Source organism: Cibotium barometz, chromosome 34 (assembly GCF_041138505.1).
Source record: "Cibotium barometz isolate CiBa-2024 chromosome 34, ASM4113850v1, whole genome shotgun sequence".
Lineage (NCBI taxonomy): Eukaryota > Viridiplantae > Streptophyta > Polypodiopsida > Cyatheales > Cibotiaceae > Cibotium > Cibotium barometz.
Genome location: NC_141079.1, coordinates 49,318,827 through 49,607,184, shown reverse-complemented (window position 1 = coordinate 49,607,184; position 288,358 = coordinate 49,318,827). Strand labels below are relative to the sequence as shown.

Below are 288,358 nucleotides of genomic sequence, written 5' to 3'. Positions count from 1 at the left end.
TCATTTTTCCCTCCTCAATTTTAGGAGGGAAATATTTTTTAAACTTTCTTTTGTGGTTAATTTTTTCCTCCTCAATTCTAGGAGGGAAATATTTTTTAAACTTTCTTTTGTGGTTAAATTTTATAAGATCTAAGGTTTAAACCATTCAAACACAATCTTTGTGAGGACAACATTAATGAGCCTAGTTTTATTTATCATCCTAAGTGAAAATTATATTCATGTCTTTGTGACAATATCATTTTGTAACATGCTCTCAGTTTATAAAGAGCACATCACATGCTTCTAAGTGAAGAGAGAACATCTTCCTTGGTGGTTTTTATCATTGTGGGAGACATGGTGACCTCATTCTTTCCATGTGTGAGATGGAAGCAACATGGTCATCATCTCATCATTCTACTTTATGAGCACAAGTGTGTGCACTTGTACTTGGTGATTCTACTGAGTGGCTTCTATGTGATCCTTGAAGGAAACTCTTGGTGGTTCCTATGTGATTCCACATGGTCACGTCTCTGTTATGTCCTTGGTGGAAAACTTCATCAACTCTTGGTGGAGCTCATTTCTTGGTGGTGGTTCCATTCCTATGTGCTAGATGGGACTTAATTCATGATGACTACCTTGGTGGTGCCTACGTCGACTTGGTGACTTCTTTGATGATTTTTTATTGAAGATGTCATGGGTGGCAACATGATCCTATTCTTCATCAAATAAGCAAGAGTGGTAGCATGTTACATTTGTTGGTGACATTACATTTCTTAGTGGTAGATCTCATGCAAGCACACCCTGCATGGTAGATCTGATTGAAGCACACCCTGCGTGGTATGGATGCTTGATCAAGAGAGGGTGTTGAGATTTTAGTGATCTAGAATCCATTAGTACTAGTCCTTAGTGGATAAATGCTATGTGCACCTTAGGGATAGAAGTTCTAAGGTCATAAGGTCTCCAATTACCATGGTTAACCAGTGTAGACATGGTAGGTAGCACCCTTAATGGTGGAGTCACTTTATGGTGAGTCTTGGAGACATCCCACGGATCTCAAGCGCTTCCCTCTAGGTATCCTATATAAACAGGTCCCTACACTCATTTTGATGTGATGAGAGGAGCCTTTGTAATTTCTTAGTGCAAGCTACCATTTGTTGGCAATATACTTGGTGGATCCTTTGTGGGGACATAAGGCTATCTTTTTTTGCATTAAGGTAATCTTGTGGTATTCATTGTTTATCATTTGCCTTCATGGTGTTTATGTGTTAGTCCTTCATATGCTAAGTGCATCTATTCACATATCACATTAGCATTGTGTATGTGTATTGATGAGTTTGTTTATGCTTCATAATCTAAGTGATTAACCATCATTAGCATTGCATTCTCATCTCCTATTTCTTAATAGATAGGACTAGAATAGTCCTATCACTCGGCTATCCAACAACTTTCTCAACTTAACTAGACTAGAATAGTCATTATGCTAGGAATTGAGTACAGTTCCTCCAAATAAGGGTCTTAACACGACGTCGTATTCCTCGATTATGAAGATGACTATTCTACATTACTTTTTCACTAAAATTCACTATAATCTAAAACTAATTCCTAGTTTTTTTGAACTTTCCATGTTTACATACAACTTTGGTCTCAATTTGGAAAGCACCCATAATCTCAAGTCCACCTGGCCACCTATTTTTTGATGTTTTATCCTTTATTAACTTTAACTAGACCCATAGACTCAGACATATCTCATCCCATCTCAAGTCCACCTAACCACCTTTTTTGAATGTTTAATCCTTTATTAACTTCAAGTAGATCCATAGGCTTAGCCTAGTCCCTTCTATTCCATGGGTCTAGCCGCCCTCCACTAGGCCAATGGAGCCAATGTGAACTCACACACCCATAATTGAAATTTCTTTTTTTATTATACACACCCCCTAGATATTCTTATCCCTATTCTTTATATTTTTATCATTTGGTATTTTTTGCATATGATAAAAATGGATTCCGATCACTCTGTCACCCCACCATCACCGAAGTTTGTTTCTCTTCATCAACAAATGCATGATTTGCGAAAACAAATGACTTTACTTATGAATGATATCCACACTATGATAACACCTATAGTACCTCTGTTGTGCCACCTTCAGATTCTCATCCCTTGAGTAATCCTGAGGGTACTCCAAAAAAAGATCAAAGCAAAAACTTTCATTAAAAGATTTAAAGCTACCAAAGTACACTAGCACTTCACCTTCTCACATGGCCCAGCCTTTTGTTGTACCAGCGAGACGATTAGTACAAGGAGACCCATGGAGCATTGGTTATGGGGTGTACTTCGAGACGAAGGACAAGGGCCTGGCTGTCAAAATGCTATTAGACACGCCTATCTCAATCAACATTACCTCTGTAGAGCTCATGGCCATCTGCTGTGCACTAGAGTTGAAGCACCGAATTTCCTCCTCACGCGCCATTGAGGCTGGCCTGCACTTTTGTTGTGCCACAACTGAAGCACCAAGCCTTTTGGAATACTCACAAATGTGATGATAAGGAACTGCTCCGTTGTAGAGAACAAAACGGGCTACAAAATATTGCGCTAACGAGCATGTGTGATGAACAAACTTGCTTGATAATGTGTTATAGCTCAAACATTTGACGAAAATTCTACTCAAGACTCGGAACTCCTTTTTCTCTCTCTCTCTCTAAAACCCCTCTTTAAATTACTTTGTATTCAAAAAGCCTTCGCTTGTATTCCAAAGCCTTAGTTAGAGAGAGATGTGTTTGCTGAGCCCAAAGATTATGCAAACAATGAATTGCCTTAGGTCCCAAGTGATGCAAGTCGAGCCTTCCTGTCAATGACCAAGACTCTGATGCTAAGCAACCTTCCTTTAATGGTGGTCAAAAGCTAGGCATAGAGCTGAGTGCTATTGATGTACAGAAACTTGGCATTGAATCATGGTTAGATATCATCTGTAATGGTAGAGAGAGTAGAGAGATAATATATGTGTTGTTTCTCTTCAATGAGCCTTACAAAGAGGCGATGAAGATTTGAACTATCTCTCAGCAAGATCACTATAACTTTTGCATGTACTTGAGTTTTCTTTCCTGTAGGGGTGATGCCTAATTGTGTTGGTTATCTAATCTCTAATGGCGTAGCCTATTTCCATCTTCTTTGTATTGTAAGCCAACTCATATGTGCTATGTGTAGAGAACAGACTATCTCTTTTGCCACAAAGGAACTCTTCTTGTAGAGAAGCACCTCCTTGAGTTCAGTTTTGTATCACATCATTTGCATCCTGCACTTATTTGTTGAAATGACTAGCACGAATCTTACATTGTCTTGTGTCGCACGATGATGTTCTACACAGCTGGAAACTCAAGGCTTAATGATGCCAAGATCCAAGATGCATAAAATTTATCTTCTCAACCAAACTCTATACTATTGCTTGAAGATCTTCACACTCAAGAAACTTATATGCAAATTAGGAGAACCTTGTGGTGTATGTGACACATTGATACACACAAGTGGATTGGGTTCAATTCCCAACAAGAGAATACTTGCAAACATGATGTTAACAACAAACTTTTCAAATTTTTGCACTTAAAATTGCAAATGAATTTCTACCTTGAAGTTGTAAAATTTAGACACTTGCATCAAATTAGTGTAGCTTGATTATTTTTTGTTGTAGAAGTATGTTTAGCATTAATCTTTCAAAGATTAACACTAATCTATGTTAAGACCTTGCGTTTACATAGATCTAAAAAAATTTAACAATTTTTGCACACTTTCTTGCTCAGAAATTGCATCATTTCATTGCTCTTGTAATTCACTACTCTTGAAGCTTTCACAATTTCTTTGCAATTGTTATGCAATCTTTGTTAAAAGTTGTAAAGAGTCACTTAATCTTTCACTAAACATCTCTATCTTTCAATTTGTTACTTGTTGAGCAAGCCATAATTACAAAATAATGAAAAAACATGAAATGAAGCTAAAGTTTGTGCACTTATTCCACGATTTATTGAAAACTTCATTAATCTTGAATGCACTAAAATCTCCATTAAGATCTATTCAAAACTCAATAAATTTGCACTCAACATTGAGATCTATTCAAAACTCAATGAAATCTGCACTCAGTACCAGCTCTCTACAATTCTACAAGTAATCAAAGAAATTTGCACAACAATCTGAATATCCTGCACAGTAACCTGAGGACTTTGTATAACAATCTGATCACTCTGCACAAGAATCTTGATTTTTTTTTCTGCATAACAATCAAGTATCTCTCTAAAAAAGTTAAGAACTCAAAGGATCTTGCAATTGATAAGAGAAAACTAGAATGTGTGTAAAGATTTGATAAAAATAACCTCTACTTTTTACAAAAATTCTCTAAATTTCAAAAAAATTAAGAATATTTTAAAGATCATCAAATAATGTAAGAAATCAAGAAAATGTATTTTAAAATTTGTGAAGATTTCTTATCCAAGAATGATCAACACTAATCATGATCAAGAAAATGCATTTTAAAAAATTAAATTAATAATAATTCAAAAATGATTATCACTAATCATGATCAAGAAAATGCATCCTAAAAATTACATCAAAAATATTCTAAAAATGATTATCATTTGAATACTCCTTAGAACAAAGATCTATGCCAAGGGCTCTAATACCACTTTAAAAAAGAGACCCACTCATTATATGGAGTAGACAACAAGAGTGTAAGTCTCTATCTTAGATCTCATATGAAAGAAGCTCACCGTGAAAGCTTGGAGATAAGCTCCAAGAAGACAAGATGTCATATCATAATAGAGGTATCAAAAAAGTACAATGCCCATGAACCCTATGCCTAATATAGTCCAAGGTCCCAAAAGTTCATGTAAATGACCTAGCCCAAGTGCCTAGGTCCCATCCCCCATGTGCATGTGTATACTTAATCTAATTTGTTAAGAGGATTACCAAACACTTTCTTAGCAGAAGCAATAAGCACAACAATTAATATTCTCAATCGAAGCTACAAAGGCACTTAAGATTGTCACACCGCAAGTGGTCTACTTCAATAAAAAACCTACGATGTTTCATTTTAGAGGATTTGGTTGTGAATGTTATGTACTTATACTAGATATATCCAAGGGAAGCTTGACACCAAAAGTAAAAAGAATATCTTTCTTGGATATAGTTAAGAGTCAAAGGCTTATCATCTTTATGATCTAAAGGTGAAAAAGATAATCAATAACTAATATTGGGTTATTGTGAAGCAACCACATTCAATGGAAGAGACAAATCCATCTACTCTACCATCAACCTAAAACCATCCACCATAAGTCAACCAAACATAAAAGTAATTTGTATTAAATGGGTTTGGAAACCTAAGTATAAGGCTCATGGCTCACTTAAAAATACAAAGCTAGGTTAGTTACATGCAGATTCACAAGTGGAGGGTCCCAACTTGGTTGGAATTTTTCCTCCCATAACTCCATGATAACTTTTGAGGTGGTACTTGGCTTAGAGGCTTTTTTCTTAAAAATAATTGGCCAAATTTTCCTGTGAATGTTAAATCAAATTTTTTGAATGGACAAGATGTATATGTAGCGTTGTCATGTGGTTTTGAGATACCTTGATTTTACAAGTTGAAGATGACATTGTAAAGGCTAAATCAAGACTTGAGGATAAACACCACAAGACAAACCAATTTTTCAATAATGAGTTTGTTAGAAATGTGTCCTTGATTCAAACCTCAAAATAAAGAACTCACCTAATAAATAATGAAATATTAAGCCGAGTTTGGGATTCCAAATTTAGGTCTTATAAGTTTTTATTTGGAGATGACAGACTTGGATCTTATGCATTTCTGTTGAACTTGCCTTTCGAAGAAACTGGACTCATATAACATTATTTCTTAAGCATTTTAATGGTAATTTTGGATCAAGCATGGCATTATATTTAGATACGCTTTGTTTAAAAGCAATATCTCCAATTGTGAAAGCAAAGCGAATTTGATTTTGAGACTTCCACTATCCACAAATTTCAAGGTAGTACAAAGTTTTATGAAACATATCAAATACTACAATGTTAATAGTACTCGATGTTGAGATTGCAAGGCCATTGTATCGACTACTTGAGGCCTTTGAATGGGCAAAAGAACATTAGTGATATGATAAACTTAACTTGACTCTCGAAGATGCACCAAAATTGAGATCCCCTAATTGGTACATAATCTTCCATATACATATAGATGCATCAAACTTCACTATTGTCCGTGTGCTAACGTAACCAAGGAGGTACAAATCAAACTATCCTATTTGTTTAGCTTGTAGTCAACTCAATGAGGTGGAAATGAATTACACTACCATACAGAAAAGAAGGATTACCCATGTAATATGCAATAAAAAGGTATAGAAACTATCTCTTAGCCAATAAATTTAAATCCTTTGTGGATCACCAAGACTTGTTAATATACCCACTACTATAAGAAAGATCATTTCCCACAAGTTCAATTAAGCCTGACACATGAATTGACAACAATCTTCCGAATGCATGCTTCTGCCACTTTAAGATGAACATGTGCCTAGGTGGAGTAATGAAATCTTATAATACCTTGCTAATAATTTTCTACACGATCAACCATTGTATAAAGATAAGATGTGGTGATTTACGAAGCTAGCTACACCACATCTGATAGCTACACAAGTAGTTAAGTTAAGTAAGATCATATCCTGAGTAGGTGCATATGTGATGATGAATTTGTTCAACTCCTACACTCTGAAATTGCTTAAGAACACTTTAGCTAAAGAAGTGAAAGCTTGGAAAGTGGGTAGGGTATTGATGGTGATCTGTACAAGATTTGGATAAATGGACTATTAACAAGGCATCAATTTGTTTTGGCCAATAAAACTAGCGGTTACCTCAACATTAAGAGCATATAGATTGTGGTGCCAAGGTTGTTGGTCCACACATGGTTTTTATTATAGTTTCTAAAACTTGTAATAGAAACAATTCATTTCTTATCTAGGATCACAAATGAGACAAGAGCTTGGATAGTTTTGGCGGCAAATATTGTTAAAAGGAAATAGACATGGGTGTCTCACTTAGGCAATGTATGTGATTGCCAATATACATCTTTGAAATTAACTTACCCATACTTACCTAAGGAATTTAGTGGATGAGAAAACCTTTATAAGAAAAACTTACCCATACTTACCCATTCGTTGATGAGAAAGCCTTTTTAAAAAGAACTTAAAGAAATCTACAAACTACCGAGTTAATTATACAATTATTAGTGATAAAATTACCTCTTTTTAAGACAGTCGTTGATGAGAAAGCCCGACCCACAAAACATAAGCAAAGATGGATCAATGACTTAACCAAATAATGTTATAAGTAGGATCCCAAAAAAAAAACACATGGCGGAAATTAACGATAAAAAGTGATGCTAAGGTCTTCCAATCAGAAACAAGCATGTAATCTTGAGGCGTAATCTGGGCCTGCCCACCACAGGCACTACAATGATATCAAGTTTCAACGGTAACCCTCAGACCAAGACCTCCCGAATGTCAGCACATGGATCAGTTAGAGCTAATCAGGTCATCACGGGGAATACAGCACTACATTTTTGCATGATATGCAGAACCTGTCCGGATTCAATCACCTTTGCTTGCGCAGCTTACCTTTGCGAAGCTTCATAGCTCACTCACACAAGGTAGTGGACATACAGGGTCGTAGGGATAACCGAGAATGCCTCAGAAAAACGATTGTCAATCCTCAGCACTGTGTTCTCAGAGTGGTGCATGACTTCATTTGTCTCATCAGCGGCAGAGGAAGCGATGGAAATGATAAGAAAACAACTGATTGACACATCGTTGCTTGAGATTATGTAGGAGCTCCGAAACCCTAAAATGAGGGTGTGCTGCTATAACCCTAGAATCTCAACCTTCTCCGGACCCTTTCAGACCGTACCGGCGGACACCTCAGGAGAGGACCGGTTCACACCCCGTAACAAAACGTTGTGCGGACACCCATAGATCTCAGCAAAATGTTTGCCCAAGTGGTGTGAAAGGTGCCACTACTTGTTCTTTTAAGCCAAAGAGATTTAGGGCCTTTACAGACCAAAGAGTGCGCCCGCCAAGCGAAACTTTTTTGCTTTTTTAGGGCATGAGAGCTTTACACACCAAATGTGCCCTGCCCGCCATAGCCCATCGGTTAGAATGGATAGCTACGTATCGTGAGGTGTTGGGTTCAAGTCTCACCTACAAAGGCACCTACATCATTCATTCATCCATCTACATCAACCCACATCATTCACACATCAAACCACATCATCCATACATCAATCTACATTAATCTACATCATTCACACATCAACCTCATCATCCATTCACATCCGATTCACATGCCGTCATTCATTCACATCCCTTATCATTATCACGATTCACATGCCATCACATTCTTTCACATCCTATACCATTCATTCACATCCTAATTCACAGGACATCACATCCATTCATCCATTTTCATTTATCTAACTCATATCACTTCCATCCATCCATTTACATCTATATGATTCCTATCACATCACATCTCATCACATCTATTTATAGAATGTAAGAGCATTCCAATTTTTTTGATATAAAGATTCTTTACGCATCTAATTAGGCATAAAGACAACTTTAGTAGGAATAACACTTTTATAAAAATCCTTTTATGCATCTATTTAGGCATAAATTCAATTTTAAGGAAAATAACACTTTCGAAATAAAAATAAACCTTTGATGCATTTTACTATGCGTAAATTCTATTTTAATGAGAATAACACTTTCAAAATAAAAATAAATCTTTTATGCATCTATCTATGCATAAATTCAATTTCAATGAAAATAATACTTTTGAAATAAAAATAAATCTTTTATGCATCTTTCTATGCAAAAAATCAAAATTGATGAAAATAACTTGTTTGATTTAAAGAAAAAATTCTTTATGCATCTATTTCTACATGAGATCAAAATTGATGAAAATAACTCTTTTGAATTAAAGATAAAATTCTTTATATTTATGCATGAGATCAAAATTGATGAAAATAACTCTTTTGAATTAAAGATAAAATTCTTTATGCATCTATTTATGCATGAGATCAAAATTGATGAAAATAACTCTTTTGAATTAAAGATAAAATTTTTTATGCATCTATTTATGCATGAGATCAAAATTGATGAAAATAACTCTTTTGAATTAAAGATAAAAATTCTTTATGCATCTATTTATGCATAAAGTCAAAATTGATGAAAATAACTCTTTTGAATTAAAAATGAAATTCTTTATGCATCTATTCATGTATAAAATCAAAATTGATGAAAATAAATCTTTTGAATTGAAAATAAAATTCTTTATGCATCTATTCATGCATAAAATCAAAATTGATGAAAATCACTCTTTTAATATAAAAGAATTTCTTTTATGCATCCATTTATGCATAAAAATTATTTATGATGAAAATCACACTTTTAATATAAAAAGAAATCTTTTATGCATATATTTATGCATAGAAATCTATTTATGATGAAAATAACACTTTTATAATCAAAATAAAAATTTCAATATGCTTCCTTCTATGCATAGAATTTAATTCTAAAGAAAGTAACACTTTTTTTAATAAAATATTTTTAGTATGCTTTTTTCTATACCTAGGATGAAAAATAACACTTTAAGAATACATATACGATGGGAATTACTCTTTTTGAATAATAAAAGGTAAGACTTATTTTACACAATTTTGAGAAAATTTTGTCATAACCTCCTTTGTATAGTTGACCATTTTTCAATTTTTAACTCTCTAAAATCAACTAGAATTTCACCAAGAGTATTTAAATCATTCTAATGTAAACATTTTCTACTTATTTAAGAAAAACATTATGAAAAACTTGATTCTATCCATTAATCATTCCTCTAGGATAAAGAAGGGTTGGATTTACTAAAGAAGAGAGGGGAATGCCTTTTCAATGAGGCATAACATCATTATTCACTTTAAAGAAGACAAAAATCATAAAAAACCATAAAATGAAATAGAAAAGAGAAGAATCTCCAACTTACAAGGAGAATTTGAGAGCTTTCCTTTGGCTTGATGGTTTGAGGGATCTACTCTTGTTTGAAACAAGAGTGGCCACCAATCTTTAGAAGAGGGAAACGTCAAAAACTAATGAATTATGAGTAAATTCACAGTTTTTGGCTCTAGGAAGAAGTAGAGTAATAGTGCAAAAATACTATTAAGCTTCAACAAAGGGGAAGGCGTCTATTTACAGGAAAAAGTGAGCCTTTAACCAAGCAAACTGATTCTAGAATTTTCCAGATCAGTTTGGTCAATTTTTGACCATTTTTAGGTCAGTTTAGCTCACTTTTTGGATCTAGTTGAAACAGGACAGATGAGAGATAGAAATATCTCATTATTTGGGAGTTCAAAACTCTCCCACTCATATGAAATAGGCGCCTCATTCATGAGAAAAATTCCCCCATATTGAGGTGTCAAAAATGTACCATTTCTTCTAAATATCTCTCTTTTTTTAACTATTAACCTTGTCCTTAGTCAACTCTTCATCTTATATGAGTATTTACTCATTTTTGGAGGATTCTCCTTTTATTCTTCCATTTATCTCCTCCCTACATTAGGATGAATCTTATTGGTCCATAGGAACCTTAATTTAAAATTTCAAAAAAATCTGGACGCCTAAGATAAGGCCTCTTGAACAAAATTATACTTGATTTCTAATGCACCTTTTTGAACTTCTGTTTTAGGGAAATTATTTTAATAAGATGAGATATTTTTCCATCCAAAAATATTTAATAACTGAATCACCTCTCCCTAGAAGATTTTCTCTCTCTAGGCCAAAACAAGTATAAACAAGATCTTTTATATTTCTGAAGAGGGATTTGACTACAGCGGAAGATACTGGACATCCTGAGAGGCTAGGGAGGAATCTTACATTCTACCTCACTTAAAAAACGCGCGATGTCCTCATCTCGCTCGTAGGTGGAGTATGATCTCTTTCATCTTCTTCTTCTTCTTCAATCACTTCCAGCGTTACTGCCTTGGAAGTGGACGGCCGATTTGGGAACAAGTCTCTTTGATTTTCCCTAATCTGAGGTGGAGGTCTTGCATTACTTTGGATTGAAACTGCAGGTTGGATAGAGAGTCTACCTCTGGGATTTTCCTGATTTCGGCAGATAGAACCCTGATTACTCTGGAAGGAAGGGACTGGAGTCTGGAATCTTGATCCCTGATTTCCCTTCCCTGAAAATCTTGATCCAAAAGGAGTTGGGCAATCCATACTGTGATCTTAAAATCCTTGACAGTTATAGCATTTCACTCTCTTGTTTAAGGGTGGAACTTTTGAAGTTGAAATCCAGGGGATTGAGTTTCGGGAAAAGGACATTTCTTCCATTCTGGAACTTTCGATATCTTGGGTGTGACCCTGATATCTCTTAGGCAGAGGAAGGTTGGAATCATCTTCTGGGAATAAAAACCTTTTGAAAGGTGATGGTGCTGGCTTTGGTGGGACTTTGACATCAAAGGTTTTGGCGAAATCCTTCGCCATCATCCAAATTGCTTCGGCCATGGAAACTGGCTTGGCATTCTTTACCAAGATATTCAAAGGTTCGTTCAGTCCCCGAATGAACCTGGCCATTAGCTGTTCTTCATCCAGCGGAAGTGAGTATCTAAGGAGGAGGGCGAATGCTTGGTGATATGCTTCAATAGTTCTACTCCCCTAGGTTAACTCTAAGAATTTGTTCATCTTTGTTTCTAAAAAGCCGGGAGGACATAACCTCGTCCTTAGGTAAATTTTGAGATCAGTCCAGGTTTGGGTATTTTCGTCTCGATACGGTTTGTCTCGCAGTGATTCCTCCATGCAACCCTGGCCGTTTCCACAATCTTTAACCTGGCGAGAGCTATCTTGCTTCTCTCATTGTAGCCAGTTACATCAAAGTATTCCTCCATGGCCTCAATCCACTTTTCTACAACTTCACCTAACTGTTCCCCTTCACCCTTGAAGGGACCAGGCTGTGAACTTGTCATGAGAATATATTTTAAGTCCTCTTTAAAAATATTATTTTCTCCTCTTGAGTAACTTGGGGACGCCTAGGTTACTCTTGCGTCATGTCGGCTAGGTTAATATCGTGGGTGACACCACTATAAATATTAATACGTGCGGTATATGACGTATGCTTGGGGCCGTCTATGATTATTTCAGTTAGGTTTGTATGGCAGGGTGATTCCTGGGGTACTTACGCCTGGTAGTCATGAGTTGGTGATGGTTTGTGCCTGTTTAATATTTGTGGAATTAATTTAATTATTAATTGAGCTTATATTTTCAGGTGATGAAGATTACGAGGATTGATGAATAATGTTGAGGAGAATGTTTCTTATGCGCATCATATTTCTTTTTATAAGCGTAGCTTGTAACCTTAGTAGTTGATTTTTTCATTTTGATACATTGGGAAAAATACATTTGTAGTGTTGAATTTATTAAAGCCTAAAGGCTTTACCCTAGCCCTAATTTTTGGGACACTCTATTTTTGTTGTGGAAGAGTGTCGTGCTCTCTAAAAGCACACTTTGTATATTTTTAGGGACTATGGCCTATTTTTTATGAAAGCTAATAAAAATACTCTTGTGTGGGGAAGGCCATGCACAAGGGGGGGGAAGATTGCACCCAGCATGTTTGTCTTGGAGCTAAGTATTATGTTTGCTATGCTTTTGTTTAATTTATTTGATTTTGTTGAAACCTGCAAAGCATGTGTTTTCATGGTTGAATTTCTCAAGTGTTCCACAAGCTGTCCTAGAGAACGATTCCGTTTTCAGTGGTATCAGAGCTTGGGCTAGGAGATTTGTGGAAAGGTGGGAAAGGTCTTCATCAACACAACTCTCAAGAAAGTTGCAGACTTTTAACCAGTGGGCAAAAGAAGGGTTTGTGGTCTTTAACCAAAATTTCAAATTCTTAAACTAGCTCTACTTCTCAAACCCACTTACCTCTTCCCACCAAAACCATTCTTCTTCATCAAAAAGTGGTTTTGCTCAAAGCTTCATGAATTTCAGATCTAACCGTATAGATGGATTCCCCATAGACAAAAACCTCATGTGATTTGCTCAGTTTTTGCAAAGGGTCAAGGTAGAAGCAACCTATAATGGACGGACTGCATGTTGTGTGAGCTTAGCCATGAAATAAATAAATAAAATCAAGCAAGCGATGATGCGCCGAATTGCAACCTCACGGGTGAAAAACGTGAGAAGTAGATTTCAAAAAAAATCAATTAAGCTACTACTTAATCTCAATTAAGCTACTACTTAATCTTAATTAAGCCCAAATCCTCATCTTAACCCAATTCTACTTTTCCCAAGCCCAATGCATGTCACATCAACTTTTGGAGCTTTCACACTACCTATTTTCCTATTTCAAGGGAAATTCCAAAGAATTGTAATTTTTAGATTTTTGGGTGCAGAAAATTGATTTTTTAGGGCTCAAAGAGGCTTAAAAAGGCCAAATAAATGCTAGAAAATTCTAAAATAATTTCTGGAAAATTTTGAAAATTCTCAAAAATTATTATAGAGGTTTGGCCAAGTTTTCAAAATTGTTTGAGCAGTGTTCAAGGTGTAGAAAATTATTTCTTCAGCATTTTGACTAGCCCAAGTCTCTTAAATCACTCGGAATTGCTCGGGACTTGTGCAAAACGAAGGGAATTCGACCCAACCATTGAACCAAAGTTTTTGTTCAGTTTTAACACAAATCGAATTGTGGGAGAATTGAGATAAGTACAATCATTTTCTTTATTTACATACATCAAATAATATCAATTTTACTTATTTACATTGTTTGCATGAGCACTATGGTTAATTTTCTTATTTTACCTTCAATTCAAGAGCAACTCCAATCTCTACAACAACAAATTGTATAAGAGAGAGAGATGTGAATTGAATTGGAGCGACAGCTCACGAGTCGAAGGCGTAAGCGTGACTCTTTGCCATCTTATGATGACGAAGACGACACCATCCAAAGAGCTGTCAATACTACACTTCAAGCACAAAATTCACGAAAAGATTCTAAAATCAGTCGTAAAGCTTTTTTATTTCAAAATTATGATGGCAAGAAAGATGCTCGAGTCCTTTTGGAATGGCTTAGTCAATTGGATGACTACTTTTCGGGGGAGAAATTTTTCGAGAAGGACAAGATCAAATGTGCAGCTAATCACATGATGGATAGCGCAGCTTTATGATGGAGCGTCATCAAGCAAGGACGTGACAAACCGGACTCATGGAAAAGGTTTCAAAAGCTAGTAAAAAAGCATTTCTTACCTTCACAATTTAAATCTAAAGTTAGGCATCAATGGGATACATTGCATAGACTTGAAAAAGAAAGCATGTCTTACTATGTGGAGAAGTTTTGGAATACATTACTACAGGTACAGGTTGTGGAGAAAGTCAATGAGAAGGACCAAAAGTGGAAATTCATTTCAGGCCTTAAGCCTACAATTAGGGCCGATGTGAATATGTTTAGACCTCATTCACTTTCTACAGCTATATCTTTGGTAACAAATTCCGAACGCAAAAATGGTTTTCCTAGAGAGGCCAAGTCATTTGAGAGTAACCACTCTAAACCTTTTTCTAAACCTTTTCATGCTTCAAGAAATTTTCATAACCCAGGGTTTGACAAAGGCAAGGAGATGGTCAAAGGCGAATCAAATTCAAAGAAAGGCAATGGTGGCAAGCCCAAAGGTCCTCCAATCAAATGTTTTCGATGTCATAAAGAAGGACATATAGCACCAAATTGCCCAGAACGTGCAAAGAATCCGACACCTGCGGCACGAGTCAATATGCTTGAAGGGGACAACAATGAAGATGAATCGCTTAAGCAAGAGGGTAACTCTGACCCCGACTATTCAGAAGCAGAAGGTAAGCCTCAAGCTCATTCGCTACTCAAAATAAAAGGAAAAATTAATGAGCATGAAGTCATTGTTTTGCATGACGATGGTAGCACTCGACTTTATTTCTGACAAGGTAATTAGAGCTTTAAACATTCAACCTTCACCTACACCTTCACCTACACATTATAGAGTTAAAGCTGCATTTACTGGAACCAAGTATAATTGCATGCAAGAGGTGAAAGGTTTAACTTTAAGCATCAATTCCTTAACAAAAAAAAGGGATTTCTTAGTTGCACCTTTACAAGGCGTAGATGTAATATTGGGTATGCCTTGGAGACATATGCACAACCCTATTATAGACTATGATACACATAGCATTTGTGTAAGGAAGGACAATGAAAATATTTTCCTCCAATGTCTAGTCAAAGGAGAGACGAGCCCTCTATTGAGTCATACTCAAGCAAAGCGAGCTCTTAGGAAAAGGGAGAAGACTTATATGGTTTGGGTTAACCAGTTTAGCGCTGAGTTTAACACATCCAAAAGTCCAAAACTTGATCCTTATATCTCCAAATTCAGGGATTGTTTTATGGAAGATTTATCTCCAGGATTACCTAAGTCTAGGCCTGAAGATCATAGAATTGACTTATTGCCAGGCAACTCTCCACCTTGTAAAGCTCCTTATAGAGTCAATAATTTAGAGCAAAAAGAAATCCAAAAACAAATCGAGGATTTGCTAGAAAGAGGCCTAGTAGTTCACCCTTTGGAGCTCGAGTCCTTCTTGTTAAGAAGAAGAATGGAACTTTCCGAATGTGTGTTGACTACCGAGCATTGAACAAAATCACTGTCAAGAACAGATACCCTATCCCTAGGGTAGATGACTTACTTGATAAGCTTAGAGGTTCAAAGGTCTATAGCAAGATTGACTTAAAGTCTGGTTATCATCAAGTACGCATGACTGAGTCAGACATATTCAAGACTGCATTTAGAACCCAGACTAGCCATTATGAGTTTTTGGTTATGCCATTTGGTTTGACCAATGCTCCAGCTACATTCAGTCGTATGATGAATCGCATTTTCCTAAAGTTTCAAAGCTTTGTTGTGGTGTTCTTTGATGATATTCTTGTTTTCAACGAGAATCGTCAAGAGCATGAGCAACACTTGGAGCAAGTGTTTAACCTTTTGAGAGAAAATCAATTGTATGTCAATCCTGAAAAGAGTTCTTTCTTTCAAAAAGAGATTGAATACTTAGGCCATATAGTGTCAGCTGAAGGAATCTGTGTGGATCCTAAAAAGATTGAGTGTATAGCCTCTTGGCCTACACCTCGAGACATTCATGACCTTAGATCTTTTCTAGGTCTATGTAGTTACTATAGGAAGTTTGTCAAGAATTTCGCTTATATTGCACATCCTTTGACGGAACTTCTCAAGAAAACTACATTTTTCCATTGGACCAAAAGTCAAGATAAATCTTTTCTAGCACTCAAGGATGCATTAACTCATGCACCAGTTCTTACACTACCTGACTTTCAAAGACCATTCTTTGTGGTAGTAACTGATGCTAGTGGCAAAGGTTTTGGTGCTGTGCTTATGCAAGACAACCATCCTATTGCCTATGAAAGTTGAAAGCTAAAACCTACTGAAACAAATTATAGTACATATGACAAGGAATTAGCAGCAGTTGTGCATGCCTTGAAGATTTGGAAGCATTACCTAATGGGTTAAGAATTTCTTATCAAGACTGATCAACAAAGCATTAGGCATTTGCTTTCGCAACCCCTTATTTCAGATAGGCACATCAAATGGGCATCTTTCATACAAAGTTTCCAACCCATGATTCAATACCAACCTGGAAAGGAAAGTGTTGTTGTCGATGCTTTAAGTAGAAGACCACATATCAACAACATTTCCGCTATTGAAAGTGAACCATTTGTACTTATGAAAGAAACTTATGAAGTAGATCCAGATTTTTCTGAGATAGGGATCAAATTACGTGAAAACAATTGGACACCTCAAGGAAATTATTCTCATAATGATGGCTATCTTTTCTTTGAGAAAAGATTATGTGTTACTCAACCCTATAGACAACTTGTCTTGGAAGAGATGCACCAACCACCATTCATGGGACATAGAGGAGTTTTCGCAACACTTCAAGTAGTTTATCGAGAATTCTTTTGGTCTCATTTGAAAAATGATGTAGCAAAATTTGTAGCTAAGTGTAACATTTGTCAAGCAATTAAAAGCTACAAAGGCAAAGCTTTGGGATTGCTTATGTCTTTACCCATTCTAGACCGGCCATGGGAACAAGTGTCTATGGACTTCATTACATGCTTTTCTACTACTTCCAGTCATCATGATATGATTTGGACAATAGTGGACAGGTTTAGTAAGCAAGCCTATTTCATTCCATGTAAAAAGACACTGACTTCTCAGCAAGCTGCGACCATATTTGTCAAGCAAATCTTTATTCATCATGGTCTACCCAAAGTGATAGTTTCTGATAGAGATTCCAAATTTTGTAGTCACTTTTGGATTGCTCTTTTCTCAAACTTAGGCACTAAGTTAGATTTTTCTACGGCTTTTCATCCTGAATCAAATGGACAGACCGAAGTCACGAATAGCATTATCTTGGATATGCTTAGAGCCTATGTTTCCCAGCAACCTAGTTCATGGGATAAGTACATACATCTACTCCAATTTGCTTATAATAATACTCCTCTCATACTGCTACTGGTCGAGCACCATTTGAGATTATCTATGGTAGAGCTTTGCCTATTCCGGCTACTAGACTCTCCCATAAGATTGAAGCTGCTGACCAATATACTCGAGACTTTGATCGCATTTTATCTGAAGTGCGTGATTATATTGCAAGAGCTCAAGAGAAGTATACATTTCAAGCAAATAGGAAGCGTAAAGATTTTTCATTCCAAGAAGGTGATTATGTACTTTTGAGAATTGAGAAGAGACGATTGAAGAGTGTGGAAAAATTCCCTGCATTTAAACTTGCACCTAGATACTATGGACCATTTAAAATTATTGAAAAGATTAATGATGTGGCCTATAGACTAGAGTTGCCATCTAATTGGAATATCCACAACTCTTTCCATATTCATCTCTTGAAACCCTTTCGAGGAACACTTCCTTCTCACCCAATTTATGAGGAACCACCTCTTGTTGAAGGAGAGGAAGAACTCTTAGTTCCTGATGCTATTATTGATCAAGAGACGACAACAACAAGAACTGGGAACCAATACATCAAATATCTTTTGACATTCAAAAACCATCCTCAAGAAGATGCAAAATGGATGCCCGAGAAATTTTTCCGAGCTTATCCTGAGATCCTTCATTCTTTTCAAACCCAACAAACCCGCAATTGAGGGCAATTGCAAACTCAAGCAAGAGGGATGTCATGAGAATATATTTTAAGTCCTCTTTAAAAATATTATTTTCCACTCTTGAGTAATTTGGGGACGCCTAGGTTACTCTTGTGTCATGCCGGCTAGGTTAATATCGTGGGTGACACCACTATAAATATTAATACGTGCGGTATATGACGTATGCTTGGGACCGTCTATGATTATTTCAGTTAGGTTTGTATGGCAGGGTGATTCCTAGGGTACTTACGCCTGGTAGTCATGAGTTGGTGATGGTTTGTGCCTGTTTAATATTTGTGGGATTGATTTAATTATTAATTGGGCTTATATTTTCAGGTGATGAAGATTACGAGGATTGATGAATAATGTTGAGGAGAATGTTTCTTATGCGCATCATATTTATTTTTACATGCGTAACTTGTAACCTTAGTAGTTGATTTTTCCATTTTGATACATTGGGAAAAATACATTTATAATGCTGAATTTATTAAAGCCTAAAGGCTTTATCCTAGCACCAATTTTTGAGACACTCTATTTTTGTTGTGGAAGAGTGTCGTGCTCTCTAAAAGCACACTTTGTATATTTTTAGGGGCTATGGCCTATTTTGATGAAAGCTAATAAAAATACTCTTGTGTGGGGAAGGCCACGCACAAGGGGGGGGGGAAGATTGCACCCAGCATGTTTGTCTTGGAGCTAAGTATTATGTTTACTATGCTTTTGTTTAATTTATTTGATTTTGTTGAAACCTGCAAAGCATGTGTTTTCATGGTTGAATTTATGTGTTGAATTTCTCAAGTGCTCCACAAGCTGTCCTAGTAGAGAACGATTCCGTTTTCAGAACTATGAAGAGTTTTACAAACATCCAGGTCGAGCTCTTCTTCATCGAGTTGGGGGGTTAACATTTCTACCACGACGACCTCGATCCATGTTCCTGTCAATACGAAAATTCTTGTTAAGTTTCTTTATTTACGATTCAATCCGATTTTTGATTCAACTGATTCTGGGGTTCTTTAAATAGGTCAGCTCCCCACATGATCAAGGGGTAAAGATACTCATATAGAACACATTATCAAATAACAATTCAATCAGAATAGCTCATTTATATCTTTAACATAATAATGGTCCATTAGACTGAATTTTTCCATCTGAACAGTCCTCCATGGGGATTTCAATTTTTTAGATTTTTAATTTATCAACCCTTAACTTGATCCACTGATCAAAAGTTAACAGTAGTAATCTGCCAGCACAATCCACTAATCTCATAGTGATTTGCTGAAGTCATTAACGTCATTCCAGTTATGAACATCATCACAGAGACTCGTCCCATTCATCCTCATTGTGGTTTTGCTCGGCTTATTACATTTCAATCAAATTTCAGGAAGAATCATCATTTTTTCAATCAGAATCCAAATCAACTCATCAGTTCACAACCAGAATTTAAAAATCATATCAACCACAATCGAATTCATTATCTGGATAGCATTAATGCTTATAATTTCAAGTCTTAGATTTACTCATATATACTGCCAGTAAAGAGCTACAGTTATACCCTCGGTATATACAGGTAGTCACGGTCCTTGGAATTCTAAGGTAAAGACCACCATGTCTAGGCCTCAAGCAAGTCAGGGATTCCATGCAATTGTGGTACTTCCATCTGAAGACCCAATTACTAATTTATGAATTTCAGTTCAAATAACAATTTGTATGAATTTCATCACACAATTCTGATCTTATACTGCTACTTCATAAATTTTTGACATTTTTGGCTTTTTGGTTGATCCTTATTAGTCAAATTGCTCTAATACGAGCTGTGAGATCCCCGTCCCCACCGTGCAACGGATTCGAGGTGCTAGCAGCGGAAGTAGTACATCTTGCGCGGGGCATGGTCCTATACTCGGGGCCCGAATTTCCGGACAGGTAATTAATTCTTCGGTTCTTCCAAAACCGAACTTGGAAAAACTTCCCTTGCTCGGAAAGCACAGGCGATTCCTCCCAGATAAAAATTTTACTCTAACGTAGACAAGGTCATTACTGACCAAACTGATCCAACCGAACCTAAAGTCACTTGGTCAGATCAAGGAAGAAACTTACACTTGGATCATAGAGATCAACGCTTTTTTCCTCATTGAGAGGCACAGCCGTTGATTCTTTTCCATAGAACAATTTTTGACTGGGATTTACTTTATCTAACGCACCATAACAGAATTGAGTCTCAGATTTAGGGATCCATCAGTGCAGCATAACCCATGGGTTAGCCAACTGCCCAACCACTGTAGTGATGGGATCCAATTTAGAATTTGGTTAGGTTTTGTCCCGGGTACCAGGGAAAAGAGTTCCCAGGCCCCCTAGCTGGATATTCATGCAAATTTAACATTAGTCATGCCACTTACACACCCAATATGAAATTGCCTTTTTCATAGATTCAGCCATCTTTAAAACAATCATTTAATGAAACCATAGTATCACTGATCACAATCCTCCAAAATATCCGGTTGAATCTTAATTTCCAATCATTCCTTTATCGGAGTATCTATGGCATCATTGGCAACCAGAACGCTTTTCAATAGTTCCTAGCTCATAGTACCCGGCAATATAATCACTTATAAAAATCAAGATGGAATCTCCATTGAAGATCAGCTAGATCAACCAACAGATCCATATAAAAGAGCCATGGACTCATCCGTTGAGGACCAGCAAGGTCAATCAACCATATCCATGCCCGGTTTTAGAAAACAACTCTTACTCCTTGTTCCAATATCTTCCACGATGCACGTGTGGGTATCTTCGGTGACCCAGAGCCCAAGCACCGTATGGTCGGCAATCTCTAGGATCCTTCGCAGGTCACCTAGCGCTTCACTCATAGGCCGCTTCCTTGGTCCCTCATCAACCATACCGAAAGCTCACCATTTAAATCGAACCAAGGTTGGTCAAGACCTCGGCCGACCATGCTACGTGAGAGACGTCCTCCGTTGACTCTCCGTCAGCTATTGCAACTTTATCAGTTAGGTCTCCACGACCTTAATCACAAGACGGTCAAATGCTTCCCCAGCATTCTTGACATAAAACATTCATTTACAAACAGGTCACAAATACAGTTTCTATAATGAACTCTCGTCTTTCCACATTATCCCTCATCAGTCCACATTACTTATTCCACATTCCATTCATATGTGTACTCATTCTCATCTAATCACATCATTTTCCATCTCATCACATCAGATTCATTCACATCACATATCATTTATTCACATCCCAATTCACATGTCATCACATCTCATCCATTCACTCATATCGATGTCACATCATTTCACATACACATTCACATTCATTATTCCACATACACATCCACATTCGTACATTCACATCCATACATCCACTTTCACATCTGCATTCATACATACATATCCATATCCACATCCATACATCCACATTCATACATCCACATCCACATCCACATCCACATCTATACATCCATTTCCACATCCACATCCACATCCATACACCCATTTTTCCATCCACATCCATACATCCACATCCATACATCCATTTTTTCATCCACATTCATACATCCATATCCACATCCATTTTCTACATCCACATATATATATCCATTTCCACATCCACATCCACATCTATACATCCATTTTTCCATCCACATCCATACATCCATTTTTCCATCCACATTCATACATCCATATCCACATCCACATTCCTACATCCACATCCCCATTCACATTCATACATCCACATCCACATTCATACATCCACATTCACATTCATACATCCACATCCACATCCACATCCACATCTACATTCATACATCCACACATCCATTTCATACATCCACATCTATACATCCATTTCCACATCCACATCCCCATTCACATTCATACATCCACATCCACATCCACATCCACATCCACATTCATACATCCACACATCCATTTCCACATCCATATCCATATCCACATCCATACATCCATTTCCACATCCACATCATCCATTCAGCCATCTACATCAACCCACATCATTCACACATCAAACGACATCATTCATACATCAATCTACATTAATCTACATCATTCACACATCAACCTCATCATCCATTCACATCCGATTCACATGCCGTCATTCATTCACATCCCTTATCATTCATTCATATCACGATTCACATGCCACATTCTTTCACATCCTATACCATTCATTCACATCCTAATTCACAGGACATCACATCCATTCATCCATTTTCATTTATCTGATTCATATCACTTCCATCCATCCATTTATATCTATCTGATTCCTATCACATCTCATCACATCTATTTATAGAATGTAATAGCATTCTAATTTTTTTGATATAAAGATTCTTTATGTATCTAATTAGGCATAAAGACAACTTTAGTAGGAATAACACTTTTATAAAAATCCTTTTATGCATGTATTTAGGCATAAATTCAATTTTAAGGAAAATAACACTTTCGAAATAAAAATAAACCTTTGATGCAATTTACTATGCATAAATTTTATTTTAATGAGAATAACACTTTCAAAATAAAAATAAACCTTTGATGCATTTTACAATGCATAAATTTTATTTTAATGAGAATAACACTTTCAAAATAAAAATAAATCTTTTATGCATCTATCTATGCATAAATTCAATTTCAATGAAAATAATACTTTTGAAATAAAAATAAATCTTTTATGCATCTTTCTATGGAAAAAATCAAAATTGATGAAAATAACTCGTTTGAATTAAAGATAAAATTCTTTATGCATCTATTTATGCATGAGATCAAAATTGATAAAAATAACTCTTTTGAATTAAAGATAAAATTCTTTATGCATCTATTTATGCATGAGATCAAAATTGATGAAAATAACTCTTTTGAATTAAAGATAAAATTCTTTATGCATCTATTTATGCATGAGATCAAAATTGATGAAAATAACTCTTTTGAATTAAAGATAAAATTCTTTATACATCTATTTATGCATGAGATCAAAATTAATGAAAATAACTCTTTTGAATTAAAGATAAAATTCTTTATGCATCTATTTATGCATAAAGTCAAAATTGATGAAAATAACTCTTTTGAATTAAAGATAAAATTCTTTATGCATCTATTTATGCATGAGATCAAAATTGATGAAAATAACTCTTTTGAATTCAAGATAAAAATTCTTTATGCATCTATTTATGCATAAAGTCAAAATTGATGAAAATAAATCTTTTGAATTAAAAATAAAATTCTTTATGCATCTATTCATGCATAAAATCAAAATTGATGTAAATCACTCTTTTAATATAAAAGAATTTCTTTTATGCATCCATTTATGCATAAAAATCATTTATGATGAAAATCACACTTTTAATATAAAAAGAAATCTTTTATGCATATATTTATGCATAGAAATCTATTTATGATGAAAATAACACTTTTATAATCAAAATAAAAATTTCAATATGCTTCCTTCTATTCATAGAATTTAATTCTAAAGAAAGTAACACTTTTTTAATAAAATATTTTTAGTATTCTTTGTTCTATACCTAGGATGAAAAATAACACTTTAAGAATACATATACGATGAGAATTACTCTTTTTGAATAATAAAAGGTAAGACTTATTATTTTACACAATTTTGAGAAAATTTTGTCATAACCTCCTTTGTATGGCTGACCATTTTTCAATTTTTAACTCTCTAAAATCAACTAGAATTTCACCAAGAGTATTTAAATCCTTCTAATGTAAACATTTTGTACTTATTTAAGACAAAAATTATGAAAAACTTGATTCTATCCATTAATCATTCATCTAGGATAAAGAAGGGTTGGATTTACTAAAGAAGAGAGGGGAATGCCTTTTCAATGAGGCATAACATCATTATTCACTTTAAAGAAGACAAAAATCATAAAAAACCATAAAATAAAATAGAAAAGAGAAGAATCTCCAACTTACAAGGAGAATTTGAGAGCTTTCCTTTGGCTTGATGGTTTGAGGGATCTACTCTTGTTTGAAACAAGAGTGGCCACCAATCTTTAGAAGAGGGAAAGATCAAAAACTAATGAATTATGAGTAAATTCACAGTTTTTGGCTTTGGGGGGAGAAGTAGAGTAACAGTGCAAAAACACTCTTAAGCTTCAACAAAGGGGAAGGCTTCTATTTATAGGAAAAAGTGAGCCTCTAACCAAGCAAACTGATTCTAGAATTTTCCAGATCAGTTTGGTCAATTTTTTTACCATTTTTAGGTCAGTTTAGCTCACTTTTTGTATCTAGTTGAAATAGGAGAGAGGAGAGATAAAAATATCTCATTATTTGGGAGTTTAAAGCTCTCCCACACATGTGAAATAGGCGCCTCCTTCATGAGGGTAATTCCCCCATACTGAGGTGTCAAAAATGCATCATTTCTTCTAAAATCTCTCTTTTTTTAACTACTAACCTTGTCCTTAGTCAACTCTTCATCTTATGTGAGTATTTACTCATTTTTGGGGGATTCTCCTTTTATTCTTCCATTTATCTCCTCCTAAATTAGGATGAATCTTATTGGTCCTCCATAGGAACCTGAATTTAAAATTTTAAAAAAATCTGGACCCCTAGGATAAGGCCTCTTGAACAGATTATACTTGATTTCTAATGCACCTTGTTTCAGGGGAATTTATTTTAATAAGATGAGATATTTTTCCATCCAAAAATATTTAATAACTAAATCACCTCTCTCTAAAAGATTTTTTCTCTCTTGGCCAAAACAGGTATAAACAAGATCTTTTATATTTCTGAAGAGGGATTTGACTACAGGGGAAGATACTAGACATCCTAAGAGGCTGGCGAGGAATCTTACAAGAAGCATATTCTTTGTATCAAGAATCGACATAATAGAGTGTTCAAAGTGTCTTAATGGTTCAAATAACATTTATACCATGACTTTCATACACATCACCACAATGACATGGTAGTGTACGTCCACAAAGAAACGGCCTATTCGTGTTGTGAGATGATTCTATCTTAATATAGAGAAATAACTCAAGGAATAGCCTAAAATAACATGTTCAAAGTGTCTTAATGGTGCAAATCTTACAAATCACAACAACACAATAGCACTGTGTTTGTCCACGACACACAGAGAAATAACTCAAGAAATAGCCTAAAATAACATGTTCAAAGTGTCTTAATGGTGCAAATCATACATCTCACAACAACGTGACAGCACTGTGTTTGTCCACGAACAAACAATCTATTTGCGTTGTGGTGATTCTATCTTAATACACAAAAATAGATCAAGATATGGCCTGAAATAAAACAACACGGATTGGCATTAACATACCTATAAGGGTGCAGATAGCTTTAAATTTTTCTAGAGTTTCTCAGAAGAACGTAGGAAACAACTTGAACACCGATCGAAGAACAAATGAACAGCTTGGAATGTAGCCAAAAACTCAGAGAACAAACATCTTGGAATGTAGCCAAAAACTCAGAACAAATGCACTTATCATTTTTATATGCATGAGCAATTAAATGCACCACTTCCACATTTGCCACATATGCAGAAGCTTGTCCATGTCATCATTCACCGTGTCATCATGTAGCCGTCTAGGACACGTGATGACACGTGTACACTTATTGTCGATGTGACACATGTCTTAATGAATGCACTACTGCCATGTCTCTTCACACGTGCATCTAAACCACTGGCCTAGCTAACCTTTTTACCTTGAAGGCAAATTCTAAATGAGCATCTTGGTGGGATCATCAATATGCCTCCCCTCACAAATTTATCAAAATTTTCTAGGTACTGAATAATAGAATCTCTAGTTCCATCAAATTTGGTCGTCATCCTTGAGATGTATATTGACAAGGGAAAAACCTTTTTAAGCAAGCACCTACATCTATGCTACCACCTGGGATAGCACAAGCAAGCACTCAAAAGTCCAACCACATGAATATGCCATTGTTGACAAGCCAATCATCTGCCTCATCCATCATGGCATAGAGAGAACAGACGGTTGAACATCAAGCACAACAAGTAGCTGAACAGCTCAAGCACAACAAGTAGCTGAACAGCTCAAGCATTATGCCACCAGCCTCAAAGACAATAATTTCTAGATGACCTAGATGCACAGAATGAAGAGGCGCTGCAAGAAATCAAAATTTTTACATTTTCTCCGGATGATGTAAGAATTTTGCAAAACTATCGATGCAAGGTTATAGACTCAATTGTGTTGCCTGTTCTTTCATAAGTGTTTCTTATTTTAGTTAGAGAGAGACATTTGTATGATCTTAACTTCTTTTCATCCTACAGGATTGATATGTTTCTTTTCTTGCAGAATGATTGTAGGAAATCTGCCATTTCTAGTGCAGAGTCGTGTGCTTCTACTGGACCCACTATTGTCGACAATGACTGCATGATCAAAATGTCACTTTTTGGAATACCCTGAATTGGTTCCGTGATAACATGGATCCCTTCCATGTGGTTTTGTTGGCTTACCATGAAATATAAGTACTAGTATAATTTTTATACGGGATAAACTTGTTAATGATCTTTTTGTAAGCCTTTAAGGTTTTTGTAGAAGCCATTGGAGCTTGGTCTTTTTTTACCTTCATGCCAGAGTCTGTTATTTAGCCAACTCAATGGTAGGCTACCATAGACATGTCCAATTGTAAATGTTTCTGTGTTAGAAATATTGGCAAGTCCAACGGTTTAATTTTTTAAATAAGAAATATTTAATGAGCTTATTTTTCATGTCTGTTAAGAAAATGTTGAATGCCTGGTAGGCTTTGACTTAAGAAATTTTTTTGGATATACAAATGAGTACAGTAGAAGTTCCAATATAACCCGAATCCCACTCATGTGGATGGAGGTTCTGTCTAAATGCAAAATTTCTCCTGGAGAGGACTGTTCAGCTACTACAAGATGATGTAGGTCCTATTAAATTAGTATTTGTTTTCTTATATATTCTACATTAAAAGCTTGTCCAACTTTATATTATTCCTATAGAGTCCACCATTAGGATCCTATACAAGTTTTGATGTTAGGCAGTTTTTAGCAGAGATAATCGATTGCCTTGTTATACGAATTGCCATTCCTCTCGAGTTCTCGGGGCTTCCATTTCTCCCATTCCACCACTAGCACAACAATTGGCATAACAATCTGAAGCACCCTCCCAATCTCCCACATCTGAAGAACCCTCCTAGTAATCTCCTACAAAAGATTCCATCTTATCTCCCACCTCCTAGTCTACCAAAGCCCCCTCTGAAGATCATTGAAAGGTAACTTTGTTGTAAATCATTTTTTGAATATACAGACAAGTGAGTTTTCATATACATATGAGTTAGTATTTGTACAATTTTTCAACTTCATAAATATGATGTTTGTTGGAACAAGTACTTAGAATTTGATCAAGATGGAAATTGGTCTTAAATTTATAAACGTATAATCTAAGATGGTAACAACACTACAATTGTTTGTGACATTTTGGCTTGGGGACACTAGAACGGGTCCAAAACATTTTTTTATGCTTATTGGGGGGTTCTATTGAAGCATGTTTTGGATCACTGTACTACTTATTTATGGCTTGCTTCTTCACATTCTCAAGACTTTCAATTTAGTCTTCATTAGGGGCATTAAAGCCAATGTAACACCATGATGTGCAACAACCTGTTGTGAAAAATCTACTCTAACATGCACTTCGGTCGGTTGTTCAAGAACTTGCCCATCCTTGACTAAAAATGTAATATAAAATCTCAAGATTCCAACAAACATGACAAATCAAGTATGTACACACAATAATTTAAATAGAGAGTATTATATTCTAGGCATAAACATAAAATAAACATCTACAAGTTGAGTGTAGAAATCCTTTCTTCTATGCACTCAACTATCATGTGCAATGTAAATCGTGAATAGCTACATTTAGCCTACCTTTGCCACTACATTTAGCCTACCTTTGCCACTACGCGGGGAAGGCTGCTTCTTGACTTTAGAAGTCCTTATTGTTGTTGTTGGATGAAATAAAGAAACACAAACAAACATCTAGTTATAGAGAAAGAGAGCATATTAGAGTGACACAGACATACACAATATGTGTGAGAGAGAAACCTACACACACACACACACCCACACACAATTAAACACCACTAACATGTACCTTAGGGAGATGTTCAAACCTTACATAAATAGAGTAGAGACTACTAATCCACACAAAGAGAACTAGATAGATCTTTACCTACAGGTCACAAAGACACTGAGGAAGAGCCCCCCTCACACAGTATTGACCCTCACACAAAGAAATTTATGTAAGCCAATAGAAAATATTTATACTTTTTTTGAGAAAGTGATATTCTTTTAGTATGTACACTTATTGAAATAGCTAAGATTTGTACTAGTTTTGGTACAACTAATTGAAGTGTTTTCCCAATTTCAGAGATTGATCATCCTTGACATTAATGGTCTATTATTGAAAAGGCAGTCAGTGTCTATTGCTCAAAATTACAAAGGTTATTATAGTTAGAGAGGTATGATGTTCACTTTGTTCTGCAGATCTTTACACAAAATTGCCTTCTCTCTTCTCAGCAACACTTTTCTGCCATTGTGAAAGAAAATATATTCTAGTGGGAGCTCATGTATACATTCATTTGTAATATCCTTCCTTAGTTGCAATATATTACATAGCTCCCATAGTGAAATGATTATCAACAAAGTTGAGGCCTTATCATAAACTTCAATATTTATCACCTTGTTGTGCTCCAAACTTGCAGCTTCTTGATCCATTGGAACTAGTTCTCCTTTAATGTAACGATACCATTTATACCAAAATGACATGATGAGTGTCTGTGTTGTTATCATATACTTAACATTTAATGTGTCTAATTTGATCTCACAATAGACTTCTTTATGTACTTTCCTGTCTCAGCTCTCATCAAGTAGTTTAGCCAAGAAACCAAGCTCTAAATTTATACAAACAAATTTTTTTTTAAAATAATTTTCACCTGACAAACATTGAATAGCTCCATAAAAATAGTTATTGGCACATGTACAAGGTAATTTTCACTACCCGTGTGGGTATACTACACCTTGCAGTGACTACTGCACATCTTTGTAAAGCTTTCTCTTAATAGATTCTATAATAGAAGAATCGAGAATGGGCCAATCTATGTAGCTCCATTCTCCGTGAGAGGTAGCTTCTTCAAACACCCAGTGGTGCTGTTTCTATCCAATAGTGAGTAGAAGTGGTCATTAAAAAAAACTGCCTCTGCAAGGCTTCTTGTACTTCTTCCCTCATATTGTAGATACCCAATGTGTGCATGCAACACATTCATGATCCCGATGATGCACTCAATTGGTTTCCACTCTTCATATAGGAGGAGGGATACACATCTACACACATAAAACATTGAACACTTGAATGAGAGAATGCAAACATAAGAAAGAACAAGATTGCATGAAAGGTCAGTGGCTTACAATTTAATCTGTGTGGGGGTAAGGATGAAGTATCATCTCTACCAAGCACAAGCTCCTTGTGCATGTAGACATGATGTTACACAAGAACCTCCTTTATATTTGTTTTCCTAGGCTCTATCATGAAGTCCTTGATTCTGCCCTTCCATGATGGAATGTAAATATTCTTGGTGTTTGAAAGCTTTCTACTTCTTGGTTGCATAAGCACCCAGGTTCCCTTACTTATTTGAAGTTGAATCCATTTGTTCTGCTCATTGATTGTATTGGAGTCACTTATTGAATGCACTATTGTTCTAGGTCTCCTTGGCCTTTAAACTGTTTCATCAATATCCTCATATGCAGGATAAGCCTGATATAATATGAAGTAATGGGTTGTAGCCATTTTTGAAAAAAATAGATCAGAGAGAGAAGAAGAACAAGCTGATGATTGAGTAGAGAAGACATGAAGAAGAAGACCAAAAAAGAGGGAGAGCATTCAATTTTTTCCCTCCTCTATAATATTAAAGAAGACATGCTTTGTAAGATATGCCTTGTACTTTGTTAGGCATCTTCAATGCCATTAGCTATTTTCCAAAATGTTACATTGGCCTCTTGTTGCTGATTGGTGGGCTTCTATTTTCTTTCTCTTCTAAAAGGCCCTCTAAATGACCTCCGATATGTTCTAATGTGTCCTTTGAAAGAACTCCAGAAACTGAGCTGTCCATTTCATCATTTTGTTGTTGTAAGCACATATTGGATATTCTTACAAGCCCTGATTCATCGCTGAACCATTGTCCTGAAAAGATGCAGGGGGGAAGAGAGCTTGAGCTCTTGCAAGCACACACACACTCACAAAATCCTAATAGAGAACACACAAGGTGAGAGGCTGAAAATCTTCTTCTTCTTCACTCAACAGTCAACACTCCATATACAAGATAAGAGTACACATATATGAAAAGGTACTCAACCAATACATACAAGGGTTCTCTATAGTGTGAACCCAACTAAATGAGCTGGCGCTATAACTATGCCAGTCTCTAGAGTGGCTGTCACACAGCCTGTTATCCCACTAGCCGCATATCACCCATGATCTCACCAACCATGACAGTGGTGTAAGTGTGGGGCCTATCCCCCAGGCGGGTCATTAGTGTCCACCGCCTCACTAGATGAGCTTGATATCTCAACACTCCCCCTCGAGCTCAAGTCCATCTCATGTACACCAAGCGAAGCCCTGAATCTGCAGAGCTTCTCTATACCCAATGCTTTGGTGAAGATGTCAGCTACCTGATCGTTTATACTGACATAAACAAGGTCAAGATCTCCTGCCAAGACTTTCTCTCTGACGAAATGGTAGTGGACCTCTATATGCTTCGTACGAGCATGAAAAACTGGGTTCCTGGCCAACTGTATACTGCTAATGTTGTCACAGAAAATGACAACTTGTCTATCCACTGATAGACCTAAATCTGCAAGTAGCTTTCTCAACCAAGCTACCTCACATGCTGTCATAGCAGCTCTTCTCTGTACTCGGCCTCTATACTGGATAGAGCAACCGTAGGCTGCTTCTTGCTGCTCCAAGTCACAGCAGCACTCCCCAAAGAAAACATGAATCCACTAGTAGATCTCCTATCTGAGATACTACCAGCCCAATCAGCATCTGTGTACCCATGTACACATATCTCTGTCCCAGTCTCATAGAATAGTCCACAATGCAAAGTAGACCTCACATACCTCAGTATGCGTCTCAATGCATCCAAATGTGGTTTTCGTGGAACCTGCATAGACTGACTCACCAACCCAATAGCATAGCTCAAATCTGGTCTGGTGATCGTCATATAGATCAAGCTTCCTACTATGCGCCTATACATAGTAGGGTCCTCCAAAATCTCTCCTGAATCTGCACTCAACTTGCCATTTTGATCCAATGGCACTGAGATAGGCTTACAGCCTGTCATACCATACTTGGACAACATGTCCAAGCCATACTGTCTCTGCAGTAATCAGGGATTTTATATTCACGTGATCACAATTTTTTTTTTTAATAACATGTGTTAACATGTTATTAACATGTTCACATGTTAACATGTTCTCAAAAAAGCCGGTGGCAAGTGACCTGGTAACCGGCGGATGAAATCCCGCCGGGCTTTTGCTATACCCGGCGGGTCCCGCCGGGATAAAGCAATACCCGGCGGGTCCTGGCGGGGTCGTCATCTAGCCTGGCGAGGTACAATTTTCTATATATATGGGCCCGGGGGGCCCTTTGGGAGTTCATTGCTAACAGCATACACAGGTAATGAAACTTGTGTGTGTGTGTGTGTGTGTATGTGGGTGTGTTCGTGCGGGCAGCCGCCCACTGTCGCAATGCGCGGCAGGATGTGGGTGGTCCGCCACACGAGGGATGTGTGTATGGGTGTGTTCGTGTGGGCAGCCGCCCATTGTCGCAATGCGCGGCAGGATGTGGGTGGGCTGCCACACGACTGGTGTGTGTGTAAGGCCATTCTTCGGAATGGTGCTTACCCTGGGGCACTTAGTCGATAACGCGGCTAGTCTGTGTCCTATGGTAAGTATGGCACGCCGTAGCAGTACTAGTCGGTAACGTGGCAAGCATAGTATCGTTATGGCGATGTCACCTTCCCTTCCCTTCCCTTCCCTTTGTCAAATGCAGACATATGGTCGGTAACGCGGCCAGTGTATGTTCATATCCTATTCGTATTCCCATAGAATCGGGCGGCATTTTGTCGTTAACGTGGCAAGTTGGTGTCGTCCACTAGTGCATAAATTGTTTTTTGCATATTGCGGCATTTGATCGTTAACGCGGTCGAAAAAGTATCGTAAATTTGCTTGCATACTACGGCATATGATCGTTAACGCGGTCGAATAAATGTCATAAATTTGTTTAATTTGACTTGTATTGTTTTTATTGTGTTTGATCCATGCGATACTTGGTTGCTAACGCGGCATGAGTATTTCATGGATCAAAGTTTACATCATATTGTCCAAACGTTTTATTTTATAATATTGTGATTCGTAACTCGAAAAATATGAATATCTCTCTCTTCTTACCCCCCTCTCTCTCTCTCATGATACACTTCACAACTCTTTCTCTATCTCTCTCATGATTCACTTCACAACACGATAGATGTGTAGATAATGATTTTTTTTTATTTCTCTTAAAATATACATAATTCCTAATAATTTCTTTTTTCTCCCTCTATTTACTTAAAAATTAAAACAGTACATTATTTTCCTCTTTAGGAACTCACAAAAACATTAAAAATGTCATCTAATGTTTCTTCTCTCTATCTGTCACAACTCTCTCTTCCTCTCCTCTCTCTCTCTCTCTCTCTCTCTCATGATACACTTCACAATTCTCTCTCTCTCTCTCTCTCGCAATGATACACTTCACAACTCTCTCTCTCTCTCTCTCTCTCATGATACACTTCACATCTCTCTCTCTCTATCACGATAGGTGTGTAGATGAGGAGTGCTTTAGGATTACAAAACATTATTTTTCTCTCTTTAGGAACTCACAAAACTATAAAAAATGTCATTTAATTTTTCCTCTCTCTATCTGTCACACCTCTCTCTCTTCCTCCCCCTCTCTCTCTCTCTCTCATTCGATAATGTATACACTTCGTAAGTAATAATGCACTTGTTGCGGTTTTCTCACGTTCGATAATGTATTGCATGATGTTGAGTTTATTAATATTGTTTGATATATTCTGTTTTTGTTTGATCATTGATAAGTAATGATACACTTGTTGCTGTTCTCTCGCGTTTGATGATGTATTGGATAATGTTGAGTTCATTAAAATTATTTGATATTCCGTTTTTGTTTGAACATTGATAAGTAATGATATACTTGTTGCTGTTCTCTCACGTTTGCTTGATGTTGATTTCAGTAATGTTTGATATTCTGTTTTTTTGTGTTTAGTGATATTTGCTAGATTTACGAAGACGATCAACATGCTTTCCCCCGAAGAGCATAAAATCGCTTTCTAAAATAAAACAAATAGTAATAAGCATGCCACATATTATGCATGCCCTGGTGGAAGGCCTAGCGACAGCACATATGGCAGGAATTGTACATACCGACCTACATCCATTCAATGTAGTGTTGGATTTTACAAAAGAGCTAAAGCCACGCATAGGTATTATCGATTGGGGGTTACTGCTGAGAGCGCCCAAAAAACGAGTGTCTCTCAATTTTGTATTTGAAGCAGACAAGAACCCTGAGAAGGTGGCACAGGCAGTCTCCTATGCAAACAGAGAGCGAAATAAACGGCCGTGGATAGCCCCAGAGCTTTATGATCCATTTTTGGCAGATGCATACACTCCTGCATCTGATGTTTTTGCCTTGGGATATTTATTACAAACTTTATATGACTTTTGGTAGAAAGTGCAAGAGTTGTGGATGGATAATAGTTCCCATGACAAAGTTACCATGGATACTATTATTCATAGAGTCAAAAATTGGATGTTTCTGCCTAATCGCGATGAGCGAAAATCAATTTTGCAAGTAGTTGAATTTTTTAGATCACTAAATACTGACCCAACGAGGGCACAACGTCCTCTTGTAGAGCTATCGGTGTCATTCACCCCAACTTTGTAATGATACAGTATCAAGAGATTAAGTTTCAGGAATGGCATTTTGTTTCGTAAGTAATAATTTGATGTGTCCAATGTTTGAAATATTATCTCATTGAGTCTTTGCAATATCTCTCTCCTCTTGTGGTGTTTAAGTTTATGTTTTCTCTTCAAAATTTGATGTGCGCGCATTGTTTGAAGTATTTTTAGAGTCAAGTGGATATTTCTCATTGAGTCTTTGCAATACATATCTCCTCTCGTGGTGTTTAACTTTAAGATTTTGAGAGTAATGGTCAATTTATCTTACGTTGATCTTTACAGTTCATTAAAATCCTAAAGTCATTTACGTTTATGCAGATATGGCAGAGGCGCAAGCGAACGAGCATCAAGAGTTAGCCAAGAAGGCATATGAGCGAATGAAGGCCCTTGCACATGGCCTGACAGCCCGCGAAGCTACAAGAACAGCATGCAGGTTGTCAAAATGGACAAATCCAACTTACGCCCAATGGAAAGACATAAACAAACGTGTAACCACAGAGATAATAAAGGAAATATGGCCATGTCCAGATGGCGAGATTAAGAAGAGAAGATGGAAGATTTCACGTTGCACTCACAATGATATCAAAACTAATGCCGAGCGCATTTTCTTGGAGGTGTACGGTCGTCCTCTCCATAACGCCGACGCTCCACTCTATTTTGCTAAGATGCTATATGCTCAATTTATCCTAGAAACTCCAGTGGACTTCGCCTCCAGAGAGGCCACTGTCAACACCCACGACATACGTGAAGAGACAGTGACATTCACAAGGGAAGAACTTGCTCTCATGGTGGAGGGCGCTGGATTGGAGTTAAACAAGGTCAAAGAAAGCTTAGGGGCACAGCTAGCAGAGAAGGAGAAAGAAGCTGACCGATTAACTCAAGCGTCAACTCCTCCCCCGGCCAATAGAGGGATTCAAGAGCAGCTAACAAAGATCAGCCAAGATGTGCAGAGCATCTCTTCACGTATTGCTCCTGTGTGCCAAGGAAACCACATCTCTCATTTTTTGATACATCCTGATCTTGTGGGAGTTTCTGCTGAGGCTACTAGTTCCTCCACCCCCCAATGTCCTGTATGTTACAAAGTATTCGATGGGTGGAGCGGCCAGTATATACTACCATGTGGACACTACTACCACTTAATATGTTTAGTGAGGCAAATGCAAAATACTTCCACATGTGCATTGTGCAATGTCCCAATAAATCAAGGTATTTATATAGTGTTCGGCATGGCTAGCGAATATAAACCACCAGAACCTTTAGATGCAACTCCTAGTGCAATTCGTAATTTATTTCAAGATGAAAGCTAAGAAAAACACATCCTACTTTTGTATTGATAATTTCTCCAAATATAATCATTTGTACAAGTACTTTTTATTAAATTAATGAAGTGACTTCTTCCTCTATGTCAGTATCTTGCTCCAAAATTCTTTCACCGTTTACTCTCTCGTCTGCTAAATTAAGCTCATCTAAGTCAATGTCTAAATTGTCTTCTATCTCAAGGGTGGTGCAAAACGTGCGTCCAACATCAAAGTTCTCGTCTACTACATCATCACAATTGTACATCCATCTGGGCATATCTTCTTCATACTCTTCGCTTTCAATGTCTCGCAAGATCTTTTCATTGCAGTACAGGTAAACAAGTTTATCTGCTTGATCTGCAACTGACTTAGAACCTTCATCGCAAGGTTGCACAATAAAGCATAATGCTCACCACCATTCATCATCCACCACTTCCATGCAGGTTGCTCTTTAGCCATTTGTTGAACAAGGGAGCTGGAAAATAAACCCTCTTTCAATCGAAATGAGGTCATCTCCTTTATGCACTGTACACGATCATCATCATTATTATAGAAAGTGTTTACCACTTTATAAAAATCTTGCACCACCTCAACATTGGACATCAAATCCATATTCCAATATTCAGGATCTAACATGTAAGCAGCACTGTGTAGTGGTGAATGCGCTCCAATCCATCTAGTATGAAAGTACTTCAGCAGAACTTTTCTTTGTCTACTGGAGGAGAATGGTACACGCCATTGCTTTTCCACCACCACTGAATGCTCTAATTTCTCAGGACACTCCAAACTCCGCTGGATAGTCCACCATTGCATCCATGCTTTTCCGAGATTAGGCGCTCTTTGATCAAGACTTCGTACAGCATACATAATAGGCATCATTACATGGTATGCATCCATCACACTGTTCCACCAACTTCTTCTCGTAAGCGCTCCCTTCAAGACTTTGATTTTCTCTTTCACTTTTTCAAGTTGAGTGTTCTCCTAGTCATGAAATGCCATGCATGTAAATGTTTCACAAACTGCATCTTTATTTCTAAGAAGAGACTCAAAAGTGTAAAAGTGAGTGCAAAACCTAGTCTCCGCTGGAAGCTTTAACATAACTGACATGCGAGGTCGAAACATATCTAAAACTCTCTGTCTCTTGAACATGAATTTCACAAGCTGGCAAGCAGTGTCGACGATTGAGGCAAACCATTTGGTATCATCAGATTTATACCAATCTTTTAATACAAGATTCAAACTATGAGTATTACAGCCTACCGAAAAAATATGTGGATATTGTTGCTGTAGGATTTTGGATGCATTTTTACAATTTTTTGCATTGTCCATGACGACTTGGACTACATTTTTGGCACCCACTTCCTCTATCACAGAGCTAATGACTTGAGCAATGTAAGCCCCAGTTTTGATTGAACCAGCTGAATCCACGGCACGGATGAAAGTCTCACCTCTAGGTGAAATAACCATTATATTAATTAATGGTTTTCTTTGCACATTAGACCATCCATCACTTACTATACTACATCCAGAAAGCTCTATATTGCTAAGAATTATTCTTTGTACACGTTCTTTTACTTGCGCATAACATTTCTCTAATAGATCATTTCGCATAGCATGGTACGTAGGCGGTGAAAACCGTGGTCTAAACTCACCAATTTTCTTCCATGCTCTCTTCCAATGCTCGCTGTCCACCATCATCATAGCACTCCCAGAAAAGTAAATCGCTTCAGCAAGGACGAGTTGTGCATCATTGAGTCGACCTTGACGTAGGCTTTCTTGCAATGAAGTTTGACGCATGGGTATATTTCCTACGTCAAAGTTTCGCTTGCAAGAACATGCACTGGGTAGATTACTTTCTGGTTGCACATTGCCGTTCGGGGTACAAGTAGGCGATGTAGCGGGAGTTTGATGATTAGAACAACAGTGTTCTTGCTGCCTTGATACTGCATTAACAGTAGGAGTGTCATGTTTTCTTGAATCTTTCTTTTGAATTTCTTCTCTTATGCGTTTGGACACTATAGGTGCAGAGGGGTGGGTACATGACTTTTTCTTCGGTCCGCCTAAAAAGTGTTCTCTTAGTCGAGGCGCCCCACCTGATTTTACTGCATGGCATAGCTTACACTCCCAATCTATGAATCAATCACCAACGTTAATTGCATATTGCCACTCTATCCCAGGTGCCTTTTTTTCCTGCTATTTGAAATTTGGACTCTATTGGAGGTATCACTGGATCCAACATTATCCTCCATCTCAACAAATAACCTATTCAACCAAGCATATAACAATGAATACACAAATGAAAAAACAACAAATCACTCACGTATAACAAAACATACATTAGCAGACAAAGTACTTCGACATTGTCCTCCATCTCAACAAATAACCTATTCAACCAAGCATATAACAATGAATACACAAATGAAAAAACAACAAATCACTCACGTATAACAAAACATACATTAGCAGACAAAGTACTTCGAAACTATCTTGACAAATACAAAAGATCATCACATAACACAAAACTACTTCAAACTATCTTGCAAGGTCTTACTACAAAACTACTTCGAAACTATCATGCACATTGCACCCCCAATGAAGGATGCCTTTTGTACCCAATTAAGGATACTTTACACAATCAAAGATCTATGCTTGCCCAATACTCTAGTATAGGACAATAGACCTTCTCTAACATTCACAAAGAAAATCAAAGATCTATGCTTGCCCAATACTCTAGTATAGGACAATAGACCCTTGTCTACTCTAAACTATATCAAGTATCAAGAACCAATACAAGCCCCTAAGCAGGACTCTTGGCTCCATCAAACCATTCATAAAGCAGAATGAGGTAGATTACGTACGTGGCTCAAATGCAAAGCTGAATGACTCCAAATTTGTCCCTAAATCTCCGTAAGTATTAGCTACGAACCACACCCTGCCCCCAGTTCAAAGAACTAAGGACGAGTGGCTCAATAGCCTTAGGAGTGCCTACAAGGAAAGACGACAGCCCCTAAGATAAGGACGTTCTTCCCAAGAGGACACTTCTAGCAACTCGAGAGCTCTACAAGTACTTTGAGGAGAGATATCACGCCCCCAAAACAAGGACCATCTCCCCAAAAGTTGTACGATGGGTGTCGGGCAGTGTTTATATACAGAATAGTACCCCGTCGGTGTTCTTTGATTTTCCCGGCGGGCCCGCCGGGCTTTTATGTTTACCGGCGGGCCCGCTGAGAAAAATAATTTTTCCGGCGGGCCCGCCTTGAAAGATAAAAGCCCGGAGGTGTTACGAGACTAGTGGGTTCTGGCAGGTCATTGCTCAGGTCATGTGAATATACAATGTGATCACAAGTTTTAATATGTTAACAATAGGTTTTGTTAACGTGATCACGAAATTGTGAAGACGTTAATGAAATCCCTGGGAGTAATCCAATATCATGTGGTGATCTAATCACCTTAATTCCTAAGAAATATCTGAGCTCCCCCAGATCCTTCATCTCAAACTTCTGTCTAAGCAAGATCTTTACATCAATGATCTCTGCATCATGGTCCCCCGTAATGATCAAGTCATCTACATAGATGACAACAAGCACAACCCCTCTATCACCATGTCTCACATACAGCGAGAAATCTGCATTGGCTACATGAAAGCCAATAGTGACAAGATATTCAAAAATTTTATCAGACCATGCTCTTGGTGCTTGTTTTAAGCCATACAAGGCTTTCTTCAACCTGCAAACATGCTCGGGGTGACCCACATCCTCATAAGCTGCAACATATACACCTCTTCTTGCAAATCCCCATGCAAGAATGCATTCTTTACATCCATCTGATGTAAAGACCATTACTTTGACGTAGCCACTGCTATCACAACTCTCATTGTTGCCATCTTGGCAACTGGGCTGAAAGTTTCCTCATAATCAATGCCATATGTCTGCGCATATCCTTTGGCTACCAATCTAGCCTTGTACCTGTTTATGCTTCCATCACTGTTATGTTTTACTTTGTACACCCACTTGCATCCAATGGCTTTCTTGCCTTCAGGCAATTGCACTAAATCCCAAGTCTCATTTCCATATAGTGCATTCATCTCCTCATCCATAGCTTTCTCCCAATACACATTTCCAACAGCCTCATCAATGAATGTGGGCTCTACAACCTGCACAACCTTTGCTATATAATATGCATAGTGATGTGCCACATAACCATCATATGTAAACTTTTGCACAGGATTCTTCACTCTCCCAGATCTTCGCAGCTTTGCATTCATGGCTTCCATATCCTTCTTTACACCAGGTGTTCTCATAGCTAGGATCCCAAGCTCCTCATCAAGGCTCATCTCTGAGCCACTAGACTCTCCATCAACGTGAGAATGCCCTGCAAAAATGTCAGGCATACCAAGGGGCTTAACCACTTTCTCTTTTCCTTTATGTGATGTACTAACCACATTTGCAAGACTGGTATTATGACGCAGCCTGCCACTCCATGGTCTATCAACAGACCCACTAGAAGAGGACTCTCTTGGTCCACTCAAAGACTGTGATTGCTGACTTGCATTCTGTGCAACCACACTGACACTCACATCAGCTCCAATAGCTTCTTTTTTAGCAGCATACCAGCTGCTCATCTCATCAAAAACAACATCCCTGCTTACCCTCAACTCACGTGTAGCAGGGTTATAACACATGTATCCCTTTTGCTCAAGGGAATATCCAATAAACACACATTTTTCAGCTTTTGGATCCAGCTTAGTTCTCAGCTCATCTAGCACATGCACATATGCAATGCATCCAAAAACTTTCAGATGAGACAAATCAGGTTTTCTGCCAGTAAACCTCTCCTCTGGAGTTACATCATGTATGGTTGTAGTTGGTGTCCTGTTCATGATGTAAACTACTGTAGAAATAGCCTCAGCCCAATAGCTATGCGGCATATTCTTCTCTTCCATCAATGCTCGTACAATCTCAGCAATGTGCCTGTTTTTTCGCTCAACAACTCCATTTTGCTGCGGAGTGTATCTACATGTGAATTGTCTCTGAATACCATTCTTTTTCAAAAATTCAGAGAACTCATTGTTGGAGAAGTACTCTCCCCCTCCATCTGACCTTAGGCACTTTACATATTTTCCTGTTTGCTTTTCAACCATAACTCTGAAATTCTGAAAGTGAGTGAACACCACACCCTTCTCCTTCATGAAGTATACCCACACTTTCCTTATGTGGTCATCAATAAATGTTACATAGTACCTGCAGCCTCCCATAGACATGGTCTTCGTAGGACCCCATACATCTGAATGCACAACATCTAGTGCATTTCTGCTCACATATCTGTTACGTGGAAATACATGATTTTTTTGCTTCCCAAATTGGCATGCTTCACATATTCTCTGCATACCTTCCACTTTAAATTTTGGCAGCCCTGTTACAATTCCTTTAGTCTGCATAGACTTCAATCTCTGCACATTCACATGTCCAATCCTTTTATGCCAAATGTCTGTGTCTACAACAATTCCTTGAACCATTTGCAAACATCGCAGCACTCACTTCAGGCATGTTTACATTCAACGTAAACATTCTGCTCACTCTGTTGCCTTTTGCAACCAACCTGCACTTATCTTTAAAGTCTTCAACATAACAACCATCAGGGTTAAACCGAACCTGCAAACCATGCTCAATCATCTGGCCAACTGAAACCAGATTCTTTGTTATGTTTGGTACATGAAAGTACATCTGCAAGGTACTTCACTTTGCCATCCTGCATAGACAATGGCACATCTCCAACATGGGCAATTGGATGAGCAGTGTCATCCCCTGTTTCCACAAAACCTGGTCTTTCCGGGTTTTTCATCTCCTTGAACCACTCCCCATGACTTGTCATGTGGTTTGAAGCACCTGAATCAACATACCATACATCATCTTTTTGTGCTGCTTCAACATTTTTAGACATGGCATTCATGACATGCTGCATAACAAACAACCTTTCATTATCCTCATTGTTTCTGCTCGAGGATGCATAGTTGTTTTGCTGCAATTTCCCATTTTGCATGTTGGCCTGCTTCTTATAACACTCTGCCTACACATGTCTAGGCTTACCACAATAAAAGCATCCACGTGTATCATTATACTGCCTTTGCCAATTTCCACGGCCTCTTTGACTCCCCCTGCCTCTGAATTGGCCTCTTCCACCTGCGTGTTGTTGTTATTATTGTGAATTCTGGGACTGTTGTTGTTGCTGCTGCTGGCCATAATTCTAATTACCTGTCCACCTCCTTGACCGCGTCCACGGCCTCCTCTACCTCGTCCTCTTCCTGTAAAATTGGGAATGTTTTTCCGAGTCTGAATAGACGTCTTGAACGCCTTGTATTGTGGCCCGAGACCACATAGACAGATTTCCACCTTATCATCATCATCTACTGAAATATCAATAGATGCAAGGGATTCCACAATACCCTTTATATTCAATGCATAGTCATTCACAGACATGCTCTTTTTCTCCACAGTATGAAGTTCATTCTTCAACTATATCTTACGTGCCTTGGTATTTGTTTCATAGAGCTTTACCAAGGTGTCCCACACCTCCTTGGGGGACTTTGTATCCTGAATGTGCCCAATCATGGTGTCCTGTATACTAATGGAGAGCCAATACATAACTTTCCTGGCTCCTTGGTTCCAGTCTTTAAACTCTTTCACATCTGCAGCAGTAGTTGGATTTATGTCCGGTATCTCTGGTGCCTCTTCATGCTCACCTTCTATGTAGTCCCAATAGCCCTTTCCCATTAGGAAATTCGTCAACCTGAACCTCCAAGCATGGAAGTTATTCTTATCAAGCTTCTCAGCCACAATCTGGGTTATGCCATCATTTGACATCTTGCCAGACACACAATTTTACTAGAAACACACTCTGGTTTGTCCTGCACAAACTGCTATATTTTCTGCAGCGGTACTGTAGTACACTCAAATGTCACAACCAGTGACCTCAATGTGCATACATATACCCAATGGCAACTGTTGACCTCTTTGCAGCACACACAGTGTCTGCACAGCCAATCTGTCTTCCTGTAGTTCTATACCTGTACAATAGTTGTCGTGCTATGCACAACAAGTGTGGTTGGTGGTCAGGATTAAGGATGGCTCGTAATTTCCTTTTCCACCTAAGGAACACCTTTTCAAAGTGCATCTTCCTCTCGGGGGGGTCACTATATGTAAATCCTCTATATCATGTGCGTTCAAGGCCTATTTAAAAAGTCCCTTATCTGTGAATTTTTTAGTGAATATAATGTATCCTTTCCTATTCAAATCTGTAAATTTTTTTAAAAATACAATAAATAAATCCCCTCTGTAAATATATTTCTGTAAGTTTTAAATATTTAAAATTTCCTTCTGTTGAACCCACGTGATACTTACATATTTATACGAGTGACCCCCCCGAGATCTTCCTAAAATCTTTCAAAGCATCCACAATACTCACCTAGAGTCGCGTGTTGATCTCTCATGCATGCCTGCTATGCGGGTGAGTTCTCCTCTAACTTTATGTAGAGTTGTAGCATGTACTACGTCAATTAGAGCTAATACAAATGGTGATGTATCCATGTGAAGAATGCTCTATTTGAAGAAGGAATCTAGGTGTCCCTCATTGGAAACTCTCCACCCACTAATATATCCACAAGCCTACATTTCTTGCATTGTGAACAAAATTTATGTGTCTTACTACATATTAAAAAAATTTAATACGTTGAGAGAAAATGTTTGATCTTCCTCTATTCATGATCTTCCTCTCTATTTGGAATTTTCACATGAGCGATCTATGCCAGCTTCAAAGTAGTGAATCGACTAGCCTTGTCACCCCAACCCTAGTAAGAGATCACCTTCTTGAAGAATTCTTTATCGTAGTTAGGGTTGGTTGTTTGCACCAGCTCATGTCCTCTCTTCATAAATAGCACCTCTGTCTCCTTGAGGGCATCTTTGTAATCATTTTTGAACATGTCTGCATTTTGATTATACTCTCTACTCCCTCGCTCAGGCAAGCCACCAATATTTTGTTGGTATGTGGCATCAAAATCAGACTACAATACATTCCTATTTTAGAAACAACATCCATGTAAATCAAAATATTGTGTTTTTGAGGCACACACATACCTTGGAAACTAGTTAAGAGAGGAGGGTCATGGTAAGCTTTAGCCATTTAGATATTTTAGGCCCCCAATGCATTAAAGCTTTCTCTATCCATACATAATTCTCGTTTGCTAAACTTTGACAACAAAAAATGTGGATAAGCTAGCCCCACATGCTACATCATGAATATGTCATGTGCTATTGCGTTTGGCACATGAATGCTAGTCACGAGATGTGTTTCAACATCTCTTCCATTCTATCCCCCTTTTTTGAAAATAAGTATAATAAATATTTAAAAAAAATAAAAAAACAATTGCAATTCATATACACATGAGAAAATGTCATTATATTGTATATATATTCTCCGTTCCTAAAAATTTGCATTGAGTGGCTTTTATAAAAACTAATTGAGTTAAATTATCTTCATCTTGAAGATCATCCTTACCATACTCTTCCTCTCCATCACCACCATAAAATGTGTATCACCACCTTCTTTAGCATTATCTTCCTACATTCAAAAATGAAACATTGCAAAAAAGTTAGTGCTAAAAAACTTCGGTGATAATTGAAATTCAAGTTCAAAGAATAGAATTGACTACTCACAAAGTCATAGTTCCCTGAGCTCGTTGGATATCGGCATCAGTGAGACCACGCGCCCATTATTTCACCCACTCCCAATTCTCGACTTCCCTACTGTTGTGATTCTTATGGTACCTATTCTCCTGAGCATTTCGGTCATGACCTGCTACCCTTCCCTACAAAAAATTACAACATGCTTAAGATAATTAAATTCATGAGTAGAAATGAACTAAACTTTTGTGATGCATATGAAAGAAGAAACTTAGCAAGCCAAGTTGTCTTTTCTATAGAACCATACTTTGTCGCACCATACTTTTGCAACTAACTCACATGCGCCACTTTTTGTTGAGGGTATTGAGTACCCTCCCTAGCTTCTTCCTTTGCATTCTTCCACTCCTTAACTGAGTAATTCATGAGTATTTGTTTTCCTTCTTTAGTGCACCTCCTTACCTGGGTAAGGAGGTGATGCATAAGAAAGAAGAAACTTAGCAAGACAAGTTGTCTTTTCTATAGAACCATACTTTGTCGCACCATACTTTTGCAACTAACTCACATGCGCCACTTTTTGTTGAGGGTATTGAGTACCCTCCCTAGCTTCTTCCTTTGCATTCTTCCACTCGTTAACTGAGTAATTCATGAGTATTTATTTTCCTTCTTTATTTCCTTACCCAAGACCTTCTATTGTTCAATAACTTAATGATGCGATCCCTAACCCATTGGTCAAAAAAATGTGTGTGTTGGATTTGGGAGACACTTGTGCATGCATTGCACCACATACATGAATTATTTATCCTTTTTCTCCCCCCATGATTTGAAAGTATCTTTATAGGTTTGGTTAACTACTTGGCACAAGTTATAATGTCATGACAATGGAATTAGTGGGAGCCTAAAGAGCTCGATTGTTCTAGGCAAGGCACGGGTGGGGTTTAGGGGAGCCAAAAATGATCAGACTCTAGGGTGATCGGGCACTAATAAGAGTGGTTGGGCAAATGTGAAGGAAAACTAGCCAATAAAAGAATGGGATCCAAGGATAGAAGGTCGGGTGTCTTTTTTGGTTGTGATTGGGTGGAGTAGACAAGCTCTTAGAAACCCTTGTGGTGGTGGTGACGTCGTGCAGCTAAGGAGGCTACCTCAACATTGGTATTAGAGCACATCGTTCCAATGCCTCCGCATCCCAATGCTGCACCTTGTGGATAAAACAACCAATTAGCCACGTTTCAATGAGCACAGCAACACCGTATATACTGGGGGTCGTCACAAGAAATTTGCATGCCCAGCTTATTGCTACAGAGCTGATATCGCCCAACTCGGTGACCTTGCAACTCTATGCCCAGGTTGTTGCAAGATCAGGGTGTCCAGTTTTGTCCAGTTTATGCTGGAGCAGGACAATGCTTGGAGAGAAAATTGGGGGGGGGGGAGGTACTTCAAATGAGATCAAGAAACTAATAGAAAATATACATGCACTTAAACTAACCCAGTATACCTTAAATTAATATAAATTAGTCTAATTAATAAAAAATATGATGAAATGATAGAAAATTTATCTTTCCATACTTATTGTGATCCAAATTTTTTTCATAGATGCATTATTACAAGCACACTAGTCCCTACCCTATTTAGGAAAATTTACCATGGTTTTCCTAGAGGATATCCTGATCTACAGTCGTACCAAAGAAAGAACATTTCGAACACTTATGGCAAGTATTTGAGTTACTTATGAAGCATTCACTTTATGCCAAAGAGCGTAAATGTGAATTATTCGTAAAAGAAATTCAATAATTAGGCCACATAATCTCGGAAGATGGCATTCATATGGATCCAACAAAAGTTGAAGCCATATTGAAATGGCCACATCCCACAAACTTAGAAGAATTACAAATTTTTCTTGGTTTGTCTGGATTCTATAGAAAGTATGTTTGAGATTATGTTAAGATAGATGTTCCCATGAGACGGATCAGCTTAAAGGAAAGGGAAAGACCTTTAGGGAGATTCCCATTAAAGAAGCTTTGAAGGTAAGCTTTGAAGGTAGCTATAGCTACAACTCCTATTCTCCAAGTTGTCGATCCGAATCAACCCTTTGTGGTAGAGATAGATGCTAGTAATGATGCAGTAGGAGAATTCCTCTTACAACGGGGGAAACCTATTGTATTTAAAATTAAAAAGTTGACAGATCTCAACAAAATCATGCAACTTATGAAAGGGAGTTATATGCTATAATTCATGCCTTAAAGAAGTAGAGGCATTATTTATATGGTGCCATATTTGAGATAGTCTTTGATCTGATTCATGAAAGTATCAAATGGCTATCTAGTCTCAAAAAGAGTTGAAAGGACTCAAAGCTTGATGGATAGAGTTGCTCCAAGAGTTTGACTTTCAATTGGGATATAGAAAAGGATGTTACAATGTGGTAGCTGATTCATTGAGTTTCATGCCCATGGTTAACAAGTTGAGTTTTACTCAAATTAAGAGTGATTTTTTGCAATCACTTAAGGGGAAGTGCGTTGATGACCCATATTATGCCCACGTGTGGAGTGTCATAAAGAAGAGGGATCCCTTGACTACAAATAAAGATAGCCCCATTCACGAGACAGACACTTCCACTAGCAGTAAGGCTTGAGAGATGTCTCAAGGAGACGTGTCATTTACGAGTGATGAACAAAATCGCTGGAAGAATTTTTCCATCAATAACGCTTACTTACTTTACAAAGGTAGAGTATGTATACCTTTGGACTCAGACATTGGGCATTGTATTTTATCTAAATGTCATGATAGTCCGAGTGCTGGTCATCTTGGAATACGAAAGACATATGCACTGGTTAAGATACAATTTATTGGTCTGTCTTAAGTAAGGACATCCAAGACTATGTCTTGAATTGCCAAAAGTGCCAGGTCAATAAAGCAAAACTCCTAAAGGTAGGTGGTTTACTAAGTCCACTAGAGATCCCGAATGGCAAGTGGTTGAGTATCTCAATGGACTTTATAGTTGGACTACCTAAAACAAACAGAGGCTACAACTCGGTTTGGGATGTCATAGATAGGTTGACAAAAATGTGTCTGTTTATTTTCGACAAAGACGACAATGACTACACCTGAGTTAGTAAGGCTATTCATTGAAAATATCTATCAACTATATGGCTTACCTGTGCCGATATAGTTAGTGATAGAGATACAAAGTTTAGTAGTCATTTCTGGCATGTTGTGTTCAAGATATTGGACACCATGCTAAGTATGAGTATACCTAATCATCCTCAAAGCGATGGATATGATAAGTATAAAGACATGCTACGAGCATATGTAAGCGAAAAGAAAACCAATTGGGAAGATTATTTATCTATATTGGAAATTGCTTATAATAGTGCCAAACATTCAACAATGGGATTTGGTCCATTTATGTTGATGTATGGTTTTTAGCCACCACGAGCTCTAGTGGCCGTTGGACTCGAGAAAGAAAAGATACAAAAGGTTAAATATTTTCTTCAAGATCTCTAGGAGATGACGAAAATTGCCAAGCTCGAGCTCAGCCTAAGAGCTTCACCCTTGCATGTGTAGAGCTTCTCGTTCTTACACATCTCTTCCACTCGTGTCACACCGATTTCCAATGGGTGGTGCAACCACTCCTCACAAAGGTTGGAATGAAATTCTCATATGAAGTCGATTACTATGCTATGCCTAACCCTCAAGAAAGAGGGAAGAGAATGGAAGAAGGAGAAGATGAAGTGATTAGTGCAAAGCATATCCCAAACTAATCCTAATCACATCCACAATGCTAAATTAGAGTTTCAAGAGAGATTGGACACAACATTGGACATAACACTTAACTCTATTACATGAATGGGGAAAGTGATTACAAATATAAGAAGACGTTTCTCATGCCCACCTGAGAGTAAGTGATTCAAGGCACTCATGACCAAATGTAAGGATTTTATAAGTGTGTGGTCTTTCTAGCCAAGTTTCTCATGTTATGACCTTGACATAAATGTCTTGGGAGCATCTTAAGAGCACTTACAACAATCAAGAATTACATCATAACTAAATACACTCATTAAGGTGTGTGGATTTTGTCAGTAAAGAACAATGCTGAATCGGAAGTGGTAACATGTCAGTTTGACAGTCGGGGGTGTCTAGCTTGGTTAGCTAGATGCAACTTCCTTGTATTGTTGATTATCTTGTGCTTGAGAGTTTTCCAACTCTACCACATGAAAATTTGATGGAATCATTACTTCAACCTTGTAGATTGGCACTTCTTCATTCTCTTGCTCCTTTTGCATTAAGTGGACTACCCTATGTCTCCATTCCTATCTTAGGGCTTGAGCTTGACATGAATGACTTGGGAGCATCATAAGAGCACCTACAATCAAGAATTATTGTGGATTTTGTTGGTAAAAAACATTGTTGAATTGGAAGTGGTAACATGGCGGTTTGACAATCACGGGTGTCTAGCTTGGGTTAGCTAGATGCAGCTTCCTTGTATTGTTGATTAGGCTGTGCTTGAGAGATTTACAACTCTACCACATGAAAATTTAATCAAATCATTGCTTTAACCTTGCAAATTGGTACCTCTCCACTGTCTTGCTCCTTTTGCATTAATTGGACTACACTGTGTCTCCATTCCTATCTTAGGGCTTGAGCTTGTAAGCTTGGGGCATCGTCACAATTGATTTTTTGATATCTCGCTTGCTATCTTTCTCCATGGGAGGCTATGATTCAAATGGAAATTTTTGTTGCACAGCTCTTGCTTTTGGCACCCAACAACACACTTGTGGGATCCCTTGGTTTTTGGGCCTCAAGTACAACCTTTGCTGGACATCTTTTCACTGTCCATAGCCTACAAGGACACCTCTTTTTCTCCATCTTAATTTGTGGGGCAATAGAAACTCTAAAATATTGTTCTTGGCCAATTTCAACTCCAGTTACTAACAATGCCAAAATTTTGTCAACTCAATTGTTATGGATGCGTAAATGTCTTTCCCAAGGCTTGTGACCACTAGTTGCATGAGTGACTAGTTAGGTGAGATGTGAGGTGGTAAGGCCTAAGGAGACCCGTTGGATCTACTCATTCTTCCCTCTTCTAGTTGTTATACCTAAAAGAGATAGCATTAGATTCAAAGGGCTAATACCAACACTATGATTCTACTTACCCTATTCTATGGGTTTGCTTTCACTCCTTGTTCCTACCTACTATAATTGATGGCTAGTCAAATCTAAGCTAGCGTCTTTCAACACAAGTGTTCAATGTCTAGGAAAGTTTGGGATGCAAATTCATGATGGCATCTAATAGTACATTAACTTATTTAAATGAAACTCTAAGCTAAAAATGACTTTCTATGGTTATGCTCTTGGTTTTTGATCATTGGGCATTGTAAAGTCATCTTTGGTCTCAATATCTTTGGTCGATGTAGACGGCCAATCCACCTCTTAGTATTGGCGGTAAATTGATGAAGTCTCCTATTCAAACTAAGTTGGAAAGGGACATAACTATGGTTGCATGATGCATCTTCAAAGCAATAGTAGTTAGTTATATGTTGTTAGTGCACACGATGAGAGACTCACTCTCCTCCACTACATGTGAACGTAAATTCACTATTACTCACACATGGATGTGGAATGTCCCTTACATGTGCACTTATCTATCTATCTATATATATATATCTCTCTCTCTTTTTTTTGCAGATGGATATATTTGAACCTACACACATATGGATATGGAATGTCCATTTTGTTATAACACCTGCAAAATCACTACTCCAAAAGAATGTTGGCATGCATGAGGACACCAATATGACTGATGAAATTTGATAAGCGCTCATCGAGATGAGTAGTGGGTTAAAATGGGATTTTATAGTTCCAGACTATACTTCCCAAAGTAGCCAATGGAAAGGCTCAAGGTGGCCCATGACTGCTGGGGCGGTGCTGCCAAGGCCAAAGTGAAATTAGGGGGGCAATGAGATTAAGGCGCATAATTAAGGTGCATGCAGGAGCTTAGCGCGTATGATTGTATGGAGATTTGATGCACCAGAGGAGTGAGCAGATGGCATGCTGGTCGAGAGGAGTGTGCACGAGAAGCTCAAGCTACGAGCTACCGCGCGTACCCTGCACGTGCTGGCGCGTGTGCCGAAAGCTGGCCTCCTCACGTTTCACCCCCGTTGACGACCTCGCTGCACATGCTGCGCTCACATGCCGCACAGAACAGTACAGCTTCTATCAGAGCATCACGCACAGATAGAACCGGCCAACTTTCATCCATGGAAAGCTGTGAGAAGCCTGCAAAAATTTGCGTACTCGATGCTACACTTCCACATAGTGGTTGCCGTTGAGTGTAACTTTTTCTTTTCTTTTTTTGTCAAAAAGAGGATGCTTTTTTATGTAAGAAAACGAAGGAAATGATTCTCTTTGAAAACAGTGTGCTACAGTAGGAAAAAAAAAAGCAGAAATTATCATTACCAAACCTGTAAACTGCACAGTCAACGTTTATTATATAATTACCTTAATAAAAATAGATTTGGTAGTCAACTGTTGGCCATTAATGTATGGGAATTAAGCACAAAGCTATATAAAGAGAGCTCATTAAGTAAGGGAGCTGCAGTAGCTGCAAGAGCACCTAGTAAGATGGAGAGGCAGCTTCTTCTCACCATAGCCAGGCATGGCTTGCTTTCCATCATCTGTGCAGCAAGCCTCATGTGGGCGCTGTATTGGATCATGTCCTCTGAGCCCAATAATGACCCCAAGTACCTTGATCGGCTTGAGGGCCGCATGCACTCCAGGTTCTTCCGCACTGATGGCTACTATGGTAGTCGTCATCACCTTGTAATCGTTATTAATTATCATAACATTCTTAATACTTAATCCTGGGTTCCTATAACCTGCTATATCTAACTTAATTTATTTCCATTGAATTTTATGCTATATCTAACTTAATTTATTTCCATTGATTAAAATTCAAGGCCCTTGGTTGTTAAAAGGCCATGGACTCTGGAGTTACAATGGTCGAAGCGATGGTTAATTATCAATATACTGACGCATTTCTAGTTAATCGCCCTTAATTACAAGGAAGTAATATGTCGTTAGAAATTAGTAATCTTAGATTAAATTGCTTTATGATGTAGCCGTAGGGCCATTTTCTAGTTCAACATTGTTAGCTACAAAATCCAGATACAAGATGGTAGCTGCATGGGATCATTAACATGGGTGTCCCATATTATCAATCACGTGCTACTAAATCAGCTCTTATTGGAAAGATGACCATGCACGTCGTGTTAAATTATTGATTTGCAGTTGGATTGACTGATTAATAATGCGTAATCTGGTTGCTTCCCACACTTTTGCAGGGTCCGTTTTGATCTACCAGACAACCCCATTCATAATTGTGGCCCTGCTTAGCTTTGCAGTGATTGAGCTGAGAAAGAAAAGCAAGTAAGCCAGCTGCTTTTGACGCTTAAAAAACCAACTTCCCTGTGTTAATTTGCTCTTACAGGATAATGATTAAGTCTAATCGGTGGATTTACTCGTCGTGATAATGTGCTCAGTAAGAGGATTAGCTAGATAATTCAAAAGGATGTGGGGGTACTGACCAACTTGGAGTGGTTAGGATTTCTAAATATTGGGTCAATAATACTTTTTGTGGGTGGTTTAATAATACAGCTGCACTTAATTATGGTGGGTGCTTTAATAATATTGGATCAATAGCACTTAATTTTGGGTGCTGTAATACTGTACTTACAGGACGGTAGCTACAACTAAGGAGGATACCACCCTGCACAGGCCGACTCGCCCGAGCATCACGACCTACCCATTGGTGGTAAAAAGCCCATTAATGGGAGTGTTGACGGCTGCAGACGTGCTTTTCATCCTGGGCATCCTCTTCCTGGTCACGTATAGCTTTGGCAGAATGACCTACTTGGGCTTCAAAGAAATCGAGGAGAGATTCAAGACAGAACCACCCGAAATCTTCGAAACATCTCTGTAAGATCAGATCCGAGGCGATCATACTCCTTAATTACCTCACTAATTATAGTACCGAAATCGAGCACCCTTCTCAATGCTTTAATTTGAGATCTTGATGATGATTATACTCCTCTCAATGCTTTTTGTGATCATGATAATAATTATTGTGCTTTGCTGCATGTCAGAGACGATCACACTCCTCTCAGCGCTTTTTGTGATCGTGACAAAGAAAGATTATTTCGCTCTAAATCATAATTAATTCGGTTTCAGTGAGAATTAACCACATAGTTTGTTCTTTGGAGACAATCATACTCATTAATTACCTCACTAATCATACAACCGCAAGATCGAACACTCCTCAATGTTTTTTGTGATTGTGAGAATAATTATTTCGCCCTGAAGCATATTAATTAGTTCGGTTTCAGTGAGAATTAACTGTCTAAAATTGTGCTTTGTTGCATGTCAACAGGCAAGTAGCCAAGGTGGCCTACGCTGCCTACTACATGGGTCGATCTGCCATGATTCCATTCTGTCTACTTTGGATCCCGGTGTCAAGGGGTTCCCCGTTCTTGCGACTGATCAAAATGCCATTTGAGCATGCTGTCAAGTACCACGTATGGTTATCCGTGCTGACGCTCGCCCTTCTAACCGTCCATGGCATCGGCTACATAATATACTATGCTGCCTCTCATACGGCCAAGGAGGTAATTAATATGCATGTGCATACATAAAACACTCTTATCATATATACAAGCATGTGCCCATGTCATTAAGCACTTCGACGAGTGTAATTAATATGCATGTGCATATATAAAACACTCTATCATATATACAAGCATGTGCCCATGTCATTAACACTTCAACGAGTGTACTTCAAGGTGTAAGGAAAGGCCATTGGGAGGCCGACCCATGGCCTTTCCTTACACCATGACGTTGACAACCAGGCCAATGGAATTTTCCCCCATCAGCAGGTTGGAAATCATTCTGCACAGATGTTGATAGCCCAGCAAATCATGTTATTCCACATCAGCAAGCTGCAGAATTTAAATAGATGTTGATAGCTATGTATATGAGATTTGGATTCCCTGAAATAAAGTGTCCTGATTTAATGAATGAGATCTTCCTTCCCACGACCCATGACCATGACGGCCCGACACGGTCCCTGGACCGGCTAATCATTGCATTGCGGGATAATTTTGGCACTCTGTTATACTCCTTCCTGTCCTATCCTTGATGTGGTTCAAGCCTCTTCTGACTGTATTTTGTTATGGTTTTGGCTGTCCATGATAGATTGTTGGATGGGAAGTAGAAGGGGAGGCATGCTCAGTAGTCGCGGGGGTCGTAGCCTTGATAGCTGGATTAGTGATGTGGGCAACTTCCCTTTCATTTTTCCGGAGGAGATGGTATGAGTTGTTCTTTGGGCTGCATCATCTCTACATCGTCTTTTTCCTCTTTTGGCTCTACCATGTCATGTGGACCATTCACTTCTTCATCATACCATGCCTGCTCTTCTTCATCGATCGCTTCCTGCGCATGCTACAATCTCGACAATCTGTTGATGTGCTCTCGGCCAAGGTCTTGGAGTCAGGCTCACTAGAGCTAAGGATTGCAAGGAACAGTACCCAAGGTAACATACCTAATAGTGCCATAATAACATCATACACTCCATGATTCAATGCTTTCTCAACCCTCCCCTCCCTTTACACAGTGCTTTTTCTTGTGTTATCATGGTGGAATGACAAAAGGACTAGTATACCATGCACTCAGCAGCTGGTACCTTCGATTTCCGAGCCTGTCAAGGCTGATGAAGCTACAGTGGCACTTCTTTAGTGTGACATCAACGGCCATGGATGAAAAAGAAGAGCTCTCTATTGTGATTAAGCCTCTTGGAAAGTGGACGACAAGTTTAAAAGACCAACTGTTGAAGTCCGCCCAAGCACATGGAACCACCCCTGGGTGCCCTTTCTCGTTCAAGGCAGGGGTTGAGGGCCCTTATGGAGATGAATCAGACTTCTTCTTGAAGTACTTTCTCTCTCTCTCAGTCACACACACACACACACACACACACACACACACACGCAATGCATGCATGTATACACAAATTACTCTTAATCATTATATTATATAGCACAATCCCAAGCACGCACGCATCAGTAACAATCATGGAATTCTTGACCATTTTTCAGGTATAATGTACTGATACTAGTTGGTGGTGGTATTGGGGTCACTCCCCTTCTTGCTATCCTGCGCGATGTCTTGCATAGACAGAGACGCGGACTTAGAGATTTGCCATCTTCGATCCAACTCTATCATTGTGTGAGAAAGCCAGAGGAGCTTTGTGTTCTGAACAGCATAGATCCCAATGACATAGAGCCTGAATATGAAACACGTGGATTGGACCTGCGTGTCTTTGCTTATATCACTTCCACTTCTCTTGTAGACTACAGCAATATGGCAGGTATAATGAATATAGAATCAAATACCCATCAAAGGCTTGACCTTGCCACATTTGGAGGCTCTACTTGGAAACCCTCAAATGAGTTTGGAAGTGAATTATTATCCCCCATAAGTGGGCCTACCCCTCAAGGAATATCATGCATTAGCACTAAAGGTAAATCAATTTGGGTAGCATCTACTATCCTTGCATCCATGGTGGGATTCTATATCCTATGGGGTCTCTCCAATGTCTTCATCATCAAAAACTATGATGCTCACTTTACCAACTACAACCGAGCACATTTAGTGGTAGCAAGCATGGTTTTGGGCACCACCATATTTGGAGGCATAATTGTTTCACTTTGGTGGTTTCACTCGAAGCATCAAAGATCTTGTCCTATGGTTGATTCAAGAAAAATTGGTATTGCAAATAGCTCACCCAGTAATTCCCAACAAGAGCTTCAGGAAATCACCACAAAAGATGAGGAGAATGTGGCTGGCTCCCCATGGAATGGAAGCTTGCACCTTCGTTGTAGGCCTCGTTGGACAGGTATCATTCCTCTCTTAGTTCCCACATTACATAAAATGAGTAATCATACCTATCAATGAAATGAGTAATCGATATGCATATCAATGTCTTTTGATTGCACTACTTTTAGCCTAGGCATGACTGTTTTTTATCGGTCCATTTTATCATATATAATGCACAAGTACTTATGAGGATACATCTCACAATACATTCACATAGTACACATTTCTACAATTACACTATTTTAGCCTAGGTGTGACTATTTTTTATTGGTCCATTTTACAAATATAATTCACAAGTACTTATGAGGATACATCTCACAATACATTCACATAGTACACATTTCTACAATTGAGTTGTTGAACCGTATATATTGTCTGCTCTCTTTCATTAAATCATTTCTTTTAGTTTGACACTTTGTGGCTATAAGCTATAGCTTAATTGTAGTACATAGGTTACATTTAGAGCATTTACTAGTTTGAGCTATGCTCACATAATTGAACTCTATATTCCAAATCTAGGATTGAATGTAGATGCATACATTTCCTTCAATGTCATATTAGCTCTTGCAAAATGCCAACCTACATATCTAGAATCACCGGGTTTGAGGGGAAAAGAGAGGCGGATGGGGTCATGATGGACCAAACTTTAAACCTAGAACTTATTACACTTAAAGTTTTAGCTTCATAAAAAATAAACTTTCTAGTCACCACCATAATAGTTGTTGAATTTGAACATGAAGATGGTGATCCTTAGTATCTAGGCTTAATAAAAAATTTCACGCTTTCACTTAGATTTTGGTTTTACAAAGATACACAATCTAACACTTGCAACTCTAAATTGTTAGAGGTTGTACACACACATATGTTTTGCAACAATAGATATCATAACTAACTGCATGTTTTTTCTATAGAAATATTTGATGGTTTGAATAATGAGTACCAAGGACAAAACATTGGAGTGTTGGTTTCTGGCTCATCAAGCATGCAAGAGGATATTGCTCATGAGTGTCAAAGGCACACTAAATTATATGACAAAGCAACTTCTTCAAATGTCTTCCACTATCACACTGTCAGCTTTGACCTTTGAAAGATACTAGATTAAAATCTTCATACTTGCAAAGTTTGTTTTGTGAAAAAAGTCGAGTATGTATGTATGATAAATACATAGTTGTACTTTTAACTAATAACATTGACTTAGCGTTATGTCAATGATAAACATTCCATAAAATTTAGTATTGAGAATTCAATACCTTTTGCAAACAAAAATATTGTTAATGCTTATAGTCTAATTTTTCAAACATGGTAGGATGCCTATTATACATCAGCAAGTCAATAGCTCCTCCAATGTAGATGATCCATTTTTGTAAATAAATATTGTCAATACTCCTTCAATGTAGATCATTTTTGTTAATACTTATAATCTAATTTTACAAACATGGTAAGATGCCTCATTATACATCAACATGTCAATTTTATGCTCGATAATTTTATACTACATTAACCATATCCTAGGAAATCAAATACATGTGATATGCAAAAGTATGAGTGTCTAATAACTTAAACAAGAGTCTATCCCTATAAACCTTTTCAAAAATAGCACCCATGTGAACCATTTTGATTAGGTTAATAGCCCATAATGTGAGTCCATGTATATAGAATATGCCAAACCGGTTGCCTTAGGGTTTTAAAGTGTTTCAAAATATCAATAAGGCCTCATACTAATGTAAATAAGGGTGGGCCACTTAAATCTTCTTATATATAATTGAGGTTTTTCCTCACACAATAATGGAAACTTTATTTATGCCAAATGTTCTTTATGGAATAGGCAAGGAATAAAATCTAATTCAACTCTTATTTTTCTTACATATTCTTGTGAGTATGGGTGTGTAAAAAATATGGTTTTAATGAAGAGAAATCTTTAACAACAAAACAATCAAATCATCCTTTCACTCATGAGAGATCTCAACACATGCACTTATGAAAGCAACTAGAGGTTAGATCCCCTTAAGGCTATACGCACCATAGATTGATGCCTCTTTCTTCACACATCAATCAATGTTAGCCCAATCAATGCAATTTGGTTGCCGCTCTCTGCAGGCATAATTAAAAACTAGGAACACTCAGCTTCACCTAAAGTTTAAATAACATTATGCATAAACACATCCAAGCATTCTCAATGAGGAACACTACAAAGGATAAGGGCTATGGTTGCAAGCACAACTATGCCCGTAAAAAATCAAAAGAGAAATTAAAAAAATTGCTATGCACAGGCAGTAATGTAGCTAGATGCACATCTTGGTGCTTGCCACCATGAGCACAGCTAGCATCACACATCCAGTTTTGGTTGCACAAATGGTCATGTGTATGGGCATGCATGTGGCCATGCATGGCAGTGAATATAGTTGTGCATGTGGTCGTGCCTGTGTATGTTGCCTGTGTATGTAATGAAAAAATAAAGAGCTCGCCTTGAGACAGCACCATGTAGCCTACAAGGAGAGATATTTGGTTTCCTATTTTTGCATGTCCTACTACCATGCACAAAATTTCTATAACGAAGTGCCCAACACTAGCATATCCATCCCAGCTACTAGTCTAAAAAAGCACGCAACATAGCTAAAGTAGATACATACTTGCAAATAAACAAGACACTTGAAATAAAATTGTGTGTATTTATGAAACTATTTAGTACAAAATTCATCGCCTATAAAAATATACATGGCAAAATGTAAAGGGACTGGGCCAAGGCTAGGTCGTTGTCCTCATTATCTTGCATTTCTCCTCCTTATATTATGGATCTTCTTGGTCTTCTTGCACATCGATGTATCAAAAATGAATACACACCTTGCATTAATGTAAATACAATTCCACTAGCACTATAACAGGTCGGGGGCATAGCAACATTTTCTAGTAGCATTGAGGCCTTCGAGATGTTGGGGCTTTTTGTCACTGTTGCGCTCATAATGTTGTTCAATAGGCGAAATTTTGTTCTTGGGAAATGAAAATAGTAACGCTATTTCGACGTTGTTCTCGTTGCTCATCAGTAGTGAAATTTTGCTACAAGGCATCAATAATAGTAGGGAAATTTCAATGCTACACTATAATTTTGCTGTTGGGGTAGGAAAAATAACAGTGGAATAACGCTGCTATATATTATAAAAATTTCCAGAGAGTTATTGAAGATTGATATTAGGTTATGCATATCACATATATAGAGAAAATGATGATAGTTTTAAAAAAACATCCTTTAGAGCCCTTAAAGGCATGTTTAAAAAGCAAAAAAGGATATAGTTAAAAACTTTTGAAGAGAAATAATTACATAAACAATGTCAAGATTATGAATCCATCTCATCTTATAATAGATCCATTTGTGTCACGTCATTAATCTCTGTATCTAATGGAAGCTCAATTCCAATATGGGGTTCTATATCAATATCACTATCATTATTCAATTTAAAGCATTGTCATGTGATCAATAGGTGACTCATCATCTTCTTCAGATTGATGTTCCTCGTGCTCTTGATCGGCCTCCTCTAAATTGTTTTCTTCATTTTCATTATCATCTTCTTCCAATGAGTCTATTTGAGGTAGTACTTGTACCTCATCCAAAGATTCAGCTTCAACATGCTCTTCTCTTGTGATCACCTCTCCATTTTTTGATGCCATCGATATTGCCACTTCTGAATCCATTCTATATTGATTACATTTGGGAGAGGTTCTAAGCTGGGCAAAAATAGCAAGTGTCTATTTGATCTTCTAAAAGATCTTCTCTCATCCTTTTGTCTATTGATTGCATCCTTGTATCTCCGAATCCATTTCTCCATATGATAGGACTATTTAGAATGCAGAATATATTCACCTTTTGGCATAATGCTTCATCCATTGTTCGTTGCCTTCCTTTTCCTTGTAGCACTTTAGAAATTAGTCGATCATCCTCCTCATTGCTCCATAATCTTGGCATGGAAGGATCTATTCAGGAGAGTTGTTTTGAGATATATACAAGAGATTCTTGCATCAACCATCCCTCTGCCATACTTTCTTCTGGCCTTGCTCTTTGTCTCACAAAGTCCTTTAAGGTTTTCATGAACCTTTTAAGGAAAACATTCATCAAACCTGAACAACACCACAAAGTGCCACTTCATCAACCAAATGCACCACAAGATGCAATTGGCTACTAAGAATTGTTCTAGGAAAGTTTTCCTCTATCATACACACTGCCTCAATAGCATTGAGACGAGCCATCTCAATGGATTTAGGATATATTTCCTTTAAGGATATGTACCTACATACATAGCAATCATGTATTATTTATTATACATAACTTGTGATTGTATGAGAATAAGATATTAAATATAATTTAGATAGTTAATTCAAGAGAAGATTCATACCTCACCAAGCTTCCCATTTTGTAAATAACCTCTCTCACCTTCTTGTCTCCTCGACCAACTATAGCTATTGGAAGAATAAACTATGCATAGAAAAAAATGAAAGTTAGTATATGAGCCTACAAATTATATACCATAAAGAGAAAATGATTAAAAGAATATTTGAATACGTGTAATATCTTGTGCTAATCATATGTCTTGAGGCCATATAATTGTACCTCTCTTTTCTTTTTGTTCTTTCTGAAGGAACCCTTCAATGAATGCATTACTTCTGTTGGTGTACAAAAAGAGGTGATCACACTTTTCACCTTATTGTTCTCCTTCTTGGTTAATATCCATGGTGCCTTTGGTATGATCACGTTACCACTCTCATCTACAATTGGCCATGAACTTTGAAGGTATCCAATATTTTGTAAGTCATCCTTTACACCCATGTATCTCTTTTACAAATATAATGGTCCCAAATATTTGTTGCCACATTCTTGAAGATATGCGTGGGGTCTAAGAGATGATTGATCTTGAACCTCACACCAATATGGAAGTCAAAAGATGACTGAGTATCATGACATCCCATCAGGTGTGGTGGATTTTATGCCTCAAATCAATCTCTATCTCTCATCACAAGTAGTGAGACATCATGTGGCACATACTTGGGATGTGAAGGAGGGAGAAATCGATGATGTCTGTCATACACTACCTTCTTTAGTATAGAGGGTCTTTCCGAAATAAGTGATGGTCCAAAAATAGGACATGCATGATGTCCAAAGGTTGCCAAACCTATTATAAAATTGTGATGATTGAGAGGTAGAGTAAGACAAGTTTAAAGTTAGAAAGTTCAAGTATGTACTCTAAGAACTTGGGATAGTCATGTATCGTCCAAAGAAAAACTCCTTTCACCTCCATATCATGCCTATTTATTGGCCTTGAGACATCATCCACTTTCAAACCTCACCATAGTGCCTCAAGATCTTCAATTAAAGGCTCAAGGTACACATCCATGTTCGCCACCTTATACTTTCCTAGTACAAGGAGAGCAAGCATGATATGACCTTTCTTGATTGCCACCCATGGAGAGAGGTTGTAATTCACCAATACAATAGGCTAAGTAGACCATGATGTGCATGAAGCAGTGGAGTCAGAGAGAAAGATTCAGGAGGTTCAGAGGCACTACGAAGAAGGATAGAGATTACATTGTGGATATAGAATTGGGGAGGAAGGAGAGAGATGTATTAAAGAATCTAAAGAAGATAGAGAGGAGAGAAGCTACATGTACCACTAAATTGAATGGAAAGAAAATGGAGTTACTACTTAATCTGAGAGAGCTAGAAAGGAAGTCCGTTACCATAGGACACACACTTGGAAATAGAGATTATAGCAAAAAAGAGAGAGGAAGGAGAATGACACTGGAAGGTTGCACACTTAACCACCTTCCATACTTGAACATGTACTCAATTCCCATGAGTGCAAGCTGGCACCTGACTAAACAAACGCTTGATTTGGTCAGCCAAACAAGCGCGAAGGTGTTACTATAACACATTATAGACACCTGGATGACCTAACTAAACCATCATTAGTAGGAATACAAGGGGACCACACTACAACAAAAAGAGGGGTTAGCAAGGGATTATAGTGTAGTTGTTATAAAAGGATCTGGAAAAATTTTAGGGTGTACGTCGCTATAAGTGCCACTATTTTTCCGAGGCTATAGCTGCCGCTATATCCCACGTTATAATCGCTGCTATATCCCATGCTATAAATGTCGTTATTTTTGTCGCTCAGCAGCGCTATCAAAAACATCAGCATCGCTATTTCCGCCACTCATCAACGGTGCTCATAAAAAAATCAGTATTATTATTTTCTCTGCTTAGCGATGCTGATAAAAAATGATAGCGTCGCTATTTCCGCGGCTCAGTGATGCTGTGAATTTTTTTAGGAGCCCAATCTGACCCCAAAACAATTTAATTCAATATATTGAAGACAGTTCTAATTTGTACAAATAGACATATAAAAATACATTTGAAACATAGTCTCTCCCAAATTCTTATTTGTATTAAATCCCAAATGCCATAAAAAGCAAGTTACATCCAAATACCATAACAGGAGAGCTACAACGAGTATGGAGTTACATAACATAAAACACAATAGGCCGGTCTCTACTCATCCTCCTCCTCCTCCTCCTCGAAACATCTCTGTAAGATCAAATTATAGGCGATTATACTCATTTATTACCTCACTAATTATACCAAAATCAAACATTCGTCTCTCAATGCCTTTTGAGATCGTGAGATAATGATTATACTCCTCTCAATGCTTTTTGTGATCATGATAATGATTATTGTGCTTTGCTGCATGTCAGTGTGTAGAGAAAAGGGTTGTTATCCTTTATCTTAATTAACATTGTTGATTGATTATCACAAAGCGTGTAAACTTGTGAGAGAGTTGAAATCTATTTCATTCGATTGCATGATCTGAAAGGTGGTTACATTTATCATTGAGGGTGCGTGTCCCTTCGCACCACGCGTCTGTCCATATTTGGGTGGACATTGGGCATTATATCCAACACTCCCCCTTAATGCCAAATCTCGGCATTGAGATTATTTTATTGCTAATTCCTAGAACGAGAAAATAGATTCACCCTCGGTTTACTGCGGTGATTCCCAAATATCTATACTATACTATATGCTATATTGGATTGATTACATTATGCCAATGCATTATCCTGGATTTAGGAGATTCTTCATGAGATAGAATAGCATAAGCTCGGATGTGTGTTGCACATGAGCTTTGGGGTTTTAGGCCAGCCTCTATTTCAGACACAGAGAAGATTTTTAGCGTATCTTGGCCTTGCAACTGGAAGTGCTTAGAGGATGCGTCTCGTAGACATTTAACTGCATCATGAGCGTCAATTTTTGCTGCATCTGGGTCGTGTGAATTTTCAGCTTCCAATTCTGTATATTTAGGGTTAATCATGCTCCTAATTTGGGGGGCTTGTTTGCCACCTTGGATTGCTTGGGGACGCTCAGAGGAATCCGCCACCATGGGTAGACCTTGGCAATCACCTTTGTAGTGCTCAGAGGATGCTTGCGCATCTTGGCTTCTTTTGTGGGCCGCCTCAGAGGACGCAACTGCATCTTGGCCTTTCTCTTTGCCTGTGTAGAACCAGAGAGAGGATCTTTGCTCCTGTTTTTTCATTAATTTTAGGCGTTGGCCTCCCAGGATACTTTTGAGTAATTAAGACACTGACTCATAGATACCATGTAGAGAAAAGGGTTGTCATCCTTTATCTTAATTAACATTGTTGATTGACTATTATACAGTGTGTAGAGAGGTGAGAGAGAGTTGAAATTTGTTTCATTCGATTTCATGATTTGAAAGACGGTTAGATGACTTTGTCATTGTCCTTGAGAAATTTTGGCATCAGTGGAGGACACTTTATGGGGGGGACATGATAGCCTGTATAGTTTTTCTCCAAGTGGGACTATGGTGGCCTACACTCCTTGGAGATACAACTATCAAACATTGTAATGAATGTTTTCCATGATCCAAGGAAAGGATTGTATGCCCCTGGTAACCCCTGTATTTTTGGAACAACCATTTGTAAAAATGTGCTTAGACTTTATGGGTCCCATTATCAGGGAACCTAGGTAAGCTTCATCTCATAATCACCTCTGATTACTATAAGAAAAACACAATAGTGGAAGAAAAATCTTCACAATATAAAGCATTGAATAGCAGAAAGAAATGGAGAGTAAATAATATTACTACTTATAATCTTTGATTACAAGCTTGATTACAAATTCATGATTATTTTTCCACCCCTATAAATAGTATTATTGATGGAAAAACTTAATTATAAATGATGGTTGTCTACCCACCCATGTGCTCTATGTAAGGATCTTTGATTGCTCAAGACTCTAGAGATAGAGGATGTCTTGCGTCGTACAAGAACACTTGAACATAATGAGCTTGATGATAAAAAAAGGTTACTGAAGTAGTTTATGTATAGTATCGAGGTTGCTAAAGTAGTCTATGTATAGTACCGAGGATTGGCATAGATGTAGGCTAACCATGTCCGACAAACCTACAACATTGTTATTTAAAATGACCAATTAATTATATCCTCTAATGGGGATCATATGAGGTCATATAGACTCTTAAACAAGCCCCACAACATGAGAATAGTGTGTCCTTGTTTTGATGTCTAGCGCTCACAAATGCAGTCACATAGATTGCACAAGCATGCATTCTATTTGGGAAAGTGCTAAGTCCATATAAAATGTCTCCTAACTATTTGGGAAAGTGCTAAGTCCATATAAAATGTCTCCTAACTATTAAAATTACAGCAGTGTGATGAGCTATGGTGGATCAAATGCTAGAATCAACATCATTAACAAAGAGATTAGATAATAATTAAGATATAATTAGTGAGCAATTAACTAATAGCTTAATGTAGGCATGGATAATCAAAAAACCAGCAAGTTCTCATTAGGCCAATGCCTCAATTTATAGAGTTTACATCCAAGCATCTAATCCCACTGATTTCTCCTTGATTCACTCCACCTCTTGATTCTCTCCACCTCTCCCAGAATATCTCCACACTTTCTAAATCTTCTCATGCTACCCTTTATTCTCTCCCAGTAGATTCTTCTCATCTTTTCACAGGTTCTCTCACATTTACAAATTCTCTTTTATAGCCTCTAGCCAAGGGCTTGTTCCCGCACACACCCTATTCACTTGTATATTTCAACACCTCCCCTCAAGTGAATAATCCTAGAACACCTCGACCCTATACCAAGTTTCCCTCTTACTTGATAGTCCGCGACCAGTGCCTAGCACACCTCCCCTCAAGTGAACAATCCTAGCACACCTGGACCCTATACCAAGTTTCCCTCTTACTTGATAATCCACGACCAGTGCCTCAAGTCCCTAAACTCATAGTCCTTGACACTCTCTCTCTCTATGTGTCCAAGGCTACTATAAGTGCCCGTGACCTTGACTAAAGTGCTCACACATACATCTACCACATGGCCTACATCATCGGTGGCTCAGAGGTGGTTTTACTCTGTTGGGGTAGGTTACATTGGGTTGTGGGGTTTCTCTCTCTCTCTCTCTCTGAGATTTTCACATGGCTCCTCACTCTTTGGAGCCTCACATCTTCTCTTGTCTTCAGTCTTCTTGTTGTGGCAGCTTCTCTTCACGCGTCCGTGTCTTCCTCTTCTTTTAGTCTTCTTGTTGGGAGCTTCTCTTTACGCGTCCGTGTCTTCCTCTTCTTTCAGTCTTCTTGTTGTGGCAGCTTCTCTTCACGCGTCCATGTCTTCCTTCAATGCTTCCTCTAGCTTTTCTTCTTGGTGTGGATCTTCCTCTTGGAAAGAGATGTATGCCTTGATCTTTTGAGTTAGTGGGTAAACCTAGAGTGGCTGGGTTAGCTCATTTTCTGATATTTTTATCATTATGAGTTTTCTCATTATTGAGGATCATTAACACTTTGGCTATCATATTGTTTGTTGAAAATTCCCATGCCATCATATCCAAAAATGCTCCGATGGTGACCAAACTTTGCGAGCATGTGGGGGGGACCCGCCCCCACATGCTCACAAAGTTTTATCCCCATCGGAGCATGTTTGGGTTAGCAATTAGTGCCCAGTGCGAATTTCTCAAGTCTCTTGGTGCTTGAGAGGCCATGGAAAATCCCACTCTTCCCCATACCATCATACCCAAACATGCTCCGATGGTGACCAAACTTTGTAAGCATGTGGGGGGGGAACCCACCCCCACATGCTTGCAAAGTTTGGGGGTATGATGGTATGGGGAGGAAGAGCGGGATTTTCTATGGCCTCTCAAGCACCAAGAGACTTGAAAAATCCACACTAGGCACTAATTGCTAACCTAAATATGTTTCGATGCTGACCAAACTTTGCAAGTATATGGAGTGGTCCCCCTCACATGCTTGCAAAGTTTGGTCACCATCAGAGCATGTTTGGGTATAATGGTATGGGGAAGAGCGGGATTTTCCATGGCCTCTCAAGCACCAAGAGACTTGAAAAATTTACACTGGGCGCTAATTGCTAACCCAAACATGCTCGGATGGTGACCAAACTTTGCAAGCATGTGGGGGTGGGTCCACCCCACATTCTTGCAAAGTTTGGTCACCATCAGAGCATGTTTGAGTATGATGGTATGGGGAAGAGCGGGATTTTCCATTGCCTCTCAAGAAAACAAGACTTGAAAAATCCGCACTGGGTGCTAATTGCTAACCCAAACATGCTCCAATGGTGTGACCAAACTTTGCAAGCATGTGGGGGTGGGTCCCCCCCACATGCTTGCAAAGTTTTGTTACCATCGAAGCATGTTTGGGTACGATGGTATGGGGAAAAGCGGGATTTTCCATGGCCTCTCAAGTACCAAGAGACCTGAAAAATCTGCATTGGGCGCTAATTGCTAACTTAAACGTGCTTTGTTGGTGACCAAACTTTGCAAGCATGTGGGGGGACCCGCTCCCACATGCTTACAAAGTTTTGTCCCCATCGGAGAGCATGTTTGGGTATGATGGTATGGGGAAGAGCAGGATTCTCCACAGTCTCTCAAGCACCAAGAGACTTGAAAAATCCGCACTGGGCACTGATTGCTAACCCAAACATGCTTTAATGGTGACCAAACTTTGCAAGCATGTGGAGGTGGGTCCCGCCCACATGCTTGCAAAGTTTCGCCACCATTGGAGCATGTTTGGTTATGATGGTATGGGGAAGAGTGGGATTTTCCATGGCCTCTCAAGCACCAAGAGACTTGAAAAATCTGCATTGGGCGCTAATTGCTAGCCCAAACATGCTCCGATGGTGACCAAACTTTGTGAGCATGTAGGAGGGCCCACCCCCACATGCTCGCAAAGTTTTGTCATCACTATCGGAGCATGTTTGGGTACGATGGCATGGGGATTTTCAACAAACAATATGATAGCCAAAATGTTAAAAAATCAAATAACCATGAACATCAACTAAAATGTAATGATCCTCAATAATGCAAAAACTCATAATGATACAAACATCAACTAAGTACATTAGAATGTGAGCTAACACAGCTACTCTGGGTTTAGCCACCACTAACTCAATAGATCAAGGCATAATGAAAATGAGCTACCCCAGCTAGTCTGAGGTTAGTCATTGCCAATAAATCTAAGTACAATGTAAGTGAGCTAACCCAACTAGTCTGAGCTTAGTCACTATTAACGGAAACCCAATCAATATTGTCATCTCTAACTGGTGGTCGATGTGTGCGTTGAGGCTACTATGCACGTCGAGGAGGCTCTGCCAGCTCTGCAGGGGTTGTCGAATATCTGCGGGGAGGTCTGCCTCAAAGGTAGGATCATAAACTGGTGCTGGTGTACTCAGGAGCTCACGAGTCCCATAAGCTACTATAGTCCACTCCCTCTCTCTACGTCGTGCTACTGTAAGACGTCTCTATCTCTAAACCCAAAATCTATAATCGGCAATGATACATGCCTGCCACTTTGCGCATGTAAGCTCCTCTCTGCTGTAAGGACACGCTGCTCATGACAAGCAACACTGCTGCTAGCACCATCACTCGAGGTGCCACTAGGCCCAACACCACACACACGCTCATGTGTTGTGAGCTAGCTCTTGTAAAGGACCCCCTGGTATGCATCAAACTCGTGTGCACTCTACTCAATCTCTAGAGGCACCTCAGGCTCCTGATCTCTGTCTCATCGACGGTGTCGAGTCCTAAGTTAGTAGAGCTGAGGTAAAATCAAGTGGCCTGCCAGTCCTAGCATCTACTCGAGTGAGGCCTGGGTGAAGATCATCAATGCCCAAAACTCTGTATGTCGCTAGGTCAACGCGTGCGTGGTAAGAGGGACATGCCGAGAAGCATACTAGCTCCTGGGTGATGATGCAAGACAAATGGAAAAAATGTCCACATCCTAGAGCATATCCACCAGTATTGTCAACGTCCTTGAGGCATAGAGCGCAGCAGGCATCATGAAGGAATGGTGGTGCATCTTGAGGGAGAGGTCGTCGAAAAACCTCTGTAAACAGGCCGTGGATATAGAGGCAAGTAAGGCACTATCACGTCTGAAGATCTACGGAACTCCCAAACATGCAACATCAACTGCTATGCCCTATGTTGTGCAATATGCTCCATAATCATGTGCTGCTCCGCCTTAGCTGTAGAACTCTCTACCTCAGTCCGAGCCTACTCAAAAAGTAAAGCATACAAATAATTGATTAGTATCTCATTAGGTATTACTTAAAGAAATTTATAACTTTAGACCTTAATTATAACTCTTTTAGGTACAAGAGAAATCTACCTGATGGATGTCAGACTCTCTTGCATGGCATGCCTTTACAGTGGCTACCTCTGCTACCTGCAATGCAACTCTAAGGCAGTCAATCTCTGCTCTCGCCTCTATCAACTCCTGAGTGAGAGTCTCACTGGTAGGTGTGGGACCCTACGTGACACAATCAACCATGCCACTCATTTTAAAAATATAGAAAAGTACATATAAACATGTAAACAAATGACTAAAAAAACTTAAGAAGTAATAAATGTGTAAATACCTCGACATCTGTCTCATCGGTATCGATCGTGAGAACAAGCGCACCACGTGCTGGATGCTCTTTGTGGTACTCCGTACATCGATACCCACCTAGGTGCCAAGAGCCTCGACTGTCGACAAAGGCACAAACACAGGATCTGGCAGCTACACGAAGGGCTGGTGGAGACCGCCTATCCTGGTCCTGGAGACGACCTCGACCAGCACTGCCCACCGGGCCGATGGCTAGTGTAATCCACCTCCTCCCCTAAGACAAACTCCGCATATAATTTCTTTGCAAAGTATATGGGAATCTGGCGGTTGTTCGGCATCCTCCCATATGCAGTAACATATTGACTATAGATATGTGCCGCCATACGAGGATGTGAACACCGCGAAATAGTAAGGGCCTTCCCCGCCCCCCCACCAAGTTGCATCCCATGACTATCAAGGAAAAGGTATAAGTAGGCTCCATCCCTAATTGGACCAAGATCATAGATCTGACGATATGTCAGGCCATGTGACATAGGAGCAGTGCGATGGTGGGCTATCCACTCATCTACATAAATAATATCGTGAAGGCTATAAAGGGACGATAGCATCACCTCCAAGTTCTTCGACATGATATGTAATGTAGACGACGTGTCTCTAGCAGTCCTATGGATAGCCCCTAACTCGTGGTCTATCTCCGCGCGAGATGAGGTCCACAGTAGACAAGGGGCCCTCCTTGCGTGACTCCATGCTAGAACCTAAGCCTAACACAAACGGGCAGGTCAATGTGAAAGGTCCAATGCTTTTAGTGCTAAGTAGCACTAATGAAGCTATAAAACAATACTAATGAGCCCACTAATTGCTAATCCAAATCAAGAGAGCAAGGAGAGTGAAAACGACATGTGAGAATGAGGCGAAAAAAAACTTTCCACTTTTATAACCTCGATCGAGGTTTGGTGGCATGCATTTTAGAGTTTGCAAGATGTACGCTCCAGATGTACGCGTGGTTTTAGGGTTAGTGAGACAAACGGTTAACATATGCAATTGATTTTAGGGTTAGTGAGGATCGATGATTACGATTTGAATTAAGTACCTCGTTCGAGGTACATGGAGAGCTTAGATTTTGGGTGATTACCACAATCGAGGTATGTTTGACGGTCGAGATTCACTTCATACCTCGATCGAGATATATAAACGGCTGGGATCACATCTTCAAATGTGTGCAAATGGACGGGTCGGATTGTGTAGATGTATCTTGTTTGAGGTTTTTCAATGGCTTTGATTTCATCTTGGTATCTCGAACAAGATATGTGGACGGATGAGATCACATCTGCCACTACGCGGGGAAGGCTGCTTCTTGACTTTAGAAGTCCTTATTGTTGTTGTTGCTAAAATAAAAAAACACAAAAAAACATCTACTTACAGAGAAAGAGAGCATATTAGAGTGAAACAGACATACACAATATTAGAGTGAAACAGACATACACAATATGTGTGAGACACACCCACACACAATTAAACACCACTAACATGTACCTTAGGGAGATGTTCAAACCTTACATAAATAGAGTAGAGACTACTAATCCACACAAAGAGAACTAGATAGATCTTTACCTAGAGGTCACAAAGACACTGAGGAAGAGCCCCCCTCACTCAGTATTGACCCTCACACAAAGAAATTTATGTAAGCCAATAGAAAATATTTATACTTTTTTTCGGAGAAAGTGATATTCTTTTAGTATGTACACTTATTGAAATAGCTAAGATTTGTACTAGTTTTAGTACAACTAATTGAAGTGTTTTCCCAATTTCAAAGATTGATCATCCTTGACATTAATGGTCTATTATTGAAAAGGTAGTCAGTGTCTATTGCTCAAAATTACAAAGGTTATTATAGTTAGAGAGGTATGATGTTCACTTTGTTTTGCAGATCTTTACACAAAATTTCCCTCTCTCTTCTTCCTCTGCAGCAACACTTGTCTGCCATTGTGAAAGAAAAGATATTTTGGTGGGAGCTCATGTATACATTCATTTGTAATATCCTTCCTAAGTTGCAATATATTACATAGCTCCCATAGTGAAATGATTATCAGCAAAGTTGAGGCCTTATCATAAACTTCAATATTTATCCCCTTGTTGTGCTCCAAACTTGCAGCTTCTTGATCCATTGGAACTAGTTCTCCTTTAATGTAACGATACTGTTTATACCAAAATGACATGATGAATGTCTGTGTTGTTATCATATACTTAACATTTAATGTGTCTAATTTGATCTCACAATAGACTTCTTTATGTACTTTCCTGTCTCAGCTCTCATCAAGTAGTTTAGCCAAGAAACCAAGCTCTAAATTTATACAAACAAACATTTTTTTTACAAATTTCACCTGACAAACATTGAATAGCTCCACAAAAATAGTTATTGGCATATACAAGGCAATTTTCACTACCCATGTGGGTATACTACCTTGCAGCGACTACTGCACATCTTTGTAAAGCTTTCTCTTAATAGATTCTATAATAGAAGAATCAGGAATGGGCCAATCTATGTAGCTCCATTCTCCGTGAGAGGTAGCTTCTTCAAACACCTAGTGGTGTTGTTTCTATCCAATAGTGAGTAGAAGTGGTCATAAAAAAAACTTCCTCTGCAAGGCTTCTTGTACTTCTTCCCTCATATTGTAGATACCCAATGTGTGCATGCAACACATTCATGATCCCGATGATGCACTCAATTGGTTTCCACTCTTCATAGGAGGAGGGATACACATCTACACACATAAAACATTGAACACTCTTCATAGGAGGAGGGATACACATCTACACACATAAAACATTGAACACTTGAATGAGAGAATGCAAACATAAGAAAGAACAAGATTTCATGAAATTGAAGGTCAGTGGCTTACAATTTAATCTGTGTGGGGGTAAGGATGAAGTATCATCTCTACCAAGCACAAGCTCCTTGTGCATGTAGACATGTTGCACAAGAACCTCCTTATATTTGTTTTCCTAGGCTCTATCGTGAAGTCCTTGATTCTGCCCTTCCATGATGTAATGTAAATATTCTTGGTGTTTGAAAGCTTTCTACTTCTTGGTTGCATAAGCACCCAGGTTCCATTACTTATTTGAAGTTGAATCCATTGGTTCTGCTCATTGAATGTATTGGAGTCACTTATTGAATGCACTGTTGTTCTAGGTCTCCTTGGCCTTTAAACTGTTTCATCAATATCCTCAGAGATGCAGGAGGATAAGCCTGATATAATATGAAGTAATGGGTTGTAGCCATTTTTGAATAAAATAGATCAGAGAGAGAAGAAGAACAAGCTGATGAGTAGAGAAGACATGAAGAAGAAGACCAAAAAAGTGGGAGAGCATTCAATTTTTTCCCTCCTCTATAATATTAGAGAAGATATGCTTTGTACTTTGTTAGGCATCTTCAATGCCATTGGCAATCATTTTCTCCAAAAAGGTATTATTTTTTAGATGAATACAATGGTTTTTGAATATACTAAAATTTTTTTAATGTATTTTTATATGCATTTAGCTATTTTCCAAAACGTTACATTGGCCTCTTGCTGATTGGTGGGCTTCTATTTTCTCTCTCTTCTTCTAAAAGGCCCTCTAAATGACCTCCGAAATGTTCTAATGTGTCCTTTGAGAGAACTCTAGAAGTTGAGCTGTCCATCTCATCATTTTTTTGTTGTAAGCACATATAGGATATTCTTACAAGCCCCGATTCATCACTAAACCATTGTCCCCCTCTTTGCATCTTCTTATTTACTTTCTTAAGAACATACACCCTCTCACTTATTTTGGTATTCTTCTGTACTTCCATAGTATGCATTGTACCTTGTAAATCTTCACATTCCTTGCCTTTCTCAACAATTAGTCATTTTGAGAGTTGTGTTATCATTACTTCCTTACTTATCAACAAAGTTTGGGCTAATTTATAAATATCATATGCTTGGTTGGAAAGCCTTCTTATATAGCGTGAGAGACTTGCATAACCATCATATACATACTTGATTTAAAGGAGGTTAATCCTAAAAATAGAAGGGACTATTTTGATAGAGGATCGATAGGATATATTGATCCCTCTAGCCATAAATCCACATGATTTTTCCTTGCATCTCTATTCTCTTGCATTATTGATTGATCCCTCTAGCCATAAATCCACATGATTTTTCCTTGCATCTCTATTCTCTTGCATTATTGAGGTAACCTTAGTCCTCTTATACATAGCTGTATACTTAGCATCAAGTTAAAGGTGAATGTCTCTTGGGTGTATTTGATGGGGGCGAGCAATTTTTAGCAAGCTCTTTTTGGTTTTAAGGCTCTCTACTCTTTCTATCTCTCTTCTCTCAATTTACTATAGTTTGATAGAAACTTTTTTAAAAGACACCATAGAAAGATGAAACTTCCATTATATTCCAAATTACAAGAGTTTTACATATTATGACAACCACATATTATGACAACCACCTAGCTCTACCAAATGGTGCAAGTTTGAATAGTAATCTTTCTAGTAACACCATATTGGGGAATATGGTGTTACTAGTAATCTTTCTAGACTTTCAAGACGTTGGACCCATGATGAGGACGTCATATGATGAAGCATGGGGGACATATGAAGCATTACAATTCAAAATGAGGCCTCTAATGGAGCACCGGGCGGCCATGAGGATACACTCAAACTTCTTGGGCCAAAATTTTCCCTTGTCTTACCATGAATTTGCACCGGGCGGTAATTGGATGGGTGGAGGAAAGTGGTGGTGACCATATGGAGATGAGGTTCCCACCTCCTCTTGCTACTCCCATCGAGCATAATGAGTGATGTATCCCTTAAAATAATGTTGCCCTAAATCATCAAGATGGTGCAAAAGAGGTTCTATACAAGAAGCAAAGCACACCTCATCCCACTCCACGCTGATGTAATGCCAATGTAGTTCCTTGAATGCTCTAGCAAGGGTCCTAGTTCCGGTAAAGAAATCCAGAACAAAATCCCCTTGATCGGTGAACATCCCAAGTAACCACCTACCATTCATGCTTCTTTCAATTACAAGGCCATTAAACGTACAAAAATACAAAAGACAATGAATATGGAATGATTACACTACTTGAAAGGAATGGCAATGAAATGAATGCCATATACAAATCTCTATTCTTACCTTGCAAAAGCCTCACTACACCTAGCAACGTATCAAATGAAATTCTCATCTACATCCAACATGTATGGGTGGGTTCCATCTTGAGGTTTAGGTTCTATGAAGACATCATCATCCATCTCAAAACTTGGGTGATTAGTAGCTACCTTGTTGCCTTGCCTATCATACTTCGGGTGACTCAAGGTGGTGTGATGGGGGTGCATAAAGATGGAGATGACTAAAATATAGATCTACATGCACACACATGTAACTATGTTAGGGAATTCATGGTGGTTCACTTAAAATCTAAAATGACTATAATCCACTTTTTCACTCACCTCTTCTTGTCCATCTTCTGATATGAGATACATGTATTGCGGGAGACGCATGGACAAAGCCCTACATAATGTTAGATTGCAAGTTTTTGCCTCTCACACTGCGATCCCCAAGTTCTCTATATGGAAAGTACACACCATAGTGCCGTCAGCATGTAGAAACTCTACTCTGCAAGGACAAAGGCAGACTCCACGAGAACCTCCCTAAACACATTCCATCGGGAAGCTATATGCTCCAACTTGGAGAGAGCAAGATTTGCAGGAAAATATGCCCACACCATGCATAAGCCTCCAAGGCTATCATAGGCATCTATGGTTCCCATGCTCGTCAATGATCATGAATCGTTGTTTGCAATAGTGTGAGATTCCTGGAATAACACGACATATAATCTTTTTGCATTATCTGACCTCGATAAATAGGTTGAGTAACTGGCATGGGAGAGAGATAATACCTATGTTTTCTCTTTCCTAATAGCATGAGAAAAAGGTGATCAATGTTGGAATTTAGTCCCAAGTGGAGAGGATCCACCACTTCTAAATTGAAATCTTAATTTTGACAAGAAAAAGCACAAAATGTTATTCCCAATGGACATCATCATTGGGCTCATCATTAGAGGTACTCTCCTCATCATTATCTTCCCCTTCCCATTCTGGTTGTGTCCTCTTTTTGGGCGTTTCCACCATGGTTGCAAATGATGGTGGACATGTGTCTAGGCTGGATTCTTGCCCTTCTCCTTGGGTTGTTGCTTATTGGGGCCGACTTCTTGCCCTTCTTTTCTCTTGCATCCAACTCATATAGCAACTTTAAACTCCCAATGAGCTCCCAATACAAACTTCAAAGTTCATACATAAATGCTACCATATATAATGTTACTTACTCTTAAACTCCTCAGCTGCAATTTGAGGAAACTCTCCCTCGGGGTAGTCTAGCCCCACCATGGGCAAGATGTCCATGTCTCCTTGCCCCGTAACTTGTCAATCCAATTCCTAGGGTACAAACTAGTCTCCTCTATCTCAAACTGCACCCGTGTTGATGGGTGATTACTAGTAATACATACCCAGTGACATTGTCACAATTTCTCCACCACTAATACAAAAACATTCAAATACTCTTTTGTTAAGAGAAACTAACAATAAAATAAGACACACACTATCGATTATGCTACCATGTACATGTACAATAGTTGTCGTGCGCTATGCACAACAAGTGTGGTTGTTGGTGGTCAGGATTAAGGATGGCTCGTAATTTCCCTTTCCACCTAAGGAACACCTTTTCAAAGTGCATCTTCCTAAAATCTTTCAAAGCATCCACAATACTCACCCAGAGTCGCGTGTTGATCTCTCATGCATGCCTGCTATGCGGGTGAGTTCTCCTCTAACTTTATGTAGACTTGTAGCATGTACTATGTCAATTGGAGCTAATACAAATGGTGATGTATCCATGTGAAGAATGCTCTATCCGAAGAAGGAATCTAGGTGTCCCTCATTGGAAACTCCCCACCCAGTAATATATCCACAAGCCTACATTTCTTGCATTGTGAAAAAACTTTATGTGTCTTACTACATATTAAAAAATTTTAATATGTTGAGAGAAAATGTTTGATCTTCCTCTATATGTGATCTTCCTCTCTATTTGGAATTTTCACATGAGCGATCTATGCCAACTTCAGAGTAGTGAATCGACTAGCCTTGTCACCCCAATCCTGGTAAGAGATCGCCTTCTTGAAGAATTCTTTATCGTAGTTAGGGTTGGTTGTTTGCACCAGCTCATGTCCTCTCTTCATAAATAGCACCTCTGTCTCCTTGAGGGCGTCTTTGTAATTATTTTTGAACATGTCTGCATTTTGATTATACTCTCTACTCCCTCGCTCAGGAAAGTCACCAATATTTTGTTGGTATGTGGCATCAAAATCAGACTACAATACATTCCTATTTAGAAACAACATCTATGTAAATCAAAATACTGTGTTGTAGGGTGTTTTTGAGGCACACACATACATTGGAAACTAGTTAAGAGAGGAGGGTCATGGGGTAAGCTACATTGGAAACTAGTTAAGAGAGGAGGGTCATGGGGTAAGCTTTAGCCATTTAGATATTTTAGGCCGCCAATGCATTAGAGCTTTCTCTATCCATACATAATTCTCGTTTGCTAAACTTTGACAGCAAAAAATGTGGATCAGCTAGCCCCACATGCTGCATCATGAATATGTCATGTGCTGTTGCGTTTGGCACATGAATGCTAATCACGAGATGTGTTTCAACATCTCTTACCCAAGACCTTCTATTGTTCAATAACTTAATTATGCGATCCCTAACCCATTGGTCAGAAAAATGCATGTGTGTTGGATTTGGGAGACGCTTGTGCATGCATTGCACCACATACATGAATTATTTATCCTTTTTCTCCCCCCATGGTATGAAAGTATCTTAATAGGTTTGGTTAACTAATTGGCACAAGTTATAATGTCATGACAATGGAATTAGTGGGAGCCTAAAGAGCTCGATCATTCTAGGCAAGGCACGGGTGGGGTTTAGGGGAGCCAAAAATGACTGGACTCTAGGGTGATCGGGCACTAATAAGAGTGGTGGGCAAATGTGAAGGAAAACTAGCCAATAAAAGAATGGGTGGTCCAAGGATAAAAGGTCGGGTGTCTTTTTTGGTTGTGATTGGGTGGAGTAGACAAGCTCTTAGAAACCCTTATGGTGGTGGTGACGTCGTGCAGCTGAGGAGGCTACCTCAACATTGGTATTAGAGCACATCGTTCCAGTGCTGCCTCCGCATCCCAGCGCTGCACCTTGTGGATAAAACAACCAATCAGCCACGTTTCAACAAGCAGAGCAACATCGTATACTGGGGGTCATCACAAGAAATTTGCATGCCCAGCTTATTGCTACAGAGCTGCTATCGCCCAACTCGGTGACCTTGCAAGTCTACTCTATGCCCAGGTTGTTGCAAGATCAGGGTGTCCAGTTTTGTCCAGTTTATGCTGGAGCAGGACAATGCTTGGAGAGAAAATTTGGGGGGGGAAGGTACTTCAAATGAGATCAAGAAACTAATAGAAAATACACATGCACTTAAATTAACCCTGTATACCTTAAATTAATATAAACTAGTCTAATTAAAAATATGATGAAATGATAGAAAAATTATCTTTCCATACTTATTATGATCCAATTTTTTTTTTCATAGATGCATCATTACAAGCACACTAGTCCCTACAGGTTTTAGATTATTTACATCAAAAAATGAAATTTTTCTAATTATATTATTAATATTTATAGGCCTTCTAATAGCCTGGAAGAATTTTTGAAAAGAGATCATTAAAAATCCAACCATTGGATTTGTAATTTTGACTAACCACCACATTCTACTAATGTCTCACTATCTACCACTCTTTTGATCTACAAGATTGAGAATTTTAAGTGGTAGTTATTGTGGGTTCAAAAAGTGGCATATATTATAACACTTTAAAGACCTTGAAATATTTAAAGAAAATAGAAAAATAGCTTAAAATTTTTCTCAAAAATCAAGTTAAGCTCTGTATTATGTGGATATCTAAGGTCCAAAGCAGGAATCTCATATGAGTTTATATGTAGAAGATATTAGCATTTCAATGGAATCAGTCCAAATTTGGGTCAAGGTGTATACATTGACTTTGTAACTAAGGAAATGAGGACTTTCGACTATCTAATGCTTAATCAGATTATACAACTATATCCCCAACTTTGCATGTGATGTTCCAACAAAGGAACTTGAAAGGAAATTCCTTCGTTAGCTAGGAGATATTGGCCACTAAAGATAAGCAAACGACAATGGCATATTCATGTGGTTGGACTTTTGAGTGCTTGCTTGTGCTATCACAGGTGGTAGCATAGATGTAGGAGTTTGCTTAAAAAGGTTTTTCCCTTGTTAATATACATCTCAAGGATGACGACCAAATTTGATGGAACTAGAGATTCTATTATTCAGTACCTAGAAAATTTTGATAAATTTGTGAGGGGAGGCATATTGATGATCCCACAAAGATGCTCATTTAGAATTTGCCTTCAAGGTAAAAAGGTTAGCTAGGCCAGTGGTTTAGATGCACGTGTGAAGAGACATGGCAGTAGTGCATTCATTAAGACATGTGTCACATCGACAATAAGTGTACACGTGTCATCACATGTCCTAGACGGCTACATGATGACACGGTGAATGATGACATGGACAAGCTTCTTCATATGTGGCAAACGTGGCAGTGGTGCATTCAATTGCTCATGCATATAAAAATGATAAGTGCATTTGTTCTGAGTTTATGGCTACATTCCAAGATGTTTGTTCTCTGAGTTTTTGGCTACATTCTGAGCTATTCGTTTGTTCTTTGGTTGGTGTTCAAGTTGTTTCCTACGTTCTTCCGAGAAACTCTAGAAAAATTTAAAGCTATCTGCACCCTTCTTATAGGTATGTTAATGCCAATCCGTGTTGCTTTATTTTAGGCCATATCTTGATCTATTTCTGTGTATTAAGATAGAATCACCACAATGCGAATAGATTGTTTGTTCGTGGACAAACACAGTGGTGTTGCGTTGTTGTGATTTGTATGATTTGCACCATTAAGACACTTTGAACATGTTATTTTAGGCTATTTCTTGAGTTATTTTTCTATATTAAGATAGAATCATCACAACATGAATAGGCCGTTTCTTTGTGGACGTACACTGCCATGTCATTGTGGTGATTTGTATGAAAGTCATGGTGGTATAAATGTTATTTGCACCATTAAGACACTTTGAACACTCTATTATCGATTCTTAATACAAAGAACATGCTTTTAGAGATATCGTTAATTTGATTTGACATTATTTTATTTTGAACTCATCAAAATCACCACAACACGAATAGGGTACCCAAATATGGTCGTTAAAACCTTATCGCATTATGGTGATTCTTGCATGAATAACCATCTTATATTACTACATATTAACTCTTTATAGAAGGATTCAAACGCATCTCTATCACAAACACTAGCAACAGTGATGTTGTATAATTTTTTTCATAAACTACAGTTGCATGGTCACTTTGAGGAAATATCAAAGATGTTTAACTGTGATTTTTCTCTAGGGGACTTCCTCATGACTACCCGCATTGAGATTTTAGAGCATGAGGCAAATTTCTCACGATTAACTTCCAGGGACATAATTATCATTGGAACTAACAAGTTTGTGCACGACATGAAGCTATCTTCTGATAATCGTTTCAAGTAAAAGCTCAATAGAATCCTTCAAAGGGTTTTGGAGAGAATGAAGAGGATTAAGAAGGAGTGCTCTATTCATAGCCACACATGTCGCTTCGTGATGTATGATCATGGTCAGATCTATTATCTAAATCTGAGCCTTGAAGATGATGACCACGAAGAGCGACAAGATGTCGAAGTCAAAGTTGAGAAGGAGGAAGAAGACTTTCATCAAGGAGTTCTGAGGAGAGGGATTTAGCTTAGTCTCTTGATGTTGAGCATCTTTGTGAGGAGACTTTGATTCGACCTCAGGAGGACATAACAGTGCCCAAAGATATTTATGACATCCCTACATTTGCATTGCCATCTTTCCAAATCGAAGATCTCCAACATTTTTTGATATCGGATCTACAAGCAATCGTTAACCTTAGGGAGGACTACTGGCTCCTAATCATTGTGCAAAATCTTGAGGAGGATGATAATTTTGTAGACATAGAGGGGGTAGATAAGTACCTTCTTCTCTCGACTCCAATGTTAAGGATACAAAACTCCTTATTACTACTGGGGGGAAGCCTTGCAAGTGATATTTAGAGATGCTTCATTGTGTGAACAAGCCATCCGAGGAGGAATTCCATAATAATAATAAAAAGCTCAACATTTCTGATATGGGAAAGAATGTTGATCCAAGGGAGTCCTCAAGGGGACGGATGAATGTTGAGCAAGGGTAGTCCGAGACGGATGAATTACTTGTGCATGATGAAAATCTGAAGGTGTGTATAAATGAATGGATCATCCACACTTTTGATAGCTGCTATGTATGTGTTTTTTTTCCTTATTAAAATGAAACATGTTGCTTTTTTGCAGCTTGTTATCTATGAAGAGGATTTCATTCGTCGAGTCAAAGGCTCACACATTGGAGGTTTCTATTGTTTGCAATCAATACTTTGTCTAGATATCCTGGGGACTATCTTATGAGATGGAATAATGACAAGATAATGTTGCTAGAGAAGCAAACATCTTTGCGCGAGTCTTCAGTCAGGGGCCTAGCATTTACGCCTTCAAAGGACCTTACCACTTAACCGACATAGCATATGCACTATCATGTGGAATTAAGGATAACCGGTTTCTTAAAGATTTTCGAAAAATCGAGTTCCTCATGTATCAAAAAGAATTACCTACTCCATTTGAAGATCATGTAGACGATGAGACAACTTTGAAAAAGAGAAGGGTCTAGTGATTTTTCAGTGATGATGATCATGATACTCATCAATATTGTATACAAAGATAACCAGAATTGAATTAATGCAATTTTGTGTCATTACATTCTATTAATCCACCAACGATGATTTACATACATATTTTTTCTCTCCACATGTTATGTGCATCAATAGCTGTTGAATTTTAAAAGCTTCAGCTCTTTTCTATTTCCTCTCCTCTATGTTTTAAGTGTTTGAAGCAATGTTGAGGACTTCAAGGTTTCTCCCCGATGAAGCTGGTGCAGTATTTTGTGGTAGAAACACTGGAATAATTAATGCATGCTATTTTCTTTTCTTCCTCCTCCATCATGTTGTGTATGTCTAAAATATGCATTGCAAGCCATGTAATGTGATTTCTCCATTCCTTGAGTGTTCCATATACTTGGCTCCCCATATTTTTGAATAAATAATGGCATATGCTTGTAGATAATATGTTGCAAATCAACATAGAAAAAGAAGGTTATGCATTACACAAACTACTTCTGCTATAAAAAAAAGCATGAAGCTTACCATGTAGTGTGTTATGTTGGATTCAATCCAAGCATCCTTCATGACTTGTTTAAATGTTTGCGGATTTTCTTGAAAATCCTTTTTGTCTTGCTTTGTCCAAGTAGATTTCTCAAACATCCTGAACAGAACACCAATTGACTGCAAGACCTCTGCTTTGGCATGTCTTGATTCACCCTCTTGGTCTTTCACAGCATTATGTAGCTTCTTCCATTCATCATACTTGATTTTGCTAATGTAGTTCAATTTGTATAGCTTTCTTGTCTTGGTTTTTTTCTTTTTCCGGGATTGTAGAGGTTTTGAAAGAAATCTTCTTGCTTTTACACCCCCAAAGGATGGTTTCAATGGAACCTGACCTCTTTGTGTCTTGCACAAAATACGAACATTTCCCCCATGTATTCCAATGTCTGAAAAAAACTTTCTCTAATGATGCAATAACTTCTTGTCTCTCTTCCACCTCCTTAACCTTACAAGCAAATCTAATGTACAAAAACACTAGTTTCTCTATGATATGGCACAGGGCATGTAGGGTACATATATGCACATTGACTAGAGGAATTACAAATATAGGATGAAAGTTCTCATCAATCAAGTTTTGGTTTGGTGGCCTTATCCACCATCTAGCTCTTTTACATGGCCCATGCAAACTCCATGCAAAAGAGACATGGCGACTTTGCATTAGCTCCCTTGTTACAATTAAATAAGAACTTGAGAGTCTTTAGGTCACCTACAAGATGCCACTAAACCTAGAAGTCTCCCTTGTTGTCTACACTAAGTGTTCGTGTCCCATTCATTTGTTGGCTGAATAACTCAGGAATTGATGTATGATGAAACACCCAAAACAATGTTTCATGATCTTCTTTCTTGACCTGTACATATTTCAATAGATAATATCAGCAGTAGGCTATGTAGAAAAAAAGAAAAATGAGAAGTTAATGTAATGTGATTTACCTCAAATGACCCAAGCCACCAAATATTTGCTTTAGACTGCACACTAAAATATTGAGGTTTATTATCCTTGATGCTTGTATCAAGTGCTCTATTCATCAGTATTATTGTCACTATTTCCACCTTTTTTTGTTTGATAATCTCACATTCATCAAGCTTGATGACAAATTTAAGCAGACCTCATGTCTCCTCCAAAGTTATGTCATAGAACTCCACCATTCTCTTCTACAAAAGCTTCATATCCAAGCAATATGTTATTGAATTCATTATACTGAATGCTACCACTTTCTCCATTAAACTCCTCTTCAATGTGGTAAGGTTTACCAATATATTGCAAGACCCTAGCACTGAGCTTGCTCCGAAAAGCCCAAACATCTGTAGGAGTTCGAAGTAGTCTTCCCTTAATCTTGGCAGCCTTAAGAATTGAATATTGTGACTTCTAAAGAGCATTGTACCCTTTACAACTGACACCATTAGTATCCATAGCTTCTTGTATTTCTGATGTGGAAACTATATTACTGCTAACAAAATGTTCTATAAGATCTCTTTTGACCAACTTGAACTTCTTTTCTTGCATCAATTCCTTTGCCATTCTTAAAGTAAGAAAAGGTTTTAATTGCTTTACTGGATGGAGATTAGGGTTGACATTCTCCTTGTCAGGTTGCATTATAACCTTGTAGTTATAACAATGATAAATTCTAACATCTAGAAGACAATATTAACAAAGAAACTTCTTTGAATACATTTATTACCTGATTACTTGAATTCTTTTTTTTACACCACCTGAGCTTGGCTTTAAGGTCTTAGAGTTTTGAGCTTTCTCCTCCTCTATCTTCCTCCAATGCTAGTGTCCTTTTCCCTTTGTCTCCTTACTTGTGTCCTTAATCGAGCTGGAAAAACTTATGCATGTCGGATTCATCTATCTGATCGATCGGGAACGTGGCTATCTCTGATCATGATCGTCCCCAAGAAGAATCAAAAGATCAGGGTCTATGTGGACTACAAGAAGCTTAATACCTCTGCAATCTCAGATCCGTTCCCTTTGTCGTTCATCACAGACTTCCTACTACTGGATGCAATAGTTGGCCATGAGATGTATTCATTTTTGGATGGCTTAAATGGCTACAATCATCTCCAAATGGCTTAAATGGCTACAATCATCTACAATCATCTCCAAATGGCCTTCATCACCGAATGGGGTGCCTTTGCATCCAATGTAATGACCTTCAAGCTCAAGAATGCTCCAGCAACATTTCAGTGGATGGTTCAAGAAATTTTTGCTAAGCATTTGACAAGCCTCATGTGGGTGTTCATTGATGACTTCAGTGTCTTCAGGAAATCATGCCAACACACCTGCTGCACTTGGAGATGTGCTTGTCAGAATGCCGAGGTTCCATGATGCTTATCATGAATCTCACAAAATGTACATTGGAGGCGACGGACGGCGGCTATGCCTGGACGGAACGGCGGCGACGGACTGTGCCTGGATGGAACTTCAATATGCGATATTCTCCTTAGCCACATAGTATCTCAGGAAGGCATTGTAGTTGACCTGACCAAGGTGGAGGTGATTTGGAAAGCTATGATCCTGACTATTGTGAAGGAGCTAAGAAGGTTCTTAGGGCAAGTCAGATATGGCATAGCCAAATGCTCTGATATCTAGCACATTTGCAGTCCCACTAAACCAAAAAATGACACAAATCAAAATGCCATTGAACCACCAGCTCATGCATGCCAATCTGGAGTGGATGGAGGAATGCAACATTGGATTCTAGTGACTCAAACCAATGCTATCTGAAGCTCCTATAGTCTAAGCACCCAATTATGAATTGCCATTCCATGTCTTTGTGGATGCATCAAATGTGACAAATCGAGAGTGTCCTGATGCAGGAAGCCAAAAAGAAGTGGTTCCGGTCCGTCTACTATGCTAGCCAAAGATTATGAGATGCTGAGCGAACATACTCCACCACCCATCGAGAGGCACTCGACATGATCTACTCAGTCAGCAAGTTTTGCCACTATCTGCTCAGTGATAAGTTTACATTCCATGTGGATCATTTTGCCTTGTTTTTTCTTGTTGATAAGTTTACATTCCATGTGGATCATTTCGCCTTGCTTTTTCTTGTTGATAAGCAGAGCTTAGCAGGTAAGATGGCATGGTGGATGCTGATCCTTTAGGAATTCGAATTCAGCATCGTGCACACTCTGGGAACCAGCCATATAGTGGTGGACTACCTGTCTCGACTGGAGTTTGGTGAAGCCATGATTAAAGTGGAAAATGATATCCCGATATGCGAAGCTGTTTATAGCAGAAGCAGTCATGCTTCTGTTTACAGCAAAAGCATGCATGCTTGGGGGGGTTCACCGAAACATATGTAAGTATACCATGTGAGTTCAAATGAAGGGGTTTTTTGATTTAAAACTTTAAGGTAAATTTACAAAAATACATTTACAGAAGGGTTTTTTTAATCAATTTTGGAAAAAAAACCCATAAGTTTATAAAGAGAAAGGGGTAGTTTTATTAATGAAAAATGCCTAGGTAAGGGGTTTTTTAAATACCCCTTGAACGCATGTGATACATAGGGTTTCTTAGTAGTGCACCCTTGAGTGTAGAGGTGTATATGTTGTTGGGTGACCGCCGCTACTGATCAACCTACTGAGTTTTTTATAGAAACATACACAGGAAGACACAGAAAATAGTGTATCGATTTACGAGAGATTGCGCAACAAAAATGGTTATACAAGACAGATTGACTCAAGCATATTATCTGATTGCAAACATAAGCAAAGAAGACTTAAAAGACGTATTTATAGAATGGTAAACAAGACAGATATATGGAATGATCCAAGTTTGATAAACATCACCCGACTTAAAATCCCTCTATATAGAATTTGATTACATCTTTATACTACTTAATAAGTAGTTGTTAACGAAATAGTACAAAGATGCCCTCGTGCTTTGAGCACAGTTGATTTACATCCATAATGGCCTAATTAACCAGCTAGACCATAGTGTTAAATGCACCAAACTCGGCCATGGTTTTGATGTTCCAACTCAGTGGTTGTCCAACCTGGCAATTTTTTTACCTGGCGGTTTTCTGGCCCTTACACTTGGCATGCCTGGTGGGTCGGATTCCCAATCTGATGACTCAAACCCTCATTCTTCCTCGATGTTGTTGGGTCAATCACTCGGAGATAGGGACCATGTTAGATACTCCTTAGCATCCTCCTCAACCTAGGCACGTTCCTGATTCCAGATTGCACAAGTGCTTGTAAAAGGCTACGTGTTTTAGATAGCCATACCATTTAATCCTCCTCTACAACCTTAGTGCCCAGACTCTTGAACCCAGTGGTGGAAGGCACATCGGCAATGGTGACATAAGAATACATATCTTCATTGGGATCTACCTCAACATTGTGCTTCTGAGAAATTCTAACCCTGACATGCTTAGGCACATTCCTGATCCCATAGGTCTGGAAGCTCTAGTCTTCAACTCTGTCCGTCTCATCATCATCGTTGCCAGGAGAAGCACGTGTGTTTAGATTGTATGAGCTGGGTAGAGCCAGCGTGAGGCTGGGGAGGGGCAGATGGTTTAGGGAATGCTACTGGCAAAAAGGTGTCCATCCTCCTCCAGGCTCAAGGTTTGGGTTTATTGGATGCCACAATGGCAAGTTGCAACAGGTCTCAACACGTAGGATCTGCATGTAGTAACAACCCTTGCAAATTATTTGCATGAGGTTGCCCTGTTGTGCTGGATTGTTGCTTTTTGCTGCAACTCTGTGATCTCCGTTCTTTGGGCAGAGGCGAATTTGTCACGGAGGGTCACATTCTTGTCCTCTTTGATGCTGGTGATGGCCGACCGGATATCGTCGTGTGTCTCGTTGGGCTTCTTCTTTCTCCAAGTTATGGGCCTCTTCCCTACAACCTTGGATTTGAGCTCATCAATGTGAGCTTACATTTTCCCCCTGTCATCCACCACTGATGCTGGTCTTTGTAGGCCCACTTATCCTATAGCTCGTTCTAGTTCTTCTGGGCCGCCGCATGGTCTTTCAAGAGGGCCATGGTCGAGTCTTCCCCTTGATGTGGGCCATGGTCGAGTCTTCCCCTTGATGTGGCTCCCCTGAAGTATGGCACCATCGCCAATTACAGGTTCTGCATGTCAATCGGCTCCTCCAGGTTTGGCACATCCGATTGCTAGATAGGCTTCTTGCCCCAGGGCGGTTAGTTTGGCATTCTGCTCTTTGTATCAAGAATTCTCTTGCTCCAGTTGGTCCATCTTCATGAGGAGGTCATCATGGGCTACTAGGGTTGATGCTTTTGGTGGGGTGAGAACTAGGTTGGAGCTGTCAGGGCTCTCAATACTACCGATTGTTGTTGGGCAGGCGTTCAGCGTGGCACTCTGGATTGAGTGTCCCCTTTGTCATCCAAGTCGACGTCCTCCCTTGGTTGGATTGTCGGCTTCTTGCAGTGGGGCTAGTGAGGATCATGCCGAGCTTGTCCATGAGATGACTCAAGTCATCCTGTAGAGTGTCGGAGAGCTTGGCCATAACTTTGGTGTCGATCTGGATGGTATTGGAGGAGGGGCTGGTGTGTGCAGCTGAGCTTCCAAAAGCTGATCTGCATTTTGTCTTTGAGGGCTTGATCTTTGAGTTAGTTCAGGAAGCAAATGAACTGGGCAATGGCTCGGCTTTCAGCTTCCCTATATCCACGATTACCTCCCTCATCCGCCACCTTTTCTTCTAGGGTGTTGTTCTCTTGCTGGTGAGAGTGGCTACCTTTTGCAATTTGGTGGAGAAGAGGGTGGCCCCACTGATATCCTCGCCTTTCTCTGCCTTTCGAATCCATCCCATGGCTGCCTTTCTCTGCCTTTTGAATCCATCCCATGGCTGCTGTCGAGATGTGCTGCACTTTATTCTGTAACCAGAGGGTTTTGGAGAACATCCTATAGCAGAGAATGGTGGTGGCATTCTTGTGGTTTCCCAGCTTATGCTCTCCACTGGCACGGTCTCCAAAATGCCCGACCATGTACTCATGCTTTTTACTTGGGCAATCTCTATCAGGTCGTCGAGGGGCAACTTCAAGCACTTAGCCACCAAAGCTTCTATGAGCTTTGTCTCGATGCCACACGGAGGTTGATGGTCGTGCCCACATGTAGTTGCTTAACCAGGCCATCAACTTCAAGGTGCACCAGGATCGTGTGCCGTGGCATGTTGAGAAAATCAGCAAACCGGGTGAGCCTTGCACATCTCCATTGTCTGTGCGGTGATGCTATTGAAGGGCTCAGAGGTTACCATGGCTAACAGAAGAAGGTGTTGTGCAAGAAGAGAGGGCAACAAGTGTTGCAGGCAGGGTGACGGTTTGCAAAGAGCATGGCGTAGGTGCAAGGTCATAGCTTTGACGGTTCTATGCAAGAAGCTGTGCTGCACGATGCAAAAAGATAGATAGCAAGAAAAAGTTAACGGTATTACAGGATAATCTAAAAATAGTTACCGTCGTGCGGTATTCTGTACATGATTGCCATGTAGTTGCTGAGTGATGAAGGGGTATCAGATCGTCAACTTTCTAGGCGAATCTGCAATGATCATCCCAAGAAGCGTGCTCGTATGAATGTGATCGATTCCCAGGTAGTTGATTAAGGCATCGCCTCATAAATGAAAGGATTAGGTGGCATTGGCCCATTGTATAGTCAAAGGTGGTAGCCATTCACACCCGGCTTCTAGAAGCGCACCCTTTGTGAGCATCCCGAGTAGAAATGTTCCATCATAGAATTTTTCCAGAATCTAAAAGGGTCCAGCCCACCTTAGCTTTAGTTTCCGCAGATGTGGACCCATCCGTTGACTGGAATAGTAGGACCAGATCTTTTTCTTCAAACAGCCAAAACTAGGAATGGTACGCACTTCTTTCTCCACTTCTGGATCACTATGGTCACGAAGAAGCCCTTGAATCTATCCTCATCTAGTTGGAGGAGTTGATCCAAGTGATGCTGTAGGGATTTCTCGGGGCTTAGCTTTTTGGCTATGGCGATCCGGAGGCTCAGCACGAGGAACTCCATTGGCACCAATGCTTCAATGCCATATACTAGCTTAAACAGAGTCATCCCTATGGAAACCTTATAGGCAGTGCTGAATGCCCATAGTGTGGAATACATCTTCTCATCCCAATCTGAGCAATTCTCATTTACCATCTTCTTGAGGATCTGCCAATATCTTGTTGGTGGACTCCGCTGTAGCCAAACCTGTTGATGATCATCTCATAGAGGAACTTTGTGGTGGACTTAGCTGTATTACCCCTAAGAGCTCTAGATTCTACCCACTTGGTACTATAGTCTGTTGCCACTAGAATGTATTTGTTACATGTGAATCAGCCTGGTGGCTTGAACATGACCATGAAGTCAAGGCCCCATTTTTGGAATGGTTCCAGTGGGAGGATCGGATTGTGAGGCTTCGGTCTCTATATCAACTCGCCGAGTCGCTGACACACATCACATTGTTTAGCCCATTTGTAGGCATCACCAAGTACAGATGGGCACCAGAGACTAGCCTGGAGGATTTTCGTTCCTGTAACTTGTCCTACAAAGTGACCGCCCCACTGATCCCCTGACGAGCTTCTTGGAGGACAACTTCTTTGCTCATGAGGTGTAATACACCTTCGGAGGATTTGATCAATGGCCTTCTTATATAGCTGTTCGGCTATTACTTGGAAAGACTAGCTTTGGACAGCTATCTACTTCCTCTGATCTCAAGAAAGGTTATCCTCCATCAAACTTGTGGCCACAAATGCCAACGTTTCATTGTACTACAAAGTCTAAGGTATCGGCATGACTAGGGAGCTTAGTTAGGTTACAAGAGTGAGACTTATACTCATTGAAAAACTTAGGAGCTTTCTTGATTTGATTGCTCAAAATTAACCCCTTTTACATCATGTCATTTTTAGCTCATGTGGGATAATTTGTTCTTGCTCATGTGGTAACTTGCTAGACTTACACTCACTCCCTACCTTTGTTGTGCTCCATGGAAACATATTTCTCAATAGTGAACGTCCCCCTTGGTGACATATTCTTAGGCTAGTGCAAGGTAAATGGATGTGAGGTTTACAACTCTAATATCCCCCCTAGGTGCTTGATTTTCTATTCTCGGGTGGTAAGGTTTGGTTATAATATGTCATCACCCCCCTTGGTGCCAACATAGCTACTTAAAGTGGTAAGGTGTGGTGGAAATAGTATAAATGAGATGAGATGGGTGTCTACTCATATGGTGACCCCTTTTTACAACATGTAGGTTGAAAAATAGGCTTGAGTATTGAGGTTTTGTTTTGATTGCTTGCTTAGAGAAGTAAGGTTCTTGTGGTCTCTCCTCTTATTTGCTTAGTGAATACCTTGTGTGATTACCTTCATGCTTCTTCATGCAGCTTTGTCCCTGTCATCCTAGCTTTTTGTCTCGTTGTTTCTCTTGTGGTTGCTTCTTAGATCTTGGTCTTTGCTCCTTGGCTTGACTTCTGGCTCTTTGGTAGCTTTGTTGCTTAATTTGCTTTGACTCTTATGATTGATGCTTTCAGTTTTACTTCCTTAAGTGCCTTTGATGCATTATGTGTGGATGTCGTGGTTTGGAATGCAGCCATCTCATGCACTTGTGCTTTTGGCATACTTAGGATAGTGATTTGTGCATTTTCTTTAATTATCTTTCACAGCTTTTTAAGTAGGTACTTCATTTGTGTAGCCCAGGTGCGAAACCCTTCCCTAGTGGACCTCTCAATGTGACTTGTTGTGCTTGTTTCCATTTGAGGTGGTCTTATCATGTGGTAGCTTGCCAAGACTTACACTCACTCCCTACATTTCTTGTGCTCCATGGCACCATATGTCTCAAAAACTTTACGTGAGGAAGACTTACATGGGGATTATGCTAGTGCTCATCTATATTTTACATGTGACAATGATGAGATGACAATGCGACAATGATGAGATGACATTCATGAGGTGAAGATGCTTCTTAAGAAGAAGTTTAAAATCATAGATTTGGGTGATTTGGGTGAGCTGGAATATTTCTAGGGTATAAATGTGATTAGAGTATACAATGTGCCATGGTGTAAGTCAATCTAAGTACCATTGAAGAAGAACATATGGAGCAGAACACGATGTCATCTAAAAACACAGGTGATCTCTTGGAGGACCCTACCATATGTAGAGTCTCTAAGCTTGAGTCTAAAGCTTAATTAGTTCATTTTCTCATCATTATGAGTGTACTTAGGCATCATCCACCTTAGCTTAGGATTTTGCATCATCATCACTTTAGCTTCTAGCTTCCATAGCCACAGTTTGGGTAGTCATTTTTTCGAACAAAAGTGAGAAATCACTATTGCATATATCTGAAATATAACATGTCCACTGGATATCTGACTCCAATAGAGCTACTTATGCCCTATCACCACTAGGTAATCTCGACACTACTTTGGCTCTTTGTGCACCACGTGAAACAACATTCATGATTTCAAACTTCTCATCAAGGATATTTTTAAGCCACACTACCTCCATCAATAAAGAAGTAACGTGCTGAAACATTAGGTATTAAAAAAGATTGACCCACCTTTTATTTTCTCTTGCATGATACATCTGAACTTGCAGTACCACCACATTAGGTATTAAAAAAGATTGACCCACCTTTTATTTTCCCTTGCATGATACATCTGAACTTGCTAAAATTTTAGCACTTGCAGTACCACCACATGGCATATCAAAATGCCTAACATTCTGCCTCAACCTTCTTGACCAAGATGTCACACAATCGACCTATTGTTAGTAGACTTTCCTAGTCCACTAAGTGCATGTGATTGCTACTCTCAGCACTTAAGGCACCCATGTAATTCTTTATTTCATCCTCCATAGAATCCTTCACTCAGATATGGTATACCATGTAACCATCTCATCAAACACAATACCCTACTCAACATCCCTTTTCACTCACATCTCATGTGTAGTGGAGTTATAACATCTATAACCTTTCTACTCAAGAAAAATAGCCAATAAATATACATTTTTCTACCTTGGGATTCAATTTAGTTCTCACCTCATCCGGTATATGTACATAATTAATGCACCCAAACACTTTCAAGTATGACAAAGTCAGTTTTCTACAAGTAAACATTTGTTCAAGCATCATCGCATGAACTATTACAAGGCATCCTATTCATGATATAAAATGTAGCTACTACTACTTCAGCCCAAAAATAATGATGTAAGATTCCTCCTCAGCTACATTGAGCTTATTGATATTCATCCTTGTAGACCTGCCCCTTGTCACTCTTGTGGGAGTGGCTGCCTCTACCTCTTTCATCAAAGCTTTGATGGTCTGGCCATCTTTTTCCTGTTGTTCTTTGTACTTTTCAATTACCTCCAGATCTTCCACCTGAACTCACAATGCTACTTCATCATTCATTTTCTCTTCAAATTTCTTTGTGGCCACCCATGCATGTTCCCTTAGCTCATTTGCAGGGATATGGGCTATTGCTGAGCTAGTCCATAGCACTATTTTCTTTCCCTTACCTTCTACATCTGCTTCTACTTTCTTTCCTTCTCCTTTTAGGATTGCAAACTTCCATTTCCATATTTCCACTTCCTGCTACCTCAGCGTTTTCTTTTTGTAAATCTTTGGACTCCGTGCTTCCGCCTTCAACTCCACCCAAGGCTCGGACATCCAAAGCCTTTCCAAAATCCAGTCTCAATTCTGTAGCCAAATCCGATTGCCCTTATCCTCCATCCGGATTTCTGTCTCCTCCCTTATGTGGAATTATGTGTTTACAAGTAGGTGTGGGTTCTTCTGTCACTAATTACAGTTTTCCCAAATATGCTCTCCACACCTCCCTAAGGTCTTCCAATGCATGTGTCTCCCACTGTTCCATTCTCTCTGCCTCTAGCTCATAGACTTTTGAATACTCTTCGGCATTCATTACCGTCAATCACGCCTCCACCTTCACCAGTTCTACTTTGTCTTTATCTGCCCTATTTTGGAAATCTGTTATTATCTTCAGGTGCTCCTCCCTGATCTATGTAACCTATGCCTATGTTAACCACCCTGGTTAACATCATCTTTCAAGCATGATTACACTTCTTGTAATCCATTGTTATGTAACCATGCTAAGCGCTTAATGGAGAAAAGATATATGGGATGACCAAGCTTATGACTTGTGTAATGCCGGTCGTAGGAATGAGCCTAGATGTACATAGAGCTAGGAAGCAAATTTTGGGCCCCAAATTATTAATGGGCAGCCGGTAACTGTAAAAAGTGAGCTCATGTATATGAGTGATTTATGAAATATGAAAAGACACAATCCCCTTTTTCACAATTGAGTCTTGCCTTCTCTCTCTCTCTCTCTCTCTCTCTCTCTCTCTCTCTCTCTCTCGTGTATATGCTTGTAAGGTTGCTTGCTTGCTTAATTGTGGTGTATGCATGGAGTGGATGGTGCTAGTCTAATCTTCTCTTCTCTTCTCCCTTCTCTTGTCTCCCTCTCAAGATCCCTCTTGCATGCACATTGGTATTAAGTGGAGGTAGAGCTTTCCATAGCTCCCTTCTTCCTTGCTCACTACCTAGCTTGTGGATCTTCAATTGAGTGGCGCAAGTGGAGGTGGAGTGAGCCCCTAGCGGCCTCACATCAGGGAGTTAACCCTCATTAGGGTTGGCTAAATGCAAGTCTCTGAAATTGACCCTTGCATGGCATCATTTCCCCACAGAATCAAGGGATAAAGATACTCATATAGAACGCATTATCAGTATCAATTCATTCAGAATATCTCATTCATATCTTTAACACAATAATGGTCCATCAGACTAATTTTTTTTCCATCTGAACAGTCCATGGGAATTTCAATTTTTCAAAATTTTAATTTATCATCCCTTAAACTTGTTCCAGTGGTCAAAAGTTAACAGTAGCAATTTGCCAGCACAATCCACTAATCTCATAGTGATTTGGCTAAAGTCATTAACGTCATTCCAGTTAAGAATATCATCACAGGGACTCGTCCCATTTATCCTCATTGCGGTTTCGTTCAGCTTATTACATTTCAACCAAATTTTAGGGATCATCATTTTTCAATCAGAATCCAAATCAACTCATCAGTTCTCAACCAGAATTAAAAATCATATCAACCACATTCGAATTCATCATTTGGATAGCATTAATGCTTATAATTTCAAGTCTTAGATTTACTCGTATATACTGCCAGTAAAGAGCTGTAGTTATACCCTCGGTATATACGGGTAGTCATGGTTCTTGGAACTATAAGGTAAATACCATCATGTCTCGGCCTCAAGCAAGTCAGCGATTCCATACAATTGCGGTACTTCCATCTGAAGACTCAATTACCAATTTTTGAATTTCAGTTTGAATATCAAATTGTATGAATTTTATCACTCAATTATACAACCTTTTAGTGCTTCTTGATAAATTTTTGACATATTTGGCTTCTCGGTTGATCCTCATTAGCCAAATAGCTCTGATATCAACTGTAAGATCCTTGTCCCCACCACGCAACAATTTCAGAGGTGCTAGCAGTGGAAGTAGCACTTCTTGCGCGGGGCAGGGTCCCACACTCGGGGCCTCGCCCACGGGTATCCAGACAAGAGACGAATCCATCGGTTTTTCCAAAACCAAACCCGGAAAAACTTCCTTTGCCTGGAAAGCACGGGCGATTCCACCAGGATAACTTTTCCCTAACGTAGTCAAAAGCCTTAACTAACTGAGCTCATCTGACCAAACCCGTAAGCCCCATAGTCAGATCAGGGAAAAAGACTGTACTTGGATCATAGAGACTAACGCTTTTTTCCTCATCGAGAGGCACAGTCGTTTTCCATAGAACAATTTTTGTCCAGGATTTACTTCATCTATCGAACTAAACAAAAATTGAGTCTCGATTTACGGATCCATCAGTCCAGCCTAACCCCATCCAGTCCCATGGGTTAGCCAACCGCCCAACCACTGTAGGGATGGGATCCAATTTAGAATTTGGTTAGGTTTTGTTCCCGGGTACTAGGGAAAAGAGTTCCTAGGCCCCCTAGCCAGATTTTCAAGCAATTTAACTCCAGTCACACCACTTACACACCTAATATGAAATTGTCTTTTTCCCAGATTCAAATGTATTTAAATCAGTCATTTAATGAAATCATAGTGTTACTGATCATAAACTTCCAAGTATCCGGTTGAATCTTAATTTCCAATCATTCCTTTATCGGAGTATCTATGGCATCATTGGCAACCAGAACGCTCACCACCTGTTCACTCAGGGGCCTTTTCGATAGTTCCTAGCTCATAGAACCTGGCAAATATTCACTTAAAAAATCAAGGTTGAAGATCAGCAAGATCAACCAACAGATCCATATAAGATAGCTATGGACTCATCAGTTGAGGACCAGCAAGGTCAATCAACCAGATACATACTCGGTTTCAGAAAACAACTCTTACTCCTTGTTCCAATATCTTCCACGACGTACGTGTGGGTATCTTCGGCGACCAGAACCCGAGCACCGTATGGTCCCTCTAGGATCCTTCACAGGTCACCTAGCGCTTCACTCATAGGCCGCTTCCTTGGTCCCTCATCCATCGTACCAGAAGCTCACCATTTAAATCGAACCAAGGCTGGACCTTGCTACGCGGGATGTCCTCCATTGACTCTCCGTTAGCTTGCAACTTTATCAATTAGGTCTCCACACGACCTTAATCACAAGACGAACAAAATGCTTCCCCAGCATTCTTGACATAGAACAGTCATTTACAAACAGGTCACAAATACAGTTTCTATAATGAACTCTCGTCTTTCCACATTATCCCTCACCAGTCCACATTACTTATTCCACATTCCATTGTCATCCAATCACATCATTTTCCATCTCATCACCTCAGATTTATTCACATCACATATTATTTACTCATATCGACGTCACATCATTTCACATACACATTCGCATTCATTATTCTACATACACATCCACATTCGTACATCCACATCATACATCCACTTCCACATCCGCATTCATACATACACATCCATACATCCACATCCATGTTCATACATCCACATCCACATCCACATCCATACATCCATTTCCACATCCTCATCCACATCCATACATCCATTTTCACATCCATATCCACATTCATACATCCACATCCACATCCACATCTACATTCATACATCCACGCATCCATTTACACATCCACATGCATATTCACATTCATACATCCACATCTACATCTACATTCATACATCCACATCCATATCCACATCCATACATCCACATCCACATCCACATTCATATATCCACATCCACATCCACATCCATACATCCATTTCCACATCCTCATCCACATCCATACATCCATTTTCACATCCATATCCACATTCATACATCCACATCCACATCTACATTCATACATCCAAACATCCATTTACACATCCACATCCACATCCACATCCACATCTACATTCATACATCCACATCTCCATTCACATGCATACATCCACATCCACATCTACATTCATACATCCACGCATCCATTTATACATCCACATCCACATTCACATTCATACATCCACATCCACATCTACATTCATACATCCACACATCCATTTTCACATCCATATATCCATTTCCACATCCACATCCACATCCATATATTCATCCATCTACATCAACCCACATCATTCACACATCAAACCACATCATCCATACATCAATCTACATTAATCTACATCATTCACACATCAAACCACATCATCCATTCATCCATCTACATCAATCCACATCATTCACACATCAAACCACATCATCCATACATCAATCTACATTAATCTACATCATTCACACATCAAACCTCATCATCCATTCACATCCAATTCACATGCCATCATTCATTCACATCCCTTATCATTCATTCATATCACGATTCACATTCCTTCACATCCTATATCACAGGACATCACATCCATTCATCCGTTTTCATTTATCTGATTCATATCACTTCCAACCATCCATTTACATCTATCTGATTCCTATCACATCTCATCACATCTATCTATAGAATGTAAGAGAATTCTAATTTTTTGATATATAGATTCTTTACGCTTCTAGATAGGCATAAAGACAACTTTAGTAGGAATAACACTTTTATAAAAATCCTTTTATGCATCTATTTAGGCATAAATTTAATTTTAAGGAAAATAACACTTTCGAATTAAAAATAAACCTTTTATGCATTTTACTATGCATAAATTCCATTTTGAATGAGAATGATACTTTTGAATTAAAAATCAATCTTTTATGCATCTTCTTATGCATAAAATCAAAATTGATGAAAATAACTCTTTTGAACTAAAAATAGATTTCTTTATGCATCATTCTATGCATAAAATCAAAATTGATGAAAATAACTCTTTTGAACTAAAAATAGATTTCTTTATGCATCTTTCTATGCATAAAATCAAAATTGATGAAAATAACACTTTTGGATTAAAATAAACTCTTTATGCATCTTTCCATGCATAAATCCAATTTAGTAGGAATTACACTTTTAGAATAAAAGAATTTCCCTTATGCATCTAATTTATGCATAAAATCTATTTATGATGAAAATCACACTTTTAATATAAATAATCATAGATGTTGTGCACATCATCACTTTATGTAAAAAGGCCCACTAGCAATTTTAGTTGGGTAAGGTTTATTTTATTTTGATGAAAAGCTTTAAAAGCATTGGACTAAGGTTAAAATTTATAAATAGCCCTATTTTGAAAAATCTATGCTATTAATGGATCCAAGGGCTAAATTTATGAATATGATTAAAATACCATGTGTGGGAGTGGAGCCACACACGTCGGGGGGGGAGATTGCACCCAATATTGTGTTGATGGTGATGTTATTCTTTCTCTTGCTTTATGTTATGCTATGTGATTTGATTTCAATTTAATTCAAGTCTTTGATTTAATTTTTGATATATTTTATGAGTTTTTAATTATTTTCTTCATGACACTCCTCATCATTCTCTTCTTCAGAATCAGAGCATAATATACAAATAGCAAAGGCAATATCCCGCTCGATGAGATCGATCGGGTCTCCCTCCTCTAAAGCGAGGGGCATAGAGGTAGATCGGAAAAGGGGGGGAGGGGGGGAACATGTGCAAGTGCTTTTTGCACAACCTATCTATGGCTATCACCACCTCTTCATGGAGAAGAGGAACTCTAGGGGTATCCACAGAGCAGTGGAGTCAGGGATAAAAATGTGATATTATCACATCCCACGTAAAAATATGCAAGCACTGAGCTATCGGGCTCTAGAGTCCTAAATATATTCTCTAGCTCAACACTATAATAAAACCTAGGGTAAATCTAGTCCCAGATACCTAGGGTAAATCTGGTCCCACATCTGACGGGTTTCACTCATCCACTGTGCGAACGCATCATGATGAGAAGCCATGGTGAAGGCGTAAAGGGAGCAACAACCAAGGTGGATAGAAAGTGAGAGATAGAGAATGCAATAGAAGTGAATGAAAAAAACCCCTACTTATACTTATAAATATAAATTTATATATTATTTCATTAAAACTTTAATAAAGTAATATATATTTTATTAAAATTTTAATGGAATAATATTTATTTCATTAAAACTCCAAGAGCTCCAACACATCCCGCATGAGGAGGTACTCCACCCCTTTAATGGTGATGGCACTCAATGAAGCTAGTGGTGGGTCGTGACTTTGGGTGGATGGATACAATTTGTACTTATGTTTATTATTGTACTTAAAATATGTATAAACTTATATTTATTTTAATACCTTATGTTTATACTTTAGTAAATAAAGGACACTTCAATAAAATATAATAAATAATAAATCATACTTCTATTTCTTGTTACATATTATTATTATTATATTATATTATTTACAAAGCTACTTATATTATTATTTACACTTAAATATATACTTAAAGTTATATTTATTTTTATACTTATATCCATAGACTTAAAATTAATGACACTTCATTAAAATATAAGAACTCATAAATCATATTTATATTTCTAGGATAATTAATTATATTATTGTTTACACTTAAATATATATTTATACTTATATTTATAATTATACTTACTTATAATTATCTTTATTTTCTTACATATTAATGGGTTCGAAACACAGTAGACTTAAAAAAACCACTACAATTTATGAAAAAAATAAAATTAAATTTACAACACTTTTAGAGAAACAATTTTAAAAGAAGAATAAGAATTACATGGACTCTACAATTTCAAGGATGTGTTGAATTGTTAGACATTTTTTTTTAAAAGTAACTTTCACTTACACTAAATCATAATCAACCCCATAAGATCATCTGCACCACTAGATGAATGTAACCAATATATATGGATTGTATTCTCCTCACTTCTCAATCTGGCCCCACCACTGGTTATAGTAGGTTGACTCTAGTTGACATAAATATACCTAGATCACTACCAAGTTGGCCCTTTGTACATTGTGTAATAATAGTAACGATCCTAAACTCTACATCAAGGATTTATTTTGAGCCACTATCTCCATCAATATAAAAGAGTGAAACATTAGGCATTATAAAACACTGATCCACTTTTTCTTTTTCCTTGCATGATACGTGGGAACTTGTTGAATAACAAATGGTAATAACAATTCCTATTTCCATGTTGACATGCACCTCCACCTCTAGATGAAGATCTACATCTGCCTCTACATCTACCTATATCTATGTAGAAAGCCTTCTCGTACATATTATGAAAGCATGATTTACTCTTGAGATTTATCTCCTCACTAATCAAAAGGGCTATAAGATCCTGAAAGATAGGAAGTTTTTCTTGAGTTTGGATAGATGTCTAAAACTGTTGTTCATAGTCTTTCCCAATCATGTTCAATGTAAAGACATTAAGTTATCATCATCAACTCGTACTCCAATAGAGACAAGAGCATCTCCAACCCCTTTCACTTTAACGAGTAATCATTGATGAGTCATTGATACATATCTTTTCCAAGCCAACTTAGTGTAAATAACACTAATGTGTCATGGTACTCCAATAGAGACAAGAGCATCTCCAACCCCTTTCACCTTCAATGAGTAATATTTTTTACATAACTTTCACCTTAACACGTTATGTAGCTCTTGCTTTAACTACACCTTTCTAGCCTTAGTACTTGTGCTACAACTTAACCAAGGTATCCCATGCGTCTTTCGGTGTCCCTTCATCCCTGTATATGGCCAATCATAGAATCCAACACACCAATTGAGAGCCCATACATAAACTAGCTAGTCCTCTCGTGCCATGATTTAAAGGCATGTAGGAGTGGGATTCTCATTTAGGAAGCTCTGAATCCTTCTCATCACCTCTAATTAACTCCCAAAATACTTTTCCCATGAGAAAACTTGTCATCTTGAACTAGCATGCTTGAAAGTTGTTCTTATCTAGCTTCTCGCTCATAATTTGGGATGGATTGTCAGACATTATTTTTTTTAGCAACTTTCACTTACACTAAATCATAATCAACCCCATAAGGTCATCTATACCTCTAGATGAATGTAACCAATATGTATGGATTGTATACTCCTCACTTCTCAATCTGGCCACACCACTGGTTATAGTAGATTGACTCTAGTTGACATGTATACACCTAGATCACTACCAAGTTGGCCCTTTGTACATTGTGTAAAAATAGTCACAACCCTAAACTCCGCATCAAGGCTTTATTTTGAGCTATAACTATCTTCATCAATATAAAAGAGTGAAACATTAGGCATCATAAAAGGTTTATCCACTTTTTCTTTTTCCTTGCATGATACATGTGAACTTGCTGAATAACAAATGGTAATAACAATTGCTATTTCCATATTGACATACACCTTCACCTCTAGATGAAGATCTACATCTGCATCTACATCTACCTATAGCTATGTAGAAAGACTTCTCGTACATATTATCAAAGCATGATTTACTTTTGACATTTATCTCCTCACTAATCAAAGAGCCATAAGATCTTGAAAGATAGTTTTTCTTGAGTTTGGATAGATGTCTAAAACTGCGGATCATAGTCATTTCGAAGCCCATTCAATGTCAATGACATTAAGTTATCATCATAAACTCGTACTCCAATAGAGACAAAACCATCTCCAACCCCTTTCACCTTAACGATGAGTAATCATTGATAAGTCATTGATACATATCTTTTTCAAGCCAACTCAGTGTAAATAACATTAATTCCTCATCAAATGGTACTCCAATAGAGACAAGAGCATCTCAATCCCTTTCACCTTCAATGAGTAATCATTTTTACATAACTTTCTCCTTAACACGTTATGTAGCTCTTGCTTTTACTACACCTTTCTAGCCTTGGTACTTATGCTACAACTTAACCAAGGTATCCCATGCGTCTTTAGGTGTCCCTTCATCCCTGTATATGGCCAATCATAGAATCCAACATACCAATTGAGAGCCCATACATAAACTTGCTAGTACTCTCATGCCATGCTTTAAAGGTATGTAGGAGAGGGATTCTGGTTTAGGAAGCTCTGAATCCTTCTCATCACCTCTAATAAACTCCCAAAATCTAGCATGCTTGAAAGTTGTTCTTATCTAGCTTCTCGCTTATAATTTGGAATAGATTGTCATACATTATTTTTTTTAGTAACTTTCACTTACACTAAATCATAATCAATCCCATAAGTTAATCGACCATGCCAGCTGGACTATCAGACATTGTTTTTCTATAGTAAATTGTTCATGCACCAAATATGGTATTTTGTACCAAATCATAATCAAGCCCATAATCTCACCAACCATGCTAGTTATGCATACGTGTGGAAGTGTCATCTTGGCATGTCATCTATATCCACACTAGTTGAGGTTGATATTTTAATAACTAGATGGTTAGTGTTGAAATATACAAGTGAATAGGGTGTGTACGGGAACAAGCCCTTTGTTAGAGGCTGTAAAAGAGAATCTGTAAATGTGAGAGAACCTGTGAAAAGGTGAGAAGAATCTACTGGGAGAGAATAAAGGGTAGCATGAGAAGATTTAGGAAGTGTGGAGATATTCTGGGAGAGGTGGAGATATTCTGGGAGAGGTGGAGAGAATCAAGAGGTGGAGTGAATCAAGGAGAAATCAGTGGGATTAGATGCTTGGAGAGAATCAAGAGGTGGAGTGAATCAAGGAGAAATCAGTGGGATTAGATGCTTGGATGTAAACTCTATAAATTGAGGCATTGGCCTAATGAGAACTTGCTGGTTTTTTTTATTATCCATGCCTATATTAAGCTATTAGTTAATTGCTCACTAATTATATCTTAATTATCATCTAATCTCTTTGTTAATTGAGGCATTGGCCTAATGAGTACTTGCTGGTTTTTTGATTATCTATGCCTACATTAAGCTATTAGTTAATTGCTCACTAATTACGTCTTAATTATCATCTAATCTCTTTGTTAGTGATGTTGATTCTAGCATTTGATCCACCATAGCTCATCACATTGCTATAATTTTAACATGGTATCAGAGCCTAGCCTAGAATCCATCAAGTTGTGAGCCCATTATCTTGCTAATCACCTGGCTAATTAGGATTAGTAGAAAGTTAATATTTTTCACCTCTTTTGCAACTAACCTTTGCACCCCCAGCCAGTGGAGGAGCTCTCTCTCCTTGTAGGCACAACATTACCTCAAATGCTTCTAGCCCAACATAGCTAACTCAATGGTGCTCCAGCCAAGTGAATCAGCGTAGCAAACTGTCGACCACAGCTCTCGATTTTCGTAGATTTACAGGCACCGTTTTTTCTAAGAAAAAATGAGATTTTATCTTATCTAGTTGCAGTGGGTCTAATTCCTCAGCCCGAGGGGTTTTCACGCATGCTCTACAACAAGCTGGTGAAGTCAGAATTTGATTTGATCAAGTCTACAGTGAGATCCAAGCTCTTCATCAAATCTTCAGGTGACTTTGGTAAAATAGAGATTAAGCATTCAATGTTTGGTCAAATCTTGTGTTTCTTGGCTTAATCCTCTACTGGACTAATTGCTATTGATGGCCTTGAAAGGATTCGAGCTCATTTGAACTCTAAGGCCTCAGATCTGGGCTCCGTGCATACTCTATTTTTTGCATACAAAACAGAGGATTAATTTGCTAATCAGTGATTAATCAGTGTGTTAATCATTGATTAATTTATTAATCAGTGATTAATCAGTGTGCTAATCACTATATTTTTGTGCAATTGAGGGTTCAAATTAACCATTAGGTACCTGAAGTATACATAGAGGTTACATAAAAGATTACGAGGAAAAAAAGGCTTTACCTTGTCTTTTTGCAAACAAAGCCGAACGAGCAAGCATCAAAAACCTTAAACTTGGAAAACAAGCACACATAATAAAGTTAATTAAAAAACAAATAGAAAAGTGAGAAGACAAGTGATAAGCAGAAGAAGAAGAAGAAGACAAGAATCAAGACCTAAGTATACATAGAGCGATTGAAACAAATATGAGAGAATAGAGAGAACAAACCCTTACCTTCACCATAAAACTTACGCTTTTGGAGATGAAAGCACATAAATGAAGGAGAGCATGAGTTTCATGCTTGAGGTATGAAAGATGAAGGGAGAAGAAACGAGCTTAGTGCAGGTTTTGGGGAAGGTAGGAGGAGAGAAAAGAGTGTCAAAGAAAGGATGCATGCAGCGCGGGAGAATCCAATTATTTATAAATAGTATGCACCGCTATACGTGCGGCTACTATCGTGGCTATACATGCAGCTATAGCCATGCAAGAGCCGCATGTATAGCTATGACAATAGCCACATGTATAACCACACTAGTAGCTGCATACTAGAAAAAATCCCCTTGCATGCAGTCACAACTCTCTCACTACTTTCTCTCACTACATCACACAAATATACCATCATCCTCTTGTAGTTTTTCATGCTTGCACAAAGCACATTGAGATACAGTATCACTATGTGCATCCCTGTAACTCGATCGAGTTAGGAAAATGCACTTTTTTGAATTGTGCATTTTCTATGTAATTGTGAAAAAAATCCCCTTGCATGCAGTCGCAACTCTCTCACTACTTTCTCTCACTACATCACACAACTATACAATCATCCTCTTGTAGTTTTTCATGCTTGCACGAAGCACATTGAGATACAATATCACTATGTGCATCCATGTAACTCGATCGAGTTAGGAAAATGCACTTTTTTGAATTGTGCATTCTCTATGTAATGATTTTGGGGTGCATGCATACCTTGGGTTAAGTAAGTAACTTGATCGAATTAAATGATAGACCTCCATGCAGACAGCTCGTAACTTGATTGATTTCGATGTTGGTTGTCTGCATAACTTGATCATATTTTACATGGTACTACCTATGTGGATGTCCACATCACATAATTCAATTGAGTTACGTGGATGTACACCTCCTAACTTGAGAAAAAGTATGCGGATATCCACCACGTAACTCAGTTGAGTTACATGGTGTCTCGTAGATGTCCACATCACATAACTCGATTGAGTTACATGGATGTACACCTCCTAACTTAAGAAAAAGTATGTGGATATCCACCATGTAACTCAGTTGAGTTACGTGGTGTCTCGTAGATGTCCACCCATTGCATAACTCGATCAAGTTATGTGGTCGGTAGTGTTGTCCAAGGTGGTAGGGGGGCTAACTCGCTCGAGTTACCTCACGAGTCTATATTGAATGCCACTTGGCATGACATGATTGGAAGGATAACTCAATTGAGTTATGTCAAAGGCGTCCCATCCACATGACTTGACCCCAAAGTCAAGACAGTCATTGTACAACCATTGCCCATTTTCCTACGCTATCTTATAAATGATAGATGCCTGTTTGAGCAGGTAAGATGGAAAAGTTCCTTGAAGTAGCCTTACTGTAGGTGTAGGTAAAACCATGTCCTACGTTATCTTATAAAAGATAGGTGCTTGTTTGAGTGGGTAAGATAGAAAAGTTCCTTGCAGTAGCCTTACAATAGGATAAGCATGTAAAACCATGTTAATTAGTTAAGTGGTAACATCAACACTAGTTAAACATAAAATAAAGCATAAATTCAAAGTATAAACACTAAAAACAACACAAAATCAACACAAACTACTTTCACATCCATACCTCTTCCTTGGTGTGCTACTACTCAATATCGAATGGTTACATTAGGGGAAGGTTGAGGTCTATAGGGGCCCTTTAAGCTGCCATATTATGATTTTAATGACTTTTTGTTAAAATGTTAAGTTTCTTTGACTTTAGATACCTTCTTATTCTTCAAATGGCTAGAAGTTTGAATTTTAAAGTTTTCCGCCAAAATTGAATTTAAAATTGAGTGGGCAAAACCATATCATGTGACATATCTATGGAAAGAGCTCAGCGAGTAGATTCTGGATCTCTAATCTCCGACAAATTTTGAGCTCATATGTAGAAGTTATGGATGTCCGAAATTTCAAAAACTTTTCCCTCCACTTTTTGGGAATGAAAAGTACAAAAAGGCATCTTCTAGAGAATCTTTTGACCACCTTTAATCACCCAACATTTTAGTATACATGGCATCACATGATTGGCCCTTTTCCTTAATAACCTTTTAATCACATGGCATCTTAAAGGGCCCCTATAGACCTCAACCTTCCCCTAATGACTCCATTGAAATTGGAGCTAGAAGTTCATCAACTAGAAGTATCAACATTAAAAACAACACAAACTACTTTCACATCCATACCTCTTCCTTGGTGTGCTACTACTCAATATTGAATCCATTGAAATGGAGTTAGAAGTTCATCAACTAGAAGTGATAAGGCACTCCTTGTGGGAGTAATACTTGTGTGGAAGACTTACTAAATTTCCAAGCTCGAGCTCAGCCTAAGAGCTTCACCCTTGCATGTGTAGAGCTTCTTGGTCTTACACTTCTCTTGCACTCGTGTCACACCAATTTCCAATGGGTGGTGCAACCACTCCTCACAAAGATTGGAATGAAATTCTTATATGAAGTCGATTACTATGCTATGCCTAACCCTCAAGAAAGAGGGAAGAGAAGGGAAGAAGGAGAAGAGGAACTGATTAGTGCAAAGCATATCCCAGACTAATCCTAATCACATCCACAATGCTAAATTAGAGTTTCAAGTGAGATTGGACACAACATTGGACATAACACTTAACTCTATTACATGAATGGGAAAAGTGATTACAAATATAAGAAGATGTTTCTCATGCCCACCTGAGAGTAAGTGACCCAAGGCACTCATGACCAAATGTAAGGATTTTATAAGTGTTTGGCCTTTCTAGCCAAGTTTCTCATGTTATGACCTTGACATAAATGTCTTGGGAGCACTTACAATCAAGAACTACAGCATAAATAAATACACTCATTAAGGTGTGTGGATTTCGTCGGTAAAGAACAATGCTGAATCGGAAGTGGTAACATGCCAGTTTGACAGTCGGGGGTGTCTAGCTTGGTTAGCTAGATGCAACTTCCTTGTATTGTTGATTATCTTGTGCTTGAGAGTTTTCCAACTCTACCACATGAAAATTTGATGGAATCATTACTTCAACCTTGTAGATTGGCACTTCTCCATTCTCTTGCTCCTTTTGCATTAAGTGGACTACCCTATGTCTCCATTCTTATCTTAGGGCTTGAGGTTGACATGAATGACTTGGGAGCATCATAAGAGCACCTACAATCAAGAATTATTGTGGATTTTGTTGGTAAAAAACAATGTTGAAATGGAAGTGGTAACATGGCGGTTTGACAATCAGGGGTGTCTAGCTTGGGTTAGCTAGATGCAGCTTCCTTGTATTGTTGATTATGCTGTGCTTGAGAGATTTACAACTCTACCACATGAAAATTTAATCGAATCATTGCTTTAACCTTGCAGATTGGCACCTCTCCACTGTCTTGCTCCTTTTGCATTAATCGGACTACCCTGTGTCTCCATTCCTATCTTAGGGCTTGAGCTTGTAAGCTTGGGGCATCATCACAATTGATTTTTTGATATCTCGCTTGCTTTCTTTCTCCATGGGAGGCTATAATTCAAATAAAAACTTTTGTTGCACAGCTCTTGCTTTTGGCACCCAACAACACACTTGTGGCATCCCTTGGTCTTTGGGCCTCAAGTACAACCTTTGCTGCACATCTTTTCACTGTCCATAGCCTACAAGGACACCTCTTTTTTTTCCTAGGCAAGATTTCTTTAACTCCATGCTTGATCATTATACTTGGATCCTCCTAAGCCTCTTGCACTCTAGAGTATCCCCATCTTAATTTGCGGGGCAATAGAAACTCTAAAATATTGTTCTTGGCCAATTTCAACTCCAGTTACTAACAATGCCAAAATTTTGTCAACTCAATTGTTATGGATGCGTAAATGTCTTTCCCAAGGCTTGTGACCACTAGTTGCATGAGCGACTAGTTAGGTGAGATGTGAGGTGGTAAGGCCTAAGGAGACTCCTTGGATCTACTCATTCTTCCCTCTTCTAGCTGTTACCTAAAAGAGATAGCATTAGATTCAAAGGGCTGGTACCAACACTATGATTCTACTTACCCTATTCTATGGGTTTGCTTTCACTCCTTGTTCCTACCTACTATAATTGATGGTGGCTAGTCAAATCTAAGCTAGAGTCTTTCAACACAAGTATTCAATGTCTAGGAAAGTTTGGGATGCAAATTCATGATGGCATCTAATAGTACATTAACTTATTTAAATGAAACTCTAAGCTAAAAATGACTTTCTATCGTTATGCTCTTGGTTTTTGATCGTTGGGCATTGTAAAGTCATCTTTGGTCTCAATATCTTTGGTCGATGTAGACGGACAATCCACCTCTTAGTATTGGCGGTAAATTGATGAAGTCTCCTATTCAAACTAAGTTGGAAAGGGACATAACTATGGTTGCATGATGCATCTTCAAAGAAATAGTAGTTAGTTATATGTTGTTAGTGCACACGATGAGAGACTCACTCTCCTCCACTACATGTGAACGTAAATTCACTATTACTCACACATGGATGTGGAATGTCCCTTACATGTGCACTTATCTATCTATCTATATATATATATATCTCTCTTTTTTTTTGCAGATGGATATATTTGAACCTACACACATATGGATATGGAATGTCCATTTTGTTATAACACCTGCAAAATCACTACTCCAAAAGAATGTTGGCATGCATGAGGACACCAATATGACTGATGAAATTTGATAAGCGCTCATCGAGATGAGTAGTGGGTTAAAATGGGATTTTATAGTTCCAGACTATACTTCCCAAAGTAGCCAATGGAAAGGCTCAAGGTGGCCCATGACTGCTGGGGCGGTGCTGCCAAGGCCAAAGTGAAATTAGGGGGGCAATGAGATTAAGGCGCATAATTAAGGTGCATGCAGGAGTTAGCGCGTATGATTGTATGGAGATTTGATGCACCAGAGGAGTGAGCAGATGGCATGCTGGTCGAGAGGAGTGTGCACGAGAAGCTCAAGCTACGAGCTACCGCGCGTACCCTGCACGTGCTGGCGCGTGTGCCGAAAGCTGGCCTCCTCACGTTTCACCCCCGTTGACGACCTCGCTGCACATGCTGCGCTCACATGCCTCACAGAACAGTACAGCTTCTATCAGAGCATCACGCACAGATAGAACCGGCCAACTTTCATCCATGGAAAGCTGTGAGAAGCCTGCGTACTCGATGCTACACTTCCACATAGTGGTTGCCGTTGAGTGTAACTTTTTCTTTTCTTTTCTTTTTGTCAAAAAGAGGATGCTTTTTTATGTAAGAAAACGAAGGACATGATTCTCTTTGAAAACAGTGTGCTACAGTAGGGAAAAAAAAAGCAGAAATTATCATTACCAAACCTGTAAACTGCACAGTCAACGTTTATTATATAATTACCTTAATAAAAATAGATTTGGTAGTCAACTGTTGGCCATTAATGTATGGGAATTAAGCACAAAGCTATATAAAGAGAGCTCATTAAGTGAGGGAGCTGCAGTAGCTGCAAGAGCACCTAGTAAGATGGAGAGGCAGCTTCTTCTCACCATAGCCAGGCATGGCTTGCTTTCCATCATCTGTGCAGCAAGCCTCATGTGGGCGCTGTATTGGATCATGTCCTCTGAGCCCAATAATGACCCCAAGTACCTTGATCGGCTTGAGGGCCGCATGCACTCCAGGTTCTTCCGCACTGATGGCTACTATGGTAATCGTCATCACCTTGCAATCGTTATTAATTATCATAACATTCTTAATACTTAATCCTGGGTTCCTATAACCTGCTATATCTAAACTTAATTTATTTCCATTGATTAAAATTCAAGGCCCTTGGTTGTTAAAAGGCCATGGACTCTGGAGTTACAATGGTCGAAGCGATGGTTAATTATCAATATACTGACTCATTTCTAGTTAATCGCCCTTAATTACAAGGAAGTAATATGTCCTTAGTTGTAGCTACCGTCCTGTAAGTACAGTATTACAGCACCCAAAATTAAACGGGCAGGACTCGCAGGAGGAATTCACACTGCCCCAATGAGAAAAACCACTTGGAGGTCGCATTTCGACCTGCCCTTTGAACAGAGAGAAAACGCTGGGAGGTCGCATCCTGTTCGAATTTTTTTTCCGCCCAAATTATTGGCGCTCCTCCTCCTCCCTTCACGCTCTCGTTTGGCCTCAGTTTCTACCCAGGTACTCTTTTGCCTCTTGCAGAAAGCTCTCTCCCTCTCTCTCTCTCTCTCTCTCTCACACACACACACACACCTCTTGCAGAAAGCTCTCTCTCTCTCTCTCTCTCTCGCTCACACACACACACACACACACACACCTCTTTGCAAAAAGCTCTCTCTCTCTCTCTCTCTCTCTCACACACACACACACACAGACCCACCTGGCGCGCAGAACCCCCACTCCTCACAAGTCTGGCAGAGCTCTCAGATTTATAATCTTCCTTCTTGTTGGAGGCCTGCAAAGGAAATCTTACTCCAGCTAGAAGCTCACATTTGGTGGTGCCTGATCATTAACATGGCCCTACCAAAGCACATTCCATTTTCCCTCATGTCTGGGCTTATTTTTACACTCGTGCTCATTCTTCACCGCCATCAACAACTACGAAGCCTCTGTTATCAATCACAGAAGATTCATCAAAGACGAGAACTCGGCCCTTGCAGCAAGCCATCATGGGATTATTTAATACCTCTGCTGCATGCTTATGTTGAGCACTTTTGCATGGAGGCTTTCATTGCACGCAGGGTAATTTCAGAGTGGTATGTGAAACCACGAACACCCCAATGGTGGAACAACTATGTTGGCTTTGTGCGTGCAGATGATAAGAGGTGCAGGAGTGTATTTAGGTTGCCTTTGTGCCTCTTCCAAACCACAGTGGAGCTTCTAAGGGTGCATTTGCAACAGGACGACATACCAAGGTCATTTGCCAACATTAAAGGGAGGGTGCTTCCTGTCGAGAAGGAAGTGGCAATGGGGTTATTTCGTTTGGCAACAGGTACATCCATGATAGCTATGAGTGAGTTGTTTGGTATTGGAAAGTCCACAGTTGTTGAGTCTGTTGATAGATTTGTGAAGGCCTTGTTGGTGCATCAACGCCAATACATAGCATGGCCGAGAAGCTCCAATGAGATTGAAAAGATCAAGGCTGGCTTTTATGTCAAGCAAGGCTTGCCTAATGTTTGCGGAGCTATGGATGCTACACATATTCAGATGGAGAAACCAAATGGTGAGCTCGGCTTGGATTGGTATGATAGAAACAAGGACTACTCTATGTTGGTTCAAGCTGTGGTGGATAGTGACATGCGTTTTTTGGATGTATTTGCTGGATTCCCAGGGTCGGTCAATGACAATAGATTGCTTAAGAACTCAGCTTTTTATTCTTGTGCTGAACGTGGTCTAATACTAGATGGTCCTGACTATGTGAATGGCTCTTTCTCCATACGAGAGTTCATTGTGGCTGATGGAGGCTATCCGCTACTTCCGTGGCTAATGAGACCTTACAAGACTCCCACCACTTCAACAGAAAAGTTGCTCAACTACAAGTTATCGTCTACAAGAATTGTGGTAGAACGGTCATTTGGACCTCTTAAGATGAGATGAAGATATCTACATGGCAAAGTGATGAATCCATATCCACGTAAGTTGGCCCGGGCCATTGTTGCTTGTTGCATGCTCCAAAACATGTGCATAGAAAGTGGTGTCACAATGGAAGGGATTGAGAACATCACTATGGATGTACCATCAAGAGATGATGAAGCCACAAGTCCCATCGACGCCCCAGCAGAGCGGATGCCACAGCCATGAGAGACTCTCTGGCTAAATTCTTGCATCCTTTTTTATAGAAAGGCCATCATGTAAGAAATATATATCTTTGCTCGTGTATGCATCCTTTTTGAGAGAATGACCATCATGAAAGACATATATCTTTGCTCGTGTATGCATCCTTTTTTAGAGAATGACCATCATGTAAGACATATATCTTTGCTCGTGCATGCATCCTTTTAGAGAGAATGACCATCATGTAAGATATATATATCTTTGCTCGTGTAATAAAAGTTTTGTTGTGGGTTAAATGAATTGGTCTTTGAGATAATTTGGAATGATGTTGGTGTCCTTGGTTTGAAGAGCTGAATAGCTAGTTTTTAAAAATCTTTTATATACTTTGTTTGAGAATAACTTTAAGCCGTGATCACTAAAGAATGAGGCTTGACATTGTACTCCCTAGAATTATTGTCCTTTGTCCTTGTTATGAGAAAGGTGATCAATAATATGCATTTGCGCATGTTTACAGATAGCTATTTGTGCAATTCAATGGTGGTCCATCTACATGGCTATGACTAGGCTTTTAAGGAGTGTATTCTTGAATAAAATCATTTTCTTTATCTTATTGGATATTTAGCTTGTGATATATGAAATTGGGTTACATGGATCTACCTTCTTGTTGTGTTGGTCTTCGTTGTTGTTGTGAATTCATCTTGTGTCTTGACTCGAAAGAACCATCGCACCTTGGAATTGACTCTCAGAAGCAAACAAGGGTAACACAACCGCGTGTTTCTCAGAGCCTAGGAGGTTGTGCAATGAGGTCATGCTTGTAGATTTTGATGGGCCGGATGGCTAATTGTTGGTAGTAGGCTCCCTTAAGTGTGATAATCTACAAATCAGCTATACTTGTGCATAGAGCAGATTCTATGGTAGTGGGTAGTCCAAACGCTAAATAATCTTGTTGGAATATTTCAACATATAATTTGTCACTATAGATGTGAAGATATGTATTTCTATCAGGCAGACACAACAACCAGGTGTAGAACATGGTTTGGCATGACAGTGTGTGCCAGAGAAGCTATACAATGAAGTCATATGCAAGGTTGTGTTGTCTAATTGGTAGTAAGACAGTCTAAGCATGATAATCTACAAATCAGCAATTTTCTTGTGCATTGATAGTATGACTAATGTATGCATGATAATCTACAAATCAACCATTTTCTTGAGTTGTCTAATTGGTAGCATGACTTGTGTATTCTATTTTCGCATTAGGATGGAGGAATCACAGCCATGGTGAAGTGAATATATGTGTATGTGTGTGTCTCGCTATGCCACAATAGAGTTAGAGTGGGTTTAACACCAATTTTTGTGCTCTTGAGTGCATCAGAAGCTCATATAGGTGAAGTCATTCGTGGTGAACTGCAGGACAGCACTTCAGTTTTTTGAACATAACTTCCACTAAAAGTGTCTGATTGACAAAAAAATTAGTGCATCATGAAGCTCACATTGAGCTTTATAAATTGCAGAAGAGGTGGCAACCTGATTTAGTCTACAACATGGTCAAAAAGCTAGTTGAACAGAGCAGTTTTTGCATCATCGTTCCTGGTGGACTGCAGGACAGCACTTTAGCTTTTTGAACATAACTTCCACCAAAAGTGTTTGATCGACAAACAAATTAGTGTATCATGAAGCTCACAATGAGATCTATAAATTTGTAGAAGAAGTAGCAGCCTGATTTAGTCTACAACATGATCAAAAGGATAGTTGAACAAAGTAGTTTTTTCATGGCAGCTTAACTCTAAATTGGAGTGTTTAGTACAAATGTTTAGCACAAATTGAACCATGGACAATGCTAAGTACAAAGTTTATTGTCGATAGATATATCATGTACAAAAGTGGCTTGACATTCATATAGCATGATCGGATTATACATACTACATCGGATTGAATAGAAAAGGGCTTTATATATTGGGCAAAATGAGATAGGAAATCTACATAACCAAGAAGATGTGATGCCTTAATACATATCTTGACTTCCCATACAAGATGTGTTTCATGCTAATTTCCCATGCTAGGAGATGATGCATGCATAGCAAAGCATTTGAAAGCTTCAGCAATTTGCTTCAATGCCTCATTGCTCTCCTCCTCCAATGCAAGGCGCTTTCGGTTGAGTGCCACAGACTCTTCAAATTCAGCCCTCGTCAATTCCAGGACATCATCATCGTGCTTTGTCCTCCTCGAATCAATGCCCTCCATGAAAGAGAGAAGTTGCTTGGTTGTGCCCTCTAATTCTTTCTTCAAGATGGACATTTTATCTCCTCGCTTGCGCTTCTTACCGGATGAGCCCTCGTCAACCAAGATCTCCTCCTTCTTGTCCAGCTTTGTAGCCTTGTCTGGCGAAGTAAATGAATCTCCTATGCATCAGAAAAATAACATTAAGTATGGATCCTTTACACTAAGAATTAAGTATGGATCATTCACAACTAAAAATTAAAAACAACAAATGATTTTGCATCTTACCCAATATATCCTTTGAAGTGTCATACACAATGTTTGCTGGATTAATCAATCTATCTGACCCAATACGGTCAAGCATGGCTGTGTATAGATCTTCTGTAAAGCTTCGAGGCAACTTCATCTCGTCTCTCTGAGTTGAGCTCATAGACCAATAACTATCTCCACCAGAAGGAATATGTTGTTCGTAGTCATGAATCTTCTTGAATGCAGCTAGAATGCGGTCCCAACGAAACAGGCATTGGTCGGCTGAGCGGAGCACCCCTCACTGGATACAATACTTGGATATAAACTCCCACCGCTCGTCTTGTGTCTTTAGAACAGCTCCTAAATTGCCTTCTCTCATATCCTCTAGAAGCTTTGCTCTGCCATCTAACAAAGTCACTGTTTCTTTGAGAGTCCAATGCCCGCTCCGAAAGAAAAACTTTGGTGGTATTGGCTTATCACCATCAGGAACTATCCGTTGTGAATCAATGTCTGTGCTTGAAGGCATAGGCTCGGAAGTGACAGTTGGAACCTTTGATGGAATAGGTTGAGATGTAGGCAGCAAGGTTGTCTTTGGAGCACTAGAATGCATGTTTGGGGATGAAATAGCTAAAGCTTTCTTTCCTTTTCTAGGCTTTGTAGCTTTCTTGCCTAGAGCATCTTGGCATGGAGTATGATTAGTAATGTTTGACAAAGGTGTTCGTATAGCAGATGGGTGGGCTGAAGACAAAGGAGAGCAAGGGCTGCCTCCATGTGTGGCAGCTGGGAAAGTAGTTTGAGAAGGTAGGTTAGTTTGAACTTAAGGAGAGCAAGGGCTACCTCCATGGGCCATAGACGGAAGATCATCAGTAGTAGTCATGCTACCAATAGAGGGCTGCTGGCTGCATTGTATGGAAGGGACAAATTCATCTTCGTCCCACTCCATATTCAAATCCAATGAGTAGTTTTCCATCCCATAAGACCTGCAAGTGGATGCAAAAGAAATCAGTAGCAACTCGAAAGCTAAATTGTGAGTGATAAGGAGCATAAGAATGAGCATGGGCAAAGCCCATGAGCTCCTGTTAGAGATACTGAACTTGTAAAAATCCAACAAGAAACTAAGAAGAAGAAGAAGAAGAAGAAGACCTACATTGTTATTGCACAGATGTAAAATATCCCTCTGCTGTGAAATAACCCTGTGTTGCAGATGTGAAAAAGCTCAAGAGGAAAAATCCCTGCTGCTAATAAGCTGTGAAAAAGGTAGGAGGAAAAAGCCCTCTCCTGCAAACGTGAAGAGGAAAAAAACCACATTTGAAAAAATTTAAAGGTCGCATGTCTCAATGTTTTATGAGCATGACACCTGGCACAAAACAATTGGTGTAATTTGAAATGCAGTCGAACTGCTCTAAAAATTGAATCAATTTCCCTCCCTACGAATATCTCAGAATCCTGTTATAAATGTGTAAAAGACAGGTTGGCGGGCTGAGCCATGTGACCCCTAAGTGGCTGCCCTTCCCACTAATAAAGCTTGAGAGCTGTAGCCATGCGACCTGGCCCTTAGCTAGATAATTCAAAAGGATGTGGGGGTACTGAGCAAGTTGGAGTGATTAGGATTTCAAAATATCGGGTCAATAATACTTTTTGTGGGTGGTTTAATAATACTGCACTTAATTATGGTGGGTGCTTTAATAATATTGGATCAATAACACTTCATTTTGGGTGCTGTAATACTGTACTTACAGGACGGTAGCTACAACTAAGGAGGATACCACCCTGCACAGGCCGACTCGCCCGAGCATCACGACCTACCCATTGGTGGTAAAAAGCCCATTAATGGGAGTGTTGACGGCTGCAGACGTGCTTTTCATCCTGGGCATCCTCTTCCTGGTCACGTATAGCTTTGGCAGAATGACCTACTTGGGCTTCAAAGAAATCGAGGAGAGATTCAAGACAGAACCCGAAATCTTCGAAACATCTCTGTAAGATCAGATCAGAGGCGATCATACTCCTTAATTACCTGACTAATTATAGTACCGAAATCGAGCACTCTTCTCAATGCTTTAATTTGAGATCTTGATGATGATTATACTCCTCTCAATGCTTTTTGTGATCATGATAATAATTATTGTGCTTTGCTGCATGTCAGAGACGATCACACTCCTCTCAGCGCTTTTTTTTTTTTTGTAAAAACAGCAGAATATATTAAAAAAAGGTAGGATTACAACGCCCCATGAGGAAGGTCCATGGAGAACTGCTAAAACACTAGTAGATAGTGGAATTAGCTACTGCACTTTAAACTGGGAAATATAGAGACCGAAGGCCCACAAACTGAGGGCAATTGAAGATGAGAAACTTGAACAGTAACACTTCAAAAGCAGACTAAGACTGAACATGATGAAATAACTGAAACAGTAGCCATAGTCCTGACCGAGAGGGTTTAAAGTACCCCTCAAAAACCTTTAGAGGCCTGAATGTGATGAACAGAATATTGAAGCCTTCTGTGGCATTCAAAATCCAAGCCTTGGCACATAATTTCCTTCTTTTTGGAGAGAGAGGAACTGAGCACTTTTTTCCACTTCCTCCATGGAAGATCCTGCCAGCGATCCACTTTATTCTACTATGGCCTATCCTCTCAGCGCTTTTTGTGATCGTGACAAAGAAAGATTATTTCTGAGCAATACAAAGCTCCAATCAAGCCTGTCATAGGCTTTGTCAAAATCTACTTTGGCAAAGATAAAGTCAATCCCTTTTTCCTGAGCATGCTCTACTCCTTCCCAAATTGCAATGACAACTTCAATAAGTCTCCTTCCTCGGATAAAACCTTTCTGCTCTGCTGAGATGTGCCTCATTAAGCTGGGTGTGATTCTGAACGCTATTACTTTGGCTAACACTTTGTATATAGAGTTCAGCATAGTCAGTGGCCTCCAGTTTTCTAGGATCTCCTTAGGCCCTCGTTTGTGAATCAGTTTTATCACTCCAGCTCATTTATATTGGTGGGCAAGGCCGAATACTTCACAGATTCTTCCCAGACCCTCTGGATGAATGGGGCAATCCAGTCTTTAAAGGCATGGAAGAACTCACCCGGCATTCCATCCAGGCCCGGAGTTCTATTTGGTTTCAAGCTCTCAATGGCCATCTTAATTTCTGAGATTGAAATAGGCACATCAAGCTGCCTTGCCAGCTCAACAGAGATGACTTTGGTTCTAGCATCCCACACCGAATTGCAGGCCTCAGCCTTCAGCTCCGAGGACTATTCCGACCCCTTTCACTATCAATGGTAACCATTTTTACCTAACTCTCTCCTTAACATGTTATGTAGCTCTTGCTTTAACTACACCTTTCTAGCCTTAGTACTTGTGATACAAGTTAACCAAGGTATGCCATGCGTCTTTAGGTGTCGCATCATCCCTGTTTATGGCCAATCATAGAATCCAACACACCCATTGAGAGCCCATACATAATCTAGCTAGTCCTCTTGTGCCATGCTTTAAAGGCATGTAGGAGTGGGATTCTCATTTAGGAAGCTCTAAATCCTTCTCATCACCTCTAATAAACTCCCAAAATACTTTTCCGATGAGAAAATTTGTCATCCTAAACTAGCATGGTTGAAAGTTGCCCTTATCTAGCTTCTCACTCATAACTTGGGATGGACTGTCAGACATAATTTTTTTTTGTAACTTTCACTTACACTAAATCATAATAAACCCTATAAGATCATCTACACCTCTAGATGAATGTAACCAATGTAACCAATATATATGGATTCTATACTCCTCACTTCTCAATCTGGCCACCACTGGTTATAGTAGGTTGACTCTAGTTGACATGTATACACCTAGATCACTACCAAGTTGGCCCTTTGTACATTGTGTAATAACAATAATGATCCTAAACTTTGCATCAAGGCTTTATTTTGAGCCACTATCTCCATCAATATAAAAGAGTGAAACATTAGGCATTATAAAACGCTGATCCACTTTTTTCTTTTTCCTTGCGTGATACATGGGAACTTGCTGAATAACAAATGGTAATAACAATTCTTATTTCCATATTGACATGCACCTCCACCTCTAGATGACGATCTACATCTGCCTCTGCATCTACCTACTATACCTATGTACAAAGCCTTCTCGTACATATTATTAATGCATTATTTGCTCTTGACGTTTATCTCCTCACTAATCAAACTTGGGTATAAGATCCTGAAAGATAGGAAGTCTTTCTTGAGTTTGGATAGATGTCTAAAACTGTTGTTCATAGTCTTTCCAAATCCCATTCAATGTAAAGACATCAGTAATGATCCTAAACTCTTCATCAAGGCTTTATTTTGAGCCACTATCTCCATCAATATAAAAGAGTGAAACGTTAGGCATTATAAAACATTCATCCACTTTTTCTTTTTCCTTGCATGATACATGGGAGCTTGTTGAATAACAAATGGTAATAACAATTCCTATTTCCATATTGACATGCACCTCCACTTCTAGATAAAGATCTACATCTGCCTCTACATCTACCTATATCTATGTACAAAGCCTTCTCGTACATATTATCAAAGCATGATTTACTCTTGACGTTTATCTCCTCACTAATCAAAAGGGCTATAAGATCCTGAAAGATAGGAAGTTTTTCTTGAGTTTGGATAGATGTCTAAAATTGCTCTTCATAGTCTTTCCCAATCCCGTTCAATGTAAAGACATTAAGTTATCATCATCAACTCGTACTCCAATAGAGACAAGAGCATCTCCAACCCCTTTCACTCTAACGAGTAATCATTGATGAGTCATTGATACATATCTTTTCCAAGATAACTTAGTGTAAATAATATTAATGAGTCATGAAATGGTACTCCAATAAAGACAAGAGCATCTCCAACCCCTTTCAACTTCAATGAGTAACCATTTTTACATAACTTTCTCCTTAACACGTTATGTAGCTCTTGCTTTAACTACACCTTTCTAGCCTTAGTACTTGTGCTACAATTCAACCAAGGTATCCCATGCGTCTTTAGGTGTCCCTTCATCCCGTATATGAAAAATAATAGAATCCAACACACCAATTGAGAGCCCATACATAAACTAGCTAGTCCTATTGTGCCATGCTTTAAAGGCATGTAGGAGTGGGATTCTCATTTAGGAAGCTCTGAATCCTTCTCATCACCTCTAATAAAATTCCAAAATACTTTTTCCATGAGAAAATTTGTCATCTTGAACTAGCATGCTTGAAAGTTGTTCTTATCTAGCTTCTCGCTCATAATTGGGGATGGATTGCTCGACATTATTATTTTTAGTAACTTTGACTTACACTAAATAATAATCAACCCCATAAGATCATCTACACCTCTAGATGAATGTAACCAATGTAACCAATATATATGGATTGTATACTCCTCACTTCTTAATTTGGCCACCACTAGTTATAGTATGTTGACTCTTGTTGACATGTATATACCTAGATCACTACCAAGTTGGCCCTTTGTACATTGTGTAATTACAGTAAAGATCCTAAACTCTGCATCAAGGCTTTATTCTGAGCCACTATCTCCATCAATATAAAAGAGTGAAAAATAAGGCATTATAAAACGCTGATCCACTTTTTCTTTTTCCTTCCATGATACATGGGAGCTTGTTGAATAACAAATGGTAATAAAAATTCCTTGCATGATACATGGGAGCTTGTTGAATAACAAATGGTAATAACAATTCCTATTTCCATATTGACATGAACCTCCACCTCTAGATGAAGATCTACATCTTGCTCTGCATCTACCTATAACTATGTAGAAATCCTTCTCGTACATATTGACAAAGCATGATTTACCCTTGACATTTATCTCCTCACTAATCAAAAGAGCTATAAGATCCTGAAAGATAGGAAGTTTTTCTTGAGTTTGGATAGATGTCTAAAACAGTTGTTCATAGTCTTTCCCAATCCCGTTCAATGTAAAGACATTAAGTTATCATCAAATCGTACTCCAATAGAGACAAGAGCATCTCCAACCCCTTTCACTTTAATGACGAGTAATCATTGATGAGTCATTGATACATATCTTTTCCAAGCCAACTGAGTGTAAATAACAGTAATGCGTCATCAAATGGTACTCCAATAGAGACAAGAGCATCTCCAACCCCTTTCACCTTCCATGGTAACCATTTTTACCTAACTTTCTCCTGATTAACATGTTATGTAGCTCCTGCTTTAACTACACCTTTTTAGCCTTAGTACTTGTGATACAAGTTAACCAAGGTATGCCATGCATCTTTAGGTTTCCCTTCATCCCTGTTTATAGCCAATCATAGAATCCAACACACCAATTGAGAGCCCATACATAAACTAGCTAGTCCTCTTGTGCCATGCTTTCAAGGCATGTAGGAGTGGGATTCTCATTTAGGAAGCTCTGAATCCTTCTCATCACCTCTAATAAACTCCCGAAATACTTTTCCCATGAGAAAATTTATCATCCTAAACTAGCATGCTTGAAAGTTGTTCTTATCTAGCTTCTCGCTCATAATTTGGGATGGATTTTCAGACCTTATTTTTTTTAGTAATTTTCACTTACACTAAATCATAATAAACCCTATAAGATCATCTACACCTCTAGATGAATGTAACCAATATATATGGATTTCATACTCCTCACTTTTCAATCTGGCCACCCACCAACTGGTTTGAGTAGGTTGACTCTAGTTGACATGAATACACCTAGATCACTACCAAGTTGGCCCTTTGTACATTGTGTAATAACAGTAACGATCCTAAACTCTGCATCAAGGCGTTATTTTGAGCCACTATCTCCATCAATATAAAAGAGTGAAACATTAGGCATTATAAAACGTTGATCCACTTTTTCTTTTTCCTTTCCTAATACATGGGAACTTGTTGAATAACAAATGGTAATAACAATTCTTATTTCCATATTGACATGCACCTCCACCTCTAGATGAAGATCCACATCTGCCTCTACATCTACCTATATCTATGTACAAAGCCTTCTCGTACATATTATCAAAGCATGATTTACTCTTGATGTTTATCTCCTCATCACTAATCAAAAGAGCTATAAGATCCTGAAAGATAGGAAGTTTTTCTTGAGTTTGGATAGATGTCTAAAACTGCTGTTCATAGATCCCAATCCCATTCAATGTAAAGACATTAAGTTATCATCATCAACTCGTACTCGAATAGAGAAAAGAGCATCTCCAACCCCTTTCACTCTAACGAGTAATCATTGATGAGTCATTGATACATATCTTTTCCAAGACAACTTAGTGTAAATAACATTAATGCATCATCAAATGGTACTCAAATAAAGACAAGAGCATCTCCAACCCCTTTCATTCAATGAGTAACAATTCTTACATAACTTTCTCCTTAATTCATTATGTAGCTCTTGCTTTAACTACACCTTTCTAGCCTTAGTACTTGTGCTACAGCTTAACCAAGGTATCCCATGCATCTTTAGGTGTCCCTTCGTCCCTGTTGACGGCCAATCATAGAATCCAACACACCAATTGAGAGCCCATACATAAACTAGCTAGTCCTCTTGTGCCATGCTTTAAAGGCATGCAGGAGTGGGATTCTCATTTAGGAAGCTCAGAATCCTTCTCATCACCTCTAATAAACTTCCAAAATACTTTTCCCATCAAAAAATTTGTCATCTTGAACTAGCATGCTTGAAAGTTGTTCTTATCTAGCTTCTTGCTCATAATTTGGGATGGATTGTCAGACATGATTATTTTTAGTAACTTTCACTTACACTAAATAATAATCAACCCCATAAGATCATCTACACCTCTAGATGAATGTAACCAATGTAACCAATATATATGGATTCTATACTCCTCACTTCTCAATTCGGCCACCATTGGTTATAGTAGGTAAATGTTGATCCACTTTTTCTTTTTCCTTGCATGATACATGGGAGCTTGTTCAATAACAAATGGTAATAACAATTCCTATTTCCATATTGACATGCACCTCCACCTCTAGATGAAGATCTACATCTGCCTTTACATCTACCTATATCTATGTACAAAGCCTTCTCGTACATATTAACAAATCATGATTTACTCTTGACATTTATCTCCTCACTAATCAAAAGGGCTATAAGATCCTAAAAGATAGGAAGTTTTTCTTGAGTTTAGATAGATGTCTAAACTTGCTGTTCATAGTCTTTCCCAATCCCGTTCAATGTAAAGACATTAAGTTATCATCTTCAACTCGTACTCAAATAGAGACAAGAGCATCTCCAACCCATTTCACTTTAACAAGTAATCATTGATGAGTCATTGATACATATCTTTTTCAGGCCAACTTAGTGTAAATAACAGTAATGCATCATCAAATGGTACTCCAATAGAGACAAGCGCATCTCCAATCCCTTTCACCTCCAATGCGTAACCATTTTTACCTAGCTTTCTCCTTAACATGTTATGTAGCTCTTCCTTTAACTACACCTTTCTAGCCTTAGTACTTGTGATACAACTTAACCAAGGTATCCCACGTGTCTTTAGGTGTCCCGTCATCCCTGTTTACGGCCAATCATAGAATCCAACACACCAATGTTGAGAGCCCATACATAAAGTAGCTAGTCCTCTCGTGCCATGCTTTAAAGGCATATAGGAGTGAAATTCTCATTTAGGAAGCTCTGAATCCTTCTTATCACCTCTAAGTTACTCCCAAAATACTTTTCCCATGAGAAAATTTGTCAGCCTCAACTAGCATGCTTGAAAGTTGTTCTTATCTAGCTTCTCGCTCATAATTTGGGATGGATTGTCAGACATTATTATTTTTAGTAACTTTCACTTACACTAAAACATAATAAACCCCATAAGATCATCTACACCTCTAGATGAATGTAACCAATATATATGGATTCTATACTTCTCACTTCTCAATCTGGCCACCATTGGTTATAGTAGGTTGACTCTAGTTGACATGTATACACCTAGATCACTATCAAGTTGGCCCTTTGTACATTGTGTAATAACAGTAAGGATCCTAAACTCTGCATCAAGGCTTTATTTTGAGCCACTATCTCCATCAATATAAAAGAGTGAAACATTAGGCATTATAAAACGCTGATCCACATTTTCTTTTTGCTTGCCTGATACATGCGAACTTGCTGAATAACAAATGGTAAAACGCTGATCCACTTTTTCTTTTTCCTTGCCTGATACATGGGAACTTGCTGAATAACAAATGGTAATAACAATTCCTATTTCCATATTGACATGCACCTCCACCTCTAGATGAAGATCTACATCTACCTCTACATCTACCTATATCTATGTACAAAGCCTTCTCGTACATATTATCAAAGCATGATTTACTCTTGACGTTTATCTCCTCACTAATCAAAAGGACTATAAGATCCTGAAAGATACGAAGTTTTTCTTGAGTTTGGATAGATGTCTAAAACTCTTGTTCATAGTCTTTCCCAATCCCATTCAATGTAAAGACATTAAGTTATCATCATCAACTCGTACTCCAATAGAGACAACAACATCTCCAACCCCTTTCACTCTAACGAGTAATCATTGATGAGTCATTGATACATATCTTTTCAAAGACAACTTAGTGTAAATAATATTAATGAGTCATGAAATGGTACTCCAATAAAGACAAGAGCATCTCCAACCCCTTTCACCTTCAATGAGTAACCATTTTTACATAACTTTCTCCTTAACACGTTATGTAGCTCTTGCTTTAACTACACCTTACTAGCCTTAGTACTTGTGCTACAACTTAACCAACAAGGTATCCCATGCGTCTTTAGGTGTCCCTTCATCCGGTATATGGCCAATCATAGAATCCAACACACCAAGTGAGAGCCCAGACCAAGGCTTTATTTTGAGCCACTATCTCGATCAATATAAAAGAGTGAAAAATTAGGCATTATAAAAGATTGATTCACTTTTTCTTTTTCCTTGCATGATACATGGGAGCTTGTTGAATAAAAAATGGTAATAACACTTCCTATTTCCATATTGACATGCACCTCCACCTCTAGATGAAGATCTACATCTGCCTCTACATCTACCTATATCTATGTAGAAAGCCTTCTCATACATATTATCAGTTTTTCTTGACATTTATCTCCTCAATAATCAAAAGGGCTATAAGATCTTGAAAGATAGGAAGTTTTTCTTGAGTTTAGATAGATGTCTAAAACTACTGTTCATAGTCTTTCCCAATACCGTTCAATGTAAAGACATTAAGTTATCATCTTCAATTCGTACTCCAATAGAGACAAGAGCATCTCCAACCCCTTTCACTTTAACGAGTAATCATTGATGAGTCATTGATACATATCTTTTCCAAGCCAACTTAGTGTAAATAACAGTAATGCATCATCAAATGGTACTCCAATAATAGAGACAAGAGCATCTCCAACCCCTTTCACCTTCAATGAGTAACCATTTTTACCTAACTTTCTCCTTAACATGTTATGTAGCTCTTGCTTTAACTACACCTTTCTAGCCTTAGTACTTGTGATACAACTTAACAAAGGTATCCCACGCGTCTTTAGGTGTCTCGTCATCCCTGTTTATGGCCAATCATAGAATCCAACACACCAATGTTGAGAGCCCATACATAAAGTAGCTAGTCCTCTCGTGCCATGCTTTAAAGGCATGTAGGAGTGGGATTCTCATTTAGGAAGCTTTGAATCCTTCTCATCACCTCTAATAAACTCCCAAAATACTTTTCCCATGAGAGAATTTGTCATCTTGAACTAGCATGCTTGAAAGTTGTTCTTATCTAGCTTCTCGCTCATAATTTGGGATGGATTGTACGACATTATTATTTTTAGTAACTTTCACTTACACTAAATCACAAAAAAACCCTATAAGATCATCTACACCTTTAGATGAATGTAACCAATGTAACCAATATATATGGATTCTATACTCCTCACTTCTCAATCTGGCCACCACCACTCGTTATAGTAGGTTGACTCTAGTTGACATGTATACACCTAGATCACTACCAAGTTGGCCCTTTGTACTTGTGTAATAATAGTAACGATCCTAAACTCTGCATCAAGGCTTTATTTTGAGCCACTATCTCCATCAATAAAAAGAGTGAAACACTAGGCATTATAAAATGCTAATCCACTTTTTCTTTTTCCTTGCCTGATACATGGGAACTTGCTGAATAACAAATGGTAATAACAATTCCTATTTCCATATTGACATGCACCTCCACCTCTAGATGAAGATCTACATCTGCCTCTACATCTACCTATATCTATGTACAAAGCCTTCTGTACATATTATCAAAGCATGATTTACTCTTGACGTTTATCTCCTCACTAATCAAAAGGGCTATAAGATCTTGAAAGATAGGAAGTTTTTCTTGAGTTTGGATAGATGTCGAAAACTGCTATTCATAGTCTTTCCCAATCACATTCAATGTAAAGACATTAAGTTATCATCATCAAGTCGTACTCCAATAGAGACAAGAGCATCTCCAAACCCTTTCACTCTAACAAGTAATCATTGATGAGTCATTGATACATATCTTTTTCAAGACAACTTAGTGTAAATAACATTAATGCATCATCAAATGGTACTCCAATAAAGACAAGAGCATCTCCAACCATTTTCACCTTCAATGAGTAACCATTTTTACATAACTTTCTCCTTAACACGTTATGTAGCTCGTGCTTTAACTACACCTTTCTAGCCTTAGTACTTGTGCTACAACTTAAGCAAGGTATCCCATGCGTCTTTAGGTGTCCCTTCATCCTGTATATGGCCAATCATAGAATCCAACACACCAATTGAGAGCCCATACATAAAATAGCTAGTCCTCTTGTGCCATGCTTTAAAGGCATGTAGGAGTGGGATTCTCATTTAGGAAGCTCTGAATTCTTTTTCATCACCTCTAATAAACTCCTAGAATACTTTTCCCATGAGAAAATTTGTCATCTTGAACTAGCATGCTTGAAAGTTGTTCTTATCTAGCTTCTCGCTCATAATTTGGGATGGATTGTTTGACATTTTTATTTTTAGTAACTTTCACTTACACTAAATAATAATCAACCCCATAAGATCATCTACACCTCTCGATGAATGTAACCAATATAACCAATATATATGGATTGTATACTCCTCACTTTTCAATATGCCCACAACTGGTTATAGTAGGTTGACTCTAGTTGTATATACCTAGATCACTACCAAGTTGGCCCTTTGTACATTGTGTAATAATAGTAACTATCCTAATCTCTACATCAAGGCTTTATTTTGAGCCACTATCTCCATCAATATAAAAGAGTGAAACATTAGGCATTATAAAACGCTGATCTACTTTTACATGATACATGGGAGCTTGTTGAATAACAAATGGTAGTAACAATTCCTATTTCCATATTGACATGCACCTCCACCTCTAGATGAAGATCTACATCTCCCTCTACATCTACCTATATCTATGTAGAAAGCCTTCTCGTACATATTATCAAAGCATGATATACTCTTGACATTTATCTCCTCATTAATCAAAAGGGCTATAAGATCCTGACAGATAGGAAGTTTTTCTTGAGTTTGGATAGATGTCTAAAATTGATGTTCATAGTCTTTCCCAATCCCATTCGATGTAAAGACATTAAGTTATCATCATCAACTCATACTCCAATAGAGACAAGAGCATCTCCAACCCCTTTCACTCTAACGAGTAATTATTGATGAGTCATTTTGATACATATCATTTCCATTCCAACTGAGTGTAAATAATCGTAATGCATCATGAAATGGTACTCCAATAGAGACAAAAGCATCTCCAACCCCTTTCACCTTCAATGAGTAACCATTTCTACCTAACTTTCTCCTTAACATGTTATGTAGCTCTTGCTTTAACTACACCTTTCTAGCCTTAGTACTTGTGATACAACTTAACCAAGGTATCCCATGCGTCTTTAGGTGTCCCGTCATTCCTGTTTATGGCCAATCATAGAATCCAACACACCAATTGAGAGCCCATACATAAAGTAGATAGTCCTCTCGTGCCATGCTTTAAAGGCATGTAGGAGTGGGATTCTCATTTAGGAAGCTCTGCATCCTTCTCATCACCTCTAATAAACTCCCAAAATACTTTTCCCATGAGAAAATTTGTCATCCTGAACTAGCATGCTTGAAAGTTGTTCTTATCTAGCTTCTCGCTCATAATTTGGGATGGATTGTTAGACATTATTTTTTTTAGTAACTTTCACTTACACTAAATCATAATAAATCCCATAAGATCATCTACACCTCTAGATGAATGTAACCAATGTAACCAATATATATGGATTCTATACTCCTCACTTCTCAATGTGGCCACCACTGGTTATAGTAGGTTGACTCTAGTTGACATGTATACACCTAGATCACAACCAAGTTGGCCCTTTGTACATTGTGTAATAACAGTAACGATCCTCAACTCTGCATCAAGGCTTTATTTTGAGCCACTATCTCCATTAATATAAAAGAGTGAAACATTAGGCAATATAAAACGCTGATCCACTTTTTCTTTTTGCTTGCCTGATACATGGGAACTTGCTGAATAACAAATGGTAATAACAATTCCTATTTCCATATTGACATGCACCTCCACCTCTAGATGAAGATCTACATCTGCCTCTACATCTACCTATATCTATGTAGAAAGCCTTCTCGTACATATTATCAAAGCATGATTTACTCTTGACATTTATCTCATCACTAATCAAAAGGGCTATAAGATCCTGAAAGATAGGAAGTTTTTCTTGAGTTTGGATAGATGTCTAAAACTGCTATTCATAGTCTTTCCCAATCACATTCAATGTAAAGACATTAAGTTATCATCATCAACTCGTACTCCAATAGAGACAAGAGCATCTCCAACCCCTTTCACTCTAACGAGTAATCATTGATGAGTTATTGATACATATCTTTTCCAGGACAACTTAGTGTAAATAATATTAATGCATCATCAAATGGTACTCCAATAAAGACAAGAGCATCTCCAACCCCTTTCACCTTCAATGGTAACCATTTTACTTTCTCCTTAACATGTTATGTAGCTTTTGCTTTAAGTGCACCTTTCTAGCCTTAGTACTTGTGATACAAGTTAACCAAGGTATGCCATGCGTCTTTAGGTGTCCCTCCATGCCTGTTTATGGCCAATCATAGAATCTAACACACCAATTGAGAGCCCATACATAAACTAGCTAGTCCTCTTGTGCCATGCTTTGAAGGCATGTAGGAGTGGGATTCTCATTTAGGAAGCTCTGAATCCTTCTCATCACCTCTAATAAACTCCCGAAATGCTTTTCCCATGAGAAAATTTGTCATCCTGAACTAGCATGCTTGAAAGTTGTTCTTATCTAGCTTCTCGCTCATACTTTGGGATGGACTTTCAAACTTTTTTTTTTAGTAACTTTCACTTACACTAAATCATAATAAACCCCATAAGATCATCTACACCTTTAGATGAATGTAGCCAATGTAACCAATATATATGGATTCCATACTCCTCACTTCTCAATCTCGCTACCACCGGTTATAATAGGTTGACTCTAGTTGTTGACATGTATACACCTAGATCACTACCAAGTTGGCCCTTTGTACATTGTGTAATAATAGTAACAATCCTAAACTCTGCATCAAGGCTTTATTTTGAGCCACTATCTCCATCAATATAAAAGAGTGAAACATTAGGCATTATAAAACGCTGATCCACTTTTTCTTTTTCCTTGCCTGATACATGGGAACTTGCTGAATAACAAATGGTAAAAACAATTCCTATTTCCATATTGACATGCACCTCCACCTCTAGATGAAGATCTACATCTGCCTCTACATCTACCTACATCTATGTACAAAGCCTTCTCGTACATATTATCAAAGCATGATTTACTCTTGACGTTTATAATCAAAAGGGCTATAAGATCCTGAAAGATAGGAAGTTTTTCTTGAGTTTGGATAGATGTCTAAAACTGCTATTCATAGTCTTTCCCAGTCCCATTCAATGTAAAGACATTAAGTTATCATCATCAACTCGTACTCCAATAGAGACAAGAGCATCTCCAACCCCTTTCACTCTAACGATAATCATTGATGAGTCATTGATACATATCTTTTTCAAGACAACTTAGTGTAAATAACATTAATGCCTCATCAAATGGTACTCCAATAAAGACAAGAGCATCTCCAACCCCTTTCACCTTCAATGAGTAACCATTTTTACATAACTTTCTCCTTAACATGTTATGTAGCTCTTGCTTTAACTGCACCTTTCTAGCCTTAGTACTTGTGCTACAACTTAAGCAAGGTATCCCATGCGTCTTTAGGTTTCCCTTCATCCCTGTTTTTGGCCAATCATAGAATCCAACACACCAATTGAGAGCCCATACATAAAGTAGCTAGTCCTCTTGTGCCATGCTTTAAAGGCATGTAGGAGTGGGATTCTCATTTAGGAAGCTTTGAATCCTTCTCATCACCTCTAATAAACTCCCAAAATACTTTTCCCATGAGAAAATTTGTCATCCTGAACTAGCATGCTTGAAAGTTGTTCTTATCTAGGTTCTCGCTCATTATTTGGGATGGATTGTCAGACATTTTTTTTAGTAACTTTCACTTACAGTAAATAATAAGTCTTTCCCAATCCCACTCAATGTCAAGACATTAAGTTATCATCATCAACTCGTACTCCAATAGAGACAAGAGCATCTCCAACCCCTTGCACTTTATCGAGTAATCATTGATACATATCTTTTCCAAGCTAACTTAGTGTAAAAAACATTAATGCATCATCAAATGGTACTCCAATAGAGACAAGAGCATCTCCAACCCCTTTCACCTTCAATGAGTAACTATTTTTACATAACTTTCTCCTTAACACGTTCTTTATCTCTTGCTTTAACTACACCTTTCTAGCCTTAGTACTTGTGCTACAACTTAGCCAAGGTATCCCATGCATGTTTAGGTGTCCCTTCATCCCTGTATATGGTCAATCATAGAATCCAACAGACCAATTGAGAGCCCATACATAAACTAGCTAGTCCTCTCTCCAGCCATGCTTTAAAGGCATGTAGGAGTGGGATTCTTATTTAGGAGGCTTTGAATCCTTCCCATTTCCTCTAATAAACTTCGAAAATACTTTTCCCATGAGAAAATTTGTCATCCTGAACTAGCATGCTTGAAAGTTGTTCTTATCTAACTTCTCGCTCATAATTTGGGATGGATTGTCAGATAATATTTTGTTTAGTAACTTTCACTTACACTAAATCATAATAAACCATAATAAGATCATCTATAGCTCTAGATGAATGTAACCAATATATTTGGATTCTATACTAACACCATATTGGGGAATATGGGAATTTCCCACAAGTTTGGGACACGTGGTCAAAAGTTTGGATTAACCATAACTTGAACACCACTAATCCAAAATGAGCGCTTTATAGCTCTTTAGATTCCATTTTTCAAGCGCTTTCCAACGATAGGTCATATGATAGGGTTTTGAGAAACTTACAAACATGTTATCCATGTCCCCTTTTTTAAGTATTCAAAAATGGGAATTGGGAAATTCCCAAATTCACTAATATGGTGTTTACTCCTCACTTCCACATTTTCTTTTTCCTTGCCTGATACATGGGAACTTGCTAAATAACAAATGGTAATAACAATTCCTATTTTCATATTGACATGCACCTCCACCTCTAGATGAAGATCTACATCTACCTCTACATCTACCTATATCTATGTAGAAAGCCTTCTCGTACATATTATCAAAGCATGATTTACTCTTGACGTTTATCTCCTCACTAATCAAAAGGGCTATAAGATCCTAAAAGATAGGAAGTTTTTCTTGATTTTGGATGAGGAGGATGATCGACTAATCACTAATGTGCTCCAAGGAAAAGGAAGGCAACGAAGAATGGATGAAGCATTATGCCAAAAGGTGAATATATTCTGCATTCTAAATAGTCCTATCATATGGAGAAATGGATTCGGAGATACAAGGATGCAATCAATAGACAAAAGGATGAGAGACGAGCTTTTAGAAGATCAAATAGACACTTGCTATTTTTGCCCAGAGCTTAGAACCTCTCCCAAATGTAATCAATATAGAATGGATTCATAAGTGGCAATATCGATGGCATCAAAAAATGGAGAGGTGATCACAAGAGAAGAGCATGTTGAAGCTAAATCTCTCGATGAGGAACAAGTACTACCTCAAATCAACTCATTGGAAGAAGATGATAATGAAAATGAAGAAAACAATTTAGAGGAGGCCGATCAAGAGCACGAGGAATATCAATCTGAAGAAGATGATGAGTCACTTATTGATCACATGATAATGCTTTATTGAATAATGATAGTGATATTGATATAGAACCCCATTAGATACAGAGATTAATGACGTGACAGAAATGGATCTATTACAAGATGAGATGGATTCATGATCTTGACATTGTTTTTGTAATTATTTCTCTTCAAAAGTTTTTAACTATATTCTTTTTTGCTTTTTAAACATGCCTTTATTAAGGGCTCTAAAGGATGTTTTTTTAAAACTATCATCATTTTCTCTATATATGTGATATGTATAACCTAATATCAATCTTCAATAACTCTCTGGAAATTTTTATAATATATAGCAACGTTATTCCACTGTTATTTTCCCTACCCCAGCAGCAAAATTATAGTGTAGCATTGAAATTTCCCTACTATTATTGATGCCCTGTAGAAAAATTTCACTACTGATGGAGCAACGAGAACAACGTCGAAATAACGTAACTATTTTCATTTACCAAGAACAAAATTTCACCTATTGAACAACATTATGAGCGTAGCGACAAAAAGCCCCAACATCTCGAAGGCCTCAACGCTAGTAGAAAATGTTGCTATGCCCCCGACGTGTTGTAGTGCTAGTGGAATTGTATTTACATTAATGCAAGGTGTGTATTCATTTTTGATACATCGATGTGTAAGAAGACCAAGAAGATCCATAATATAAGGAGGAGAAATGCAAGATAATGAGGACAACGACCCAGTCCCTTTACATTTTGCCATGTATATTTTTATAGGCGATGAATTTTGTACTAAATAGTTTCATAAATACACACAATTTTATTTCAAGTGTCTTGTTTATTTGCAAGTATGTATCTACTTTAGCTATGTTGCGTGCTTTTTTAGACTAGTAGCTGGGATGGATATGCTAGTGTTGAGCACTTCGTTATAGAAATTTTGTGCATGCTAGTAGGACATGCAAAAATAAGAAACCAAACATCTCTCCTTTTGTAGGCTACATGGTGCAGTCTCAAGGCAAGCTCTTTTTTTTTCATTACATACACAGGCACGACCACATGCACAACTATATTCATTTCCATGCATGGCCACATGCATGCCCATACACATGACCATTTGTGCAGCCAACTGGCCGTGTGATGCTAGCTGTGCTCATGGTGGCAAGCACCAAGATGTGCATCTTGCTACATTACTGCTTGTGCATAGAAATTTTTTTATTTCTCTTTTGATTTTTTACGGGCTTAGTTGTGTTCGTAGCCATAGCCCTTATCCTTTGTAGTGTTCCTCATTGAGAATGCTTGGATGTGTTTATGCATAATGTTATTTAAACTTTAGGTGAAGCTGAGTGTTCCTAGTTTTTAATTATGCCTTTAGAGAGCGGCAACCAAATGGCATTGATTGGGTTAACATTGATTGATGTGTGAAGAAAGAGGCATCAATCTATGGTGCGTATAGCCTTAAGGGGATCTAACCTAATTGCATGTGTTGAGATCTCTCGTGAGTGAAAGGATGATTTGATTCTTTTGTTGTTAAAGATTTCTCTTCATTAAAACCATATTTTTTACACACCCATACTCACAAGAATATGTAAGAAAAATAAGAGTTGAATTAGATTTTATTCCTTGCCTATTCCATAAAGAACATTTGGCATAAATAAAGTTTCCATTATTGTGTGAGGAAAAACCTCAATTATATATAAGAAGATTTAAGTGTCCCACCCTTATTTACATTAGTATGAGGCCTTATTGATATTTTGAAACACTTTAAAACCTGTTAGCACTTCATCCCGTTTGGCATATTCTATATACATGGACTCACATTATGGGCTATTAACCTAATCAAAATGGTTCACATGGGTGCTATTTTTGAAAAGGTTTATAGGGATAGACTCTTATTTAAGTTATTAGACACTCATACATATCACATGTATTTGATTTCCTAGGATATGGTTAATGTAGTATAAAATTATCGAGCATAAAATTGACATGTTGATGTATAATGAGGCATCTTACCATGTTTGTAAAATTAGATTATAAGTATTAACAAAAATGGATCTACATTGAAGGAGTATTGACAATATTTATTTACAAAAATGGATCATCTATATTGGAGGAGCTATTGACCTGCTGATGTATAATAGGCATCCTACCATGTTTGAAAAATTAGACTATAAGCATTAACAATATTTTTGTTTGCAAAATGGATCATCTACATTGGAGGCTGAGGTATTGAATTCTCAATACTAAATTTTATGGAATGTTTATCATTGACATAAAGCTTAGTCAATGTTATTAGTTAAAAGTACTACTATGTATTTATCATACATACATACTCGACTTTTTTCACAAAATGAAATTTGCAAGTATGAAGATTTTAATCTAGTATCTTTCAAAGGTCAAAGCTGCCAGTGTGATAGTGGAAGACATTTGAAGAAGTTGCTTTGCCATATAATTTAGTGTGCCTTTGACACTCATGAGCAATATCCTCTTGCATGCTTGATGAGCAATATCCTCTTGCATGCTTGATGAGCCAGAAACCAACACTTCAATGTTTTGTCCTTGGTACTCATTATTCAAACCATTGAATATTTCTATAAAAAAAACATGCAGTTAGTTATGATATCTATTGTTGCAAAACATATGTGTGTGTACAACCTCTCACAATTTAGAGTTGCAAGTGTTAGATTGTGCATCTTTGTTGATATAAGACCAAAATCTAAGTGAAAGCGTGAAATTTTTTATTAAGCCTAGATACTGAGGATCATTATCGTCATGTTCAACTTCAACAACTATTATGGTGGTGACTAGAAAGTTTCTTTTTTATGAAGCTAAAACTTTAAGTGTAATAAGTTCTAGGTTTAAAGTTTGGTCCATCATGACCCCATTCGCCTCTCTTTTCCCCTCAAACCCCTATATGTGGAGACTCAATTGGTGATTCTAGATATGTAGGTTGGCATTTTGCAAGAGCTAATATGACATTGAAGGAAATGTATGCATCTACATTCAATCCTAGATTTGGAATATAGAATTCAATTATGTGAGCATAGCTCAAACTAGTAAATGCTCTAAATGTAACCTATGTACTACAATTAAGCTATAGCATAATGCCACAAAGTGTCAAACTAAAAGAAATGATTTAATGAAAGAGAGCAGACACTATATATGGTTCAACAACTTAATTATAGAAATGTGTACTATGTGAATGTATTGTGAGATGTATCCTCATAAGTACTTGTGCATTATATTCGTAAAATGGACCAATAAAAAATACTCACACCTAGGCTAAAATAGTGTAATTGTAGAAATGTGTACTATGTGAATGTATTGTGAGATGTATCCTCATAAGTACTTGTGCATTATATATGATAAAATGAACCGATAAAAAACAGTCATGCCTAGGCTAAAAGTAGTGCAATCAAAAGACATTGATATGCATATCGATTACTCATTTCATTGATAGGTATGATTACTCATTTTATGTAATGTGGGAATTAAGAGAGGAATGATACATGTCCTACAACGAAGGTGCAAGCTTCCATTCCATGGGGAGCCAGCATGTGAACCCACATTCTCCTCATCTTTTGTGGTGATTTCCTGATGCTCTTGTTGGGAATTATTGGGTGAGCTATTTGCAATACCAATTTTTCTTGAATCAAGCATAGGACAAGATCTTTGATGCCTCAAGTGAAACCACCAATATGAAACAATTATGCCTCCAAATATGGTAGTGCCCAAAACCATGCTTGCTACCTTTTGTCATTCCACCATGATAACACAAGAAAAAGCACTGTGTAAAGGGAGGGGAGGGTTGAGAAAGCATTGAATCATGGAGTGTATGATGTTATTATGGCACTATTAGGTACGTTACCTTGGGTACTGTTCCTTGCAATCCTTAGCTCTAGTGAGCCCTACTCCAAGACCTTGGCCGAGAGCACATCAACAGATTGTCGAGATTGTAGCATGCGCAGGAAGCGATCGATGAAGAAGAGCAGGCATGGTTTGATGAAGAACTGAATGGTCCACATGACATGGTAGAGCCAAAAGAGGAAAAAGACGATGTAGAGATGATGCAGCCCAAAGAACAACTCATACCATCTCCTCCAAAAAAATGAAAGGGAAGTAGCCCACATCACTAATCCAGCTATCAAGGCTACGATCCCCGCGACTACTGAACATGCCTCCCCTTCTACTTCCCATCCAACAATCTATCATGGACAGCCAAAACCATAACAAAATACAGTCAGAAGAGACTTGAACCACATCAAGGATAGGATAGGAAGGAGTATAACAGAATGCCAAAATTATCCCCAAATGCAATGATTAGCCGCCTTATATCAGCAGATTACAGGTCCAGAGATCGTGTCGGGCCATCATGGTCATGGGTCGTGGGAAGGAAGATCTCATCCATTAAATGAGGAAACTTTATTTCACGGAATCCAAATCTCATATACATAGCTATCAACATCTATTTAAATTCTGCAGCTTGCTGATGTGGAATAACATGATTTGCTGGGCTATCAACATTTGTGCAGAATGATTTCCAACCTGCTGATGGGGGAAAATTCCATTGGCTTGGTTGTCAACATCTTTGCAGACTATTCCACTCCCCATGACCATGACGGTGTAAGGAAAGGCCTTTCCCTAGGAAAATGGGTCGACCTCCCAATGGCCTTTCCTTACACCTTGTAAGTCCCCCTGGATTAGTTCCTCACTTAAGTTAATTTTATATTAGCATAAAGAGAGTGGTAGTGAAGCAAAAAATAGGAAGAAAGTTTATTGAGGGGCCTAAGGAACCATTGGAAGGTCAGCCAATGGGGCTACCCTATCCACAAGCTTACTATATGTATCATTTTCTTTAAGCACGATGGGTTGTTAATGACATGGGCACATGCTTGTATATATGATAGAGTGTTTTATATATGCACATGCATATTAATTACACTCGTCAAAGTGCTTAATGACATGGGCACATGCTTGTATATATGATGATATGATAAGAGTGTTTTATGTATGCACATGCATATTAATTACCTCCTTGGCCGTATGAGAGGCAGCATAGTATATTATGTAGCCGATGCCATGGACGGTTAGAAGGGCGAGCGTCAGCACGGATAACCATATGTGGTACTTGACAGCATGCTCAAATGGCATTTTGATTAGTTCGCAAGAACGGGGAACCCCTTGACACCGGGATCCAAATTAGAGAGAATGGAATCATGGCAGATTGACCCATGTAGTAGGCAGCGTAGGCCACCTTGGTTACTTACCTGTTGACATGCAACAAAGCACAATTTTAGACAGTTAATTCTCACTGAAACCGAACTAATTAATATGCTTTAGGGTGAAATAATCATTATCACAATCACAAAAAACATTGAGGAGTGTTCGATCTTGCGGTTGTAAGTGAGGTAATTAATGAGTATGATCGTCTCCAAAGCACAAACTATGTAGTTAATGGATTTTAAGCAGTTTTTGTGAGAGATCAACGGTGGACAGGTTATCGCTGGGGTAGCCTGCATGGCTGCCGCGTCAGGACATTCCCCTCCTAACGCGTGGCAGGTTCAATCACATGCAAGACCCTCGCTGCTACAGTTCAACTCACCGATTCGACCAGTTGACTTCAATGGATTTGCACCAAGTCCTGCGAGCTTTCCTTCTCCACCTGCTGTGCAGTGTATGAAGCCTTCCATGGTCGTTTCAAGGAAGCTGGTCACAAGGTGCATGATGCTGATTCTGGATCAGCCCAGAAACCCCCTCCTCCTTTGGCTATCGATTCTCTGGTCGCCCACGGACATCCTGCCTTGGAACATCTCTGTAGCGGTAGCCTCGGTGTTGCTGGAGCAGGCGTAGGAGAGACTCGTGATGGAGGTAAGCCCTCAGTTACTCTTCCTTCTTCCCAAATCAGGAGGATTCAGCATGATCTGGAAACCAAGGTGCTCATCGGATTGTTGGCGGGTCCTAGACCCCTTGCAGAGGTGATTAGAAGCTGGATACGCTCTCAGTGGGGTGCGCTTGGTACTAAAGTTGAGACCATCCAGGCTCTCCCTAAAAACCATTATTTGTTTGTCTTCAAACACCCGCAAATGGCATTTGATGTCCTCAGTAGAGGCCAATGGCTCATTCGTAACTCCCCCCTTAGTTTATTTCGCTAGAATAAAGACTTCAATCCTGAAGCCTCTGCCTTGGTTAACTACCCTGTCTGGGTAGAGTTTCCTAATCTGCCCCTCCACTATCATAATCACCTTGGAGTTATTGGCTCTAAGCTTGGGAAAGTTCTGGGAGGTAAACCCCGCTCTGATTATGTGCCTTCATGGCACCCTCAAGTACTCATAGAAATGGATCTTTCTCTGGATTTACCCTCAGCTATAGACATCTTCACTGACGATGGGGAACACCTCGAGCAAGCCATAGTTTACAGGTACCTACCCTCTACCTGTTTTCACTGTGGTGCCAATGGACACTTCGTCAGAAACTGCCCTCGACGTGCCCCGGATAATGTTCCTTCCACAGCTTCTCCAGATTCCACCCCTCTTCAGCAAGGCCCTAAAGTAGCAAGAGACACCCAGCCTAAGAGGGCGGCTAAAGAGACCTGGCAGGAACAGAGTAAGCCTAGGTTGAAATCTGTCAACAAATTTGCTCTCCTAGCTTCTTTACCAGAGTGGGTGGACTCGGAGGTTGAAGAGTCTCTTCTCTCTGGCTCTGATGAAGAAGCCAATGTGGACAAATTGCTGGAAGACCAGGTCAATGAAAACGACCAAATTACAATGCTTGATCTGAATGCAAATTCTCAGGCGGGAGATACCTCTCTCTGCTAACAAAGATAAGGAAGTGCATGTGGAGGGGGATGGGCTGTCCACTCCTATGGAGATCCATAAAGACCACAAAAGACCAATGCAAGCTGCTTCTCAAGCATCGCCCAAGAGATCCCAGGCTAAGAAATCCGAGATGCTCTTGTCTCTATTGGAGTACCATTTGATGATGCATTACCATTATTTACACAGTTGGCTTGGAAACGATATGTATCAATGACTCATCAATGAAGTGAAAGGGGTTAGAGATGCTATTGTCTCTATTGGAGTACGAGTTGATGATGATAACTTAATGTCTTTACATATTGAACAGGATTGGGAAAGACTATAAACAGCAGTTTTAGACATCTATCCAAACTCAAGAAAAACTTCCTATCTTTTAAGATCTTATAGCCCTTTTGATTAGTGAAGGAGATAAATGTCAAGAGTAAATCATGATTTGATAATATGTACGAGAAGGCTTTCTACATAGATATAGGTAGATGTAGAGGCAGATGTAGATCTTCTTCTAGAGGTGGAGGTGCATGTCAATATGGAAATAGGAATTGTTTTTACCATTTGTTATCCAACAAGCTCCCATGTATCATGCAAGGATAAAGAAAAAGTGGATCAGCGTTTTATAATGCCTAATGTTTCACTCTTTTATATTGATGGAGATAGTGGCTCAAAATAAAGCCTTGATGTAGATTTTAGGATCGTTACTGTTATTACACAATGTACAAAGGGCCAACTTGGTAGTGATCTAGGTATATACATGTCAACTAGAGACAAACCTACTATAACCAGTGGTGGCCAAATTGAGAAGTGAGGAGTATACAATCCATATATATTGAATACATCAGTTACATTCATCTGGAGCAGGCGTAGATGATCTTATGGGGTTGACTATTATTTAGTGTAAGTGAAAGTTACTAAAAAAAATAATGTCTGACAATCCATCCCAAATTATGAGCCAAAAGCTAGATAAGAACAACTTTCAAGCATGCTAGTTCAAGATGACAAATTTTCTCATGGGAAAAGTATTTTGGGAGCTTATTAGAGGTGATAAGAAGGATTCTGAGCTTCCTAAATGAGAATCCCACTCCTACATGGCTTTAAAGCACGGCACAAGAGGACTAGCTAGTTTATGTATGGGCTCTTAATTGGTGTGTTGGATTCTATGATTGGCCATATACAGGGACGAAGGGACACCTAAAGACACATGGGATACCTTGGTTAAGTTGTAGCACAAGTACTAAGGCTAGAAAGGTGTAGTTAAAGCAAGAGCTACATAACATGTTAAGGAGAAAGTTACGTAAAAATGGTTACTCATTGAAGGTGAAAGGGGTTGGAGATGCTCTTGTCTTTATTGGAGTACCATTTGATGACGCATTAATATTATTTACACTAAGTTGTCTTGGAAAAGATATGTATCAATGACTCATCAATGATTACTCGTTAGAGTAATCATTTGATGACGCATTAATATTATTTACACTAAGTTGTCTTGGAAAAGATATGTATCAATGACTCATCAATGATTACTCGTTAGAGTGAAAGGGGTTGGAGATGCTCTTGTCTCTATTGGAGACCTTGATGATGATGATAACTTAATGTCTTTACATTGAATGGGATTGGGAAAGACTATGAACAGCAGTTTTAGACATCTATCCAAACTCAAGAAAAACTTCCTATCTTTTAGGATCTTCTAGCCTTTTTGATTAGTGAGGAGATAAACGTCAAGAGTAAATCATGCTTTGAGATAATATGTACGAGAAGGCTTTCTACATAGATATAGGTAGATGTAGAGGCAGATGTAGATCTTCATCTAGAGGTGGAGGTGCATATCAATATGGAAATGGGAATTGTTATTACTATTCGTTATTCAACAAGCTCCAATGTATCAAGCAAGGAAAAAGAAAAAGTGGATCAGTGTTTTATAATGCTTAATGTTTCACTCTTTTATATTGATGGAGATAGTGGCTCAAAATAAAGCCTTGATGCAGAGTTTAGGATCGTTACTGTTATTACACAATGTACAAAGGGCCAACTTGGTAGTGATCCAGGTTTATACATGTCAACTAGAGTCAACCTTCTATAACCAGTGGTGGGTGGCCACATTTTGAGAAGTGAGGAGTATAGAATCCATATATATTGGTTACATTCATCTAGAGGTGTAGATGATCTTATGGGGTTTATTATGATTTAGTGTAAGTGAAAGTTACTAAAAAAAATGTCTGACAATCTATCCCAAATTATGAGGAGCGAGAAGCTAGATAAGAACAACTTTCAAGCATGCTAGTTCAGGATGACAAAGTTTCTCATGGGAAAAGTATTTTGTGAGTTTATTAGAGGTGATGAGAAGGATTAAAAGCTTCCTAAATGAGAATCCCACTCCTACATGCCTTTAAAGCATGGCAGGAGAGGACTAGCTAGTTTATGTATGGGCTCTCAATTGGTGTGTTGGATTCTATGATTGGCCATAAAGAGGGATGAGGGACACCTAAAGATGCATGGGATAGCTTGGTTAAGTTGTATCACAAGTACTAAGGCTAGAAAGGTGTAGTTAAAGCAAGAGCTACTTAACATGTTAAGGAGAAAGTTAGGTAAAAATGGTTACCATTGAAGGTGAAAGGGGTTGGAGATGCTCTTGTCTTTATTGGAGTACCATTTGATGATGCATTAATATTATTTACACTAAGTTGTCTTGGAAAAGATATGTATCAATGACTCATCAATGATTACTCGTTAGAGTGAAAGGGTTTGGAGATGCTCTTGTCTCTATTGGAGTACGAGTTGATGATGATAACGTAATGTCTTTACATTGAACGGGATTGGGAAAGACTATGAAGAAGATCAGTTTTAGACATCTATCCAAACTCAAGAAATACTTCCTATCTTTCAGGATCTTATAGCCCTTTTGATTAGTGGGGGGATAAATGTCAAGAGTAAATCATGCTTTGATATTATGTACGAGAAGGCTTTCTACATAGATATAGGTAGATGTAGAGGCAGATGTAGATCTTCATCTAGAAGTGGAGGTGCATGTCAATATGGAAATAGGAATTGTTATTACCATTTGTTATTCAACAAGCTCCCATGTATCATGCAAGGAAAAAGAAAAAGTGGATGAATGTTTTATAATGCCTAATGTTTCACTCTTTTATATTGATGGAGATAGTGGCTCAAAATAAAGCCTTGATGAAGAGTTTAGGATCATTAGTGTTATTACGCAATGTACAAAGGGCCAACTTGGTAGTGATCTAGGTGTATACATGTGAACTAGAGTAGTCAACCTACTATAACCAGTGGTGGCCAAATTGAGAAGTGAGGAGTATAGAATCCATATATATTGGTTACATTGGTTACATTCATCTAGAGGTGTAGATGATCTTATGGGGCTGATTATTATTTAGTGTAAGTGAAAGTTACTAAAAAAAATAATGTCTAACAATCCATCCCAAATTATGAGCGAGAAGCTAGATAAAAACAACTTTCAAGCATGCTAGTTGAAGATGACAAATTTTCTCATGGGAAAAGTATTTTGGGAGTTAGAGGTGATGAGAAGGATTCAAAGCTTCCTAAATGAGAATCCCACTCCTACATGCCTTTCAAGCATGGCACAAGAGGACTAGCTAGTTTATGTATGGGATCTCAATTGATGTGTTGGATTCTATGATTGGCCATACACAGGGATGAAGGGACACCTAAAGACGCATGGGATACCTTGGTCAAGTTGTAGCACAAATACTAAGGCTAGAAAGGTGTAGTTAAAGCAAGAGCTACATAACGTGTTAAGGAGAAAGTTATGTAAAAATGGTTACTCATTGAAGGTGAAAGGGGTTGGAGATGCTCTTGTCTTTATTGGAGTACCATTTGATGACACATTAATGTTATTTACACTAAGTTGTCTTGGAAAAGATATGTATCAATGACTCATCAATGATTACTCGTTAGAGTGAAAGGGGTTGGAGATGCTCTTGTCTCTATTGGAGTACGAGTTGATGATGATAACTTAATGTCTTTACATTGAATGGGATTGGGAAAGACTATGAACAGCAGTTTTAGACATCTATCCAAACTCAAGAAAGACTTCCTATCTTTCAGGATCTTATACCCAAGTTTGATTAGTGAGGAGATAAACGTCAAGAGTAAATAATGCTTTGATAATATCTTTCAGGATCTTATACCCAAGTTTAATTAGTGGGATTGGGAAAGACTATGAACAGCAGTTTTAGACATCTATCCAAACTCAAGAAAGACTTCCTATCTTTCAGGATCTTATACCCAAGTTTGATTAGTGAGGAGATAAACGTCAAGAGTAAATAATGCTTTGATAATATGTACGAGAAGGCTTTGTACATAGGTATAGGAGGTAGATGTAGAGGCAGATGTAGATCTTCATCTAGAGGTGGAGGTGCATGTCAATATGGAAATAAGAATTGTTATTACCATTTGTTATTCAGCAAGTTCCCATGTATGAGGCAGGGAAAAAGAAAAAAGTGGATCAGCGCTTTATAATGCCTAATGTTTCACTCTTTTATATTGATGGAGATAGTGGCTCAAAATAAAGCCTTGATGCAGAGTTTAGGATTTACTGTTATTACACAATGTACAAAGGGCCAACTTGGTAGTGATCTAGGTGTATACATGTCAACTAGAGTCAACCTACTATAACCAGTGGTGGCCCGATTGAGAAGTGAGGAGTATAGAATCCATATATATTGGTTACATTGGTTACATTCATCTAGAGGTGTAGATGATTTTATAGGGTTTATTATGATTTAGTGTAAGTGAAAGTTACAAAAAAAAAAATTATATCTGATAGTCCATCCCAAATTATGAGCGAGAAGCTAGATAAGAACAACTTTCAAGCATGCTAGTTTAGGATGACAAATTTTCTCATGGGAAAAATATTTTGGGAGTTTATTAGAGGTGATGAGACGGATTCAGAGCTTCCTGAATGAGAATCCCACTCCTACATGCCTTTAAAGCATGGCACAAGAGGACTAGCTAGATTATGTACGGGCTCTCAATGGGTGTGTTGGATTCTATGATTGGCCATAAACAGGGATGACGGGACACCTAAAGACGCATGGCATACCTTGGTTAACTTGTATCACAAGTACTAAGGCTAGAAAGGTGTAGTTAAAGCAAGAGCTACATAACATGTTAAGGAGAGAGTTAGGTAAAAATGGTTACCATTGATAGTGAAAGGGGTTGGAGATGCTCTTGTCTCTATTGGAGTACCATTTGATGACGCATTACTGTTATTTACACTTAGTTGCTTGGAAAAGATATGTATCAATGACTCATCAATGATTACTCGTTAGAGTGAAAGGGTTTGGAGATGCTCTTGTCTCTATTGGAGTACGAGTTGATGATGATAACTTAATCTCTTTACATATTGAACAGGATTGGGAAAGACTATAAACATCAGTTTTAGACATCTATCCAAACTCAAGAAAAACTTCCTATCTTTTAAGATCTTATAGCCCTTTTGATTAGTGAGGAGATAAATGTCAAGAGTAAATCATGATTTGATAATATGTACGAGAAGGCTTTCTACATAGATATAGGTAGATGTAGAGGCAGATGTAGATCTTCTTCTAGAGGTGGAGGTGCATGTCAATATGGAAATAGGAATTGTTATTACCATTTGTTATCCAACAAGCTCCCATGTATCATGCAAGGATAAAGAAAAAGTGGATCAGCGTTTTATAATGCCTAATGTTTCACTCTTTTATATTGATGGAGATAGTGGCTCAAAATAAAGCCTTGATGCAGAGTTTAGGATCGTTACTGTAATTACACAATGTACAAAGGGCCAACTTGGTAGTGATCTAGGTATATACATGTCAACTAGAGTCAAACCTACTATAACCAGTGGTGGCCAAATTGAGAAGTGAGGAGTATACAATCCATATATATTGGTTACATCGGTTGCATTCATCTGCAGCAAGCGTAGATGATCTTATGGGGTTGACTATTATTTAGTGTAAGTGAAAGTTACTAAAAAAGATAATGTCTGACAATCCATCCAAAATTATGAGCCAGAAGCTAGATAAAAACAACTATCAAGCATGCTAGTTCAAGATGACAAATTTTCTCATGGGAAAAGTATTTTGGGAGTTTATTAGAGGTGATGAGAAGGATTCTGAGCTTCCTAAATGAGAATCCCACTCCTACATGGCTTTAAAGCATGGCACAAGAGGACTAGCTAGTTTATGTATGGGCTCTCAATTGGTGTGTTGGATTCTATGATTGGCCATATACAGGGATGAAGGGACACCTAAAGACGCATGGGATACCTTGGCTAAGTTGTAGCACAAGTACTAAGGCTAGAAAGGTGTAGTTAATGCAAGAGCTACATAACATGTTAAGGAGAAAGTTATGTAAAAATGGTTACTCATTGAAGGTGAAAGGGGTTGGATATGCTCTTGTCTTTATTGGAGTACCATTTGATGACGCATTAATATTATTTACACTAAGTTGTCTTGGAAAAGATATGTATCAATTACTCATCAACATATTGATATGCACCTCCACCTCTAGATGAAGATCTACATCTGCCCCTACATCTACCTATATCTATGTAGAAAGCCTTCTCATACATATTATCTCAAAGCATGATTTACTCTTGACGTTTATCTCCTCACTAATCAAAAGGGCTTGAAGATCCTGAAAGATAGGAAGTTTTTCTTGAGTTTGGATAGATGTCTAAAACTGCTGTTCATAGTCTTTCCCAATCCCATTCAATGTAAAGACATTAAGTTATCATCATCATCAAGGTCTCGAATAGAGACAAGAGCATCTCCAACCCCTTTCACTCTAACGAATATTGCTCCATGTATGCAATCTTCGTCTCATAATGTGCAAGGGCGAGTGACTTTTCAAAGTCGACTTCACGAGAGAACATGACAAAGAGCTCGCTCTTGTCCACCGCCCACGAGGTGGTGGAGAGAAACTCACAGAAGTTGTCAAAGTGGGTAGCCAAGTGAATGCAAAGAGATAATGTGAGCTCGTGCTTGGTTTCTATCGCGTGAAAATGAGAAAGAAGGCACCTTTAGCTATTTATAGTTAAAATTTAAAGTTTGGCCTTTTCACACTAGACTGCTAGACAAAAAAATTACAGTTTGCAAAAATATTAAGATTTCAATAAGGAAAACTTGTACTAGTAGATCACTTGGATTGATTATTACGACTAAGAGAAGATATGCTAAATTTAATGACATAGCTAGTTAGTCTTCAGCAAGTATTAGTTCAAGTTAGTAATTGCTAGTAGATAAAGACAAGTTCTCCATTGAGTTGTTGAAAAAGTACTATCAAAATCAGGTTTTGTATCCCTAGATCGTATCATGGATGGTAAGGTGAGATTAAAAGTAACCATCAAGTCAAGATTACAAATCAAAATATCAATCACAAGAGAGTATAATCTTAATTTTTCACAAAATACGATTACAAGATCTATTCAAGCTCAAGAGGAAGTTTTATTTTAGTACAAGAGATGTTTAAACCAAAACTTTAATCAAGTACAAGATTCTTAAAGATTACAGATTTCTTATTCAAAAACAGAGATTTGTTCAAGTCTACAAACATCAATTGTAAACAAGACACATCAATTGTAAACAAGACCTCTTTCAAGATTGAAAATCCTTGAAAACCATACTAGACCGAGGAGTTTAGTATGTTATGTGTAGAAAATCTACGTTTAATACAGTAGCATACCAAGATCAATAATAAGTATTAACTTTCATCTTTTTCTTACAGACAAGTTAGAAATAATATGTTGACCTAGGTGGCTTTCACGACACCACCTTCAAGACCGAACAGGAAACCGAGATTCCTACCTTAAACACATGCTTCTTGAAATCATCATTGGAATAAGATGGTAGGTGTTAGGGTACGGAATGGGGTGTCACACCAGTGAAAGATTGTGTGAGGGTATCGAACGAGGTGTCACATGAGAGAGATGCGTGCGAGGGTACCGAATGAGGTGTTGCACCACCACCCAGTGAAAGATTGTGTGAGGGTACCAAACAAGGTGTCACACGAGAGAGATATGTGCAAGGATACCGAATGAGGTGTCACATAGGTGAGGATTAGTGTGAAGGTCACCGAACAAGGTATCACACTATGCGAGGGTCACCGACGGAGGTGTCGCACCATACGAGGGTATTGAATGAGGTGTCGTATGGGTCCTCTCACGGGATACCATACTAATGATTGTGTATCGTGGCTGACTCCACAATAAATACTAATCATCTAGTGTTATTGATGTATGTAGTATTGCCAGGGAATGGTGATTGAACTATGTTTAATTATTTGAGTTAACCTTGTTAGATTGTTAACAATTCACGTAATTTTTGACAATTGCTTCCCCAAATGGGAGGATTGTTATAGGTATATATTTATTCATATTTTTGATGCATTACTAATCTTACAAAATTATGTTTAGTTTAATTTATGCAGGATTCTGTTTAATGGAATATGCAAATGGACACGAAATTAATTGCGCACATAATCATAGATGTAAATTGTGCATATCATCACTTTATGTAAAAAGGCCCACTAGCAATTTTAGTTGGGCAAGTTTTTTTTTAAATGAAAAGCTTTAAAAGCATTGGACTAAGATTTAAATTTGTAAATAGCCCTATTTTGAAAAATCTATGCTATTAATAGCTCTAAGGGCTAAATTTATGAATATGATTAAAATACCATGTATGGGAGTGGAGCCACACACGTTGGGGGGGGGATTGCACCCAATATTGTGTTGATGGTGATGTTATTATTTCTCTTGCTTTAAGTTATGCTATGTGATTTGATTTCAATTTAATTCAAGTCTTTGATTTAATTTTTGATATATTTTATGAGTTTTTAATTATTTTCTTCAAGAAGATAAAGGGTCCCGTGACACTCCTCATCATTGTCCTCTTTAGAATCAGAGCATAATATACAAATAGCAAAGGCAATATCCCACTCGATGAGATCAATCGGGTCTCCCTCCTCAAAAGCGAGGGGCATAGAGGTAGATCAAAAAAAGGGGGGGGGGGGACATGTGCAAGTGCTTTTTGCACAACCTATCTATGGCTATCACCACTCTTCATGGAGAAGAGGAACTCTAGGGGGTATCCACCGAGCAGTGGAGTCAGGGATAAAAAATGTGATATCATCACATCCCACGCAAAAATATGTAAGCAATGAGCTATCGAGCTCTAGAGTCCTAAATATATTGTCTAGCTCAACACTATAACAAAACCTAGGGTAAATCTGGTCCCACATCTGACGGGTTTCACTCATCCACTGCGCAAACGCATCATGATGAGAGAAGCCATGGTGAAGGCGTAAATGGAACAACAACCAAGGTGGATAGAAAGTGAGAGATAGAGAATGCAATAGAAGTGAATGAAAATAACCCCTACTTATAAATATAAATTTATATATTATTTCATTAAAACTTTAATAAAATAATATATATTTTATAATTTTAATGGAGTATTATTTATTTCATTAAAACTCCAAGAGCTCCAATACATCCTGCATGAGTCAAAAGAAATGAAATAATTAATTAATTTGACTTTAAAAATGATTAATGATTAATTCTTAAAACTTAAACATATAAAAGACAGTAAAATAAATGCTTACAAATTTTCTTACCTTGAAAAAGAAATTTCAATCATTTATAATGAAACTTGAATAAAATAATTAATTTGAAATAGTAAAAATTGATCAAAAATTAATTTTGAAACTAAAGAGGGTTAAAGAGATTAAAATTATAACTTACATGATTTTTCTATAATTTCCTAGTAGTAAAAATGAATTTTCATACAATTCTAAAGAAAAAATCTAAAATTCTAATTTAAAGAACTAAATTTATAGAAATTAATTTCTAAAATTTTATGAAATTTAAAAAACATTTAAACGTTTACTAAACTTTCCTTGGAATTTTTCTATTATTTTTATTAATTTTAATATAATTTTAGTCTACTAATGCATTATATAATAAAATAAATTATAAAATTAATTGCAAAATACCTTTAAAATCTAAAAAATTAATCTATAATATTTAGAAACTAAAATTTGATTTTTATGGAATTTTTCTAGCATGCAACTATAAACTTTCAAATAATTTTTAATTAAAAACTAGGAAATAAACGTTGAGATAATTAATTTTGCATATGCAAATGAATTAATCATCCAAAGAAAAAGTGATAATCTAAACAATGATTAATGAAATTTATTTGGATTAAAAGGATATGATCTAATAATTTTTAACGAATTAATAATTTGAAGAAACAATAAATCGAGATTTAATTATAATGATCATCAAATTAAATACTTGAAATTATAAAGAGAAATAGAGAGGGCAGTGAAGGACTTAGTTCGCATGAATTTGATTCATCGAGATGGAATATTGATTTGGATGACACAAAATATGCATGCCATAATTTAATTAATCTAGATTGCGGATACGACGAAAACTTAACTCAAAACTTGTCGCAGTCAAGCTGCACAAATCAAAATGTTTGGAAAATATAGAAAGTTATTTTATAAAATTTCAAAGTATGAGAAAAGACTTATCTCATAATTTGTGAGGTTGAAAAAGAGGATATTAACTGATCAAACAGAAAATTTTATTCGTTAGTATGTATAGGTATCATTCTCTGGTTGAAAGCCTTTACACGAAATTTCCGATGGGGTAGAAAGAGACTGAGTAGACTACATATTTGAATAAAATCATGCAAAGTGAAATCATAATTCAAAGGATGGTGAGTTGGTCTAAGAAGATAGTAATCTACTACCCTTAATTTTTCCAAAAACATGATTAGTCTACTATTATTCTAAAAGAAATCAACTGAAGTCTCAATAATGACGAAGCAACATTTTTCGTCGTCACTCCAGCATACTAGCCATCCAAAAATTTGTGCAATAGGGTTATTAAAAATCTTTTGAGCCAAATATGCATAAAATCTTTGTGGGTTGGTCGCCATGTGCTCGCAGACAATCTCCAAGATATCTTCCATAAGCTTGATCCCCCGAGTCTTGAAAAATTCGAATCCATTGAAATTTTCAAAACTGAAAATAAACCTTTAATGAGAAAGCTATGGAGACTTGAACATGGAATACCATAAGGCTTGGTAGAAGTTTTTAAATTAAACAATTAAAAATTTGTGCTAAACATTACCCTAGAATACAATTGAATTTTGGCGAAAAAAATTTAAATTGAAAATCAGGCATTGATATCGATCACCATATAATATTAAATAATCTTTCAAACTTTGGCCACAGTTTAGGATGGGTTTGCAGACCATGAATATATATATATATATATATATATATATATATAGATTTATATATATGTATATATGGATAAGAGGCCTTAATCTCTAAGGCTTTTGCCCCACCCCCTTATGATAAATGTGCACACAGCATGATGCTTTGAAGGATAATTCAGCACACAATGGGTTCAGTATGAGTCTATATATATATATATATATATATATATATATAAAAGCAATCCCACAAGATCTCTTCAAACAACGAGTTTCGCTTCCCTGATTCTCAGCATAGGCGGCATGCCGGGGCAGAGGGGGGGGTGTGGGAGAGAAGAAGAAAAAGAAAATTTTTCTTAAAGCTAATTACTACTTGGTTATGAGTTCGAGGAAGAAAAATAGGGAAATTTTTGTTCAAATTAATCAAAGATCAATTTTTGCATTTTTCTTCTTCAGAGAGCTACTTTCTCTATGTAAATTGTGCACATCATCATTTTATGTAAAAAGGCCCACTAGCAATTTTAGTTGGGCAAGGTTTATTTTATTTTGATGAAATGCTTTAAAAGCATTGGACTAAGGTTCAAATTTGTAAATAGCCCTATTTTGGAAAAGCTATGCTATTAATGGCTCCAAGGGCTAAATTTATAAATATGATTAAAATACCGCATGTGGGAGTGGAGCCACACACGTCGGGGGGGGGATCGCACCCAATCTTGTGTTGATGGCGATGTTATTCTTTCTTTTGCTTTATGTTATGCTATGTGATTTGATTTCAATTTAAATCGTCTTTGATTTAATTTTTGATATATTTTATGAGTTTTTAATTATTTTCTTCAAGAAGATTAAAGGGTCCCTTGATAGTGGGATCAGAGCTTTGGTGTAATTTAATCTTCTTGAAAGGTGGTCAAAAACTTGTGGACAAAGAGGTGAAAGAGACAAAAACATAGGTGATCTTGGTAATTTTCTTGAATTTAAATTGAAGAAGAGAACGTTTATGGATTTATGTTTATACATGGGTTGAAATAAGGCTTGTTTTTAACCATTGGGTAACCAATCTCCATCAATCTATTTCCCAAAGAAGACCGTATTAGGTATTATGGGAAAAATCCCGCATTATGGGAATTTTGAAATTGAGAGGTTTCATGTATTATGGGAATTTCCCACTTAATGTGGGAATAGTTATTGTGGAATTTCTTAATATAGAACGGAGGAAGGTAGTGTTGAGATAATCACGGTTCGAACCAAAAAAGTGGTATAATTAGTATTTGTGCATAATTATATTTTGAAAGGAGTTTGATAATCATGTAGGAAGGTGGTGTTGATAAACACCATTAATAAGAAAGTGGTATTTGTTTCTTTGCAACAAGGACCTGCACCAATTGAGTTGTACACTGCACAAAATTTATGAAACAATTGAACAAATAAGATAGAAACATTATTATATCAAAAAAATATAGGAGGCACAAAGAAAAATTTCATTCAATAAGTGAAAATAAAAAATAATTTAAAAGAAGATAGTACAAAAGTACATCTCTTTTGGATATTAGAGTTATAACCTAAAAATCCACATTGTCAATATTGCATCTACAAATGCTACTCCTCATTGAAGGAACCATCAATATGAGCTTCATCCTCACAGGCCAAGCCTAAGCATGCTTTTGCTTTACGGGCTTCCTTTTCTGGTATCTTGATTCTTTTGTATGGTGGTGGATTCCTTGGTCTCCACGACCAAAGAATTGCATCAGCATTTTCCCATACTTGTTGTTCTGCCTCATTAATTTGCCAATATCCCTTCCAACAATCAGCATAAGCTTGAGTATCTGTCAAACCTTTCTTCCTTGCACAAGGTCCCCAATATTGAATCAAGAGTTTCTTGTAATTTAGTGATGTAGGCTCATCATCAATATCCGATTCAGCCATAGCAAGCCAAACTGGATAGATGTTTGTGTCATCTGGGTGCAGCATAACAAAGTGTCCTTGCTGAACATGTAGCATAGGGTTAAATGCCTCCCTTGGTTTATCCCGTGCAAGCCCACAATAATGATCATTATGTTCTTCGATACCTAAGAATCTTTGTGCCTGCAATTGTTCAACATTCATATCATCTAATTGATGGGACCCTTCAGATTTTGGCCAAAAATCTATGTACTTTCTTGCCTCTGATTGTATTGGTTTTCCAAGCTCTTCGATTACATTACTCCAATAATCTATGACGGGCCTATAATATCTTGGCACAAATGAACCATTACTTACATTCTGCCAAAATTTTATGTAACCCTTCAATCCTGATATTACTTCTGCATGCATCTTTATATGCTCGGCCATTGGTAGTAGAGGTGGATCTCCTTTTGGTAACCTTGGTTTACCTTCACTGTCTGTCTTCCAAAGACGGATACTTCCACTCCAATTACGAATAGCTACATGTGCCTTAAATTGCATTACCGGTGTGTCTCCTTCCATGAAGAACCTGAATAGAAGTGGTTTGGAGTGACCTATAAGTGCTTCTTGCCCATCACAAATGTAGCCATCACAATATGCCTTGAAGTCAGGGACCTCTGTAAGCAAGAAGGGAGCTGGAGAAGAAGTTGAGCTGGTTCTTAAAGTATCCATCAAATGTGGTAAAGTAAAGGTTTGCCCCACTCTTAATTTCTCAAAAAACCTGCTAAACATGGCATCTATATCCTCATGTGTATGTCCGACCATTAGAAATCGCAACTGTACAGTTTTGAAAGCACCCCGTGCAACAAGCAATGACAAATAGGCAAATAAGTACCAATTTTTATTTTCTCCAGCACAATTATCTAGTTGTAGCAACAAGTTTTCTGGCAACTTGCAAAACGAGGAAACCCAATTCATTGTGTCTCCTTGATTTATACATGGTTCAACAATGGGATCTTTACCATCACTCATATTGTGGTTGTCTAAAGCTATCCTTGAATTTAAAGCATGTAGAAGTGAAACATTGCTCCTTGGAAGCCCATTTGTTACTAGATCACCAAGAGGATGCTTATCCATCGTCTCTAAGTTATGTAAACAACTTGCAATTGAGCCAATTGTTAGATTGGGATCAGATGGCCATAAACCATTCAAAATAAAGTGTCCATAATGACCTTCTGCATGGCCATGAGTGATCATACCAATCAATGCAATTGGTAAATTATATCCCGAATCCACACCCTTGGGAAGGACCCGTAGTCTGGGAATGGCTGTTTTCTTTTGATCCATCTTGTCATGGATGATGCATACATACTTTTGTGGTGGTTGGGTTTTCGAAAATATGCGCCATGCATAGTATAAGCTCCTGCAACTTTGTTGTTGTCGCATGTGAATATCTCTTTCACTGAGGAGCCTTGCTCTTTCTTCTAGACTAGGTTTGGCTTCTAGTTTTGCCTTGAGACCACTACACAAGGTGCACCTGGAGAACTCACTTGCCTTTGTTAGGGACACTTGTGGGTACTCTTTATTCCAAATTCTACTAAACGATGACTTTGATAACCTGGTTTCCCTTGAGCCATCTAGCATTGTTCTACTTTTGTGTGGCGCAGGCTCGAAGTTCATGTTCACAAATTCATCAAGTAGTGCTCTTGCCTCACTAGCATGTTGTAGGCCTCTCCTCAACACCCCTGTGTTTCCATGCAAATATTGACACACACCGGACTCAAACTTTTCCCTGTAAAACGGTAAAAGGATGTCTTTGGTATACCATGCATCTCATACCATGCTCTGCAACAAACAATCACCCCATTTAACCTAAATTCATATTTAATTTTTTGAGCTGAATCACGATGCCAAGCTGTAGAAAGCACATCATATACATAATTTGTACGAGACTCCTGAGATTGTCCCCAAAAGTCTTGTCGTATCCTCATTAGTACATCACGATGATTAGCTGACAACATTTTTTGCACAACAATCAATGGATGAAATCCTTTGAACTGATTCACGTGACATATATAATGCAGAAGCTGGTTGTGGTCTCTGCTTTGGAATCCTGTTTATGAAAGTGTAGCGTCTTTTTGCAGAGGTTTGGGCAACAATAACCTCATTAGTTACATCTCCATCATTATCCTCATTACATACATCAGCATGTTCAACATGCATGCCATTAAGCGGAACATAGCGTTGCAATGGGCTCCCATCCAGCATTGTCAGCTGTTTAATAGGCCATTTAACTAGGGTGATACTATCCACTTGCGGCATAGTTTGAAATACATTTGCACTTTCAATAGCCACACCCACACAATCATCACCAAGTTGTTGAAAGTTGACACATTCAAATGGAAACACATATGAGATAGTCCCTTGATTGATAGTTTGCATCATGCTCTCATCCTTTAGAAGAACCATCTCATTCTTCCAAGATTGTCGGATTTGCATGTCAAGTTCTGGAGATGTTATCGGTATTGCATCTATAATTGGAGGTTCCACAGACTCTTCTTGATCTGCATCACTACATCTTTCACTCCACTCTCCAAATTCCAACTCCCTTGTGAAAGGCCTTAAAAGCATTTTTGGCCAACGAACATTACTCCATAATGCATTTTTTAGATAAATGGTATCCATTGTAGGGAATGGTAGTTCCACATCCTTCAAGCATTCCTCCACAAGTAATGACACATTTCCTTGACCAATCTTTGTTCCACTACAAGTGGAATTTGGATCAATTCTACACACGCAGCCAATACCAACAGAATCATTGTTCAACATCATGTAGACCCTCCCTCCAGATTGGAAATCCATCCTGCACATAATCATGTTGGACTTGTTAAACTAGTAAATCAAATCTAGCACAAGCAATTTTTTTTAGATTGAAACCTACGTCAAACTCTACCATGAAGTATAGCTCTACCATGTGGCTGAGCTAGAACTAGCTCTATCATATGGTAGATATAGAACCCATTGAAGACTATCTCTACTATGTGGTGGAGTTAGACTTCAAAGCATTCTAGCGATACCATGGTGTCTAGATAGATTATTTTGATACAGCTCTACCACATGGTAGAGCTAGATCAATGAACTCTAGCTCCGTTACATGATATAGTTACATTGATGCATTCTACCTCCACCGCATGATATAGTTACTAGATAGTATAGCTAGTTCAATGTATTCTAGCTCCACCACATGGTAGAGCTAGACCTCTAGGCATTCTAGGTCTATAACGTGGTTTATGGTACAGCTAGATTGATGCAGTCTAGCTCTACCACATGGTAGAGCTAGACCTTAAAGTTCTACGATGTGGTCTAGATAGAATACAGCTCTACCACGTGGTAGAGCTAGATCAAATACTTTGAGGTCTAGCTCTACCATGTGGTGGAGCTAGAATTGCATTTAAGGTCTAGCTCTACCATGTGGTGGAGCTAGAATGCATCAATCTAACTGTGTACCATGCAGATTAACAAAACCAATTACTCCAAGAAGAGACCTACTTCACATGACAAGAACCAAGGAGCTAGAATTGCATTTGATCTTGCTCTACCACGTGGTAGAGCTGTATTCTACCTAGACCACATCATAGAGCTGGAATTATTTGAGGTCTAGCTCTACCATGTGGTGGAGCTAATGCAGATCAATAAAACTAATTACTCCAAGAAGAGACCTACTTCACATGATGAGAACCAAGGATCTAGAAAAAAGGTCAGACTCCATTAGTCCTAAAAATAGTTTATTTATAAACTTAAATTATATGGGTTTATATATAAATAGGTTTGATTTATATAGCTATATAAAGTCTATAAATAAGTAAAGTATAATTGTAAACTATAAACATGCTTTAAGTTACTATAGTTAACCTACATATTTAAATATAGCTTTAATCCTATTTAAATAATCGCTTCACGGCCCATCGCTTCACAGCCCATCGCTCGCCTCTCTCTCCCATCCGGGCTGCTGCTGTGCAGGCTGGGCCAGCCATGCCCACCGCTCACATCTCTCTCCCTCGCGATTCTGCCCCCGTGCACACACATGGCAATCTCTCTCTCTCTGCTCCATCTTCCACCGCCATAGCTAGGCTCCTTCATTCAAATTTCAAATTTGAATTTCCCTCCCTCCAGTCAAGGGGCTATTCCCACGTGCCACTTCCACAAACACTAGGGTCTTTTCACATTACAATTAAAAAAAGACCTAACGAGGCTTGAAAAAGGTAAGTTGAAGAAGTTATAAATATCTATACCAAATAATGATCAAAACTAGGGCAATGTTCAGTCTCAATACCTGTTAACCTGAGGCTCTTGATCATCAATTAATACACACATAAGCATAAATTTGTTGGTGGTTCTAGATTTAGAAGGTGAGATGGGGCCACGTATCAACTTGACCCATGCCCAACACATGACCTCAAAAACATCATATTCGACACAAGCCTCACCTTATTGTTATAATTATTCCTATGCTTTACAAGGATTATCACAACCCTTTTTTGCAACCCGTGAGTTGGAATAAGTGCCTATAGGCACGGTGAGTTGGAATAAGTGCCTACGAGCATAAATCCCAAAAAAAAACTTAACCCTCGCCTTCTTAAACTTATCTAGTTTCAATCTGAGCTCCAGGTTCACTAAATCAATTATAGAAATCTTATATGCCCCCAGATACACTTGTAGTGCAAGCATAATTGTGTTTGCTAGGTCACCCATGCCAAACAATCGAGCACCCTTAATGCAACCACATGAGACATGGCAATTTTCCACCCATATAGAACACCTCTCGGGGATTACACTGAAGGGTGCTTCAAATATTAAACCCGTAGGAAGGGGTTGGGCATGTAGGTAGTCCACATAATTAGAAACCCACATGCAAAACTAACACATATTGCCACATGCATGAACAAATTTGATGGAACAAGAAACAAATTTCAACATTTAGAGTTGTTTGATAACTTTTAGAAACCCCCTTTACATTGACACTTAAGGCAAGGTGATCCAATGGTTTGGATCACCTTTTAGAAACTCTAATTAACAAAATTAAAGTTTCAATTTTAAACCTAATCGCTGCAACCTTATCACAGTAGAAATTTGGTAACCACCTTGGAACCAAACGACTAAAAAGTTACAAATTGTAATCTAATTTAGATTGATGATTACCATTTGGTAACTTTGCACTAGTAAAAAATTACAAATGATAACTCACCTTTTAAGAAAAATTACCATTACGGTTTTTCTATAAGCCTATATGATGCATGCTTAACAAGGCTCAAATTGATAACTTGAGGTTCACCAAGTAGAAATCACTATAATATCTTGCACTTTTTTCCAAGTTCTCTCAGTTCTCTCAATAACTGATAGAAATAGCTTTAATTTTTTGTAACTCATACAACATCTAGTCCCGAGCTATGTCGGTCCGCTATGCACGCACACGTGTGTATAGATGCATAAGGAGCATAGATGAGTCTAGTAGGGAACTATGGATTAGGCGTCAAGAGTCGGGGACTCAATATTGATTTTGCACAAGTGCACACAGTCATTGCATGTTCAGAAGATAAAACAAGGTGATTTGTCAAGATAAATTTGTAATAATTGATCTTCATAATTTAAGTAAATCCAAGAGCAAAAAAAGAATTATATGAAATTATCTTTGCTCTTGATTTTATATTTCAAAATTGTGTACATGATGGGATGGCCTAATCCCAAATGTATGGAGAAATGAAGAGATATTTGGAAACTTTAAGATCTAGAAAATTACCAAATTGTAACTTAAAATTTGGTATATGTTACCAATGCTAATTTTATGTTACCAATGCTAATTTTATGAAAATCTCAAATCCTTATCCTCAACCTTATCCGGCGCACGTTCTGGGCGGCTTTCTCTCTCTCTGCATGGCGAACGTTTCTGGGCGGCTCTCTCTCTCTGCGTGGCGAACGTATCCATCTCTCTCTGCGGGTTCAGTGGGCGCACGTTCTGGGCGGCTCTAGCACACAGAATTGCTGAGGAGAAAACAAAGCAACAGACGCTCTCTCTCTGCGGGGCCCACGTTCATGGGCGGCTCACACCAACACGGACGGCAGCTTCGCCGGCGTGGGCGCCATCGAGCTGTTGAACGAACCATTGCAGTAGGTGACGCCCTCGCTGTTGGACGACTACTACCCGACCGCTTGGAAGCGGATCCGGGCTGTGGAGGACAGTATCAACGTCGATCCCGGTTTTGTGTGCGCCTCCATGGCCGTGCGTGGCCTGCTTCTCTCTGGGCGGCTCTCTCTCTACAGCCCCCCTTATGCACATCTTCTAGCCCCTTCAGCAGCTCTATCCGTTGGATGATTATGTACAACTGGGGTTATTTAACTAAGCTTATCCATCCCTCCATAGCCATGCAAGCCATGCAATCTGGATTCTAGCAGGTATATGGGCGTCTCTTAAACTCTAATTTTCTGATTTCCTCTTCTAGATCAGACAATAAAAAAGATAAAGGGCAATAAACAGGCCATAAATCTCTCATGCTTGGTTTTCTTTAGGTGTCTCTTATTGCTGTGACTTAAACTAGTGCAAGATTACTTGAAATGAAAAACCATCCATCCAGTATCATACCTCTATTCATAGCATAGCTTCTCCCCTCTCTCCTTGCTTGAAATTGTACTTTCCTGCTCTTACACTCTAAGCATGAGATCTATGCAAGAGAGCTCTCATAATAATGCAAGATGTAGCTCCTAATGCTCTTACTCTCTAAGCATGAGACTATGCATGAGAACTCTTTTACTTTTTACATGAGATCTATCCTAGGAGCTCTTATAATAATGCAAGATATAGCTCTATGTATGAGAGCTCTTATAATAATTAATGCAAGATCTAACTCTATGCATGCGATCTCTATGTATGAGAGCTCTTAATGCAAGACTTAGCTCTATGCATGAGAGCTCTTTCACTCTATACATGAGATCTATCCATGGGAGCTCTTATAATAATGCAAGATATTATAGCTCTATGCATGAGATGTATGTAAGAGAGCTCTCATAATAATGCAAGATCTAACTCTATGCATGTGAGATCAATGTATGAGAGCTTTGAATGCAAGACCTAGCTCTATGCATGAGAGCTCTTTCACTCTATACATGAGATCTATCCATGGGAACTCTTATAATAATGCAAGATATAGCTCTATGCATGCGAGCTCTATGTATGAGAGATCTTAATGTAATACCTATCTCTATGAATGAGCGCTCTAATGCAAGACCAAGCTCTATGCATGGGAGCTCTATGTATGAGAGCTCTTAATGTAAGACCTAGCTCTTTGCATGAGAGCTCTAGTGCAAGACCAAAATCTCTATAGCTCTCATGCATGATATGAGAGATCTATACATATGAGAGCTATTAATGCATGAGAGCTCTTACAATGCAAGAGGGATCTCATGCATGAGACCTCTTAGAATATAAGAGAGCTCGATGCATAAGATCTCATGTGTATGATAACTCTATATGCACCACATGGTAGAGCTAGACCTCGGAGCATTCTATCTCCACATTGTGGTTTAGGTAGAATACAGCTCTACCAATGTCACATTCTACCTCAGCCGGTTACATTCATTGAAGTCCAGCTCTACCACATGGTAGAGCTAGAAGAATGCATTCTAGCTCCACAACATGGTAGAGCTAGATTTCAAAGCATTCTGGTCAATACATTTATTAATCTTGCTCTGCCACCTGGTAGAGATAATATCCATTGAAAAACCAGCACTAGAATACTTTGAAGTCCAACTAGAATGCATTTATCTAGCTCTACCATGTGGTAGAGCAAGACTAATAAATGTATTGAGAGCTCCAAGATGGAGTAATTGAGATAGAATGCTTTGAGGTCTAGCTTTACCATGTAGTGGAGCTAGAATTGCATTTGAGGTCTAGCTCTACCATGTGGTGGAGCTAGAATCGTAGAGGTAGAAAGCTTTGAGGTCTAGCTCTACCATAGTTACATTCAACCTCAGCCGGTTACATTCATTGAAGTCTAGCTCTACCACATGGTAGAGCTAGAAGAATGCATTCTAGCTCCACCACATGGTAGAGCTAGATTTCATAGCATTCTGGTCTCAATACATTCATTAATCTTGCTCTGCCACCTGGTAGAGATAATATCCATTGAAAAACCAGCACTAGAATACTTTGAAGTAGTCCAGCTAGAATGCATTTTTCTAGCTCTACCATGTGGTAGAGCAAGACTAATAAATGTATTGAGAGCTCCAAGATGGAGTAATTGAGATAGAATGCTTTGAGTTCTAGCTTTACCATGTGGTGGAGCTAGAATTGCACTTGAGGTCTAGCTCTACCATGTGGTGGAGCTAGAATCGTAGAGGTAGAAAGCTTTATGGTCTAGCTCTACCACAGTTACATTCAACCTCAGCCGGTTACATTCATTGAAGTCTAGCTCTACCACATGGTAGAGCTAGAAGAATGCATTCTAGCTCCACCACATGGTAAAGCTGGACCTCAAAGCATTCTAGCTCTACGATGTAGTCTAGATAGAATACAGTTATACCACATGGTAAAGCTAGACCTCAAAGCATTCTATCTCTACAATGTGGTTTAGGTAGAATACAGCTCTACCAATGTCACATTCAACCTCAGCCGGTTACATTCATTGAAGTCTAGCTCTACCACATGGTAGAGCTAGAAGAATGCATTCTAGCTCCACCACATGGTAGAGCTAGATTTCAACGCATTCTGGTCCATTTATTAATCTTGCTCTGCCACCTGGTAGAGATAATATCCATTGAAAAACCAGCACTAGAATACTTTGAAGTCCACCTAGAATGCATTTATCTAGCTCTACCATGTGGTAGAGCAAGACTAATAAATGTATTGAGAGCTCCAAGATGGAGTAATTGAGATAGAATGCTTTGAGGTCTAGCTTTACCATGTGGTGGAGCTAGAATTGCATTTGAGGTCTAGCTCTACCATGTGGTGGAGCTAGAATCGTAGAGGTAGAAAGCTTTGAGGTCTAGCTCTACCACAGTTACATTCAACCTCAGCCGGTTACATTCATTGAAGTCTAGCTCTACCACATGGTAGAGCTAGAAGAATGCATTCTAGCTCCACCACATGGTGGAGCTGGACCTCAAACCATTCTAGCTCTACGATGTAGTCTAGATAGAATATAGTTCTACCACATGGTAGAGCTATCTGACGTCAAATGCAATTCTAGAACCACCACATGATAGAGCTGGACCTCAAAGCATTCAATTCTACAAAGTGGTCTAGGTAGAATACAGCTCTGCCACGTGGTAGAGCTAGATCAAATGCAATTCTAGCTCCTTTGTTCTTGTCATGTGAAGTATGTCTCTTCTTGGAGTAATTGGTTTTGTTGATGTGTATGGAACACAGCTAGATCGATGCATTCTTGCTCTACCACATGGTAGAGCTAGACCTCGAAGCTTTCTACCTCAACGATTCTAGCTCCACCACATCGTAGAGCTAGACCTCAATTGCAATTCTAGCTCCACCACATGGTAGAGCTAGATCTCAAATTACTCTATCTCTACAATGTGGTTTAGGTAGAATAACTCTCTACCAATGTCACATTCAACCTCAGCCGGTTACATTCATTAAATTCTAGCTCTACCACATGGTAGAGGTAGAAGAATGCATTCTAGCTCCACCACATGGTGGAGCTGGACCTCAAAGCATTCTAGCTCTACAATGTGGTCTAGGTAGAATACAGCTCTACCACGTGGTAGAGCTAGATTAAATGCAATTCTAGCTCCTTGGTTCTTGTCATGTGAAGTAGGTCTCTTTTTGGAGTAATTGGTTTTGTTGATGTGTATGGAACACAGATAGATTGATGCATTCTTGCTCTACCACATGGTAGAGCTAGACCTTAAAGCTTTAGACCTCAAATGCAATTCTACCTCCACCACATGGTAGAGCTAGACCTCAAATGCAATTCTAGCTTCACCACATGGTAGAGCTAGACCTCAAAGCATTCTATCTCTACAATGTGGTTTAGATAGAATACAGCTCTATCACAGTTACATTCAACCTCAGCCAGTTACATTCCTTGAAGTCTAGCTCTACCACATGGTAGAGCTAGAAGAATGCATTCTAGCTCCACCACATAGTGGAGCTTGACCTCAAAGCATTCTAGCTCTAGGATGTGGTCTAGTTAGAATACATTTCTACCATGTGGAAGAGCTAGATCAAATGCAATTCTAGCTCCTTGGTTCTTGTTGTGTGAAGTAGGTCTCTTCTTGGAGTAATTGGTTTTGTTGATGTGTATGAAACACAGCTAGATCGATGCATTCTTGCTCTACCACATGGTAGAGCTAGACCTCAAAGCTTTCTACCTCTACGACTCTTGCTCCACCACATGGTAGAGCTAGACCTCAAAGCATTCTATCTCTACAATGTGGTTTAGGTAGAATACAGCTCTACCACAGTTACATTCAACCTCGGTTACATTCAACCTCAACCGGTCACATTCAACCTCAGCCGGTTACATTCATTGAAGTCTAGCTCTACCACATGGTAGAGCTAGAAGAATGCATTCTAGCTCCACCACATGGTAGAGCTAGATTTCATAGCATTCTGGTCAATACATTCATTAATCCTGCTCTGCCACCTGGTAGAGATAATATCCATTGAAAAACTAGCACTAGAATACTTTGAAGTAGTCTAGCTAGAATGCATTTATCTAGCTCTACCATGTGGTAGAGCAAGATTAATGAATGTATTGAGAGGTCCAAGATGGAGTAATTGAGATAGAATGCTTTGAGTTCTAGCTTTACCATGTGGTGGAGCTAGAATTGCAGTTGAGGTCTAGCTCTACCATGTGGTGGAGCTAGAATCGTAGAGGTAGAAAGCTTTATGGTCTAGCTCTGCCACAGTTACATTCAATCTCAACCGGTTACATTCTTTGAAGTCTAGCTCTACCACATGGTAGAGCTAGAAGAATGCATTCTAGCTCCACCACATGGTAGAGCTGGACCTCAAAGCATTCTAGCTCTACGATGTAGTCTAGATAGAATACAGTTATACCACATGGTAGAGCTAGACCTGAAATGCAATTCTAGAACCACCTCATGGTAGAGCTGGACCTCAAAGCATTCAGTTCTACGAAGTGGTCTAGGTAGAATACAGCTCTACCACGTGGTAGAGCTAGATCAGATGCAATTCTAGCTCCTTGGTTATTGTCATGTGAAGTAGGTCTCTTCTTGGAGTAATTGATTTTGTTGATGTGTATGGAACACAGCTAGATCGATGCATTCTTGCTCTACCACATGGTAGAGCTAGACCTCAAAGCTTTCTACCTCTACGATTCTAGCTCCACCACATGGTAGAGCTAGACCTCAATTGCAATTCTAGCTCCACCACATGGTAGAGCTAGACCTCAAAGCATTCTATCTCTACAATGTGGTTTAGGTAGAATACAGCTATACCAATGTCACATTCAACCTCAGCCGGTTACATTCATTGAAGTCTAGCTCTACCACATGGTAGAGCTAGAAGAATGCATCCTAGCTCCACCACATGGTAGAGCTAGATTTCAACGCATTCTGGTCAATACATTTATTAATCTTGCTCTGCCACCTAGTAGAGATAATATCCATTGAAAAACCAGCACTAGAATACTTTGAAGTCCACCAGCTAGAATGCATTTATCTAGCTTTACCATGTGGTAGAGCAAGACTAATAAATGTATTGAGAGCTCCAAGATGGAGTAATTGAGATAGAATGCTTTGAGGTCTATCTTTATTATGTGGTGGAGCTAGAATTGCATTTGAGGTCTAGCTGTACCATGTGGTGGAGCTAGGATCGTAGAGGTAGAAAGCTTTGAGGTCTAGCTCTACCACAGTTACATTCAACCTCAGGCGGTTACATTCATTGAAGTCTAGCTCTACCACATGGTAGAGCTAGAAGAATGCATTCTAGCTCCACCACATGGTAGAGCTGGACCTCAAAGCATTCTAGCTCTATAATGTAGTCTAGATAGAATACAGTTCTACCACATGGTAGAGCTATCTGACCTCAAATGCAATTCTAGAACCACCACATGATAGAGCTGGATCTCAAAGCATTCAGTTCTACAAAGTGGTCTAGGTAGAATACAACTCTACCACGTGGTAGAGCTAGATCAAATGCAATTCTAGCTCCTTGGTTCTTGTCATGTGAAATATGTCTCTTCTTGGAGTAATTGGTTTTGTTGATGTGTATGGAACACAGCTAGATCGATGCATTCTTGCTCTACCACATGGTAGAGCTAGACCTCAAAGCTTTCTACCTCAACGATTCTAGCTCTACCACATGGTAGAGCTAGACCTCAATTGCAATTCTAGCTCCACCACATGGTAGAGCTAGATCTCAAATTACTCTATCTCTACAATAAGGTAGAATACATCTCTACCAATGTCACATTCAACCTCAGCCGGTTACATTCATTAAAGTCTAGCTCTACCACATGGTAGAGGTAGAAGAATGCATTCTAGCTCCACCACATGGTGGAGCTGGACCTCAAAGCATTCTAGCTCTATGATGTGGTCTAGGTAGAGCTCCTTGGTTCTTGTCATGTGAAGTAGGTCTCTTTTTGGAGTAATTGGTTTTGTTGATGTGTATGGAACACAGCTAGATCGATGCATTCTTGCTCTACCACATGGTAGAGCTAGACCTTAAAGCTTTAGACCTCAAATGCAAGTCTACCTCCACCACATGGTAGAGCTAGACCTCAAATGCAAATCTAGCTTCACCACATGGTAGAGCTAGACCTCAAAGCATTCTATCTCTACAATGTGGTTTAGATAGAATACAGCTCTATCACACTTACATTCAACCTCAGCCGGTTACATTCCTTGAAGTCTAGCTCTACCACATGGTAGAGCTAGAAGAATGCATTCTAGCTCCACCACATGGTGGAGCTTGACCTCAAAGCATTCTAGCTCCAGGATGTGGTCTAGTTAGAATACATTTCTACCACGTGGAAGAGCTAGATCAAATGCAATTCTAGCTCCTTGGTTCTTGTTGTGTGAAGTAGGTCTTTTCTTGGAGTAATTGGTTTTGTTGATGTGTATGGAACACAGCTAGATCGATGCATTCTTGCTCTACCACATGGTATCGCTAGACCTCAAAGCTTTCTACCTCTACGACTCTTGCTCCACCACATGGTAGAGTTAGACGTCAAAGCATTCTATCTCTACAATGTGGTTTAGGTAGAATACAGCTCTACCACAGTTACATTCAACCTCAGCCGGTTACATTCAACCTCAACCGGTTACATTCAACCTCAGCCCGTTACATTCATTGAAGTCTAGCTCTACCACATGGTAGAGCTAGAAGAATGCATTCTAGCTCCACCACATGGTAGAGCTAGATTTCATAGCATTCTAGTCAATACATTCATTAATCTTGCTCTGCCACCTGGTAGAGATAATATCCATTGAAAAACCAGCACTAGAATACTTTGAAGTAGTCCAGCTAGAATGCATTTATCTAGCTCTACCATGTGGTAGAGAAAGATTAATGAATGTATTGAGAGGTCCAAGATGGAGTAATTGAGATAGAATGCTTTGAGTTCTAGCTTTACCATGTGGTGGAGCTAGAATTGCACTTGAGGTCTAGCTCTACCATGTGGTGGAGCTAGAATCGTAGAGGTAGAAAGCTTTATGGTCTAGCTCTACCACAGTTACATGCAACCTCAGCCGGTTACATTCTTTGAAGTCTAGCTCTACCACATGGTAGAGCTAGAAGAATGCATTCTAGCTCCACCACATGGTAGAGCTGGACCTCAAAGCGTTCTAGCTCTACGATGTAGTCTAGATAGAATACAGTTATACCACATGGTAGAGCTAGACCTCAAATGCAATTCTAGAACCACCACATGGTAGAGCTGGACCTCAAAGCATTCAGTTCTACGAAGTGGTCTAGGTAGAATACAGCTCTACCACGTGGTAGAGCTAGATCAAATGCAATTCTAGCTCCTTGGTTATTGTCATGTGAAGTAGGTCTCTTCTTGGAGTAATTGGTTTTGTTGATGTGTATGGAACATAGCTAGATCGATCCATTCTTGCTCTACCACATTGTAGAGCTAGACCTCAAAGCTTTCTACCTCTACGATTCTAGCTCCACCACATGGTAGAGCTAGACCTCAATTGCAATTCTAGCTCCACCACATGGTAGAGCTAGACCTCAAAGCATTCTATCTCTACAATGTGGTTTAGGTAGAATAAAGCTCTACCAATGTCACATTCAACCTCAGCCAGTTACATTCATTGAAGTCTAGCTCTACCACATGGTAGAGGTAGAAGAATGCATTCTAGCTCCACCACATGGTAGAGCTAGATTTCAACGCATTCTGGTCAATACATTTATTAATCTTGCTCTGCCACCTGGTAGAGATAATATCCATTGAAAAACCAGCACTAGAATACTTTGAAGTCCAGCTAGATTGCATTTATCTAGCTCTACCATGTGGTAGAGCAAGACTAATAAATGTATTGAGAGCTCCAAGATGGATTAATTGAGATAGAATGCTTTGAGGTCTAGCTTTACCATGTGGTGGAGCTAGAATTACATTTGAGGTCTAGCTCCACCATGTGGTGAAGCTAGAATCGTAGAGGTAGAAAGCTTTGAGGTCTAGCTCTACCACAGTTACATTCAACCTCGGGCGGTTACATTCATTGAAGAGTAGCTCTACCACATGGTAGAGCTAGAAGAATGCATTCTAGCTCCACCACATGGTAGAGCTGGACCTCAAAGCATTCTAGCTCTACGATGTAGTCTAGATATAATACAGTTCTACCACATGGTAGAGCTATCTGACCTCAAATGCAATTCTAGAACCACCACATGATAGAGCTGGACCTCAAAGCATTCAGTTCTACGAAGTGGTCTAGGTAGAATACAGCTCTACCACGTGGTAGAGCTAGATCAAATGCAATTCTAGCTCCTTGGTTCTTGTCATGTGAAGTATGTCTCTTCTTGGAGTAATTGGTTTTGTTGATGTGTATGGAACACAGCTAGATCAATGCATTCTTGCTCTACCACATGGTAGAGCTAGACCTCAACGATTCTAGCTCCACCACATGGTAGAGCTAGACCTCAATTGCAATTCTAGCTCCACCACATGGTAGAGCTAGATCTCAAATTACTCTATCTCTACAATGTGGTTTAGGTAGAATAACTCTCTACCAATGTCACATTCAACCTCAGCCGGTTACATTCATTAAAGTCTAGCTCTACCACATGGTAGAGGTAGAAGAATGCATTCTAGCTCCACCACATGGTGGAGCTGGACCTCAAAGCATTCTAGCTCTACGATGTGGTCTAGGTAGAATACAGCTCTACCACGTGGTAGAGCTAGATCAAATGCAATTCTAGCTCCTTGGTTCTTGTCATGTGAAGTAGGTCTCTTTTTGGAGTAATTGGTTTTGTTGATGTGTATGGAACACAGCTAGATCGATGCATTCTTGCTCTACCACATGGTAGAGCTAGACCTCAAATGCAATTCTAGCTTCACCACATGGTAGAGCTAGACCTCAAAGCATTCTATCTCTACAATGTGGTTTAGATAGAATACAGCTCTATCACACTTACATTCAACCTCAGCCGGTTACATTCCTTGAAGTCTAGCTCTACCACATGGTAGAGCTAGAAGAATGCATTCTAGCTCCACCACATGGTGGAGCTTGACCTCAAAGCATTCTAGCTCTACGATGTGGTCTAGTTAGAATACATTTCTACCACGTGGAAGAGCCAGATCAAATGCAACTCTAGCTCCTTGGCTCTTGTTGTGTGAAGTAGGTCTCTTCTTGGAGTAATTGGTTTTGTTGATGTGTATGGAACACAGCTAGATCGATGCATTCTAGCTCTACCACATGGTAGAGCTAGACCTCAAAACTTTCTACCTCTACGACTCTTGCTCCACCACATGGTAGAGCTAGACCTCAAAGCATTCTATCTCTACAATGTGGTTTAGGTAGAATACAGCTCTACCACAGTTACATTCAACCTCAGCCGGTTACATTCAACCTCAGCCCGTTACATTCATTGAAGTCTAGCTCTACCACATGGTAGAGCTAGAAGAATGCATTCTAGCTCCACCACATGGTAGAGCTAGATTTCATAGCATTCTGGTCAATACATTCATTAATCTTGCTCTGCCACCTGGTAGAGATAATATCCATTGAAAAACCAGCACTAGAATACTTTGAAGTAGTCCAGCTAGAATGCATTTATCTAGCTCTACCATGTGGTAGAGAAAGATTAATGAATGTATTGAGAGCTCCAAGATGGAGTAATTGAGATAGAATGCTTTGAGTTCTAGCTTTACCATGTGGTGGAGCTAGAATTGCACTTGAGGTCTGTAACGTACCCATCTTCACTAATAAAGAAATGTCCATGTAATTATGAGTTTTTATGGTATAAATATCAATGATTTTATTATTTGAGTCATTTCTACTTGGAATCTTCAAATTCTAAGTCCAAATTTGGAATCTACGCGCGATTTTACCCTAATATAGGATTTTACAGCATGCAAAACGGACACCGGATCAAGCCTATACGCTAATTTTAATCATTTTAGTTAAAAAACGGCGACCTTTAAACCTTAATAAATGCACGACCGCACGTCCGATTGACGAACGGTCTGAACCCCTGCGACCAGGAGAACCTCCCGGACAGAAAAAAATTTCGCCCACCGGGGCGGTCCGGCACGCAAATCGAGGCGAGCGCCCCAAATTTGGGTACCCCGCCCCAAAATTTGGTCCGTACACACTTACTAGGGTGCCCGTACAATGGCCGCCCAAGAACCAAAGGACGGCCGCCCACTGTATGGTCCACGCATACCCTTAGGCGGCCACCCACCAGACCAGATAAGGTACATGCGTACCACTCCTTTCCCGGACAACCGACACCGTACCTTTCCCGTAGACCCATGCAGGCCACTGATCCACAACCTTTGCAGGTACACCGTCCTTTCGTCCTTGCTTTGCGCAGTGCCCGTACCCTCACCCCTCTGCTATATAAACCCCCGGGGTGCTCCACAGACGGCACGCATTTCTGTGTAGCATATGCCCTGTTGTGCCGCCGTCCGTACCGCCGTCTGTCCCTGTGTAGCGTACTTGCTGCAAGTACAACCGCCCTTGCAGCCACCCCTCTCACACCCCTCATTTGGCTCTTTTCAGATAAGCCAATTTTCCTCCATTCCCCTCTTGCTAGAGGCCAGTGTCCTTAACTCTTCTCCCCCCCCCCCCCCCCCCCCCCCGTGTGAATAGACTTACAGAGAGGCTTGCAGCCACCCCTCCCAGCCCTCTCCACATTTTTGTCTTTGCCCTTAAGGACATCTCACAATCCCCCCCCCTATTTGCGTAGACTTTAGTAAGGGATTTTTGACTCAAGCAAGGGTTCGTGCGCCGTATTCTTTTGCTCGTACGGTGAGCAAACGAGCTCGGAATTCAGATCCGACTGAAGCGTTTCGATCGCAGCAGCGAGCTCTACAAGGTGACGCCTAAGATGGCCTCATCCCGGAGACGAAAAAATATTGCCTCAGGATGGGCACGTAACAACGAGATGGAGGGAGATGCGCCCAATGCGCCAGTCCTCCCTTTTCAAGCCCCTCAAGGAAACGGTGGCCAGGTTAGCTTGGTTAATTTTCAAAAGAAGAGATTTTTCCTTAAATTAGTATTAATGAATGGTGTCTTTTTTTTTTTAATGAGGACATAAGAATTATATGAAATTACGAATTATGTGATGTTGTTTTCGATAAATTGCGTTGAAATTGCTATCTTCATGAATTGTGAATGCTATACTTAGAAAATTGCATTAAAGTTGTTATCTTTGGAATTCAAGATTTTTTTTGGCTTCAACGCTAACTCCGTTCCGTGCTTGTGTAGCCGGGCGGTGTCATTAGCAAAGCCCGGGAATGGCCCAAGGTATCCCTCATACCTTTGGGAGAATAAGGATCGCCGATTGAGGCGAGAGATTATGAGGATGCCTAGTTCTGAGGGCCCAGGCTAGTGCGGTAAATAAGCCCACCCTAGTGTGTAGACATCCCTCTGAGGGGCGGGAGGATCGAGCGATGGAGCCTGAGAGGGCGACAGGCCGGCTTGAGTCCTCGCCAGCGGCCGACGATGAGGTGTATGATCCCGTAGGGTTTTGCCCAGCATGTTGAGGCTGGAAGGCCGAATTCTAGATCATCGACAGAATAAGAATAAGAATAAGAGAGCCGCATTGGCTTGTATGGAAATGGATTCATGTATAAACTTTTTATATAATTGCATCTTGTCTTTGGTATGATTGTATTGTGTAAGAAGGCTGTTTTAACGAACCTTGTGAAGAAGGGCCCTAATTAAGGAATATGTTTATTTATGTCAAACAGTGTGGTAGTATTAATTAGAAAACAAATTGATGCGTGAGTAGGGTGGAAAGTGGGAGGATGGAATGCCCTGACGGCACCATCCTACGGACGGGTGGACCCGATTAGTCGGGTAGCTTTCCAACAGATTAAGTGAAAGCCCTACGTTAGATAGTTAGGTTCTTGGGCAACTCTAGAAGTCTAGTAGTTGCCCAATTTTTGATCAATCGCCCTATGGGTGATTTGATGTTTAGAAAATCACGCTCCCCCTGCGGGATAGAGCTAGGTCATACCTATGAATCGTATCCTTGAATCTCTACAGGGTCAAGGTGTCGATGAATAGGAAATTTTTCCCAAGATAAGACTTAGCGGACTATCTTAAGAGTTTCTCCCATTTTTAAAGGGAGGAATCTTACAATTGGTATCAGAGCAAGTTTGGCTCCTAGGAATTGCAGTTTAAGGACTGTTTTGTAATAAATGTTTTACCTAACGTAATGCTAATTAGTAAAGATATCCTACTTAAGCAAATAAGTTAAATTGATGTTTGAATGATTGTAGGAAGAGGAAGATGCCTACTCCAAATTTCTAGTTTTCCAATGCATCTTCGAGACTGCTAGTCACTCTTCGAATTTCGAGTCCCGCGACACCATGGTGCAGATATTAGAGAAGATATCCCTCCCTCATTTCTCTCGTATTCAGAGAGGATGGGGCAGAGATTTCTGGAGTCGTGGGCCGAGATACTTCTTCATCCGAGCAGATCAGACTGGGAACCTCACCACCGACCTTAAGCGGATTCGTTGGATTGAGAAGCTGAAGATGATCCGCTTATTTTGGTTCGTCGGTACCCCCAGGGCCGACACCTCGGTGACTATAGATGGGGTTCGCATACCTCAGGATCGTTGGGTGTATGACAAAGTGATGCAGGTCTTACCTGCTGATAGAGTAGCGGTGTTGGGATCTACCCCAATCCAGAGTTTACCACCCTTACCATCAGTTTTTAGAGTCTTAGAAACTATAGCGGAACCCCCATATTTCACCTATGTGGACCGCTCTAACCTTATGTCATAGTCAAGCCTAGGAATTTCCCTTCATAGCAAATAAGACTAATTATAGTCTCAGAACTTTGTAATAAAACTTGTCCTTGTAAATATTTGGAAATAAAATAATTTCAATGTTTTACTCTTCAAAAATTAAGCGTTGTGCAAATATGAATCTTAAAAATTGTTTTTACAATGATGGCCAGGACGACCACCCTCCACTTCCCAATGCGCTTTATACCGATACCCAGGAAAAGAAGCTCCTGCTCAAGCAAATGCAACCTCCCTCTTTTAAAGGAGAAGGTTCAAAGGTTGAGAAGGATGCTAAAGTCTGGATTGAGGCGATGGACGATTATTTCTCTGCTGCCGGTACTGGAGTAGCAAATCAGTCTATGCTCGCACGGTTTCGCCTCACTGGAGATGCTAAACTCTGGTGGAAACAGTGGTGCCGTGACAAGGAAGTCACCGAGCACTCTCAAACGTGGGAAGATATCAAGCAGGCAGTGAAGGAAAGATATCTTCCTCCATCCCATGAGTCCATAAAGATGAATGAGTTTTTTAGTCTTAGACAGTGCAGCTTAACTCTGGAAGACTACTATTCCAAATTTATTACCCTTCGGAAGTATGCCCCAGCTATGACTACTTCCCAGCAAGTGGCTCGTTTCTGCCAAGGGCTAAATGAACCCCTAGATTCCCGCCTTGAAGCAATGAGGCCAAGCACATTACAGGATGCTCTCATACGAGCAAAGCCCCTTGTGAAAGAAATGAAGGCTAACAAACCGAAGAATCAAAAGAGATCTTACCCTGAGGCAAACCTTAGAGATCAACCCTACAAGACAGAATTTTCCCTACTACAATAGAGGGCGACAAGGCAACTCTTTTGCCCCCCGCTCGTATGCTGCTTCTTCCAGAGAAGGCCCTCTGTGTTTTGAGTGCAATGAGCCGGGACACTTTAGAGCCAACTGTCCCAAGATGGCAACATCATTTTCCCAAGGTAACAGAGGAAATCAAGGCCGTGGAACCCCTACCCACCAAGGTGCAAGAGGCAGTGGCCGTGGCAGAGGACGCGGAGGAACAATTGCTAGAACTGCCTGTGTTATAAGTGAAGAACCGACCTTGGAAACGGCTGAAGAAGAGCGCGCCACCGTCCATGCGGCGGTAGAACACCAAGGTCCGAATAAACAATTTGGTGTAATCCAAGCCCCCGCCACTCATCACGGTAAGCCATTTCAGCTTTTGATTGATTGTGGCAGTACCCATTCATTCCTTTCTCCTAGGTGCTTGCAAAAATTGAACTTGAGTCAAAAAACAGCTAGAAAAATGATTGTAGAGTTAGCGAGTGGGAAAGAAGTAGTATCACGCCACTCTATAGGAAACCTTGATTTTGAGCTGGGTAATGAGCAAACTCATGGCCACTTTAGAGTCTTGCCACTAGGAATTTATGATGGAATCCTTGGGATGGATTGGTTAATTGCAAACAAAGCTAGCATTCATTGTAACCAGGGGAGTATCACTTTTGAAAATGAGCATGGCCAAGTAATATCTGTTCAGGGGATCACAGGAAAACCTAAGTCTAGGGTAGTCAAGGCAAAACATCTTCTCAAGGGGACACGTAAGGGTCAGCAAGTTTTCTTAGTCAAACTCAACAAAATCATTGAGCCTAGTATGGAGACAGAACCCTCCTGGCTCCAAGAATTCTCTGATATCTTCCCTGACGAGCTTACAGGGTTACCGCCTCCTCGAGAAGTCGACCATGAAATCGAGGTGATCCCTGGAGCTCAACCTGTCTCAAAAACTCCCTATAAGATGTCCCTTCCTGAAGCCATTGAACTTAAGGAGCAACTTTCCCAACTCATTGAACAAGGATTTGTACGCCCCAGTAGCTCTCCGTGGGGAGCACCTGTTCTTTTCCAAAAAAAGAAGGACGGGACTCTCCGCCTCTGCATAGATTATCGGGGGCTAAATCAAGTCACTGTCAAGAATAAGTATCCTATCCCTCGCATCGACGAACTTCTTGACAGGCTTCATGGTGCCAAAGTCTTCTCAAAAATAGATTTGAGGTCTGGATACTATCAGATCAAAGTCAAGGAAGCAGATATACCCAAAACAGTCTTCAATACCCGTTATGGCCACTATGAGTTTAGTGTAATGTCATTCGGGTTAACCAATGCTCCTGCAACCTTCAACCGCCTAATGCAAGATATATTCCGCCCTTACTTGGATGAGTTTGTGCTTGTTTTCTTTGATGACATCTTAATCTACTCCAAATCAATGGAAGAGCATGAGGAGCATGTGCGTAGAGTTCTGCAATTGCTGCGCAGACACAAACTCTATGCCAAGAAGAGCAAATGTACCTTCTTTACTCCTCAAATTGAGTATCTTGGATTCATCGTCTCCAATGATGGCATCTCAGTAGACCCTGCCAAAGTCAAGGATATTCTAGAATGGCCACCCCCTAAATCAGTTCGTGAAGTTCGTGGGTTCTTGGGAATCACGGGTTGGTATAGGATTTTTATCAAAGATTATGCCTTGGTAGCTGCACCCTTGACAGATCTTCTTAAGAAGGATTGCAAAATAGTGTGGCTGCCAATCCATCAAAACAGCTTTGATCAGCTGAAAGTCATTATTACTTCTGTCCCAGTCTTAAAGCTTCCTGATTTCTCCAAAGAATTTGAAGTGGTTACCGATGCTAGTAGTCTAGCACTTGGTGGTGTCTTAGGCCAAGAAGGCAGACCAGTCGCTTATACTTCCCGCAAGCGAAAGCAATATGAAGCAAACTATGCCACCCATGATTTGGAACTCTTAGCAGTTGTTCATTGCCTCAAATTATGGAGACATTATCTCTTGGGAGGCAAATTCCAGCTTGTAACTGACCACAAAAGTCTAAAGTGGATCTTCACCCAGCCTAACCTCAACATGCGGCAAAGGAGATGGATTGAAATTCTACAAGAATATGATTTCGACATCAAATTCCGCCCTGGGAAAGATAATGTGGTAGCTGATGCACTTAGCCGCAAATCTTTCTTGAATGCAATTTCAATGCCAAATAATCCCATACTGGTCAAGGTGGAAGAAGTCTCATCTCATGATCCAGATTATCAGAGGAAGATAAAGTTAGTAGAAGAAGAAGGGGGACATTCAGAGAAAGAGAAGAATCTAATCAAGGGATACTCCATTCATGAAGGAAGCCTCTACTTCAATCACAGGCTATGTATCCCTAAGGATCCTGCTTTAAAGAAACTAATCCTCCATGAAGCTCATGATAGCCCTGCTGCAGGACACCTAGGTTATGCAAAAACATTAAATGCGGTAAGAAGGAGATTTCATTGGGCAGGCTTGAAAAATGATGTGCTTCGGTACTTGAAACAATGTCTCTCATGCCAAAGGATCAAAGCTGAAAGGGTCAAGATGCCTAGAAAGCTTCAACCCTTAGATATTCCCCAAATGAAGTGGGAGTGCATTAGTATGGATTTTGTCACAAGTCTCCCCACTGTTCAAGGAGGATATGACTCCATTCTAGTAGTAGTGGACTTACTTACCAAAGTAGCTCACCTTATACCATCGAAGAAGACCTTCAAAGCTTCTGATGTTGCTCGAATATTCATCAAGGAAGTCCTCAAACTTCATGGTCTCCCAAAAAGGATAGAAAGTGATCGGGATTCTGACTTCACCTCAAAATTCTGGCAGTCTTTATTTCAAGCTCTGGGGACTCAACTTTGCTTTAGCACAACTTATCATCCAGAGACCGATGGCCAGACTGAGAGAGTCAATCAAGTAATTGAAGACATTCTCAGAGCATACTGTGGACGGGAACCCAGAAGGTGGATTCAATACCTTCCTCTGGTAGAATTTGCTTACAATACATCTTATCATCAAAGCATAGGAATGTCACCATTCAAGGCACTCTATGGGCAAGAATGCCTCTCTCCTCTAAATTTCTTTGATCCAACCATAAGAGTAGAGGCATCCAGGAAAATGCTCGAAGAAATGGAGGAACAAACCAAGGCTATCCAAAAGGATATTAAAGCTGCCCAAGATCGACAAAAGCATTATGCTGACAACAAGAGGTCTGAAAGGATCTTCAAGGAAGGAGACAAAGTTCTTCTACGAGTGCGACCCAAACGAAGTTCTCTATCACTTGGGAAATATAAGAAGCTCAGCCCTAGGTATTGTGGTCCTTATACAGTTATTAAGTGTCTAGGTAAAAGTGCCTATAAACTCCAACTCCCAACCCATATCAAAGTCCATAATGTATTTCATGTAAGTTTGTTAAAACCATATGTCCCCAGTCTCGATCATATTCTAGATGATGAACAAGTTGTAATCCCTACTCAAGGAGTCCTTGAATTACAGCCCAGTAGCATCATAGATTCTAGGGAAAGGCAACTCCGAAATAGAACTCTTGTAGAACATCTAGTTCAGTGGAAAGATTACCCTGAAGAGGATGCAACTTGGGAGGATGAAGCTACACTCTTAAAGGATTATCCCCAATTCATGACGAGATGAGGACATCTCGATTTCTTTAAGGGGGGAAGGATGTAACGTACCCATCTTCACTAATAAAGAAATGTCCATGTAATTATGAGTTTTTATGGTATAAATATCAATGATTTTATTATTTGAGTCATTTCTACTTGGAATCTTCAAATTTTGAGTCCAAATTTGGAATCTACGTGCGATTTTACCCTAATATAGGATTTTACAGCATCCAAAACGGACACCGGATCAAGCCTATACGCTAATTTTAATCATTTTAGTTAAAAAACGGCGACCTTTAAACCTTAATAAATGCACGACCGCACGTCCGATTGACGAACGGTCTGAACCCCTGTGACCAGGAGAACCTCCCGGACAAAAAAAAAAAAATTTCTCCCCTCGGGGCGGTCCGGCACGCAAATCGAGACGGGCGTCCCAAATTTGGGTACCCCGCTCCAAAATTTGGTCCGTACACACTTACTAGGGTGCCCGTACAATGGCCGCCCAAGAACCAAAGGACGGCCGCCCACTGTATGGTCCACGCATACCCTTACCAGACCAGATAAGGTACATGCGTACCACTCCTTTCCCGGACAACCAACACCGTACCTTTCCCGTAGACCCATGCAGGCCACTGATCCACAGCCTTTGCAGGTACACCGTCCTTTCGTCCTTGCTTTGCGCAGCGCCCGTACCCTCACCCCTCTGCTATATAAACCCTCGGGGTGCTCCACAGACGGCACGCATTTCTGTGTAGCGTATGCCCTGTTGTGCCGCCGTCCGTACCGCCGTCTGTCCCTGTGTAGCGTACTTGCTGCAAGTACAGCCACCCCTCTCACACCCCTCATTTGGCTCTTTTCAGATAAGCCAATTTTCCTCCATTCCCCTCTTGCTAGAGGCCAGTGTCCTTAACTCTTCTCCCCCCCGTGTGAATAGACTTACAGAGAGGCTTGCAGCCACCCCTTCCAGCCCTCTCCACGTTTTTGTCTTTGCCCTTAAGGACATCTCACAATTCCCCCCCCCCCCCATTTGCATAGACTTTAGTAAGGGATTTTTGAGTCAAGCAAGGGTTCGTGCGCCGTATTCTTTTGCTCGTACGGTGAGCAAACGAGCTCGGAATTCAGATCCAACTAAAGCGTTTCGATCGCAGCAGCGAGCTCTACAAGGCGACGCCTAATATGGCCTCATCCCGGAGACGACAAAATATTGCCTCAAGAGGGGCACGTAACAACGAGATGGAGGGAGATGCGCCCAATGCGGCCCCAGTCCTCCCTTTTCAAGCCCCTCAAGGAAACGGTGGCCAGGTTAGCTTGGTTAATTTTCAAAAGAAGAGATTTTTCCTTAAATTAGTATTAATGAATGGTTTCTTTTTTTTTTTTTAATGAGGACATAAGAATTATATGAAATTACGAATTATGTGATGTTGTTTTCGATAAATTGCGTTGAAATTGCTATCTTCATGAATTGTGAATGCTATACTTAGAAAATTGCATTAAAGTTGTTATCTTTGGAATTCAAGATTTTTTTTGGCTTCAACGCTAACTCCGTTCCGTGCTTGTGTAGCCGGGCGGCGTCATTAGCAAAGCCCGGGAATGGCCCAAGGTATCCCTCATACCTTTGGGAGAATAAGGATCGCCGATTGAGGCGAGAGATTATGAGGTTGCCTAGTTCTGAGGGCCCAGGCTAGTGCGGTAAATAAGCCCACCCTAGTGTGTAGACATCTCTCTGAGGGGCGGGAGGATCGAGCGATAGAGCCTGAGAGGGCGACAGGCCGGCTTGAGTCCTCGCCAGCGGCCGACGATAAAGTGTATGGTCCCGTAGGGTTTTGCCCAGCATGTTGAGGCTGGAAGGCTAAATTCTAGATCATCGGCAGAATAAGAATAAGAATAAGAGAGCCGGATTAGCTTGTATGGAAATGGATTCATGTATAAACTTTTTATATAATTGCATCTTGTCTTTGGTATGATTGTATTGTGTAAGAAGGCTGTTTTAACGAACCTTGTGAAGAAGGGCCCTAATTAAGGAATATGTTTATTTATGTCAAACAGTGTGGTAGTATTAATTAGAAAACAAATTGATGCGTGAGTAGGGTGGAAAGTGGGAGGATGGAATGCCCTGACGGCACCATCCTACGGACGGGTGGACCCGATTAGTCGGGTAGCTTTCCAACAGATTAAGTGAAAGCCCTATGTTAGATAGTTAGGTTCTTGGGCAACTCTATTCTAGAAGACTAGGTCAGCGGCTGTGCCTTGCATAAGATGAGGAAAAAAGCATTGTCTCTAGAAATGAAGTCTAGTAGTTGCCCAATTTCTGATCAATCGCCCTATGGGTGATTTGATGTTTAGAAAATCACGCTCCCCCTGCGGGATAGAGCTAGGTCATACCTATGAATCATATCCTTGAATCTCTACAGGGTCAAGGTGTCGATGAATAGGAAATTTTTTCCAAGATAAGACTTAGCGGACTATCTTAAGAGTTTCTCCCATTTTTAAAGGGAGGAACCTTACAAGGTCTAGCTCTACCATGTGGTGGAGCTAGAATCGTAGAGGTAGAAAGCTTTATGGTACAGCTCTACCACAGTTACATTCAACCTCAGCCGGTTACATTCTTTGAAGTCTAGCTCTACCACATGGTAGAGCTAGAAGAATGCATTCTAGCTCCACCACATGGTAGAGCTGGACCTCAAAGCATTCTAGCTCTACGATGTAGTCTAGATAGAATACAGCTCTACCACATGGTAGAGCTAGACCTCAAATGCAATTCTAGAACCACCACATGGTAGAGGTGGACCTCAAAGCATTCAGTTCTACGAAGTGGTCGAGGTAGAATACAGCTCTACCACGTGGTAGAGCTAGATCAAATGCAATTCTAGCTCCTTGGTTATTCTCATGTGAAGTAGGTCTCTTCTTGGAGTAATTGGTTTTGTTGATGTGTATGGAACAGAGCTAGATCGATGCATTCTTGCTCTACCACATGGTAGAGCTAGACCTCAAAGCTTTCTACCTCTACGATTCTAGCTCCACCACATGGTAGAGCTAGACCTCAATTGCAATTCTAGCTCCACCACATGGTAGAGCTAGACCTCAAAGCATTCTATCTCTACAATGTGGTTTAGGTAGAATACAGCTCTACCAATGTCACATTCAACCTCAGCTGGTTACATTCATTGAAGTCTAGCTCTACCACATGGTAGAGCTAGAAGAATGCATTCTAGCTCCACCACATGGTAGAGCTAGATTTCAACGCATTCTGGTCAATACATTTATAAATTTTTTTTTTCTGCCACCTGGTAGAGATAATATCCATTGAAAAACCAGCACTAGAATACTTTGAAGTCCAGCTAGAATGAATTTATCTAGCTCTACCATGTGGTAGAGCAAGACTAATAAATGTATTGAGAGCTCCAAGATGGAGTAATTGAGATAGAATGCTTTAGTGTTCTAGCTTTACCATGTGGTGGATCTAGAATTACATTTGAGGTCTAGCTCTACCATGTGGTGGAGATAGGATCGTAGAGGTAGAAAGCTTTGAGGTCTAGCTCTACCACAGTTACATTCAACCTCAGGCGGTTACATTCATTGAAGTCTAGCTCTACCACATGGTAGAGCTAGAAGAATGCATTCTAGCTCCACCACATGGTAGAGCTGGACCTCAAAGCATTCTAGCTCTACGATGTAGTCTTGTTAAGAGTAAATCATGCTTTGATAATATGTACGAGAAGGCTTTCTACATAGATATAGGTAGATATAGAGGCAGATGTAGATCTTCATCTAGAGGTGGAGGTGCATGTCAATATGGAAATAGGAATTGTTATTACCATTTGTTATTCAACAAGCTCCCATGTATCATGCAAGAAAAAAGAAAAAGTGGATCAACGTTTTATAATGCCTAATAATTCACTCTTTTATATTGATGGAGATAGTGGCTCAAAATAAATCCTTGATACAGAGTTTAGGATCGTTATTGTTATTACACAATGTACAAAGGGCCAACTTGGTAGTGATCTAGGTGTATACATGTCAGCTAGAGTCAACCTACTATAACCAGTGGTGGCCATATTGAGAAATGAGGAGTATACAATCCATAATTTTCCATATATATTGGTTACATTGGTTACATTCATCTAGAGGTGTAGATGATCTTATGGGGTTGATTTTGATTTAGTGTAAGTTAAAGTTACAAAAAAAAATAATGTCTGACAATCCATCTCAAATTATGAGAGAGAAGCTAGATAAGAACAACTTTCAAGCATGCTAGTTTAGGATGACAAATTTTCTCATGGGAAACGGATTTTGGAGTTTATTGAGGTGAGAGAAGGATTCAAGGCTTCCTAAATGAGAATCACACTCCTACATGCCTTTAAAGCATGGCACGAGAGGACTAGCTAGTTTATGTATGGGCTCTCAATTGGTGTGTTGAATTCTATGATTGACCATACACAGGGATGAAGGGACACCTAAAGATGACACCTAAAGATGCATGGGATACCTTGGTTAAGTTGTAGCACAAGTACCAAGGCTTGAAAGGTGTAGTTAAAGCAAGAGCTACATAACATGTTAAGGAGAAAGTTACGTAAAAATGATTACTCATTGAAGGTGAAAGGGGTTGGAGATGCTTTTGTCTCTATTGGGTTGATGATGCATTAATGTTATTTACACTAAGTTGGATTGGAAAAGATATGTATCAATGACTCATCAATGATTACTCATTAAAGTGAAAGGGGTTGGAGGTGCTCTTGTCTCTATTAGAGTACAAGTTGATGATGATAACTCAATGACGGGCTTGGGAAAGACTATGAACTGCAGTTTTAGACATCTATCCAAACTCAAGAAAAACTTCCTATCTTTCAGGATCCTATAGCCCTTTTGATTAGAGTGAGGAGATAAATGTCAAGAGTAAATCATGCTTTGATAATATGTACAAGAAGGCTTTTTACATAGATATAGGTAGATGAAGAGGCAGATGTAGATCTTCATCTAGAGGTGGAGGTGCATGTCAATATGGAAATAGGAATTGTTATTTAGCAAGCAAGGAAAAAGGAAAAGTGGATCAGGGTTTTATAATGCCTAATGTTTCACTCTTTTATATTGATGGAGATAGTGGCTCAAAATAAATCCTTGATGCAGAGTTTAGGATCATGGCTGTTATTACACATTGTATCATTAGGAGAAATATCGACTTTCCTTTTTGACCCTTAAGGAGTAAATAAAAAAAGATTGACCTGACCAATGAGAGAGCTGGGATTCTAGATCTATGTAACATGGATTTTTTTGTCATATCTTTACCCAAATCTCTTAGGACAATAAAATAATAGAGTCCATAACTTTAAAAAATAGAGAAATGTCATATTTCATGTCATAAACTATTCTTTCATGTCAGATGTACCTTGTGGTCAGCACATGGAAGTTTGAAAACCAAAATTACTTTTTTCCCTTTTTTTATGTTCTTTTTACTTTCCCTCCTTTTGCATTTCACTACCTTTTCATTTCCCCCCTTTTTTTAGCGAAATTCAATTTTGCCATATCTTTTGCAACTCTAGCTCTTTCTTCACGAAATTTTACAGGTATGTTGTTCTCCACCATAGCTTTCTCCTCATAAAATTTCATCTCATCTGGAAAAAAACCTCTATGAGGTATGTACGTTTTCTCATATGAACTATCTTGATCTGAAGTGGCATCAAATTCTTATGAGTAATGATCATATGTTTAGGGTTTGTCTATGTTTTGTCTTTATGTAAGATAGGTTTGTTTATGTTTTGTCTTGATGTGTTGTTTATTTTCACAGGAGCAAGGTTGTGAGCAACAAGATTGTGCAAATCAAAGTAGTAAGTTGCTGTTTATTTCATGTTGTTTTAATCTTTATTTGTTGCATCTTCTCTACACCACAGATAACTATCTTGATTTTTAAGTGGCATAAAATACTTGTGATGAGTAATGATCATAGGTTTAGGGTTTGTTTATGTTTTGTCTTGATGTGTTTATGTTTATTTTCATAGGTTGTAAGCAACAAGGTTGTGTGAATCAAAGTAATAGGTTGCTATTTATTTCTTGTTGTTATAATGTTAATTTGTTGCTTACAATCTTAACATAGATATTTATTAATTATGCAGTCTAACTTCGTTAATTTTGTGCTTTGTTTTTTATTGTAGATGTCTTTACGGAGGAGGAATATCAGTAATATTCACACAGTAGAGGTGTTTAATAGGAGAGATGATGAAGGTAATTGGATCCCTAATCAATACAGTAAGTTAAATTTGATTTTAATGAGACCAAGTACTCATGGGAGTTTCAAGGTCAAGATCAAAGATGTAACAGACCCCAACAAACAATGGAAAGGCATAATCATAGAGTTCGGGAGATGCACCAATGGTACAATAACAGAGGCTTTCATTCAGCATGTTTATATGCACAAAGAGATTCGAATGCATCATGACAACTTCAGTGCGAGACATAAGCCTAACAGTAAGTTTATATCTCTGTGCTTTGTGTTATTGTGCTTTGAGTCCATGGTTATTAGATAGAGTTTTAATACAAGCATGTTTGTTGCTTGCAGCTTTATATCCATCAACTCTCCATGAATGGCAAAATGTAGAGTGCTTAAGTGGAAAGCTAAATATTTTACATGCAGAGTTAGGTGCCTTGATCTATAACAACAAGAGTCCAAGTGAATTGGCATCTTAGAATGTTTACTTTTATGATTCCACATATGTTGTGGAGAGACATAGTTTGGAGTACATTCCACTACCACCGTTGTCTAGCCAGGAATGGTATAATCCTAGCTTAGACATGTCAAAAGCATGTAGGGTAAAGATAAAAACTGATGTTCATGCTGCCATGAAACCCTCCACAGGCTCTAGAGATGTGCATCTAAGTTGGTTTGTTCCAGCTAGTTTATTTGCACATTTGTTTGGATCCTATGAAGTAGTAAAGAAAGCTAAGATTACGTATCAATGCAAGTGTCCGTCTGGATGACTCAATTACTAGGTGAGTCATGGCATCTCAAGAGAACTCACCATGATGATATCATTGAGTGCAGAATCATTGTGTCAGATGTTACCTTTAGGTAAGATTACACTACTATTGATTGTTTATAGTTTTTATTATAAGTACTTCATTTCAAGACACCGATCATTGATTGTTTATAGTTTTTATTTATAAGTACTTCATTTCAAGACACCGATCATTGATTGTTGTTGTTTTTATGTTTGTTGTTTATTGTTGATTGTATTTTTTATGTTGGTTGTTTGTTTTTTATGACAGGTACTTCATTGCAAGACAAACTTTGTGCATTCACTTCAAGTATAGGAGGTGGCGACTTCTACGAGGGGAGTGGCTCAGCTTGGACCAAGACATGCAAGATGGCATGCATTTAGCACTCATTGATTTGAATATTATTTGGGAGGGTCATGACCCTTTTAGTGTTAATGTAGAAAGTCATTGGTCCCTTAGTTTTCTGAGGCAGGAAATCCAACTCATGTCTAATGATCCCCCTTGTAATTTTTATTTCAAGTTGGATGGTAGGAAGGTTGGGAGTCGAAGTGAACATTGCAAAACATGCAAGCAATGTGTTGCTCCACACATCCTTGAAATTGTAGAGTCCATGTAATTCTTATTCTTCTAAGTGAATATTTAAAACTGTTTCTCTAAAAGTGTTGTAAATTTAATTTTATTTTTTTTCATAAATTATAGTGGTTTTTTTAAGTCTACTGTGTTTCGAACCTGTTAATATGTAAGAAAATAAAGATATGTATAAGTAAGTATAATTGTAAATATAAGTATAAATATATATTTAAGTGTAAACAATAATATAATTAATTATCCTAGAAATATAAATATGATTTATGATTTCTTATATTTTAATGAAGTGTCATTAATTTTAAGTCTATGGATATAAGTATAAAAATAAATATAACTCTGAGTAGTGTAAATAATAATATAAGTAACTTTGTAAATAATATAATATAATAATAATAATATGTAACAAGAAATAGAAGTATGATTTATTATTTATTATATTTTATTAAAGTATCCTTTATTTACTAAAGTATAAACATAAGGTATTAAAATAAATATAAGTTTATACATATTTTAAGTACAATAATAAACATAAGTATAAATTGTATCCATCCAGCCTCACGAAACCCAAAGTCATGACCCACCACTAGCTTCATTGAGTGCCATCACCATTAAAGGGGTGGAGTACCTCCTCATGCGGGATGTGTTGGAGCTCTTGGAGTTTTAATGAAATAAATATTACTTCATTAAAATTTTAATAAAATATATATTACTTTATTAAAGTTTTAATGAAATAATATATAAATTTATATTTATAAGTATAAGTAGGGGTTATTTTCATTCACTTCTATTGCATTCTCTATCTCTCACTTTCTATCCACCTTGGTTATTGCTCCCTTTACGCCTTCACCATGGCTTCTCATCATGATGCGTTCGCACAGTGGATGAGTGAAACCCGTAAGATGTGGGACCAGATTTACCCTAGGTATGTGGGACCAGATTTACCCTAGGTTTTGTTATAGTGTTGAGCTAGAGAATATATTTAGGACTCTAGAGCCCGATAGCTCAGTGCTGCATATTTTTGCGTGGGATGTGATAATATCACATTTTTTATCCCTGACTCCACTGCTCTGTGGATACTCCTAGAGTTCCTCTTCTCCATGAAGAGTGGTGATAGCCATAGACAAGTTGTGCAAAAAGCACTTGCACATGTTCCCCCCCTCCCCCCCTTTTCCGATCTACCTCTATGCCCCTCGCTTTTGAGGAGGGAGACCCGATCGATCTCATCGAGCGGGATATTGCCTTTGCTATTTGTATATTATGCTCTGATTCTGAAGAGGAGAATGATGAGGAGTGTCATGAAGAAAATAATTAAAAACTCATAAAATATATCAAAAATTAAATCAAAGACTTGAATTAAATTGAAATCAAATCACATAGCATAACATAAAGCAAGAGAAAGAATAACATCACCATCAACACAATATGTCCAATCTCCCCCCCGACGTGTGCAGCTCCACTCCCACACACGGTATTTTAATCATATTCATAAATTTAGCCCTTGGAGCCGTTAATAGCATAGATTTTTCAAAATAGGTCTATTTATAAATTTGAACCTTAGTCCAATGCTTTTAAAGCTTTTCATCAAAATAAAATAAACCTTGCCCAACTAAAATTGCTAGTGGACCTTTTTACATAAAGTGATGATGTGCACAATTTACATCTATGATTATTTATATTAAAAGTGTGATTTTCATCATAAATGGATTTTATGCATAAATTAGATGCATAAGGGAAATTCTTTTATTCTAAAAGTGTAATTCCTACTAAATTGGATTTATGCATGGAAAGATGCATAAAGAATTTATTTTAATCCAAAAGTGTTATTTTCATCAATTTTGATTTTATGCATAGAAAGATGCATAAAGAAATCTATTTTTAGTTCAAAAGAGTTATTTTCATCAATTTTGATTTTATGCATAGAATGATGCATAAAGAAATCTATTTTTAGTTCAAAAGAGTTATTTTCATCAATTTTGATTTTATGCATAGGAAGATGCATAAAAGATTGATTTTTAATTCAAAAGTATCATTCTCATTTAAAATGGAATTTATGCAAGTAAAATGCATAAAAGGTTTATTTTTGATTCAAAAGTGTTATTTTCCTTAAAATTGACTTTATGCCTAAATAGATACATAAAAGGATTTTTATAAAAGTGTTATTCCTACTAAAGTTGTCTTTATGCCTAATTAGAAGCGTAAAGAATCTATCTATCAAAAAATTAGCATTCTCTTACATTCTATAAATAGATGTGATGAGATGTGATAGGAATCAGATAGATGTAAATGGATGGATGGAAGTGATATGAATCAGATAAATGAAAATGGATGAATGGATGTGATGTCCTATGAATTAGGATATGAATGAATGGTATAGGATGTGAAAGAATGTGAATCGTGATATGAATGAATGATAAGGGATGTGAATGTCCTGTGAATTAGGATATGAATGAATGGTATAGGATGTGAAGGAATGTGAATCGTGATATGAATGAATGATAAGGGATGTGAATGAATGACGGCATGTGAATCGGATGTGAATGGATGATGAGGTTTGATGTGTGAATGATGTAGATTAATGTAGATTGATGTATGGATGATGTGGTTTGATGTGTGAATGATGTGGATTGATGTAGATGGATGAATGGATGATGTGGTTTGATGTGTGAATGATGTAGATTAATGTAGATTGATGTATGGATGATGTGGTTTGATGTGTGAATGATGTGGGTTGATGTAGATGGATGCATGTATGGATGTGGATGTGGATGTGGAAATGGATGTATAGATGTGGAAATGGATGTGTGGATGTATGAATGTAGATGTGGATGTGGATGTATGAATATGAATGTGGATGTGGATGTGAATGAATGTATGGATGTATGAATGTCGATGTGGATGTGGATGTATGAATGTGAATGGGGATGTGGATGTATGAATGTAGATATGGATGTGGATGTATGAATGTGAATGTGAATGTGGATGTGGATGTGTAAATGGATGCGTGGATGTATGAATGTAGATGTGGATGTGGATGTATGAATGTGGATATGGATGTGAAAATGGATGTATGGATGTGGATGAGGATGTGGATGTGGAAATGGATGTGGAAATGGATGTATGGATGTGGATGTGGATGTGGAAATGGATGTATGGATGTGGATGTATGAATGTGGATGTGGATGAATGAATGTGGATGTGGATGTATGAATGTGGATGTGGATGTATGGATGTGGATATGGATGTGGATGTATGTGTGGATGTGGATGTATGAATGTGAATGTGCATGTGGATGTGTAAATGGATGCGTGGATGTATGAATGTAGATGTGGATGTATGAATGTGGATATGGATGTGAAAATGGATGTATGGATGTGGATGAAGATGTGAAAATGGATGTATGGATGTGGATGTGGATGTATGAACGTGGATGTGGATGTATGGATGTGGATATGGATGTGGATGTATGAATGCGGATGTGGAAGTGGATGTATGATGTGGACGTACAAATGTGGATGTGTATGTAGAATAATGAATGGAATGTGTATGTGAAATGATGTGACAATGAGTACACATATGAATGGAATGTGGAATAAGTAATGTGGACTGGTGAGGGATAATGTGGAAAGACGAGAGTTCATTATAGAAACTATATTTGTGACCTGTTTGTAAATGACTGTTTTATGTCAAGAATGCTGGGGAAGCATTTTGACCGTCTTGTGATGACATACCCACATCTGCATATGGAATGATCGACATCTTGAGTTACCCATATCATCAGGTTGACTGTATAAATCACCTAAAGTACGGAACTAGAGAAAGAAATGTCAACAAAGGAAAAATCCAAATTTCCTTAATCCAAACACAACAAGATATCGTGGAGACCTAACTGATAAAGTTGCAAGCTGACGGAGAGTCAATGGAGGACGTCTCGCATAGCAAGGTCGGCCGAGGTCTTGACCAGCCTCGGTTCGATTTAAATGGTGAGCTTCCGGTACGGTGGATGAGGGACCAAGGAAGCGGCCTATGAGTGAAGCGCTAGGTGACCTACGAAGGATCCTAGAGGGTGCTGACCATATGGTGCTCGGGCTCTGGGTCGTCGAAGATACCCACACGTGCGTCGTGGAAGATATTGGAACAAGGAGTAAGAGTTGTTTTCTGAAACCGAGTATGTATCTGGTTGATTGACCTTGCTGGTCCTCAACTGCTGAGTCCATAGCTATCTTATATGGATCTGTTGGTTAATCTTGCTGATCTTCAACCTTGATTTTTTAAGTGAATATTTGCCGGGTACTATGAGCTAGGAACTATCGAAAAGGCCCCTGAGTGAACAAGTGGTGAGCGTTCTGGTTGCCAATGATGCCATAGATACTCCGATGAAGGAATGATTGGAAATAAAGATTCAACCAGATACTTGGAAGTTTATGATCAGTAACACTATGATTTCATTAAATGACTGATTTAAATACATTTGAATCTGGGAAAAAGGCAATTTCATATTAGGTGTGTAAGTGGTGTGACTGGAGTTAAATTTGCTTGAAAATCTGGCTAGGGGGCCTGGGAACTCTTTTCCCTAGTACCCGGGAACAAAACCTAACCAAATTCTAAATTGGATCCCATCCCTACAGTGGTTGGGTGGTTGGCTAGGCTGGACTGATGGATCCGTAAATCGAGACTCAATTTCTGTTTAGTTCGATAGATGAAGTAAATCCCGGACAAAAATTGTTCTATGGAAAAGAATCAACGGCTGTGCCTCTCGATGAGAAAAAAAGCATTGGTCTCTATGATCCAAGTACAGTCTTTTTCCCTGATCTGACTATGGGATTTACGGGTTTGGTCAGATGAGCTCAGTTAGTTAAGGCTTTTGACTACGTTAGGAAAAAGTTATCCTGGTGGAATTGCCCGTGCTTTCCGTGAAAAGAAAGTTTTTCCGGGTTCGATTTTGGAAAAACCAATGGATTAGTCTCTTGTCCAGATACCCGTGGGTGAGGCCCAGAGTGGGACCCTGCCCCGCGCAAGAAGTGCTACTTCCGCTACTAGCACCCCCGAAATTGTTGTGCGGTGGGGACAAGGATCTTATAGTTGGTATTAGAGCTATTTGGCTAATGAGGATCAACCGAGAAGCCAAATATGTCAAAAGTTTATCAAGAAGCACTAAAACGTTGTAATTGAGTGAAAAAATTCATACAATTTGATATTCAAACTGAAATTCAAAAATTGGTAATTGGGTCTTCAGATGGAAGTACCGCAATTGTATGGAATCCCTGACTTGCTTGAGGCCGAGACATGATGGTATTTACCTTATAGTTCCAAGAACCATGACTACCCGTATATACCGAGGGTATAACTCCAGCTCTTTACTGGTAGTATATACGAGTAAATCTAAGACTTGAAATTATAAGCATTAATGCTATCCAGATGATGGATTCGAATGTGGTTGATATGATTTTTAATTCTGGTTGAGAACTGATGAGTTGATTTGGATTCTGATTGAAAAATGATGATCCCTAAAATTTGGTTGAAATGTAATAAGCTGAACGAAACCGCAATGAGGATGAATGGGACGAGTCCCTGTGATGATGTTCTTAACTGGAATGACGCTAATGACTTCAGCCACATCACTATGAGATTAGTTGATTGTGCTGGCAAATTGCTACTGTTAACTTTTGACCACTGGAACAAGTTAAGGGATGATAAATTAAAAATTTTAAAAATTAAAATTCCCATGAAAGACTGTTCAGATGGAAAAAAAATTAGTCTAATGGACCATTATTGTTTAAAGGTATGAATGAGACATTCTGAATGAATTGATAACTGATAATGCGTTCTATATTAGTATCTTTATCCCTTGATTCTGTGGGGAGCCGACCTATTTAGAGAACCCCAGAATCAGTTGAATCAAAAATCGGATTGAATCATAAATAAAGAGACTTAACAAGAATTTTCGTATTGATAGGAACATGGATCGAGGTCGTCGTGGTAGAAATGTTAACCCCCAACTTGATGAAAACTCGATGAAGAAGAGCTCGACCTGGATGTTTGTAAAACTCTTCAGCATCACAATTTTCAAATGTCAGTACTATATCTGTGCCCATTTCACAGAATGATCGGGATAAGGCTCCTATGGAAGAGGGTTTTGCTTCGCAGCCTATTCTTCCGGTTGCTGCTTTGTCAGATGCGGATATTGCCAAGCTTGTCCGGGAATGTGACAATGCAGTCCGATCTTTGGCAGAGCAAACTGCTAAAAGGTGCAGAGCCTCTTCATTAGTGAATAGGTAGAAGGAACAAATTCAGTACCTCTGTTTCTGGTTGGAATAGATGGGTCATTCCTTTGCCCTAGCACTACCCCCTCAACCACCTTATTGGATTGAAGCATTATGAGCGCCATGTGCCTTTTGCTCATCTTTAAGCCCCTCTTGCTGAAAGGGTAATTCTCACAAGGAACCTACACCTGAAGAAAGAAGGGTGGACAGGCATGATTATGTGCGGCAATGGATCTCTCGCACGCAGTGGCCTGCGACCATGACCAGTAGTGATAGAAAGATACACGGATCTGGTTCGGGAAATTGATGAATTGCATAGAACCACAATTCCACAATCTGCAGGAGAGCAAACTGCGGTTGTTGTGTGGCAGATGCAGCTGTTTTCGGTTTTGCAGGGTGAGATTGAAAATTTGGATTCGGATGATGAAGCCTAAAGAGGGATGCAGATGTGTCTGGATATATAAGGCACTTGAATTCTATCAAGGACATCTTTGTTTGTCATTTTTTGGGTTCGCGCAAGTCCACTGTGCATGCCAAGTGTTGTGGCATTAACCGCACACCACAACCGCATTCTTGTAATTGGGTAAATTGTAATGCGCAATAGTCAGTTAGGGATTCCAGGGGATGTCATAGGAAGATATGTCTATTCGGATCACAGGATACTATTCCTATATATGGATGTAACTAACTGTATGCACGAATCAATCAATCAAAACTTTTGTAACCGCATTCTTGTAACCGCATTGGGTAAATTGTAATGCGCAATAGTCAGTTAGGGATTCCAGGGGATGTCATAGGAAGATATGTCTATTCAGATCACAGGATACTATTCCTATATATGGATGTAACTGTATGCACGAATCAATCGATCAAAACTTTTGTGATGCTCTGTGCAAATTTTCCCTACTTGTCTTAAATCTGTCATGCTGTTATCTTAATCTTTATCAAGTTGTAAGATAAGTATGTTGTGTATAAAGGTAACCAGTCCTGTAATCGCTTACTGTCTGCGCAAGAAGTACATGCGATTACAAGGAAAAGCTTCAAAGTGAAAACAGGTGTTTTGGTGGTCAAGGGTTTGGACACCAGCTCAAGGATTGCCCAACTCCTTCTATGGGCCAAGGAAGCCAAGGTCCCAAAGTTTAGAGACAGACTCCGTATCAGTCCAATCAGAGTGCCCCGTGTCAAAATCAGGGCAACCCCAGAAGAGTGCCAGCTCAGCCTACAGCCTCCATGCAAAGTAGTCTCAAAACTCCCTCCCAGAATTGGGAAAACCAAAGAGAGAGAGTTCCACCTCAGAAGACTGCAGTAGCTAGAGCCATCACTATAGCTGAGGAAGTGGAGGAAGAAAAAGGACAGATCTATGGTGCCGCCATTGAGCATTAGGGGCAAAATCCTCAATTCTCAGTCCTCCAGACTCCAGCAGAGTACCAGGGTAAGCAATTCAAGCTTTTGATTGATTCAGGCAGTACTCATTCTTTTATTTCCCCAGGATGTCTGCATAAGTTAGTCCTAAATCAAAAATCAAGGAAACCTATGCAAGTGGAATTGGCTAGTGGAAAGATTCTTTTCACACATCGACAGACCCTATTCAGTTTAGTCTAGATGGGAATGTAACCGATTGCCAATTCAAAGTCCTACCCTTGGGAATCTATGATGGAATCCTTGGAATGGATTGGCTCCATAAGAATCAGGCTGACATTCATTGTCACATTGGAACCATCTCTTTCCTTTACCTTCATGGGAATAAAGTTCAAGGGAACTGGAATTTTTGGATCCCCAGTACTACAAATAGTCAAAGCTTCTAAATTGTTAAAGGGACTCATAAAGAGGCAAGCTATTTATGTCATTAAGATGAATCCGGTAGACATAAAATGTAAGGCTAAAGAACGAGAGTGGTTAAGTGAGTATGCCAATGTGTTCCCAGAAGAGCTAATTGAGATGCCTCCGACTCGCGAAGTAGATCATGAGATCGAGTTAACCCCCGCCAGTAGCCCCTAGCGTGCATATAAAATGCCAGTTCTAGAAGCCATAGAACTTAATGAGCAGTTAAGACAACTGCAAAGCAAGGATTCGTCAGGCCCACTGTCTCACCTTGGGGTGCGCCTGCTCTCTTTCAGAAGAAGAAAGATCGAACGTTAAGACACTGTATTGATTACAGAGGATTGAATCAGTAACAATTAAAAATAAGTATCCTATCCCTAGGATTAATGAACTTCTGGATCGGTTAAGTGGAACCTAAATGTTCACAAGCGAAGATAGATCTCAAATCTAGGATCCCGAAGAGAGCATTCAATACTCGCTATGGACATTATGAGTTCACAGTCATGCCATTTGGATTGACTAATTCCCTAGCCAACGACGTTTAATCATCTCATGCAGGATATTCTCAAAGAGTACTTGGATAATTTTGTTCTTGTCTTCTTTGATGACATCCTGCTATACTCTAAGAATGCAGCTGATCATGAAGATCATGTGCGCAAGGTCCTGGAAATCCTAAGGAAGCACCAACTCTTTGCAAAAAAGAGCAAGTGTTCTTTCTCTGTTGACCAGGTGGAATACTTGGGATTCATAGTGTCTAAAGATGGGATTTCTCCTGACCCCACAAAAATGCAAGCAGTCATAGATTGGTCAAAGCCCAAGACAGTGAAAGAAATCAGAGGATTCTTGGGATTAATCGGATGGTATAGAATCTTTATACCCAGGTATGCTCAGATAGCATCCCCTTTAACTAACCTTCTCAAAAACAGTACCCTATTTCAGTGGACTGCGATGTGTCAAAGTGCCTTTGATAAGCTGAAGGCAGCCCTAGTAACCAACCCTGTCCTTAAGCTGCCAGATTTTTCTAAACCTTTTGAGATAGTTACTGATGCCATTGGTTTTGCTTTAGGCGGTGCTCTTATGCAGGAAGGTCATGCACTAGTCTATGAATCTAGAAAGCTCAGAACACATGAGAGAAATTATGATGTCCATGACTTGGAGTTACTCTCAATAGTTTATGCTCTAAAGTTGTGGAGACATTATCTTTTGGGATAGAGATTCACCTTAATGACAGATCATCAAAGTCTGAAGTGGATCTTCACCCAAAGGGATCTCACTCGAGGGATCTCAACATGCATCAAAGAAGATGGATGCAGACCCTACAGGAATTTGATTTTGAAACTAAGTATTAGGAAAGAAAATGTGGTAGCTAATGCACTCAGTAGAAAAGCCTCCTTTGCTAATAACATTTGTGTCAAATCCATTGATCATAGTGAAGCAAGGGAGAGAATCATGGAGGACAAATTCTTTTCCCCTATTGCTATCCTTCTGTGCAGGAAAGCAAGACTCCTCAGGAAATGAGTCGAGTTCTTGGGTACAAATTGGATGAATGATGCATGTATTATAATAATCAGCTATGCATTCCCAATGATGAGGGAATAAAGGGAAAGATTCTGAGAGAAGCCCATGATAGCTAATGCACTCAGTAGAAAAGCCTCCTTGTTGCTAATAACATTGGTGTCAAATCCATCAGTGAAGCAAGGGAGAGAATCATGGAGGACAAATTCTTTTCCCCTATTGCTATCCTTCTGTGGAGGAAAGCAAGACTCCTCAGGAAATGAGTCGAGTTCTTGGGTACAAATTGGATGAAGGATGCATGTATTATAATAATCAGCTATGCATTCCCAATGATGAGGGAATAAAGGGAAAGATTTTGAGACAAGCCCATGATAGCCTGATAGCTGGACATCGAGGGTTCATAAAAACCTACATGTCTGTGAAGAAAAGCTTCTTCTGGGGCCATGACTCAAAAAGGATGTACTTGATCATGTGCGACAATGTTTAATGTGTCAGAGAGTCAAGGCAGAGAGAGTCAAGATGCCAGGAAAGCTATAGCCCCTAAACATTCCACAGATGAAGGATGTACTTGATCATGTGCGACAATGTTTAATGTGTCAGAGAGTCAAGGCAGAGAGAGTCAAGATGCCAGGAAAGCTATAGCCCCTAAACATTCCACAGATGAAGTGGGAATGTATCAGTATGGATTTTGTCACTAGACTACCTTCAGTGCAATCAAGTTACAACTCCATTTTTGTGGTAGTTGACAGACTAACCAAAGTTTCCCATCTAATTCCAGTGAAAGAAACCTACACTACAGTGGATGTTGCCAGAGTTTTCCTCAAGGAGATCTTTAGATTGCATGGCTTACCCAGGAGCATAGTAAGCGACAGAGATCCTAAGTTCACATCGAGATTCTGGACTACATTCTTCAAGCAGTAGGAACTTTCTTGGATCTCAGTACAGCCTATCACCCCGAGATAGATGGTGGCCAGACTGAAAGAGTGAATCAAGTAATAGAAGATATCCTTTGGTCATGCTGTGGTAGGGAACCCAAGAAGTGGTTATGCCATTTGCACCTGGTTGATTTTGCCTACAATGATTCTTATCATCAAAGCATCGGGATGATCCCTTTCAAAGCTTTGTATGGACAAGATTGCCTTACACCATTGACTTGGTCCGACCCATTGATCAGGGTCAAGATGTCCAAACAGATGCTTGATGACATGGACCAACAAATGCAATCAATCCGTAAAGATATTAAGGCTACCTAGGATAGGCAAAAGCAGTATGCTGATAAAAAGAGATTAGAGAGAGTATTTGAAGAATCAGATATGGTCTTCATTTGAGTACGACCCAAAAGAAGTTCCTTATCTTTATGGAAATACAAGAAGCTCTCTTCCAGATACTATGGACTATATGCTGTTATAAAGAAAGTAGGAGATTTAGCTTATAAACTTATTCTGCCTCCCCATCTCAAGGTGTCCTTTGATACTTGAAGAAGCGTCTCTCATGTCAAAGGATCAAAGTTGAAAGAGTCAAGATGCCTAGAAAGCTTCAATCCTTGGATATTCCTCCAATGAAGTGGGCAAGGAGGATATGATTCCATTTTTGTAATGGTGGACGCGCTCTCCAAAAGTAGCTCATCTTATATTGGCACAGAAAACCTTCAAAGCTTTTGATGTTGCATCAAGGAGGTCTTCAAGCTTCATGGTTTACCAAAAAGGATAGTCATCCAATCAGGACTCTAACTTCACTTCAAAGTTTTGGAAATCCTTATTTGAGGCCTTTGGTACTTAACTTTGCTTTAGTATAGCTTACCTTCAGAGACTAATGGCCAGATTGAGAGATTCAATCAAGTAATTGAGGACATTCTTAGAGCATACTGCGGGCGGTAGCCAAGAAGATGGATTCAATACCTTTCTCTAGTATAATTTACCTATAATACATCTTATCACCAGAGCATAGGGATGTCACCATTTAAGGAACTCTATGGGCAAGAATGCTTATCTCCTCTAAATTTCTCTGATCCAACCTTCAGAGTGGAAGCCTCTAGAAAAATGCTCGAGGAGATGGAAGAGAAGACCAATGTTATCCAGAAAGATATTAAAGTTGCTCAAGATCGGCAGTATGCTGACACAATGAGTTCTAAAAGGATCTTCAAGGAAGGAGACAAAGTTCTTCTCTGGGTACGAACCCAAGCATAGCTCTCTATGACTTGGGAAATATAAGAAACTCAGCCCAAGATATTGTGGGCTTATAAGCTACAGCTCCCAGCTCATGTTAAGGTCCACAATGTATTTCATGTAAGCTTGTTGAAGCCTTATGTGCCCAGTCTCGATCATATTCTTGATGATAAGAAAATTATAATCCCAACTCAAGGAGTCCTTAAGTTGAAACCTAGTAGAATCATAGACTCTAAAGACAGGTAACTCTGAGCCCTTATAGAACATCTAGTGCAATGGAAAGACTACCTTGAAGAGGATGCAACTTGGGAAGATGTAGCTACACTCTTAAGAGATTACCCCGAATGAGATGAGGACATCTTGATTTCTTTAAGGGGGGAAGGATGCAACTTGGTAAGATGTAGATATACTCTTAAGAGGTTACCCTGAATTCATGATGAGATAAGGACATCTCGATTTCTTTAAGGGGGGGAAGGAGGTAACTTGCCCATCTTCAATAATAATATGTGTCCATATAATAGATAAAATTATCACCCTTTTTATAGTGTAAAAATTACCATTTTAATAATTGGGCTATTTCTACTTGGAATCCTATAATTTTGAGTCCAAATTTGAAATCTACACAAGATTTTACCCTAAAATAGGATTTTAAAATACTCAAAATGGACACTAGAATAAGCCTCGATGTTTGATTGACGAACGGACTGCACCCCTGCGACCAAGAAAATCCCCTTGATAATTTCATCGAAAATACATCGACAGTCGCTATCAGACGTGTCGGCATGCATATTGAGGCCGACGCCCCAAAAAATGGGGTCCCCACCCCAAAAGATGCCTCCTTAGGAAACATGCATCAAAGGATCTTTCCCTGGACCGTACACATACCAGGGATGCCTCCTTAGGAAACATGCATCAAAGGATCTTACCCTGGACCGTGCACATACCAGAGCGCCCACACATGGACCAAAAAATTGTCACCCTAGCATACGGTCTCCACTCACCACACCACCACGTGGACATCCACGCAACCACTTCCCTGGAAGGTACATGTGTACCCCACCTTTGGCCCACTTATAAGCGCCACTCTTCTTTCTATAGGCCACAACCCACATACCATCATACTTTCAATGTACACCATCCTTTCCATCCCTCTTTTATCTCTCCTTACCCATACCCATGGCAAACCCTATATAAACCCCCAGACACAGCACCCCCTCTATGCCCAGCAGTCGTCTCTGTGCATGGAGGCCTTCGTCGACATCTCTCTGTAGCCAAAACCCTATTCAACAGCCCTCTCCAACCAAGTTCTCTCCATCAATGCTCTCCAACCAAGCTCTCTCATAGCCAACCAGTCCTCTTGCCTTGTGGAGGGGGTGTCCTACACTACTCCCCCCCAGTGTGAATAGACTTAAGGGGAGAACCCTACTCCTCCCCCCCAACCCTTTGGTTTAGTTTCTAGCCAGCCTTGCTCTCAACTTCAGGACACTCTACTTTCCCTCCTCCCATATAAAGAGACTTAAGCAAGCACACTTCTGCTCTAAGGGGTGGTTTCCCACGAGTGAGTCTTTTGCTCATAAAGTGAGCAAACGCACTCCAAATTGCAATCCGTCTGGAGCTTTGAGTTCACAATTACATGATCTACGAGAGAGAGTGGATAGTATGGTTCCTCTTGGAAGATGCCAAAATGTTGCCTCCGGAAGCGTGCATGATAACTACACAAGAGGGAAGGCTCTAAATGCGGCCACAGCTCTTCCCATTGGAGTCCCAAATGGAGGCAATGGCCAGGTTAGCTTGATAATCATCTAAAAAAAGAGGTTTTTGGATTAATCCAAAATGTTAGCATTAATTAAGAAAGATAAAGGATTCTACTTTTCCTTGTTTTGAAAATATCAAATTTCTTGTAGAATTGTTGCTTTCTTGAAAAGATAATGTGGTTTCTTGTATGAGATTGAGTTAAATTATTGTGGTGCTATCTTGCTTAAATTAACATACAGGTACATCTTCCCCCTGCTTTTATGCTAACCTCATTATTGTGCTTATATAGCCGAGTGATGATGTTAGCGAGGTGCGGAGTCGGCCCAAGGTATCCCTCCTACCATTGGGAAGTTGGAACTTGCCAGTTTGGTGATGAGGATTATGATGTTGCCTAGTTCTGCAAGCCCAGGCTAGTGTGGTGAATAAGCCCACCCTAGTGCGTAGACATCCCTCAGAGGAGCCGGAGGATCAAGCGATGGAGCACTAGAGGGAAAACGGTCGGCTCACCGACTAACAACGAGGTGTATGTTGCCGTAGGGATTGCCTAGTCTATGGAGACTGGAAGGCCGAATCCTAGATTATTAGCGAAATAAAACAAGGAATAAGAGAGCATGGATCTAGTTGTAGTTGTATTTGAATCTTTATAATCATTTTTATTGAGTCCTTTGTTTTCTAGTATTGTTATATTATTGTTAAGTATTTGTTTTAATGAACACCGTGTAAGATTCTATTAATGAACGTCTATATATGCTACACAGTGTGGTAGGATTAATTAGAAAAATAAAATGATGGGTAAGTTGCTATTGATAAACCTCCATAGTCATAAACCAAGCTCGATAAATAGACAAGAAGAAGAAGATAAATAAAGCAAACTATGCACGACAAAGAGCGTGGGTTCAATCTCCCCCCATGCATGAGTGAGCATGCTTCCTCATGCATGTATTTATGTATTAGTAAAAAGCAAGTGCTCAAAAATATAGCTTGATACATTCCACTTTGGGCCATTAATATCAAAAAGTAACTTGGTCCCCAAGCTTGGCTATTTACATTGAAATTGTTGCAATTTAATTAAATGAAACTATGGGCAAGCGACCATCATTGCACATCAAAATACAACGGCCGCACACCGGCCAAAATACATCGCCCCCACGCTACTCCATGCACTAATATACTCACCAAAAACATAAGACACATTAAATCTCGCTTATCCGCCCAACACGATGTGATCACTGCTCCATGCTCTCGCGCGTAGCCAGTCACAACCATGTGGCAAATGAGTGTACCATAAATATCACATAAAATATCAAATAATTCCTATTGATAAACCTCCATAGCCATAACCAAGCTTGATAAATAGACAAGAAGAAGATAAATAAAGCAAACTATGCACGACAAATAGAGTGGGTTCAATCTCCCCCCATGCATGAGTGCGCACACTTCCTCATGCATGTATTTATGTATTAGCAATATAGCTTGATACATTACACTTTGGGCCATTAATATCAAAAAGTAACTTGGTCCCCAAGCTTGGATATTTACATTAAAATTGTTGCAATGTAATTAAATGAAACTATGGATGAGTGACCATCATTGCACATCAAAATACAACGGCCGTGCACCGGCCAAAATCCATCTCACCCACGCTACTCCATGCACTGATCTACTCACCAAGAACATAAGACACATTAAATCTCGCTTATTCGCCAACACGATGCGACCACTTCTCACGCTCTCGCGCGTAGCCCCAATCACGACCATGTGGCAAATGAGTGTACCATAAATATCACATAAAGTATCAAATAATTTCACAGTTCTCATTTCCATAACATGAGTTGGGTGGAAAGTGGGAGGGTGGATTGCCCTGATGGTACCATCCTATGGACGGGTGGACCCGATTAGTCGGGTAGCTTTCCAACAAATCTAATCAATCGCATTACTCTAGGTAAATAAGTCCCTAGGCCATTCTATTCTAGAGGACTAGGTTAGCGGTCGTGCCTTGCATAGATGGGGAAAAAGGCATTACTTCTAGGAATCAAGAATAGAGGTTTCCCAAGATAGGTTGATCACTCTATGGATGATTCGATTTTTAGAAATATTTAGGAGACCATGCTCCCCCTGCGGGATAGAGCTAGGTCTTACCTAGTAGGCGTATACTCGTTTCTCTACATGGTCGAGGTGTCAATGATTAGGGAAATTTTTTCAAAGGCTTAGTGGACCATCTTAAGGATTCCCCTTTTTAGGTTGGGGACCTTAGACCTATACAAGGCTTCCATACCTCAACAAGGAGGGAGGAGGAGTAGTAGATAGCATTCTTGACACCATAAGTTGGATAGCACTTGTGTAGAATAATGACTTAGCTTGAATGACTATCAGTATTCATCAACAATGATAAAAAATATGAAGTGTTGTAATGAAAAAAGCCACTACAAGAAAGACTACCAAACCATAGGTGTGGCATAGGCAAGAACGATGATTTCGCTTGCATGATTGTCACTTTTCAAAAATAACAAAAAATAGAAGGTGTCAGTGTTGTAATGAAAAAATCCACTGAAAGACTACCAATACCATAGGTGTAGCATAGGCACAAGACTAATACATAGTGAAAAATTCATAAAGTATAGTTCAAGATGCAAGGGCCAGTTCCTCCAAGAAGTTCTACTTTTGATGCATAAGAACTCTCCTTGAAATTTACAAAAAGTCTCAATTAAAATTTATTGTAAAGATAATCAAATGAAATGAATATGTTACCTCAAGAGTTAGAGTAGTCATCGTGGTAGTCTTGTTCTTCATCATCGGTCATATTGAGTCCAAGTGAAATAAACTTTGACTTCCATGGACAATTTGATGTGATATGTCCAATCTCATTACACTTATAACACATTTGAATCATGTTTATTAGCTTTTTATGAATCATCTACCTTGGTGTCAATACCTGTGTTATGGTCATTAAGAGATGTATCAAATGATTTTGGAAAGGTTTTAGGCTTCAAAAACGTTGGAGGTTTGGGGTGTCATTAGTTTCTTGGGAAAACCATTTTTCATTTCACATTTCAAGGCTAACGAAATAGCCGAGCTAAGAGAGTGCTGTCAAAACATATTCACCTCTTGAAATTTACAAAAAGTCTCAAATAAAATTTATTGCTAAGATAATCAAATGAAATGAATATGTTACCTCAAGAGTCAGAGTAGTCATCATGGTAGTCTTGTTCTTCATCATCATCGATCATATATTAAGTCTAAGTGAAATAAACTTTGACTTCCGTGGTGGACAATTTGATGTGATATGTTCAATCTCGTTACACCTATAACACTTCTTTCAATTATGTTTATTAGCTTTTTATGAATCATCTACATTGGTGTCAATACCTATCCTATGGTCATTAAGAGATGTATCAAATGATGTTGGAAAGGTTTTAGGCTTCAAAAACATTGATGTCAAGGTTTGGGGTGTCATTGGTTTCTTGGGAAAACCATTTTTCTTTTCACATTTCAAGGGTAACGAAATAGCCGAGCTAACAGAATGCGATTGAAACATATTCACCTCTAATCAAATTATAGGTTTCAAACCTGCTATGAACTTTCTTCTTTGATCTTTGGTGCGACCTTCTCCATTACCGATATTTGTAACAAAGTTTGCCAAAACCTGTCCACATAAGCCAACATATTCTCTCTATCAAGTTATCTGAATATAGATCATCATTGTCTAGCCTTAGCTTTGTATTGTGAAGGCAAGAAATCATTCCTGATGAGTTTCTAAAATCTCTTCCAAGATTTTGGTTTACGCTTGCTGGTTCTAATGACATTCCACCATAATGCTGCATTGTCCCACCAAGTGATTGGTAGCACATTTAATTTTATCTTTCTTAGAGAATTTCTCCCGAACAATAATCATCTAGTTGACAGAGCCAAGCAAGTATGGTGTGAGCATCCTTCTTGCCATCAATATTCTGAAAAGTAAAAGCTTTGCGGCTAATCTTCTTTTCTTTTGTAGACTCCGAAGCTCTAAGAGTAGCTTATACGATTCTAGATGAATTTGGTCACCATCGGAGTCTGAAGATGAACCAGCATGTCCATGCCTCTTCTTGCCGAATAACTTGTCTTCTAAATCCATCCTCAACTTTTTCTCAACAAGAACTTGATTTTGAAGTGATTGAATTTACTCTTGAATGGTTGGGGGTAGAGGATTCATGTGACGAAAGAGAGAGTGTAGATTTTAAATGTAAAAATAAAATTTCCTAAAATAATAGTAATACTTAGCTTTCACCCGCAATTTATAAGAAGTCGGAAGCTTGTTCAACTTTTGTTGTGAGAAGAAGAATCTACAAGTGCCAAAAGATCGTCGATAATATCAAAGCAGGTATGTACTTGCCATAATGAGACGGAGAGACTTAGCTCTTAAATTTTTCGAATAGCTCAAGTTATTTGGCCCCAACTTGATGCCAAAAGTTAGGCCTCGTAACACTTTGAGCAATGCTGTAAATTGATTAATTCTCCCACCACCAAGAACAATTTTTCTAAAATTTTTTGATGAGTCCCCAAATTTGAAATTTTAAAGCTGCCAACAATCTCCTTGAAGTTATCCCTTTTTGAAGAAATGATGGTTTAGCTGTAGGCCTTTATATTAAAGCTTTTGCAAGGCTTTTAAGTCTATATATATATATATATATATATATATATATATATTCAAAGCTTTAACCAAGAGTTTTTTGAGGCTTTTCTCATGACCGTAGCAAAAGAAAAAAGAGCAATTACCACTGACTGGTTTTTTTCAAGCCCAAAGAGAGAGAAAACATTTACAGCCAGAATTATTGCCTATTTACTGTATAATCACATCATCATGAGTATGGCACAAGAGAGCCAAATTTAATGGGGAGCAGTTTTACACATAGCAGACACAAACCATGTATCTGCTCATGAGGAAAAATTTGTGGGGGCTAGTTGAGGGAAGAGATGAGTGCCCAGAGGTGAGAGGAGAAAATGAGTGGAAGAGCAGGAATGAAAAAGCATTGGGACTTATCGCACTCAGCTTAAATGATGAAATCATTCATCACATCACAGGGATACAATGGGCAAAAGATGCATGGGATGAACTCAATAAATTATTTGGCACACAAGCTAAAAATTCAAAGATAGATCTATTAATGTAATTCTACAAATTGGATATGAAGGAAAGTGAACCTTTAATCACACACTTGAACAGATATAAAAGCATTAAGCAACAACTAGCAGCTATTGGCAAAAGAGTAGAAGATGATGAGGCACTAGCAGTGCTTCTAAAGAGTGTGGACAAAGGTGAATATGAAAACATTGTAGCAACACTAAAGAAGGTACCTGAATTGAAGCTACACGAGATAGAAGGAGCTCTACTAGAGCAAGAGACCAGAGGCAAAGAGAAGAAATGACTGGACTCAACTGCAGGAGAAGAAAAAGCATTCTTCACACCCAAGGAGGATTCTCTCGAGGACGAGGACGAGGACGAGGAAGAGGCAGAGTAGGAGAAAGGACCTTCACTTGCCACAACTATGGAAAGCCAGGACAAATGGCAAGAGACTGCTACAGAAGACCCAGTGGAGAAGGAACGACATCGGCAAACTTCATGGAGGCTCCTAAGGAAGTGGAGTCAGATCATCTTTTCTGAGAGAGAGAGAGAGAGAGAGAGAGAGAGAGAGAGAGAGAGAGAGAGAGAGAGAGAGAGAGAAACCCCACAACCCAATGTAACCTACCCCAACAGAGTAAAACCACCTCTGAGTCACCGATAATGTAGGCCATGTGGTAGATGTATGTGTGAGCACTTTAGTCAAGGTCACGGGCACTTGTAGAGTAGCCTTGGACACATAGAGAGAGAGAGTTTCAAGGACTATGAGTTTAGGGACTTGAGGCACTGGTTGCAGACTATCAAGTAGGACTATCAAGTAAGAGGGAAACTTGGTATAGGGTCCAGGTGTACTAGGAGTATTCACTTGAGGGGAGGTATTGAAATATACAATTGAATAGGGTGTGTGCAGGAACAAGCCCTTGGCAAGAGGCTGTAAAAGAGAATCTGTAAATGTGAGAGAACCTGTGAAAAGGTGAGAAGTATCTACTAGGAGAGAATTAAGGGTACAATGAGGAGATTTAGGAGGTGTGGAGATATTTTGGGAGAGGTGGAGAGAATCGAGCAAGAGGTGGAGTGAATCAAGGAGAAATCAGTGGGATTGGATGCTTGGATATAAACTCTATAAAATTGAGGCATTGGCCTAATGAGAATTTGTTGGTTTTTTATTATCCATGCCTACATTAAGCTATTAGTTAATTACTCACTAATCACATCTTAATTATCATCTAATCTCTTTGTTAATGATATTGATTCTAGCATTTGATCCACCATAGCTCATCACATTGCTGCAAATTTAACACCATCTCGCAAACGTAAACACATTAGTTGTTCCAATTAATTGTCTTCTCTACAATTAATTCCAATATGAAATATTGGTAGGCACAAACACAACATACACTCACCACTTGTTACACTACGATGAGAGTATCATTATACATATCATCTAGCATGGCATGTATTGCCACTTGTTACACTTTAATTAGCATGGCATACCACTCATTACACTCTAATTAGCATGACATACCACTTATACACTTTTAATTAGCATGGCACATCAATCGCATAAACCACTTGTTACGCTTTGACCGTGTGTGCAGTTATCTAGCATAGTCTTATTTCACAAAGTTGTCAAGCATGGCACTACTTGTTACACTTCAACAATATACACCCGTCAAGCATGGTCTCAAGTTATACCAATAACACTAGGTAACCAGTATTTAATGCGAGGTCACCCACGATACCAATTCATTAGGATGGCACACTAGTGTCCAGGCATCCCCGTACAGCTAAACGGTGGACATTATGTAACAGAAACCTTGACTATACTAAGAGTGGCTCAAGAAACGACATATAATGAGAGAGATGATTGTAGTTCTCATAGATGAAGATAATTACAAAGAGAAATGACATATGATAAGAGAGATGATTGTAGTTCACATAGATGAAGATAGCTACAAAGAAAAATGTGAAATTTTCATTGCATCAGATAGGGCCATGTTCACAAAAGGGGAAAGGAAAAAGAACTATCATATGCAAATTTTACAAAAAGCTTAGACACAATGAGGACATATACTTCAAGAAATGATTAAAGAGTAAGAGAAGGTGCATGTAAACCTGGTGGCAAGAGTCCATGAAGCTGAAGCATCCTTAAAAGTAGAACATGCATCCACTATTATAGATACTCTTTCTCTAAAAGAGGAAGACTATTATGATTGGGCTTTCTAAATATATGGGTCATGGGTTCTCTGTCTAGGTGGTCCCCTAAAATTGATTTTATATAAGAATATGGCATAGCGAAAAGAGATAGCAATACAAAGCACAATAGACAATGCAATAGATACACAATGGAGAGAATTTAAAATTCTGATCATACCAAAGAGGTACAAGGGATGGAGTATATACAAAGTGTAGAAGGGGGTGGATACTCACAAGTAATTGGATGCCTTAGCTCATGGCAAATACTGTACGTGGTGTGGTAGATGTGTATACAATGAGGGTGGTTACACTGCATAGACACGGTCATCGCCCGTGTATCAAGAACATGGCCCACTGACCACCACCCAATAATGATGAACCTGGTATCCGAGAGAATATTCTAAGGAATATTCCTCATACCGTCGGCTCAAGGGCTTCCACCCACAAACCCCCGCCAAGAGGGCTACTATCTCCCCTGGGACCCCAGCTAACGCTCGTACCCCTGACCATCTCCTAACCATCATCAATGGTCACAATAATGACCCCATCTGTGTTTAAGTCGAAGTTCCCACTGAAGACATATGCACCATGTCTACTCCTTATAATGGGAGCCTAACAAATGTGCATTATACATCTCTTATTTGTGGATGTTCCATCTTTGATAAGCCTTGAATCTTATAAAGGTCTCCAATTTTCTATGCATATCTCTATTTAAATTGAAGGGGGCTTTATCTTGATAGACCCACATAGGATATCTTTTGCGGTCAAGCTCTTATATCATGCCTCACACATGTGATAGTTTGGGTGTTGGTGCCATTTTTTATTCACGTTGAGTACGTGGTGTAGTCTAGATTCCAAACCACGATGACTATTAAAGGTTTTTTAAGCATTTCCACCTTCGCTCTCCAAAGGGGGTTTATTAGAGTTTGGACCTCAATGTGTGTGAACAACTTCTTAAGGTGTGAACAACCTCTTATGAGAACATGGGATAAGTTTGCCACATGTTATGATTTATATCTGATTTCTTAAAGTTCGGATCTCAGTGTGTGAACAACCTCTTATGAGAAGATGAGATAAGAGTGCCACATGTCATTAATATAGTCGTGTGTGTGTGTGTGTGTGTGTGTGTGTGTGTGTGTGTGTGTGTGTGTGTGTGTGTGTGTGTGTGTGAACAACCTCTTATAAGAAGATAGGATAAGTGTGTCACGCATCATTAGTATAGTGTGTGTGTGTGTGTGTGTGTGTGTGTGTGAACAACCTCTTATAAGAAGATAGGATAAGTGTGTCATGCGTCATTAGTATAGTGTGTGTGTGTGTGTGTGTGTGTGTGTGTGTGTGTGTGTGTGTGTGTGATTTCTATGGGTCAAAATATAAGATTACCAACCTAAAAAAGCATCTGCTTATGAAGGGTTTTAATCATTAATTAATGACCATCATTGAGTCATGCAAATCATTCTCTCTCTTGAGCTTATCATCTCTCTCTTAAGCTTATCATCTCTCTCTTGAGCTTGTCATCACTCTATCACGATATTTTGCTCTCTATAATTGTTCTTTCTCATCTCTCTCTAAAATCACCATATTTCTCTCCCCCCCATTTCCCTCGCATATCTATCGCTCACTATTTTCACATTTTGCCATGTAAGTTGCACAACATCAGCAAAAAATAATTAGAAGCAATCATCCCTGAATGTGAGACCCCTACATCTAATAACTATATATAATACTAAAGCAGGAGACTATACTAAGGGTAGAGCAACTCACTTTGGGCCTCTATACATTAATGTTCGCTTAGCTATACTATAGCAAAAGACTATACTAAGGGTAGAGAGACTCACTCACGACCTCCATACATAAATGTTTGATTGGCTATCCAATAATCTTCTCAACTTAGATAGACTAGAATAATCCTATGCTAGACTATCCAACAACTTTCTCAACTTAGCGCGATAGTGTTAAGATTTAAGTGATCTAACATCCATTAGTATTAGTCCTTAGTGGATAAATGCTATGTGCAACCTAGGGATAGAATTTCCAAGGTCATAAGGTCTCCAATTACCATGATTAACCACTGTAAACATGGTAGGTAGCACCCTTGGTGGTGGAGTCACTTTATGGTAAGACAATCAGGGGAAGGTGGAGACATCCTAGGGAGCTCAAGCACTTCCCTCTAGGTATCCTATATAAACACGTCCCTACACTCATTGTGGTGTGATGAGAGGAGCCTTTGTAATTACTTAGTGCAAGCTACCATTTGTTGGCAATATACTTGGTGGATCCTTTGTGGGCATAAGGCTATCTTCTCTTGCATTAAGGTAATCTTGTGGTATTCATTGTTTATCATTTCCCTTCATGGTGTTTATGTGTTATTCCTTCATATGCTAAGTGCATCTATTCACATATCACATTAGCATTGTGTATGTGTATTGATGAGTTTGTTTATGCTTCATAATCTTTGTGATTAACCATCATTAGCATTGCATTCTCATCTCCTATTTCTCAACATGGTATTAGACCTCCCTTCTTGGGAGCTTTCTGTATGTGATAAAGTGTGTGGTCTTTCATATTTGATGTGTTCATCATTCTCTTACAATTTGTGATAGATCTTCTTATTACATTAGTTGCAAGATTGAGCTGATCCCCTTGCTTCATTGAGTGGAATTTGAAGCATTTAATCTAGCTTTAATCACACTTAGTGGGTATAGCTACATCCATTGCTTTAATCACACTCTTAGTGGGTATAGCTACATCCATTGTAGTGAGCACTATTATCATCTTAGTGAGTGTTATTATCTTTGTGAACATCCGTATGTGATGCATTCCCCCCATACTTATGTGAGTGGAATACATGAGATTGAGAGAGGGAAGAGCTTTGAATCATTCTCTTATTTGAGTACAAGAGAGTGAGAGGAGAGAACAACCTTGTAATAACCTCTATGTGAGAAAATTTTGTGACAACCTCTATGTGAGAGAAGCATTGAGAGCTAGAAGGAGCAACCAAGCAAGCTAAAGTTGGGGACTCTTTCAAGGCCATCAGCAATCCCTCAAGGTCTGTTTTGAAGCTCAAGAACAACATCAAGTACAAATGGAGTCTATCATTGATGCTAGAACAACAACATTGAAGGTATCATTTACTGGTTTTTTCTAAGTGAAAACAGTGAAAGTTCAACCTATTTCAAGCCTTCCATTGCATTTGTGTGGGCATCTCCTTCAAGGTTTTTGGTAGGGCTTTTGTAGCCCAACCAGCTCAAGGCAACTCTGGTGAATCCCTAAGCCTGCAACAATACCTTACAAACCTACGCTTCCAACCCATCAGGCAGGGGTATCAAGTGGGTATTGAGCAGAGAAGAAAGGTGATTTTGGTGGCTTTCATTAGCCTTGCACTACAAGGCATTCGACGAAATTCTTTAGGGCCTTTGTGGTCTTGAGTGTGGCACCTCCGCTCAACACAAAAGGCAGCCAAAATCTACGCATTCTGAGTGCATAAATCAAGTTCTTCTCCAACTGGTTCTGAAGGAGCTCTTTGTAGGAAAACCAGTGCTAATTGGAGCTTTAATTAGCACCTAATCAGGTGGTAATCGATAAAAAAATCCAGCAGCATCCTCTGGCGTAGCCATTGGCGCAATAGTCCAACAAAAATCAGCGTGGATTTCTACCCGATTGAAGCATATTGAAGCCTCCACCGCCTGCTCATTTTTCCTCCGGAAAATATTTTTTAAACTTTCTTTTGTGGTTAAATTTTATAAGATCTAAGGTTTAAACCATTCAAACACAATCTTTGTGAGGACAACATTAATGAGCCTAGTTTTATTTATCATCCTAAGTGAAAATTATATTCATGTCTTTGTGACAATATCATTTTGTAACATGCTCTCAGTTTATAAAGAGCACATCACATCCTTCTAAGTGAAGAGAGCACATCTTCCTTGGTGGTTTTATCATTGTGGGAGACCTGGTGACCTCGTCCTTTCCATGTGTGAGATGGAAGCAACATGATCATCATCTCATCATTCTACTTTATGAGCACAAGTGTGTGCACTTGTACTTGGTGATTCTACTGAGTGGCTTCTATGTGATCCTTGAAGGAAACACTTAGTGGTTCCTATGTGATTCCACATGATCCAATGGGAACACATCTCTGTTATGTCCTTGGTGGAAAACTTCATCAACTCTTGGTGGAGCTCATTTCTTGGTGGTGGTTCCATTCCTATGTGCTAGATGGGACTTAATTCATGATGACTACCTTGGTGGTGCCTACATCGACTTGGTGACTTCTTTGTGATGATTTTTTATTGAAGATGTCATGGGTGGCAACATGATCCTGCTCTTCATCAAATAAGCAAGAGTGGTAGCATGTTACATTTGTTCGTGACATTACATTTCTTAGTGGTAGATCTCATCCAAGCACACCCTGCATGGCAAATCTAATTAAAGCACATCCTCCGTGGTGGTAGGTGGTATGGATGCTTGATCAAGAGAGGGTGTTGAGATTTTAGTGATCTAGAATCCATTAGTACTAGTCCTTAGTGGATAAATGCTATGTGCACCTTAGGGATGGAAGTTCTAAGGTCATAAGGTCTCCAATTACCATGGTTAATAAGTGTAGACATGGTAGGTAGCACCCTTAATGGTGGAGTCACTTTATGGTGAGTCTTGGAGACATCCCAGGGATCTCAAGCGCTTCCCTCTAGGTATCCTATATAAGCAGGTCCCTACACTCATTTTGATGTGATGAGAGGAGCCTTTGTAATTTCTTAGTGCAAGCTACCATTTGTTGGCAATCTACCTGGTGGATCCTTTGTGGGGGCATAAGGCTATCTTTTTTTGCATTAAGGTAATCTTGTGGTATTCATTGTTTATCATTTGCCTTCATGGTGTTTATGCGTTAGTCCTTCGTATGCTAAGTGCATCTATTCACATATCACATTAGCATTGTGTGTATGTGTATTGATGAGTTTGTTTATGCTTCATAATCTAAGTGATTAACCATCATTAGCATTGCATTCTCATCTCCTATTTCTTAACAAATAGGACTAGAATAGTCCTATCACTCGGCTATCCAACAAATTTCTCAACTTAACTAGACTAGAATAGTCCTTATGCTAGGAATTGAGTACAGTTCCTCCAAATAAGGGTCTTCACACGATGTCGTATTTTTGGATTATGAAGATGACTATTCTACATTACTTTTTAACTAAAATTCACTATAATCTAAAACTAATTCCTAGTTTTTCTGAACTTTCCATGTTTACATACAACTTTGTTCTCAATTTGGAAAGCACCCAACCATAATCTCAAGTTCACATGGCCACCTATTTTTTGATGTTTTATCCTTTATTAACTTTAACTAGATCCATAGACTCAGACATATCTCATCCCATCTCAAGTCCACCTAGCCACCTTTTTTTAATGTCTAATCCTTTATTAACTTCAAGTAGATCCATAGGCTCAACCTAGCCCCTTCTATTCCATGGGTCTAGCCACCCTCCACTAGGCCAATGGAGCCAATGTGAACTCACACACCCATAATTGAAATTTCTTTTTTTATTATACACACTCCCTAAATATTCCTATCCCTATTCTTTATATTTTTTATCATTTGGTATTTTTTGCATATGATAAAAATGGATTCCGATCACTCTTGCCCCCCACCATCACCAAAGTTTGTTTCTCTTCATCAACAAATGCATGATTTGCAAGAACAGATGACTTTATTTATGAATGATATCTACACTATGATAACACCTATAGTACCTGAGCTACCTCCTTCAAATTCTCATCCCTTGAGTAATCCTGAGGGTACTCCAAAAAAAGGATCAAAGTAAAAACTTCCATTAAAAGATTTGAAGCTACCAAAGTACACTAGCACTTTACCTTCTCACATGGCCCAGTCTTTTGTTGTACCAGCTAGACAATTAATACAAGGAGACCGATGGAGCATTGGTTATGGGGTGTACTTCGAGACGAAGGACAAGGGCCTGGCTATCAAAATGCTATTAGACATGCCTATCTCAATCAACATCTACCTCTGTAGAGATCTATTCAAAACTCAATGAATTTGCACTTAATACCAGCTCTCTACAATTCTACAAGTAATCAAAGAAATCTGCACAACAATCTAAATATTTTGCACAGTAACCTGAGGACTTTGTATAACAATCTGATCACTGCACAAGAATCTTGATTTTTTTTCTGCGTAGCAATCAAGAATTATTCCAAAAATGTGAAGAACTCAAAGAATCTTGAAATTGATAAGAGAAAACTAGGATTTGTGTGAAGATTTGATAAAAATAATCTCTAATTTATGCAAAAATTCTCTAAATTTGAAAAAAATTAAGAATATTTTAAAGATCATCAAAAAATGCAAAGAATCAAGAAAATATATTTTAAAAATTGTGAAGATTTCTAATCCGAGGATGATCAACACTAATCATGATCAATCAAATGCATTTAAAAAATTAAATTAATAGTAATTCAAAAATGATTATCACTAATCATGATCAAAAAATGCATTCTAAAAATTACATTAAGAATAATCTAAAATGATTATCATGTAATCACTCCTTAAAACAAAGATCTGAGCCAAGGGCTCTAATACCACTTTAAAAAAGAGACCCACTCATTATATGGAGTAGACAACAAGAGTGTAAGTCTCCATCCTAGATCTCATATGAAAGAAGTTCACCGCCGTGAAAGCTTGGAGATAAGCTCCAAGAAGACAAGATGTCATATCATAATAGAGGTATCAAAAAAGTACAACGTCCCCACGAACCCTATGCCTCCTATAATCCAAGGTCCTAAAAGTTCATGTAAATGACCTTGCCCATGTCCCATTCCCCATGTGCATGTGCATACTTAATCTACTTTGTTACAAGGATTACCAAACACTTTCTTAGTAAAAGCAATAAGCACAACAGTTGCCATTCTCAATCGAAGCTACAAAGGCACTTAAGAGACACACCGCAAGTTGTCTACTTCAGTAAAAAACCTACAATGTTTCATTTTAGATGATTTTATTGTGAATGCTATGTACATATACTAGATACATCCAAGAGAAGTTTGACACTAAAAGTAAAAAGTATATCTTTTTTGGATATAGTTAAGAGTCAAAGGCTTATCATCTTCATGATCTAAAGGTAAAAAAGATAATCACCAACTAAGATGTGGTGTTTGTGAAGCAACCACATTCTTGGTAGAAGCAATAAGCACAATAGTTAACATTCTCAATCGAAGCTACAAAGACACTTAAGAATGTCACACCACAAGTGGTCTACTTCAATACAATACCTACAATGTTTTATTTTAGCGGATTTGGTTGTGAATGCTATGTACATATACTAGATACATCCAAGAGAAGCTTGACACCATCCACCATAAGTCAACCAAACATAAAAGTAATTTGTATCAAATGGGTTTGGAAAGCTAAGTATAAGGCTCATGGCTCACTTGAAAAATACAAAGCTAGGTTAGTTACACTAACATTTTCACAAGTGGAGGGTTTTGACTTGGTTGAAATTTTTCCTCCCATAACTCCATGATAAGTTTTAGGATGGTACTTGCCTCGTGGCTTTTTTGTTGTCAATAATTGGTCAAATTTTCCTGTGAATTAAATCAAAATTTTTGAATGGACAAGATGTATATGTAGCGTTGCCATTTTGAGATGCCTTGCTTTTACAAGTTGACGATGGCATTATAAAGAGGTTAAATCAAGCCACAAGGATAACATCACAAGACAAACCAATTTTTAAAAAATAGGTTTCTTAGAAATGTGTTCTTGATTCAAACTTTGTAATGAAGAAATGACCCAACAAACAATGACATATTAGGCCGTGGATTTGGGATTACAAATTTAGGTCTTAATGCATTTTTATTTGAAGATGACAAACCTAGATTTTATGTACTTCTATCAAACTTACCTTTCATAAACTGAAGAAACTACACTCATAACATTATTCCTTAAGCATGTTAATGGTAATTTTAGATCAAGCATGACATTATATTGAGATATGTTGTGTTTAAAAGCAATACTTCCACATATGAACAAAGTGAATTTGTTCATTTGATTTTGGAACTTCAACTATTCACAAATTTCAAGGTTGTACAATGTTTTATGAAGCACATCAAATACTACAATGTTCATTGTCCTCAATGTTGAGATTGCAAGGCCATTGTATCGACTACTTGTCTTTGAATGGGCAAAATGTTAGCGATATGATAAAGTTAACTAGGCTATCAAAGATGCACCAAAATTAAGATCCCCTAATTGGTACATAGTCTTGCATATACATATGGATGCATCAAATTTCATTATCGTCTGTGCGCTAACATAATTCCTACATTCTGAATAGCATAAGAACACTTTGCTAAAGAAGTGATAGCTTGGAAAGCGAGTAGGATATTGATGGTTATCTGTAGACGATTTTGATAAATAGACAATTAACAAATCATCAATTTGTTTTGGCCAATAAAACTAGTGGTTACCTCAACATTAAGAGCATATAGATTGTGGTGCCAAGATTGCTGGTCCAAACATGGTTTGTATTATAGTTTCTAAAACTTGTAATAGAAACAATTCATTTCTTATCTAGGATCACAAATGAGACAAGAGCTTGGATAGTTTTTGCGGCTAATATTGTTAAAAGGAAATAGAAATGGGTGTCTCACTTAGGCAATGTATGTGATTCGCCAATATACATCTTTGAAATTAACTACCCATACTTACCTAAGGCATTTAGTGGATGAGAAAGCCTTTATAAAAAAATCTTACCCATTCGTGATGAAAAAGCCTTTATAAAAAAAAACTTGAGTACAATCCACAAACTACCAAGTTAATTATATAGTTATTAGTGATAAAAATACCTTTTTTAAGACAGTCGTTGATGAGAGAGCCTGACCCACAAAACATAAGCAAAGAGATTAGAATGGATATATTGATGGATCGATGACTTAACCAAATAATGTTATAAGTAGGATACCCTACTTGCCCAAAAAAAAAAAACATGGCGGAAATTAACGATAAAAAGTGATGCTAAGGTCTTCCGATCAGAAACAAGCATGTAATCTTAGGGCGTAATCTGGGCCAAAAACAGTCAAGAAAAGAGGCTCATAATAGCCTGCCCCCACAGGCACTACAATGATATCAAGTTTCAACGGTAACCCTCAGACCACGCTCTTCAATGTCAGCACATGGATCAGTTAGAGCTAATCAGGTCATCCCGGGGAATACAGCACTACATAACCTTTGCTTGCGCGGATTCAATCACCTTTGCTTGCGCGGCTTACCTTTGAGAAGCTTCATAGCTCACACAAGGTAGTGGACATACAGAGGGTAGGGATAACCGAGAATGCCTCAGAAAAACGATTGTCAATTCTCAGCACTGTGTTCTCAGAGTGGTGCATGACTTCATTTCTCTCATCAGCGGCAGAGGAAGCGATGGAAATGATAAGAAAACAACCGATAGACAAATGGCTTACCGTTGCTTGAGATTATGTAGGAGCTCTGAAACCCTAAAATGAGGGTGTGTTGCTATAAACCTAGAATCTCAACCTTCTCCGGACCCTTTCAGACCGTACCGGCGGACACCTCAGGAGAGGACCCGTAACAAAACGTTGCGGACACCCATAGATCTCAGCAAAATGTTTGCCCAAGTGGTGTGAAGGTGCCACTACTTGTTCTTTTAAGCCAAGGAGATTTAGGGCCTTTACAGACCAAAGCGTGCGCCCGCCAAGCTAAACTTTTTTGCTTTTGTTGGGCATGAGAGCTTTACACACCAAATGTGCCCGCCATAGCCCATCGGTTAGAATGGATGGCTACGTTTCATGAGGTGTTGGGTTCAAGTCCCACCTACAAAGGGAAAAGAGCCCGCCCACGACCTTGGTCAGGGGGTCTTTTTGCCGCATGGCACATTGCCCATGGAAAAGGTGGGCGCAATATCTTTTTGACGCATGGCACATTGCCCCTGTAGAAGAAGGCTGGTGGGCGGGAAGCCTCCGGTCTGTAAAGACCCTTAGGTTCAAACCCCACCAATTGCAAGTCCATGTCTTTTTGCGAAAATGTGGAAGTCGAGAGGCTGAGGGCAGTCGTGTTTTCTGCTACAAGTGTCCCCGTTGATGTGGCCGAGACTTGAATCAAGGGACACCACATCAAATGCACGCCCTGTTTTGGAAGTTGGCCATCCATCCACAAGCTACCAATTGTGAACCAAGCCTAAAAGGGCCTTTGCACCTCTCCCCCATACATTTCATCCTATTAGCACTTTTTTAGGGATCTCATACACCTCGCACACATGGAGTGTAATGGAGGAAAAATTCAAAGTTTTTTTGATGTGAAAAGTGAAAAATTCTAAGTTTTTCTGACATGTAAAGCGCAACTGTTTATCGTACCGTTTAGCCTCCTGAAACTCCAGCGGAGTCCATCTTCTCTTAATTGGCATGTACAAGGGGTCAACCCGCTGTGTTGGTAGCATGCACATATAGACTTGGCTATTTTCTGGAATTGTTAAGTACTCTTTCCGCCAGTCTGGCTTTATTCCAAAATCTTCTAGTTTTGGATGTGCCTCATCTGTGATAATGATGGCATAGCCGCCTCTTATGTGTACGGGGTGCGCCTTTCTCCACATGCAGAAGCAGTAGTAGCTGATCATAAAGGTGACAATCTTGATTTCTAGCAGGTCAGCTAATTGGGGATTGGCAAATCAAGGCAAGGTGCTCGTGAGGGTATGGCACATAATGCTACTTTGTTGGTGTGACCTCAGAGTAGGCTTCTGGCATAATCCATCGAGTTGGCTCAAATGGAGTTACTTGCATGAGCACCTTGAACATCAACTTGGGCTTTAAGAGAGGATTGCCAGCGTGAATGAAGCCCTCGTATTCTGCACCAGACAATGATTCCAAAATTGTGTCATCAATGAGGGCTTCAATATTGTCCTAGGGAATTGGATAGCGTACCTCTTGAGGTTGCCGTTGGGGAGACGGGTGAGGTGCCAATATCTCCTCGGGGGCGAGAGGGTTAGTGGGAAAATCTATCTGTGGAGGAGTGAAAGTAGAGAATATGCAGTCAGCCTGACATGTGTTAGTAGGTGGTGTATTAGGATAGGGGTTAAGGAGCTTACTAGCGACATTAGAATAGATGGGATAAGTAGACATTGAAGATAAAGATGAAGATTCTTCCTGACCATGACCTGTGCTAGGGGGTGGGTGGCTAGGCTTGTGAGATTTCATAAACTCTTGTAAGTCAGGGATTTCCTTGGGATTTATAGTTGGATATTCAATATGGGTGGCATCAAAATTGTACTGTACATTGGTTAACATGAATTCTAAGTGTTTGTAGATATTAGAGTATAGCTTTAGGATTCCAAAAACTTGATACAAGGTAGACTCACATAAGTTAAGATATTGGTGAGTATTATAAACTTCGAGCCACCCATGAATTATAATCCATTAATAGCTATGTGCTACCACCTCATAGTTGGCCGGTGTCTCGGGAATGTCATCTAGAACAAACAAGTCTAATTTTTTGACACTGTTGTCCATAATTTTAGAATTTTGGATTACCCGACACCAACTACAAAGGTTTAACACAATAGGATATAATGGGTAAAAGAAGATATCTTGTGGATTAGTTAAGACTATGTCCCCCTGCAAAATTCCCATTATTATTGTAGGGTCAGCATCGCGTTCAGTATTCTGCTTAATAAGGGTTAGTTTACCTAGGCCTAGGTCTTCATATAGATTTATATCATACTAAAGTAAAGAGAGGGTTAGTGTAGACAAAAACAAAGTGAGCGTTTGAGGAGGGGCCCGAGGAGTTACTAGCAACTGACCCAAATCCGCCGAGGCACACAAGGAGTAGGCATAGGTCATCTGTAGGCTCCGACCACTGACTTCTGTCTTGTATCACCAACTGGCATTCTAACTCTTGCAGCCGAGAGTCATTATTGCTAAGGAGGATTGATATGGCAGTTTCATGAACCATCCTTGTAGCATCCAATTCCTCGAATCTTCGGGTTTCTTCCTCTTGAGCACGCCTGGCTGTTACTTCACTTTCTTGAGCTTCAGTAATTCTATGGAGCCTTTCGACAGCCAACCTCTGGCTGTTACTTCACTTTCTTGAGCTTCAGTAATTCTATGGAGCCTTTCGACAGCCAACCTCTGGTTGTCTTGTATTTGTTGTGTAAGTTGTGCCATTGCTTCTTGGTGGGCCTATTCCATCCTTTGCATTTTGACTTGACTTGCACTTATGGTGTCGTTAAGTGTTCTTATCTTTTCTACATGTGCCTTGCTCGATTATTCTCTCTCTTGCTGTAAGTGAGTGGCTTTGTCCTCCACTACTTTTAGATTGGAGGATAGTTGTTAGATCTGTCGTTGGTAGCTCCTCTTCTTTTACTTTGGAATTGTGCTGGAGCTCTTGTACTTGGTGGGCATGAAGTGCTGTGAGCTCATGGGTGTGGGTGACCTCCCTTTGAAGTTGCTCTTTAGCTTGTTCTAACTTTACCTTAAGGTTTGTATTTTCCTTGATCCTTTGTACAATGGTTTGGCTAAGGACCACATTATTGCTCTCCAATGCTTTATATCTTGTCTCTTGCTCCTTCGTGGCCTTCAAGCTTTTCATTATGACATCCCTATGTGTGGCCTCAGCTACTGCCAAGTGGTCCTTTAAGGTCCGCACTTGTGTGTTCAACTCGTTAACCTGCTTCCAAAGGGTAGCGTTGTTATCATGGAGCATGTGTGTTGTGAGGAGGTGGCAACGCTAGTCTTTCTGCTCCTGCTCCCATGATGCACTTGTGCTTGCGCTTTCCTCTAGTCCCGCATGTGGTAGGTTTAACAATTCATCCAAACTCTCCATTGTTTCTTGCATGAATTGTTGATAGTTGATGTTTTGTAGGGAGGCTAGCTGGGGTATTCTTTCCTCATCTTCCAAATGCCTTCTTTTGCTTGGGCTTGATGGTTCTACACTTCGTACTATTTTGCTAGTATCAGTATGGGCTGTTGGTTCATGCTCTTGAGCTGTGCTACCTTAATGTCTTGTGTTTCATCAGCATGTATTGGAATTGATGCTACTTTTTTGGGCTCCATCTCAACCAATGTATCTATCAAAGCTGAATTCTTAAGTGGCGACAAGTTGGTGAAAATTAACTGCGTCGAGCTTGTCAGGGGAGTAACTTGCTGCTGTTGTTATTGCTCTTGAGGGGCTTGGCTGATTGTGGCTTGTTGTTGTTGTTGTTGCTCTTGAGGGGCTTGGCTGATTGTGGCTTCTTGCTCTATCAATGCTTCCTGGTACTTTCTGATTTCCAGTGCCACCTCAATCTCCAATTGTTTTGTGATTCTTGCATTTTCTAGCTATGTCTGGGATGATGCCCTGCATTTTCTTCTTTGTCTTCTTCTTTCTCCCTTTTCTTATCTCCTTCATAATGGTCTGGGTCTCCACTAGGACAGCTTGACCCTCTTGCATTTCTTTAGCTGTAAGTGGTGGCTCCTTTGGCACCAATGCCAGTTGTGCAGTTTCTCTGTTGGATCAAGCTTTGGGAGAGGCCTTTTTGCCACATGATTAAGGACTTGGGTTAGCAGGTACGGGTTGCAAATTTTGGAATGGTGAGCCTTTAGATAGTTCTCCATCTCTCTATGAATATAATAGGCCCAATCCTCCTCCTTCTCTTCATGTACCTTAGCGATTATGTTCAAAGGAACCCTGTTGTATCTATCCACTGGCTTGACCCGCATTATCAATAACATGGCCCTGCATGCTTTCTCTATGTAGCCTCATCCCAGATATTCTCGTACTCTTCCCCATTGGAGTTATAAGAACTCTTCTTTAGCATTGCGTCCAGAGGCATTTTGTTGAATGCATGGCTGTGGACTTTGACTGCTGGTGGGAGCTGCAGAGCGTCACGTATGAGTTCTTCCGTGATCAAGAGCTGCTCTGTAGTGCCGTCAGCCTTTGTGATAGTCGGGCCACTTTCAGTTTGTCCCAACAGTGTAGGTTTTGAAGTGGTCTGGCACTGAGAGCAAGTCTGATTTATCCATTCTCACTTTTTGTTTTAGCCATGACTTTTCTAGCCTCACGTTCAGCTTCTGCCAAAGCTTTATTGCGTTTTCGACGCCTAGCTTTTGTAAACTGAGGTGTTTTTTGCTTTCGAAGGGTGACTACCTCTTTGTGTCTTCCTTCCAGCGATATCTTACTCAACTCCTCACCCCAATCCTTAGAAAAATCATTGTGTACCTTAGTGGCTTCAAGGTATCTCAGCCCCCACTGGGCATCAATGGGTTTTCTTTGTAATAGGGAATTTCGTCGGGCGATATATCGTTTTTGTTTTCTCCACCTTCTGAGGCATTGAGCGTTGGTATGGCCTTATGTTATGGTCACTTCTATGCTAGAGGCTTTCCCTTCTTATTCTTCATCAATGGTTTTCCAATTGACCATACAGACCGAGGTTGTCGGGACAGTTCTAGATTCCACATACTGGGTCCCCTGGATTGCATCACATCTATGGTAGCTAGCACATGCATCTAGTTTTCACTGAAGTCCGGAGGAGGAAGTGATGCATACATTTCCGTTTCCTCTTCCTCCTTGGAATTTACCACCGTGGGTTGGCATATTTGTATAGATGTGGTCTGTTCTATTGTGACCAAATCATTACCAAACAATTACCCTTCCATGGGATGTTCTTTCCATGTTCTCAAATCTATCTTTAAAATTTGCGAATCCCTATGCACATACATGTGATCTAATGCCCAATCATGCACCAATTTGGATTCCCTCATGAAGAGTCTCCCTAATATTATGTCATATGAGTCAGGTTGGCGCAGGAGGTTCATTACCACAAATGTATGATGGTAGCGAAAGGTAAAGAGTTTGAGTTTCACATTCTCCAAAAGTCCAATGGGCCTTGAAGATGTTCCGTCATCCATTTTAACGATTAGATCTACCCTTTTTAGATCAGGTTTTCCCCAGTTCTCCCCAGCAACGCTTTGTGATGATGCTAACCCCCACTCCAGCAGCCAAGATAGCCAGTGCTTGGTATCCACCGTGATGAATTAGTGTCGTCGCTTTTGTAATAAAGTCCCAATTGATGAACTGGTATCTTGATGACTCAGGTTTTTCTTGTGTGTCTTAAAGTTCTTTCTGCCAGAGGTGGCAGAACCTTCTTTATAGCCTCAGCTGGATTTAGTCCACCTTCTACCCATTCCTTTATGCCCATAGGGTTGGTGAAACGCGTAACAGTTGCCCCAATGGTATTTGTATATGCGTGGATAGTATAGCCGCGAGACTTCCGATATTTCTGGGTTCTCTGGTGATTGAGGGTTCCTCCTTCCACGTGTGTGTCTCGTATTCATCCATAGGGAAGGAATGGATGGACTCACCCAGCGCATTTTCCTTAAACATTCTAGACATCGTGTTTGTTTGAGATCCCTCATCTGTTACTTCTGGAATAGGACTAGGTACGTCCAATTCCCTTTCCCTGGCTGGCTTGTTTCGTGGATACATTGTATCCGTGACCCAGTTAGCCTTTAGCTTAGCTTCATGAAGCCATTGACATTCTTCTACTAAGGCCTTGGCATCTTCAAGCTTTCTTATCTCCTCATTAGCATTGGGGCACTCACTAACTCCTTTCAGAGTTGAGGGTTGCTCCCTTTGCTCCTCTAGGTCCGGTTCTTTGTGGTTGATGCTTTGATCCCCTTCTTCTCTCGAATGGGTGGATCCGGTGTCAATTGTATCTTCTTCAGACCCATCTTGGATTGTGACCCTTGTGTCACCCTTTCCCACTTTTTTCACTCTTCTCTTACGGCCAATTCTGGAAATGGTCAAATCTGGTCGGTTCTTCCGCTTATCCCCTAATTGGGCTTAGGCTCGTGTGAGGACATTGAGTGGTGTGATATTTCCAGGCTGCAGAGACTAATGGTTCAGATGGTGGCCTGATTTTAGCAGTGGAAGTCAAACCACTTGCACGGTATGGACAATCCTTGATCAAATGATACCATATTCTTGTTTGGGCACTTACCGATTCAATGCGGCCCTCCATAGCCAAAACATTGTAGCGATCCTCTCCTCATGTTCGAGTTCATGTCCTTGCCCTTCCACTGTACCATGGTTTGAAACATAGGTGCTGGTGCATTATTCTAGAGGACGTAGAATTCAGGCGTGACCTCCGCAGTTTCCTCATAGTACTCTCCGCTAAGTTCTACTTCATGTAACACATCAACATATTCTGACGGCTCTTCAATCAATACTTGATTGAATTTTAGCTTGAGGTGGTTGTGGTGATAGAACTGATGGTGACAAAGGTGAAGCGTCTTGTACCCGGAACATCCCCCTGGGTAAATAGGAAGATTTGGGTTGTCCTGCAGTAGCATTGATCTGTCCAGGTGGCGCTGGTAAAGCCAATGGAGCTCTAGGTGCTGGTAGCTATGTAACTTTTTGGAATCTTGGATATCTACACATTGAAGTGTCATGATTCCCTAATTTTACACAGTGTGCACAATAGAGTAATGGCCTTGCTCTTAACTGTGGACATTCGGTGGTATTGTGATTCACTCTGCACATAGAGCACCACACCAATTCCTTGCGGGGGGGTAAAGATGGTGATGCCGATGCCTAGATGTTTCTCTTTCCTCCTTTATCTTCAATTTATCTAGTATTGCGTTACTGAGCTTGTCCATAGTCATGTTTTTGACTTTCTTTCTCCGAGTTCAAATTTCTTGGTGACTCAAGACACGAGAAATCGTAGTTGCCGAAGATATTCTGACATCTTCTGGTTGCTGCAATTCCAGCATATTATCTTCATATTCAATTGCTAGTTTGCAACATGCATCAAGAGTGGTTGGTTAGGCTAGTACCAAATAATCATGCATCTTGTGGTCTATAACGCCTCTCTGGAAGCAAGGCAATAACTGATCATCAGTTAACCTCTCCCATAGTTTTCACCTTGAATTTAAGTACTTAAGTCGAGATAGTCTCTCATTAACTCCGTTTTCTTTTGTTTGATATTGTGTAGTTGTACCATCAGGCTTCATCGATTGCAACTTCTGGCTGGGTACAAACACACCAGGCAGATGTACTTCATATTCCATGTAAGATTTCTCCCCCAGCCCCTCAAGATGTCCAGTTTCTCTCCCTGTAATCAATCCCATTTTTTAGAATAATAACAGATCTTGTTTTTCTCTGTTTTGGCCTACAGAGAGAAAATGTTATAGAGAGAGATAATTCAGTTTCTAGATATCTTTGGATGGAAAAATATCCCTTCTTATTAAAATGATTTCCCTTGAAACAGAAATTCAAAAAGAACTTTCCAGTGTGTAATTGGAATAAATTGAAAATAGGTAAAAAGGCCTGACGGTCCAGATTTTCTGAACTTTTTTTTATTAAGGTTCCTATGGACCAATAAGATTAATCCAAATGTAGGGAGGAGATAAATTTAAGAATAAAAGAAAAATCCCCAAAAATGAGTAAATACTCACATAAGATGAAGAGTTGACTAAGGACAAGGTTTATTAGTTAAAAAAGAAGAGATATTTAGAGGAAATGATGCATTTTTGACACCTCAGTGTGGGGAATTCCCCTCATGAAGGAGGTGCCTATTTCACATGTGTGGATGAGTTTTAAACTCACAAATAATGAGATATTTTCATCTCTCCTGTTTCAACTAGATCCAAAAAGTAAGCTAAATTGACCTAAAAATGGTCAAAAAGTGACCAAACTGATTTGGAAAATTCTAGAATCAGTTTGCTTGGTTAGAGGCTCACTTTTTCCTATAAATAGAAGCCTCCCCCCTTGTAAAAGGTTAATAGTGTTTATGCACTATTACTCTACTCCTCCCCAGAGTCAAATACATTGAATTCACTTGATAATTAAATTATTTTTGACTAAATCCTCTCCAAAAGAACTAGTGGCCACTCTTGTTGCAAACAAGAGTAGAACCCTCAATCCCTCAAGCCAAAGGAAAGCTTACAAACTCCATGTAAGCTTAATTCTTACTTATTGTGAATTTTAAATCTATGGTTTTCTTAAATTTTATGCTTTGAAAATGTTTGAATTATAATCTGATGCTATGCCTTGATGGAAAGGCCACCCCCTTCTCTTCTTTACAATTCAGCCCTTCTTAATCCTAGAAAGTTTAATTAAATGATTGATTAAACTCTTTTCATTTACTCTCTTAATTTTGAGAAAATGGAGTAGATTAGAGATATTAGAATTCAAATTGGATTAATTCAAGTCATAAACATGAATGTGATGGATATGAATGAATGTGACGTGATGGGATGTGAATCGGGATAGATGTGAATGAATGAGAAGTGAGGTAAAATGAATGGATGAGTTGAGTAAATGTGATGTGGTCTGAATGGATGAGATGTGAATGAATGTGACGTGATGAGATGTGGATATGGGTAGATGCGAGTGGATGAGATCTGATGAGGATAAATTGAGGAAAGATGTGATGAGATGAAAATGATGTGATTGGATGAGAATAGGAATACTTGTGAAATGGTTGTGGAATTAAATAATGTGGTTGATGTGGAACAATGTGGAAAGACGAGAGTTCGTTATAGAAACTATATTTATGACCTGTTTTTAAATGAATGTTTTATGTCAAGAATGCTGGGGAAGCATTTTGACCGTCTTGTGAATGAGGTCGTGGAGACCTAATCAATTAAGTTGCAACAGCTGACGGAGAGTCAATGGAGGACGTCTCGTGTAGCAAGGTCGGCCGAGGTCTTGAGCACCCCTGAATTCGTTGCACGGTGGGGACAGGGATCTCACATTCCAAATATCATGTTTCTATTGAACAGATGGTTGAGCAAGGCCTACAAGTGAGGTTTAATTCTCAAGGGTGCTTTTTGAAAGACTTCAAAACTCAGTATAATGGAAATGATAGATTGTCTACTATAGATGTTAGCATGCCTGAGATGAAGGTAGCCATGTTTGTATATGGGACAAATGTCATCGTAGATATTGACCCATATTGACATATGGGCCAAGTGCATTAGTTATATGAATATACAATGGCTGACATATGGAACAAGTGCATTAGGTATATGAATATATAATGGCTAAAGTCTATGCAGGCCGAAAGTATTATTATTTTGCCAAAGTTTAAGGTTAATGGTATGCACAAAGTATGTTAAGCATGCCAAATATGCTTTCTCATATAAAAAGCATGCCAATGCTTACAAGGCCATTGGTCGTTATAGAAATTGATGAATGGGGGACCTACCAAGACTACAATAATTACACATTGTAGGTAGTATGTTACATTATGATGTATGGGGATCGACCAAGATTCCAATAATTGTAGGCTGTATGTACTATGTTACATTCATATGTATGGGGATTAACTAAGAATGTAATAATTGATGTATGGTGACTATCCAAGGCTAATGTATGGGGAGATTAACCAAGACTATAATTACAGATAGTACTATGTTACATTCATTGTTGATGATGATCACACTAGGAAAGTGTGGGTTTATTTTATGAAGGAGAAAAGTGATTTGTTTGCTCACTTTTGGAGATTTAGAGCCTTGATTGAGAAGGAAAAAGGTATGAGATCAAATGCCTGAGATTGGATGGTGGCGAGGGATAATATTTCTTCAATGACTTCAATGATTTCTTGAGAAAGTAGGAAATCAAGAGGCAATTCACCACTCCGCACAACAAAATGGTGTTGCAGAAAGAAAGAACAAGCACATTATAGAAGTTACTTGTGCCTTGATTTCTAAAAAGAATATGTCGAACTGAAAGTAGTAGCAATTATTATTGTTGAAATTATGAGCATGACCCCCACTACAACTGTTCATGGCATAAAACCTAAACTAAAGCTTACAGCAGGCATAAAACCATTTGTGTCTCACTTGAAAGTGTTTGGATGTATTACATCAGTGTATGTTCCTTATAAAGTGACAACCAATCAGATCTAAAGGCAAAGAAATCCATCTTCATTGGTTATGCTTTAGAGCAAAAAGGTTATAGATGCTAGAGTTGAAATTACGGTTGTGGGCATGGATACATGAGCAAGGGGAGAGCTATGGTGGATGAAATGTGAAGGAAGCCATGGATTTGTGCATGGGGAAGAAGAGTTCGTGTGCTTAATCACTTAGGGAAGCATAAACAAGAGACCACGACTTAGATGAACCAAAATGAGTTATCTCCTTCATTAGCATGTGGCTCTTAATATAGCCAAAGGTTACAAATCATGTGGATTCAAATGGTGCCATCTCACCTCCATAATATCCCAAATATCTTCCTCTTCTCAAGAGGTTGTTCACACACCTAAGTTATCTCCTTCATTAGCATGTGACTCTTAATATAGCCAAAAGTTACAAATCATGTGGATTCAAATGGTGCCACCTCACCTCCATAATATCCCAAATATCTTCCTCTTCTCAAGAGGTTCTTCACACACCTCCCCTAAGTACAAGCACTTGTGCATCTTGGCACCACACTTTCAACATCTATAACCATACCATTTATGAGATAAGAATAAATAGAGATGTGTCTTTGATGAGATGAGTAACTTGTACATGCACCAGTGAAGGCAACTGAAGATGCAAATATAAGAAGTAATGATTTTGTCCCCCCACACATGTGCTTAGTGGACTTGGAGAGTCCTTTAGTAGTGGATCTAATGTTAGTCGAGGATAGATGGAAGGAACGCAGATGCATCATCACACACAGTACTATAGGTGCTAGTACACACGTGTATACTAGTACACACATGTAAGGGAAGGAAAAGGTAGATCAACCTTTTGTGCCTGATCTGTTAGTAGGTCACTCTTATGTGGATGGTGACTCTAGTGGCTCCAAGGAGTAGATCAACCTTTTGTGCCTGATCTGTTAGTAGGTCACTCTTATGTGGATGGTGACTCTAGTGACTCTAAGGAGTAGAGCCTTGATGAGGAGCTTGGCATTCTAGCAGTGGTTACTCCTAGTGTTGCACAGAGAACCGTGGTTGTTTTGAGGACACCCGCTGGCAGTGATCCAGGTGTACATAGGTCTACTCGAGTTAGATACCCTATTTGACAAGTTAAGATATGATAGACATATAGCCTATCACTATGCTTACATGTTTAAATAAATACTAGAGACAAAGCCCACTTGCTTTAAGTAGGCACTTGGAAATCAGAAATGAGAAGATTGCATGGATGAGGAGATGGCAACATTAGATACAAAGGTGACATGAGAATTAGTATCTTTACCTAAGGTTAAGAAGGCAATTAGATGTAAGTGGGTGTACAAGGTCAAGCATAACTCTGATGGATCTATGAATAGGTGTAAGACAAGATTGGTTAACCAAGGATTATGCACATACATATGGCATATGAGGAGACATTCAGCCCGGTTACAAAAATGGTAGCTTTGAGAGCTTTCATTTCTATGGCTATATTGAAAGGTTGGTCTTTACACTCTCCATCACATGAATGTAAAGAGAACATATTCTTACATGGTGATTTACCAATAAGAAGTTGACATGATTTAGCCATGTACACTTAGATTTTTTATGCATGTTACGCAAACCTTTGTATTGCCCCCGTAGCATGGTCAAACAAGATCAAGGAGTATCTTGTTACTATTGGATTTAAAATATCCAATGTAGATTTTTCAATTTAGGTGGAAAAGACAAATGGAGGGATCATGTTGTTAGTCATTTATGTGGATGACTTGATTATCACTAGTGATAGTAATGCTGACATGCATAATGTTATGATACTTTTGAAGCAAAAGTTTGAGATGAAAGATTTAGGTGAGCTATGACATTTTCTTGGTATAGAGATGGTGAGTTCACCTCATGATATTTTACTATTTACAGAGGCAGTATGGCTTGGACAAGTTGTCCAAGTGTGGTAAGATAGGCTGCTGTAAGCCTATTTCAGTGCCATTGTAGCAAAACACTAAAGCTTTCCGTAGATATAGGTAAGCTTTTAATATTTAAAGGACCCCACTATGTATGGGTACATAGTGGGTAGCTTGATCTACATGACTATTACTAGGCTAGATTTGAGTTATGCTATAAGACTTTTGAGTCTTCATGGGCAGGACCTCACGAAGCCACACTTGGATGTGGCTAGATGGATTCTCATACATATATAAAGTCCATTGTTGATTATGGATTTTTCTATTAGACTGGTAGAGAGATACAACTACGTGGGTATACAAATGTTGATTGGGTTGCTAGTGTCACACAGGAGATCTACTAACGACTTTACGTTTTCTTTTGGGAGTGCTACTGTGAGTTGGAGCGACAAGAAACAGGTGCCTTGTAGAGTACAGAGGTAGAATACAGGGGTGTTGGTAGCTTGTCAGGCAGATTGGTACCATAAGCTACTTGGTGATATGAGTAGGCCCGTTGGTGGATAGGGGTGCCTTGTCTAGTACAGAGGCATAATACAGGGGTGTTGCTATGTGGCAGCTTGTAAGGTAGCTTCGTTCATAAGCTACTTGTTGGTGATATGAGTGAGCCCGTGGATAGGGGTGTTATCATTTATTGTGAGATTAGCATACAGCTAGCCAGTAACCCCAGTCTATTATGCTAGGATGATATGCTAGGATGAAGCACATTGAGATGCATTATCATTTCATGAGGGAGAAGATTTTAGTAGGTGATGTGGATTTGATATATGTCTCCACAGAGGATCAAGTGGGGCTAACATCTTCTAGAGGCATTGCGTACAAAGAAGCTCCGCAAGTTTAGGAGAGTGCAATGTATGGAGTTGTGCTCAAGGGGGAGAATTGAGATATCGAGCTCAACTAGTGTTGTAGACATTGATGATTTGCCTAGGTGATAGCTTCTAGACTTATGCAATTGGCATAGTTGGTGAGATTATGGGTGATATGCTGCCAGTGGTTTACAGGTTGTGTGACAACCAATTTGGTATATTGGAGTAATGGCATAGTTATAGCGCCAGCTCATGTACGCGTTAGTTCACACTATAGACCAACTTTTGTAAGTTATAGTAGGAGATAGGGATTTCTTGGAGCAACCCTCCCTGGTTCCAGACCTAAGAGTGCACTTTCCCATATGAGCATTCGATAGTATAGGTATGAGGAAGAGTTATGGGATAACCACTTGAGATATCCCCCTAATCTTAGATGGGTTGTCCGACTGGTTTTCGCGGTTCATTGTCCCATATCCTCTACTTACTTTCCCATATATTGTATACTCTTCTCTTTATGTTATGGTTGTGTAGAGAAGAGAATAGAATAGAAAAAATTTAGCCATCCATCTCTCTTGTGTGCTTGTCTACTCTTATGTGTGTGTGTTTGTTTTGTAACAAGGAGCTCAAGCTCAACGTCTCTCCCACATTCTTCTAATTTTCCTTGCATTCCAAATTTATGGTGTATCCTTGACCATCCACACCTCTCCAACCTGGCAGCCACATTCTGAGGGACACGATATGTGTACCTCCCACCTCATATTTAGTGCTGTCTCTTTAAATTGCATGCTTTCACCGTTCTTATTACGCCTACAAGTTTCTCCATGTCAGTCATTGCAACCTTCACATGTCTCCAGTGATCATTCCATTTGTAGGGCTTCTTTTGCCTTTGGGGTAGCGTACATAGAGCAAAAAGGATGCATGCAAATGTAGTAAAAAACTTCTCTGCTAGAGCAAAAAGGCTGCATGCAAATGTAGTTAAAAACTTCACTACTAGAGCTTCCTCTCTAATTAATTTCTATAATTAGCTTGTAACTCATGTAATTAGCTTCATAACTAGCTTACAACTTGTCAAATAGGTGAGATTTTAGAGGACCCCACTATGTATAAGCGCATAGTGGTGGATAGCTTGATCTACATGACCATTACTACGCCAGACTTGAGCTATGTTGTTGGACTTATGAATCAGTTTATGTAGGCCCCTAGGAAGTCACACTTGGATGTGACTAGATAGATTCTCAGATACATAAAGTCTCGAGTTGATTATGGACTTTCCTTTGAGGCTAGTACATAGATACAGCTACATGGGGGTGGTTGCAAGATGAGGTTATCTAGTTTCATGTCGTGGACGCCCTTGGCTTTAGCTGGAAAACAGGCATTTTTTCAAGAAGAATAGCCAATCTCTCATAGTTAGCCAAGGAGTTTCACTTCAAGGTCTTCTAATGAAACATCATATGCAAAGTTGGGCACCTAAAACTATAATCTGATCGAATATCCAATAATTGCAAATCCCCTTTTCTTTGGGAACCAAGTTTGTATACAGGCCCTGTCCTAGGTTTAGACAGGTATAGTGAATGTGAGTAAATTGCCTATAACTTTTACATTATTACTCATATGATGTTCCCACTTTGCATATCACAAATACAAATAACATAGAGCTTAACTTGATTTATCGAGTAATTTTTGATGTGTTCTACTATTTTCTATATTATTTAAAAGATATTAGAATTGTTAAAAAACATACTATTTTATCCTCCCACCACATCTACCATTTAAAATGCTCAAATTGTATGGATCTAGTGATGATTAGATTGGGAAAGATTAGTATAATGTGGGTATAAGGTAAAATTACAAATCTAACGGTTGGATTTTTGTAGATTTACTTTGGAAAATTTATTATGACTGTGAGAGGCCCATTAAATCAATAGTAATTTAATTCTAGAAAATTAAATATTGAATCTTTCAATCTAAAAACTCAAGGGATCAATACTCTTGTTGCCATGAATTTATTTAAAAAAAAATTGGCTTGATTTGAGTATGGGAAGGTCCATTTTCAATCCTCCCAAGTGAAAATTCCCATATTGTGTCCACTCTCCCCTTTTCAAGTCTAAAACCAATCCTAGTTAGGTTTGGAAATCTAGGCTTGGTAAACTTCACAGCTTAGGTTTCATTCCATGTGTGAGGCTTGGGTAGGCACAAACCTTATATATGCATGCCACTTTATGTCCACGTGAGCATCGAGAGGATCCACATAAGCAGCTTGCCACCTCAGCTTGCCACCTCCACCCTCCATGTCAACATGGTCAACCTAGTTGACTCCCCACCTCATCATCCTAGTCATCATTAATGCCACATCATCTTGCCACCTTTGCATGCCACCTCGCACATGGTGACATGGCATGCCACATCATGGAATTGCCACATCAACCATAATAGTGCCACATGTCAAGAGAATGCCACGTGTCATGCACGCTTGTGACACGTGGCATCTCCTTCCCACCTCCCCTCTTTTTTCAAAAACATATTTTTGGAAAAGTTAATTTAGTAATTTAGAGAAATAGAATATAGAAATTTAAATAATAAAATATATGTAACTTATTAAATAAAAGAATTTAAAATCACTAATTTTAAAGGATTATATTTTGGGATTAGATCAATAAAAATATTATTAAAGATCATATTATTAATTTAAAAAAAATAAATTTTTTAATTTTATATTTCTTGAAATTTTTTTATGTAGAATAAACCTTTGAATAAAATTTGAAAAAAATACTTTATTTAAAAAAAGCAGTTATATAATTATAAAATAAAAGATATCTTTAAAGATATATTTATATATCTAGTAATGATAAATATTTAGACTTGTTAATAAATATTATAAATAATATTAATTTTTAAGTGGATAATAGTTTATCTTTAATTATCTTTATGTTTATCTTAGTTATCCAATCAATCTTAGATAGGAAATCCAATGAGATTTGAAGTGGATAACCTATTTTTCCTATATAATCACACATCTCTAGTACTATCCCACACTTATCTCTAGTACTATCCCATCATTGAGCCTTTATAATATTTTCTCTCTTAGCTTCCTTGAGAATGGGTTCTCAAAGTCGTAGGAGTCGGAAACGTGATAGGACTAGACTCCCCCCCATCCACCAAGTTCAAGAGGAGGAGAGGAGAAGGGTAGCTCGTGAGAGAAAGAGAGAGTGGAGAGCACGTCAACGAGCAACACCTTCCGTTGGCGATGATCCAAGCCTTGCTCCTCCTCTTCCACTTCCTCTCCCTTCGCCCTCTTCCCCCCCACTACCCCTTAGTTTAGATAATCCACATGAACCCGCCCTTCTTGAGTCCTCTCTTCTACAAGAACCCACCCCTCTTCCTTTGGGCGCCCTTCATGTGGATAGAAAAGAACTATCAAAGTCAGGGGCACATCGTCGTGCCCATGCAATCTTCCATTCCTATTTCAAAGACCTCACGTCTTCATCACAGGCATGTGTGCTTGATGCTTTGATTGATCTGCCCAACATGGCCAACTGCAGGGCGCTTTCCGACATTGGAGGTCGAAGAGAGAGGAGAGCTGGCATGGCGGTGCTACAAAGTGTTCGTCATTCCTATATAGTTAACAAGAAGAGGAACTCTGCGGACGCTTTGGCTGCTCGACGGGCTATTGTGGCAGCCATAAGTAGCTCCCAAATGAAGGGTAAGGTTAGTGCCACATCTCGCATCCTTTCCATAGCACCACACGCACTTAGAGTTGGGTCTATTAGGCGACAAAGTTTAGATGCCAATGAGGTTGGTGCTATGTGGGCGAGTAGTGGTCGTGTAGCTAGGCATGATCGCCTACTAGATGAAACCACTAGAACCTTTATAGAAAGTTTTTGGGAGGAGAATTGTCGTGCATCGCCAGTTTTCAAGAAAGCTTTGCGTAAGAGAGTGACAAGAGGAGTGTTCATTGAGCACGGTGCTTGCTTTCTTGAAATGACCCAAACTGAGTTGTATTCTCAGTTTGTGGCTTCGTATCCAGAGCTTAAAATTGGGCAAAGGTCATTTGAGGGGTGTAAGCCTTGGTTTGTGAGGTACTCACGTCAGCGTGACACATGTTGTTGTCGCTACCATGTTGAGTTCAAACTTTTTTATGATGTGTTTCGTTCTCTTAGTGGGCATAGAGAGTTGCCTCGTAGTCCACGTGATTTCATCCACTCTCTTTTGTGTGCACGCACGGAGGATGCCCAGTTCCATAGGATGCCTTGTGTGGAGAGCAATTGCACATCATGTGGCTCACTTGCACATCTACAGATGGTAGATCTTGATGCAAGTGACCAAGAGATAGTGGCATGGCAACGTTATGAGTATGTGACACACCAGCTCCAGAGTGGTGGACAGTCCAAGAAGTTGTAGCTCGTGGACAAACATACACCACGTTGTCACTTCACAGCCACATTTAGGGAGCAGATCTACCCCTACATACGGCACAGTCATTGTGCCAAGTGGCAGGATCGTCAATTCCGAGCATGCCTAGCAAAGTTTCCTATTCGTGTGGTCGTCTCTGTGATTGATTTTGCAGAGAACTACACTTTCACACCTTTTCAGGAGATACAATCTGAGTATTACTTCTCAGAGCAGGTAATGGTTATATTTTGTAATATTTGTTTTATGTTTGAGCTACATTACTTAATTGATTTTTTGTGTCCTAAACGTATGTATTGCTTACCTCACCAAGTTGCTATTTTGGTCCACATTAGCTATCAACATGCAGAGGCTCATGTAGATGGGATAACGAGTACCCCCGAGACCCGTGTCATTATTCGAGAGTATCATTTCTATATCAGTGATGATCGTTCACATGATGCACATTTTGTGCAACACTGTTTTCGTCTCCATGACGATTTTTTAGGAGATTGTGGGATCAGACATGTCCAGCGATGGGTTTGGTCGGATGGTTGTGGTGCACAGTTCAAGTCATCACGTCAATTCTATTGGCTCTACAGGTAGTACTTATGGCTTTCTTACATTTACAATTAAACTAAATTCACTAGAACATCTTAAAGAAAACAATAACTAAGACTATCTTTTATGGATTTATAGGTGGCATGTGCAGTCTAGTATCCCAGTGATTTGGTCATTCTTTGAGACTGGTCACGGGAAGGGAGAGCATGATGGTGCGGGCGCGTGTATGAAACGTGCCTTGAGGCGTCATCAGCTGCGACAGGATGCTCAGCGGTTCAGAGATGCAGGCCACGTAGTCGAGTGGTGCTCTCAACATTTGTGTGGGAGTGCAGCATCATCGTACCCCAAACGTGATGCTCGGATTGTCAGGAGATTTTTTTGGCATGTGGATGGTGGCATGATTGACCGTAGAGCCTCCCATGATTGTGACACAGTACCTGGCACCTTGGGCTTACATTCCATCAGGAGCACGTGCATGGCGGCCCCCACGATTTACACACGACGGTTTGCATGCTTCTTTGGAGCATGTATGGATGGCGATTGGTCACATTGTGCCTCGAGAGGATGGGCAGATGCATGGATACAGACATTCCTCTCCCCCGAGCATCCTTCACATCCAGTGGTGTTTGATGAGCACACAGGTCCTGCGTTCATGGTCAGTTATGATGACCTGACAGATTTGCTACAGGAGGGTGATGTATTTGCTGTTATTGCCAGTGAGGGAAATAGCGAGGGAGTAGACTACTATATGATGAGTTGCACTAGGCCAAAGTGCATGCTTGACCAGGATACAGTGGATGATCATGGGTTTTCTTATGACGCCCATAGCATGATTGTGGCAAGCCGGTTCTACCAGCAGATTCGACTTCATCGGGGGAGTCTTGAGTTCCAGCAGTGGAAGTGGGAGTTAGAGGCATTTCAGTTCTCTCATCTAGTGGTTGCTACCAGGCTCACTCTTGTTTGAGTACAGAGCCAAAAACACAGTTCTCACCCTCGTTTTCGGCTTCGAGTGGATGACCATGAGAGCATTCTAGAGCAGTTGAGAGCTAGAGAGGGTGCTGCTGACTAGATCTCTATCTTGATAGTGACTAAACTCAGACTAGCTGGGTTAGCTCACTTACATTGTACTTAGATTTTTGGGCAGTGACTAACCTCAGACTAGCTGGGGTAGCTCATTTTCATTCTGATGTACTTATTTGATGTTTATATCATTATGAGTTTTCTCATTATTGAGTATCATTACATTTTAGTTGATGTTCTTGATTTTATTATATTTTTTAACACTTTGGCTATCATATTGTTTGTTGAAAATCTCCATGCCATCGCACCCAAACATGCTCCATGGGGACCAAACTTTGCAAGCATGTGGGGGTGGCATCGTACGGGGAAGGCCCGGATTTTCCATGGCCTCTTAAGCACCAAGAGACTTGAAAAACCCGCACTGGGCGCTAATTACCAATCCAAAAATGCTCTGATTGTGACCAAACTTTGCAAGCATGTGGGGGGCCCCCCACATGCTTGCAAAGTTTGGTCACAATCAGAGCATTTTTGGATTGGTAATTAGCGCCCAGTGCGGGTTTTTCAAGTCTCTTGGTGCTTAAGAGGCCATGGAAAATCCGGGCCCTCCCCATACCATCGTACCCAAACACGCTCCGTCGATAGGGACCAAACTTTGCAAGCATGGGGGGGGCACCCACCCCCACATGCTTGTAAAGTTTGGTCACAATCAGAGCATGTTTGGATTGGTAATTAGCACCCAGTGCGGGTTTTTGAAGTCTCTTGGTGCTCAAGAGGCCATGGAAAATCTGGGCCTTCCCCATACCATCGCACCCAAACATGCTCCGATGGGGACCAAACTTTGCAAGCATGTGGGGGGGGGGGGGGCACCCCCACATGCTTGCAAAGTTTGGTCACAATCAGAGCATGTTTGGATTGGTGATTAGCGCCCAGTCCGGATTTTTCAAGTCTCTTGGTGCTTAAGAGGCCATGGAAAATCCGGGCCTTCCCCATACCATCGTACCCAAACATGCTCCGATGGGGACCAAACTTTGCAAGCATGTGGGGGTGGGTCCCCCCCACATGCTTGCAAAGTTTGGTCACAATCAGAGCATGTTTGGATTGGTAATTAGCGCCCAGTGCGGGTTTTTCAAGTCTCTTGGTGCTTAAGAGGCCATGGAAAATCCGGGCCATGGAAAAATACCATCGTACCCAAACATGCTCCGATGGGGACCAAACTTTGCAAGCATGTGGGGGTGGGTCCCCCCCACATGCTTGCAAAGTTTGGTCATAATCAGAGCATGTTTGGATTGGTAATTAGAGCCCAGTGCGGGTTTTTCAAGTCTCTTGGTGCTTAAGAGGCCAGGGAAAATCCGGGCCTTCCCCATACCATCGTACCCAAACATGCTCCGATAGGGACCAAACTTTGCAAGCATGGGGGGGGCACCCACCCCCACATGCTTGCAAAGTTTGGTCACAATCAGAGCATGTTTGGATTCGTAATTGGCGCCCAGTGCGGGTTTTTGAAGTCTCTTGGTGCTTAAGAGGCCATGGAAAATCCGGGCCTTCCCCGTACCATCGTACCCAAACATGCTCCGATAGGGACCAAACTTTGCAAGCATGGGGGGGGCACCCACCCCCACATGCTTGCAAAGTTTGGTCACAATCAGAGCATGTTTGGATTGGTAATTGGCGCCCAGTGCGGGTTTTTGAAGTCTCTTGGTGCTTAAGAGGCCATGGAAAATCCGGGCCTTCCTCGTACCATCGTACCCAAACATGCTCCGATGGGGACCAAACTTTGCAAGCATGTGGGGGTGGGTGAAGTCTCTTGGTGCTTAAGAGGCCATGGAAAATCCGGGCCTTCCTCGTACCATCGTACCCAAACATGCTCCGATGGGGACCAAACTTTGCAAGCATGTGGGGGTGGGTCGCATGTGGAGGAAGTGCTTGGAGGGGCAAAGCATGGACCCATGGTAGGCACCCCGAGATGCACTCACGCACCGGGTAGGCATGTTAGGCCTCCCGCGTTGCCGGCGGTGTTCACGGGAGCCGAGTGCCTCCGGGGGATGCCCTCCCTACCTTGACGGTGTCGGGACCGATTGAGCCGACGGGACCGTGGAGGGTGGAAAACGGCCGCCGACGTGGCCGGCGGGCCGGGCCGTGCCGACGGGGCCGCGATGGACCCTAGGCCGGTTGGGCATGGATTGAAGGCAAGTCCTGGGTGAGGCCTCCTGGAGCCGAGCCGGGCATGAAGGGCACGTGACGGTGAGACCCTCAAGGGAAACGCGCGCAACGCGCTCGACGGGCCGGCGGAGCCGTCATGAGCTTCAAGGGCCGCGTGCGGCAAAGACGTGGTGTTTCGTGCCGGACGTCCGCTCACATTGGGCTCGCGTCCGTACGGCCATCACACTTGGTATCAGAGCGACCCACCCCCACATGCTTGTAAAGTTTGGTCCCCATCGGAGCATGTTTGGGTACGATGGTACGGGGAAGGCCCGGATTTTCCATGGCCTCTTAAGCACCAAGAGACTTCAAAAACCCGCACTGGGCGCCAATTACCAATCCAAACATGCTCTGATTGTGACCAAACTTTGCAAGCATGTGGGGGGGACCCACCCCCACATGCTTGCAAAGTTTGGTCCCCATCGGAGCATGTTTGGGTACGATGGTATGGGGAAGGCCCGGATTTTCCATGGCCTCTTAAGCACCAAGAGACTTCAAAAACCCGCACTGGGCGCCAATTACCAATCCTCATGTAGGACTCTCTGGTAAGCATCGAACTCATGTGAGCTCCACTCTATCTCAGGAGGCACCTCAGGCTCCTGGGCTCTATCGTCGAAGGCGTCGAGTCCCAAGTCCATAGCTGATGGAAAGTCGACAGGCTTGCCAGTCCTGGCATCTACTCGAACGAGGCCTGGGTGAAGATCATCGATGCCCAATACCCTGTACGTCGCTAGGTCGCGACGCGTGCACGGTAGGAGGGCATGCTGAGAACCGGACTAGCTCCTGGGTGATGCAAGACAAGTGGAAAATATGTCCACATCCCAGGGCATATCCACCTGTACTATCAATGTCCTCGATACATAAAGAGCAGCACGCATCACGTAGGAAGGGTGGTGCATCCTGCGGGAGAGGTCGTCGAAAAACCTCTGTGAGATAGGCCATGGATATAAAGGTAGGTGAGGCACTGTCATGTCCGAGGATCTACAAAACTCTCGAACATGCAGCATCAGCTGCTCTGCCCTGTGCTGGGCAATCTGCTCCATAATCTGATGATGCTGTGCCTCAGCTCTGGAGCTCTCTACCTCGGTCCGAGCCTACGCAAAAAAGTAAAGCATTAAAATAATTGATTAGTCTCTCATTAGGTATTACTTAAAGAAATTTATAACTTAGGACCTTAATTATAACTCTTTTACGTGCAAGAGAAACCTACCTGCTGGATGTCGGACTCTCTCAAATGCTGTGCCTCTGCAGTAGCTGCCTCTGCCATCTGTAATGCAGCTCTGAGGCGATCAATCTCCACTCTCTCGCCTCTACCAACTCCTGAGTGAGCCTCTCAGTGGTAGGTGTAGGAACCTACGTGACACAATCAACCATGCTGCTCATGTAAAAATATAGAAAAGTATATATAAACATGTAGATAAATGACCAAAAAAACTTAAGACGTAATATATATGTAAATACCTCGACATCTGTCGTCGGTATAGATCGTGAGAACAGGTGCACCACGTGCTGGATGCTCTCCGTGGTACTCCGTACGTCAATGCCGACCTGGGTGCCAAGAGCCTCTACTGTCGACAATGGCACAAATGAAGGATCTGTGGTAGGTGCTACACGAAGGGCTGGTGGAGGCCGCCTACCCTGGTCCTGGAGACGGCCTCGGCCAGCACCACCACCCGGATGATGGCTGGTGTAATCCACCTCCTCCCCTAAGACAAACTCCGCATATAACTGCTTTGCGAAGTATATGGGAATCTGGCGGTTGTTCGGCATCCTCCCATATGCGGCAACATATCGACTATAGATATGTGCCGCCATACGAGGATGCGAACACCGCGAAATAGTGAGGGGCTTGCCCGCCCCAGGCCTCATCCCACGACTATCGAGGAAAAGATCTAGGTAGGCTCCATCCCTAATAGGAGCAAGATCACAGACCTGACGATATGTCAGGCCATGTGACACAGGAGCAGTGTGATGGTGGGCTATCCACTCATCTACATAAACAATATCGTGAAGGCTACGAAGGGACGCAAGCATCGCCTCCAAGTCTGCCATAATATGTAATGTAGACGGTGTGTCTCTAGCACTCCTACGGATAGCCGCTAACTCGCGGTCTATCTCCGCGCGATGAGGTCCGCAATAGATGAGCGGCCCTCCTCGTGGCCCTCCTCGTGTGACTCCATGCTAAAACCTAAGCCAAATGTGAAGGGTCCAATGTGAAGGGTCTAATGCTTAGTGCTAAGTAGCACTAATGAAGCTATAACATAATGCTAATGGGCTCACTAATGCTAATCCAAATCAAGAGAGCAAGGAGAGTGAAAACGACTTGTGACAATGAGGCAAAAAAAAAAGTTTTCCGGCTTTATAACCTCGATCGAGGTTCGGTAACATCATGCAATTTAGGGTTTGCAAGATTAACGCTCTGGATATTAGGGTTAGTGCAACATACGGCCAAGATACACACCTAATTTTAGGGTTGGGGAAGGATCGACGGCTGAGATTTGATATTACTATCTCGTTCGAGTTACATGGACAGCCACGATTTAAAGGCATTACCACGACAAGGTATCTCGACGGTCAAGATTCATTATATACCTCGATCGAGATATTTAAACGGTCGAGATCGCATCTTCCAACGTACGTGAATGGACGGTATAGATTGCGTTTACGTATCTCGATCGAGATAATTGGACGGTGGATATTGCATCTACGTATCTCGATCGAGATATTTGGACGGTGCAGATTGTATCTCTGTATCTCGATCGAGATATTTGGACGGCTGAGATTTGATCTCAGTATCTCGATCGAGATATGGGGACGGTGGAGATTGTATCCCATTACCTCGAACAATGAATGGTGGCGATTTGATGTTAATTTCTCGTTCAAGATACGTGGATGATGGAGATGTGCTAGTCAAATATGCCTAGGGGGATACAGCGTGGCCCTGATGTGGATCCGAGTGGCATAGATATCTCGATCGAGATAATGTGGTGGCGGTGACATGTATTGGTGACATGGATGACGCCTGGAAACCCGGACCTGCTAGCGTGGCATTAGTTGGCATCTCGATCGAGATATGTCGATTTAGGCTCGGGAGGCACGTGTCGTCTTTTAATTCGCGGCACTATCACGATCGAGGTACTCCGCCCGAGATGCATGGATGTCCCAATTTTAGAGAGAGTGAACGAAAGTGAGTACCCTCATCTTGCAACCACCCATGGGTACATAGATGCTGATGGGCTGGTAGTGTTGTAGAGATAGATCTACCAGTGGTTTTATGTTTTCATTTGGGAGTGCTACTGCAAGTTGGAGTAGTAAGAAGCAGCCCTTGTCGAGTACAAAGGCAAAGTACAGGGGTGTTGCTATGGCAACTAATGAGGTAGCATTTTTTTGAGAAGCTACTTGTTGGTGATATGGGTGAGCCCGTGGATAGGGCAGTTGTCATTTATTGTGACAAGGATGGTCCCTGGTTTGGAATGAATTCGCAGCAGTAGTTTTGAAACAGGACATGTGGTCATGGATGCATCCTCATGAATCAAGATATATTTTTCTTTCTCAACCGCACGTTCAGTCTTGGGCCAGATGGGATAGAATGTATGTGTCACAGCATGATCTTTTCTTGCCCGAAATCATCGCTATGACTATGGAGAGACAACATGTTGGCATCTTGTATATGCCCAATTATAGTGTCCTGTATGTTAATAGAAAGCCAATACATGATTTTCCTTGCTCCTTAATTCCAATCCTTGAACTCTTTTATATCTGTAGCAATTAGATTAATCTCCGGTATCTTCGATGCCTCCTCATGTTCACCTTCAATGTAGTCCCAGTAACCTTTTCCCATCAGGAAATTGATCAATCTAAACCTCCAAGCATGGAAGTTGTTCTTGTCAAGCCTCTCTGCAACAATCTGGTTTATTCCATCATTTTACATCTTGTCTGCAAAGTGTCGTGTAGTTTTTGTGTAAGCTGTGTCACTGTCTCTCGGTGTGCCAACTCTTTTCTTTGTGCTTTGGCCTGGCTTGCACTTATTGTTTCATTAAGTACTCTAAGCTTTTTTGCATGGTCCTTGTTTACTTGTCCCCTTTCGTGCTGTAAATGGGTTGCCCTCTCCTCCTCTGCCTTTAGCTATGCTATTAGCTTCTGGATTTGTCTCGGGGTGATAGGCTGTACACTAAGATCCAAGAAAGTTCCTACTGCTTTGAAGAATGTAGTCCTCCAAAATCTCGATGTGAACTTAGGATCTCTGTCACTTACTATGCTCTTGGGGGTAAGCCATGCAATCTAAAGATCTCCTTGTTGAGGAAAACACTGGCAACATCCACTGTAGTGTAGGTTTCTTTCACTGGAATCAGATGGAAAACTTTGGTTAGAGTCTGTCAAAAACTACCACAAAAATGGAGTTGTAACTTGATTGCACTGAAGGTAGTCCAGTGACAAAATCCATACTGATACATTCCCACTTCATCTGTGGAATGTCTAGGGACTATAGCTTTCCTGGCATCTTGACTCTCTCTGCCTTGACTCTCTGACACATTAAACATTGCCGCACCACATGATCAAGTACATCCTTTTTGAGTCCTGGCCAGAAGAAGCTTTTCTTCATAGACGTCAGTTTTTATGAACCTTGGATGTCTAGCTATCAGGCTATCATGGGCTTCTCTGAAAATCTTTCCCTTTATTCCCTCATCATTGGGAATGCATAGTTGATTATTATAATACATGCATCCTTCATCCAATTTGTACCCAAGAACTCAACTCATTTCCTGAGGAGTCTTGCTTTCCTGCACAGAAGGATAGCAATAGGGGAAAAGAATTTGTCCTCCATGATTCTCTCCCTTGCTTCACTGATCAATGGATTTGACACCAATGTTATTAGCAAGGAGGCTTTTCTACTGAGCACATCATTTACCACATTTTCTTTCTCGATACTTAGTTTCAAAATCGAATTCTTGTAGGGTCTGCATCCATCTTCTTCATTAGGACCTCAATGGAAGGCTTCTTGGGCCCTTTTATTTGGCAGTTTAAGGGAGTCAAACCTTTTCCCTTAAGAAGAAACGTTTTCTAATTAGAAGCTTCAAAACGGCTACTTTATTCGAATTTGAATTTTGGAGGGAAAATGGAATTTAAAATCTAGCGGATAAAACCATATCATGTAACATATCTATGGAAAGCTCTTGATGCGTAGATCACGGATCTGTAATCTCCGCTCAAATCGGAGCTTGTATGTAGAAGTTATGGAGGTCGGAAAATTGTAAAATTACCCCCCCCCCCCTTTTGGGGGAAAAAGTGTACCCTTTGACCACTCTTACACCTCTCTTAAAACCCAACATTTCAGTCCACATGGCAACCCCCCATTTGGCTATTCCTTAATCACCTTGATTAGGCTTGGGCAAATTAAAGGGCCCAAGAAGACCCCATTCACTTCCTAATGTGACGCATGTTCAGATCCCTTTGGGTGTGAAGATCCACTTCAGACTTTGATGATCTATCATCAAGGTGAATCTTTATCCCAAAAGATAATGTCTCCATAACTTCAGAGCATAAACTATTGAGAGTAACTCCAAGCATGGACATCATAATTTCTCTCATGTGTTCTGAGCTTTCTAGATTCATAGGCTACTGCTGCATGACCTTCCTGCATAAGAGCACCGCCTAAAGCAAAACCACTGGCATCAGTATAACTACCTCAAAAGGTTTAGAAAAATTTGGCAACTTAAGGACATGGTTGGTTACTAGGGCTGTCTTATCCCTTTTGCTCAAGGGAATATCCATATATAAACACACATTTTTCAGCTTTTGGATCCAGTTTAGTTCTCAGCTCATCTGGCACATGCACATATGCAATGCATCCAAAGACTTTTAGATGAGACAAATCAGGTTTTCTGCCACAGTAAACCTCTCCTCTGGAGTTACATCATGTGTGGCTGCAGTTGGAGTCCTGTTCATGATGTATACTGCTGTAGAAACAGCCTCAGCCCAATAGCTATGCAGCATATTCTTCTCTTCCATCAATGCTCGCACAATCTCAGCAATGTGCTTGTTTTTTCGCTCAGCAACTCCATTTTGCTATGGAGTGTATCTGCATGTAAACTGTCTCCGAATACCATTCTTCTTCAAAAATTCAGAGAACTCATTAGAGAAGTACTCTCCCCCTCCATCTGACCTTAGGCACTTTACATATTTCCCTGTTTGCTTTTCAACCAAAACTCTGAAATTCTGAAAGTGAGTGAACACCTCACTCTTCTCCTTCATAAAAAATACCCACACTTTCCTTGTGTGGTAATCAATGAATGTCACATAATACCTGTAGCCTCCCATAGACATGGTCTTCGTAGGACCCCATACATCTGAATGCACAACATCTAGTGCATTTGTGCTCATATATCTGTTACGTGGAAATACATGCTTTGTTTGCTTTCCAAATTGGCATGCTTCACATATTCTCTGCATACCTTCCACTTTAAATTTTGGCAGTCCTGTCACAATTCCTTTAGTTTGCATAGACTTCATTCGCTCCACATTCACATGTCCAATTCTTTTATGCCAAATGTCTATGTCTGCAACAATTCCTGAACCATTTGCAAACATCATTTGCAAACATCGCAGCACTCATTGCAGGCATGTCTACATTCAATGTAAACATTCTGCCCACTCTGTTGCCTTTTGCAACCAACCTGCACTTGTCTTTAAAGTCTTCAACATAACAACCATGCGGACCTGCAGACCCTGCTCAATCATCTGGCCAACTGAAACCAGATTCTTTGCTATGTTCAAAATGTGAAGTACATCTGCAAGGTACTTCACTTTGCCATCCTGCATAGACAATGGCACATCTCCAACATGGGCAATTGGATGAGCAGTGTCATCCCCTGTTTCCACAAAACCTAGTCTTTCAAGGTTTTTCATCTCCTTGAACCACTCCCCATGACTTGTCATGTGGTTCGAAGCACCTGAATCCACATACCATACATCATCTTTTTGTGCTGCTTCAACATTTTCAGACATGGCATTCACGACATGCTGCATAACAAACAACCTTTCATTATCCTCATTGTTTCTACTTTTTGAGGATGCATAGTTGTTCTGCTGCACTTTCCCATTTTACATGTCAGCCTGCTTCTTATAACATTCAGTCTGCACATGTCCAGACTTACCACAATAAAAGCATTCACGTGCATCATTATATTGCCTTTGCCAATTTCCACGTCCTCTTTGACTCCCCCTGCCTCTCTGAATTTGCCTCTTCTACCTGTGTGTTGTTGATGTTGTTGTTGTGTATTCTGGGACTGTTGTTGCTGCTGATGCTGGCCCTAATTCTGATTACCTGTTCGGCCACCTCCTTGACCGCGTCCACGGCCTCCTCTACCTCGTCCTCTTCCTAAACTTGTGTGAAGGCCTATTGCTCTGAACTGTTTTTGTTTTGTGAAGACTGTTGGTCTTCACCCAAGCTCTTCTCTTCTATAATCAGCATAGACACCAAATCTATAAAGTTGGGAATGTTTTCCCGAGTCTGAATAGACGTCTTGAACGCCTTGTATTGTGGCCCGAGACCACGTAGACAGACTTCCACCTTATCATCATCATCTACTGACACACCAATAGATGCAAGGGATTCCACAATACCCTTTATCTTCAATGCATAGTCATTCACAGACATGCTCTTTTTCTCCACAGTATGAAGTTCATTCTTCAAGCGTGCCTTGGTATTTGTTTCATAGAGTTTTACCAAGGTGTCCCATGCCTCCTTGGGGGACTTGGCATCCTGAATGTGCCCAATCATGGTGTCTTGTATACTAATGGAGAGCCAATACATAACTTTCCTGGCTCCTTGGTTCCAGTCTTTAAACTCTTTCACATCTATAGCAGTCGGATTTATGTTCGGTATCTCCGGTGCCTCTTCATGCTCACCTTCTATGTAGTCCCAATAGCCCTTTCCCATCAGGAAATTCGTCAACCTGAACCTCCAAGCATGGAAGTTATTCTTATCAAGCTTCTCAGCCACAATTTGTGTTATCTCATAATTTGACATCTTGCCAGACACAATTTTACCAGAAACAGCACTCTGATTTGTCCTACACAAACTGCTATATTTCTGCAGCAGCGGTACTGTAGTACTCTCAAATGTCATAACCAGTGACTTCAATATGCATACATACACCCAATGGCAACTGTTGACCTCTTTCCAGCACCCACAGTGTCTCCATAGCCAATCTGTCTTCCTGCAGTTCTTAAAACAGATTTCTGCAGAGAATCGATGACTTACCCACAGTGCTCGAAATTGCCTGCTTTCTGAAAAACGGAGGTCCAGACGTGCCCGAAACGCGTTTTCGGCCCAAAGAATTGGGTCCGATAGGACAATATAGTTTCCCTTTAGCTTTACTCCCACGAAGAAAGCTTCTCAATCAGAGATCGTTTGTCGGTGCCTTTCATAGAGCTCCCGACAAGAGTGTAGTCACCAACACAAATAGGGAAGAGTAGTTGAATCTCTTACCCTCGTACCGCTTCCTGTGGTTCTCTTGCTTGCAGCTCAGCCCTTAGCATAAACCAGGCTCTGATACCATGAAAAGATGTAGGGGGGAAGAGAGCTTGAGCTCTTGCAAGCACACACACACACTCACAAAACCCTAATAGAGAACACACAAGGTGAGAGGCTGAAAATCTTCTTCTTCTTCACTCAACACTCAACACACCATATACAAGATAAGAGTACACACAATATGAAAGGTACTCAACCAAATACATACAAGGGTTCTCTATAGTGTGAACCCAGCTAAATGAGCTGGCGCTATAACTATTTCCGGGTACTATGAGCTAGGAACTATTGAAAAGGCCCCTGAGTGGATAGGTGGTGAGCATTCAGGTTGCCAATGATGCCATAGGTACACCAACGAAATTAGAATTTAACCAGATATTTTGGAGGATTATGATCAGCGATACTATGGTTTTATTAAAAGATTGTTTTAAAGACAGCTGAATCTATGAAAAAGGCAATTTCATATCGGGTGTGTAAGTGGTGTGACTATCTTGAAGTTTGCATGAAGCGTCGGCTAGGGGGCCTGGGAACTCTTTTCCCTGGTATCGGGGACAAAACATAACCAAGTTCCTGAATGGATCCTATCAATACAGTGGTTGGTGGGCGGTTGGCTAACCCATGGGACTGGATGGCTGGACTGATGTGTTGAGATATCGAGCTCATCTAGTGAGGCGGTGGACACTGATGACCCGCCTGGGGGATAGGCCCCACACTTATACCACTGGCATGGTTGATGAGATCTTAGGTGATATGCAGCCAGTAAGATGACAGGCTGTGTGACAGCCATTCTAGAGACTGGCATATATTCACTTATAAAAATCCAAATGGACTCTCCGTTGAAGATCAGCAAGATCAACCAACAGATCCATATAAACGAGCCATGTACTCATCCGTTGAGGACCAGCAAGGTCAATCAACCAGATCTATGCCCGAATTCAGAAAACAACTCTTACTCCTTGTTCTAATATCTTCCTCGATGCACGCGCAGCTATCTTCGACGACCCAGAGCCCGAGCACTGTATGGTCAGCACCCTCTAGGATCCTTCACAGGTCACCTAGCGCTTCACTCATAGGCCACTTCCTTGGTCCCTCATCCACCGTATCGGGAAGCTCACCATTTGAATCGAATCGAGGCTGGTCAAGACCTCGGATGACCATGCTATGTGAGATGTCCTCCGTTGACTCTCCATCAGCTGTTGTAACTTTCTCACTTAGATCTCCACGACCTCATTCACAAGATGGTCAAAATGCTTCCCCAACATTCTTGACATAAAACAGTCATTTAAAAACAGGTCATAACGACAGTTTCTATAACAAACTGTCGTCTTTCCACATTGTTCCAAATCAATCCACATTACTTAATCCAAGTCCAATCATATGTATTCCCATCGTTCTTTATCCATTCTCATCCAATCACATCATTTTTCATCTCATCACATCTTTCCACATTTATACTCATCACATCTCATCCACTCGCATCTACCCATATCCACATCTCATCACACCACATTCATTCACATCTCATCCATTCATATCTACCCCGATCCACATCACATCACATCTCATTCATTCACATCTATCCCGATTCACATCCCATCACATCTCATCCATTCACATCACATCTCATTCATTCACATCACATCACATCCATTCACATCACATATCATCCATTCAAATCTATCCCAATTTACATCATGTCACATCACATCTCATTCATTCACATCTATCCCGATTTACATCCATTTCACATCACATCCATTTCACATCACATCTCACCCATTCACACTTATCGTGACTCACATCACATTACATCCATTCACATTCATTGTATCCCCATTCCATCACATACATTTTTTATGTGAAAAGAGGAATTCCCATGTTAATTGAGATCCAAGTAATAAAATAGTAGAAGAGGAATTTTTGGCATATTTAAAATAATATATATTTTTATTTAATTTAAAAAAGAGAAATTTTAGATAAATTTATTTTATACATAAGAAATTTTTAAATGATAAAAGAGGAATTCCCATGACATTTGGAATTCAATCATTTAAATGCAAAAAGAGGGATTTTAAGCATATTTAAAAAAAAGGATATTTGTATTTAATTAAAAGAAGAATTTTTATGGTATTTTAAGTAGAGAAAGGTTTAAATTAAATTTTGGTGACAAAAGAGGAATTTTCACCATAATTCCACCTAGAAACTTAGGGTTGATAATTAAATTGGTAAAAAGAATGTTCTTAGATATTTTAGGTGGATAAATCACCAAATTGATATTTACTCAAAATTAGATTAATGGAAGAAGAGTATTTTTATAAAAACCCGATATTCTCATATAGAACCAATTTTTAGGGTAAAATCTTGCCTAGATTTCAAATTTGGACTCAAAATTATAGGATTCTAAGTAGAAATAGCGCAATTATTAAAATGGTAATTTTTACACTATAAAAAGGGCGATAATTTTATCTATTAGATGGACACATATTATTATTGAAGATGGGCAAGTTACATCCTTCCCCCCCTTAAAGAAATCGAGATGTCCTTATCTCGTCATGAATTCAGGGTAACCTCTTAAGAGTATAGCTACATCTTACCTAGTTTCATCCTTCCCTCCTTAGAGAAATCAAGATGTCCTCATCGAGATCATCACATGAATTCGGGGTAATCTCTTAAGAGTGTAGCTACATCTTCCCAAGTTGCATCCTCTTCAAGAGGGTAGTCTTTCCATTGCACTAGATGTTCTGTAAGGGCTCAGAGTTACCTTTGTTTAGAGTCTATGATTCTACTAGGTTTCAACGAAATACATTGTGGACCTTAACATGAGCTGGGAGCTGTAGCTTATAAGCCCACAATATCTTGGGCTAAGTTTCTTATATTTCCCAAGTCATAGAGAGCTATGCTTGGGTCGTACCCATAGAAGAACTTTGTCTCCTTCCTTGAAGATCCTTTTAGAACTCCTTGTGTCAGCATACTACCGACCTTGAGCAACTTTAATATCTTTCTGGATAGCATTGGTCTTCTCTTCCATCTCCTAGAGCATTTTTCTAGAGGCTTCGACTCTGAAGGTTGGATCAGAGAAATTTAGAGGAGATAAGCATTCTTGCCCATAGAGTTCCTTAAATGGTGGTGACATCCCTATGCTCTGGTGATAAGATGTATTATAGGCAATTTATACTAGAGAAAGGTATTGAATCCATCTTCTTGGCTCCCGCCCCCAGTATGCTCTAAGAATATCCTCAATTACTTGGTTGAATCTCTCAATCTAGCCACCATCAGTCTCTGAAGGTAAGCTATACTAAAGCAAGGTTAAGTACCCAAGGCCTCAAATAAGGATTTCTAGAACTTTGAAGTGAAGTTAGAGTCCCGATTGCTGACCATCCTTTTTGGTAAACCATGAAGCTTGAAGACCTCCTTGATGAATAATCGGGCAACATCAAAAGCTTTGAAGGTTTTCTGTGCCAATATAAGATGAGCTACTTTGGAGAGCACGTCCACCATTACAAAAATGGAATCATATCCTCCTTGCCCACTTCATTGGAGGAATATCCAAGGATTGAAGCTTTCTAGGCATCTTGACTCTTTCAACTTTGACATGAGAGACGTTTCTTCAAGTATCAACGGATACCATTTTTCAAGCGTGCCCAATGATAGATCCTCCTTAAAGCATTCAAGGTGTTTGCATAGCCTGGGTGCTCTGCAGTAGGGCTATCATGAGCTTCATGGAGGATTAGCTTCTTTAGGGAAGGGTCCTTAGAAATACATAGCGTGTAATTGAAGTAGAGGCACCCATCATGGGTGAAGTAACCCTTGATTAGATTTTTCTCTTTCCCTGAAGCTCCCCTTTCTTCAACTAAGTTCACCATCCTTTGGTAGTAAGGATCATGAAATGAGACTTCTTTGGTAGTAAGGATCATGAAATGAGACTTCTTTCACCTTGACCAATATGGGATCATTTGTTGGCAACATAGAAATTTCACTCAAGAAAGATTTGTGGTTAAGTGCATCTATTATGGGCTACCACACCTCCAAGAGGGAACTCAACACACATTCACCTAAAGGATGAGCAATAGATCACAACTGTCATAGGGCACTTACCAATGCTTCAAACTTGAGTCCCTTGAGGTCTCCAAGCTCGCTTGTTAAGCTCCAACCTCCAAACTCCATCTCCACGTTGTCACCGTAGAGTCACTCGCATAGTCGCATAAGGCAATCACTCTCTCTCTCAATCTCTTCCACACAAGCATGAACCATACAAGCATAGAAGAGGAACAATGCTAGAATGCTCTCTGTCTCTCTCTCAATCTCTCTCAAGACACAAGGGAGAGCTCTCTATAGCACAAAGGGGATTGTGTATTTTCATTATGAGAAAATGCCCTATATATATTTGGCCCTTATTCATTATGAGAAAATGCCCCATATATATTTGGCCCTTATTCACACTTGGACACCCAAAACTTACTTAGTAGGACTTGGGTGGCCAATATTTCATAATGTATAACTTTTATAGTGCTTTTTCATGACACTTATTAATGTCCTCAATTGGAGGATCATGTTTGTTAATCCAAAATGGGATTAGCATCCCTCCCTTCCTAATGTAGGTTCTTCTCGCAGAACCGGTCACCGAGGTCTACAGACCTAGTCACCAAACTCATGTCGGTAGAAGTTCCTTCTAGATTGGAGCTTTTTGAGTGTGCGTCGGAATGCTGAGTGTGCTCCAGAATCTCGTATCCACCATGTCTTAGAAAGTGATATAAATATAGCCTAGATGAAATCGTAGTCGGTGGTAGAGTAAAGCATGATACCTCTGTCGGATGGCCCTTGGTTCATGTCAAACTTTAGGAGTTCTACTTCATACCCATCATAGGGCTCCTTTGGTTGGTCTATCAGCACCACCACCAATTTTAAAAATCTGACGCTAGCCACAATTGCGGGGTCTAGAATTCTGCACCATGCCCTTATCCATGTAAACATTTGCTATCTTTGCTCCTTAATGTTTGAAATGTTGCTGGTAAGAAAATTGGGAAGTTGTAGCAAACATGTGAGTTTTGCCTTTTGGCTTCCTGAAATTCCAGCGGTGTCAATCTTCTTTTAACTGGCATGTATAGAGGATCTACCCACAGTGTTGGGTGGCGTGTCCATATACACTTGGTTGTATTCCAGAATTTCTAGGTGCTCCTTCTGCCAGTCTGGTTGTATGCTAAAGTCTTCCAGTCTCGGGTGCTCTTCATTGGTGGCTATGGTGGCATAGCCACCTCTTGTGTGCATAGTGTTTGCTTTCCTCCACCTTTGAAAACAGTAGCTGATCATGAATGTAATGATCCATATCTCTAGCAGATCAACTAACTGAGGGTTTGCTAGATTTGTGTGCCTTGCCACATTTGCCCATAATGTACGCTCTCCAGCCAATGGAGTTAGTTCTTCTAATTTAGGGCGTGGAGCACGGAGAGGGTATGGCACATTATGCTGTTTTGTCGGAGTGATTTTCGAATAAGCTTAAGGCATGAATCGTCTTGTGGGCTCAGATGGAATTATCTGCATGAGGACTTTGAACATTAACTTTGGCTTCAAAGATTCCAATTAAACCCTCGTACTCTGCACACCTGACAAAGATTCCAATACGGTATCATCAGTAAATGCCTCAATATTAGCTTGCGGGATAGGATGTCGTACCTCTTGAGAGCCGTGGTGGAGATGCGTGAGGTGAAAAGATGCAGGGGAGAAGAGAACTTGATCTCTTGCAAGAGCTTGAGCTCTTGCAAGCACACACACACACTCACAAAACCCTAATAGAGAGACACACAAGGTGAGAGGCTGAAAATCTCCGTCTTCTTCACTCAACACTCAACACACCATATACAAAGATAAGAGTACACCATATGAAAGGTACTCAACCAAATACATACTAGGGTTCTCTGTAATGTGAACCCAAGTAAATGAGCTGGTGCTATAACTATGCAAGTCTCTAGAATGGCTGTCACATAGCCTGTCATCCCACCGGCCGCATATCACCCATGATCTCACCAACCATGCCAGTGATATAAGTGTGGGGCCTATCCCCCAGGCGGGTCATCAGTGTCCACCGCGCCTCACTAGATGAGCTCGATATCTCAACACTCCCCCTCGAGCTCAACTCCATCTCATGTACACCAAGCAAAGCCCTGAATCTGCGGAGCTTCTCTGTACTCAATGCTTTGGTGAAGATGTCAGCTACCTGATCCTGTGTGCTGACATAAACAAGGTCAACGTCTCTTGCCAAAACCTTCTCTCTGACAAAATGGTAATGGACCTCTATATGCTTTGTGCGGGCATGAAAAGTTGAGTTCCTGGGGCCAACTGGATACTGCTAATGTTGTCACAGAAAATGACAACTTGTTTATCCATTGATAGACCCAAATTTGCAAGTAGCTTTCTAGCCAAGCTACCTCACATGCTGCCATAGCATGCTGCCATAGTAGCACCTCTACTGGATAGAGCAACCGTAGGCTGGTTCTTACTACTCCAAGTCATAGCAGCACTCCCCAAAGAAAACATGAAGCCACTAGTAGATCTTCTATCTGAGATACTACCAGCCCAATCAGCATCTGTGTACTTATGTACACATATCTCTGTCCTAGTTTCATAAAACAGTCCACAATGTAAAGTAGACCTCACATACTTCAGTATGTGTCTCAATGCATCCAAATGCGGCTTTCGAGGAACCGGCATAAACTGACTCACCAACCCAACAACATAGCTCAAATCCGGCCTGGTGATCGTCATGTAGATCAAGCTTCCTACTATTCACCTATACATAGTAGGATCCTCCAAAATCTCTCCTGAATCTGCACTCAACTTACCATTTTGATCCAATGGCACCTGAGATAGGCTTACAGCCTGTCATACCATACTTGGACAACATGTCCAAGCCATACTGTCTTTGCAGTAATCCAATACCATGTGGCGACCTAATCACCTCAATGCCCAAGAAATATCTGAGCTCCCCCAGATCCTTCATCTCAAATTTCTGTCTAAGCAAGATCTTTACATCAAAGATCTCTACATCATGGTCCCCCGTAATGATCAAGTCATCTATCACTATGTCTCACATACAGCGAGAAATCTGCCTTGGCTACATGAAAGCCAATAGTGACAAGATATTCAAAAATCTTGTCAGACCATGCTCTTGGTGCTTGTTTTAAGCCATACAAGGCTTTCTTCAACCTGCAAACATGCTCGGGGTGACTCACATCCTCATAACCAGGTGGCTGCAACATATACACCTCTTCCTGCAAATCCCCATGCAAGAATGCATTATTTACATCCATCTAATGTAAAGACCATTGCTTTGACGTAGCCACTGCTATCACAACTCTCATTGTTACCATCTTGGCAACTGGGCTAAAAGTTTCCTCATAATCAATGCCATATGTATGCGCATATCCTTTGGCTACCAATCTAGCCTTGTACTTGTTTATGCTTCCATCACTGTTATGTTGTACTTTACACCCACTTGCATCCAATGGCTTTCTTGCCTTCAGGCAATTGCACTAAATCCCAAGTCACATTTCCATATAGTGCATCCATCTCCTCATCCATAGCTTTCTCCCAACACACATTTCCAACAGCCTCATCAATGCATGTGGGCTCTACAGCCTGCACAACCTTTGCCATGTATGCATAGTGATGTGCCACATAACCATCATAGGTAAACCTCTGCACAGGATTCTTCACTCTCCTAGATCTTCGCAGCTTTGTATTCATGGCTTCCGTAGCCTTCTTTACACCAGGTGTTCTCATAGCTGGTATCCCAAGCTCCTCATCTCAAGGCTCATCTCTGAGCCACTAGACTCTCCATCAACATCATGAGAATGCCCTGCAAAAATGTTAGGCATACTAAGGGGCTCAACCACTTTCTCTTTGTGTTTATGTATGTACTAATCACATTTGTAGGAATGATATTATGATGCAGCTTGCCACTCCATGGTCTATCAACTGAACCACTAGATGAGAACTCTCTTGGTCCACTCAAAGACTGAGATTGCTGACTTGCATTTTGTGCAACCACATTTCCACTCACATCAGCCCCAACAGCTTCTCTTTCAGCAGCATACTAGCCGCTCATCTCATCACAAAAACAACATCCTGCTTACCTTCAACTCACGTGTAGCAGGGTTATAACACCTGTATCCCTTTTGCTCAAGGTAGTATCCAATAAACACACATTTTTTAGCTTTTGGATCCAACTTAGTTCTCAGCTCATCTGGCACATGCACATATGCAATGCATCCAAAGACTTTCAGATGAGAAATCAGGTTTGCTGCCAGTAAACCTCTCCTCTGGAGTTACGTCATGTATGGCTGCAGTTGGAGTCCTGTTCATGATGTAAACTGCTGTAGAAACAGCCTCAGCCCAATAGCTATGCGGCATATTCTTCTCTTCCATCAATGCTTACGCAATCTCAGCAATGTGCCTTTTTTTTCGCTCAGCAACTCCATTTTGCTGCGGAGTGTATCTGCATGTAAACTGTCTCCGAATACCATTCTTCTTCAAAAATTCAGAGAACTCATAGGAGAAGTACTCTCCCCCTCCATCTGACCTTAGGCACTTTACATATTTCCCCCTGTTTGCTTTTCAACCATAACTCTAAAATTCTAAAAATGAGTGAACACCTCACCCTTCTCCTTCATGAAGTATACCCACACTTTCCTTGTGTGGTCATCAATAAATGTCACATAATACCTGCAGCCTCCCATAGACATGGTCTTCGTAGGACCCCATACATCTGAATGCACAACATCTAGTGCATTTGTGCTCACATATCTATTACGTGGAAATACATGCTTTATTTGCTTTCCAAATTGGAATGCTTCACATATTCTCTGCATACCTTCAACTTTAAATTTTGGCAGCCTTGTCACAATTCCTTTAGTCTGGTATAGACTTCATTCTCTGCACATTCACATGTCCAATTCTTTTATGCCAAATGTCTGTGTTGTCTGCAACAATTACTGAACCATTTGCAAACATCGCACCTCACTTCAGGCATGTTTACATTCAACGTAAACATTCTGCCCACTCTATTACCTTTTGTAACTAACTTGCACTTGTCTTTAAAGTCTTCAACATAATAACCATCAGGGTTAAACCGGCGGACCTGCAAACCCTGCTCAATCATCTGGCCAGCTGAAACCAGATTCTTTGCTATGTTCGGAACATGAAGTACATCTGCAAGGTACTTCACTTTGCCATCCTGCATAGACAATGGCACATCTCCAACATGGGTAATCGGATGAGCAGTGTCATCTCCTGTTTCCACAAAACTTGGTCATTCAAGGTTTTTCATCTCCTTGAACCACTCCCCATGACTTGTTATGTGGTTTGAAGCACCTGAATCAACGTACCATACATCATCTTTATGTGCTACCTCAACATTTTCAGACATGGCATTAACGACATGCTGCATAACAAATAACCTTTCATTATCCTCATTGTTTCTGCTCAAGGATGCATAGCTGTTTTGCTACAATTTCCCATTTTGCATGTTATCCTACTTCTTATAACAATCTGCCTGCACATGTCCAGGCTTACCATGATAAATTATCCACGTGTGTCATTATACTGCCTTTGCCAATTTCCACGACCTCTTTGACTCCCCTTGCCTCTGAATTGGCCTCTTCCACCTGCGTGTTGTTGTTGTTGTTGTTGTGAATTCTGGGACTGTTGTTATTGCTGCTGCTGGCCATAATTTTGATTACCTGTTCAGCCAACTCTTTGACTGCGTCCATGGCCTCATCTACCTCGTCCTCTTCCTGAACTTGTGTAGAAGGCCTGCTGTTGCTCTGAATTGTTTTTGTTTTGTGAAGATTGTTGGTCTTCACCCAAGCTCTTGTCTTCTATAATCAACATAGACACCAAATCTGTAAAATTGGGAATGTGTTCCCGAGTTTGAATGTCTTGAACGCCTTGTTTTTTGGCCCGAGACCATGTAGACAGACTTCCACCTTATCATCATCATCTACTGAAACACCAATAGATGCAAGGGATTCCACAATACCCTTTATCTTCAATGCATAGTCATTCTCAGACATACTCTTTTTCTCCACAGTATGAAGTTCATTCTTCAACTGTATCTTGCGTGCCTTGGTATTTGTTTCATAGAGTTTTACCAAGGTGTCCCACACCTCCTTGGGGGACTTGGCATCCTGTATGTGCCCAATCATGGTGTCCTGTATACTGATAGAGAGCCAATACATAACTTTTCTGGCTCCTTGGTTCTAATCCTTGAACTCTTTCACATCTATAGCAGTCAGACTGATCTGTGGTATCTCCGGTGCCTCTTCATGCTCACCTTCTATATAGTCCCAGTAACCCTTTTCCATCAAGAAATTCGTCAACCTGAACCTCCAAGTATGGAAGTTGTTCTTATCAAGCTTTTCAGCAACAATCTGGTTTATGCCATCATTTGACATCTTGCCAGACACACAAATTTACCAGAAACAGCACTCTGGTTTGTCCTACACAAACTGTTGTATTTCTTGCAGTGGTACTGTACTACACTCAAAGGTCACACAACCAGTGACCTCAATGTGCATACATACACCCAATGGCAACTGTTGACCTCCTTGCAGCACACACAGTGTCTACACAGCTAATCTGTCTTCTTGCAGTTCTTAAAACAGAGTTCTGCAGAGAATCGATGACTTACCCGCAATGCTCGAAATCGTCTGCTTTCTAAGAAATGGAGGTCGTGACGCGCCCGAAACACGTTTTCACCCTGTAAAACTCCGTCCAATAGGAGAATATAGTTTCCCTATAGCTTTACTCCCGCGAAGAAAGCTCCTCAATCAAAGATAGTTTGCCAGTGCCTCCCGTAGAGCTCCCCACAAGGGTGTAGTCGCCAACACAAATAGGGAAGAGTAGTTGAAGCTGTTATCCTCGTACCGCTTCTTATGCTTCTCTTGCTTGCAGCTCAACCCTTAGCATGAACCAGGCTCTGATACCATGAAACAGGGGAGAAGAGATCTTGAGCTCTTGAAAAGATACAGGGGAGAAGAGAGACACACAAGGTGAGAGGCTGAAAATCTCATTCTTCTTCACTCAACACTCAACACACCATATACAAAGATAAGAGTACACCATATGAAAGGTACTCAACCAAATATATACTAGGATTCTCTATAATGTGAACCCAAGTAAATGAGCTGGCGCTATAACTATGCCAGTCTCTAGAATGGCTGTCACACAGCCTATCATCGCACCGGCCGCATATCACCCATGATCTCACCAACCATGCCAGTGGTGTAAGTGTGGGGCCTATCCCCCAGGCGGGTCATCAGTGTCCACCACCTCACTAGATGAGCTCGATATCTCAACATGAGGTGCCAGTATCTCCTTGGGGGCGAGAGGGTTAGTGGGAAAATCTATCTTTGGAGGGTTGAAAGATGAGAAAATGGAGTGAGCTTGAGAGGTGTTAGTAGGTGGCATGTTAGGATATGGGTTAAGTAGCTTACTAGGGACATTAGAATAGACAAGGTAAGTTGCTTTTGAAAATGAAGAAGAGGATTCTTCTTGCCCTCCTTGACCTATGCTAGGGGGTGGGTGGCTAGGCTTATGAGATTTAATAAATTCTTATAAGTCTGGAATTTCTTCGGCATTGATAGTGGGATATTCTATGTGGGTAGCATCAAAATTGTATTGTACATTTGTTAGCATGGCTTCTAAGTGTTTGTAGATATTAGAGTAGAGTTTTAGAATGCCAAAAGGATGATATAATGTGGACTCACATAAATTTAGATGCTGGTGAGTGTTATATACTTCTAGCCACCCATGACTAATAATCCATTGGTAACTATGTGCTACTACCTCATAGTTACCAATTGGCGGGCATCTTTGGAATGTCATCTGGGACAAACAGGTCTAATTTTTTGACATTGTTGTCCAGTTTTTTGAATTTTGGAGATCGCGACACCAACTATGAAGGTTTAGCACTATAGGATGTAGAGGGTAGAAAAAGATGTCTTGGGGATTTGTTAATACTAAGTCTCCCCTCAAAATTTCCATTATTATGGTAGGATCAGCATCTTGTTCAGTATTTTGTTTAATTAGGGTTAGTTCTCATAGGCCTATATCTTGAGCTAGATTTATAGGCCTATATCTTCGGCTAGATTTATAGGCCTATATCTTCAGCTAGATTTATGTCATACTGAAGTAGAGAGAGTGTTAGTGTAGATAAAAACAAGGTAAGAGTTTAAGGAGGGGCCCGAGGAGTTACTGGTAGCTGACCTAACTCGGAGGTGACTTCTATCTTGTACCTCCAGCCAACACTCTAACTCTTGTAGGCGGGAGTCTGTGTTGCTAAGGAGGTTTGAAATTGCTATTTCTCTGACCATCCTTGCAGCATCTAATTCTTCAAATCTTCTTGTTGCGTTTTCTTGGGCCCGCCTGGCCGTTGCTTTTCTTTCCTGAGCCTCGGTATTCTGTTGGAGCCTTTGGCCAGCTAGCCAGGCATTGGGCATAGAGGAGCTCCACAGGTGTTTTTGAGAAGCTACTTGGTGATATGGGTGAGCCCGTGGGCAGTTGTCATTTATTTATGATAACATGAGTAGCATACAGTTGGCCAGTAACCCAGCATACCATGCTAGAACAAAGCACATTGAGGTGTATTATCAGTTTGTGAGGGAGAAGGTTCTAGTAGGCGATGTAGATTTGGTATATATTAGCACAAAGAATCAAGTGGCTGACATCTTCACGAAGGCATTGGGCATAGAGGAGCTCCACAGGTTTAGGAGCTTACTTAGAGTGTAGTGTGTGGAGTTGAGCTTGAGGGGAAGCGTTGATATCGAGCTCAACTAGTGCTGCAAACATTGATGACCCACTTGGGTGATACCTTTTGCACTTATACCATTGGCGTGGTTGGTGAGATTATGGTTGATATGCTGCTAGTGGATGACAGGTTGTGTGACAGCCACTTTGGAGTACTAGAGTTATGACATAGTTATAGCACCAGCTCATATAGTTGGGTTCACACAATGGACTTACCATTGCATGTTATTGTAGGATAGCACTTTCCCTTTATGTATGCACTCTTATCTTTGGTTATATGGTTGTAGAGAAGAGAAGAAGATAGAAGAAAATTTAGCCATCTATCACTCTCTTGTGTCTTGCACTCTCTTGTGTGTGTGTGTGCTTGCAAGGAACTCAAGCTCTCCCTCTCCCCTGAATTCTCTTTATTTGTAAGGTGCAAGATGTGAAAAAAAAATATTGATGCCCTTAGTGAAATATACACATGATGTGCCCTATGTGTGTATTCTCCTAATATTCTTCCAATCTCAAATATTTATCCAAACCTACACACACCTCTACTCACACACTCTCCTCCACACTAGGGCTCAAAAATATTTCTCCAAATCTACACATTCACCTCTACTCACACACTTTCTCCTCCACACACAAGGGCTCATCCTGCACCTAAGCAATGTCACCCACATCATCTAGACTCACACCACCCAAGAAAAGCAAGACCTCACAAGAAGAAAAAAATGGCACACTAGCACAAGGGCTCAATTGCATGTCTCTCACACATGGGGAGCTTATGTGCAAGCAAGCCATGCCAAAACAACACGTCCTTAGTTCTCTCAAGAGCAAGTAGAAGCCTCAACTCAACCCTAAGCAAACCCTAAAAGGATATGACTCAACTTCTAAGATGAGAGCGGGGAGCACAAAACTTAAACTACTCAAAGGGAAAAAACACAAGATTACTAGCATAGCGGGGAGCACAAAACTTAAACTACTCAAAGGAAAAGAACATAAGATTATTGGCATACTCATAGAAACCCTAAAAGGTTATGACTCAACCTCTAAGATGAGGGTGGGGAGCACAAAACTTAAACTACTCTCAAAGGGAAAGAACACAAGATTACTTACATACTCCTAGAAAACTAGATTTGGCACAAAAGTTTACTCGTAGAAGACCACATGTACCAGATGAAGTGAAATGTAAGTTGGATATCAAGGCAAAAAAACTTATATTCATTCGATCCCTTGAGCAGAAGGTTATAGATACTATAAACCCACTATGCATGAGATGCGAGTGTGTAGGGATGTTGTGTTTGATGAGACGAGTAGCTAGTATACACATGAGATGCGAGTGTGTAGGGATGTTGTGTTTGATGACATGCGAGTGTGTAGGGATGTTGTGTTTGATGAGACGAGTAGCTAGCATACACATGAGATGCATATGAGCAGGGACATTGTGTTCAATGAGATGAGTAGCTATTATACACATGAGATGCATGTGAGTAGGGATGTTGTGTTCGATGAGATGAGTTTTTGGCATAAACCAATGAAGGATTCTATAGAGGTTGAAGTAAAGAATCAAATGGGTGCCTTAAATGCTGAGCAGCAATCATAGGAACTTATTAATGGACCAGGAACGTCCTCTACACATGAGATGCATAGCCTCTAAGCTCCACCAAGTTTCTAGCTCCAAATTCTAACACCTTCCTCCTTGCTAGCTCCACTTCCCAATGAGGACTCACCTCTCTCACTCTCACACAATGAATAAGAGGCACATGCAGCAATAATCATACATTCGACTCTCAAATCTCTCTCTCTCTCTCTCTCTCTCTCTCTCTCTCTCTCTCTACAAGATAGAGCAAGTAGACATGCACAACTCTCAATTGGCACAAAAGGGGGGACTGTGTCTATTCGTTATGAGAAATTCGCTTATATACAACTGGTCCTTATTCACACTTGGGGACCCAAACTTAACCCTAATCTACTAAGTGTGGTAATTTTCTAGTTTTCTCATAATATGTACAACTTTTTGAGTGCCGTTTACATATAACTTTTTGAGTGTTATGCATATAACTTGGCAGTCAATGAAGTTGATGATAGTAAAAGAAGTTGCCCTATCTTCAAGCCCCCTATTCATGTCAAAGCATAATACTTTCTTAGTAAAGTTTTATACTACCTCCTCCTTTTAATCTATAAAGACCATAATGAGCTTCAAGAATTGATAGGAAGCTACTATGGCTAGATCTGGGATTTTGCGCTATGCCCTAATACATAGTAATAACCCTGTCCTCTAGCTCTCTATGTTGTCGAAAGTTATAGGCTCAAAAATGGGAAAGTTGTAATAACAAACATGTGAATCATGTTTTTACTTTATTATAAAGGCAATTGGGGTGAATTGCATTTTGATGTGGGCATGTACAATGTGTCCACCTGATGTGTTGGAATAGACCATATGTAATGATATTATTTAGGAATAATATGAATTCATTCCTCCAATCTGATTGAATTCCATGCTTCCTAGATGTGCCTACCTCTTTTAACGCTTATGGGGGCGAGGCTTTGTTAAATTGCAGTACAAGCAATGCTAAAATTGTAGTTTGGACTTTCTTTATGTGTGAACCATACTTTTTGCCTTTTTGTCCCTCTAACAACTTCTCTTCTTCACGTGGTATTTCTACTTCCAAGAATGAATCATGAGGTGCGGAGATACTTGTATATCTGATGTGTAGTCTTCTTTCTATTTAGGTGTAGATGGCTCTTCTTGCGTTTCAATAGGAGTCTGTTGAATAGGGGCAACTTGAACTAGTTTTTATCGTTACACACTTTGTGAAGGCCTATGAGATGATGGGGGTTGCTTTGTGAAGGAGAAAAACTCTATCTCTATTATAAACTTAGGTCTAAGAACCATGATAGGTGATGGTGACTCTAGTGGGTCTTCACCTGTATCCTCCTAGCTAGTGCAAGTTTCACATGGGCTTGGCTTCAATGGAGCCGATTTCATACTTGTTGCTTTATTCTTTTGTACATCCATATGCACACAAGCTTCCTTGGTGCTGGCTATGAGCAAGTCAGCTTCTTCTAGATCCTCCAAGAAATTCTCTTGGGGGTGGCTTCCAAGGGTAGTGTTATACCTATGATATGGCTAAAAACCTTGGTTAGGAGATATGGGTTGACTACCTTGTTCTCATGTTGGTTGAGATAGGTGTAAAGCTCTTTATGTAGGTAATATGTCCAATCATGCTTCAGGTTCATATAGATTTTTTAAAGACTTGTGTAGGTCAATCTAGTTGTATCCATCCGCTGGCTTTATTTGCATAATCATGGAAACAATCCTCCCTGTCAATTCATCTATCTTATTAGTGAATGTTGGTATACTCTACTGGCTTTATTTGCATAATCATGGAAATAGCCCTGCCTATCAATTCATCTATCTTTTTAGTGGATGTTGGTGTACTCCATCCCATTATTATTGAAGAATGTCTCTTTGGGCATGGTATCAAAAGGAAGGTCCTTCTTTTCCATGCAATGAGTATTTCATAGCTTCCATCTTTGCATTTCATTACCCTTCTTGTGCTCCCATCGGTAGGTCACCTTGCCCATCTTTGTTCTTTTGTCATAAGTTTCGATGAACTTAGCACATAAGTAGGCATTGGTTACCTTTGGGAGTTGCTTGGTGTACTGATCAAGGCTAATGGCTTGTAGCTTCTCTTAGACTTCTAGTGTTTCCAAGAAAATCAAACGCTTGGGAGAGTGGTACTGGAAGGAAACTTTCCCTTTTGTTATGGTCACCTCTCGATTTTTGATGGTCCCAGTCACATCCTGTTGGTATGACAGGAGGTGAGTCATCTTGGACACCTTTTTTTACCCTTCCTCTTGGTGGGGGTAACACTGGTCCCAGCCCGATCTAGGTCTGAAGATGTGTAATCCCAATTTATAGCCTTCTTAGCTGGAGGAACCATCCTATAATAGTATACATAAATTTGGTTAGTTGCCCACTAGGCAAGTAGGGAGTCTTTTAGGCTTGTATATTCCTGTTGTTTTCTTCTTTTTGTTTCTTTTTATTTTTGTTTTCTTTTTTTGTAAGGTCATGTTAAGTGCAGCTTTTTGGAACCGGGTTTTGTTAGCATGAAAAACCAGCTTGGTTCTTCATGACCAAGAATATCCAAAAATATTCATGCCTTAAAGATGGTAGCTTTTAATAGAGAAAAGTAATTAGTTGGTAAAGCATAATTTCAGCACTTTTGAATCAATTAGTTAAGTATGAAAAACCAAACTGGTTTTTAATAGTCGTGAATATCCAAAAATATTCATGACAAAAAATTAAGAGGGTTAGTCAAAGATGGGTACAAAAGATGAATGAGTTAGTTTGAAAACATGTAAGGAGTTGACATGATGTTAAATAAGCACAAACTTTTAGGTGTGAAAAACCACATTGGTTCTTCATGACCGTGAATATCCCAAAGATATTCATGCCAGAAAGTCAGGTGTTTTTCTTAATAAGGAATATGTTAATGAGAGGATGTTGTTGATAAAACAAATACAAAGTGAGAGGTTGTTAGGGCATGAAAAACCAGAGTAGTTTTTCACGCGTGATTTGCTAGAGAAAATCATGATCAAGAAATGTCAATTGCATTTATATATATGTGTACATGGGTGACTAATGGCCCCGATACTTTGCCATGCTAATCTGATAATTAGGCAAACTTATCACTACAATGAATAGACTTGTAACATACACCACTTCTTTATCAAGAACACACTAATATTGGAGAACCTCAAGAGCGGAATATCATTCTTGCATTACAAAGAATTAACTAAATCAAGAAAGATTTGATATGCAGAGCACAAATCATATCATGAACACATTATAGCCCAAATTTGTAGAATAGGAAACATAGACTGCATCTTCTTGCATTAATGAAAAAGACAAACTAAAACTGAACGTAAGCAAAAATGTAAGTACCCTGAACATCAAAGGAAATGTGAGTACCGTGAACATCAAGCATTGCCTGGATATATATCCTAATCTAACACCTAACTACCCTTTTTGCAAGAAACTAGGGTTGGCCACTCAAGGCATGGACTGACAACATGGGTGTGGGTCACCATCCTCACATCTCATATGGGAGAAGTTCACCATGAAAGCTTAGGCATGAGAGCTCTAAGAAAGATAATAATCAAAATGATCAATAATGTGTGTGTACAATGCCCATGAGCCCAATGTATCCTATAGCCCAAGGCCCCCAAAGGCACATATGTAAATGACTCTAAACCCAAGTGCCCAGGCCCCATCCCCCATGTGCATGTGACACCAAATCTACTTTGTTACAAACCATCCCCTCCTACAATGATTTCATCCTCGAAATCAAAGGGTGGTCGTGCACAAGCATATACAAAAGGCTATATACAAAAGCCAAAAATGCACTCATGGCCTAGATGTAACCGCCATCAAACCATGTCCATGACGCCCACTCAAGTCGAATGGAAAGGATAGAAGGGTGTCGTCAACAGTGAGGCTAGTGATAATGATGCCTGGATCAAATGGAAATCCATGGCATGCCTGACCCATAACCGTATCAATCTTGCATTCTCCTGGATCAAATGGATGATGTAATGCACCACATCCATCAATGAGATACATCCAATATCCCCCTGGGTCAAAAAGATAACGCACCCATGCATAAGATCCTGCGGGTACATGATAGCATGTATAGCACCACCCACTCACCCACTCGGATCATAGGTGAATACATCATGTCCAAGAGTGAATGCTTGATAGACTATGTCTGTATCAACGCATAGACATCCATGATCATCAAAAGAGAATGCCTCATACTCCATAGCATGCTCTATAAAATGTGAATCCATGTCCTCTGCATCCATCATCATGCATAGGTCCATAGGCATGATCCACATCACAAATGACTACGTGAGCATAATCCATATATACCAAGGCATAATCCTCATCACTATCCATATAACCCTCATAGAGGTTACAATCATAGACTCTCCACTTGTCTCTCAAGAAAGAGTCATAGACTGGGTTTCCATAGAACCTCCATGAAGTATCCAATAGCTGCTCACTACTAGATGCATGAATAACTTCATCATTATCGGTGTCATCCATATCATCAATGTCATCCACATCGATAATGTCTTCCACATCGATAATGTCATGAACATGCTCACTAGCATCATAAAACTCATCCTCATCATATGTAGCATGTGTATGCATACTACCATCATCCACATCAACATAGATGCTCTCTTCATCACAAATAATAATGGTAGATGAATCATCAACACTTGCATAAGCATCATCATCAAGATGCCTAATGTCACCATGATCAACAATGTATATGTCTTCACCATATGTATAATCTTCATCCACATGTGCATGGCATATGTCAAATGCATCCTCATAGGCATGTACATCATCACATGAATCATCATCCCTTGTGTCAAACACAACTGCATGCACATCCAAAATATCCTCAATGATCAATTCTTTATGATCTCATGGCATCATATCATAAGCTGAAAATTTAAAGCACTTATGTAAGTAATCCAAGCATTCCCATTTTCAACTTGTGTATTCCCATTGGCCACATGAACACATCGGTGATGTCTGGTTGAGAGAAAGTTGGCATAAAGATCTCCTCATGTACTTGCTGTCCATAAATTACAGCAAGTGTCTCGTCCATTTCAACACCCACAATGTGTGCATAAAGACTTGCATAGTCATACTCTATGCAATGACCAAAAGATTGAGTGAGTGGGTAACCTCTTTTATCAATCTTGATATGCAAATCTTTCAGCATGAGGTGAAGCATTCCTTCCCCATTAAAACATGAAATGTAGCCAAGAATGGGTACCACCAATTGAATAATTTATGTCTTGCTTAGCTCAACAAACTTGCGCTTGTGATTGACCCTTTGGGCATGCATGTGGACAAGTCCCATCAACACCATGATCTCATCTACACCAATATCCTCATCAATTTGCAAAATACTTTGAGACTTACATAAAATCTTTGTCCAATCTTTGTACAAAACTCTCTATGCTTTCCTTCTCTTTGATGTTGCGAATGAAGAAGGAAAGCTAGATAGAGAGTCCTCATGTGAGAATACCATGCATCTATCTCTAAAGTAATTTTGCTCTTGCGTGGTCGTAAAGTATTGCACAACATCACATGCCAAATTATGCTAATCCCAATCATAGATGTGTATTTCTTTCAACCACCAAGTTCTAGCTCTCCCTTTTAAATGAGAAGTCTCTTTCTTCACTTTGATAAGCTCATTACAAGGAAAGGCATGAAAATAAGCATCCCAATTACGAATCCAATCCTTGAGTCTCATGCAAGTGACTCCTTTGCCACCATCAAATTCAAATAATATTTGTGCAAATGGCTCTCCTCTTTTGATCCATAAACTACTCACTTGAGTAGCTACCATATAATCAAGAAAAGCTTGCACTTTCATTGATTCCAACAACCTTGTATGCAAAAGTACGTGCATCATGGCAAATCTAAGTCTTGATTTTGCATCATAATGTTATATAATCCTTATGTCTTCAAAAGCATATTTTTATTTGTCTTGAGTCTCAATTGATAAAGACCTTTGATAAGCATTTCCATCCATTACCTTTGAAAATGGAGAAGCTCCGATTGGCCTTGCTTGAGAGAAGCCTTGTCCTTGTACACCATATATGCTTAAAGAAGGTTGCTTGGAAACAACATTACATCTTGCTTGCATGTCCTCAAAATCCTTTCCATCACTATCCTCTACTAATCCTCATTCACCATTCCCCTATCTTCTCTTATCGCTTGAAGTTCCGTCACTTGCTTGAATTGAAGTTCCATCACTAGCTTGAATGGACGCCCACTTAGCATAATGGCTGGAAATGGAAAATGGCTTGTAGAAGGCTCAAATGGTGTCAGAATTTGATGATCTATGGCTCCATTAAAAGATCTTGTGACGTAGAATGCAAATATGCAAGAACATAAGATTTTTGAATAGCCCTAATATTCTCTATTTTAGGGTTTTTACCACATTGCAAAGAATGGGAAAATGGTCCTAAAACACAAAATATGGATCCAAATAAAGTACTTCTTGGCTTGTTGGATAGCACTAGGGATATATAAACTATACTCTAAGTGATTTGACCAAGTCAAAAGTCAATCAAGACTGAATTGACTTTTTGTGAAAAAGTCAACTTGCTAGTTTGACCTATCAAACGATGTCGGAATAGAGTGATTCTTGGCTCATTGGATAGCCCTAAGGAGTATTATGAATAACTCTAAACACCTTTTTGATAACCCTAAGGTTATATGACTGAATTAGGGTTTTCCATTTTTTTGCTAAACCCCAATTTGGGTGCCCTACGGGTGTCCAATTCAAAAGATCAATAACTCTCTTTGTAGCTTCCAAATGGCTCTTCCAAGATGTGCGATTGCCAAATGGAGACTCTTAATCACCAATTAATGGTTAGTGATTTTCTTGATCAGCTCCTCTGAAGGCTTTTGGGAAAAATCGGGCAGCATCTTCTTTGTATTTTGGATCAAATCTCAATAAAGATATGTCCACAATGCAATCTCCAACATTCACAACAACTCTTGCCAATACCCCATCAACAAATTTACATCACTTGGCATCCAAACAAAGGCATCATTTATCCAATCACATAGGCTCATGCAATGCCACTGCCATTGTCCATTCTCTCTGTCATGTGACATAATTGCATTTGCCCATGCAATTTCTTAAATGCAATGCCGAAGGTAGAATGTTATTGATGCCAGAATCAATCCACTTGTTGTTGATGTAGCGCGTTGATGCTTGCCGATCTCCCGGCCAAGCACTTCCCACCCTCGTAACCTAAGTCAAGGGATTTACTTTATCTATCGTAATAACAAAAATTGAGTCTCGATTTACGGATCCATCAGTCCAGCCTAACCCCATCCGATCCCATGGGTTAGCCAACCGCCCAACCACTGTAGTGATAGGATTTAATTTGGAATTTGGTTAGGTTTTGTCCTGGGTACCAAGGAAAAGAGTTCCAAGGCCCCCTAGCCGGAAGTTCATGCAACATAAAATTAGGCACACCACTTACACACCCAATATAAAATTGCCTTTTTCTTAGCATCAGCTAACTTTAAAACAATCCTTTAATGAAACCATAGTACCACTGATCACAGTCTTCCAATTTATCCGGTTGATTCTCAAATTTCCCATCATTCCTTCATCAGAGTATCTATGGCATCATTGGCAACTAGAACGCTCACCACCTGTCCACTCAGGGGCTTTTTCAATAGTTCCTAGCCCATAATACTCGGCAATATAATCACTTATAAAAATCAAGATGGAATCTTGTTGAAGATCAGCAAGATCAACCAACAGATCCATAAAAAGAGCCATGGACTCATCCATTGAAGACCAGCAAGGTCAATCAACCAGATCCATGCCCGGTTTCAGAAAAACAACTCTGACTCCTTCTTCCAATATCTTCCTCAACGCACGCGTGGGTATCCTAGGCGACCCAGAGCCCGAGCACCGTATGGTCAGCACCCTCTAGGATCCTTCGCAGGTGACATAGCGCTTCACTCATAGGCCGCTTCCTTGGTCCCTCATCCACCGTACCGGAAGCTCACCATTTTAATCGAACCAAGGCTGGTCAAGACCTCGGCCGACTTTGCTACGCGAGACGTCCTCCATTGACTCTCCGTCAGCAGTTGCAACTTTATTAGTTAGGTCTCCACGACCTTAATCACAAGACGGTCAAAATGCTTCCTTAGCATTCTTGACATAAAACAGCCATTTACAAACAGCATTTACAAACAGTTTACAAATACAGTTTCTATATTAACTCTCATTTTTCCACATTATCCCTCATTAATCCACATTACTTATTCCACATTCCATTTATATGTGTACTCATCCCATCATATCATTTTCCATCTCATCACTTTAGATTCCTTCACATCACATATCATATATTCACATCCATACATATATCCACATCCACATCCACATTCACATCCATACATCCACATCTACATTCATGCATCTATTTTCACATCCACATCTACATGCACATTCATGCATCCTCATCCATACATCAACATCTACATGCACATTCACATCCATACATCCACATCTATATGCGTACATTCCCATCTACATGCATACATCCACATCCACATTCATACATCCACATCTACATTCATACATCTACATCTACATGCATACATCCACATCTCCGTGCATACATCTACATCTACATGCATACGTCCACCTCCACATTCACATTCACATCCATACATCTACATCTACATGCATACGTCCACCTCCACATTCACATCCATATCTATACATTTACATCTACATGCATACATCCACATCTCCATCCATGCATCTACATCCACATCCTCATTTACATCCATACATCCACATTCACATTCACATTCACATCTACATGCATACATCCATACATACACATCCACATTTACATCCATGCATCCACATCCACATCCTCATTCACATCCATACATCCACATTCATGCATCCACATCTACATGCATACATCCATACATACCCATCCACATTCACATCCATATTCTCACCCTATCACAACCCATATACATCTTATCCCATCACATAAAATTCTTACCTCATCCCATACACATCCTATCACTTCTTAACTCATCTTATCACATCTTAACTCATCTCATATGCATCTTATCACATCTTATCACTTCCCATATCTTTTATAGATACCTCTCTATGCATGAAATTCAATTCTGCTAAAAGTAACACTTTTATAAAATAATCATCTCTTATGCATACCTCTATGCATGAAATTCAATTATGCTAAAAGTAACACTTTTATAATAAAATATTCATCTCTTATGCATACCTCTATGCATGAATTTCAATTATGCTAAAAGTAACTCTTTTATAATAAAATATTCATCTCTTATGCATACCTCTATGCATGAAATTCAATTATGCTAAAAGTAACTCTTTTATAATAAAATATTCATCTCTTATGCATACCTCTATGCATGAAATTCAATTATGCTAAAAGTAACTCTTTTATAATAAAATATTCATCTCTTATGCATACCTCTATGCATGAAATTCAATTAAGCTAAAAGTAACTCTTTTATAATAAAATATTCATCTCTTATGCATACCTCTATGCATGAAATTCAATTATGCTAAAAGTAACTCTTTTATAATAAAATATTCATCTCTTATGCATACCTCTATGCATGAAATTCAATTATGCTAAAAGTAACACTTTTATAATAAAATATTCATCTCTTATGCATACCTCCATGCATGAAATTCAATTATGCTAAAATAAAAATCAATTTCTCTAGGATTACAATGAATATCTTTCAATTCATCTAGGATGATAGTTCCTAGAATATGGTAGGAAGTCCTCTTTTTATGCTTTGAATGAAATTATTTTATGCGTAATTTTTATAAAAATTTTGCCATAGCTCCGCTGCTATGAGACTAATAAACCTCAATTTTTCTAAGGGATAAACCTTATCATTAAGGAAATAATTAGAATGATCCCTAATTGGATCATTAATCCATAATGGATTGAATCATCAATATACATAAACTAAAAGCATAGAGAAAAGCCATTAATTTGGCCTCAAGCATAGATTAATCTTGGATTAAGGAAAAGCTTCATTTGGATTGAGAATGGGTCATGAGTATGACCATTTCTTGAGTGAGAGAGAGAAATTACATAAAAACCATTTGAATTAAGTATAAATGGAAATTTATGTAATTCTTAACTATCATTAATCAATTAACTTCAATAGCATTCATCAAATTATGTAACTCTTCACTACCATTCATCAATTAACTTCAATAGCATTCATCAAATTATGTAACTCTTCACTACCATTCATCAATTAACTTCAATAGCATTCAAAAACCATTCCAATTAAGCTTCTCAAGCTTGAGAGGGGTTGAGAAGAGAGAAACATTGAGAAATTATAGAAAAGATCAAAATTCACCACACTTACCTTACAAATTGCTTGATTCTTTGTTCACAGTAGAGGCCCCCAACCAATCAATTGGTTAGTATGTTGATGGAGCCACCAATGGAGATTGAAGAAAGAGGGAAGCTCCAATTTCTTACAAATTGGAGAGAATTTTAGAGAATAGTAATTATTAGCATTATTTCAGCATAGTTCTAGAATAGTAAAATTCTCCTCCTTTTTTTCAAAGGACTCATGTTCTATTTATAGGAGAGGGAAGCTCTAACCAAAGCTAACTGAATTCTAGAATTTTTCAAATTCAGTTTGGTTGAATTTGGACTAGATTTAGACTTAGTTTGGTTACTTTTTGATTCGGTTTGGTTCCATTTGGATTTGGTTTGGTTCAAGAGAGAGGAGAGATAAAAATATCACATTATTTTTGAGTTTAAAACTCATTCAAGCATGTGAAATATGCACCTACTTTAAAGAACTCCCCTTCCTTACATATGTGTCAAAATGGAATCATTATATCCAAAATATCTCATATTTTTAATATTACTCATAGTTTTTTACTAATAAACCTTGTACATTTTCAACTCTTCATCTTGTGTGAGCATTTACTCATTTTTGGATACACAAAATATCTCATATTTTTAATATTGCTCATAGTTTTTTTACTAATAAACCTTGTACATTTTCAACTCTTCATCTTATGTGAGCAGCATTTACTCCTTTTTGGATACCCAAAATATCTCATATTTTTAATATTGCTCATAGTTTTTTACTAATAAACCTTGTACATTTTCAACTCTTCATCTTATGTGAGCATTTACTCATTTTTGGGTATCTTCTTTTACAAATTGGATTTATCTCCTCCCTACACATGGATTGATGCTATTGGCCCACCATAGGAACCTTCATTGGACCATAATCCAAAAATTTCTGAAAATCTAGACCCTTACGCTAAGGTCCTTTATACCCATTTCCAATAAATTCCAACTGCACATTGGAAAGTTCTTTTTGAATTTTTGTTTCAGGGGGATTCATTTTAATAATATGAGAAATTTTTCTATCTAAAAATATTTAAAATTTGAATATTCTCTCTCTAAAATATTTTCTCTCTCTATGTCAAAATAGGCAGAGACAAGATCTTTTATATTTCTGAAGAGGGGATTGATTTTACAGGGGAAGATGCTGGACATCTTGAGAGGCTGGGGAGGAATCTTACATTCTCTCCCACTTGAAAAACGCGAGATGTCCTCATCTCGCAAACTTGGGATAATTTCGCAAGATGCGAGAACATGAGACTTAGAGAAAAATTTTATTAAGATTAACCACCAAATAAAAAAGTCTCAAAGAGAGTAAGGGTCAAGACAAGAACAAGATTTAAACTTTATTCATTCTTGGAACATATAGAGTAAAGATAGAAGAACTCTTTACACTTCCATAAGTCCATCATATGATCACAAAAGCAGCACTCACAAGCTGCACACGTATAAGGTAACTCATCTATGAGAATAATTCTGTTGGTTATTGCCGCACCTATCTCAGTGGTATGAGGTGATCTAACAAAAGGACCTCTGAGAGGCAAGCCAAAAACGAGGTATAGGCATATCTTCTGATGAGGAAGAAAACATGCCAGTAAGAAGACCCGCTCAGAAAACCCAAGATGCCTTGATCTCATGACGCAGTAGTATCGGGGACCCAAACCCAAGGCTTCAATAACCATGGCCAAGCGGACATTGTTACGAAAGTGCTGCTGACCCTAGGGTGTTACCCTAGTTATGTCTTGATAGGTCCGCCATTTGGTCTGAGCTACAAAAGTTCCCAAGTGAGCAAAAAGTGAGCGCTCATACTGTTCTATAAAATCTTTCTTCACAGACTCGTATGCGTCTTGAAGGTGAGAAATCATCATGGATAAAACTAATTCCTGTTGCCAAACCATGAAGGAGATTAAGAAGAAGGGAGATCGATGGAATTAAGATTACTGTGAGCGACAGGTAAAAGTTACGACTTATATAAAGGAAGGAGCTAGCGTAACTTAGAAGCCAACGGTATCTTGCCACTGAAGTTTTACCGTCTTTCCATGATTTGGGTTTGGCACATATTTCTATGAAATACATTAAGAACTTTGAGATGAGGAGGTAAAAGAAGCTTGTAGGCTAAGTCACCTACTTTCATTGAATTCAGATATAAGGCTCACAATATCTAGGGGATAACTTCTTATACTCCCCAAGAGATAAAGAACTTCTTTTGGGCCGTACTCGAATGAAAACCAAAACCTTGGTATCCAAAACACCGATTTTCATTTCTGAACTCATTGTTCTGAATCCTTAAAATAGGCGTGACTCCTGAGAAGTATTCTAGGAAGAGGGTCTTCCTTTTTTAAACAGAATCTTTCTTTTATTTTAGAGAGGGAATAATTATAAGATCAAAAAGGGAGATTCTTGCTCCTGTATACCTCGAAGGCTGGGGAATCTTACATTCTACCCCACTTAAAAAAGTGCGAGATGTCCTCATCTTGCAAGGTAGAGGACAACTCTTTTTCTTAAGATCCAATTTTATTATGGGATTCCTTATATTCTGGTCAACCCAACAAAATACTGGGATAAATATCCCTTATATAGAACTCATCATTAAATAACAATTCATTCAGATCATATCATTCATATCGTTACATGATAATGGTCCATTTGACCGAAAAATTTCCTTCTGAACATTCCTCTACTGGAATTTCAGTTAAGTAAGTTCTCAATTCGTCATCCCTTAACTTGATCTACCGGTCAAGTGTTAACAGTAGCAATTTGACAACACAACCCACTAATCTCATAGTGATTTGCTGAAATCATTATCATCATTCTAGTTATGAATATCATCACAGGAACTTCTCTCATTCATCCTCATTGTGGTTTCGTTCAGGTTATTATATTTCTACTAAATATCAGAAATCATCATTTTTCAATCAGCATCCAAATCAATTCATCAATTCTCAAACAGAATTAAAAATCATATCAACCACATTCGAAATCATCATTTGGATAGCATTAACGCTTATAATTTCAAGTCTTAGATTTACTCGTATATATTGTCAGTAAAGAGCTGCAGTTATACTCTCAGTATATACGGGTAGTCACGGCCCTTGGAATTATAAGGAAATACCATCATGTCTAGGCCTCAAGCAAGTCAGGGATTCTATATAATTGCGGTGCTTCCATCGAAGACCCAATTACCAAATTATGAATTTCAGTTTGAATATCAAATTGTATGACTTATATCACACAATTACAACCTTTTTGTGTTTCTTGATAAATTTTTGACATATTTGTCTTCTCAGTTGATCTTTATTAGCCGAATGGCTCTGATACCAACTGTGAGATCCATGTTCCCACCGAGAAACAGATTCGGGGTACTAGCAGCAAAAGTAGCACTTCTCGCGTGGGACAGGGGTCCCACATTCGGGGCCTCGTCCACGGATATCCGGACAAGAGACTAATCCATCGGTTTTTCCAAAACCGGACTCGAAAAAACTTCCCTTACCTGGAAAGCACGGGCGACTCCACCAGGTTAGCTTTTTACTCTAACGTAGTCAAGACCATTACTGATCAAGCTGATCCGATTGCACCTATAAAGGTACTCGTTCGGATCAAGGAAGAAACTTGCACTTGGATCATTGGAATCAACGCTTTTTTCCCCATCAAGAGGCACAGCCGTTGATTCCTATCCATAGAACAATTACTATCCGGGATTTACTTTATCTATCGTAATAACAAAAATTGAGTCTCGATTTACGGATCCATCAGTCCAGCCTAACCCCATCCGATCCCATGGGTTAGCCAACCGCCCAACCACTGTAGTGATGGGATCCAATTTGGAATTTGGTTAGGTTTTGTCTCGGGTACCAAGGAAAAGAGTTCCAAGGCTCCCTAGCCGGAAGTTCATGCAACATAAAATTAGGCACACTACTTACACACCCAATATAAAATTGCCTTTTTCTTAGCATCAGCTAACTTTAAAACAATCCTTTAATGAAACCATAGTACCACTGATCACAGTCTTCCAAATTATCCGGTTGATTCTCAAATTTCCCATCATTCCTTCATCAGAGTATCTATGGCATCATTGGCAACTAGAACGCTCACCACCTGTCCACTCAGGGGCTTTTTCAATAGTTCCTAGCCCATAATACTTGGCAATATAATCACTTATAAAAATCAAGATGGACTCTCGTTGAAGATCAGCAAGATCAACCAACAGATTCATAAAAAGAGCCATGGACTCATCCATTGAAGACCAGCAAGGTCAATCAACCAGATCCATGCCCGGTTTCAGAAAAATAACTCTGACTCCTTGTTCCAATATCTTCCTCGATGCACGCGTGGGTATCCTAGGGGACCCAGAGCCCGAGCACCGTATGGTCAGCACCCTCTAGGATCCTTCGCAGGTGACCTAGCGCTTCACTCATAGGCCGCTTCCTTGGTCGCTCATCCACCGTACCGGCGGAAGCTCACCATTTTAATCGAACCGAGGTGGCTGGTCAAGACCTCGGCCGACTTTGTTACGCGAGACGTCCTCCATTGACTCTCCGTCAGTAGTTGCAACTTTATCAGTTAGGTCTCCATGACCTTTATCACAAGACGGTCAAAATGCTTCCCCAACAATCTTGACATAAAACAGCCATTTACAAATAGTATTTATAAACAGTTTACAAATACAGTTTCTATATTAACTCTCATTTTTCCACATTATCCCTCATCAATCCACATTACTTATTCCACATTCCATTTATATGTGTACTCATCCCATCATATCATTTTTCATCTCATCACTTCAGATTCCTTCACATCACATATCATATATTCACATCCATACATATATCCACATCCACATCCACATTCACATCCATACATCCACATCTATATCCATGCATCTATTTTCACATCCACATCTACATGCACATTCATGGATCCTCATCCATACATCAACATCTACATGCACATTCACATCCATACATCCACATCTATATGCGTACATTCCCATCTACATGCATACATCCACATCCACATTCATACATCTACATCTACATGCATACATCCACATCTCCGTGCATACATCCACATCCACATTCACATTCACATCCATAAATCTACATCTACATGCATACATCCACCTCCACATTCACATCCATATCTATACATTTACATCTACATGCATACATCCACATCTCCATCCATGCATCTACATCCACATCCTCATTTACATCCATACATCCACATTCACATTCACATCTACATGCATACATCCATACATACACAACCACATTTACATCCATGCATCCACATCCACATCCTCATTCACATCCATGCATCCATATCCACATCCTCATTCACATCCATACATCCACATTCATGCAACCACATCTACATGCATACATCCATACATACCCATCCACATTCACATCCATATTCTCACCCTATCACAACCCATATACATCTTATCCCATCACATCCATATTCTCACCCTACCACAACCCATATACATCTTATCCCATCACATACACTTCTTACCTCATCCCATACACATCCTATCACTTCTTAACTCATCTTATCACATCTTAACTCATCCCATATGCATCTTATCACATCTTATCACTTCCCATATCTTTTATGCATACCTCTATGCATGAAATTCAATTATGCTAAAAGTAACACTTTTATAAAATAATCATCTCTTATGCATACCTCTATGCATGAAATTCAATTATGCTAAAAGTAACACTTTTATAATAAAATATTCATCTCTTATGCATACCTCTATGCATGAAATTCAATTATGCTAAAAGTAACTCTTTTATAATAAAGTATTCATCTCTTATGCAAACCTCTATGCATGAATTTCAATTATGCTAAAAGTAACTCTTTTATAATAAAATATTCATCTCTTATGCATACCTCTATGCATGAAATTCAATTATGCTAAAAGTAACTCTTTTATAATAAAATATTCATCTCTTATGCATACCTCTATGCATGAAATTCAATTAAGCTAAAAGTAACTCTTTTATAATAAAATATTCATCTCTTATGCATACCTCTATGCATGAAATTCAATTATGCTAAAAGTAACTCTTTTATAAGAAAATATTCATCTCTTATGCATACCTCTATGCATAAAATTCAATTATGCTAAAAGTAACACTTTTATAATAAAATATTCATCTCTTATGCATACCTCCATGCATGAAATTCAATTATGCTAAAATAAAAATCAATTTCTCTAGGATTACAATGAATATCTTTCAATTAATCTACGATGATAATTCCTAGAATATGGTAGGAAGTCCTCTTTTTATGCTTTGAATAAAATTATTTTATGCGTAATTTTTATAAAAATTTTGCCATAGCTCCGCTGCTATGTGACTGATAAATCTCAATTTTTCTAAGGGATAAACCTTATCATTAAGAAAATAATTAGAATGATCCCTAATTGGATCATTAATCCATAATGGATTGAATCATCAATATACATAAACTAAAAGCATAGAAAAAAGCCATTAATTTGGCCTCAAGCATAGATTAATCTTGGATTAAGGAAAAGCTTCATTTGGATTGAGAATGGGTCATGAGTATGACCATTTCTTGAGTGAGAGAGAGAAATTACATAAAAACCATTTGAATTAAGTATAAATGGAAATTTATGTAATTCTTAACTATCATTAATCAATTAACTTCAATAGCATTCATCAAATTATGTAACTCTTCACTACCATTCATCAATTAACTTCAATAGAATTCATCAAATTATGTAACTCTTCAATACCATTCATCAATTAACTTTAATAGCATTCAAAAACCATTCCAATTAAGCTTCTCAAGCTTGAGAGGGGTTGAGAAGAGAGAAACATTGAGAAATTATAGAAAAGATCAAAATTCACCACACTTACCTTACAAATTGCTTGATTCTTTGTTCACGGTAGAGGCCCCCAACCAATCAATTGGTTTAGTATGTTGATGGAGCCACCAATGGAGATTGAAGAAAGAGGGAAGCTCCAATTTCTTACAAATTGGAGAGAATTTTAGAGAATAGTAAATATTAGCATTATTTCAGCATAGTTCTAGAATAGTAAAATTCTCCTCCTTTTTTTCAAAGGACTCATGTTCTATTTATAGGAGAGGGACGCTCTAACTAAAGCTAACTGAATTCTAGAATTTTTCAAATTCAGTTTGGTTGAATTTGGACTAGATTTGGACCTAGTTTGGTTACTTTTTGATTCGGTTTGGTTCCATTTTGATTTGGTTTGGTTCAAGAGAGAGGAGAGATAAAAATATCACATTATTTTTTAGTTTAAAACTCATTCAAGCATGTGAAATATGCACCTACTTTAAAGAACTCCCCTTCCTTAGATTCTTTGCTTCAACCTTTATAGAATCCTTCATTAGTGTATGCCAACTACTTATCTCATTAGACATAGCCTTGCTCATTTTTAATTAAATACTTATGCATAAATACTAAAATTTATTTCACATGAATATGATGAAAATCGTTCTTTTTGCATAGGATGTCCAATCCTAGAATATGGTAGGAAGTCCTCTTTTAGCATTATGCATAAAAATAAGACGTATTATTTTCTAAAAATTTTACCATAGCTTCGCTGCTATTACTGATAATTTTTAATTTTTTTCTTAAAAGAATAAAACACTGTAATGCAAATATGATAGAAGATCTATTCTTAAACTTAAATCTAAACTATGAATTCAAATCATAATCATAAACTTAATTATGATTATTCTACTAGATTAAGCTATTTCCATTATTCCTCTTTTCCCAAATTGATAGGATTATCTCTTTCCCATAAAGAATCAATTAAAGCAATTTTTAACTTCTTATAAAAAATCTAAAAGAATTAACCATTATTTTGTTAACATAAAAGCATAAAAATACCATTTTCTTATTCTCTAGCTTAACAAGCTTAGAGTTTGGTTTTGAAATAAGAATTTATCAATGAGAAGCATTCTTTTGTCCCCGCCCGCCCGCTCTAGGGCTCCTGCCGCGGCGCTAGCGACATCGGTCTCCCACGCGGGGCGGGGGTCCTACACACTCGGGGCCTCACCCGCGGATGTCCGAGGGACGAGAGGCTAGCCCGGGGGGCCGTCCCTCTGTGAGACCGACGAGCCCGGAAGACTCCCCTCACTCGAAAGGCACGGGTGATTCCGCCAATTGGGAAAAATCTTCTAAACTAGGAGATTAGTCTAACGAGTCAAGTCTTAACTAAAAAAAACTGATTTGACCAAACTTGAAGTCACATGGTCAGATCAAGAAGAGACTTGTACTTGGTCCATGGAATCACTGCTTTTTTCCTCATTTACGAGGCACAGCCACGATGATCCCCTCCCACAGAACAAGGTCTTCTCAGGATTTAAAAGTAAATAACGTAACTTATTGTATCTAGTTGTTTCTCAGAAATCCTTTGATCAAGCCTATCTAGCCCATGGGTTAGCCAACCACCCGACCACTGAATTAGTGGGATTCCTTTATAAAGATTTGATCGGATTTTTGCGCGGGTACCGAGGAAAAGAGTTCCGAGGCCCCCTAGCCAGCGATTCATGCAAAAATCAAATAGGCATACCACGTACACACCCAATATGAATTTGCCATTTATAACAGATTCGATTGGCTTTAAGAAAATCATAATATTTCAGATTATCATTTTCCAAAATTCCAAGTCCATTGTATTACGAAAATGCATCCTCTGAACTCTCTGTTGAAGACCAGCTGGCCAACCAACGAGATCCAGTATCAAATTTTTGTTCCCAAAAACCTTTTCTTTTTGTCCATCAGATATCTTCCTCGACGTAGCCTCGATGTCCTAGCAACCGCGAGCCCGTGCATCACCTGGTCAGAACCCTCTAGGATCCTCCTTAGGTGTCCTAGCACTTCACTCAGGGACCGCTTCGTCGGTCCTCGCCCATTGTATCGGCGGAAGCGCACCATTTTAACCGTACCGAGGCTGGTCAAGACCTCGACAGGCTTTGCCGCGACAGGCGACGTCCCTTGACGACTCCCCGCCAGCTGTTCCAACGAACCTCCTCTTAGAAAAACATAAGCCAAATGTTTCCTCTAGCATTCTGGCATAAAACAATCTTTTGAATGAAAAACAAAGTTTTCAACGCAAGTGAGATTCCAATTTGAGATCGGTTCCAAAGACCCTTTTTCCAATAATTCCCAGTTTTCATAATGAGGATCCTTGATCTCTCATGAGGGTAATCTACCCGTCATTTTATCCATTTATCCAACTAGATTTTTGGTGAGATTGGTCAGGGAAAAACTAGATTAGTTCTGGTAGTCTATTCTTTGGATTTAGTAACTGGAATTGGTCATGAAGTTTTTGTCTGATTTAGTTCGAGAGAAGGACAATTAGGTTTACTGTCCGACCTCACATAGTCTAACTAAATTCATTCAGTTTATTTCTACCAAGATTCCTTTCAACTAAACATCTAGTTTTTGGGTAAATATCCATTTAGTGATTTTACCAATTCAAATATCCAAGATATTCTTTTTCCCACATAAATTCTCAACCTTAATTCATTAGGTAGAATTATGATGGAAATTCATCTTTTAACTAAAATATCAATACCTTTTTTTTTTAATAGACTTGAAATCCTTCTTTTTCTCATTTCAATGAGTGCAATCCAATTATCATGGGAATTCCTCTTTTCCATAAATTAAATCTATTAAAATTCTTCTTAAAATTACATAAAAATAACCATTAATTTCTTTAAGCTAAAAATTCCACTTTTCTCATCTAAACATTTGAATTCCAATATAGTGGAAATTCCTCTTTTATCATTTAAACTTATCTATGCAAAAAGATAAATTTAACTAAATTTTTCTCTTAAAATTTAAATAAAAATCTCCATTAATACCTTTGCACTAGGAATTACACTTTCTTCATTTAATTAATTGGATTCCAATATGGTGGGAATTCCTCCTTCATCATAAAAATTCATCTATACAAAAAGATAAATTTAACTATATTTTCTCTAAAAAATTAAACAAAAATCTTCATTAATTTCTTTGCACTAGGAATTATACTTTCTTTATTTAAATATTTGAATTTTAATATGGTGGGGGTTCCTCTTTCATCATAAAAATTTATCTATATAAGAAGATAAATTTAACTAAAATCTTTCATAAAATATATATTATTTTAGCATTCAAATTTCTTTTCTCTAAATCATTGGAATACATGGATTTCCAATGTCATGGGGATTACTCTTTTAACATAAAAATAAATTACTAAAAATTTCTCTTTTTTCTAATTTACTAATTATGCATAAACATAAAAATCAATTTCTCCATGATTACAATGAGACTCATTCAATTAATCTAGGATGATAATTCCTAGAATATGGTAGGAAGTCCTCTTTTCATATTATGAATGAAAATGTTTTATGTGTTTATTTTACAGAAATTTTACCTAGCTCTGCTGCTACTATTACTGATAATTCTCAATTTAATTGAAAGAATGAAGTTTAATATTATTGATATGATTAGAATGACCACTAATTGGATCATTATCCAATTATGGATTGATTCATAATTTCTCTATGAAATAAATATCATAAAAGCATTAAAAAGCCATTATTTTGGCCTCCAATTAGACAAACATAGAAATTACTTTTGGATTAGAGAAATGCTTCATGAGAAGCTTCATTTGGATTGAGAATAGGTCATAGGAATGACCTTTCTTTGGGGGGAGAGAGAGAAATGCTTAAAAACCATTAAAATTAAGCATAAATGAAACTTTTTATGTTTCTTTATTACAATTCATAAAAGAACTTCAATAGTAATCAAAAGCCATTCAAATTAAAGCTTCTCAAGCTTGAGAGGGGTTGAGAAGAGAAGCATTTGGAGTTTTAATAAGAAAAAGACAATAATCCACACTTTACCTTCTAATTTACTTGATTCTTTGATCACAGTAGAGGCCCCCAACCAATCAATTGGTTTGGTATGTTGTAGGAGTCACCAAGGAAGATTGAAGAGAGAGAGAAGCCCCAATCTCTTCAATTTTGTAGAGGTTTTTAGACGATAATAGAAATTAAGCTTAGTTTAGAGTAATACCGGCATAGTTTAGTTCATAGATAATAATACAAAGGAATGAGGGTCTATTTATAGGAGAGGGAGGCCACTAACTGAGTCCAACTAAGTTCTAGATTTTTTTGGCTTCAGTTTGGCTGAATTTGGACAAGTTTTGGACCAGTTTGGCTCTCTTTTTTATTTGGTTTGATTTAGGAGAGAGGAGAGATAAAAATATCCTATTATTTTTGAGTGGGTAAACCATGCAATCTGAAGATCTCCTTAAGGAAAACTCTGGCAACATCCACTACAGAGTATGTTTCTTTCACTGGAATCAAATGGGTAACTTTGGTTAGCCTGTCAACTACCACAAAAATGGAGTTGTAACCTGATTGCACTGAAGGTAATCCAGTGACAAAGTCCATACTGATGCCTTCCCACTTCATCTGTGGAATGTCTAGAGGCCGCAGTTTTCTTGGCATCTTGACTCTCTCTGCCTTGACTCTTTGGCACATCAAGCATTTCCTTATATGATCAAGTATATCCCTTTTGAGTCCTGGCCAGAAGAAGCTTTTCTTCACAGACATAGGTTTTTATAAACCCTGGTTGGATGGTCCAGCTATCAGGCTATCATGGGCTTCTCTCAGAATTCTTCCCTTTATTCTCGTATCATTGGGGATACATAGCCGATTATTAAAATACATGCATCCTTCATCCAGTTTATATCCAAAAACTCGACTCATTTCCTAAGGACTCTTGCTTTCCTGCATCAGAAGGGTAGCAATAGGGGAAAAGAATTTGTCCTGCATGATTTTCTCCTTTGCTTCATTGATCAATGGATTTGACACCACTGTAATTGCAAGCAAGGAGGCTTTTCTGCTGAGCGCATCTGCAACCACATTTTCTTTCCCCGGCCAATACTTTATTGCAAAATCAAACTCCTGCAGGGTCTGCATCCATCTCCTTTGATGCATGTTGAGATCCCTTTGGGTGAAGATCCACTTCAGACTTTGATGATCTATCATCAAGGTGAATCTTTGTCCCAAAAGATAATGTCTCCACAACTTCAGAGCATACACTACTAAGAGTAACTCCAAGTCACGGATGGCATAAGTCCTCTCATGTGTTCTGAGTTTTCTAGATTCATAGGCCATTGCATGACCTTCCTGCATTAGAGCACTACCTAAGGCAAATCCACTGTGCAAGATAGGGGCAATGGAAATGCGTCAAGTTTAATGCCATCAAATTCAAGGACATTTTTTAAGAGATTGCCAAGGACGTTGTTGTTGCAACTTGACAATTGTGGTTCTGAAAATAAGAACCGTTATGTATTTGCCTATCTATTCCTATTGGTTGCACGAGGAGTGTTTGACATGGTGCAGCTTGGTTTTCTTATGGTTGGTCATACTCATGAAGATATATATTGATGCATTATTCAGTCGCTTCTCTAAGAAGTTAAGGAAACAAACCATTTTCACATTTCCACATTTGATGAAGATCTTTAATGAGTGTGTTAGCATGCATCCAGCACCCTTTCTCCTACAAAAGGTGGCAGACTTCAAAGGCTTTGTCAAGGGATGCTTACATGATGGAGCCGATAGCTTGATTGGACATTCAAAGCCATTGCAATTCAGGTTTTATATGAGTGATGGAATACCTTTGATGCAATACAAAGTACACCCCAAAAATGTTGATTGGTTACCAGAAAGCGGTATAGAGTTATGGAAGAGAAATGACCAGGGAGGACCCAAGCTTCCTGAAGGTTTTCCAAAAGTATTGCCACCCTTTGAGTATGTTAAGGAAAATGAGAAGGTTGTGGAGGGCTTAAAAAAACATGTCAATTGGTGGAAAGAGCACTTGCAAGAGAAAGGAGACCAAAGTGATTATGCTAAGTGGATCAATCCGGTCCTTGCCTATTGGGAGAATCTTATGCTAAACATGCAAACCCCTAGTGCAAGGGAAGACATTGGATTTTATGACTTTTGGCTAAGGAGTGTATGCAAAAAAGCTGAGCCTCTTAACCTTCAAGTGGAGGATAATGTAGATGAAGGGTTTGATGTAAATGAGGACCATTATTGTGGTCCAATGCGCAACAAACCTGCTGAAGAGTTCAACCCGACTCTTGATGTGTCTAAAGGAGATTTTGCGCTTGTACAACCTTGTAATGCAAATTACCCAATATGGTTGGGAGTGACAACAAGTGATGTTGATCAAAACAATAACTCGATAAACTACCTACAAGTTCAGATACAATATTGGGCACCAATTTCAAAGAAGAAGAATGCAAGCGATGTGGAGGTTTATAAGGATTGCTGGAACAAGTATTGGCGAGAGAACATAAATGATCCTCAGCGCTGGGAAGATACTAGCTGCATCATTTGGGCATGGAAGCCCAAGGGTGGACGACTTCCAGAGAAAATCAAGATTCCAAAGGCTATAATACTGAAGGCCAAACAGAATCAATTGAATCAACATGTCAGTGCAGTTGAGCAAGAATAATTTGTTAGCATATGGGCAACTAGCTTCGTAATCTTTTAGCAATGTTGTATGAAGCTACCAAACTCATAGTTCGATCATTATTCAGATTGTAAGGCTTTCTTAAGCTTTTAGATTTATGGTTCACCCATTGTTCAAGAATTTTGATTCAATACAGATGGTGATCTTTTTAATTCTATCACCTAGACTTTCTTACAACTTAAAGTTACATTGAATATCCTTTCTTTGTTAAAGTTTCTGTGTTTGATGGTCAACTGGAGGCTATGTGATATAAACAAGCTTAATTCCTGGTGTGCAGGCAAATTTACATCCCACCACCAACATCATATACACTTGTTACAAATGTACAATAGTATATAAATCATATCGCATTATTCAAATGCTTGTTGAGAACATCCAATAATAAATCTTGCATATCGTACAGTAAACATTGTATTGGATCTAACAACAAAGAATGCTTATTGAGAACATCCAATAATAAATCTTGCATATCGCATAGTAAACATTGTATTGGATCTAACAAAGAATTATCCCAAAATTGTGCATATTTTCCAAAATTCCTAAATTTGAGTTCTATAAAATATGAAGATTAAGACCTTCAGACTAAGTTTCCACCACTCATTCACAGTGATGAATATTTTAGAGAGAAGAGGATCATCAGTCGAAATTTGGGACAGGGTGTACACATTGACTTTATACCTAAGGAAATGAGGAGTTTGGACTTAATCGGATTATGCAACTATATTCCCAACTTTGCATGTGATGTTCCAAACAATTTAACTTGAAAGGAAATTCCTTCATTAGCTAGGAGAGATTAGCCACTAAATGTAGAAAAATGCCTATTTTTTTTAACTATTTACAGGGTGCCTGAGTGGACAAAACTGGGCACCCTGATCTTGCAACCACCCAAGTCTAGGGAATGGTTAAATATCATTAAATCTATCATATAAATGAATTTTGATTAAAAATAGTTATTCATTTATACTTATGATGAATGCTAACCTTGCTTTACTCTTGTTGTTTATAGAATTTATCTATGGAATATCCATTTATGTATAATAAATTTGTAAATCCAATATATTATTGAGTTTTAATGCAAAAATTTAAGAATTACTATTTTTAATTATCCCTAGAAAGTAAAATAAGAATGTGTACTACCTCGAAAGTAAAATAAGAATGTGTACTACCTTTTGTTATGGTCAAGTAAGAATGTGTACTACCTAGAAAGTAAAATAAGAATGTGTACTACCTAGAAAGTAAAATAAGAATGTGTACTACCTAGAAAGTAAAATAAGAATTTAAGATATTCTCATGGTTTAAAAAAATCCCACAGGTGGCCTAATAGTTTTGGGGGTTTTGGTATTTGAGGTAGTCATTGCTACTTGGGCAGGTATAGATACCATCCATGGTAAAAAGGTGATTTGTTATTATATGATTTGTTATGCACCACTTGAACCCCTCTTACAATGGAACTACACATTACTTTTTAACTTTCATCTTTAACTATTTGTGGTTTTTTTTGCTAGTGGTGGGTTTTTAAAAATTTGAGAACAACTTCATAGTGGACCTAAGTGTCTCCACAACCCTTACAAAACTCAGTCATCTAAGTTGTTTGAGTTGCAACAAAATGTATATAATCTATTTGGCCATATCTTCTTTGTAAGCTTGTCCCATAAATTAAGATAGTTAACTTTTTGCATGGATACTAGTGCTTAAAGAATTATTGCCAAAAAAAAAACAATAAAAATTTAACATGAAAAAAAGAGAGGTGCCCACTCTCTTTTAAAAAAAAAAGAAATTTGGAGTGGAAATAGATCAAGTTTTTTCACCTATATATATTATTATTTATGGAAAAAGATGAAATTGAAAGCATTAGGACACAAGCCAAACTAATCCATTTTGTATTAACATGATTTTATTACAAACTCTACCTCTTATGATACTAATTTTGGATTCACCTTGATAGCCCACACTCACCATGATTTCTTGGAATATTTTATGTACCTTATGACATGGAAAAATCTATGGAAAGTAAGAGGGATGATCTTTGTAAGTGCTTGGTGTATTTAGATAGTAATGTTTCTTTAAAATATGTAGATCATAGTTTTGTACTGAAAAGCTATATTTTTGAATCAATGGAAAGGTTCAGGTCGATATGTTATTTATGTTATTCCCAAATGTAAGAGAAATATGGAAATACAATCATTCATATTTGTAATTCTTATGCCATTTAAAACAATTGATATTTCCTTGCTGAGTCCCTTCATCAAACTCGTCGTGTATAGTCAATATTGATTCACCTCTTTCACTCTTCTTCTTCTTTTTAGTTTTTTTATTGGTTGGTACTGACTTTTCCTGTTTTGGAGACATTATTTATCTTCAAATTTGTATGAAGAACGAATCTCAGTTTTAGGCACTCATCAGTGAATGGCAAGGGCACTTGTTGGTCTAATCGAGCTTGAGGTTTTCTCTAGATGAAACGCTTGCAAGATCCAACTATGATGATGTTTGTCCATATTGTGTGTGTGTGTGTGCGCGCGCGCGCGCAAGTATTGGCTTAGAGTGGGTGATTGTTTCATAACACATGCCACATGACTCAAAATTAAAATTCAATTCAATTTACTTCATAATATGATCAATTACGGTACCTTTATGGATTTGTTTCCTCATAAATGTGTGAGATTTGTTTCACCCATTAAAATTAACATCTACACCTCATAGTTCTTAAAGTTATACCTCAATTCATAGAGAAGTAGTCACATTCTTGGGAGAGCAAAGTGGAAGAGTGGGTGAGCAAAGTGGGAGAGTGGGTGATTTAACTTTACAAGCGTGGGGACGCATGTCCCTGTACGTCGAAGGGACGTTCGATCGCTTATGCATGCATGCACGCTCTTGAGATGGCTAATTTGTGGTGGCTGGAAGAGGTTGGGGAGCATGGCGGCGGGGGCTAGGGGGATTGGCAGCTTGAAGAAATAGAGGAGATGAAGTAACCTAGTGACAAAGAAGGTGGTGAGAGAGAGAAGAAGAAAAATGTTCCCGATTGGATTAATGCGAGGCTCAATGCGCCTGCTCAGATTCAAGGAAGGAAGGTATGCACGAGGGTGAACCCTAAGTTGATCAAGAATAAGATTGGGTTGTTTTCTGTGTGTAGTGTGATCATTTTCTATCCAGGTAAACCTCTTGCTGAGATAGAGGTAGGTAAGTGGCTACAAGAGAAGGTTTTGCATGATAGAGTAGTGTCTAATATGTTCTATCTCTAGGAAAGGGCTTCTTCAACATTTTGTTCATTAAAGGGCAATCTGTCTTAGAAATATTTACGAAATCTCTGCTTTTCATGGGCCATAGGCTGATGCATGTGTTTCCTTTCAATCCCCTGTTTGATGTGAATAGGAGCCTAATGTGGGTTGAAATTTCTAGACTCCTGCCTTGGCTTAGACTTGCATCACGGGATAATGCTAGTGCGTTGGGTCCTGTGTTACATCTACCCTGTGAGATGATGTGGGGGTAGACATACCAATAGTGTCTGTATTTCGTGGAATACTAAGATTGAAACCCCTAAATTCATAGAGGTTGATTTAGGTGAGCTAGGAAAATTGGAATTAGGTCTTAAGTTTGGCCCCTTCCTTGGGCCATACTTCAAGTGCGGGGGATTTGGACATATTGCTAATAACTGCGCAGGATTGCTGCATGTGAAACTTGAAGGTGAGGATAAAGAAATAGGGGAGATGGGGGGAGAAAATATTGTTAAGCAAGTTGAACCTATTTCAAGTCAAAGAGGGAAGAGGGAAAGAGAAAGTCCTTGAGGGAGAGAAGGGGAAATCGAGAGGGGAGTGGATTAAGGCAAAAGGGAAACTCAATTTCAAGCAAACCAAGGATGAGACAAGAAGAACTGTGAGATAGTAGTACTTCTTCTATTCAGAGATTCAATTGGCAAGTGGATGAAGCTAGGAAGGGGATACATAGAGAGGGAGATGCATAAAGGGAAACTCAATTTCAAGCAAACCAAGGATGAGACAAGAAGAACTGTGAGATAGTAGTACTTCTTCTATTCAGAGATTCAATTGGCAAGTGGATGAAGCTTGGAAGGGGATACATAGAGAGGGAGATTCATAAAGGGAAGGGGGGGAAGTTGAAATGGTACCTAAAACTACTTTGACATGATTCAATTTAGGGATATTTTGGGCTGTACATGGAATGCTAAAGGTATTAAAGATAAGAAGAAGAATGCTTCTTCAGGAGCATAATATTTTTAGGGCTAAAGTCTCGACGAGGGATAGATTTAAGGACTGGATGGTAATGTCTGGGGGGGTGAAGTCTGGATATAGTGGATTGATGTTGTATGTTATTAGGAGTGATCTGAATCCTACTATTATAGCTAACCATCCCAATGGGAGCATTTTGGTAGTGGAAATTTTGATTAATGGGGAGAAAGTTTGGTTAGTTAATATATATATGGAGCTCATAATCATAAAATTAGGAGTGAAATGTGAGAGTGGATTAAAAATATGAATATTCAGGATCATTGCATCATTCTGGGAGACTTTAATATGGTTGAGAGGCATGTAGATAAGAGTGGGGAAAGCACCATTTTGATGGGTCATGAGAAAGGTAATTGGGATGAGCTGATGAGAGGGAAAATGGGGTTGGTGGATGGCTGGTACTCGAGAGATACTCCTGGGCATACATATTTTAGTCTACAATATATAAGTTCTTCTTCCAAGATTGATAGACTCTTCTTCAGTCCATTAGGCTTCATAGGTTCCACACACTCTAAGGGTCTCAGTTGACTCCAGCTCAGTCACCTCTGATCACATACCTCTGAAGTGGAGATGGCATTCAGCTAACTACGAGGAGTCTGAATTAAATCAATTTCCAACTAGGAAACTGAGGGTTAATAACCTTTTGCTTAAAGATAACCTCTTTGTTGACTGAACAAGCTATTGATAGATTAAAAACAAGAGGAATGACTATAGGATCATGGAGAATCTTTGCTAATGAGATGCAAGGGATCATTAGGGTTGTGAAGAAGTTGAGAGCTAAAGAGAGAAGGCAGGAAAGGAAGAGCTGGACCAAACAATTGGAATGTCTTCAAAATAAGAGACATGTAGATAGACTCACTGAGGATGAAGTCAATCAATATTTTAGGTGCCAGTCTGCCGTGAAACAAGAAGATGATGAGTGTGTTAGAAAGGAAGAGAGTTGGATAAAATGGAAAACCTTTAACAATAGAAGAAAACCTCAGAGATTTCTATTTAAACTTATTGGGGGGAAAACAATGGAGAAGTTATGGGTAAGATTTTAGATGAGAGAGGGCAACAGATGAAGGGCATTGGGAAAATTGCAAAGAAATGGGTAGAATTTCTTGGCTCTGCGCTTAGTCTTAAAGAAGACTGTTCTCACAAAAGGTTTTAGGCTGAGAATAAGCTTCTTGGGCTGGTCAAGCATAGTGTGGATTCTGTTAAAGCCAGATGGTTGGAGAGAGATGTGGACATTGAAGAATGATGGGTGGCACTCTTGAAGTTGGGTAGGAAGAAAGCCCTAGGCTGGGATGGTTTGGCTGTGGAGTTTTTTATTGCCTTCTGGCCTTCCTTGAAGGACTCTGGGAGGTCTGCAACAAGGCCTTCAACTTTGGCACTTTGGATAAGGACTTCAAGGAAGGGTTTGTAAAGCTAATACCTAAACAAATTGCTTGTAGTAGATTTGGGCATTGGAGACAAATCACCCTGTTAAATGTTATCCATAAAATTCACACCAAGGTTATTGCCATCAGGATTACTCTTGTATTGCAAGAGGTGATCTCTAGAAGGTAGCATGGGTTCATCAAAGGTAGGTCCATTTATGATAATATCTTTGTAGCCATGCTAGGGAGAGACATTGCTCTAAAAACCCATTAGAAATGTGTCATGCTACAGCTTGAATTGGAAAACGCCTATGATAGAGTACATTGGTCCTTTGTGGCTAGAGTAATGGAAAAACTTGGGTTTGGATCCAAAGTGGCTACTTGCATTTATGCTCTTACTTGAGGAAGTCAATCTAATGTCTTGTTGAATGGTAGAATGATTGGAGGATTTTCTATTGATATGTATGTGAGACAAGGATGTCCTCTTGCCTCCCTTTTGTTTGCCATTGCTTCTCATCCTTTGATAGTTGCCTTGGAAGATGCCTACTTAAAAGGGAGAGTGACTCGATAAAGGCTGAGAAATAGTGAGCAGCTAGTCATTCAATGCTTTGCTGATGATTCATTACTTTTCCTGAAGGCTGACAATGATAATATGAGACAGGCTTTAATCATCATATGGGACTTTGCAGAAGCTTATGAATCAAGGTGTAATATTCAATTATAAGCCTCTCCAAAGACAATGACTAAGATGGGGGTGTGAGGTTGTTAAAAAAGAGCAGATTGTTAGACACCTGAGAGTCTCATTTGGGGTTGACGTCACAAATAAACAACTGGTGGTGGCTGGGCCCTAGATAGGTTTATTGGAAAGTTAAAAGAAATGGGAAGGGGTTAGAATTCCTTTTCATGACAGAATTGATGTTTGTAACATTGTGTTGAATGCCTATGTAATGTTTTTATGCCCTATGCTAGAGTTTGGAAAAGGCCACTAGAAGAGAATACTGGGTCCTATAAGAGATTTTTTGTGGAGGAATGGTAAAGGTACTAGGAAAGCTCCAGCTTGTTGGCTGGCCTCCTGGGATAAGTTGTTTGTACGAAAGAGTGAAGGGGGGATTGGTATCGTGCATTTACCTACTCAAACTTCAGCAAGGATTGCCCTGCTTCTTTCCAAACGCTTATATCAAGAATAAGTACGGACAATGATGGTAAGTGAATTAGTGGAGGCCTCCTTGGTTCACTCAAAAGGGAGTTGGCAAGGATTGGGATGGAAGGAAAAATTGTTCTCTTATGCCCCTTTAAAAGTTATAGGCTCTCCTTTGCAAGAGGTTGTGTAACAGTTGGAAGGAAGCTTTGAGATTGATGTATTGGGATGGGGGATGTAGGGTCTCAGGGAACTCAATGCTCAGTTTGGGCTTATGGTGGTCTCATAAATTCAATCCACCATTGGGCCTTCTGGACAACCTGTATCGATGTATCCATCTATTTCATAACATGTCCTGTGTCAAGGGTCCATAATAATGTTTCAATTTGCTCGCATTGATGTAATGATAGGTTTTAATAATATGTCCTAGGTCAAGGAATCATCCAAGGAAATAAAGAAACAAAAAGCTCTTACATTGACCTCAAAGCTAACAACTCGAAAAATTGCCTACCTTGAAAAAGCTTAATGATCAAGACTAGAGGTCAAATTAAAAAAACCAAATGTATGGCGAGTTGTATTGAAGATGCCTTTCTCATAGAGAAAATGAGCAGTCTGTCTTTCAAACCAACTCTTCCCAAAGAGAAGGAACCCATTTTATTATGCAAACTTTCCAAAGATGCTAATAGTTGAGTTTGTACCACCTATCCTGCTTAAGCAAATGCTTCATTCCATTCTAGAGTCAACCAACAGGGGGATCTTTGTGCTTTTGTAAGTCCTTTGTAAAATCGTAATCATTTTTTGATCACTTAGTTGTAACCTAAGAAACCATCTTAGAAGCTTTAAGAAGTGACTGTTGTGTGTATGATAGGGGGTAGTGATCACAAAACACTATGGTGGTATTAACCTTTTAAGGTTAATGCACACTTTAATTCTTGGGAACAATAACTACAGTGCCACTTGGTGTGTTCAATATCATACATAAATCCCACATCGATGAGATTATCTAGCTCTTCTTTGACCATTTGTGTGTACTTTGGGATTCATGTGTTAGGCTCTCTGTTTGGATGGTTTTTCACATCCATGGAGAGGGATGGTGTATTTCATCTCCGTGGGGAGAAGATACTTCTTAGGCTTTTTATGTGGTTTTCTCCTTCTTAGTTAAGTGACTGTGGGCGATGTAGAAGTTGATCCTTCCCTGTAGAGGATTCCTTGCTAAATGAATCACTAGGTACCCTGGGTTCAAAGTAATTATTTTCGCTCCCAAAAGGGATGGCACACTAAGCATGAACAAGGAATTTATTTTCTTCCCATCCTATCTTGAAACCTTGTTCCAAGATTTTGTGGAAGATTATCCATGGCTACTAAGACATGAATCCAATCCTTAGAGTCACCAGGCTCTCTGGAAGAGGCTTATAATCCTAGTTCTTATCTTCAGTATCCAAAAACTTGTTGCAAATTTTACACTTGTTGATTAAAGTGGTTTGGAAAGTTGATCAATAAGTGCATTTTCATTTGTTGATGAAAGTGTTTTGGATAGTTATGATCAACAAGTGCATTTACATTTGCTGATTAAAGTGGTTTGTGATCAACAAGTGCATTTACACTTGTTGATTAAAGTGGTTTGGAAAGTTGATCAATAAGTGCATTTTCATTTGTTGATGAAAGTGTTTTGGATAGTTATGATCAACAAGTGCATTTACATTTGCTGATTAAAGTGGTTTGGACAGTTGTGATCAATAAGTGAATTTACATTTGTTGATTAAAGTGTTTTGGACAATTATGTCAAACTCATTGGCAATAATGCCTCAACCCCCATGGGATGAATATTCCCTATTTTTAAGTCTATTTTCAAGGATTGGTTGCCTTTGCATCTGTGAATGTGATAGGTTTCTCAATTGTGAAGAACCAACCTTATGTCTCTTATGTAAGGCATTTTAAGGATCATGGCATTGTGTGATCCTCTTCTCTCTAAAAGATTCATCACTGTGAATGAGTGGTGGAAACTTAGTCCGAAGGTCTTAATCTTCATATTTTATAGGATGATTGCAATCAGCAAGCCCACGAGGCTTGTGCCTACAACAAGTGGTGGGCTTCCCCAAGCATCCCAACTATCTTAGGTGATTATGTTAACACCACAACCACTATCCAAAATCGTGAAGAGAATTCCT

The 288,358-nt window shown here is 39.2% G+C and overlaps 1 protein-coding gene across 1 annotated transcript; it reads left to right on the top strand.

Moving 5' to 3' along the window:
• The first annotated feature begins 50,700 nt into the window (after positions 1-50,700).
• On the top strand, positions 50,701-56,459 carry LOC147619142 (ferric reduction oxidase 6-like). The gene is made up of 8 exons (XM_086774325.1): positions 50,701-51,072; positions 51,611-51,695; positions 52,005-52,244; positions 52,696-52,930; positions 53,517-53,853; positions 53,972-54,248; positions 54,413-55,212; positions 56,105-56,459. Exons 1-8 carry the CDS (start codon positions 50,892-50,894, stop codon positions 56,278-56,280), a joined length of 2,331 nt encoding a protein of 776 aa, XP_086630451.1. The 5' UTR covers positions 50,701-50,891; the 3' UTR covers positions 56,281-56,459.
• Positions 56,460-288,358: the final 231,899 nt, after the last annotated feature.

What these genes read in the sequence shown, in the direction of transcription:
- LOC147619142 (XM_086774325.1), top strand. Translation starts at nt 50,892, where the DNA reads ATGGAGAGGCAGCTTCTTCTCACCATAGCCAGGCATGGCTTGCTTTCC. An exon ending in CCGCACTGATGGCTACTATG is followed by an intron (nt 51,073 to 51,610) that starts GTAGTCGTCATC and finishes ACACTTTTGCAG; the next exon opens with GGTCCGTTTTGATCTACCAG. An exon ending in CCTCTCATACGGCCAAGGAG is followed by an intron (nt 52,931 to 53,516) that starts GTAATTAATATG and finishes TGTCCATGATAG; the next exon opens with ATTGTTGGATGGGAAGTAGA.